Below are 286,293 nucleotides of genomic sequence, written 5' to 3'. Positions count from 1 at the left end.
CCATTAGTGCTGGCTCCATCTCTTGCTGAGCCTCCAATAGGAGTTCTGGCTTCAGTCCTCCTGAAATTTTCAAGGTGTATAAATGTCATTGCAAATTCCTACCAGGTTCTGGACCCTATGATAGTCTTCACATGCAAGAAAAGAGATTCAACAGTCTTCTGGCTTCATTTATTGGAAATCAGATTGATTTTCTTCTCCCTTCAAGCAACATTAGAGCACTTGTAGACTTCTGTCTCTTTGTGTAATCCTGAATCAGATGGAAGAGCTTATTGCTATTTTCTTTTGATCTTATTGGTGTTTTTTCTGAACCATCTGGTGATCCAATGCATAGAGCCCTGGTCTGGAGTGGGGAATTTCTAAGGGCAAATCTAGCCTCAGAGACTTAGTAATTCTGTGATCCTGGACAATGGATACTGCCATAGTTAATAATAGCATCTACCTTTGCAAGATTGTTGTGAAGATCAAATGAGATAAAAGTTCATAATGCAATGCCTCACATATAGCACTTGCTTAGAAAATATTGCTTGATTATTTATTCTTCTGATATCCTTTTGAATTTTGCTGGGGTAATTTTCAAATGAACTAGGATCTTTCATACCATCAACAACTGGAAGTAAGGCTATTTTTAAGGTCAGTCCTACCTCTAATCTTTTTATGTAGCCTGCCTCTATTTATTTGTCCTGTCAATACAACAAAGTGGCAGTAAATGGGTGGAAGAGCTCATAGGCCTTCCAAGAGGGGAAATCAGGTGTCCATAATGTTTCAGGGAATTTCTATACTGTATGGCAGGCAACATAGTAAATATTTAATAAATTCTTTGTTTGTGATGTACCAGCCTAAATTCTTGATATAGAAACACAAGCAAGCAAACAAGATAGTGTCTACCTTCAAAAAGCTTATTATTTAAGAGAAGATTTATAAAGGGGAAGGTAGAAGGTCCCTTACAAGGGGAGAAGAGGGGGAAGTATACTAGTAAGGAGGTAGAGAAATCTAGAGAAGTGAACATAGTTGAGGCTTCTCATAGAATGGTGGTCCTGGCTTTCAGACTCAGTCACTTTTTACCTGTGTCCAGCTCTTCATGAACCCTTTTATTCCTTTTTTTTTTTTTTGGCAAGGCAGTGGGGTTAAGTGGTTTGCCCAAGGCCACACAGTTAGGTAATTATTAAGTGTCTGAGGTCGGATTTGAACTCAGGTACTCCTGACTCCAGGGCTGGTGCTCTACTCACTGCGCCACCTAGCTGCCCCTATGACCCCTTTTCTTGGCAAAAATTCTGGAGTGGTTTGACATTTCCTTCTACAGCTCATTGTACAGATGAGGAACAGTTAGTTTGAGCTCAGAAAGATGTATCTTCCTGATTCTAAGCCCAGTGCTCTATCAACTATGGCCAACTAGGTGTCCCAGAAACTCACTAAGTAGTAGATGGTTGAATGGCAAGGTGTCTCTGGTGAAAAGACTGCTGGAGAGGAAATGGAGAGAAATCTAGAGAATGAGTTGAACTGGTAATGAAGTGCCCTGACATTCATGCCCATGATTATCCTTCCACTTTGAACTATCATGAGTAAAAATTCCTAAAAATCTCTCTGAGCCCCAAAGCAAGAGACCTATAATCTTATGTCAATGGGATCTTTAAACAAGTCTGCCATCTAGCTGTTCAATCGGTAACTGTCTTGAAAATTTTTTTCCTCAAGAGGTTTTAAGTGACTTGCTCAAGGTCACACAATAAATGTAAAGAGTCTAAGGTCCAATTTGAACTCAGGTCTTCCTGACTCCAAGGACCCTGCTCTATCTAATGCACACCTAGCTACCCCCTGAAAACATTTCTGAATGCCTTTCTTCCAAACCTTTTTAGTTTTACAATATACTGGCAAAAATCACATTTAGGAATATTGTGAGATCTCCTCTCTCATGTATATAGGCACATATACATAGACATATATTTATGTATAAATGTATTTTATATAGGGCAGCTAGGTGGATAGAGTATTTGTCCTGGAGTCAAGAAGACTTATCTTTCTGAGTTCAGATCTGTCCTCATATTACTTGTGTGACCTTGGGCAAGTCATTTAACCATTTTGCCTCAGTTTCCTTATCTATAAAATGAGCTGGAGAAGGAAATGGCAAACCACTGTAGTATCTTTGCCAAGAAAAGACCTAATAAGATTACAAAGAGTCAGACATGACTGAATAACAGCAATAAAAATAATATTTATACTTGAATAACACACACATACACACACACACACACACACACATATATATATATATATAGTATATATATAGTGCACTGGATCAAAGACCAAGAAGACATGGGATAAAAGTCTTGCCTCTGATCTATTTTTGCTATAAGATCTTAAGTGATTTTCCTTTTCAGTGCTGTAGGAAATTTACTATGTCTACAAGTGAAAAGAAGGTGACAACCTACATTGGTAGAGGGAGTTTTCTCACCAGTTTCCTAAACCAGTAAAATGAAATCATTAGGCTAATTCACACACACATACACACTATAAAATGTGTATGTGTGGTATATGTATATGGGTGTACATGTATACACACACACACACACATACACACACGCACACACCTGAATACATTCAACCTCAGAGTTTGAGCTTAAGAAAGACAAAGAGAATTCAGTTATATACATGTTTATTTATCTCAAGTTGGTGTCATACACAAGAGTTCCAGTTAGAAAACTGGACTCAAAATGGAGTTAGGAAGGGGTAAATTATAGGAATAATAAGAAGAATAGGAATAAAAATAAGATATTCCTATAAGATATAGGAATGGGGGGTGTAGAGGGACCCCAATTAGCTTTGGACATTCTTAGGTCTTGTCTCACAGTACCATAAAACTATTTTAGGATTCCTGGCATTTGTCATAGTTCCATTAGGGAAGTGCCTCTTGACTCAGGGTGTCTGTTTTATTTTCAGCCAAGTCACAGTTACATTAGGGGAGGATGAGTGCTCCTCTGACTTAGGTTATCTGTGTTTTATCAGCCATGTCACAAATCCATAAAGCACAAAAGTCTCCCTCCCCCTTCCCTAACTCAGAATGTCTGTGTAAGCTTGTGGTTGCTGACATAGAAGGGAATTTGGGATCATTCAGAGGAGAGGATTGTCTGTGAGTACATGTACATGTATATACATGTATATGTATGTATTTGTATGTGTACACACACACACATATACATGATCATACCTGAAAATCCCCCTTCAGTGAGATGTTCAAGGCTCTCCCAAACAAATTGTCCAACATATTACTGAAGAAAGAGGCTGGAATCACCAGATTGCTTAGATAAATAGTTTAATAATCAAGGTGGCATATTTACAGCAAGGCAGTCTAGGGCAATGGCCAGACATCATACTTGGTTTCCTGCAAAGACCTTCTCTGAAAACCCCCATGGTAATTTTATAAATCAGACACAAGGAGGAGGAGTTAAAAGAGTATGTTAATATGGGCTCAGGTCCCAAACACCTAAGTGCCACATCACTACTGTTTTGGTTGGAGGACTGGGCATGTGATGTCTGGTATTGGTCACTATGGTCATGATCAGTATGTTTTCTTTTTGCTTACATTAGCTTTCATATACATTATTCATAGTTTTCATTTATAGGGACTACATATTGTTTTTATTATTACTAAAGCTTTTACTGACAGAAACTTTTACTAGGAAACTCATACCATGGTTTTCACTGCTTAAGGGGTCCACACTATTATGGCTTTCACCAATAAGGATCCCTCAGTGTGTGTGTCTAGTGGGGCAGTGTCTGCTGGAAGATAGAGTGCCTCTCTGTGTGAACCCTTGGAAGCCATGAAGCTAAGACAAAAGCTAAGTCAAAAGTGAAGTCTCATCTTTCCTCCATCCTAGAGGGAGAGGTGAATGGACATCACAAAAGAAACAAGAAGGGGCAAATTTCTTTAAGAATGGTCAAGGAGGGGTGGCTAGGTAGCACAGTGGATAGAGCACTGGCCCTGGAGTCAGGAGTACCTGGGTTCAAATCTGGTCTCAGACACTTAATAATTACCTAGCTGTGTGGTCTTGGGCAAGCCACTTAACCCTATTGCCTAGCAAAAACTAAAAAAAAAAATTGGTCGAGGGCTGAGAATACAGTCAACACAAGAAGAAAAATTGTGACTTTAACAGGTGAGAGGAGGCTAGGGCATTACTGTTCCTGACTTCATTCTCATCTAGCTTTAAATATGAGACTGATCAAAGACTGAATGGTCATCATCTTCTATGTGGCAAGATAGAGAGTTGGGAGGAACTACTAGAACGGAGTGCAGCTGCCCTTGTTGTTATATCTACAAGAATTTTGGAGAGTAGCCAAGAGACCACCCAGAACAACTGCAGAAAAGACTGTGGCTAAGGTCATTTGCCAGGAAGTACAAATGGTGACATTCTTCTCTCTCTTCTCCCTTTCCCCAGCATCTCCTAGGGAAGAAGAAGATACATTTATTCCAAAATTTGTGGTTTTTTTAGTTTATGTTTTACACTGCCTTTCTCTTGGTCTTTTAAATTGGTATTGGGATATTTGTACCTTTTTGCTCAAGGGCAGTTGAGAAGAAAGTTATGGTCAACAATACCTAGAGAAAGAAACTCCAAATTCTTTAGGATTTTCTTATCTGAGGGCTCTAAAAATGAGCCAAAGAGATTTTATAGGTAAAGATTGCAATCCCCTAAAAATCAAAGTAGTCTGAGTCATTCTCACAATACCAAGGGCTGTACTTCCCCTCAGGGTTCCAAGTTATCCCAGGCAGTATTTTTCTCTCTCACAAAAACTCAAGACCTCATTGACTTAAGCCTGGAGTCAGGAAGATCAGAATTCAAATTTGACCTCAGACACTAGATTTGGGACCCTGGGCAAGTTACTTAATTTCTATTTGCTTCCATTTCCTAAACTGTAAAATGGAGATAATAACAATAGCTCCCTCCCAGAGTTGTGAGAATTATTCATTCAATAAATGCTTATTAAACACCTACTTTGTGTCAAGCACAGGATATAAAAAGAGGCAAAAGATAGACTTGCCACCAGTGAGAGAATATTTGTAATGTTCTTAGCATTACATGAACCAGACTCTCATTATTCAAAGAAAAGATTGATCCACATGAATCTAAACAATGCTGAACCCAAATGAGTCAACAATGTTCATGGGAAAGAGTTTGAGTAAGAACAAATTAGTGTCTCCCAAAGCTCTTCAGAGGCAATGACCTCAAACAATTTTCCCTTGCTGTTGTTGCATTTGGCTAGCAAGCAAGCCAGTTCAAGTAAACTTTCCCCCCCAGGGGGTGGAGCAGAGACAGAGAGAAATAAAAGAGAGAAACAGACAGAGACAGAGAGACAGAGACAGAGAAACAGAGAGCAAAGTTTAATAAGTCTAAATATTTCTGATAAAGAGGAAAAAACACATTTTTCAGCTTCTAATTAAGATTTATTAATCTAAATGCTTTCTCTATGTGTAAAAAATGTCAATCTGCCTTGTCAAAGCCTGTGCTTCTCCATTTCAATATTGAGTTGACCTGTGTCAGTACTACCTGGTCAGCTTTGTAATAGCATCAATAAATTCCTTTACCTGGGTCAACAAATCACAAGATAAGAGTCATCTTGGATGGGAAGAGAGAAATTCTTTGTTTGTAAACATTCAGTTCCCAGCCTAAGTGGGACTCTTATCAATAGGAATTTGAAACAAATATTATAACCTATGAGAGGATCACAATGTAGAACTATGACATCTCTATGAAATCTCATTGTTTTGCCTAACTCAGTTTTATGACTCTTTTTCCTTTATGCATAAATATGCCCCCCAAAACAATAAAACAGGGTTGATAGCTTTAATGATTTTTAGGTAAGACATAATGTTTTAAAGCTCAATTTATCTGAAAGCAAACTTTTTCTTTCCATTTTTCTCATACTCAGGGTTTCTAAGTCAGATTCTAGAGAATAAAACTTCACAGATAAGCTAACTTTGATATTTCATTTTCGGTCTAAAAAATATGAATAATATAGTTAACAATAATGGTGCCATGGACTTGGATTGACTGACATTCAAAGAGGGACAGACTCTTCCCTTTATGGGAAGGAAGGAAGGAAGGAAGGAAGGAAGGAAGGAAGGAAGGAAGGAAGGAAGGAAGGAAGGAAGGAAGGAAGGAAGGAAGTTTGTAATTTTTTTAACTCCCTATTCCATTTTGAACCAAACTTGTTTCCTAGTTCACTTAGGATGGACAGATGACTTGCAAAGGTGCAGATTCCTTTCTATCAATGCCACAGAAAGGACCCAGAGGTAGGACAGATTTTGAGCCTGGAAAATTTAATTGGACTTGGAAGGGGTGAGTCTGCCACTTTTCAACTCAGTTCTCTAGTTTTGAATCTTGGTTTTGTTTGATTGAAATACTCTCTAACCTGTGTGATGCAGGGGAAAGATAAAGAGAATTGTGAAAGTGGAGATGTTTTGGGGTTGGTGCTGAGGAAGAAGAAGAGAATTTGATAGTAACAGAAAGAATTTGGGTGGAGATGTAAATTGACCCTTGAGATGTATATTGACTTGAAGTAGAGAATTATGATTGTAACAGAAATAATTGTAATCTTGGGTGGAACCCTTCCCATTCTTAAAGTATCATTGTTTAATGTAAAATTTGTATCCTGATCTCCTTGGGCTTTAACCTCTATAGGGGAAGGGAGTTCACCTTTTGTCCTTGGGATGAGAAGCAAGACATAAAAACATGAGCTGGACTCCAGTTCCCAGTGGGCAGTCTTCTCTGACAATGGCCCAGCCAAGACTGCTTGGCTGTTCTTTTATCTCTCTCTCTTCTGCTTTCTCTCTAGCCCTTCCTATGTCTTGTAACTTTTTCAATAATTTTTTGTTTTATTTCCACCCATGCTCTCCCAATCTGAATAATGATTCCTCATAGGCAGAACCAAATCCAAGTAGCCAGAGGCAACATTTGGTTACTGAATTTTTGCCTTTGATAAAAATTTCCTATGGTTTTTAAGGCTCTGGTTACCCTCTCTGGTTTTCTGGCACCCCTTTGAGTTGGTTTTAGTGTGCCCTAGTGGTAATTGTTTATGAATTGTGTTGTTAAATTGTTTGGTTAGTTGTGTCTTGGGATCTTCTAGTGTGAGAGCAAAGTGGATCTCCCTCAGTGTTTTTGTCCGTGTCTTTTGTCTAATTTTTACAAACTTAATAATGGGAAAATCACAATCTAAGATTAAAGATCCAGCAAGCAGAATAGCAGTTTTTTACCTATTCCTAGTGACCTCATGGTTCCTTTTCAAACCCTCTCATCCCTCCTTCCTTGGCATAGTCTCACAACCTTCATCCTCTATCACAGAATCCTATAATGTTACAAGGAGAATACCAAGCTGAGGTTTCTCAGCCCCAGCAGTTTCTCCCTTTTATGAAGTAGACTTTCCCCCAAAAACTATCTCCTTTACTCTCCCAACACTGAACCACTGCTACAGCTGCTGATGCAGCTTCTCTGTCTACTCTTTCTTCTAGCCTTGGAGATGGCTGTAGTCACACACCCTCAGAAAGAGATCTGCCTCACTATCTGGAGAGTGGGATTTTTTTCCCTGGCGTTTGCTTTTTCTTGCCCTTTGTAATTCTTCTTTCCCTCTTCACTTTTGCTGTCTTTTCTCTTGACCCAGATTGACTCCTAGTTATTTGTCTTCTGGGATCTTTTTCGAAACTAGATAATGGAATCAGATTATTCTTTTCAAAAATTTATGACTTAATATTAGCACACCAGGGCTTTTCTGGAAGTCAGTTTTTGTTACTCTTATTCCTAATGTTTTAAACTCTGCTCTAGCAGTCCTGCTTAGACAGTGCAGGGAAATTTCCATCTTCCCTTCTTTCTCAGTCTCAGTGTTTCAATTGGCTGTTTCCAGGTGCCTTTTATATTTTTCTGTGTCCCAATTTGTCCATTTAGCTTCTTGGTTTCTCCTGCCCAACATGCACTTCTCAGGCTGGGACTGTGTGTATGAGCATGAGAAAAATGGAAAGAAAAAGTTTGTTTTCAGATAAATTAAGTTTAAACATAATGTTTGAATTGAAATAAAAGGTATGCTGTGGAAATTTGCTATTAATTATGTTTCCTATTTCTGAATTTTAAATTTTGGAAAATGATAAAGTAATTTGAAAACGTTTTGTTAGTAGTTATTTGTAAATAATTTGAAGGGTTAAACATATTTAAGAGAATTTGCTTTGTGTTTTTATCTTTTAAGGGGTATCTAAGTTGTAACAAAGAAAAAATTTTTTTCTAGTGTGGTAGGCAAGTTTTAAAATTTAATTACTGTTTGACTGTAAGAATAAGATCTGATAAAAATCATATTGCTAAAAATATAAAAAGGAATCTTTATTAGAAGGAATAAATAGTCTGAAATATGGTTAAGCCATACATTAAAAATAATAAAAAAGGAAATTTGTAAAATGGGTTTTGAAAGACTTGGGAAGAGAATAGAAAGGAATAAAAAGAAAAATGGAAGGTTAAAATGTTTTGGTTTTTCTAAACCCTTAAAGAGGCATTTTTAACATAAAAGATGACTTAAGTATATTAATGAAAATATGAACAAGTTAATAAAATTTTATATGAGAACTGTAAATCAGTTCTTCAGGAATTATGGTATCCAGATTTGAACTGGATTAAATTGTGCCCAGATGTGAGGTAAAATTAAAATCCTAACAGTTGACTGCTACTTATGCAAACTCTCCAGCAGTGAATTGCCTGGGAAATAATGAATCACAGCAATACTGAATGCTTGGGAAAAGTGTAACTCAGGATGCTAAAACTGAGGGAGCTGTATGTAAATCCAGGTGCAATTTTAATTTATCCTGGTCTTAATCTAACTAAAACAACTGATATAAAATGGGAAATCCTCAATTTATTCTTTCGGACTTTTAAAAGTCTAATGTGGAATTGATAGTTTAACTTCTCAAGATTTCAGGACCTAGCCCCATACTAGAGCATAAAAGAATATGGTGGTATAATTTCAGCGGGAAATTCATAAAGAAAAAGTTTTTGTTTTTAGAGGTCAGTCTGTGATCAATTGAAAATACATACATACATATATATATACCTAAAATCAAAGTTTACAAATGCATGAGTAACCAGGAATGATTTTTCAAACTGTTCTTGTAAAGAAGAGAGGAATATATGTACATATATATCAGGAGTTAATTCAAAATTTAGACCTGAAGAGAAATAAATAGGGCTACCTGATATTTGGTATTAAGAAATTTATAAACTATACAATATTTTTTTTTTTAGGTTTTTGTAAGGCAAATGGGGTTAAGTGGCTTGCCCAAGGCCACACAGCTAGGTAATTATTAAGTGTCTGAGACTGGATTTGAACCCAGGTACTCCTGACTCCAGGGCCGGTGCTTTATCCACTATGCCACCTAGCTGCCCCTAAAATATACAATATTAAAAAAAAAAGTTCTCTCTACTTTAGATAATTATTTTATAAGGAGAAATCAAAGTCATATGACTATGAGATATTTGGCATGAAGCAACTACTATGTAATGCTAGCTTCTTTATTATGTTCATTAGATAACTCTAAATGGGCTGATCTGTATAAGGCAGTCTGAAAATACAACTTAAGGAGTTTTCAGGTTTATAGAATACATAATTTTGATTATGAAATTTCTAAATAGAACATTAGATTCTTAAATGTTCTAATATTAAGAAATATTGGCCTATAATTATAAAGTAAGCATTTGGGGTTTTAAAATTGCTTTGTTAATAACAGAGTGAATGAATGAAGAAAATGTAAGTAAACTAAATCTCTTATGTATTATTATTGCTTATTGTAGCTAAAGCTTTTTGGCTATGACTCATGAACTTCATAAGATTGTTAAGTGAAGTACAATGAGAAATCTTGCAATCATAAAAAGGAATTTTTTTTTTTAGGTTTTTGCAAGGCAAATGGGGTTAAGTGGCTTTCCCAAGGCCACACAGCTAGGTAATTATTAAGTGTCTGAGACCAGATTTGAACCCAGGTACTCCTGACTCCAGGGCTGGTGCTCTATCCACTGTGCCACCTAGCCACCCCCAACAAAAAGGAATTTTTAAAACTATCTTATTATAAATCTTCATCAAGAATTTTCTCTGAGTAAAGGAAAAATCTTTACATGAGAACTTTATCTAGGGATATATTTCATATATATATGTTAATTTGAAGATTTGTTGTGAGATTATTTCTAGTGTTAAAAGTAAAAACAGAGAAAAATTGTTATGGTATTTGATGAACTTTTGGGATTTATTTATCATACTTAAAGATAAATTTCATACCATTTTACATTTGATAAATTCCAATTTTATTCTTTTTAATTTTAGAAAGGTTTTATTTATTTTGAGTTTTACAATTTTTCCTCCAATCTCGCTTCCCTCCCCCCACCCCCCCACAGAAGGCAGTTTGCTAGTCTTTACATCATTCCCATACTATGAATTGATCTAAATTGAATGTGATGAGAGAGAAATCATATCCTTAAGGAAGAAACATAAAGTGTGAGATACAGCAGAATTACATAAGACAACATTTTTTAAAAAATTAAAGGTAATAGTCCTTGGTCTTTGTTCAAACTCCACAATTCTTTCTCAGGTTACAGATGGCTTTCTCTGTCACAGACACCCCAAAATTGAGCTTGCTTGCTGCCCTGTTGGTATGAGCAACATTAAGGTAGATCATCACTCCCACGTTCCTGTTAGGGTGTATAATGTTCTTCTGGTTCTGCTCATCTCACTCAGCATCAGTTCATGCAAATCTTTCCAGGCTTCCCTGAATTCCCATCCCTCCTGGTTTCTAATAGAACAATAATGTTGCATTAAATTCCAATTTTAAAGATTAATTTTTGCTTTAATATTAAATAAGAAAAAATATCTATCACTTTACAAAGTACACAACTAATATATTTTATGAAGGTTTTGTGATTGTCCTTTTTGCATCAGTAATAGTTATTGCTATTTGAAAGAAAAACATTCAGGAAAAAAATGTTCTCCAAAAGTTTTTTTATGTGATTTGTATAAGGTCTACTAAATTTTCAAATCTATAGGCTAATTAATTCATTGCAATAATGTGATGGTATTCCCTTATAACTCTCATAGCAAATTTTCTAGTCTTAGAAAATCAGAAGTTTCCCCTTATAATACTAAATCAATTAGGTAATGATTAATATTAAAAGCATTTAAAATTCTGTTATAATTGCAAATTGAAAGGATCTTGCTGTTTTGATCTAAAGTTTTGACATTCCATGACATAAGTAAGAGTTACATTAATGTTTTAAAATTATCTGAAGAATTTCATTTTCTTTTTTGAGAATGATAGGAGTATATTTGGGGAAAAAGTGAACAAACTTATGAAAAAAATATAAAATTCATTAAGTTATAAAGGTAACCATAATCTTAGTTAAGAAACTTCTTTGTTGTATTGTTGTGTTCTAAGAAATACAATTTCAGCATGGAAACATTATGTTTAGTGATAATAATTCACATGTCTTCTTACTTGGAAACAAATGTATTTTATGCTGTTTGTTACATCTGGAACTTAGAACGCCTGTAGAACTATACGCAAATCATTTAAATAGGATCTAAAGATATTCTAGTTGTTTTGAAAGAATTCTGGAAGAAGTTGCTTCGGCTGAGCTGCCCCTCAAGGGCGGCGGGCGGCGGGCGGGAGCCGAGCCTCGGACCCGGAGCACGCTAGTGGGGTGCATGGTGGTCAAGCTCCCGCAGATCTTCGTCCTGCTCTCCGCTAAGAGCTCGCAGGGGCTCAGCCTGAAAAGTTTGCTCCTGGAGCTGGCTGGATTCCTTTTATTTTTACGATACCAGAGTTATTACAGTTACCCTCTACTGACCTACTTGGAGTACCCAATCATCATTGCACAAGATATTGCCCTCTTGCTTTGTGTTTTTCATTATAATGGAAGCATGAAGAAAGCCATCCCATATATTGCCATATTTCTGGGGGGATGGTACCTCTTGACTCTTCAAAAGTGGATTATAGACTTGGCAATGAATTTATGTACTTTTATTAGTGCTGCTAGCAAGTTTGCCCAGCTCCAGTACCTGTGGGAGGCAAAGGATTCTGGTGCAGTGAGTGCCCTGACTTGGAGCATGTCTGCATATACATGTGCAACAAGAGTAATAACAACTTTAATGACCACACAGGATCTTATGGTTCTTATCCGTTTCCTGATCATGCTGGCTCTAAACATATGGGTAACAGCTACAATACTTCGCTATAGGAAAACAATTACAAAGAATGAATAATAGAGCCTCCCCAAAAGGAAACTGGAGTAAAAGAGAATTAACTTATTTTTCTACTGCATAACAAAATAATTTGGATTTTAAAATCAGTATGATAATGGAAGTATAACAACCTTATTATGCTGTTTCCATTTTCCTTGAGGAAGAGACTTGAACAGCTAGAATAGTATCACAGAGATTTCAGTTTGTTAAGAGCCAGAAGGGCTCAATAAGGAATTTTGATACCCAAGTTTGAGTAAAAGTAGACTCAGGAGGATAAACGACTGGCCCAAGGGTTAGAATCAGTATACACAATCCATACTAAATCAGTGGAGGTTCAAGAATTTAAACATATGCTTTCTACTAATATCCACTGCTATCATTTTGACATAATTTCCATATATTATACTTTTCATTCCTCTTTGACCCTATAATTAAGTAGAATAGGTGGGAACTTTTCTCACTGCTCTTAACTGCTTGGTTTGTATGCAAATTTAATAAAATAAATATTTAAACAAGAATTCTGGAAGAAATGGTGTGTTGCTTATGTTTTATCTGAAGGATAATAGCTGAGCTTATTAATAAATAAAATTGTCTTTACAGAACATGAATAAAAAAATCTGTGATAATCTTTTGCTATTTCCAATATGAACTTATAATCAGTATGTGATCCTTGTAAGCTGAACTCACCTAAAGGTCTGATTGTTGGAATTTGCTATTTAAGATCTTATGGGACTGTTTAATTAATATTATTCTGTATCTGACTCCAGATATGATCAGCAGGAGAAATGCTGTTGCACCAATGATCAATAGATGCCAGTAATTTTATGAACATTCTGCAGGTGACAGGCTTATTGGGAAAGATGGGGAAAATGTTTTTTTTAGCTAGTTCTCTGAATTTTCTTAATTTGGATTCCCAAAGATGGCATGTGGAAAATATCTCACCTGATAGATTTAAAATCTGGTTCAAGATTTGTTCTTCCACATAGCCTTACCTGGAAACTGACATTTAGTTATCCTTTTTTTTTAGTTTTTGTGAGGCAATGGGGTTAAGTGACTTGCCCAAGGCCACACAGCTAGGGCATTATTAAGTATCTGAGGTCAGATTTGAACTCAGGTACTCCTGACTCCAAGGCCAGTGCTCTATCCACTATGCCACCTAGCTGCCCCAGAAACTGACATTTAAATAAAAATAATTGAATAAAGGAATTTTCCTTTTCTTATGTCCCTGATCTTTATGGTAAACTGCTGTTATCATGTCAGGTGATATATATTAAAATCAGATAGAAATTTAAGTCATTTTGGCCTACAGTTATCTAAATCCTAGTGGTCAGTATACTTTGGTATATGTTGCAAACTACATGTTCCTTTGAAAATTAAGATCTTTAATATATTACAATGCTAAGGAGACATTTAAGCAAAATGATAAGAAGTTGTAGTGACATCAAGATATAATTCTCTTGTAACAGTGTCATTTTCTCTTTTAAGGAAAGGAATATTTATCAACTATGTAAAGCATAAGGATAACCTGTGGTCTATTTGAAAAATATTTCAAGAGAAATTCATTTTTAATTAAGGATTTCTGATTCATTTTTAAACATTAGAAAAAGGTTAAAACTGTTTTATTTGTAAATCACTTACTAGATACTCTCTTTCCTAAAATGATTATCATAAATATATGTCACATATTCAAGTTAATTTGGCAATCTTTGATGAATTCAAATTTGTAGTGGAATCTATATGGAAATTTATTTTTTTTAAGTGGAGTAGCATCCTCCAATTGGGGGAATAATGAAAAAAAATCATGCCAATTAATCACTATTTATAACTGAATTTTCTGTGTATATCAACATGGCAATTGACAAATCAAACTAAGTCATTATGATCTAAGAGATTCCAGAATTTCATTTTAAACATGTTTTGATCTGATTAAAATTTGTGATAAGAAGGTTTTTTTTACTAGAAATGAAGATCTCTACAAGTAACTTGGATTGAAAAGGACCTCTGGCACAACATCCAAAGTCACGAAGTGCATCAGATGACTCTAGAAGAAATGGACCTGAATTTTCCTTTGCTATTTTGCACTTTTTAATCTGTCTGGTCTATATAATCAAAGGAGACTGTCCCCTTTTGATCTCTATAATTTACCCTCTTTGACATTGTAATTGGAACAACCATTTTTAGGTACTGTTATAGACCTTACATTTACCTGACCATATCTCTTGTCAACCCGAGGTCTCAAAGATACTTTCGCTCCAATATGATCGTCATCTTCCTATTTTTTTTATTTGTTTGATCTACAGATGACACTAGTGTGTCTCAAAATGAGGGAAACTGTCAAATTTTATTAAGTTTCTAAAATTTTACACTTTTAACAAAAAGAAAAAACTGGTTTCTCAGTTTCTAATTAAAGTTTATAAATCTGAATGCTATCTCTGTGTTTAAAAATGTCAATCTGCCTTGTCAAGACCTGCTCTTTTCCATTTCAGTGTTGACTTGGCCTGTGTCATTGCTACTTGGCTAGCTCTATAACAGCACCAATGAATTCCTTTACTTGGATGAACAAATCACAAGATAAGAGACATCTTGGATGAGGAGAAAGAAATCCTTTGTAAGCATTCCCTCTCCAGCCTAAGTGGGATGTTTATCAATAGGAATTTGAAGCACATATTATAACTTATGAGAGGATCATAATGTAGAACTATGCCATCTATATGAAACTGCATTGGTTACCTAAATCAGTTTTATGATTCTTTGTCCTTTCTATATAAATATACCCCCAAAACATTGTATCAGGGTTGAAATCTTTAATGATGTCATCTACCCCTTGGGTTTCATTTAATATTTATTTATTCTCATTTTGTACAATTTTTTTTATACATTAATAAAATATTCTTGTTTAAGAGTAAACAAAATACCCCCTCCCCCCAAAAAATATAGACTCACTTGAGCAATAAAGTAAAGGGGAGAGAAAAAAATTAAAATTAAAATTAAAAAAATAATAGTAATAATTGTAGGTATGGTCAGGTGGCACAGTGAACGGAGCACCAGCCCTGGAGCCAGGAGCACCCAAGCCCATACCCAGCCCCATACACCCAACCATCACCCATCCGTGTGACATGCAAGCCACCCAACTCCACTGCCCTACATAAAACAAAGAAAAAAAAGACCTAAAATAAAATAAAATAGTAATAATAGTAGGGGTGGCTGGGTGGCAGACAGAGCACTGGCCCTTGAGCCAGGAGCACCCGGTCCGAATCCGGCCTCAGACACCCAACAATCGCACTGCTAGGCGGCCCTAGACAGGCCACCCAGCCCCATTTGCCCTGCACCCCCCCAAAATAATAATAATAAAAAATGTGCTTCAGTCTGTGTTCCAACACTACCAACTCTGTCGCGGGTGGATCACATTCTTTATAAGTCCATCACAAAAGTTACTTCCGTATTTTTCCACCATTGCCATTGCTGATCGCAACTCCCTCCTTTCGTATTTCTCCACTACCATGTACTATATTTTCTCTCTCCTTTCACTCTGACTCTGCTGTAGAGTAGCTGAGTGGCACAGCAGACAGATCCCTGGCCCTGAGGCGAAGAGGCCCTGAGCCCCCATACCACCCCTTAGGCCCAGCATCCACCTGGCCCTATGGACCCGGACAGGCCATCCAATCCCAGCCCCTTGCAAGAAGTAAAAAAGAAAGGAAAGTGCATTATATCTGACCACCCCCCCCCACCATGGTCCATCCTCTCCTTCATTCACACCCCCACCCCTTCCCCCTGTCCCCCCTTCTTACTCCAGATGTCTATACCAACATTGAGTATATATGCTGATTGATCCAAATAGGATGGATAAGATAGATGTGGCATCGACTTAATAGAGGGATCAGAGTTAAGTAATCTGCAGGTTAAAAGGAGATGTTGTGGACAGCCCTAAAGTTGCCACAAGACTGACATTAAAGATAGGCCATTTTAATAGTGACTTCATCGTGTACTGGGCAGAACATCTACTTTCTGCTTTGGTAAAGATATCAGTTACCAGAGCAGTGAGGAAATGACATACGGGAATTTACATGAGAAAATAGGAGATTGTTTTTTCTTCTTCCTGAGAAGACAAAAATCAGACCATGATCAAATGCTTAAGTGAAAACATGAGCCAGAGAATTCTGTAAATTATGGAGAGAGGGGGAAAAAAATCCAACAAAATATTATACACATAATTAATAAAGGGAAGAGATAACTTCTTTCTCTGCCACAAGAACACCTTAGGCTGTACCATAATTAACATTTTTCTTTCTTTTTGGGGGGGCCAAGTAGCAATGATGGGGGCTCATCTCCATAATACTTTTTTACACAGAATTTTGTTCTTCCATTTTAGGATTACATTGATCTGAGTTTGATAAAAAAGGGGTTTGATGCTCTTAGGACCTCACTTTGAAACTCATAATCTCTTCAAATCAACTACATTTGCTTTTTTCGCCTGTCAAAACCCATAGCTCTCAAGAATTTTCTCTCTATACAGTATCATAGGGAGCCTGACCAATACAGATGGGGAAAAAAGAAAAAAGATTGATGTTTTGTAAGTAATTGTATTTTTTTAAAACTCATCAAATATAAGTATTTCTAAGAATCTATATTTTTCAGAGTCATACCACATCATTTGTATTTTTTCTTCTCTTGGAGAACAGGTTGTCATGGGATATAGAATGGTCCCTCCTAGCTATTGTTTCTCCAGATTAATAAATGCAATATGGTCTTGGGGTTATGATATTAAAAATACTAATTTCCTTTAAAAAAACACAGCATTTTTTTTTCTGCCAAAGTCTTATGTAGGTTTATACTTGGCAGGGACAGGAAGGTAAAAAGTGAAAGCATCTGTTTTACAATAGGTTTTAAGTTGAAATGACTCAAATTTAAATTCATTCAGATTAAATTGGGCCTTCCTGACTCCATAAACAAAGATTTGTCATTTTTAGATTGTCTTGGGGTTGAGGCTCCTGGGGGAAAGGAATTGTCTTGGAAAGAAACACAGGTCTTGGCATCATCAGTGATGCCATAGAGTCCTAAGGAAAGTTTCCCTTCATTGGTGTTTAGTCTTATCAGTTTCTGTCTGTGTGTTGCTAATCTGTTCAGAATTATTTTGGCTTTTCTCATTTAGCTAAATAAATGCAAAGTGATTTTACCCCCCCCTCAAAAAAAAGTATATATACTGTTTCCTCTCCTAGCCACCTCTGATGAGAGCAAAGATTCCCTCATTCCCCCTTGCCTTCCCCCCTTCTATATCATTGCAATAGCTCATTGTAATAAAGAAAAATCTTATTATATGAAATATCTTGGCCTATTTCCCCTCTCCTTTCTCTTTCTCCCATTCCATTTCCCTTTTTTCTATTGACTCCATTTTTTACACCATATTTTATCTTCAAATTCAGCTTTCTCCTGTGCTTCAACTATAAAAGCTCCTTCTACCTGCTCTGTTAATTGAGAAGGTTCATATGAGTATTATGAGTGTCATTTTTTCTATACAGGAATACATGCAGTTCATCATCATTAAGTCCCTCATATTTTCCCCTTCTCCTCCAATCTCCATGCTTCACCTGAGTCCTGTATCTGAAGATCAAAACCTTCTGTTCAACTCTGGCCATTCCAACAGGAACATTTGAAATTCCCCTGGTTCATTGAAAGTCCATCTTTTTCCCTGGAAGAGGACATTCAGTTTTGCTGGGTAGTTGATTCTCGGTTGCATTCTAAGCTCTTTTGCCTTCTGGTATATTATATTCCAAGCCCTATGAGCTTTTAATGTAGTTGCTGCTAAGTCCTGTGAGATCCTGACTGCAGCTCCACGATATTTGAATTGTGTCCTTCTGGCTGCTTGTAACATTTTCTCTTTGACTTGGGAGTTCTGGAACTTGGCTATAATATTCCTGGGGGTTGTTTTTTTGGGATCTCTTTCTCAGGGGGAATCGGTGGATTCTCTCCATTTCTATTTTGCCCTCTGCTTCTAGGATATCAGGGCAATTTTCCCATAGTAATTCTTTGAAAATGATGTCAAGGCTCTTTTCTTGATCATGACTTTCAGGTATTCCAATAATTTTTAAATTATCTTTCCTAAATCTGTTTTCCATATCAGTTGTTTTTCAATGAGATGTTTCACATTTTCTTTTAATTTTTCATTCTTTTGGTTTTGAAGTATTGAGTCCTGATTTCTCATAAATTCATCAATCTCCCTGAGTTCTATTCTTTGTCTGAAGGATTTGTTTTCCTCAGAGAGCTTTCTTATCTCTTTTTCCATCTGGCCAATTCTGTTTTTAAAGCATTCTTCTCCTCAATAACTTTTTGAACTGTTTTATCCATTTGACCTAAAGCTGGTTTTTAGCATGCTGTTTTCTTCAGCATTTTTTTGGATTTCCTTGACTAAGCTGCTGACTTCATTTTCATGTTTTTCCTGCATCTCATTTCCTTTCCCAGTCTTTCTTCTAACTCCCTCAGTTTGATTTTCAAAGTCTTTTTTGAGCTCTGTCATAGCCTGAGCTCACTTTCTGTTTTTCTTGGAGTCTTTAGATGCAGGAGCTTCTGCTTCCTCATCTCTAGACTGAGTGTTTTGATCTTTCTTGTACTCACAGGCAAAATATTTCTCAATGGTGTTCCTCTTGTTTCTCTGCTTGCTCATTTTCCCAGCTTTAGCCTGTTTTGGGGGTGCTTCCTGAGCTTTTGGGACACTCCCACAAGGGTCTCAGTGTGTGAGGCTCTGTCCTCCCTCCTGGTCTGTGAATGACCATATGCGCCTCCCTCTGCCATGAGGCTGAGGTGGGGGGGCCCCTGCTGTTCAATGGGGGGGCCTAGACTGAGATCAGGATCTGAATGTGGTCAGAGCCCCAGAGTCCTGTTCCAGGAGCAGAGGACAGAGCTCAGCAGTCTCTCTCTCTCTCTTCACTCCCCTCCCTAGGTTCAATGGGCTCATGCCCTGGGGGCTCCTGTTTACCTGCTCTGCCTGCTTCTGTTCCTGGATCTGGGCTGCTGAAAGACCACGTTGTTGGCTATGTGCCCTGAGGGCTGGGCTTCACGTGCTTGCTCTGGCAGAGGGCATAGGTCAGGAGATTCCCCCCCCCCCCCCCCCCCCCCCCCCCCGCCGCTGCTGTGAGCCACAGCTTCCAGTGCCCTGGGGCCGCCTTCAAGAGGCTGAAATTCTTTCGCTCTGGTGGGCCACCCCTCCAACCCTGGGGAGCAGAGTCTTTCTGCTCTTTTCCAGGTTACCTTGAGTAGGAGAACTGCCTCCCTGGGTCCCTCTGTGGGTTCTGTCTCTCAAAAACTTAGTTAGAGTCCTTAGTTTAGAAGTTTTATGAGAGAGCGCCTAAGACACGATCTACTCTTGTCGCCTTCTTGGCTCTGCCCTCTACCCCTTGGGTCTCTAGGTAAGATTAAAACTTCATGGATAAGGGGCAGCTATGTGGTAAAGTGGATAGATCACTGGTTCTGGAGTCAGGAGGACCTGAGTTCAAATCCAGTCTCAGACACTTAATTACCTAGCTGTGTGACCTTGGGCAAGTCACTTAACCTTACTGCGTCAGATGAAAATTTCAAAAAATTTAAAAAATCTTCATGGATAAACTAACTTTTTCTTATTTTATTTTGGCTTAAGAAAATTTATGATTTACAGAGTTTAATTATAGAATCATAGAAAGTGGGAAACTATATCATAGAGAGGAGAAAGCAAGTTTTCTTCATCCAAATATCTAACCTCAATTAGAAGTGGTGTCTCATACTGCAATAATTTTTTTTTATTTTTAAACTTCATTCTCCCCACTTTGAGGTATAAATACAACTTTAATTCTTTCTTCCTGTTTTTCTTAAGCAAAATTTTAAAACATTGATGCTACAAGCATTGGAAGGATCAATATTATAACAAGTTAAATTTTTTCATACATTTTATTATTTATGTTAATTTATATTTCAGAGAATGCTTCTAACATAGAAATGAATTAAGCTCATTCATTTTGAAATTATTGGGAATTTTTACAATCTATTAATTTTATAATTTAACAGTTAAATTTTATCATTTTAAAACACAATTGTATTTCCTTTCAAGTATAGTTTTGAGAAAAAATAATAACATAATTCATGTGTAAGAAGAAAAAAGTAAAAAATTACTAAGGAAGGAAAAAAGGAGGAAGGTGGTCTAGAAGTACCAGATTTCAAACTATATTATGAAGTGGTAATCATGAAAATCTGGTATTGTCTAAAAAATCAGTACCAGACAAAGTAAAGGACCATAGTAAGTTAGTGTTAGATAAACCCTAAGATCCAAGTTTTGGGGGAAAGAACTTATTATTCTGGGAGGGGAAGGGGATTGCTGGGGAAACTGGAAAGCAGTTTGGTAGAAACCAGATATAGATCAACATCTCACACCATATATCAAGATGAGGTTAATATGAGTACTTGATTTAACCAGAAAGTGTGATTATCACAAGCAAATAGAGTGTGGAAAATTTTACATGTCAGATATATGAATAAGAAAATGAACAATAGGAACAAACAAGATATAGAAAGGATCACAGGATATATAATAGACAATTTCAAATGAAATTAAAAGATTTTTGCACAAAGTAATTCAGCCAAAATTAGAAGGAACCTAGGGAAAATTTTTATGATAAGTTTCTCTGATAAAGGACTTATTCTCAATTATACAGGGAATTGAGCTAAATTTATAAATGTAAGAACCATTTGCAATTCATAAATGACCAAAGGATATGAACAGACAGTTTTCATAAGAAGAAATCAAAGTTATCTATATTTATATTGATGAAACCTCAGGAAACAGGTCCCATTTGAGGAAGGATAGGGATGCATCCAAAATTCAGCTGAGACAGCATCCAAGGGGGTTAGCTCCCAAGTTCAGTTTAGGCCATTAGATTGAGAAATATCACTTGTAATCTGAAGGAGATGATTCTTTTGAGAAGTTTAAACAATCTGTCCAAAAATGAGCAAAAGAAGAATGATTAGAAGTGGAATCAGAATAGGGGTCGGCATGGAGAAGAGCAGGAGCCCCACCCAGAGGAGAATTTGGAGAAATGAGATCCTCATGGACCACCCACATTTATGCAGTTTTTTCCATTTGTGCTCAATTCAGAGCTCTACTTGTTGGGAGTTGCTAACATACAGGAGAGGTGTTGACAAGGGCATAAACACTGTGCTGGAAGTCAAAAGATAATCTAAGGTTGTCCTATTATCCAGGACCATATTAGCTAGAAGTCTAGGGATTCATATATGTCAGAGAGAGCATGTGCAGTTTTCTTAGCTGTCTGATTAATAGTTGCAGTAAGATTAGAAAGAAAGAATTCATATACCCATACCAAGGGAGAAGGTAGTCTGCTCCCTTCTTCAAATTCTCAAAAACCTCACTTTTATCTCCTCAAGGAGAAATCTGAGATAACATTGTAAAATAATAGTTCAGATCCAACCTCAGACATTTAATAATTACCTAGTTATGTGGCCTTGGGAAAGCCACTAAATCTCATTTCTTTGCAAAAAAAAAAATTGGAAACAAATACTGACAGTCCCAGGAGGTTTCCTAGGTCTTAGTATTTCTTTCGGTGTCTTCCTCTTCACCAGTGATAGGGAATGACATTCCACAAAGAAAAGTATAGTCACAGGGGCAAAAATGGTTCCAGAGGTCTGGTTAAGACATGAGTGGACCCTGGTTCCCCAGGGGTCAAAGAGATTTCATGACAAGCTATCTCAGTGAACAGTAAGTTATAGAAGATCAATTAGGAGGTTCTCAGAGGGTATTGCAGATGTACTGGATTGCAAGGTATCAGTATAACTTCTCAAAGAGAAGGAAATTAGATTGCAGGGAGTGAAAGAAAATCACTAGGAGAGCAAGAAAGGACACAAGGAACACATAGAGTTGTTCAACCTTTTCCTTTTAATGTGACTAAAGCTTGCTCAGATGACTTCCAAAATAACAATTTCAGTTCTCCAAGGGCTTACAAGAGTACTCTAGGGGTTCTCAAAATTGAAAGAAGAGGCTGCAGCTTTTATTCCCAGTCTGATTGGGAAGGCCTTCTAGTTTCACCACAATAGGGGTGGTCAGAATAACCTGGTAAGGTTCCTTTCAATTTATTCCCAAAGGATGAGTTCTTTGAATTTTCCAGGATTTCGAATATGCCATATGCCCTGGATTTATTGGGGAAGCATTCTTGGAGAAGTGTCTGAGAACTTAAGTATGATGGAGCTACAATTAGAATTAAACAAAATCTAGTAATGGCTGCTTTAAAAGACCATGGATCTTGGAATATTATATTACTTTCTTTTTTTTTTTTTAGGTTTTTTCAAGGCAAACGGGGTTAAGTGGCTTGCCCAAGGGCACACAGCTAGGTAATTATTAAGTGTCTGAGACCGGATTTGAACCCAGGTACCCCTGACTCCAGGGCCGGTGCTTTATGCACTACACCACCTAGCCACCCCTTTTTTTGTATAGGTTTAAAAAGTGATGGTGGGAAACAAGATGACAGAGAGAAGACAGGAATTTCCCTAAGCTTTCCTGGGCTGCCCTCAGAAAGAAAATTAATCAAGTCTATTCTGAAGCAATAGAACCCACAAAAGAACATATTGGAGAATCTGGGAAAGACTTTAGAAAAGGTTTCTCACTAGAGTGGAGGGAGAGCATGGCCTGGTGCAGGGAATAGAGTCTGCAAAGGGAGTAGAGACCAGTGTGGACAAAGAATTCTGACCAGGGTCTGTAGGTTCCAGCTCAATAGGCCAGTGGCATAGCAGACCAGCTGGGAGGGCTCCAAAACAGGTGCCCCAGATACCTGTGCAGCCAGAGATTAGATTGGATCACCCCAATCCAGCAAACAATCTGCTAGCTTTCCCAGTTCTTCTCCTCCCCTCCCCCATTCTCTCCATTTCAGTGATTCTGAAATTCTTCAGCATTCTTTAAGCTCCATTTCTCATCTCCTACTGTTTGATCCCTTGAGAATAATCTAACTCCCTCAATGTCCCACTCCCTCCATTGTGTCTCCTCTGGAATGCCTGCTCCATAGGCAACAAAAGTGTTTTCACCTTAAAACTCCTCTTAATGGCATAACTTTCCTGGCCTTCCTTTCCAGTACTGGCTACAATTTTGCTCATCCTACTCAATTCACCAATAAAGGCTCAAAAGTTGGAATATTTCTTGGTCCCCATTTCCTAGGAACAAAGTTTTTCCTTTTATCATCTTCACTCTGGAATCTTTCCTCCTCTGAAGTACACTCAATCCATATCTACTACCCAATAAAAATTCTGGTGGTGGTTGTCCACTGATATCCAGATTATTTCCTTTCTTTCTTTAATGAGTTTACTGTCTAATTCAGAGTTTTTCTCTCTTACTCAATTGCTGCTCTTCTACTAGAGAACTTCAATTTACATAATGATAAACATCCTAATCTCAAAGTTCCTCAGTTTATTCATTTCACATGACCTACTTCTCTCCATTTCAGTCACACACAAAAATTCTCATACCCTTGATTTTGCCATACTCATAAATATATCATTTCTCTATTTATGGAACATGGGGTATATTTACAAATCCTTAATTTTAAAAAGTATTTTAGAAAAATTGGAAAGTGAAATGCAAGAGAAATTCAATATCTTGCAAAAGAAAGCATAAAAATAGACTGAAGAAAACAACTCCTTAAAAATGTGATAGGGCAAATAGACAAAGAAAACACTCTTTATTTTTTTTTTTAGGTTTTTGCAAGGCAAACAGGGTTAAGTGGCTTGTCCAAGGCCACACAGCTAGGTAATTATTAAGTGTCTGAGACCAGATTTGAGCCCAGGTACTCCTGACTCCAGGTCCAGTGCTTTATCTACTATGCCACCTAGCTGCCCTGAAAACAACTCTTTAAAAATTAAAATTGGCTAAATGGAAAAGGAGATGCAAATGATTCTTGAAGAATAGAACTGATCAAATAGCAACTAATGACTATGAGACATCCAGAATAAGCAAAATTTTTTTAAAAATGGAGAAAATGTTGCATACCTTATTGGAAAAAAAAACTGACTTGGAAAATAGATCCAGAAGAGATAATTTAAGAATTATTTGACTACTTGAAAACCACAATCAAAAAAAAAAGAGCCTGGACTACATCTTTCAAGAAATCATCAAGGAAAACTATACTTATATCCTAGAATCGGAGGGTAAAATAGTCATTGAAAGAATCTACTGATCACCTCTTGAAAGGGATCCCAGAATGAAAATGTCAAGGAATATATTAGTTAAATTCCAGAATTATCAGGTCAAGGAAAAAAATCAGAAAGAAACAATTCAAATTCCAAGGAACCATAGTCAATGTGATGCAGGATTTGGCAACAGCAACATTAAAGGATGAAGGCAGACTTCCTGGGTGAAAGCAAGATGTTGACAAAAGCTAAGAAGCTCCCAAAACTTTTCCCAAAAAAACTTTTAATGAAGTCTTCAAACAGACCCTATAGCAACAGAACCCTTAAACAAACAAACAAACATTGAAAGAAGTTCTCAACTCAAGATATCATGGAGGATATGAGAAGCAGATATTCCTCTGTGCCCTGGAGGCAAAACTCAACTATCAAAATGAGCTAAAACAAACAAAAACAGCACTATCTATAGAAAGCTATTATTCTGACAGGGATGATAAAAAAAAACAACAGTACAGAGGAGGAAAGCAAAATGGCAAACCTCAAAGGAATTTATGAATTGATCTCAAATTTAAAAAGACCTCCTGGAAGAGTTCAAAAAGGATTTTAAAAACCAAAGAAGATAAAAAGAAGAAAAATAGAGAAAAGAATGAGATTCATGCAAGAGAATTATGAAAAATTGACTGAAGAAAAATATCTTTAAAAATAAAATTGACCAAACGAAAAAGGAAAACTACTCCATTAATAGTCTATATTCCCAAGGAATATAACTTATCTAAAAGTAAGAGTAGTCAAATGGAAATGGAAATGAAAAAGCTTACTGAAGAAAACAAAACCCTAAAAATTAGAATTGGGCAAATGGAAACTAATGACTTTATGAGTCAAGATTCCATCAAATAAAACCAAAAGTCTAAGAAAAAAAATCAAAGAAAATGTAAAGTACCTCTTAAGAAAAATGATCAACATGGAAAATAGATCCAGGAGAGATAATTGACAAATTATTGGGCTCCCTAATAACCATGATAAGAAAAAGAACCTGGACAATATTTTTCAGGAAATCATCATGGGAAACTGCTCTAATATCCTAGAACAAGAAGACAAAATAATCCTTGAAAGAATCCATTAATCATCCCCAGAAAAAGATCCAAGAATAAAAACTCCAATAAATATTGTAGCCAAATTTCAGAATTCTAGAGGAGAAAATAAAGCAAGTACCAAAAAGAAGCAATTTAATTATCAGGGAACATTAACATTAAAGGATTGAAAGACCTGTAAAATGATAACTCCAAGGGCAAAGGAGCTTAGATTACAATCAATAATCAATTACCCAGAAAAATCAAGCATACTCTTTCAGGAGATATTTTTTATATAATTTTTTTGTATTTTTTATTTAAGGCAATGGGGTTAATTGAATTGCCCAAGATCACACAGCCAGGCAATTATTATGTGTCTGAGGCCAGATCTGAATTCAGGTACTCCTGACTCCAGGACCGGTGCTTTATCCACTGTGCCACCTAACTGTTCCTTTTCTTCTTCTTTTTTTTTTTTTTTGCAAGGCAAATGGGGTTAAGTAGCTTGCCCAAGGCCATACAACTAGGTAATTATTAGTGTCCGAGGCCGGATTTGAACTCAGGTACTCCTGACTCCAGGGCCGGTGCTCTATCCACTGTACCACCTAGCTGCCCCAGCTGTCCCTTTTCAGGAGACATTTAATGAAATAGGTGATTTTCAAATTTTCTTGTTGAAAATACCAGAGCTGAACAGAAAATTCAATCTTTAAACAAGAGATTCAATGATACATAAAAAGGTAAATGGGGAAAGAAAAAGAATGCTATTAAATAAGCTCAAATTGATCACATCCCTACAAGGAAGGGTGATAGTTATAATTTTTGAGAGCTGAATTTCTATTAGAGGGTGTATACTTGGACAAAAGGTATGGGTATAAGTTGATTTTGATGGGATGATATTTAAAAAATTCAGACATTAAAAAAGGAATTGTACTGGGAAGGGAGGAAGGGGAAGGCAGAATGGAGTAAATTACATCACATGAAAAGTTATTACAGCAGAGGGAAAAAAGGGAGGAGGGGAGAAGTGCTCGAATCTCACTGATAAAAAGGGAATAACATTAACACTCAGTTGAGTTTAGAAATTTATCTTACCCCATAGGGAATTAGGTGAGAAAAGGGAGGAGAAGAGAAGTAGGGAATGATAGAAGGGAAGGTAAAAGTAGGAGGAGAATGGGGAAAGAAAAGAGAGAGAGAGAGAGAGACTGATAGAAGGGAAGGAAAATTGAGGAAGGTGGCAGTCAAAAGCCCAACACTGATGAGGAGAGAGAGAAGGGTTAAAGGAGAGTTAAAGTTACAAATAAAGGGAAGATATGTTCGAAGGAAATAAAGATTAATCATAACTGTGAATGTGAATGGAATGAACTCTACCATAAAACAGGAGTGAATAACAAATGGATTAAAAATCAAAATCCTACAATATGTTGCTTACAAAAACATATATGAAGTAGAGAGATACACATAGAGTAAAGGTAAAATGCTGGGACAGAATATATCATTCTTCATCTGAAGTGAAAAAATCAGGGTAGCAATTCTTATCTCAGACAAAACAAAAGCAAAAATAGATCTCATTAAAAGGGATAAAGAAGAAAATTATATCTTTCTAATGGGTGCCATAGACAATGAAGTAATATCAATACTAAATATAAATATGCACCAAGTAGTATAACATACATATCCTTAGAGGGGAAACTAAGGGAGTTACTGAAAGACATAGCCAAAAAAACTATACTAGTGAGGAACCTCAACTTCCCTATCTCAGATTTCGATAAATTTAACCAGAAAATAAACAAGAAGGAAGTTAAGGAGGTGAATTGAATTTTAGGAAAGTTAGCTACGATAGACCTCTGGAGAAAACTGAATAGGGATAGAAATGAAAATACCTTTTTCTCAGTGGTACAGGGCACCTACAGAAAAATTGGCCATGTGTTAGGATATAAAAACTTCACAATAAAATGCAAATAGGCAGAAATTTTAAATGTATCCTTTTCAGATCATAGTACAATAATATTTAGCATAATTTATCATATCAATAACAAATCTAACTAAAATTAAATGATTTTCTCAATAGATGCTGAAAAAACTTTTGACAAAATATAGCACCCATTCCTAATAAAAACACTAGAGAGTATAGGAATGAATGGGGTTTTCCTTAAAATAATAAGCAGTATCTAAAACCATCAGTAAACACTGTATGTAATGGGGATAAATTAGAAGCATACACAATAAGATTACAGATGAAACAAGGATGCCAGTTATCACCACTATTATTCAATACTGTATTAGAAATATTAGTTTTAGTAATAAGAAAAGAAAAATAAATTCAAGAAATTAGAATAGGCAATGAGAAAACAAAACTCTCATATATGATGAATATTAGAGAACCCCCCAAAAAATCAACCAAAAATCTTGAAATAATTAACAACTTTAGCAATTTGTAGGATATAAAATAAACCCAAATAATCACAAGCATTTCTGTATATTACCCTCAAAGCACAGCAGCAAGAGAGAGAAAGAGAAATTCCATTTAAAGTAACTGTCGAGGACTTCCAACCAAGATGGCAGAGAGAAGCCAGGGCCTCTGTTATGGTTTCCTGATCATCCCTCATAAAAAAAAAAAATATGAAACAAGCCTATTAATAGAAGTCCTAAGAACAAAACCCAGAAAGAGAAGCGAGAAAAGCAACACGTACCTCAAGGTCTGTCTTCAGGGATCTGGGTGTGGTGAGTGCGGGTGCTGACAGCCAGTGGGGGAGGGGGAGAGCCGGACTAATCTAAGATCAGCCCTAGGGGCTTCGCTGTGGGAACCGCTTCACTCTGAGAAACAACCAGAGAGTGGAGGAGGGGCTGTGGGACTGACAGTCTGGGACTTACAGGAAAGGCTGGAGGGCAGGTTCCATCCTCGAGCACCCCCTACTGGCCGGGAGGAGATATTACATTCAGTGAGAAAAGCCTACAGCACCTCCTACTAGGCACTCAGTGAGCAAAGCCTTCAACATCCCCTTGCTGGCCAGCTGGAGATATTACACTCAGTGAGTAAAGCCGCTAAGGATTGCAATACCGAACCTTTGTGAACCAGCCCCTCCCCCAACACAAGACCTTGGGAAAACGAAGAAAGGCCAGCAGAAAGGGTAGACCATAGAAAAATTCCTAGAAGGAAAAGACCCTTATTCACAGAGTATTAAAACCCTGAGGAGAATATGATTTCATCTCCAGCATGGAAAGATTTCCTTGAAGAAATCAAGAAGGAGTTTAAAAATCAATTGGAAAATTTTGGAAAATAAACCAAGAGAAAATTAACACATTGCAACAAGAAAACAGATCCTTGGAAAATACAACTGGACAAATGCAAAAAGAAAATAATTCTCTCAAAACCTCAAGTGGAGGTGGCTAGGTGGCACATTGGATAGAGTACTGGCCCTGGAGTCAGGAGTACCTGAATTCGAATCTGGCCTCAGACACTTAATAATTACCTAGCTGTGTGGCTTTGCGCAAGCCACTTAACCCCATTGCCTTGCGGAAAGGAAAGGAAAGGAAAGGAAAGGAAAGGAAAGGAAAGGAAAGGAAAGGAAAGGAAAGGAAAGGAAAGGAGAGGAAAGGAAAGGAAGGGAGAGGAAAGGAGAGGAAGGGAGAGGAAGGGAGAGGAAGGGAGAGGAAGGGAGAGGAAGGGAGAGGAAGGGAGAGGAAGGGAGAGGAAGGGAGAGGAAGGGAGAGGAAGGGAGAGGAAGGGAGAGGAAGGGAGAGGAAGGGAGAGGAAGGGAGAGGAAGGGAGAGGAAGGGAGAGGAAGGGAGAGGAAGGGAGAGGAAGGGAGAGGAAGGGAGAGGAAGGGAGAGGAAGGGAGAGGAAGGGAGAGGAAGGGAGAGGAAGGGAGAGGAAGGGAGAGGAGAGGAGAGGAGAGGAGAGGAGAGGAGAGGAAAGGAGAGGAAAGGAAAGGAAAGGAAAGGAAAGGAAAGGAAAGGAAAGGAAAGGAAAGGAAAGGAAAGGAAAGCCTCCACAAGTCAATTCTGAAAAAGGATGGGGTTCTCCTCATAACCCTGTGTCATCTCTATAAATTTCTCATAATTCAACTGCTCTTTAATTCCCCACCTCATATCTTCTAACAGGCAGGTTATCATATGGGTCTTCTTTGTCTTGTCCCCTTCAAGCTGATAAGTCTGAAGGGGTTCTGCTGAAGGTACAGCAATTACTCCTGAGAGGGCTATGTTCTTAACTCTTCGGTAAATTTGGGGGTATCCTCAGAGTAAAGCCGAATTTTTCTTTGTTCTGTGCAAGGTCAGATATTGAAAAAGGAATATGGACTCTCATTGTTTCCCATGAGACTCACATACTTCCCTCAAGGGGTAGATCTTAACTGGGTCAGAAGATGTCCTTACAGAAACTATAGAGTCCAGGCTCTTAGGAGCCTGGGCAAAAGTCTTGGTAGCAAGAACCTGGAGGAGGGAAGTGGAGAAAGGAAGCTAATCCTAACTCTTGTTTGAGAAGGACTAAGGTTTGTCCAGAGGGTTTGGTGGCCAGCTTCTATTTCATGGCAACAAGTTCCTATTTTACTACCATTGGGATCTCAGGAGAAAAAATTCTGGCAGAAATGATAGTGGTTTTTTGAGAAGTTTGAAAGCTTCCGGATAAGGATTGCTTGGCTCAGGAGGGGCAGAGGAGGTGGGGCTTTTGGTTCAAAGGCAGGAAGGATAGGGGAAGAAAAGGAGGGGGTGGATGTGAGGCCCAGAGGGCCCTTTGGGGATAGAGGAGAGGGTCATCGAGTCTGTCCTGCTGAGATGGTTCCCCATTCTTTTTATCATGAGTAAATTTAGTTAACCAACTTTTTAAAATTCTGCCTTGATTTCTGATTTTGAGAGAAGTAATGAAGGCCTGGGTATAGCAGATTTAAGTCCACTTGCTTTTGCAGGAACAGAAAAGGGAAAGTTATAGAATGGTGTTGCAAATTAGAGTCCTATTAATTGGCTACCTTTCCTGGCAATCTAGAGTATTCTGAGGCTAGATAGTGTTGCAAAACCTTTCAAGACTTTTCTTATTAAGTTCCTGAAGATGACTTTTTTCCATTTGCATAAGAGGTAGACCAAATGGGCCCCATGATGTTACTTATAGTCTTAGCAACTGCAAAGTCTTAGATATACTTAGAGTTACACATCAGTGATTAAGACCTCAGAGCAAGACCAGGAATCACAAATTTTACCCCCCCCCCATCATCCCAGGAGGAATTGAAGACTAGTACTTCCTTGTCCAAGCATCCTCAGGACTCAGGTAGCATCAGCCACAGTGATTTCCAAGACAGGGTCCTTGGAAGGCTGCGCAATATTTCCATGATGAAGTTTCCTGAAGGCTGGACCAGTTGCAGTGCACTCACATGATAGGGTCTCTTGGCACTGCAGCAAAACAATTCCCTTTTGACCAGAGGAAAATAACCCAAAGTAGTGCAGGGAAATAGAGAGTGCTCATGGAGAGGCTTGCAATGATTGGCTTACCTGAAAGATAGGAGAGTCAATGCCTTTCATGGTGAGGTAAGGGAATCAAATGATGAAGACCTTGGAAGTGATGGAGACCCAGGAAGGAGCGGTGCCAGGTTCTTTGGAAAGTTGGGAATGAATTCCATACATCGACTCGATTTGGAGGAAAATGTTTATTACATACTATGATGGCTATTAAAGTAACAAGTAAAGCAGTAATAAGGGCTAGATCTATTAAGGAGATCTAGAAAAACCAGGAAAAAGGAAAAAGAACAAGTATTTTGTTTATTTTGGGCAGAGTTTTGGAAAGGAGGTTGAAGTAATTCCCACCATATATCTCATTTTATGTGGGATAGGCCTAGATAAGTTTAGGAAAGAAGCCAAAGCATTTATAATTCAATAACCCTTTAGGTGAGGGGATTTGGGAAAGAAGCAAAAGCATTTTATACTCCAATAGGGAGTATAAAAATAGAATTATTTATCTAGTGTTAACCATAGTTTTTTCAGGATAAAAATGAAATAACCAAGTTAGTTTATAAATGAAGTTTTATTCTCTAGGATCTTACCAAAAACCCATGGGTAGATGCCATTCTTACAAATGCCAACCCTGATTTTGGAGGTATTTTATACAGAAAGGACAAAGAATCATAAAACTACATCAGGTAATCAATGAGATTTCACATAGATGACACAAATATACAACAGGATCCTTTCATAAATAATAATGTTTGCTTCTTAAGAATTCCACTTAGATTGGAGAAGAAATGTTTACAAATAGTCATAGAATTGCTTTCTCCTCATCCAAGATGTCTTTCATCTTGTTTGTTGATCTGGGTAAAGGAATTTATTGATGCTATCACTGAACTGACCAGGTAGTATTGACAAAGGTCAAGTCAACATTTTAGATATAGGAGGTAGGCTTTGACACACAGACTGATATTTTTACACACTAAGTGTAAGAGACTGTTGCAACATTGTATGGCAGTACTAACCTGAGAGAGTAAACACATGCTTGATTGGCTACTTAAAGAATTGGGGGGAAAACCAGGGATAAGGAGGGGGTATTTAAGCACTTGTTTTCTGTGAAATAAAGAGAGAAGTTGCCATCTTTGTCTCTCTCCGCACTTCAGTGTTCACCTGAATAAAATAATAGGCAAGGAATAAAGTACAATTTAGCCAGCAGGTACCTAACATATGGCACTCAAGCATGGGGCATGAAGGCATAAAATAAGCATGTTTGGGGCCATCTGATCACAGTCCAGGAGAAGGACCAAGCAGAATCACGCATCAAAGGACTGAGACTTTGGGCTGTCAAGGAAAAAAGCTTCAAAGGACCAAGACTTTGAACTGTCATACAAGCGAGGAAAAAGCCTAAGGTAACAACGCAGAGTTGAACACTTCAGAGAAGGTAACAAGGTAATTGTTATCATGGGGCAGATATTAACGATATTTAAAAGGGAGTGGGAGCAAGAAAGTATGGAGGAAACAGAAAGTAACGAGGAAAAAGAAATAAATAAATATTATCAAGAAAGGTCTAGGATTAGTCCTACAGCACCATCTAGTAGAGAAACTTCAGCATTACAAAAAGCCATTGAAAGGGCCAGAAATGAGGGTGACAGTTTGGGAGAATTAGGAGCTGAATTTCAGTCATATCCTGCTATTGAGGAGCAAGATCCTTTAATCCAGGAAACCTTAGGCGAAGACGTGAGCCAGTAGACATAAAGACAGTCAGAGATTTAAAGAAGGCAGTGGAGGAATACAGGGCAAGATCACCCTTTGTCCAGTTACAATTGGATACTCTTGCATACTCCTTATTAACACCTAATGATTGGAAGCAGATAGTTAGGGCATGTTTATTCCTGGGACAATTTGTCTTTTGGATGATGGTTTGCAGAACAGTATTGACAGCTGCCTTTAAGGCATGCACAAGGTCCTAATGCTGCCACATATTATGAACAATTGATTGGCATAACAATCACCCAGATGTGTGACCCTGAGAAAGCTACCCCAACCCCATTGCCCTGTAAAAACCAAAATAAAATAATAATAATAATGATAATAATAATAATAATAATAATAATAATAATAATAATAATAATAATAAGAGCAGCTAGATGGTGCAGCAGACAGAGCACCGGCCCTGGAGTCAGGAGCACCTGAACTCAAATTTGGCCTTAGACATCCAACAATCACCCAACTGTGTGGCCCTGGGCAGGCCACCCTACCCCATTTGCCCTGCACCCCCCAAAATAATAATAATAATAATAATAATAATAATAATAATAATAATAATAATATGTACTTCAGTCTATGTTCCAACACCACCAGCTCTGTCATGGGTGAATCACATTCTTTATGATAAGTCCATCACAAAAGTTACTTCCATATTTTTCCACTGTTGCCATTGCTGATCACAACTTTCTCCATTCGTACTTTTCACTACAATATACTATATTTTCTCTCTCTCCTTTCACTCTGTCCCTTTTCTTAAATGTGCTGTAGGGTAGCTGAGTGGTGCAGCAGACTGATCACCAACACTGGGGCCAAGAGGCCCCAAGCCCACATACCATCCCTAAGGCCCAGCAACCACTCAGCCCTGTGATCTTGGACAGGTCATCCAATCCCAGCCCCTTGCAAGAAGTAAAAAAGAAAATGTGTTAAATTTGACCACTCTCCCCCACAGTCCACCCTCTCCTTCATCACTCACATCCCCTCCTTCCCCCGTCCCCTTTCTCTCCTACTTACTCTAGATGTCTATACCCCATTGAGTGCTGTTTCCTCTCCTAGCCACCTCTGATGAGAGCAAAGGTTCCTTCATTCCACCCTTGCCTTGCCCCCTTCCGTATCATTACAATAGCTCATTGTAATAAAAAAAATCTTATTATATAAAATATCTTAGCCTATTCCACCTCTCCTTTCGCTTATTCCCAGTGCATTCCCCTTTCAGCCATCGACTCCACTTTTACAATATATTATATCTTCAAATTCAGCTCTCTCCTGTGCTTCATCTATGAAAGCTCCTTCTACCTGCTCTTTTAAATGAGAAGTTTCTTATGAGTATTATCAGTATCATTTTTCTATGCAGGAATACATGTAATTCATCATCATTAAGTCCCTCATATTTTACCCTTTTCCTCCACTCTTTATGCTTCACCTGAGTCCTATATTTGAAGATCAAACTTTCTGTTCAGCTCAGGCCATTTTAACAGGAACATTTGAAATTCCCCTGGTTCATTGAAAGTCCATCTTTTTCCCTGGAAGAAGACATTCAGTTTTGCTGTGTAGTTGATTCTCCGTTGCATTCCAAGCTCTTTTGCCTTCTGGAATATTATATTCCAAGCCCTATGAGCCTTTTATGTAGTTGCTGCTAAGTCCCATGTGAGCCTGACTGCACCTCCACAATATTTGAATCATGTCCTTCTGGCTGCTTGTAATATTTTCTCTTTGACTTGGGAGTTCTGGAACTTGGCTATAATATTCCTGGGGGTTGGTTTTTTTGGATCTCTTTCTGGGGGAGATCGGTGTATTCTCCAAATTTCTATTTTGCCCTCTGCTTCTAGGATATCTGGGCAATTTTTCTGTAGGAATTCTTTTAAAATGATGTCAAGGCTCTTTTCCTGATCATGACTTTCAGGTATCCCAATAATTTTTAAATTATTGAATCTGTTTTCCATATCAGTTGTTTTTTCAATGAGATATTTCTTTTTTTTTTGCAAGGCAAATGGGGTTAAGTGGCTTGCCCAAGGCCACACAGCTAGGTAATTATTAAGTGTCTGAGACTGGATTTGAACCCAGGTACTCCTGACTCCAAGGCTGGTGCTTTATCCACTATACCACCTAGCCACCCCTTCAATGAGATATTTCACATTTTCTTCTAATTTTCATTCTTTTGGTTTTGAAGTATTGTGTCTTGACTTATCATAGAGTCAGCAGCTTCCTTTAGTTCCATTCTACTAATGAAGGATTTGTTTTCCTCAGAGAGCTTTCTTATTTCTTTTTCCATCTGGCCAATTCTGCTTTTTAAAGCATTCTTCTCCTCAATAACTTTTTGAACTGTTTTATCCATTTGACCTATGCTGGTTTTTAACATATCATTTTCTTCAGCATTTTTTTTTTTTGGATCTCCTTGACTAAGCTGCTGACTTCTTTTTCATGTTCTTCCTGCATCTCTCTCATTTCTTTTCCCAATTTTTCTTCTATCTCCTTCACTTGATTTTCAAAATATTTTGTGAGCTCTGTCATAGCCTGAGCCCAATTTCTGTTTTTCTTAGTCTTTAGATGCAGGAACTTGTACTTCCTCATCTTCAGACTGAGTATTTTGATCCTTCTTGAGATCATAGATAATGTATATCTCAATGGTGTTCCTCTTTTTTCTCTGTTTACTCATTTCCCCAGCCTGTGCCTGGTCTTGGGGTGCTTCCTGAGCTTGTGAGTATTATTGGGACACCCCCCCACACACAAGGATCTCAGTGTGTGAAGCTTTGTTTTCCCTTCTGGACTGTGAATGACCACAAGCGCACCCCTCTACCACAGGGCTGAGGTGGGGGGACCCTGCTGTTCTATGGGAGCCCTAGACTGTGGTCAGGCTCTGAATGTGGTCAGAGCCCCAGAGTCCTGTTCCAGGTATGGTGGACAAATCTCGGAAGTCTCTCTCCACTCCCCTCCCTTTGGTAAGAAGAGCACTTAAGGCTCAGTTACCTGGGGGCTTCTGCTTACTAACTCCATCTACTTTTGTTTCCTGGATCTGGGCTGCCAAGGCCAAGCTGCTCACTGAGTGCCCTGAGGGCTGGATTTCATGCTCTTGCTCTGGCAGAAATCTGATACAAAAGAGTTGTGTCTGTATCTAAATTCCTGGGTGTGTGAGTGTGTGTGTGTAATTCTTCAGATCTAATGCAGTTAGCTACCTGAGTTAATATTGCCCCTTTTGGTTTGGGTTTTGAATTTAATTGTTTATAAAGGTCCAATTTCAAATTAAATAATTAATGAAATTGAGATATGAACATATCAGCTTATACCATTTGAAGGCTTATAAGTGGCAAAGTTTCAACTGTAAGCTAGGTTTTTGTTGGCCTAGTGTTAAGGGCTGTGTTCAACTGAGGTTAATTGAGACTTTAGTAAAGGTTAGTAAATATTGTATTAAATTTTGTAAATTGATTTGTTTTGATGTTAAATCGATTTTGATAACTGTCTTCTACTAGAATTTTTGTTCATTTTGTTGCAAATTACTTTTTTGGCAGTTTTGAAATGCTTTTTTCAGTCAAGATCATAAAGTATGATTCTTGTCCCTAATAGACCTATTTTTTTTCTAATTATTGGACCTTTGTTAAATAGCCTCTGTTACAATGTCTCTGGTTTTTGCTTACTCAATTTTTCCCTTGGGTTTTGCTTCTCTTTGCTGTATAGCTCCAGCTTCTACAGAATACCAACCAGATACGTCAGTCAATCATTCCCTGGACCCTGCCTCAATGATCATCTCTAAATGGACTCTGACAGGCCAGAAGAATCTGGTCATGAATAATTTCAAGGGGAAGAATTCACCTCAAAAAAATGAAAAAGGGGGATTTGTAAGAGACTGTTGCAAGATTGTATGGCAATACTAGACTGAGGGAGTGAATACCTGCTTGATTGGCTACTTAAAAGTTGGGGGGGAAAGGGACAAGAAGGGGTATTTAAGTACTTGTTTTCTGTGAAATAAAGAGAACTTGCCATCTTTGTGTCTCCGATCTTAAGTGTTCGCCTGCATAAAATAATAGGTAAGGAATAAAGTATAATTTAGACAGCAGACACCTAACATTTCCCAGTATTTTGTTTCTGAATACTGCCACCTTCAGTGTGTTTGTCCTCCTATATCAACTCCCCTCCCCTTTCTTTCTCCTTTCCCTTTTCCCCTTCTTCTTATCCTTCCTTCTATTAGTTCCTCTTCTTCTCCTCACCCCCTTTTCCCCTTTTAATACTTGAAAGGTAAGATAAATTTCTTAACTTAACAAGTGTGTGTAAATTAACTTTAAGCCAAGTCTGATAAGAGGAAGATTCAGGTGATTCTCACTTCCTTCCTTCTTCCCCCTAGGTCTTTTGTACCTCTTGATGTAAAGAGATTTACCCCCATTCAATCTTCTCCTTCCTTAGGTTTCCTTACTGTCCCCCCCTTTTAAGGAGGTATTGTTTTTAAATCATTCTATCTGAGTCACAGAAAAGTCATGAGTGATCATCACTTCCGGCTAAGTATCTTCTCTCTAATGGAGTTACAATTCTCGATAGTTATTAGAGTTTTTCTCCCAGGTAAGGATATAGCCAGTTTCATCTTATTGGATAAGTCTCATGGACAAGTCATGAGTGTCCATCTCTTCTGCTCAGTATATTCTCTCTAATAGAGTTACAATTCTCAAGGGTTATTTGAATCTTTCTCCCAGGTGGGGATATATCCAGTTTCATCTTATTGGATAGCAGTTTTTTTCTTTACCCCCCCCCCCTTTTTATAACCCTTTCATGTATCTCTTGAGCCTCCAGTTTGATGTCCAAATTTTTTATTTAGCTCTGGTCTTTTCATCAGGTAATTTTGGAAGTCTCCCATTTCATTAAATGTCCATCTTTTCCCCTGGAAGAGAAGGCTCAGCTTTGCCAGATAGTGGATTTTTGGCTGCATTCCAAGCTCCCTTGCTGTTCAGGATATCTCATTCCAGACCCTTTGATCCCTTAATGTTGATGCAGACAGGTCCTGTGTAAATCCTTACTCTGGCTCCTTGGTATCTAAATTGTTTCTTTCTGACTGCTTGTAGGATTTTATCTTTTATCTGATAGTTCCAGAATTTGGCCACAACATTCCTTGGTGTTATCATTTTAGGATCTCTTTCCAGAGGGCATCGATGTATGCTTTCAATAACTATTTTGCCTTCTGGTTCCATGATATCAGGGCAGTTTTCCATCACTAAATTCTAAATCCTGTAATATCATGTCCAGGCTTTTCTTATCTTCAATGTTTACAGGTTGTCCCTTCTTGATCTATTCTCAAGTTCCATGGTTTTGCTGATGAGGTATTTTACATTTTCTTTTCTTCTTTTTTTTTATTTTTGGTTTTCTTTAACAAACTCTTACTGTCTCATAATCATTAGTTTCCATGGGCTCTATTCTTTTTTTAAGAGAATAATTTTCTTTATTTACATTTTGCAGCTCATTTTCCAATAGGTCAATTCAATTTTTGAAAGTTTTCCATTTGACCAATTGAGGGTTTTTTTAAATTTATTTTTATTAAAGATATTATTTGAGTTTTACAATTTTCCCCCCTATCTTGCTCCCCCCCCCAACAGAAAGCACTCTTGTTTCCATGTTGTACCTTGATCCAAATTGGGTGTGATGAGAGAGAAATCATAACCTTAAAGAAGAGAAGAGAAGTCTAAGAGGTAACAAGATCAGACAATAAGATATCTGGTTTTTTCTAAATTAAAAGGAATAGTCCTTGCACTTTGTTCAAACTCCACAGCTCCTTATCTGGATACAGATATCACTCTCCTTTGCAGACAGCCCAAAATTGCTCCCAATTGTTGCACTGAATGGAATGAGCAAGTCCTTCAAGGTTGAACATCACTCCCATGTTGCTGTTAGGGTGTACAGTGTTTTTCTGGTTCTGCTCATCTCACTCATCATCAGTTCATGCAAATCCCTCCAGGCTTCCCTGAAATCCCATCCCTCCTGGTTTCTAATAGAACAATAGTGTTCCATGACATACATACATATACCACAGTTTGCTAAGCCATTCCCCAGTTGAAGGACATTTACTGGATTTCCCATTCTTTGCCACCACAAACAGGGCTGCTATAAATATTTTTTGTACAAGTAATGTTTTTACCCTTTTTCATCATCGCTTCAGGGTATAGACCCAGTAGTGGTATTGTTGGGTCAAAGGGTATGCACATTTTTTTTTGCCCTTTGGGCATAGTTCCAAATAGCTCTCCAGAAGGGTTGGATGAGTTCACAGCTCCACCAACAGTGTAATAGTGTCCCAGATTTCCCACAACCCTTCCAACAATGATCATTATCCTTTCTGGTCATATTGGCCAATCTGAGAGGTGTGAGGTGGTACCACAGAGAAGCTTTAATTTGCATTTCTCTAATAATTAATGATTTAGAGCATTTTTTCATATGGCTATGGATTACTTTGATCTCATCTGTAAATTACCTTTGCATATCCTTTGACTATTTGTCAATTGGGGAATGGCTTTTTGTTTTAAAAATATGACTCAGTGCTCTGTATATTTTAGAAATGAGTCCTTTGTCAGAAATATTAGTTGTAAAGATTGTTTCCCAATTTACTACATTTCTTTGGATCTTGGTTACATTGGTTTTATCTGTGCAAAAGCTTTTTAATTTAATGTAATTGAAATCATCTAATTGGTTTTTGGTGATGTTCTCCAACTCCTCCTTAGTCATAAACTGCTCCCCTTTCCATAGATCTGACAGGTAGACTAGTCCTTGAGCTTCTAATTTGCTTATAGTATTGTTTTTTTTATGTCTATGTACTGTAACCATCTGGATCTTATCTTGGTAAAGGGTGTGAGGTGTTGGTCTAATCTAAGTTTCTTCCATACTAGCTTCCAATTATCCCAGCAATTTTTATCAAAGAGGGAGTTTTTATCCCAATGGCCGGACTCTTTGGGTTTAATCAAACAGCAGATTACTATAATCATCTCCTGCTTTTACACTTAAGCTATTCCACTGGTCCACCACTCTATTTCTTAGCCAATACCAAACAGTTTTGATGAATGATGCTTTATAATATAATTTTAGATCAGGTAGGGCTAAGCCACCTTCTTTTGCACTTTTTTTCATTAAGCTCCTGGCAATTCTTGACTTTTTTATTTCTCCATATGAATTTACTTACAATTTTTTTACTAACTCGTTAAAGTAATTTTTTGGAATTTTGATTGGTAGGGCACTAAACAGATAGTTTAGTTTTGGTAGAATTGTCATTTTTATTATATTAGCTCTCCCTATCCATGAGCAGTTGATATTTGCCCAGTTATTTAAATCTGATTTAATTGGTGGTGAGAAGTGTTTTATAATTGTTTTCAAAAAGATTCTGAGTCTGTCTTGGCAAATAGACTCCCAAATATTTTATATTGTTTGAGGTTACTTTGAATGGGATTTCTCTTTCTAGCTCTTCCTGCTGTTTCTTGCTAGACATATTATAGAAAAGTTGAGGATTTATGAGGGTTTATTTTATAACCTGCAACTTTGCTAAAATTGCTAATTGTTTCCAGTAGTTTTTTGGATGATTTCTTGGGATTCTCTAGATAGACCATCATGTCATCTGAAAAGAGTGAGAGTTTTGTCTCTTTCTTCTCAATTCTAATTCCTTCAATTTCTTTTTCTTCTCTAATTGCTGATGCTAACATTTCTAATACAATATTGAATAGTAGTGGTGATAATGGGCACCCTTGTTTCACCCCTGCTCTTATTGGGAATGCCTCTAGCCTCTCCCCATTGAATATAATTCTTGTTGATGGTTTCAGATAGATACTGCTAATTATTTTAAGGAACAGTCCATTTATTACTACACTCTCTAGTGTTTTTAATAGGAATGGATGCTGTATTTTGTCAGAAGCTTTTTCCACATCTATTGATATGATATCATATGATTTCTGATAGGTTTGTTGTTGATATAATTGAGTATACTAACAGTGTTCCTAATACTGAACCAACCCTGCATTCCTGGAATAAATCCTACTTGATCATAATGTATAATCCTAGTGATGATTTGTTGTAATTGTTTTGCTAAGATTTTATTTAGGATTTTCACATCTATATTTATCAGGGAAATAGGTCTATAATTTTCTTTCTCTGTTTTAACTCTTCCTGGTTTAGGTAACAGCACCATATTTGTTTCATAGAAAGAGTTAGGCAGAGTTCCATCTTTCCCTATTTTTCCAAAGAGTTTACATAGGATTGGAACCAATTGTTCCTTAAATGTTTGGTAGAATTCACTTGTGAATCCATCAGGCTGTGGAGATTTTTTTTCACATCCAGACACAAAAATTATGTAGTCTGAATACAGACCAAAGCATATTGTTTTCATTTTTAAAACTTGCTTTGTGTTTTTTTCTCATTTTTTTTACTCTTTAGTTTTGATTCTTCTTTCACAACATGATTACTATATTAATCTATTAAACATGTCCATGTAAAACCTATATCAGATTACTTGTTGTCATGAGAGGAGATAAAAGAGAGGGTAGTTTAAAAATATGAAACTCCAAAGCTTATAAAAGATGAAATGCTGGAAACTATTTTTTCATGTAATTGACAAAATAAAATAAAATATCATTAAAAAAGTATTTATGTAGCACTATAATCATTCATAGAATGATAGAATTCACTTGTGAATCCATTTGTTTCTATAGTTTTTTCTCTCTCCAATTCATTTAAGGCTTTATTAATTTCTCTTTCTGATATGGGGTTATTTTAATAGACTATCCTCTAACAGAATATTTCACATTTTGTAATTATTTATCTATTTATTCTATTATTAATTTTGTTACCTTATAACTGGAAAAATGGTTTCTAATACTTTCCTTTATTTCCTATTAAATTGTGTATATTACTTTTCCTCTCTTTTAAAAATCAAGTTGGCTGATGTGGGGAGGCAGGAACTCATCTGAATCTCTCAAAATCTCCTCCAATTAATTTTAGAATAACACCTTAGATCAAAATTGTAGTATGTGATCCAACAAAAGATGAAGACAAAAATAAGTCTGCAGCTCAAAGCAACTTAGAATGTCAATAGGGAAAGTCCATAACACAATAGTGGTGAGTAGCCCTGGAGCAAAACACTCACAGAGTAATGTAGTCAGACAACTGGTTAGAAAAGATTATAGGGGACCCATTGCTGAGATTAGTGAACCTAATTAGTGAACAGAACAGGGTCCTGTTATATTGTCCATCAATAGTTCTGAGTCACAGCCAAGGGCAAAAAGAAGTATTAGTGCTTGTGTAGGAGCCACAGTTTCTGGACTAAGAAGAGTATTGTTCACATTTTTAAAAGAGAAGAAAACTATACATGTATCAAACTGGACAGTGTAGGGGCAACAGTTCTTGGAATAAGAATAGTACTTGTACCTCTTGGGCTACTGATTTTTATGGTGTGTTTTTCTTCCACAGATTTTTGTGGTTTTTCTATCATTTAATCAATTCTTTTTTGTTTGTTTGTTTGTTTGTTTGTTTGCTTTTTTAGGTTTTTTGCAAGGCAAATCAGGTTAAATGGTTTGCCGGATTTGAACTCAGGTACTCCTGACTCCAGGGCCAGTGCTCTATCCACTGCACCACCTAGCTGCCCAGACAAATTATTTTTAAAAAGGTTTTATTTTCTTAATATTTTTTGTGCCTCTTTTACCAATGCAGTAAACAGTTTGTGGTTGCTCACAAGAGAGCCAGGACCTTGGTATCAGCTCTATAGTAAAAAGGAGCACTAGTGTTTTTAACTACAGGAGAGCAGGGAACCTGGTCATAGCTCCAGGGCCATTAGGAGGAATAGCTCCTTTTATACAGGGAACAAAGTCCCTAGTAAAGACAGAGCCCATACCTCTCTTTAGATCATAACACCTTAGTAGCACCAAGAACTTCTAGATACCGAAAACTAGCTCTGAAAACAATATCATGAAAAATTTGAATCTTGGGACAATACCTCCCCACCCTCAACTGTCTACAGCCCAACTATAACATAAAGTTCAAAGACACAAAATAGACAGGAAAATGGACAAATAACTAAAAACAAAACAAAAAAATCGGCCATAAAAACTACTATGGTAGCCAGGTAAATCAAGATACACTCTCAGAAGAAGACAATAACGTCAAAACAGCTACAAGAAAAACCTCAAAGAAAATTGTGAGCTGGATACAGACCCAAGAAGAATTCCTGAAAGAGCTTACAAAAGGATTTAAAATTGAACAACACAGAAAGAGGAAACCTGCTCTACAAAAATGAGAATTGGTCCAGAGGTACAAAAATTCATTTGAAGAAAAGAATTCCTTCAAAAGTAGAATTGACCAGGGGTGGCTAGGTGGTGCAGTGGATAAAGCACTGGCCCTGGAGTTAGGAATACCTGGGTTCAAATCCAGTCTCATACACTTAATAATTACCTAGCTGTGTGGCCTTGGGCAAGCCACTTAAACCCCATCTGCCTTGCAAAAAAAAAAAAGCTTAAAAAAAAAGTAGAATTGACCAAATGGAAAAAGAGGTGTAGAAGCTTCCTGAGGACAATAAATCCTTAAAAATTAGAATCAGAGGGGCAGCTAGGTGGCACAGTGGATAGAGCATTGGCCCTGAAGTCAGGAGTACCTGAGTTCAAATCCAGCCTCAGACATTTAATAATAATTACCTAGCTGTGTGGCCTTGGGCAAGCCACTTAACCCCATTTGACTTGCAAAAAAAAAAACTAAAAAAAAATTAGAATCAGGCAAGTGGGAGCTAATGACTTCTTGAAACATCAAGAAACAATAAAACAAAGTCAAAAGAAAGAAAAAAGTAGAAAATATGAAATGTCCTTGGAAAACAACTGATTTGGAACAGACTAAGGAGAGCTAGTTTATGAATTGCTAGACTATCTAAAAGTCATAATTAAAAAAGAGATTAAACATCATATTTCAAAAAATTATCTGTCCTGATGTCTTAGAACCAGAGGATAAAATAGAAATTGAACTAATCCATCAATCACCTTAAAAGATTTCAAACTGAAAACTCCTGAGAATATTATAGCCTAATTCCAGAACCTCTGGGTCAAAGAGAAAATACTTCAAGTATCCAGATAGAAATAGTTCAAATAGGGGCAGCTAGGTGGCTCAGTGGATAGAGCACTGGCCCTGGAGTCAGGAGTACCTGAGTTCAAATCCAGCCTCAGACACTTAATAACTACCTAGCTGTGTGGCCTTGGGCAAGCCACTTAACCCCATTTGCCTTGCAAAAATCCTAAAAAAAAAATAGTTCAAATATAGTGGACCTATAGTCAGGATCTCACAGGATTTAGTGGCTTTCACATTAAAAGTTCAGAGGACTTGGAATATAATATTTCAGAAAACAAAGGACCTATAATTGCGACCAAGAGTCACCTACCCAGAAAAATTAAGTATAATCCCATAGGGGAAAACTGATATTTAATGAAATATAGGATATTTAAGCATTTCTGATGAAAAGACCAGTGCTAAATAGAAAATTGTCTTTCATATACAAGACTTAAGAGAAGCATAAAAATGTAAACATGAGAGAGAAATCATAAAGGATTCAAAAAGGCTAAATCGTACATTACCAGAGGGGAAGATAATATTTGTAAATCCCAAGAATATTATTATAAAGGTAGTTAGTAGTATATATAAACAGAAGTCAAGACTATGAGATTACTGTGATGCAGAGATTTCAAAAAAATAAAATAAAGGGGTGAGAAAGAGGGAGGAGGAGAGAGAAAGAAAGAATGGGGGAAATGATATCACATGAAGATTTCTGGAAGGAAGAGTTTTTACAGTAGACAGAATTGGCACAAAGAATTATAAGAGGGAAGTAGGAGAGAAAGGGGATAAGAAAAAAATTTTAAAAATTTAACAAAGAAAGCGCACAAGAGAAGAGGCATAGTTGGAAGAGGTGGGGAAGAGTGGATTAAGGGAAGCAGTAGATAAAAGCAGAACAAACTTTTGAGGAGGAGGGGGAGAGAGAGAGAGAGAGAGAGAGAGAGAGAGAGAGAGAGAGAGAGAGAGAGAGAGAGAGGAGGAATAAACAGGATAATAGGATGTTTAAATGTGAATGAAATAAGCTCACTCATAAAATGCAAGTGGATAGCAGAAAGGATTAGAAACTAGAATCTAACAATATATTGTTTACAAGAAACACTTTTTTTTATTTTTTATTTTTTTAGGTTTTTGCAAGGGAAATGGGGTTAAGTGGCTTGCCCAAGGCCACACAGCTAGGTAATCATTAAGTGTCTGAAGCTGGATTTGAACCCAGGTACTCCTGACTCCTTGACTGGTGCTCTATCCACTGCACCACCTAGCCACCCCAAGAAACATTTTTAAAAAGATAAACACAGAGTAAAAATAAGGGGTTGAAGTAGAATATGTTCTGAGATTCAATAAGATAAAAAAAAAACAGGGCCAGGAATTATGGTCTCCAAGTATAGTAAAATAGTAATACAAAAGGCAAAAATTATACCTAATTAAAAGAGATAAGAAGTGCAGCTACATTTTGCTAAAAGGTACCATTGACAATCTAATAATATCAATACTAAACATATATTTACCAAATGGCATCTAACTTCTTAAAGGAAAGATTAAATGAGCAATAGGAGGAGAGAGTGAAACAATACTAGTGAGGACTCTCAACTTTCTCTTCTCAGAGCTAGATAAATTTACACTTGATCTTAGCCAAAAGGCCGAGAAGCGATTGAGCTAGATAAATTTAACTGTAAAACAAAGAAGGAAAATGTATTTATTTATTTATTTTATTTGCCAATTATATGTAAAGAGAGTTTTCAACATTTATCCTTTTGCAAACTTTTGAATTCCACATTTTTCTACTACCCATTCTTCCCCCTCTTTACCCCATGGCAGTGAACAATCTGATATAGGTTGTATATGTACAATCATGTTTAACATATTTACATATTAGTCATGTTGTGAAAGAAGAATTAAAACTAAAGGAAGAAAATCCATGAGATGGAAAAAACATAAGACAAGTTTAAAAAAGTGAGCATCGTATGCTCTACTCTCTATTTAGTGAGCACAGTTTACTTTGCTCTGCATTCAGTGAGCATAGTATGCTCATCTCCAGTATGATCATCTCCAGACACTCATAATTTATTACAGGATGATAGCCATAATATTCAGATATCAAAACATGTTCAGCCATTTCCCAATTTCCAATTCTTTGCCACCTCAAATCGAGCTGGCATAAATATTTTTGTAATAATATTTTAATTTTCATTTCTCTAATCAATAATGATTTGGAACATTTTTCATATAACTATAATAGCTTTAATTTTGTCATCTGAAAACTTTCTATTCATAGTCTTTGACCATTTATCATTTGGAGAATGACTTGTATTCTTATAAATTTTACTCAGTTCTCACTCTATTTTAGAATTGAGTCCTTAGTAACACTAGCTGTGAAAATTGTTTTCCATCTTCCTGTGTTCTTTCTAATCTTGGTTGCATTGGTTGGATTTGTGTAAAACCTTTTAAATGTAATATTGTTGAAATTATCCATTTTACATGTTATAATGTTCTCTATCTCTTGTTTGGTCATAAACTCTTTCCTTCTCCATAGATATGACAGATAAACTATTCAGTAAGGAAGTTAAAGCAATGAATAGAATTTTTGAAAAGTTAGTTATGATAAACTTCTGGAGAAAAACTGAATGGGAATAGAAAGAACTATACCTTTTTTTTACTAGTACTTGACCCTAACACAAAAATTGACCATATATTATTTATAAAAACCTCACAACCAAATACAAAAAGTAGAAGTATTAAGTCCATCCTTTTCAGACTATCTTGTGACCAAAATTACATTCAATAAAGGACTGTTTAAACATAGATTAAAAATTAATTAGAAACAAAATAAAATAAGTTAATTGTTTAAAAAAAGTGACTGGATCAAAGAATATATCATTGAAACAATCAATAATTTGATTAAACATAATGGCAACAAAGAAAACATACCAAAATTTATGGGACACAGGCAAAGCAGTACTTAGAAAAAATTTATATCTCTAAATGTTTATGTCAATAAGATGAACAGAAGATCAATGAATTGAGTGCAAGTAAAAAAAAAACTAGAAAAGAAATGAATTAAAGTTTAAATTTAAATACCAAATTGGAAATCCTAAAAAAAAAATCAATGGAGAGATTAATAAAGTTAAAAGTAAGAAAACCATTTAAATAAAACTGGGAAATCAATGAAATAGTTAAAACATTGATTAATTTGATTTTTTAAAAAATTACCAGTATAAAATTTGAAGAGTGAATTTACCACCAAAGAAGAAATTAAAGCAATTATTAGGACTATTTTGCCCAATTATATGCCAATAAATTCATAAATTGGTAAAGGGATGGAGTCAATGGGTCACGGGGGAAAGTACTGGGAGGAAGGAAAAGGAGATGAAGAAGAAAAAGCTGAGAGATTTCACATAAGAGTCAAGAAAAAGCTTTTTCAATGGAGTGGAGGGGAAGAAGGCAAGGGGGAATGAGTGAGCCTTCATTCTCATTGGAAATGGCTCAGGGAGGAAATGGCATACACACTTAATAGGGTGAGGAAATCTATCTTGCCCTGGAGAAGGTTGGGAGGAAAGGGATGGGATGAAGGGGAATGGGGGGAGGTAAGAGGGAACAGGTAATAGAAGAGAGGGAAGATCGAGGGAGAGGGTACTCAGATTCAACACACTTTTGGGCAGGGCTAGGATGAAAGAGAGAGAGAATAGAATAAATGAGAGTGGGGAGAAATAGAGGGAAGGTACAGCTAGTAAAGCAATTGTGGGAAATGACAAAGTAGTAATAATCAAAAATTATATGAAATTGCCTCAGAAATAGAGTTTTAGACTATCTAGATCTATTTGGAATAGATCTATTTGGAATAGATTAGATATACAATATATAATAGTAAATGACCACAATAAAATAGTGTTTGATAAGCCCAAAGGTTCAAATTTTGGGGACTAAAACTCACTATTTGACAAAAACTTCTGGGAGACCTGGAAAGCAGTTTGGCAGAAATCAGACATGGACCAACATCATACAATGTATACCAAAAGAAGATCAAAATGGGTACATGATTTACACATAAAGAGTGATATAATAAGCAAGTAAGAGGAAATGAAATTCCCTGTTAGATCTATGGATAAGAGAAGAATATATGACCAAACAGAAGATAAAGAGCATTACAAGATTTTTAAAAATTTTTGATTATTGTAAATTAAAAAATTTTGCACAAACAAATACAATGGAGCCAAGATTAGAAGAAAAGCAGCAAACTAAGAGGAAAATTACAGGATGTTTCTTTGTTAAAAACCTCATTGCTCAAATTTATAGAGAACTGAGTCCAATCTTTAAGTATACAAATCATTCTCTAATTCTTAAGTGGTCAAAGAATATGAATTATTGGTGGTGTTGTGAACTGATCCAACTTTTATTAGTTTTTCTTTTAGCTTTACCATTTCAAATGCATTTATTTTTATCAATCTCTCAATTTTCAGACCTTTTACTTTGTTATTTGATAGGAAATTTTTTATTTTTGTTCTTGTTCCTATAAAGAAGTAAGGGGGGCAGTTACATGGTGCAGTGGATAGAACACTAACCCTGGAGTCAGAAGGACCTGAGTTCAAATTTGACCTCAACCTTAACCTCGGGCAAGTCACTTAACCCCATTGCCTAGCCAAAAAAAAAAAAGTCCAATTGATTTATCTTTTCTCTTGTTGATGAAAATGTGTGTGTGTGTGTGTGTGTGTGTGTGTGTGTGTGTGTGTGTGTGTGTGTATTTATGGACTTTTTTTTTTTTGGAAAACAGTCTCACTGCAACCCAAGACTACTTTATCTATATTCTGTCTCATTGCTGTAATTTCCCCTGATGATTGCTTCTTTAATTTGCTCTGTGATCTACCAGTTCTTTAAAATTTCTTTTCTTTTCCAATTATTTTTGTTGCTTCAAGATGTCTTTATTAAAAAGAATCCTTTCATGATGATAAATTATCAATTTAGTATTTTTCTTTTCATATTTTAGTGAGGTTCCCCCTTACTATGTAGGTATGTAATGTCCTTTATATTCCATTAAATAACTGTCAGGGATCTATTGTCTCTCATTTTTCTAAAATGCTATTCACATTCTTAACTTCTTTCTTGCTTCTCTCTCGGTTGGATTTTTTAGCTCTGAAAGAGGTGCATTAAAATGTCTCATCATTTTAGTTTTTTAAAATTTATTTCTTCTCCAATTACTTTTGCCCCTCAAGTATTTAGATGTTATGTTATTGGATGCATATATTATTACTATTATTTATTATAACAACTTTTAGAATAATTTCCTACTAATCTTTTTAATTCTTTTTATTTAGGTTTTTGCAAGGCAAATGGGGTTAAGTGGCTTGCCCAAGGCCACACAGCTAGGTAATTATTAAGTGTCTGAGACTGGATTTGAACCCAGGTACTCCTGATTCCAGGGCTGGTGCTCTATCCACTATGCCACCTAGCCGCCCCTAATCTTTTTAATTCTTACTATAATTTTATATGAAATGAATACTACCTCTGCTTTAATGAGTTTAGCTGACATCAAAATGAAGATTTTGTTCATAACTCTTATTTTAACTATGTATGAATTGTTGTGTTTCAAGTACATTCTTTGTATACACCATAAGATTTTGCTTTCTAACCCATCTTTTCCATTTTATGAATGAATTGATCTTATTTGGTTATGATTCTTATTGTAGTTTTCTTCATCATGTCTTCTTGTACTTTTTATTCTCTTTACTTCTACCTCCCTCTTTACAAAAATGTTAGTTAAATGTGCCAGACATTTGAAACAGTGAAAATGTTTTTTTCTTCTGCAGTTTGTCTTATCCCATCCTTGATCCCAAGTTTTTATTTTCTTCTTTTCCTTTTAACTCTCCTCTCTTATATGAGAGCAGTTTCTGCTTCTATTGTTTTGCTTCTATTACCTCCTGTACTCTCTGTTAGAATCTTTTTTATTCTTCCCATATTCTTAGCCTCTCCTATTTCCTTTTTGAGTTTATTTCTATAAAATTTGTCCATGTGGGTATGTCTACAATTGTATTAAATCTCCTTTTATATAATTCAGAAGAAAATGAGGTTCACAGGATATTTATTCCCCCCCACACACACTTCCATGCCTAAGTATGCTTCTTGTCATGCACTTCTATTATGCAGTAGTGATTTTTCTACCTTTTTCTTTTCTTCCCAGTCTAGCCCCATCTGTATTTTTGACTTTTCGTAAAACCATTAAAAGCCAACCATAAACTATAATTTTAATATTTTTCTACAGAGATATATCAGAGTTCTGAGATTTTTCTTATCCCCCTATTCACATGTAAACAATTCATCTCCACATAGACTCCATTGATTATACAATTATAGGTACCTTTGTATACTTCTTTTTGCTCCTGAATTTCCATTTCCAAATACCTACCTAGCTCTGGTATCTTCATCAAGAATGCTTGAAAATCTTCTATTCCATTAAAGATCCCTTTCCTCCCAAGTAGGATTATGTTTATTTAGTTGGTTTATATCTTTAGTTGTAAAACTTCTTTCTTATCTTTTAATAGCGTATGCTGGGGTGGCTAGGTGGTGCAGTGGATAGAGCACCAGCCCTGGAGTCAGGGGTACCTGAGTTCAAATCCGACCTCAGACACTTAATAATTACCTATCTGTGTGGCCTTGGGCAAGCCACTTAACCCCATTTGCCTCGAAAAAAACCTAAAAAAAAAATAGCACATGCTAAGCTCTTTTCTCCTTTACCGTACCAACTACTAAGTCTTGTAATCCTGTAGTTCTTTAGAATTTGAACTTCCCTGTATACCCTAATAGCAACATGGGGTTGATGATCAGTCTTGATGGACTTGCTCATTTCATCAGTGCAACAATCAGGGACAATTTGGGGCTATCTGTGACAGAGAATACTATCTGTATCCAAAGAGGAAATTGTGGAGTTGGAACAAAGATCAAAGACTTTAATTTTTTTTTAAGTTTTTTGCAAGGCAAATGGGGTTAAGTGGCTTGCCCAAGGCCACACAGCTAGGTAATTATTAAGTGTCTGAGACAGAATTTGAACTCAGGTACTCCTGACTCCAAGGCTGGTGCTTTATCCACTATGACACCTAGCCACCCCAAAGACTTTAATTTTTCAAAAAAAAGTATCTTATTATGTAATTTTCCTATCTCTTATATTTTATTTTTCCCTTAAGGATATGATTTCTCTCTCAACACATTCAATTCTGATCAATGTATAGCATGGAAACAATGTAAAGGTTATCAGACTGCCTTCTGTGGGGTAAGGGAAGCAAGATTGGGGGAAAATTGTAAAATTCAAAAAGCAATTAAAGAAACAAACTCAAAAATAGTAACTTTATAGCTGCTTTTTTTCCCCTTTAACTGGAAAGTATGGACTTTTGGATATGCTGTCCCTTGGAATTTTCATTTTTTTTCTTCCCTTGAAGGTAGCCAGTGAATTCTGGTCCTTAGTCCTAAGCTACTTTCATTTATAAATTCAAGATATATGGCATCTATATTTTTGTTTTTGAACATAATTTTCAAAATCTGATAATTCTTAAGATTGTCTTGATTTGTTTTACATATTACTTGTTTTTATTAATATATTTCTTTTATTTTCTTTAATTTATTGAAATGATTCTTATTATATTCCTGATTTATTGTCTTTCAGGTCATTCTAATTTTCAAGGTATCCAGTTCTTGAGTGGTTTTACATTAGCTGAAAGGGTTATAAAGTGTTAAAAGTCCTTGTCATTCTTTTCTTTCCTGGTTTTTCATTCTATGTATCATTTCATTTCCTTCAGGCACTCCTTTGAGCCCTGTAGTTAGGACATTTTTTTCTGAGATTTCATTTGAACTTGTAGTAGAGTCATTATAATTTTGGGGGTTTATTCTCTGGGCATCTCTCAGACCAAGGTATGGCCTGTGTTATTCTTTGCTTGCTCATGGTGGGTCCTATGCTTTAGTCAAATTCTACAACTGAATGATATGGGAAAAACCTGTCTGGACCAGATTAGGCTTTATTTCAAAAGACTAGTCAGGGAGTTCCCTACTGTCATGGAACAGTTACAAAACCCTCTCCCTTGATAGTGCCACCTAGAGTCTTTCTCCCATAGGCTAGGCTCAGTGGTTACTCCTTGCTAAGCTTCTCATCATAGGTTTCAGGAAAAGTCTGGGTTGGATTCTACCTAGTGCCCTTTCCTGTTCATTAACTGGGGTCCTTATCGCCCCTCTGGATTTGTATAGAATTCTTGTATCTACTCTCTCTATTTGGTCTAGGTTCAGGACCTGTTAAGATTGCACTGATCTCAACCTCTATTTCCCAGTGTTTTCCTAGAACCTGATCTTACAGTCTCCTAAGGTTGTTCAGGCAATCTGCCATGGTTTCAGGAAATCCTAGCACTTGTCCATCCCAGAACCTCTGCAGGCTGTAGGGAATCCTATCAATTCCTGCATGAGGGATTCTAAAATTGAATTTTTCTTTCTAAGGCATCCTCTGTTTTAGTATATTCCCATAATCCTCTACATAAGTACTTTTCTTCCTAGATGAATAGCTTCCCTCAAAACTATATTGCTGATGTGTAAGAAGGAGAAATCATGTAGAAACTTCACTCTATATTTGCTCTAAATTTTGACTTTTTCCTATTTTAGAACTGTGGATATTATTTGAGGATTATGTTATTTAAAACATAGAGAGGTATGGTTAATTTTTGCCCAGTCAATGGAAATGTTATCTTCTTGACTCACTCAGAAATGTCTTCATACATTATAAAGGTAGTTCTGGGTAAGGCCAAAATTTTACAATTAAACAGCTGGTAAACATCTTGTGATTATATTATGTGCTTTCTGGACAACTAGATAAAATTTTTAATGTTAGGCATAGTGATGGAGTTATAGTAATGCTTTTAAAGCCCCAAGGATCTCTGCTCAGATGGGCCCTGCAGTGATAGTAAGGAAGAGGGCCTTTTAGCACTCATCCCACCCTAGCCTCACCTTCCCTTAGAGCAGTCATCAGGCTTCCTGGATAAATTTAACACTTTTAATAACAAAAAAACAAATTTTTGAAGTGACTGGAAAAAAGACCCTCAGATATGAAGGAAATTTAAATAATTCAAGAAATCATGAGAGAGAGAATGTTTTAAGTATCTTCCAAAAATTATAGTAGTGTAAATTGCAATGCTAAATGACAGGGAATCCTATTAATTGAAAACCTGTCTAATGTAATTATATTTGAAGATTTTGTTTAGAAAGTTAATCTGGTACTATGGAAAGAGTACTGGATTTGGATTCAGAGGATCTGGGTTCAAGTCCCAGCTTTACCTTGTTTTACCTTTGTGACTTGAGGTAAATCACTTAACCATTCTGGGTTCATTATCTTCACATGGAAAAAAAAAGAGGAGGGTTGAACCTGATGACCACTAAAGAGCTTTCTAATTCAACATCAATGATCCTTTAACTCACTACTTCATGTCTTTGTCCCTTGTTGCTTCTGAGTTCTGCCTTCTACTTGACCTTAGTACTTGAAGTTATCCAGGAACTCTTGCACTGATCCAGGAATTGCTTTGGTCACAAAAAATTCTGCTGCATTCAACTTGATCCAGTTCTTCAATTTCCATGTGTTCCTGTAGGGAATTCATGGATGTAAATGTAACTCCAAGGTACCACATCTTGGTTAAAATTTAGGCAACTCTCCTTTTGCTTTGATATTCTAACTCTTTAGCCCTTGCTTTTCTGTTCAGTTGAAAAGTCAGCATTATTGTTGCAGAAATAATAACAAACACCTGAGAATAAGATAAATTTCCAACTTGCTAACAGGTTAACATTAAAAAAATTGGGGGGTTGGCTAGGTGGTGCAGTGGATAGAGCACTGACTGTGGAGTCAGGAGTACCTGAATTTAAATCTGTCCTCAGACACTTAATAATTACCCAGCTGTGTGGCCTTGAGCAAGTCACGTAATCTCATTTGCCTTGCTAAAACCTAAAAAAAAAAAAAATTTTTTTACACTTTGTTGAGGAGATATTAGGGCAGCTTCCTTATTCTTCCGAGGCTTCTTGATTAAAAACTATATTATATATAGAGCTTGGGGCAGCTAGGTGGTGCAGTAGACATAACACTGGTCCTGGAGTCAGGAGTCCCTGAGTTCAAATTCGGCCTCAGACACTTTATAATTACCTAGCTGTGTTTGCCTTGGGCAAGCCATTTAACCCCATTGTCTTAAATAAATAAAAAATTTTAAAAGCTATATAAAGATAAAAAAATAAAAATATATATAATAAAATATAAAAAAACCCAAACCACCATATAGACCACTAAAACCAGTAAACTATATAAACCCCAACAAAACCTCCATATAGACGGCGAAAACCACTAAATGACATCATTATTATCGGAAATGAATGTGATTTTCTCAGGATCCCGCGTGTGAGGCTGAATTTGAACTCAGTCTTCCTGCCTGTGCCACTAGTTGCCAGGATAAGGATCGTTTCAGAGAGTCAGCAATGGCAAAGAGCTGGCAGAGAATCCTGTCACTTGGCTCAGTCACTGCACGTGGGAGGGCACGGGGCTAATATGACGGACTGTGTGTACATCTGGATTGCTGGAGGGAATTTCTGCCCTGGGAGTGCCTCACGCCTCTAAAGTTACAGGTCCAGACTCTATTTTTTTCCCTATTTAAAAAAAAATCGCACGAAGCAGCCAGAAGCTCGGGCCGTCCCGGTCGCGCCGCACGGCCAGGCGGGCCCCGGGGGTCAGGGAGAACGACCCGTCCTCAGCGGGGTGGCGCGGCCCCGGGGCCGGGCTTCTCCGGGCCCAGTCCCCGACCTCTCCCGGGGGCGGAGGCGCGTCCCCGAGGCGGAAGGCGCGTCTCCGAGGGTGGAAGGCGCGCCCCCGAGGCCGGAAGGCGCGTCTCCGAGGGCGGAAGGCGGGCCCCCGAGGCCGGAAGGCGCGCCCCCGAGGCCGGAAGGCGCGCCCCGCCTGGGCCGCGCGCTGACGTCCCCCGGCGCCTGCGCGGCAGCCCCGCCCTCGGGGCGGGGGAGGGGAGCCGGGCCGATCCCCGCTCCGTAATAACAAGCGACGCGGCCGCGGCGCGGCTCGGGGCTCCTCCGGCGGGTGCAGGCGGCGCCCCGGCTGCGGGCCCGGCCGCCGCGGGGCCTGCCATGGCTCGGCCGGGCGGAGGCCGCGGCAGCCGGCGGGCGTAGTCGATGAGGAGCCGGGGGCGGCGGCGGGGGCGGCGGCCAGGGCCCTGCATGCGCAGGCGGCGGCGGCGGGGGGCGGCACCGGCGGTTTCTGCTCCCCGAGGAGGTAGGCGGCGGGGAGCCCCCGCACCCCCGCTTCCGGAAGGCCGGGACGCCCCCGGAGGGCCTCGGAGCGGGGCGCCGGGCGGCCCCGGGGGCGGGGAGGGACGTCCCCCGGGCCGGACTGCCCTCCCTGGGGCTCAGACACGCCCTGCCCGGGGGCGGCTTCGGGACCGGAGCGCTGCCCTCTGCGCGTGCCGCCGGGTAGGAGCGGGCCCTGCTTGGGGGAGACGGCGATGCCCCCGCCGGGCAGCCGGAGGGCACACGGCACCGCCGCCCCCAGCGCGCCGGGCGGCCCCTCGCCGCGACGTTGGGCCGACTTTGTGGCACGTCGTGGGTAACGAGGCAGCGTGGAGCTTAAAGCTGGCTTAGCACCGACGTGCCAGCCCCGAGGCAAACAGGCGGAGGGGGCGCCGGCCTCGGCGCAGCCCCGCGTCGCGCTGCGCGCAGCCCGCTCGGCAAGCTCGCTCTAATCCCCTCCCTGCGGTGGTGGCCAGTGCTCTGAAGGACACCTTGGAAAGCCTTTAACATTCAACACAGATAAAAGCCATGAGACGGACGTTATTCTCAATCTTAAAATAAATGGACGTTGGATTTTTTTAAAAAAGTTGTTGCTAAGGAATAATAGTTGGACTAAGTTTGGGTCATAGCAGGCTCTAGCCTCGCCACACCCACTTACTCTTAAGTGACTGGATGCTGTTTGGCTAATATTTAGGCTCAAATGTTGACTGACCGAAAGAAGCCTATACATTGCGGTGTTGACATTTTTTTAAATCTGAAGGTTCCAAGTGAAATGCTGTACTAAATTGTCATTCTTAGTCAAAGTCGTCTAATAGTGTGAGACCTGTTTGTTTTACTAAAACACACACACACACACACAAAAGACAAATATCTGAAGAGCACATGTTTAATTATGAATTCTAACGCTTATTTTAAGGAAGTTTTTATGATTTGTCATATACTTTAATTTTTTTTTTTGCAAGGCAGCGGGGTTAAGTGGCTTGCCCAAGGCCACACAGCTAGGTAACTAAGTGTCTGAGGCCAAATTTGAACTCAGGTATCCCTGACTCCAGGGCCGATGCTCTAAACACCACCTAGCCGCCCCTATATGCTTTAATCTTTATCCATGCAAATACATTTGGAGGCATTAAGTTGATAAATAATCCCTGGTTATTTTAACCAGATGGAAGGACCAATTTGAGTTAGTTGCCAACTAGTACCTGAGAAATCATTTTCTCTACAATATACAGACAAGTGGCTGTCTTGCATAAAGGCCTCCCAAGAAAAGGAATAAGTTACCTGCAAATGCAACCCATTCCCCTTTTGAGACACAGGTTAGGAAATTTTGCCTTTCATTGAGCCATAGTTCTGCCTTCTGTGCCCAAGCAGACTGAATATAACCCAGTTTGACAGCACTTAAAATAATTCCTCCCTATTTGTGGTATACAGCTCCACCCTATAGAGTCTCTGGTTAAATTTTTCAGTGTGAGCATTTACACCCTAGAAATGGGCAAACAATTAGATCAGGATTTGATTTTACTATTCTCTTGATTTTCTAGACTTGAGTATGATAGAGAAAATGTTAAAGATGGAGAGTAAACTTGAATTCAGAGAGCTTATTGTTTAACTCTCATTGGGAGACTACATATATCCCTAATTCTTGAAGGAACAGTCAGCCATCAACTCAAAGCCTTCCACTTTTCTGTTTCTCTTAAAGCCTTCCTTCTTCCTCTGTCTCTCTCTCTCTCTCTCTCTCTCTCTCTCTCTCTCTCTCTCTCTCTCTCTCTCTCTCTCCCTTGTTCAGTTATCAGTTTCATGTTTAGTTTTGTTTTGTTTTTTGGGCTTGGTAAATGGGACAATTCTCTTTTCTTATCTAGCCTTAATCACTGAATGACTTTTGCCTCAGACAAACAGAGACTTGAGAAAGACTTTAACTTAAAAAGGTGAAGTTCTCCCACTGCATCCAGGGCCCTCTTTAGGCATTCTTATCTTATATCTTGCCATTGGACCCAGAGAAGAGAATGAGGCTAGTGACTTTGAACACCCTGCCTGACTTGAATCAAATTCGCTTGCCAGTCATGAGAGATCATGATAGCTCCTCTTCAAGAACAAAGGACAAACAATAACAACTTCCTTCCTAAACTTTCATGCCCAGAACTAAGTAAGCATGGCATGGATAGGGAGAGCTAGCCTTAAAACCAGGAAGGACCTGGGCTCAAAATCAAACTCATATTGAATTCCTGGGGACTGTCTATTGTCTTAGAAATCACAAATTAACATTAGGTCCTAACTTTTGTTAAATATTTCAAAATTACATTTTAATCTGGTTCTTATGCACTGGAGTTGGGAAGTTTTGCCTCCCTGAGCTTGAAACCTCTGATGATACTTCAATGAAAATGGAAATAAGTTTAGTGCAACTTAGGTAGGGAATAAGAAACTGGATCTGTTGTTAGCTTATTGTTTAGAGCTCTCCCAATGAGTAACTTCTCTACAAGGCAGTTCAACACCTTTTCTTCCATGTACCAGATAAGAGAGTTACCATGAGCCCAGAAAGATTAATATTTATTTACTCAGGTTCACATAGCCATATATGTATCAGAGTGGGAACTTGAACCTAGGTCCTTCCTGGCTTTGAGTCTAGCTCTCTCCACAAGGCATATTATTAGCAGTCTCTAGTCTGGCATCACCTGTAAAAAGTTCATTTTATTGATCTGTTTGTCATGATCATTTTTATGGGGGGGGAACATCAGCTTTCCCTCTCCTTCATATTGGACCCTACCTTGCAATAGAAAATCAGTTGAGCAAAAATGTCCAATAGAGAGACTGACTATATTTGATAAAACATGCAGCATATGCTGCTTTAGTAAGTAACTACTTCTTTGTCATAACTATCCCTTCTCTGACATTCTCATTAGTTTTTCATTTTTCCTAAAATTGGACTTCCTTTTAGTAGACCTTTCATTGACATTGTTAGAGTTACTCTATAGTTTATTTCACTCAGCATTAGTTCATATAGATCTTCTAGTTTTCTTTGAATTCTTGATTTGTCATTTCTTACTGCTCGATAACATTCCGTTATTCAAGTATTATAGCTTTTTTCCAGTCATTCTCAATATATAGGCACTCACATTGGTTCATTTTTCTTGCTATCACAAAAAGTGGTGCTGTGAATATATTGGTTTCTACTAATCTTTGTTTTTTTGTCTTTCACTTCCTCAGATTATATGCTCAATAATGGGGTCACCTGTTCAAAGGGTATGGATACTTTAATATTTTTTTTTTTGCTTAATTCCAAAATGATAACCTGAAAGGTTGAACTAATACCCTGCTCTACCTGCTGTGTATTAGTGAGCCTTTTTTACCTGATAGCATGGACAATTTTTGTTGTTTATCAATGTGGCTGATTTTGCACAGCATGAAGTAAAACCTCAGAATTGTTTTAATCTGAATTTCTCTTACTATAAATGATTTGGAGCAGATTTTCAAACATTTTGAAAAAATTTTTTCCATAATCTTTGAATACTTATCTATTGAGAAATGGGAATGATTCTTAGTGTTAAATATTCCTGTCTGGAGGCCTCTGAGCTGAAATAGAAAGGCTTATAATTTTTTTTTCCAGTTTCTAGGAATTTTTTAAATTACATATAAAAATAATTTTTAATATTTGCATTTTAAAGTTTTGAGATTCTCTCCCCCTTCTCATTTTCCCTCTCTGAGATGGTAAGCAATTTGGTATAGTTTCTACATGTGTCATATTAGTCATGTTGTGAAAGAAAATGCAGATAAAATGAAGTAAAATATACTCTAATTTACATTTAGACTCAATCCGTTATTTCTTTGGTGGTATATTGCATTTTTTCATCATAAGGCCTTCCTATGGGATTATCCTGGATCTTTGTATTGCTGAGAATAACTGAGTCCTTCACAATTGATTGTTGAATAGTATATCTGTTATTTTTCCTCCTGCTTCTGCTCACTTCACTAATCATTTCTTAAAAGGACTAAACAAATATTGCTAATTATGATATAGATTTGAGAGGCAGAGAGTGAATACTCCTTATTGACCTTGATAAGTATAAGTCACCTAGGTCCTATTATATATTGTTGTTCAGTCATGTCTGACTCTTCATGACCCCATTTAGGGTTTTCTTGGCAAAGATACTGGAGTGGTATGCCATTTCTTTCTCTAGCTCATTTTTACAGATGAGAAAATTTAGGGTTCATTGATTTGCCCAGGGTCACATGCTAGTGTATCTCTGCAGATGTTAATGTTTCCATATTATTTCTTTAATCTAAGATTTTTATCAGTAGTATTTGCTGAAGGATGTGATCCAGGAAGACAGTACCTCTGGTGTAAGAGCTGCCAAGTACTTTTCAGGGCTGCTTTCTACCTTTGATGTCCACCTGAGCCACCTAACTGTTACTTGTGGCTACAAAAATCTGTAGCATGCACAGCGCCCACACCCTGGTAAACCATGTCAGCAGATGGCCTAAACCAGATCAAGGTGTCTTAAACCCATTGGTAAGTTAGAGTGTCTACCCCAAGCATGTGAAGTTTTCCCCTGGTGCAATGGGCAAATGAGAACAGTTTGTTCCAGTGGTCATGAGGGTAGCTGAAACAGGTGCTGTGGAGCACTTAGAAATTAGCTAGACGTAGAGACATAAGCTTGTCCACTGCATCTAGAACCATCACTAGTTGTCTTGAACTCTGTCTTGCCACTGGACAATTACAACTTTGGAAGAGAAAGTGAGACCGACAACTTCGTGAAACTCTACGTCACTTAAATCCGGTTTATACACAAATCAAAAGACATCATCCATACCACTTTACCATTTCTCTCTCAGAGTCCTGTGGTGACAATCAAGTGATGAAGCAGCTGATGCGAATACATTGGAAACTAGTCACAATCCTGTACAGAGGTGGCCAGGTCATAAGGTTGTTTCCTCATTGGAAGCATCAGTGGGATTTAGCAGCTCCCTGGGTATCTGAGCAGCCCTTTTTTTTTTAAGGTTTTTTCAAGGCAGTGGGGTTAAGTGGCTTGCCTAAGGTCACACAACTAAGTAATTAATAAGTGTCTGGGCCAGATTTGAATTCAGGTACTCCTGACTCCAGGGTTGGTGCTCTATCCACTGTGCCACCTAGCTGCCCCCTCTGAGCAGCCCTTTTAAGGATCACACTGATCATCTCCTGTGAGGAAGGGGTTAGAAAAGGTACCCTAAAAATTGTATCCTTATGTAACCCTAGCCTGATAACTGAGATAAGTAGGATCCCAGGATGTGGTCACAAAATATAGTAAAACTTCTTCAGGGAAGATTCTACTCATCTTCAGTGCTTGAAATGTGTGTGCACACTCATAGATTTTGTGTTGACCTGAAAAATAAACACTTCTTGTTGCAAAAGCACTCAGCAGATAACATATCTAAATAGCATCCCTGAGTGAAACAAGGCCAGCAAATGATGGCCAGCTTCCTGAAGTTGGAGTTGGATACATGGTTTTCTGGAGTGACCATGATGAAGGGGACCACCATGAAGCTGGGGTAAATTCTGCAATCAAAACTTGTCAACAAGCTTATATACCTAATACCAAAAGGAGTAAATGACAATGAGATTGCCACTTGAAGCAAAACGTTACACCACCACCATTATTAGTGCTGATGCTCCCACCATGACGAAGTCAAAGAAGAATTTTATGAAGAACCTGGAGACCCTTATTATCATTGAAACAAAAGACAATGAGTTTATAATTCTGGGGGATATTAATGCTAGAGTAGGCTCAGACTACCAGACATGTCAAGGAGTCCTTGGGACGAGTAGAGTTAGAAATAGCAACAGCAATAGTCACTTACTACTGAAGACTTGCTCATCCCATAACCTTTTCAACACAAATGGTGTCTTCCATTTACCTAAATGCAATGAAATTTCCTGGATGCACCCTCATAGCAAACATTAATATCTAATAGACTATGTGATTATAAGGAGAATAGACAAGATGTGAGAGTGATGCAGAGTGCTAGACTGATCACAAATTCATTTTTTTCCAAGTTAAATATTCACATTCAACTGAAGCGGCAGCCCCAAGGCAAAGTGACTGCAAGAGGAATTAATGTCAAAAGGTTAGTGTCCCTCCCTAAGTGGGAACAGTGGAACAGAAAAGGAGTTTGCAACTTTCAGAGATTTGTGTACAGTACTCTATTTATCTGATTCAGAATACCTGCAAAAGTCAAGACTGGTTTGATGAAAATGATGGGGAAATACAGAAACTGCTAAATGAAAAGCAAGAACTCCATAGGGTTTACCAGCAATATAGCTCATCAATTTCTTTTTTTTTCCTTAGGTTTTTTTTGCAAGGCAAATGGGGTTAAGTGGCTTGCCCAAGGCCACACAGCTAGGTAATTATTAAGTGTCTGAGACCAGATTTGAACCCAGGTACTCCTGACTCCAAGGCCGGTGCTTTATCCACTACGACAACTAGCCGCCCCAGCTCATCAGTTTCTACAAAGGCAGCATTTAATTCCATCAAAAGTAAAGTACAGGAGCAGCTAGGTAGCACAGTGAATAAAGGACCAGCCCTGGAAAATTTCACTCAATTTTTGGATAAGTAATGGACCCCTCCATCTTGAAATCTCGGCTAAAATTAGAATCAGCACTAGGTGCTTTGCCATATGAAAGGAGCCCAGTGGCATTCCTAACTTCTTCAGATGGAGCTCCAACTTCAACTTGAAGTAAACAATCAATAGCTTCTGTATTGATGGATAATGATCTGTTAAGAACACTATGGAAGTGTTCAGCCTATATCTTTAGTATCACGTCTCTAGCCCTAACCTATGTGGCTCTGTCACCACTGAGTAATGGAGGTACACCATGTCTTTGGCTCATAAATAGCTTTCAGGAGTCATAAAAGCACTCTGGATTGTTACTATCTCCCTAAAACTGAATTTCATCTGCCTTCTTACTGAGCCAAGAGTCCTGTATCTCTCTAAACTTTATTTGTATTTTAGTGCTTTAATTTTTTTTTATTTTTTTTTTGCAAAAGGATTAAGTAACTTGCCCAAGATCGCACAGCTAGGTAATTATTAAGTGTCTGAGGCCATATTTGAACTCAGGTCCTCCTGACTCCAGGGCTGGTCCCACAGAAATTCAAGGATACCTTCATCATCCATCTCTATAAAGGTGCCCTGTGACAATCACAAGTATTTCTTTTAGTCATTGCTGGTAAGATTCTTGCCAGAGTTCTTCTCAGTTAGCTGATCCTTCACTGGAAGACAGTTACCTCCCTGAGAGCCAAGTGTGGCTTCAGAGAGGGTCGAGGAACAGGCAATAAAAATGCCAGGAGGAGAACAAAGAGTCTATACAGCATTTGTGAATCTGACGAAGGCTTTTGAATCTTTGTCAGTCATGAGGACTTATGGAAAATTAAGTCAAAATTTGGTTATGGAAAGTTAAGCCAAAATTTAGTTGCCCAGAGAAATTCATCATTTTTGCACGTCAGTTTCATGAGGACATGGTTGCCCAGATTCTGGATAGTGGATGATGTTCTCATTGTTTGCCCGTCACCAGTGAATTGAAATAAGAATGTGTCCTTGCTACCATGCTTTTTTTAGCATGATGCTTTCAGCCATGTTATCAAACATCTTCACTAAGGATAAACACAGCATTAAGGTTAGCTATCTCACTGATTGTAAATTCTTCAACTTGAAAAGGCTAGAAGCCAAGACCAAAGTGGATGGAGTGTTGGTGCACGATCTTCTGTTTGCAGATGAATGTGTACTCAATGCAGCCTCTGAAGCTGAAATACAAATCTTTATTTTATTTTTTTGTTTTTGTTTTTGAGGCCTTGCTAATTTTTTATTTATTTTATTTTTTTGTGAGATGCAAATCTTATGCTAATTTTGACCTAACAATTAACAGCAAAAAAAGACAGGCACTCATCAGCCAGCACCATACCATCCATATGTCAAACCATCAGTTCAGCAAATGAGGAAGTTTTGAATATTGTGGATAAGTTTATTTACCTTGGCAGTGTACTTTCCAGAAAGGTATACATTGATAATGTTGACACACACAATAACTCCTGCTTCACAGGGTGGATGTGAAGACAAATGTGATATTTATAAAAGTGCTTTGTAAACCTTAAAGATCTGTATTAGGGCTTTAATTATTATTACCTCATTTGATTTGCTAGTATGTGTAAGTGCTTATTATCCTCACTTTACAGATGAGAAAATTGAGGCTGAAAGAGGTAGATTATCTCAGGCAGGATTCTAATTGCATTTTCCTGAATCTAATTCCATTTCTCTATCTACTATGCCAAACTGCTGCCCAATCTTATTTTAATATATAAGAGATTGATGAAAAGTTTGTAAAGGATATGCAAATCTGTTGTTCATTGTTTGCTGGTAATTAAAAATTTACCTTTTGAGATATTCTCTTTCAATGAGGTATCCTGCACACACAGTTAACAAACATTTATTAAATGCTTATTATATATGTGCCAGACACAAATGTTAAGCAATGGGGATACAGTGTTGATAAATATAGATAGTCTTTGTCCTTAAATGCTTATGTTCTAGTGGGAGAAACCAGCACATAAAAAGGGAACTGAAAAGTTAGGAGGAGACTTGGAAAAGAGGTACTTATGCAGGGCCATAGTGACTAAATCCTGAGAATTGTGGATCTGGGCTTTCCCAAAATGGAAATTCTGGGGAAAACCCCATAGGAGAAGATCCTGCTAGGAGTAAAGTTACATATTTTAAAAATTATTCGAGATATGTACCTTGAAAAGGTGTAACAACAGAAATAACTTTGAGCCTACTTATAAAATAAAAACAGGGAGATACATGCTTTTCAAAGGCATTTACAACCATCATGAAGGTGAATGGAAGGATGACATATAGTTACTCTAGCTACTCACATTTGTGGATGCTATTATATTGATTATATTAAGCCTTAGAAAGTGGTATAGACTTCTAAGTGAGAACCATAATTAATCACTCAAAAGTTAAGTGTAATTATTATCCACACGAGAAAAATTAGATAGATGAAGGTTCTCTCTGTGATGTGCAAATGAATAAGCTAGAGTGACTTCAATTTTAGATCTGTCTTGATTAGATTTTGCATGTAGGAGAAAAACCAGAAAAGCCTTTGGCAGTTTGTATAGCCCTTTGAATGATCCTAATTTCTCCCTTAAAAAAGCCTCTTTTAATTTTTAAAACATTAGCTTTTTTTTTAATTGCCTTTATTTCTGAATCTGTCTTTTACCTTTTCCTACCAAGTGGGCCATTCCTTGTAACTAAGAATAAAAAAAAAAGTACTCTGCATCAGTGATTTCTCATCCTTGTGAAAAAGGGAGATTCATTATGTCATCTCTCTTTAGGGTCAGACTCAGTCATTATATATGAAAGAGCTTTCAATTTTGTTTTGTATTCTATTTGTGTAGGCAGTATATATACTTTTTCCTGGTTCTGCTTATTTCCCTTCATATCAGTTCATGTAGTTGATCTATGGTTGTCTACACTCTTCATATTCATTATTTCTTACCTACATAATATTCTACTGCATTCGTGTGCTGCTGCAACTTGTTCAGTCATTGACAAAGTAAATTTCCTTTTAAACAACAATTTTTTCTGAAGAAATCAAGTTGATGGTCTTCCAAACGAGGTACCTAGGGGCTGTAATGCATTAGTAACAAAAAGTGCATGGTAGAAGGGCAAAAAAATGGGGCAGAGACAAAATGGTGGAGTAAAGGCAGGAATTTCCCACAAGCTCTCTCCCAGACCAATCCAAATACCTCTTTAAATAGTGACTCAAAACAAATTCTTGAGTGGCAGAACCCACAAAAAGACTGGGTGAAACAATTTTCCAGCCCAAAACAACTTGGAAGATCCACTAGGCTTTGAAAGGGTTGCAACACAGCTCTGGCCACTCTGGAACAAACTGGCTCCAATTATCCAGGAATAGCCCACAGGACCCCTGGTCTTTGGAGGCACCCGAGTCCAAGAAAGCAGTGACAGTTTCCAGACCTCTCAGGCCAGGGATTGCCAAGAACAACTTGGAAGGTCAACATGAAAACTGCTACACTAGGGTGAGAAAGGGAAGCCTAATCTAGCATAGTCCTCAGAGCAGACCTGGCCCTGGGAGCCACCTGGCAGCTGCTTCCAGAGTATTCGTCCACAGGTGGTAAGGGGGGTGAGTGAGATTGCAGAATCTCTTTGCTGTCTCTGAGGCACCCATACTCAGATCCAGGTTGCAATCTGAACCCCAGACTCAGAAAAAAGGAGCTTTACTGCCATAGCAGAGCAGGGATCCTCCTCACAGTTCCAGGGCAGAAGGAGAATGCATGTAGTCATCCACAAACCAGAGCACAGGCCAAAAAAACAGTCAGAGGCTCTCATAAGACCTTGGAGGAATTAAGGACCGTGGAAGGTATCCCTCAAAACAGCTGCAAAAACCCTCCAAAGCTTGGGACAACAGATCCTCTACCCTGGGAGCAGAACCCCATCTTTAAAAAAAAATTAAAATCAAGTCATATGGGGAAATGAGCAAATAACAAAAGAAAAAAATCCAGTCATGGACAATTACTTTAGTCCTGTGGAGGATCAAAATACATATTCAGAAGATAACAAAGTCAAAACTGTCTTCAAAGCCTACAAGAAAAATAGGAATTGGTCTCAGGCTATGGAAGTACTCAAGATTTTGAAGATCAAGTAAGGGAGATAGAGGAAAAAATGAAAAGAGAAATGAAAGCATGTGGGAAAATCATGGAAATCAATTCAGCAGCTTGGTGAAAGAATTACAATAAAATACTGAAGAAAATAACATCTTAAAAACCAATTTGGGTCAAATGGAAAAAGCAGTCCAAAATTCCAATTAGGAGAAGAATGCCTTAAAAAGCAGAATTGGCCAGATGGAAAAAAAGCTCTTTGAAAAAAATAATTCCTCCAAATGTAAAGTGGAGCTTAGGGAAGATGATGACTTTGTGAGAAATCAAGAAATAATTAAATTAAAACCCAAAGAATGAAAAACTAGAAGAAAATGTGAAATATCTCCTTGGAAAAATAACTGACCTGGAAAACAGATCCAGGAGAGATAATTTAAAAATTATTGGACTACCTGTAAAAATCAGGACCAAAAAAGATCCTAGGTATTGTTTTTTAAGAAATTCTTAAGGAAAATTGCCTTGATATTCTAGAAGCAGAAGGTAAAATGTTCTCATGTGGAGTAGCTTCCTTTTCTCCCTTCCCCTTTCAGTGTCTCATGTGTTATCTTCCCTCTTTATATTGTCAGCTCCTTGAGGGCAGGGACTGTCTTTCATATTTCCAGCATTTGGCCCAGAGTGGACAGTTAATAAACGTTTATCAACCAGCTACAAGAGAGGACATTGTTAGGTTTTTAATCTATCCATTTGTTTTGAATAAAAGTCCACCCTTTTAGAGCCTTCCCAGTCATGGTTCTGGTATCATTAAATCTCAGTGCATATAGTCAAATTTGTACCTCTGCAACTAGGGATAGGGAAACCTGAGATTCCTTGGGAGAGGGAACTTTTAGGAGAGGAAATTGTCAAATTAGATAGCATTGCCTAGAGTACTGAGAAGGTAAAGAGCTTGACCAGGGTCACCCAAACCAGCATGGGGCAGAAGAAGAGTGTGTAATCAGATCTTACTAGTTAAGTAGACAGTTCCCTGATCTACTTGTCATGCTGTCTTTATTTACATTAGGCTCTTATCTTCCTTACTAGCTATACTTAGTAAATTGGTATGTAAACTACATGGATTATTTGGTTTTATTGGTTGGTTCCTTGGTTTTTATTTCCTATAAACTGCTAGGTACCTCAATGTCATTTTCTTCCTAGATTATAACTCTAAGGACACTGGATTTTGAAACTGAGTGCTTGAATTTAAATTCTAATTCCCCAGCTGGAAGCAGATTTTGGGCAAGTCACTTAATCTCTCTGCTTGCTCATTTGTGAAATGAGAGGGTTGAACACTAGAAGACCTTTGTGGTCCTTCTGGCTTTATATCTGATGATGGCACTGAGTACATGCTTGATACAGAGCTTTCACCATCCACTTTTCAAATTTGCAAGACTCTAGGCAAATACTTTCTTATTGGTGCTTGTTAGGTATGCTTCAACTATAGCCAGGAATCTTTCATTCCTTTGTTTTAAGCTATGACTCAGAAGTCTCAATTCTTCTTAGACACCAGTCTCTTAATTAGCTGTTCACTTTATATATTCTCAAGGGGGACTCATCCAAACCAATTTTCTTTTCCCATTTCTGTTCTTTTGTCCCCCTTTTCAATGTAATTTAGAACCTTTGTTGGACATAGTATTTGTTAAAGGGCCTGTATAAATATATTTAAATTATGTTACAATCAAGGTGGCTCACTGGACCTCAGGAGGACCTGAGTTCAAATTCAGCCTCAGACTCTTAATAGTTACCTAGCTGGTGTAGCCTTGGGCAAGGCCCTTTACGCCATTGCCTTGCAAAAACCTTAAAAAAAAAAAGAATCCCGTTGTCGACATAGTGAATAAAAGAAATTAAATTAGTTTCTTAAAGAAAACTAACATTGCATACACTTCAAAAAATAAAAGAACACTTTTTGAAATAACTTTTAAATGTAAATCTGGAAAGCACAATAATGTATAGCAAAATAAAATGAGGCATCGTTATATAAAAAAAAGTTCAGTGCACTTTTAAAAACATCACCATCACTTATCAATCAATTGACTGATATTTAGAAATTAAGCACCTCCTCTTTACTCTGCTAGGTGCTAAAACCAAAAGTGAAACAGTCCCTTGAGGAACTTCCATTCTATAAGGGGGAAACGTGTGTGTTTGTGTGTGTGTGTGTGTGTGTACACATATACACACACACACATATATATGAAACCACATACAGAATAAATATGAGGTTAATTTTGATGAGAATACAGTGTCTTGGGAATTGAGGAAAGGACTCATGCAGAGGGTAGTATTTAATCTATGCCTTGAAGGAAATTAGGGATTTTAAGAGGCAGAGGTAAGAAGGGAGTACACTTTAGGAGAACAAACAGTGCAAAAGTATGGTAGTGGGAGACGAAATGTGGCATATGAGGAACAGTAAGGAGCACTGTTTTGACTGACCAAAATTGTTTGAAGGGAGATAATGATTAATGAGGTTGGTAAAATAGGTTGGACCCAGATTGTGGAGGACTAAAATTGATCGACAGAAGGCTTGTATTTGATTTGAATAGAAATGTATTGGTAAAGAAGTGATATTAGACTTGTTCTTTAGTAGAAACACTTTAGTAGTTGAAAAGAGGATGGATTGGAGAGGGGAAAGGCTTGAAGCAATGAAAGCATATAGGAAACTATTGACAGTAGCTCAAATGAGGTGTTGATGTCCTGAATAGAAGGCTAAACCAGTTGCTTCTTGCTGTCCTCCATTGCCATCATAGAACCCTCTATTGTAAAAAGAAAGTACAGTTAAGCAGTACATTAACTGTCTCAAAATATTCGCCTCATTCTACACCTCTTGTCCACCACTTCTCTACTAAAGGCTGGTAGTCACCATCAAGTACTCTTTACCATCAGCCTTCTAGAATAATGACTAGTCAGAGAATTGATCAGCCCTACAATCTTTGAATGTTTTCCTCTATATTATTGTTTCCTTGGTTATTAGGTAAAATTTTCTCCTTGTTTATTTTACAGTATATTCATATATATCACAAGTTCCTCTAAATTCTGAAAATTTTTTATTTCTTTTAATGTAATCCATTATGTTCACATATCAGTTTATTTAGTCTGTTTGTGGTTGATGCTCACTCTTCTTTCTTGTTCTTTGTGTCCTCAAAAAGTGCTTCTATGAATACTTTTATTAATATATGGAACTTTTCCTTTTGACTGAATATGGTTTTCATTTCCCATTATAAACTGAAAGGGACTACACTAATGAAGTTGGATATTGTTACGCAGAATCAGATTATCATTGGGTATGGCGTTATTGTTTTAAGGAATATGAATATGAATTCTTGAATCATCTGGAACAACCATAAATCTTCTAAATGCAAAATACTTTCCAGACCTGAATGGAAATTGTATTTGAGTTATTCAATTCTATTAATTACAATGATTGGATGATGATTGGCATATTCCTCACATTGTTTTCTAAAGTTGAATGGATGGTTTTAATCACAATAGAATACCATTATAACAAGATAGATTATTACATGTTTTTTAACAAATACAAGTGAAATATTCTTCAAAACACTGCCTGTACTATTATAGAAGGTGCTATTGTAAAAACGGATATTCATATACCAATTCCTTAAGTAAACATAACCAAACAAATTAACTAGATAAAAGCAGAAGCAAGTCATTTGACTTGCTTTGTATTTTTAAACTATAATAGATCTTTTAGTTCATTCTAAATCTAGCCAACATTTTAGACAATTTTATATTTAGAATCACAAGTTCTAAAATTCAAGTTTATTATTCTATTATAAATTTGTTTTTTAAATTTTAGGATGAAGACATTGTTTGAAGAGATCAAAGCATCAATTAAAAATAACTATAACCAAGACCGTTCATTTTGGAGGCCTGTCCTTCCTTGGGGAGGGGTTTTTACTATCAAAGCTGGCCGCAAAGCAGTGTCCTGTACACCACTCTATGTTGAAATAAACCTGAAAAATACCTGCACTATAGATGGATTCTTGATGTTACTATATGTCATTCTACATGAAAATGAAAATTTCCCCAGGGAACTCTCTCTTCACTTAGGCAGAGAGTTTGTAGACTGTTTTCTTTACTTAATGGACTCATACAGTTTTACAACTGTGAAACTACTCTGGATTTGGGACAAGATGGAAAAACAGCAATACAAATCTGAAGTTCACAAAGCTTCATTAATAATTGATTTGTTTGGAAATGAGCATGATAACTTTACAAAGAATCTGGAAAACCTCATGTCAACTATCCAAGAGAGTTATTGTTCAAACTGGAGATGTCCAACCCGAGTGCAGGAAGATCAGCAGCGAACAATTAACATAAAGTAAGTAGCTGAAAGTAATGTTAGAGGAGGTGCCAGGATTCAACTGAATATTTAGGAGAAAGGGCAAACAATAGGATAGTAACAGAAAGAGGTGGGGACAAACTATAAGAGGAAGAAGATTGTCTCTGGACTAGGAAAAGAAAATTATAGCTATAAGGAAAAGAACAAAGATACACTAAGCTGGGGTGGCTAGGTAGTGCAGTGGATAGAGCACTGGTCCTGGAGTCGGGAGGACCTGAGTTCAAATCCGGTCTCAGACACTTAATAATTACCTAGCTGTGTGGCCTTGGGCAAACCACTTAACCCCATTACCTTGTAAAAACCTAAAAAAAAAAATAAAGATACACCAAGCTATTCTATATGTGTACATCTATACCAACACTTAAATGTTTGACTGACACCAGAAAGGGAACTTGGATCTCATTCAGGAAAAACAGCAAAATATTTTCATTTGGAAAAATAAATGATATTCCATAATTTTGAAAAGTTTCCTTATAAATGTATTTGTGGGTAATTGTTTTTAAGATAGTAAATTGTTTTTTATAAACACAGCATAAATTATATTATCCCAGAAATAGTTCAATGGGAATATTCAATGGGAATAAAATATTTTTTTTATTTATCTACATTGCTTTGTTGTATATACAAAGAGGGCCAACTAATTTTATCTTTGCATAAGGCTTCTAAAAACTGAGATGACATTAAATATAATACGCTTTCTCTATTTTTCATTGAATTGTTTAAATAATTTCTTCTTTTGTAAACAAGTTCTTAATTTATTTTGCCTATTAAATTTTGTATTTTAAACAGTAATGAAATATTCATAACTGTATATCAGTGGCTACAATTATTGATAAGATATCTGACTTAGATTTGTAATAGAAAATGCCGATATTTTCAATACACATGGTGCAATTTTCAATGCACACCATTATCAGTCTCATTTTTCTGCATAACTCGTGTGTGTGTGTGTGTGTGTGTGTGTAGAAAAAGAGGGAAAAGTGCGTTTTTACAGGGAAAGAAATATTCAGGTACAGACAAGTTAAGTGACTTGCCGATAATACCATTTCCAAAGTCCTAGTCACCTGTTGTAAACATCAGATTAAACCAAATTGCTTCTTTGAAATACTTTTTTGTTTGGTAAATTATTTTCTCCCAGTTACATGCAAAAACAAGTTTCAACATTCACTTCCAAAACCTTGAGTTCCAGATTCTCTGCCTTCCTCCCAATCCATTCCCCCCATTGAGAAAGCAAGTTACTTGATATAGGTTAAAAATGTGTAATCATGAACAAACATTAACACAGTAGTCAGAGAGAAAAAAGAGAAGCCTGAAGAAAAATAAAATTTAAAAAAAGTATGCTTCAGTCTGCATTCAGATACCATCAACTCTGTCTTTATAATGTATAATATTCTTTTTCATAAGTTTTTTTTTAATTTTTTATTTTTTTGCAAGGCAATGGGGGGGGGGGTTAAAGTGGCTTGCCCAAGGCCACACAGCTAGGTAATTATTAAGTGTCTGAGGCCAGATTTGAACTCGGGTACTCCTGATTCCAAGGCCGGTGCTCTATCCACTGCTCCACCTAGCCACCCCTTTTATAAGTCTTAAAAGAGTTCTCTTGGGTCACAGCACTGCAGAGAAAAGGTAGATCATTCACAGTTGATCCTGCAATATTGCTGTTATTTTGTATACAGTATATTTCCATTAGGGTGAGAGCATCCTGTTCATCATGAAACTCTTTTAAAATTTAATTTTAAAGTTTTCCTTTAGCAACAACATTTTAGAATCAATTATACAATAATGTTTCTGGAAAAGTTAGAGAAATGTTGAAGGCATTATCCTGTTTGTATATTAAGAATATTATCTTAAATTGCAATAAGAACTGTGCTTTATACTTCTAAACATAAAATTATACATATTTCGTAATTGTTTCAGTCCTCCCCAAGAAATACCACATGGAAACTTGATTCGATTAGCAGTGGATGAATTATTTTGTTCCAAGATAGAACTGTGTGAAGAGCGAGGGTGAGTATTTTGTCAACTATTTAAAGACAATCTGTTCCTATGCTATTTATAGAAAAACATGTAAACACATGTATTTTTTTATGTTCTATTAAGTTAACATATATTTTATATATGTGTATATATGTTACAAATACTGTGTTTTAGTATTATTACATGCCAGTGTATAGTGTAATTACAGCTCATTAATATGACCGTAATACCATTTTTCTCCATTAATGAGTAGGTACCCTGGTTAAGCAAAACCCAACCAATGAGGACCCCCAATTAACTGGATGTTTTTCTGCACTCCAAATTTAGGAAAAAAGAGGTAAATTTAAAAAAAAAGAAACGAAAGAAAAAAGATTTAGTATAAAAAATAATAACTCTATCCTGGAACCAGTACACTCATTAGTCTAGACTCCTACATTTCAGAATGATAATCCTAAGAAAGTACAAATTATTTAATCACATAAGAAAGGTTAAATTGTATTTGGTACTCTGTTTTGTCAAGAAAAATTAGCTTGGGGTGTGTGTGTGTGTGTGTGTGTGTGTGTGTTGATTTTTGTAAGGTGATGGGGGTTAAGTGACCTTCCCAGAGTCACATAGCTAGTAAGTATCAAGTGTTTGAGTCTGGATTTGAACTCAGGTCATCCTGACTCCAGGGCTGGTACTCTATACACTGTGCCACCTAGCTGCCCCCTAGCTTTTATATTTAAAAAAAATATTAATAATAAGATTAGAAGCAAAAAAAATTTTCTGGTTCATTTAGTCTAATAATAAAATATTATAAGCAGTGTGTCATGTCCAAAGCATTCTAGTGACTGTATATTTTACTTTTGTGGTCAGTTTTGTAGTTTTTTAATTCATATTGAGTAAAAAATTTATAGAGCCTGCTATTGCTGAGGAAAAATAGCTTCTCACATGTCAATAGATAACAGTGTTTGTCAAATGGAGTAAATAAAAAAGAGAATTTATCCAGGCTACAAGGAATTCTTGAAAGGTCATGTTACTTACCTCTTCATATACTCATAAGAAGAAACTATTTCCAAATTCTAAAGCTTTAATAATCTTCTTGAGGGAAGAATTGTTTCATTTTTATCTTTGTATCTTAATCACAGTGCTTGGGACTTACTATATGCTTAATAAATATTCATAAATTAATGAACAACAATTATAAAATAATGGTGTTTCAGTGGTGTCATTTTTAATAAATGCCATTTTTGTGCTTTAATGTTTTACAAGCACTTTGCATATGGTATGTAATTATTTGACCTTCAAAACAGATAAATGCTACAAATGTTATCACTCTTTTACAGATGAGAAACTGAGACTCGAAAGGTTAAGTGACTTGCTCATGGTTACAGTGCTACTAAGTATAAGAGGTAGGGTTTAACCCAGGCCTTGGCTTGACAGCAAGTAGCATTCTTTCCACTCTCTCATGCTGTCTCCTTACTCTAGGAACTTCATCATTCAGCAATGAATAGAAACTGTTGGGGGGGGAAGGATATGCCAAATATGAGTAAAAAGATCTACTCCAGTACATAAAATTAAGCTTTTGGAAAATTAAAATTACAACAAAGCAATTATAGAAGTATTGAAAAGATTGTGTTCCATATGAAATAATAATTCCTGATTTTTCATTTTAGCTGTGGTGGTCTAAGAGAATTTTCCCAGCGAGTTTTCTGCCATGGAGCACCACCGTTTGTGGTCTTAAATATGCAGCACTGGAAATCTGAAGACCTGGCATATGTACCATATTACTTGGATTTATCTGATCACAAGTAGGCACTATTTTTGTTTTTTAGAGCAATTGAAAAATGGAATTTCAGTTAGTTTACCTATTTATTCACATTTTGAAAAGGCCTAAAAAGGGATTGTGTTTGTTGAAGAGTCTTTGCTGAATTCCCTTTTTATTCAGAATGAGTTTTTAGATTACTACAAGTAAATGTAGTTTTATTTTTTTTTCAGTTTAGTAATGCTAGTAAGTGCTTACTTAACAGAGGTTAATATCTATAGAATGTTATAGGACCAAACTTAAGCATATAAATGAGAGATCCTAAATCCTTTTAGTACTTTGGTTTAGAAAGTTTTATGTGATTCATTGTTATTTGTTAAAATGCTTTATTGTTGTGGTTAACCCCTCACTGTGCAAATCAAATATTATATCTCATCATTCTGTGTGATTTCTTGCTGATGTCTTTCTGCACATCTTCCTTGTAGGACATACCCAATGACCTAAATATTTTTGTTTGATTCTTGTGATATTTTAATAATATTTATAAAGTAGTCAGACTGTCAATTTCTTATTCTTGTTATCTTTGTTAACATACACTTTAGAAATTTTAAGTTTTTGGCCACATCAACACATATGCATCATAAATCAGTCAGATAACCATCTCTTTCTGAGACTCAGACAGTGAAACCATAGTTTTCTGATTGTTAGTATATGAGTTTAATCTTTCTGATTAAAAAGACAGTTAAAATCATTTTAAACCCACATACTTTATAATTTATCTTAATTTTCAGGTATTTGTTGGAAGGTGCCACATTATTTAACAAAGAGGAACATCATTATTCTGCAGCTTTCCAGATTGATGGATATTGGATGCACTATGATGGCCTCAGAAATGTGAATTTAATTTTGTTAAATAAACCACCAGAGTTTCTCCTCTTGTCATCATTGGTTTATATTCGAGCAACAGAAAAATAAATGTAGACTGATGCTAAATTAAATTGTGTTCCCTCCTGCCCCTCCCCTCCAAATTAAGGGCTCTTTTCTGTTTACTTGGTATCCAAGAAAATGTTAAACTACAGTAGTTTCAGAGTTGTATTATCCAATGCTAAGCCCCAGGTAAATGTTTTATATAGAAAAAAAACTATGCAAATGTTTGTAATTCTTTTTATATTTTCTGATTTATTTTTATACAAGCATTTTATGTTGAAATAAAAATAAATTGTAATTTTGAATTTTGTATTCATATGTACATTAGATCTGTTGAAATTAATGTACTTTTCTTTATCCAAAAAAATTGCATTTGCAATTAGATACTTTTTTTCTTAGAGATTCAAATAAAAATTCTTCAATCCTGAATCTATATTGAGAAAAGTCAGGTTAAAACTTACTCAAAGTTTAGAAGATTTTCGTATTTCTGCTTCACCTCATTTCATCACAACGCAGAGTGCATTATGGAATCAGCTATGTTTCTTTTGGATATGTAACTTGTCAGTGTCTTAACTATCTTTGTCCATTTTTTCCTAAGCTAGAAGTATCAATTTTTAAACATTTTTGTGTTCACACATAACTGTGCCCTTATGCATGGACTTTGAATAAGTTTTACAGAATAATGCTGAGGGAATTTCGAACCAGTTGCTCAAGTATTACAGCCCTTGTTAACTAATTTTAAGTATTAATTCCCAGGCAAGTGTTATTAATAATTATATAACATCCTAAAAATAACTTGTTTCTAAATTAAATAGGAATAGAAATTATATTTTACAGGAGTGACAAATGTGTTTTCTTAGATACTAAAGTAGACAATTTTTTTTCTCATGCTAGTGTGAATGGAAGCAGTATGCTTTATTTTGTTTTGATGACGAAAATAAAAACTTGTCATTAGAATTTTTGTTTTTGTCCTAAATCTGAATATTATATATCAGTGACAAAAATATCTATCCATCTGTATATCTATATATGATCTACATATAATATCTATACCTATATCTATATATATACACACACACATATGTATGTTTGTATGTGCTTATATACTTTGGCTGTTTGCTTGGTAAACTAATAGGTTAACAGTTTGGGTTTTGAATATGTCACCGCAGAAGTTTACAATTATCAGAATATTGTGCTCATTAAAGTCCCTAAGAACCTTTTTTGGCTATTATCTCTTCAGTTGAGAAGAGGAAAAAAAACAAGACTCTTGAGGAAGATAGTATCTTGGATATATACATACATACATATATATATACCTAAAAGTATTCTATACTTAAAAGTATTCTATCTTAATGAATTTATAGGAATCACAGAGGTTAAAATTGGCTTAATGTTCAGATAGGCAAAGTATTTTTGAGAATTAAATTCACCCTACATATTATATGGTTAACTTACATAGAGTAACATTTTTTATTAAATGAAATCTCAAATTGCCATTGTGGTCACATCAGTATTGCAGAATTGAATTGAGGCAATCCCAGTATGAAAATACTTAAACAGGAGATAAATCTGGTGTTGGGTAATCACTTTTACAAAAAAATATCTTTTGCTAGTGTTTTCTTATTGTATTTTACAAAGGATTTGATTTACAGTTAAACTTTTTGAACAGACCAAGATGCACTTGGTGGTACTATGGGTTAAAAAGACTAAAAGTAATAACTCACATTTATATAGGGCTGTAAAATAAGTATACTCCCTAAAATTACAAGGATACAAATAGTAAATAAATTGATCCTTTACTAAATTTACAAAAATTGTGCTTAAAGGGAAAATTTTACTCAACACTTTGCACCTTATTTAAAATAAGTACTTGATGCTAGTTGTTCCAAAATGGTGACTTACCTACCTCACAGGGTTGTTGTGAGGGTGAAGATAATGTCTGTAAAAGTCTTGACCACCCTGAAAGGTGCTAATAAAAAAAAAATGATTTTTTTCCTCTTTCATATATGGTATGTCTCCTAGTATATTTATTACTTCTTTATCATCTCTAGTATTTAAAACAATAGTTTTGTATAAAGGGCTGAATGTGATAGAATAATATAATTGAAATCAAATGTTCCCAAGTATATTACAAAGGGATAAAAATTGTGAAATGCTTAAATTGGGTATTCAACAAGCAAACAAGCATTTACTAATCAACTACTATTTGCTAGGCACACTACGGCTCCAAAATAAAAAAGTGATCCTTGACCTCCAGAACAGAAGGACATATCTGTCTGCCTCTCCCCCTCAAATTTTTAATTATATTTAATTTTTTTTCCAATTAGATGTAAAAAAAATTTTTAACTTTTTAAAAAAGTTGTGAATTAAATTCTTTTCCTCCCTTTCCCTCTTCTTGAGAAGGCAAATAATTTAATATAAACTATACATGTGTAGCTATGTAAAATTATTTGCATATTAGCCATGTTGTGAAAGAAAAGAAACCATAAAAAAAGAAAAGAGTATGCTTCAACTTTATCAATTCTTTCTTCGTTGGTAGCATTTAATCAAAATTATCCATTTTACATATTGTATCCCTTCTTTATAAATCTGACAGGTGCACAGGTGCACTATTCTATACTCTGAATTATGTCTAAATCATTTACTCCTTTTGACCTTATCTTGGTATATGTTAAGGTATTTGTCTACACCTGGTTTCTTCCAAACTACTTTCCAATTTTCCCAGAAATTTTTGTCAGTGAGTTCTTGTCCCAATACCTTAGATCTTTACATTTATTAAATACTAGATTACTATGGTCATTTTTTACTGTGCACTGGTCTTTATCTATCCTATTGGTCTACCACTGTATTTTGTTGTCCTGTACCAGATTGTTTTGATGATTGCTGCTTTGTCATACAAGCCATCATCCTCTGTATTTTTCTCCCTTAGATATGTATTTATTTCCCAATTACATGTAAAGATAATTTTGAACATTCAAATCCTTTTGCAGGTTTTTGAATTCTACTGGTTTTTTTTTTTACATTCAGCCTATTCCCCTGGCCCCAAACAATCTGATTTAGATTATGCATGTAAAATTTTGTCTCCATATTAGTCATGCTACTTCTCTTATTTTTTCATTAATTCCTTTGATATTCTTGACTTTTTGTTCTCCCCAATTAATTTTGTTATTTTTTTCTAGCTCTGTAAAATAATTTTTGGTAGTTTGGTATGACACTGAACAAATTTAGGTATAACTGTCATTTTTAGTATATTGACTCAGCCTACTCATGAGTAATTGATACTTCTCCAGTTGTTTAGATTTGACTGCATTTGTGAAAAAAGCTTTTGTAATTTTGTTCAGTTCCTGGATTTGTCTTGGTAAGTGGATTGTCAAATGTTTTATTTTTGTCTACAGTTTATTTAAATAGAATTTCTGTTTCTAGTTCTTCCTGCTAACCTCTGTTGGTAATATAGAAAAATGCTGATGACTTATGTGAGTTTATTTTATATGCTGAAACTGTTAAAATTGTCATTTTAATAGTTTAAGTTGATTCTCTAAGTATATCATATCTACAAAGAGTGATAGTTTTCTATCTTTATTGCCTGTCCTAATTCCTTTAATTTCTTTTTCTTCTTTTATTTCTATTAACTAATAAAGTATGAATAAAAGGCATCCTTGCTTCCCTATAACAGATAACAATAGTTTTAGATAGTTACTACTTGTCATTTTAAGTAAAACTCCATTTATTCCTATGCTTCTCAGTATTTTTAAGAGAAATGACTTTATTTTGTCAGAAGTTTGAATTTTTATCTCAATATGGTTATTCTGATAATTTTCTTTTATTTTTTGGTAAGGCAATGGAGTTAAGTGACTTGCCCAAGGTCGCACAGCTAGATAATCATTAAGTGTCTAAGGCTGGATTTGAACTCAAGTCCTCCTGACTCCAGGGCCAGTGCTCTATCCACTGTGCCACCTAGCCACCCCTCTGGTAGTTTTCTTAATACTAAATCATTATTCCTGGTATAAATCTCACCTGGTCATAGTGTATGATCTTTGATATACTGCTATAATCTACTTGCTAGTCTTTTATTTAAAATTTTTTATCAATATTCATTGAGGATATTGGTCTATAGTGTTCTTTCTCTGTATTTGCACTTCTTGGTTTAGGTATCAGCTCCCATATTTGTGTCATAAAAGTAATTTAGGAGGACTTCTTTGCCTTTTCCAAAATAGCTTATATGGTATTGAAATTAATGGCTCTTTAAATGTCTGGTAGATTTCACTTGTGAATTCATCTGGTCCTGGAGATTTTTTCTTGGGAATTCAGCGATGGCTTGTTAAACTAATTTTTTAACATAGTTATTTAAGTATTCTAATCAGTTTAATTGGGCAAATTGTATTTTTATAAATATCCATCCATTTCACTTTGGTTATCAGATTTATTGGCATGTAATTGGACAAAATAGGTTCCAGTGAGTGATATAATTTCCTATTCTTTGGTGGTAATTTAATACTGGCAGTTTAGTTTTGTCTTTGTTTTTAATCAAATTATTTTATTGATCATTTTTCCAGAAAATCTGTTCCTAGTTTTGTTAGTCCAGTGGTTTTCTTCCTTTCAACTTCGAACTGCTTTTCAGGATTTCCAATTTGGTGTTTAATTGGGGATTTTGTATGCCTGGTTAATCAATTTACTCTTTCTCTCTTTTATTGATGTATTTAGAGATATACATTTCCCCCTTGGTACCACGACTGCATCCTGTAAATTTTGGTACAACATCATTGCTGTCCCTATTGAAATGATTGTTTTAGGGGCGGCTAGGTGGCATAGTGGATAAAGTACCGGCCTTGGAGTCAGGAGTACCTGGGTTCAAATCCTGTCTCAGACATTTAATAATTACCTAGCTGTGTGGCCTTGGGCAAGCCACTTAACCCCATTTGCCTTGCAAAAAAAAAATGATTGTTTTTATGATTTGTTCTTTCCCTGATGCATTCTTTAGGATTAAATTAGTTTCCAATTAACTTTTAGTCTATGTTTTCACAAGCCCTTTATTGAATATAATTTTATTACATTATGATTTGAAAAAGATGCATTTAATATTTCTGAATTCGTTGTGAGGGTTTTTTATGCCATAATACATGTGTAATACATGTAATACTTATACAGGTACTAGGTTCCAGAGGATAAAGTGAGGCTGGTGACTTAGCACAAACTCCTCTCCCCAACTCAAATCCAATTCATACGCATGTCATAGCATCACCTTACTGATGTCATGTTCTTCTTCCAAAACAAAGAACAAACAACAACCAAGGTTGGAATACTACTACTTACAAAGTACACAAAATACTTACAAAATAATTTCAAAGAAGTACTATTAATACTAATTAATACTAAAGAATATATGCATTCTTTATATTTCCATTCAATATTTTACAGAAGTCTATCATATCTAACTTTTCTATAATTTTATTTCATCCCCATAACTTCTTGTCAGTTTTTTGGTAAGATTTATCTAGTTCTAAGAGTAAAGTTTGAATATTGTTTTACTATTTCCTCCTTTGATTCATTTTAAAAAAATATTTTATTTTTCAACTATATAGAATGGTAATTTTCAATAATCATTTTTATGTAAGGTATTGAGTTTTACATTTTTTTGTTTCTCATTTTCCTCCCCTCTCCCCCCAATAGAAAGCAATTCAACATGGGCTATACATGTATAATCATGCTAAACACAGCTCCATGTTATGTTGTGAGAGAACTATGATTTATTTTTCTTAAATCATTTCCTCTAGCTCATTTTTCCTTTAAGCACTTGAATGCTAAGTCATTTGTGCATATATATTTAGTATTAATAGTACTTCTTTGAAATAATTAATTTTGTAAGTATTTTGTGTGCTTTGTAAGTAGTAGTATTCCAACCTTGGTTGTTGTTTGTTCTTTGTTTTGGAAGAAGAATATGACATCAGGAAGGTGATGCTATGACATGCGTATGAATTGGATTTGAGTTGGGGGGAGGACTTTGCTAAGTCACCAGCCTCACTTTTATCCTCTGGAACCATCTGGGTTCATTGGCCAAATATGAATCAGGCCTCCTGGAAATGGCACTGGGGTCAAGCAATTTGCCCAAGATCACACAGCTACTTGTCTGAGGCTGGATTTGAATTCAGGTCCTCCTGACTTAAGGGCCAGTGCCAGATGTCTTTTGTATGCTTTAGCAAAATGAGTTTCCCTGCTTATGTCTTCTAATTAGATCTATTTTTTCCCTTTTGGATTGTTTGAGATCATAATTCCTACCCCAACTTTTTTTTTTTTTTACAACAGTTGAAGCATAATAGATTCTGCTAGGGCACCTTATATTTTACTCACATGTGGTGTGTTTCTGTTTCAAGAGTGTTTGTTTCTTGTAAACAACATAATTTTAGGATTCTGGTTTTTAATCCATTCTTCTATCTGCTCTCTCACATTCATAGTTATGATAACAAAACTGTATTTCTCTTCATACCATTTTCCCACATTTATTCTCCTCCCCATCTCTTCTCTCTCTTGTCCTTTTGCAAGACTGTTTTGCCTCCCCAAATCTATCCTTCCAAGTCTTCTTCTACCCTTCATTTAACCTTTTCCTACCTCTCTGTAGTGCAAGATTTCTATACCTGATTTCTTTATACCTGAGTATTCTTTGAACCAGTTCTAATTACTTGCCACTCTTGCCCCATTGTCCCACCCACTGTAATTTTCCTTTTTACACTTCTTTTACGTGAGATGATTTACATTATTCTGTCTTTCTCTTCTTCCAGTGCATCTCTCTTTTTCATCCCTTAGGTTTTTTTAAATCATCCCATCATAATCATCTCATACTTGTGCCCTCTATGTATACTCCTAACTGTTCTAGTAATTATAACATTCTTAGGAGTTAGAAGTATCATTTTCCCATGGAGAAATTCAAGCAGTTTAACCTTATTGACTCTTATGATTTCTTCTTTTTTATGTTTATCTTTTCATGCTTCTCAAAGCTTCTGTTAAGAAAGTCAAATTTTTATTCATTGTTAGTTTCTTTTTTCAGCAATGCTTGAAAAGTCCTCTTTTTCATTAAATATCTTTTTTCCCCTCCAAGGATTATCCCAATTATCCTGAATAGATTATTCTTAGTAGAAATTCCATCTCCTTTGCTTTCTGGAATATCATATTCCAAGCCCTCCCATCCATTAATATAGAACCTGTTTATGTTATCCTGACAGCAGCTCTCTGATAACTTAATTGTTTCTTTCTGGCTACTTGAAATATTTGGTCATTGATATGGGAGTTCTGGAATTTGACTATAATATTCCTGGGAGTTTTCAGTTTGGGATCTCTTTCAGAATGTGATTTCTGGATTCTTTCACTTTCTCTTTTATCTTTTAATTTTAAGCTGTGAAGGGTACATTTCATGAAATATGATGTCCAGGCTATTTTTTTAATATGACCTTGAAGTAGTCCAATAATTATTTTTTAATTATTTTTATTTATTATTTTTGACTTGCCCAAGGTCACACAGTTAGGTAATTATTATTATTATTATTTTTTTTTAGATTTTTCAAGGCAATGGGGTTAAGTGGCTTGCCCAAGGCCACACAGCTAGGTAATTACTAAGTGTCTGAGACCGGATTTGAATCCAGGTACTCCTGACTCCAAGGCCAGTGCTTTATCTACTACGCCACCTAGCCGCCCCCACAGCTAGGTAATTATTAAGTGTCTAAGATCTGATTTGAACTCAGGTCCTCCTGACTCTGGGGCTGGTGCCCTGCCTCCCGTAATTTTTTTTAATTATTTATATGAACTGATAAAACCATTCTGGAGAGCAATTTGGAATTGTTTGCAAAGGGCAATAAAACTGCATAACCTTTGATCCAGCATTACTACTACTAAATATATATCCCAAAGAGAATATAATAAAGGGGAAGAGACCCATTTGTACAAAAATATATCAGCTGTTTTTGTAGTGGCAAAGAATTAAAAATTGAGGGGATGCTTATCAATTGAGGAAGGGATGAAGATGATAAAAGTATTATTGTTCTGAAAGAAATTATAAGCAGCTAAACTTTAGAAAAGTCTGGGAAGACTTCCATGAGCTGATGCTGAATGAAGTGGGCAGAATCAGGAGAACAATATGTATATTAATAGTAACATTGTGAGATGATCAAATATGATGGACACAGTTTCAGCAATTCAGTGATCAAGGACAATATTGAAAGACCTGTTACAGAAAATATACCCTCATCTTGAGGGAAAAAACCTATGGAATTTGAGTGTAAAGCATACAAATTTTAATCTTTTGTTTTTTTTCTTTCATGATTTTCCCCCTTAGTTCTAATTCCACCTTTACAGCTTGACTAACATGGAAATAGGCCAAATACAATTGTATATGAATAACATATAAGATTGTTTCACTGCAATGGGGATGGGGCGGGAAGGGAGAGTGATAGAAAAATGTGGAACTCGAAAGCTTGCAAAAGGATGAATGTAGAGTAATTGCAGGTAACTGGAGAAAATAAGTTAAAAGATCTTAAAACCTTATAAATTGTAAGAATGGAGATGATCCACATTGATAGAAGGAGTTGCCTTCTCTCTAAGAGTTCCCTAAACTATAAACTAAACTAGGTCTGATGTTTAAAAAAATCAAATGCTTGAAAGTTCTCTATTTAATTGAAAATTTTTTTTTTCCTCTGAAGGATTATACTCAGTTTTGCTGAGTAGATGATACTGGTTGTAATCCTAGCTCCCTTGCTCTCTGTTCAAAGTACTCTGATCCTTTAATGAAAAACTGCTAAATCTTATATTATCATAACTCCATGAAACTAGAATTGTTTCCTTCTGGCTGCTTGCAAAATTTTCTTCCTGAGCAGGAAACTCTAGAATTTGACTTTAATATACCTGGGAGTTTTCATTTTGGGATCTCTTTTAGAAGATGGTCAGTTGATTCTTTCAATTTCTATTTAACCTTCTGATTCTAGAATATTAGGGCAATTTTCTATGATAATTTCTGGAAATTTCTGAAATCACAGCTTTCAGGTAGTCCATTAATTTTTTTTAATTTTTTTTCGTAAGGCAGATGGGGTTAAGTGACTTGCCCAAGGCCACATAGCTAAGTAATTATTAAGTATCTGAGACCGGATTTGAACCCAGGTACTTCTGGCTCCAGGGCCGGTGCTTTATCTACTACGCCACCTAGCTGCCCCCTAGTCCATTAATTTTTAAATGATCTCTCCTGAATGTTTTCCAAGTCAATTGTTTTTCCAATGAGATATTTCACATTGTCTATTTTTTTAAAAAATTATTTTGCTTTTGCTTTATTTCTTGATTTCTCATAAAGTCATTTGTTCTATTTGCTCAATTCTTGTTTTGTTTTAGTTTTTAGGGGGGTTTTTTGTTTTGTTTTGTTTTAGTTTTTGCAAGGCAATGGGGTTAAGTGGCTTGCCCAAGGCCAGGTACCAGCTAGGTAATTATGATGTGTCTGAGGCTGAATTTGAACTCAGGTACTCCTGACTCCATTGCCGGTGCTCTATCCGCTGTGCCAACTAGCCACCCCTCAATTCTTATTTTTAAAGAATTATTTTCTTCAGTGAGTTTTTATACGCCCCTTTCATTTGTTCAATTCTACTTTTTAAGGATTTTTAGTGAATTTTTGTGCCTCTTTTCCTATTTGACCAATTCTGCTTTTAATGCATTCTTCTCATTAGTTTTTTTGGGGGGACTGCTTTTGCCATTTGGCTTAGTCTTTTTTAAGGAATTTTTCTCTCCAGTGGAATTTTATTCTGTTCCACACACATCTAAAATGCTTTATTGACAGGTTTTTTTTTTTAGATTTTTCAAGGCAATGGGGTTAAGTGGCTTGCCCAAGGCCACACGGCTAGGTAATTATCCAAGTGTCTGAGGTCGGATTTGAACCCAGGTACTCCTGATTCCAAGGCTGGTGCTCTATTCACTGTGCCACCTAGCTGCCCCAACACCTTTTTTTTTTTAAACAAAGCCAACAGGGTTAAGTGACTTGCCCAAGGTCACACAGCTAAGTAATTATTAAGTGTTTGAGACTGGATTTGATTTCAGGTCTCCTGACTCCAGGGCTGGTGCTCTGTCCACTGCGCCACCCCAACATATTTTTTAAAATAATAAAATAATTTTAACAACTTTAATTCAAAATCTAAATCCTTGAATATGTGTTTGCAATGAGTCTACATACCAGATGATTTTTTTTTACTGTCAAGTCCTGGCCTTCAGTTTTGGTATTTGAAGTAGATTACCTAGAGAAATATTTTATTATGAAGTATTATTGTATTGTATTACGAAATATTATTATGTATTATTATCTAAGGAACTGCTCAGTTTGCTTTCTGCTTACCACCAATGTTTTGTCCTCTTCCCCTCCCTCCATCCCCGTGGTGAGTACTTCCTCTTCTCACTTCTTAATTCTTTGTAGTATGATTTCTGTCCCCACCATTTGACTCAAACTGTTCTCTCCAATACAACCAATCTTCTTATTCATCAACTTTTCCAAGCTTGCTGTCACCTCTGACACTGTTGACAAGCTTCTCTCTTTGAAAACTTTCTCCTCCCTGGGATTTCATGACCTTACTTTTTTCCTAATCTCTGGTCAATCCTTCTTTTCCTTTGCTTTATCAGTATTTATGCTCTGCCATTTTAATCCTAGTATCCTTGACCTGAACCCATTTTTTTTTGTTCTATATATTTTCTTGGCTCAAACGATCATCTTTATGCAAATAACTCCCAGACCCAGTCTTTTTTATATATTTAATATTTACTCTCATTTTGTACAAATAATTTTTTATACATTACTAAAATATTTTTCTTTAAGAGTAAACAAAATACCCCATCCCCACAAAATATAGACTCCCTTGCGCGATAAAGTAAAGGGGAAAGAAAAAATTAAAATTAAAAAAAATAGTAACAATTGTAGGTATGGCCAGGTGTCGCAGTGGACAGAGCACCAGCTCGGGAGCCATGAGTACCCAAGCCCACATCCAGCCTGGTACACCCAACAATCACCCAGCTGTATGACATGCAAACCACCCAAACCCCACTGCCCTGCAAAAAACCAAAAAAAGAAAAAAAAATAGACCCAAAATAAAATATTAATAATAGTAGGGGTGGCTGGGTGGCAGACAGAGCATTGGCCCTTGAGCCAGGAGCACCCAGGTCCAAATCCAGCTTCAGACACCCAACGATATGTGGCCCCAGGCAGGCCACCCAGCCCCATTTGCCCTGCACCCCCCCCAAAATAATAAAAAATGTGCTTCAGTCTTTGTTCCAACACCACCAACTCTGTCACAGGTGGATCACTTTCTTTATAAGTCCATCACAAAAGTTACTTCCATTTTTTTTCACCATTGTCATTGCTGATCGCAACTCCTTCCTTTCGTATTTCTCCACTACCATGTGCTTTATTTTTTCTCTCCTTTCACTCTGACCCTGCTGTAGGGTAGCTGAGTGGTGCAGCAGACAGATCCCTGGTCCTGGGGCCAAGAGGCCCTGAGCCCCCATACCATCCCTTAGGCCCAGCATCTACCTGGCCCTATGGTCCTGGACAGGCTATCTAATCCTAGCTCCTTGCAAGAAGAAAATGTGTTATATCTGACCACTCTCCACCACCATGGTCCATCCTCTGCTCCATCACTCGCATGCCCCCTTCCCCCTTCCCCCCCCCTTCTTACTCCAGATGTCTATACCCCATATGCTGTTTCCTCTCCTAGCCACCTCTGATGAGAGCAAAGGTTCCCTCATTCCCCCTTGCCTCTCCCCTTCCATATCACTGCAATAGCTCATTGTAATAAAGAAAAATCTTATTATATGAAATGTCTTAGCCTATTCCCCCTCTCCTTTTTCTTTCTCCTCCCTTTTTTCTATTGACTCCATTTTTACACCATATTTTATCTTTGAATTTAGCTTTCTCCTGTGCTTCAACCATAAAAGCTCCCTCTACTTGCTCTATTAACTGAGAAAGTTCATATGAGTATTATCAGTGTCATTTTTCTATGCAGGAATATATACAGTTCATCATTAAGTCCCTCATATTTTCCCCCTCTCCTCCAATCTCCATGCTTCACCTGAGTCCTGTATCTGAAGATCAAACCTTCTGTTCAGCTCTGGCCATTCCAAAAGGAACATTTGAAATTCCCCTGGTTCATTGAAAGTCCATCTTTTTCCCTGGAAGAGGACATTCAGCCTTGCTGGGTAGTTGATTCTCAGTTGCATTCTAAGCTCTTTTGCCTTCTGATATATTATATTCCAAGCCCTACAAGCTTTTAATGTAGTTGCTGCTAAGTCCTGTGTGATCCTGACTGCAGCTCCACAGTATCTGAACTATGTCCTTCTGGCTGCTTGTAATATTTTCTCTTTGTTTTGGGAATTCTGAAACTTGGCTATAATATTCCTGGGGTTGGTTTGTTTGTTTTTTGGATCTCTTTCTCAGGGAGATCAGTGGATTCTCTCCATTTCTATTTTGCCCTCTGCTTCTAGGATATCAGGGCAATTTTCCTGTAGTAATTCTCTGAAAATGATGTCAAGGCTCTTTTCCGGATCATGACTTTCAGGTATTCCAGTAATTTTTAGATTATCTTTCCTAAATCTGTTTTCCATATCAGTTGTTTTTTCAATGAGATGTTTCACATTTTCATCTAGTTTTTCATTCTTTTGAGTCCTGATTTCTCATAAATTTATCAATCTCCCTGAGTTCTATTCTTTGTCTGAAGGATTTGTTTTCCTCAGAGAGCTTTCTTGTCTCTTTTTCCATCTGGCCAATTCTGCTTTTTAAAGCATTCTTCTCGGAATTGTTTTATCCATTTGACCTAAGCTGGTTTTTAAGCATGCTATTTTCTTTAGCATTTTTTTGGATTTCCTTGACTAAGCTGCTGACTTCATTTTCATGTTTTTCCTGCATTATCTCTCATTTCTTTTCCCAGTTTTTCTTCTAACTCCCTCATTTGATTTTCAAAGCCTTTTTTGAGCTCTATCATAGCCTGAGCCCAATTTCTGTTTTTCTTGGAGTCTTTAGATGCAGGAGCTTGTGCTTCCTCATCTTCAGACTGAGTATTTTGATCCTTCTTGGGCTCATATGCAAAATATTTCTCAATGGTGTTCCTTTTATTTCTCTGCTTGCTCATTTTCCCAGCCTGGGCCTGGTTTTGGGGTGCTTCCTGAGTTTTGGGGACACTCCCACAAGGGTCTCAGTGTGTGAGGCTCTGTCCTCCCTCCTGGTCTGTGAATGACCATAAGCTCCCCACTCTGCCACAGGCCGAGGTGGGGAGGCCCTGCTGTTCTATGGGGGGGCCTAGACTGTGATCAGGATCTGAATGTGGTCAGAGCCCCAGAGTCCTATTCCAGAGGCAGAGGACAGAGCTCTGCAGTCTCTCTCTCTTCACTCCCCTCCCTAGGATCAATGGGCTCTTGCTCTGGGGGCTCCTGCTTACCAGCTCCGCCTGCTTCTGGTTTCTGGATCTGGATTGCCTTGGCCAAGCTGCTTCTCTCTGTGTGCCCTGAGGGCTGGGCTTCACGTGCTCCCTCTGGCAGAGGTCTCCTGCTGTTCCCCCAACTGGCACCCCATGCTCCCTGGGGCGTAGCTCAGGAAACTCCCCCGCTGCTGTGAGCCATGGCTCCCAGTGCCCTGGGGCTACCTCCAGGAAGCTGAAGCTCTTTCGCTCTGGCAGGCCACCCCTCCGACCCCAGGGAGCAGAGCTTTTCTGCTCTTTTCCAGGTTACCTTGAGTAGGAGAACTGCCTCACTGGGTCCCTTTTTAGGTTCTGTCTCTCTAAAATTTAGAGTCCTTAGTTTTGAAGATTTATGAGATGATCCGTTCTTGTCACCATCTTCCCATATAGTCCTTCTCCTGAGCTCTAATCACCATATCACTACTTGTTAAATATTTCTAAATACAGGCCACTTAAGCTCAACATGGAAAATATGAAACTCTCATCTTTCTCCAGAAACCCCTCCCCTCTTCATTATTTCCCTAATTTTATTGAGGGCATTAGTCATCTTCGGTTCAAGACTTTCTAGTAATTATCACCTTATCTTTCTTTCTCAGAATTCCATACTGAATCAGTTGCCAAATCTTTTACTTTATACATCCATAACATCTATTACATAAACACCTTTCTCTGCACTCTTAGGGGAACATCTTAGTATAAAGTGACCCTTATTATCTTTTATATGGTCTATTTTCCTTCTTCTAGTCTTACTTCTTCAATCCACCTTCTTGACAGTTTCCAAAGAGACTTTCTAAAGCTCAAGATGGATCAAGTTCCTATCCTGATCAAGAGTTTAGGTGGTTCCCATTTCCTCTGTCTGAAATGCATTCCCCTCTCATTTCTATCTTTCTAACTTCTAACTTTCCTTAAAGCTGGTGATGCTTGTATAAAGCCTATCCAATGTCCCCTCTCCCAGATGTGAATGGGTTTTTATGTATATTTACTCTGTATCCAAGTGGTTTCTCTTTAATAGAATATCAGTTCCTTGAGGTCAGGGATGTGTTCTTGTCTTCATAACCCCATTGCCTACCACAGTGCCTGGCAAACAAATGCTGTAACAAATATTACATGCATAGTAAATTATGAAGATGGAAAAATATAACGATTGATGTTATAAGTGACACTTTAAAACCATTTAATATTTACTAATATTAACCATACTAATACTAGTTGAATACTGATATTCAGAGATGATGAAATTCTAGTTATTACTAATAACTGCCTAAAATCACACTCCACCCCCCCACCCCCACTGCAACAGTACAACTCTACATCCTAAAAGGCAAGATTTCATCTGGTGAAGTTTTCCTAACTGCAGGATTAGATTTAAAGATATTTTTGCCATGGTTGTCCCAAGCAGAGATTTGGGGTAATAGTAACCTAGAATTTTTCTTTTAATACATTTTTTTCAATCAGCAAAAATTTGTTTTCCCTCCCTCCCATCCCAACACTTCTTCAATGGAAACAAAAGAAACACAAAACCCTGGTTACACTTACAATCAAGTAAAACAAATTTCTACCCTGGCCATGGTTTGTTTTTTTTTTTGAAGTCTCTTTATCCTGAGTCTTTTACATCTTTGTCAGGAATTGGTTTTCATGTTCATCATTAGTCCTCTGAAATTATGAGTAGCTATTAAGTAGATCAGAGTTCCTAAGTCTTTCAAAGTTGTTTTTCTTTACCATATTGGTATTGTATGAACTGTTGGTCTGTTCTGTTCACTTCAGTCTAGACCAGTTAATATGAAATAATAAGGGTTTCTCTGAAACCATTCCATTATATAATACCATAACTTTCTCAATTAATTCCCCAATTATTTGGCACCTCCTCAATATTTTCCATTTCTTTGCCACCTCAAAAAAAATTACACATTTTTGTACATCCCTAGAACTTAGTTTTGGTCAAATTCTTCACTTAATCTGTGAGCTTGCACATGTGTTTGTGTGTGTGTTTTGTGGCTGACATTTAAGCAGTGGTTGGTATAATTACTGTGTAGTAGACATCCCTATGTATACTCCTTCCTGGAGGATATCCTAATTAGGATTAGATTTTTTTCCCAGATCACCTATTTTTTGAGCATTTACTGTGACAAGGAAGGTTTTTGTGTTTAACAGCCATAAAAAATTAAAGTTAAAGATCTATACAATCAAAAATAAAGGATGCTACTATAAAAAGAAATTATGTTAATCAAAAAGGTTTTTGTCCAGTAACTCTAAAGCAAAATTAAGTTATTTGGCTGTCTTTGAAATGTAGAGAATAGTTTGTATCTTTAGTTGAATTTTGATCATTTTCTTTCCTTTAGGGAAAAGTGTCATTTCCATTTTCTTTTCCCAAACTGTTGTAAAGGATCTTCTAAAATTCATGTCAGGACATTTTGATGGCATGTGAAAATAAGTTTAAGATAAAGTTTTTAAAGAACATGTGACCAGAAATTGAGGGGAAGATGGGAATAATGTATTATTTTTATATACCACTTTTTCTTTTCAATTGGAAATTAGAGTCAGTCTTTATTTTTAGAAAAGTACATGTTGAAGTAAATATGGAAGCATACAGGATAATGATTTCTAAAAACTTCTTTAAATATTTAAAACTCCTCAAATGAAGTCACTTTCACTTGTAACAAATTTCTCCCCATCCTCCCCTTACCCCCCTTTTTTTGAGGCTGGAACAACTAAGAGAAATACTGTATTTTGAGACCTATGCATTTAGGCAGATATAGTCATGTAATCAGTTATTATTTGTATAGTTCTATACAGAACAGTGTCACTGATGATTCTGTTTGCTGCTTAAAGTCTCTTGTGAACTTAAATTGGGCAGCAATTTTTTAATACTACCAAGATTTTTTTTTGAATAGAAATAGGAATAGGATTGATGATAATGGTAAATAAACTCCCTCCACCATCGTAGATACGCACCTTCTTTGTAATTTATAATTTTGAGAATTGTCTAGAGTACTGAGAGATTAAGTAACTTGGCTAAGTCAAAAAACGAGTGTGTCAGGAGTGAGCACTCCTCAACTTTACGGTCTCCAGCTTTAAAACCTAGGCATTACCCTCATTCTCCTTTTTCACAAATTACCCCTCTTATCCACCCTTTCGCTCCTTGTGCAAAGCTACCTTACTTCAGGCCTTTATTTTTTACTTTTTTGGAAGGCAATGGGGTTAAGTGACCTGTCCAAGGTCACACAGCTAGGTAATTATTGAGTGTTCAAATTTGAACTCAGATCCTCCTGACTCCAGGGCTGGTGCTTTATCCACTGCACCACCTAGCTGCCCCTGCTCAGGCCTTTATCATTGTAGCAACCTCCTACCCATAAATCAGCAATTATTTAAATATCTTCCATATACCAAGCATTGTTCTAGGAAAACAAAGAATGAAGTCCTTGCATGCAAGTACTTATAAAATATATATTAAATATAAAGTGAATAAATAAAAAATATACATGATAATTTGAAGGTTAGAGAAATATTGAGAAGACTAGTGCCTTTGGCTTTTTGCTCTTTTCAGGGCTGCTCATCCACCTTTAGTGTTGACCTTTACCCAACTCTCACCTATGGCTCCAAGGAGCTGCAGCATGTGCAGCAGCCACACTTTGGCAAACCATCTCAACAAACCTGGATTAAACCAAGTTGAGGGCAACTGGCAGACCTCAAACTCAGGGAAGTTAGGAAGATGTACCTCAAGCATGTGATGACTTCCCCAGATATGAACAATTTATTCCAAAGGCCATGAAGACAGGGCTTAGTCATGTAGTGAAGACACCAAGATCATCCACTGCATCCCAGGCCATCACCAGTCACCTTAACTTTTGTCCTGACATTGGACTTTGATGACTCAGGAAGAGACTGAAGACTGTGCAACTCTGTCTCATTTAAATCTACTTCATACATAAGTCAAGATGTCACCTTTGATGTCACTGGCCCTCTCCAAAAATGAATGATGAACAATAGTTACAGCTTTCCTTCTAAATCTCCCTTTTCTCCTCTCCCTACTTCTCTGTTGAATTTAATGTATGTCTGTGCCCAATTCTGTCCATGTTTTTCTCCCCTGCCTTTCACCTGTTCAGATGAGAATAAGGTTCATGTGTCGGCCACTTTCCTTATCTCTTCTACTTTGCAAATATCTACTTTCACAGTCTGCTTAAAAGAAAAAAAAGGCATAAACCTTCATCTTTCCTGTCCTAGTGTATTCATCTTTCTATTTTTACACTCCCTACTCTTCTAAGTTCCCTCTATGAAACTTGATGTTGGGGTTCATCTGCCCATATCAAAATATAAGTAGCCTATTTGTTCAGTACCTTATGAGTCTTTATTCATGTTTATCTTTTTATGTTTCAAATGACTCCTTGTTTGCACTTTAAAAATTTTGATATGGCTCTAATCTTTTCATGAAGAATGCATAGAAGTCTTCTTTCTTTAAAAGGCAATTTTTCTCCCCTTGAAGCATAGTACTCAATTTTGCTGGTGAGTTTTTCTTTGTTGTGAGCTTATGTCATTTCTCTTTTGGAATATAGTATTCCTAGTTCTCTGCTCCTTTATAGGGGTGGCTAAAAAAAAAAATCACGTGTGCTATTCTATGGTTCCTTTGTACCTGAATTCTGATTCCATACACTGTACACTCCATTAGACTACAAGCTCCTTGAAAGCAGAGATTGTCTTTGGACTCTTTTTGTATTCCCAATACTTAGTACAGTACCTTGCACAAAGCAGGCATTTAATAAATTTTATCAATTATTTGCAGCATGTTTTTCCTTTGACATGGAAGCTATGAATTTTGGCTTTTGTATTCCCAAGGAGTTACTTTTAGAGGGTGACTGGTGAAGGGGGCAGCTGATAGAACACTGCCCCTGGAATCAGGACGACCTGAGTTCCAAATCTGGCTTCAGACAATCATCACCTAGCTGTGTGATCTTGACCACTTAATTCTGTTGCCTTGCAAAAACAAAACAAAAGATAAAAAGGAAGGTGACTGGTTTTTTAACCTCTATGGACAGTTTTAAGATTTCTTAAAAGATGATGTCTAAGCTCTTCATCTGGATGTGACTTTCATTTTGGATTGTTCAATGATTCTTAAAATTTTTCTCTCCTTACTTTTCTAGGTCAGTTATTGCTATTATGATACTTTATATTTTCACTGTTTTTCCTCAGTATTTCTTATCATATCATGAAAATACTTCTATTTGTTCCATTCTACTTTTCAGAGTTTGGGAAAGGTTTTGCATCTCAACACCAAGTTATTAATTCCCTTTCCTGTTCTTTTTTAATGGGTTTGGGTTTTTTGGGCAAGGCAATGGGGTTAAGTGGCTTGTGCAAGACCACACAGCTAGTAAATTATTAAGTGTCTGAGGCTGGATTTGAACTCAGGTCCTCATGACTCCAGGGCCAGTGCTCTAATCCAGTGCACGTGCTCTAATCCAGTGTGCCACCCAGCCACCCCTCCCATTCTTTTTTACATATCTCTCATTTCCTTCCCTATTTTTCATATTTCATGTATAGAAGTTTTTTATTCTTTTTAATTCTTACTTCATGTAATTCTAGTTGAATTTATGCTCAAATTGTGCTTGTCTAAGCTTTAGAGTCACTCTTTTGGGTTTGTATCTTGAGGGTCAGAATGATCTATCCCCATAAGTTTTTTTCTTCCCCCCTCTTCATTCTTCTAATCTACTCCTAACTTGGGTCTTTTTTTCAGGGCCAGGTCCTGCACACTTCTGGAAGCAATGTTTGGGCTGATAATGCTATTGATCTGAGTGTTATTCCAGGATTTCAGGGACAGCTCAGCTTGAGGACTTGGCAAGCTTTTTATTGATCTGATGCTAGGCTAAATATATGAGCTCTGCAAATTTCTGACCTACTTTGGGTCAGAGCCACAATAGAATGTTGCTGGCCTCAATCACCCCATCTGCCATCTAGGAAGTTCTGCTAGTTTAGAGACAATATTGTAGGTTCTGCTCTGGTCTGGAATTCCTTCCCTGACTATTCCTCTGTAGGGATAGGTCTACAAAAGCTATAATTGAGACACTTTCACTACTATTGTTTGCTTCTGAACTTGCTCTTTGCATGGACAACCTGAGATTGTTCCTTATTACGGAAATGCTATCCCTAAGCACAGAATGAATCTTCTCTCCACTCTTGATTCTATGAATCACAAATGGGTAGTGAATTACAGAACTATAAGCAGGTACATGTTCCTGCATTCTGTACAAGTTTAGACCCCTTCTTTATAGGATCTGAGGACTCCTTGCTTGGTGCACAGTCAATCCTGACTTGGAATGCTCTATGCACTATGCTCCTGATCAGATGAGATCCCCAGGGTCCACAGAATACTGTGCCACCATGCTACCCTGGGCTAGAAAAATGATATTTTTTTTTCTTGGACTTCCTGATCAGAATTTAGACTGATATGCTTCTGAGTTATTTGCAGGATTCTTTTTGTTTTTAATGGTGGAGAGGTGAGGGGGAAGGAGAATAAAAGCTTGGTTTTTATCTCCCCTTCACTTAGAAACTCAGCTCAATTCCCAGAAGTAATAGAATTTAATATGAGAAATAGGAAGAATGATTCACAGATATATATAATGGAGCTCAAAGGTCATCTAGTTTTAATGCCTCCACTTTACAGATGAGGAAACTGAGGGTCAGGAAAGTTAAATAACTTGCTAAAAAGTCTTACAGGTATTACCACATGGGATTTGAACCCAGGTGTAATTCTAGTGCTCTTTCCATTTTTCTTTCCATCTGGTTAGCATTTCTGGGGGCAGCTAGAGTGAAATGGGTAACTTGGTAGAGCAGGAAAGTGTTCCAAGTTTTCCAGGAATTTCCTGAATTCATAGTCCAAAAGAACTCAAGCAACCAAACTTCCATTTTTTTCTAGTGCCCATAAACTAGGTATTCTGAAAAAAGCTATTGTAGTATAACATCGATCACCCTTTACTGCCTATCCTTCATCCTCAACTGAAAACTTGCCTTGCTTGTAATGTCAAGGAAGATAAGAGGATAGGTAAGGCAGGGGATTCCAGTGGTAACAACTGGAATAAAAAATCCAGAGCAGGATTAAAAAGGAATGAGTCCAAGATCCACTGTTAATGACAAAATGACAATGCTACATATAGCAGCTTTCAACTCTACCCTGTACTCACATTTGCACTTTGTCCATTTCTTTATTTACTCTATTTATTCTAACCTGAATTCCTTTCTCCTACTTGGCTAACCTCTATCCGTTACTTAAACAATAGAAATTAAAACCAATGCATAACTTAAACCTCCTTCTTATAACTTTCCTCAATCCACCTGAGTTGGAAATGATCTCTTCTTCCCCTGAACACTTTAATATTTACTGTCTAGAATACTCATAGGGGTACTTTTCAACTCTTTTTTATAACTGGCTATAATTTAATGTGTTTTATCTTCTCTGATGGACTCTAAGTTTCTTGATGGTAGATATCATCTTTTATACTTTATAGCCCCCATACTATTAGGTAGGCTTTCAAAAATACTCCTTAATTGATTGACAGTGGCTATTAGATAATTTGAATATCTATGTATATCAGAATTAAATTTAATTTTATAGGATCATAGAGTTAGAGCAAAACGGTATTACTGAAGATATCTGGTTCAACTTCCTCATTTTATAGATAATAAAACTAAAAGAGGATAAAGTAATGCCCCCATCTAATAAGTAACATGGAGCTCAGACAACATCTGAATCCAGGTCTAGGTCCAGTGAGATTTCCAGTGGACCACAAGAGAATTTTTTTATATTCCAGTTGTCATAATTTTATAATCATCAAATGTAGATTTAAACAATGTGAATCTTAAAATTACCCACTCAATCCTTTTATTTTTATAGAAGATAAAATAAAGCCCTGGGGATAAATGGCTTACTACACCACAGCAAGTTAATGCTAGAGTTGGTATTGAAATTCAAATTTCCTGATTTTCACTCCAGAAAGCTCTACCATATCAATTTCTACTACAGCACAAAGTCCCAACATTGACTACGTATTATGCACAAATAAGCAGTATAAAAGCTGTTCATTTACCACTTACCAATCACAGATATAAACGTGCTTTTTAGATTTATTTTAAATGTTTTACATTAAGTGAAATACAACAGTAATTATTACATATTATTAAGACAACAGCACACACAAAATACTTTAAGAAAGGTGAACCAAAACCAAAAGAATGTTCAACAGTTCTTTTATAATAGAAAGTAAATTAAATGCCACTTTATTATGTAAACCAAAACAAAATAAAACCCTGTTGCTAAAAAAATACATACACAGAGGTGAAATACATAACAAATACATTAAAACAATCTGAACCACAGCCACATCAATCTCCTTATATTATAACTTAAAAGTATTAGTATTCTGTATCTACAAAGTTTCAGGATCCTGTAAAAATTAAAGTCATCTTGGGTTAAAATACAGCACAACTTGTAAGGCAAAAATATAGGCATTATCATCCAGTTCTTTAATTTAACTTCACTAGAAATTTAAGGCAAACTTGGAACTTTTTGCTTAGTATTTTAAACAATGAATGGAGCTTACAAATGTTAACCTGACAAAAGTTACAATAAATTACCTACAGTTAAATGTTACATGTAATAAAAAGACATGTTTAACATGATTTTTCTCTCTGTAGAAATGTAAACTGGATTTTAATTTGTTTCTAAAAGCAAACCAGTCAGAAAATTTGTAAACCTATTGCATCTCTCACTCATTCAAGGATAATATATCTTAATAATGAATCAATATGTTTTAAGTGAAAATTCAATGTATCTTGAGCCACAGAGTAACCATAATTATTTAAAGTGCTTTTACAAAAGGAAAAAAATGGAGTGGTTAAGAATTAGAACTGGATGTTAATTCAACATTGACATTTTATTTGAATACCTTAACTTTCAGAAAGAAGACAGGTTAATAGAAGTCACAGCAAGTTTATTGAACTTATCTAGTTTTCCTAAAAATGAGCACTTGGGTGAACTAGACAACAGCATTTCAAAAGAAAACAAAGTAAACATGACACTACAAATCTATGTAATCTCTTCTCTAACCATATAGTCAATGTTAGCCACAATCTCATATGCCATCAAAATTTTGTACTGTTTTATTCTAATTATTGTACCTTTATTTTTTCTTTTAGAATTAAATCATCCAATTCTAAGCAATTTTGTATCCTAAAACATCCATATTTTTTGTTAACTATGACTTTTTGATACTTATAACATTTAGGATGTCCATAAAGATTTGCTTATGTAGGTACTCTAATTTGGCAATTAGGCTACATAATTATTTTAAGTTGCTGAAGTAAAAGAAAGGTCCTAGAATCACACTTAACTAAACATTTTTCATATCTCACACCATTTCTAGCATTTGCTACTGTCACTTCATATTATATAACAAATTAGTTAAGTATAAAAGAAGTTTTGCTAGGTATCAATTCTCTATGATACATTGAAAATCACTTAAATTCTATCACTATATCCAAAAGACAATGAATAGTGACTTCCAGGGTCTATAAAACAAAATTTGTTTAGTATTAATGGAAACAATTTACATATCTGACTTGACTAGCTTAATATCACTAATTTCAAACTGGTTTTCAAAAATGGATAAATCCTTTCCTACTTTTTTTTTATTTAGCTCAACATTAAATTTCTGCCCAAACAATCACAAATTATCTACAAATTAAGTAAATAGGATATTCACATCTCTAACATAAGAAAAATAAGATTTGAAGGATTAAAGATATTAAACTCAGTCTTTATTAAAGAATGATATTCTAGGTATTCATTAAAACTTCATGGATAATTTAGAATTTGTGGAATGTCTGAAATATGCATAGATGCCCAGGATACATTAAAATGCTTACATACCTTTGGCAATTCAAATAGACCTTTGAAGAATTATATCTCCATTTTCTGAGTTAATGTAAAACATACATGTATCTTCAAAGGATAATCTCTAATTGTATTTCTAAAAGATGCTAACCAACAAATATGTTTCATTAGAGCTGATAAATCAGTTAATTATTTTTGGGAATTGGGGGTAGCACATAAAAAAACTATTAAATAATAAAATTGATTATAAAGATTAGTCTATATTGTATAATTTTTTTAATACCCCTGGTCTTCTAATAAAAGAAAAATGTATTAGTCATTTAATAAACAAGTTCTTTCCAACATAGCATATTTAATTTGGCTATATAAAAACAAAATAAATTGAACTTTAAATCAAAAGCAAATTAAATTGCTTTTCATTAAATAAAATTTTTGCCCATCTTAACTGGTATACTATTCTTCAATCATCAGACAATAAAATTAATAATAAAGTACTATTATTGCTATATAACATTAGTTCATTCAAATAAGCAATGCAGAAAATATCTAGCCTGCCAATTTTATTATTTGTAGCTCCTGTTGTATTCTAAATTAGCCAAGGGAAAATCACTTGCAGGATTTTATAGTTTGTGCAAATAACTGTGAAACATGATGCTATGTTTTATGATATATATTCAGATTCACATCTGGAAGTTTATGGAAGAACAAGGAAAACTGCAGATTGCCTAGTTGCAACTAGTTTCTCAAAGAACACAATGTATTATATATACATACTAAAAATTCACCTATATGAAATATAATTACAAATGGCTTAACAATTGTTTAGAACATTATGGCACTTAAGAATGTAGTATGTGATGAGTTTTTGAGGTAAAAATATACACTGGCTTCAAGAATAAAAAAAAGGAATGAGAAGATGAAGAAATTAATTTGAAAAGGGGAAAGGAGCTAGAGTGACTATAGTACCAAACTGGTAATGTAGGTACCAACATCATAATAAATGCAAGTTAAATGTGATTCCTTGCTTAAGACCAACAAACAGTTAATTAAAAAACACTATAATAAATCCAGTTGCTTATTTCAATTAAGTTTTCATCTGGCAATAGCAAACAATGCTGATTTTAGGAAGCTAAAAGCCAAAGTAAAATCAAATTTAAGTAAACATATTAGAATTCCAGTTCTTTTCAATAATGTTAAATATTCACTTTTATAGGTTATGTATGTAGTCATATAGAACTGCCTGTTGTCAAATTTTACTTGCTATAATTTATTTCCATTTTAAGGGCAAGGATTATCACAAGAAAAAAATGGTTGGACCACTATCAGAAACTATAAGAAAAAAAGAACATAAAACTAATGTTTAATTTTTTTGAAGTAACAAAATGTTGCATACATTAATATTGACATTTATCATAGGCACAAATGAGTCAAGCCAAAAAATAAAAGGAAAAGAAAAATACTATTTGAATGTCATGCGTTATACATACTGAACTATCTTAAGAACATTGGTAATAGCCATGTCATAGAATCTACAGTTAGCACCATTTTTATATCTCAACACTTTGAAAAACCAAATATACATTCTTTAAAAATAAAATTATTACAAATATATGAAAAAAAATCTACTTGGGCTGCAGTCCTTATATTTCAAATACTTACATTGAAGTGATCTGTGAAATCTGCCGAGCTGTTAAAGAAATATGAAACAAATAATGTGACTAACTCCTAATCCATGCTCCTCTTGAAGTGAAAAAAAAAAAAACCCAATAAAACCTAATTGGGTAACAAAAATTAATTCTGCATTAACCTGTCCACATAAAAATGGTGTGATAATTAATTGCTAAATTTTTAAATGGCCCCAAATTAAGTTATTTGCCTTATAAATATATAAATGAATATTTACCAATTAACCCAGCCCAACACCCAATTAGCAGGAAGAATAGCCAACCTACTGTGGCAATTGTTATTTACAAATCTTAAGTTACAGAAAAAAGGCAGCCCTTGATTTAACTTTAACAAAAAAATGAAGCACTGTTTCAATCCATTATGATGACATATTTGACAATTATCAACAAATAGTGCATTCCTACAATACTCAAGCCCTTCTATACCATTCCAGGAAACTGCATGGAAAAAGAGAGGAAAAAAAAATGAAAAATATAGGCTCTCCTCACATATATGCCTATAAACATATGGCAAGCTATCATGTACCGAGTCACTTTCAGGAAAAAGTGCTCCACTGAATTGGCAAGAGGCCTTTTTTTTTCCTTTTATTCTCTCTGTTCCTATGTAATTAAGAGTAATCAAAACTACTTATCAATTTAAAATATCCAATACAATTTATTTAAGTCTTCATGCCACTCCAAGTAAAAAAAAGGAAATGTATGCAGCTTCTGGATCTTGAAAAACTGGGCATCTTTTCATGCAGTGCAAGATTCACCATCACATTATGTCTGTGAGTTCACACTTCTCAAAGTGCAGTTAATCCAAAATTACACCGACAGTACATCATGCCAGCAGAATCCAGCCATGTGTTTTCAATAGGGTCATATTTCTGTACAGTGTTCAAATAGGATGACCCTGAGTGACCACCAACCACATAAAGATAGTTATCAATTACTGCAGCACCAACTCCTGTGAGAAGTGGGAAACAAGGGAAATAAATAAAAATAAAGTATAAAACTATAAAACAACTCTTTTTTTCAATTTAAAAAAAGATTTGATTCCTAAAATTATTTTAACACTTCAATGATTATACATTATAGGCACATGTATGTGTATTTGCAAATGATAAAAATTTTATCTTCATTTATTCTTTTAAACTGTGGCTTTCCCCAAAATTAATGCTATAAAAAACTATTTGTAATCAAGTCTCAAATAGTATATTTCCATTTAATAATTTACTATTTTTTGGTGCTAAAAATAAATTATAAGATTACCCTACGACATTGATTTTTATTTTATTTTGGGCATAGAGGCCAATTCGATTCTTCCAAAGAACTTCCAAGTTCATCCTTTTCTGGATCATAACTCTATGAGAAGCAATATTTAAAGTTTATGATTATGATTAAAATGTTCAAAAAGGTTAACTTATACAAACTACAAAATGTTGTTATAGAAGGAACCCTAAAAGATTATTAGTTCAATTACTTCATTTTCCTGAGCTTAAAAAAGGAAGATTCAAAGAGGACCCAAGGACCCAAGAATTGCCCAAGGTTATATAGTGGTTTTCTGATTTCAAGTCCAGGCTAAAAAGAAAAACCTCTATAATGATGTACATTTTATAATATATATATATATATGTATATTTATTAAAAAAAATACTGATTATTACCTGTCCTGGGTTCTTTCATTGGTCTACACAAAGTCCACTGATTTTGATGAGGGTCATATCTTTCAATACTTGATAAATGGGATACACCATTATGTCCACCCACTACAAAAAGGAAGCCTAGCATAACACCAACACCAAAGTTAATCCTTTTATCTGCCATTGATGCAACCATTTCCCAAGAGTCTTTACTTGGATCATAACGTTCCACACTGCAGACATTTACAGAAAAGAGAACATTAGTTTCCACACTCTTTATGCCATCACATCTTGCAAAAGCATATTACAGGTAAAGAATTCAAAATATAGTAAACAAGAAAAATAAAGAAATAAAATAGGTTGTACCCTGTACACATTCCAAAAATTAGGCAAAAACTTAAAACTAAAAATACACAATTAACATGCTAAACAATAAACTTTATATTTCTGCCATTAAGATAGCAAATTATCTATTCAAAAAGGCATATATTTGAGATCTAACCACAATGGAGTTCTAGCAAAGAAATGAAAAGGGGATATTATTGAACTATGTTCATGTGTTCTCAAATTCAGTAATTATAATTAGTTTACTGCCCTGTTTCTAAATTCTAATGCCAAGGATGACTTTGGAATCACCATAGGAATCTGATTTGAAGCTGAGTACACACTTGAGGCTATAGACATAAAAAGAGTCCCACTCTAGAATTAAGAAAATAGATGATCTTTAAGCATGTGAGTGTTAAATCTAGGTTGAAATTTGAACCCGTAAGTTGTTTTATATAACTGTCCAAATCAATCCAGATCTTCCTGAAATTTTCCCTAAAGAAAAACCTTTGGCATGTTCTGAATTAGAAAAGGAACAGTAATTAAAGGATTTTCTTTTGATATTTCTGATGCTAATCTATCTCTGACACAGCACAAAGAAGTAGGCAGTTTCTAAAAGTCGTCCTAAAATTCATTATTAGACTTGGTGGAAGAATATGTATACTGGATAAAAAAAATTGGTCAAAAGGCAATGGCAGGGGGGCGGCTAGGTGGCTTAGTGGATAAAGCACTGGCCTTGGAGTCAGGAGTACCTGGGTTCAAATCCAGTCTCAGACACTTAATAATTACCTAGCTGTGCGGCCTTGGGCAAGCCACTTAACCCCATTTGCCTTGCAAAAACCTAAGATAATAATAATAATAATAATAATAATAATGATAATAACAACAACAACCTGTGTGGTCTTAGGGAAGCCACTTAACATCGTTGCCTTGCAAAAACTTAAAAAAAAAAAAAAAAATGATTCCCCTATTTCATAATACACACTATGCTCACTTTGGAAAATAATTCCAGAACAACAGTTTTTCAAAATATGGTGTTTCATATTTAGGGCCTGAACAGATTGTCTTCCCTTACAATATATATTAGATAAACAAAAAAGGGTACAGGTTAAGTCTAAAAAAATGCCACTCTAGTGGGGTGTTTTTGAAAATGTTTGCACTGCAGATACTTCTTCAGATTCAGTTTCATCAAACACATCACTCTTCACCTTTTCCATGCATTTTTTTTTTAGGTTTTTGCAAGGCAAATGGGGTTAAGTGGCTTGCCCAAGGCCGCACAGCTAGGTAATTATTAAGTGTCTGAGACTGGATTTGAACCCAGGTACTCCTGACTCCAAGGCCAGTGCTTTATCCACTACGCCACCTAGCCGCCCTTACATATGCATTTTTAAAAGTAAAAACAAATACACTGCTAATAGGTAACATAAATATAATCTATAATGAACGCATTTTCATGAAATATTTAGAACTTGGGATTAATTCATTATAATGACAAACTATTCATTTCTATTTTTTATTCACTAAATGATCTCTGCTGATCAGTATACTGCTAAGTGCTTAGATACCAAGTATTGTTTTATTTTTGCCTTTGTATTCTCAACACCTAGCAAAGTGCTTGAAACATGATAGGTACTTAATAAATGTTTACTGAATGAATATTTCAGCAGATAGTGAAGTTCCATTTATTTATATTCCAATAATTTGGATGCAATAATTACAAAAGACTAAAACATAAAGCATACATAACATATTAAAATGTAAGCTTTTACTATGAATTAGTTTTTTATTACTTTATTAATTTGAAAATAAATCAAATATATATCATATAAAAGCCATAATATGAACTGAATTATGTCCATTTTTCGGGTACCTAAGTTTAAAAAGCAAATCCACAGAAAATTTATGACCACTTCTCTTCATAACTCCACTTAGCAGATATATCCTAAGAATTCGCAGGCCATGTTATTTTTCCTGTAGTTGAACCCTATTTATAGAATATATAATGTATAGTATTTACAAAACATTATTTATTAATTTTATTTTTATTATTAGTTAATAAAATATAATTGTTATAGATCATTAAATTTATTAATATTATTTCCCTTAATTCAAGCATGAACATATGGACTGACTTCTTATTTGTTTATATATCCAGTGTTTAGTATAGTGGTTGGTACATAATGATTGTTTAATAAATGCCTTTTTACTCATTCAAAAATATTATTTGGATATATAAAATAAATACCTGTTCATATGAGCAGGACCATAGCCACCAAGGGCATATATCATTCCATCCAACACAGCAGCAGCAAAACAACTTCTAGTTTTAGACATTGGTGCCACAGGTTGCCATTCTTTAACTTTGGGAATATATTTCTCTACAGACTGTAAATAAGACTGCCCATCATAACCACCTAGGGCATAAAGTTCTCCTGCTAGTACAACCACTCCAAGGGTACTGCGGCTCTCATTCATCCTCTCAAGAGATGTCCAGGTATTTGTATCAGGATCCCAGCATTCCACTGAATTTTCATGTTTTCTGAAATTGATGCCTTGCCTCATATGAGTTGCAATGCCTCCTACAACATATACTTTTTGATCTAAAACACAAATTCCAAATTCATAGCGAGGAGTATTAAGGGACGCCAAACCAATCCAGGAGTCATTCTGAGGGAAGTACATTTCAACACTGAAGAAGAAGAAAATATCAGTTACATAAACCAAGAATGTAAATGTTCAAAATTAAGTATTTCCTATACAGGTTGTTCCTTATGTTCCTCTAGAACAGGAGCGGGGAATGTCAAGTCCATGGACCATATACAGCCAATGAAATCTTTCATATGGCACTTCTATGGCAACCGTAGGCAGGACTCAAAATTCAATAAATCTTGAAGATTTTTAGGGGATGAACTGTTTGACTAAATTTAGCAGGCTAATTTTTAAACTGATAATTTTGTATGGTCCAGGAATGATGTTATAAAATGGCCCTTGGCAGAAAAAAGGTTCCCTACCCCTGCCCTAGAATGTACTGCCTTCATTTTAGTCTGTTAGGAGTCCTGAGTTTTCAACAAAACTTGGCTTAAAATATTATTTCTGCATTAAGCCTTTCCTGATTCCTCAGTTCTTATCACCCCTACAAAAAATTACTTTGTATTTATTAAGTGATAATCTTATATATAGTTTTATGGATATGTTATCTCTTCTAATAGAATGTAAGTTTCTTGAGGGCAGGAATTTTCATTTTTATTTTTCTATCTCCAGGACTGGTCTTGTACCTCAAACACAACATATCATTAATAAATCTTTTTAGGTTGATTATGTCACACAAAATTCAAAACAGAAAGATAATACATTAAAGAAAGGTAATACATTAAAAGTTGAATGCATACTCAGTAGAATTACTGCAATCAACATATGCAACATACCTGATTTGTTTAATAAAACAATTTGCCCAAGATGTCAGTTATATGCTAATATTACCTCTTAATGAAGCTGGGACAAGATGCTCAATGGTTATAGTGCAGGTTCAAGAAGACTGAACTCAATACTTACTGTGTGACCTTGGACAAAATAATTAATCTTTACTTTAATCCATGGGAGAAAGAAATTGCAAATCAATCTCATATCCTTACCAAAAAAAGTACCATGGGCAATATTGGGGTGATATGGTCTACACTGTACAGGGTCACCAAGAGTTGGACATGAATGAATGACTAAACAATAATGATGCTATGTTAAGACACTGCCTCTGAAAATGTTTTTATTTCTAGCTCACCATGTATTTTTACGTGTAATTATAAGAAAGCATTCCTAATTTTATAAACTGCATAATTTATGAGCTTTTTGTAAACTCTTGTAAAACAATTTTCAGAAATATAGAATTTGTTCAGTTTCTTTTAAAAGCAAGAGTTCAAAGAAATGAAATGCCTTTTGAATATACTATACCTGAAGAGTGCTGGGTACTACCATTTTTAAATTAGAGAAAAATGAGTGATAATCAATCAATTGATCATGCAACAAGAGTTTATTAAGTACCTAATATGTATAAGGCATTGTGATACATGTTGGAGATATCAAGCCAAAAAAAGTAAAGCAATATGCATTCTTAAGATGCCAATATTCTAATAAGGGAAATATGTATAAATATAGGTATATACAAATGTAAAGACAACTAAGAAGAAAAGTCCTCCAGGACCAGAAAAGACATCCTGAAGAATATGGTGTCTGAGCTGAGAGTTTGAAGGGATTATGAGAGGCAGAAACAAGAAGGGTCTAACAAGAGAAAGGAAACAACCAAGGCAAAGGCTTGAAGACAGTAAATGGGAGTATTATGTTTAAGGACCAGCAAATAGACTAGTATGACCCAACAAACAGGGCATGAAGTTTTGAGACTAGAGTAGGAGAAAAGAAGCAAAGTTGTAGAGCTTTGAATGTCAAAAAAAAAAAAAAAGTTCATAGTTGATCCTACCAGTAATAGGGACCTGCTGGAACTTACTGAATATAGAAGTGACCCACGTTGACCCACAAAATCTAAAAAAAGTTTTAAAAGGGTCACAGAAGGATTACCAAAAAGAAAAAAAAAGATAAGAGAATAGAATACTTGGAGACATAAACACAACAACTCAGAAACTAACATGATGAGTTTACTGTATACTTAAACAATTTGTTACTGTATAGTTAAACAATTTGTAAGTAATACAATTTCATACAGAATTTTCTCTCAAAATAAAAAATTTTAAGAAAAAAGCTTGATCATATGAAGAAAACAAGGAATTGTGAAGTGGGGAAGCATGACAAAGTATTTTGATGAAGGTTAACATGGAGAAACATAATTTCTGTCAGAATATAATGCTAATATTTTTCCTTTGTTTTTGAAGAGGAAAGATATCACAGATGACATCTTGACTTGAGTGTGAAGTGGATTAAAGTGAGGCAGAGTTGTACAAAGTTGGCAGCTTCTCTTTCTCTTCCTGAGTCATTGAAAAAATGGGGCAGGAAAAAAGTCAAGATGACTGGTGATGGCCAAGGATGCAGTGGATGACCTTGACTTTGTTGACGCCTGACCAAGTTTCACAGTAATTACAACAATTTGTTTTCACCCATTCATTCTCCCAAGGAAAGTCTTCCCATTGCTAGTGATAGACATCCCCTTAATTAACCAACATGTTTAAAGGCCTGTCAGCTACACTCAACTTGGTTTAACCATCTGCTGAGAAGGTTTGCTAAGGTGTGACAGTAGCATAAGATATAGCTTTTTTGGAACCTCAAGTGAGAGCTGGATAAATCTAGTGAACACCAGAGATGAATGAGCAGCTCTGAAAAGGACTTGGCAAACCCTCACATTAGAGGTGCTGGTCCTCCTGAACACCCCATACATTCATAAGAGTTTATCAGATCATCTAGACAGAAAGAAGAAAAAGATGAGTTTGAGAAATATCACAAATCTGGAATAGGCATAATACAGTAGTACAGTAGCAATCTACTGCTGGATAATTTCCCAAAAGCAAAACAAACAATAACTTCATCCCTAGTGAGAACTGTATTCTTTAAAAGGTACAGTAAGTCACATGAGGAAATTCTATTCTGGATCTGATTCTCAACAACAGGTCAGAAATTCTTTCTGAAGTGCAAGTGATAGGGAAACCTGGGGGAAAATGAACACTCTCTACTGCAGTTTGTGACACAAGAGAGGGAATAAGGGCAGAGTCTGACAAGACCTTAGATTTGAAGTTCAGAGAAAAGATAGGTAGAATCCTCATGTTACAGGGAAAGTCTGCCGAGAAGAGATAGATGGGAACTTAGGAATGAAATTCTATAAAAGTAAATCCTAAAGAAATAATTCTGATAAAGAGGAAAAATGGAATTTTTCTAAAGGGAATTCATCAAACTGAGATTTTAAAATAGTGTCAAAATTGCTAATGAGTTGAGATTAGGAAGGGAAGTTAAGGAATTGAAAAGTTTTGCTGAGTTTTTAAAGCTAATAATGGGAAAAAAAGGAGGTTCAAAGAAATGAGAAGACTTTTGTTTGTGATGAATGAAACAAAAAGGCAGAGTTGCTCAATTTTCATTATGCTCATGTGTTCTCTTGAAAGGAGAATAACTTTTGCAGTGGAAATGACAGAACAAAAATGGTCAACAAGGAGTTGATATTCAAGATAAATAAGGAGGGATGAAGTTATTAGTACAGTGGATAGAGCACCAGCCCTGGAGTTAGGATGATCTGAGTTCAAATTCAGACTCAGATAATTAATAATTACCTGCTATGTGACCTTGGGTAAGTCACTTAACCCCATTGCCTTGCAAAACCCAAAACCCAAAGAAACTAAATGAAACAAGATAAACAAAGAGATGGAAAAGGAGCACCTAACCATCCTTACTGCATTCACATTATCTGGTCCAGATGCGTATTTTCTGAACATCAAAACAAATGGCAGAAGCGTTTACTGGGCTATGCCAACAATACTTAACAAACTCAGAGATTACATAAGGACAAGGTAATTTATGACTCTAATGCTATGGGTCCTAATGTCCTTTTACCTTCTTATGACGTCTTCATCCTGTTCCTCTTTTACTGGACAGATAGCTCAGGTTGGCTCCAAGTTGATCAGGATTGGCTCTCTTTGAGCAATTTGGAATTATGCCCAAAGGGCAACAAAACTTATTAATAGCAGTTCTTTTCATAGTTGGCAAAAAATTAGAAACTGAGGGGATGTCTGTCTATTGAAGAACAGCTGAACAAATTGTAGTATATGAATGTGTTAGAATACTATGGTTCTATAAGAAATCATGAGCCTGTAAAGACTTGCATGAACTGATGCTGAGTAAAGTGAGCAGAATCACAAGAACATTGTACATCACTAACATTAGTGACGAACAAATATGATGGACTTGTTCATTTCAGGAATACAAAAATTAAAGACAATTCTAAAAACTTTTGATGGGAAAAAACCATCCCTATCCAGAGAAGGAATGAATTTGAATGCAGACCAAAGCATACTATCTTTAATTTTTAAGTTATCATGTACTGTTTTTCCTCATTTAAATCTGATTCTTCTTTCCCAGCATGATTAATATGGGCCTATGTTTAGCAGTTATGCATTTAAAGACTGCTTTCTATTGGGAGGCATGGGGGAGACAAGGAAGGGAGAAAAATATGAAACTCAAAATCTTGCAAAAAAAATGACTGGGGGGGGCAGCTAGGTGGCATAGTGGCTAGAGCACTGGCCCTGGAGTCAGGATGACCTGAGTTCAAATCCAGCCTCAGACACTTAATAATTACCTAGCTGTGTAACGCTGGGCAAGTCACTTAACCCCACTGCCTTGGGAAAAAACCCATTATCTTATGTAATTTTGCTATCTCTTATATTTTATTTTTTTTCTTAAGGATATGATTTCTCTCTCAACACATTCAATTTAGATCAAGGTATAGCAATGAAACAATGTAAAAACTAAAAGACTGCCTTCTGTGGGGGGAAAGTGAAATTAGGGGAAAAATTGTAAAATTCAAAAATAAATAAATTTTTAAAAATATTTAGTAGAATTTGTAATACATCCTAGGGAACTCACTGATGGCTTGCTCAACTTCTTTCTAAAACAGGATTATCCTATTTCCTCTTCTGTAATCTGGGTGATTTATATTTTTGTAAATACTAAGCCATTTCACTTAGATTAAATAATCTGTTATTTTGTACACATAAATGGAGTAAATTCCAACTTCAGTTGGATCTCATCAAATTTACTCTCTCCAAAATTATATAAATGACCTCAATTGCCAAAATCTAGCCTTTTTTACCAATCTTCTTTCTTTGTGATTTATTTGCAGCCTTTGACACTGTCGATCACCCTCTTCTCTCTAGAGTTTCATGACATTGCTCTCTTCTGGTTTTCCTTCTAAACTTCTTTGGCGGGATTTTCATTCAGATCATTCTGCTAAGTAAATAACCTCCAACACTCTGAGGTACCATATTTTCTCTTCTCCAACTATACTATCTCTCTTGTTGATGTCACTAAATTTCATATATACAATATCATTTCTATACAGTAAATTCAAATTTACTTGCTGACCTGCTAACCTCCCTCCTGTCCTTTAGGCTGAAATCTCCAGGTGCCTATTGGAAATCTCAAACTGGATTTCCCATAAACATCTTAAATTCAACATGTCCAAAACTGAACTTAATTTTTTTCCCTCTAAAACTTCCCCATTTTAGAGTGGCTAGGTAGCGCAATGAATAGGAGCACCGGCCCTGGAGTCAGGAATACCTGAGTTCAAATCCGGCCTCAGACACTTAATAATTACCTAGCTGTGTGGACCTGGGCAAGCCACTTAACCCCATTGCCTTGCAAAAATCCCCCCCCCAAAAAAAACAAAAAAAAAAGTTCCCCATTTTAACCTTACCTTTTACTATTACAGGTATTATCCTCTCAGTTATCCAGCTTCCAACCTGATATTCAACTCCTTTTTCATCTCTATATATAATTGTCAGGTATCGATTTCTACCTTTGTAACATCTTTTATATATGACCCCTCCTTTCTCTGACATTGTCACCACCCTGGTCTTAATGACCTCACGCCTGGAAGTTAGCAATAGTCTGTTGGTTGGTTTCCATGTCACAAGACTTTCTCCATTCCAATTCATCCTTTACTCAGCTATCAAACTGATCATAATAAAAAGCAAGTTTGACCATTTTAACTCCCACTGAAAATACTCATGATTCCTTTTTAACCCCAACACCAAATAAAAAAAAAACAACCCTCTTTTATTTTAAAATCCTTCACAATCTGGTACATTCTTAACCTTCCAGTCTTCCTTCACTTTACTCCTCTACAAGTACTCTGTGATTCAGGGATAATTTCTTTGCTGTTCTTCCTTCTAGGCACTCCAACTTCCTATCTTTTCAATAATTGTTTCTATGACTCTTCTTCTTCAAGTCCACCTCTTCACTTTTCTGTCTTAGCTAAAGTCTCATTTTTCTAAAGGAATATTTTACTATCCTTTTTAAAAAAAATTTAAAGCAATGGGGTTAAGTGACTTGTCCAAGGTCACACAGCTAGGCAATTATTAAGTGTCTGAGGCCAGATTTGAAGTCAAGTCCTCCTGACTCCAGGGCTGGCGCTCTTTCCACTGCACCACCTAACTGCCTGTTTTACTCTTACTTATTGTCTTATGAAGTCATTAATTTCATTTGTTTTGTTCTAATTTTCAAGGAATTCACTGCTTGGGTGTGGTTCTGTAACTTTTATGCCAAGCCTTTAATTTCCTTTCCAATTCTTTCTTCTATAGCTCTCATTTATTTTCTTTTTTCCTTCCAAGGAAGAGTTCATTTCATCATGATACATACAATTTCACCAATGAAATAAGATTTTGTTCATTATAACCTCACTTCTTTTTTAATTTTCTCTTCTATTACTCTTATTTTTATTGGGAAAAACAATTTGAACCTTCTTAAAACTCTTGCTTCATTCCTTCTAGGAATTCTAATTGAATACAGATTTACAGCTCATGCTGCGTTTTCCTTTGAGGCTTTGCTTGTAGATATTTTGGAGTAATTATCCTCTTCTGGTTTCATTTCTTGAGCATTTCTGTCACCGTAACATTTTTGTAATGTGGCATTTTTTTTGTTTGCTCATTCTTCTAGTATATTTTCTGATTTTGGACTTTGTAGTAGGATTGAATAAGTCCTATTGTTGCTTTCATGAGATATTGATTATTGTGCTATACTCCAGGATCTCAAGGACAGCTCAGCTTGAGGACTTGAAAGTTTTCAGTGCTCCCAAAGCAGACTAAGCCCAGAGCAAAGTACATTCATTCCCACCCCACCTTCTACCCCAACTGAGCTGTGCAAATTTCAGACCTCAGTTTGGGTCTGACAACAACATAGCTACTAGGTTCAATCATTATCTACCAGCAGGGAAATTCTACTCCTTAGGAATGACGTTACAAGCTGTTTTGGTCTGAGATTCTTTCACTGATTATTCCTCTGTAGGTTTCAGACTGAGCAAGAAGTTAGAAGTAAGACCCCACTCTGCTCCTAAATATGAACAATACTGCTGCTCCCCTTTCAGTATACAGCTTGGGGCAATCAACTGCTCCCTATTGAGGAAGAAGATTTCAGATACTTCCCTAGATCTAGACCTGGCTAATGGACAATACTCCATTCCTGTCATATCTATACAGATATAAAACCTCATCTTGTTCCTCTGAACTACTTCTCCTTGGGCACTGCAATGCTCCGTGGTTCAGCTCCTGATCAGACTCTATCTTGAGAATCCACAAACTTGTCTTGTCATTTATGCCAACTATGACTTTTTCTTGAATTTCTCAATATGGATTTAGGCTGGTGAATTTTAGATATGTTAGGAGTTTTGAGGTGATACGCACTGTAATGAGTAGTACTGTAGTGTTTCCTGCTATTCTACTATTCTGGCCCTAACTTCTCCCACATTCATCCCTTGTCATAACTTCTGAAAACACAGCACCAATAGTATTCCCTTCTCTAAGCTTAGAGATATCAAAAGTAACATAAATAATTTGTAAGCAGATCTCAAAAACAGTTAATTTTCAATAAAGAAGAATTTATAGTGGAATTTAAAAGGTCAACTTAAAATGTCAACTGTAGTCAAGGCCTTGGGAATATTAACATACATCTCTTAACTCAAGGCTTGTGCCTAAATTAGTACTCAATACAATCATTACAATTACTACTATTTGAGGCAGTCAGAAGTCTACCATTACAGGGAGATTGTGGTCTTAGAGAAGTTGAAGGAGTAGCTGGGGCACAGCTTGCTTCTCAGTCAAGAGGGAACTAATCTGCTACCTGAATTGCTACATAGTCTGACAATTACTATATGCTTGAATTTTCTGGGTTTCAATTTTTCTTTATTCCTGTAAGAAGCAGTGTTAAGTCAGAAAGGCAAATAAAAGAGAAAGGAGATCTTGAAAAGAGAATAGAGGAAAAATCTAAGCAAGACAAAAAGGATGAAAATGAAGATCATAAATAACAGAAATGAATAAACAAGAATTCTATATAAGAATTAAGAACTCTAGCTCCCCTCCCCCACCCCAGCATTTGTGAAAATAAGTTCCAACATAGTTTAAATATCCTGTTGGCACTTACTTTGTAATTACATAAATGAAAATGCAAATAAAAGCTTGTATTTAATATTATGTTAATCACTTATAATTGCTTTTATTTCTAGTTACCTTTCCAAACAAGCAAACAGTCCAGCTTTTCCTCCTACTGCACAAAGCACTTTTGGAGCACAGCGAGGTCTTGTCATAAGGACAGTCTGATGGGAAAGTCGATGTTCAGGCATAAAATGGTATTTTAGAGCTTCATTCAATAGATGTTTACATGTGTGGTCATCTCGAATAAGATGATTTGCTTCATATAGCCTAGTAAGAAATTTAACACTCAACAGCGGCAATCTAACACAATGAAGCAGCTGTGCTAAGTACTTCTGACGTTCTTGTACATCATACTTGATCCAAGATTCTAGTGCATAAAAAACAGTCTCTTCAGTAACAACATTAAGACAGTCATTTGATATAATTTCATCTAAATCTGCATGTGTGAGCTCAAAAAACTCTTCAGTTTGACAAACATCTTCAAAATTCTGGCAAATATACTTATTGGCTGCTAAATAAAGGTCATGACAGCCATATGTCTCTGCAAAACGAGAAATTCCAATGCAATTTCCAGGATCAAGTTGACTTTCAAGAAATGCACAACACTCTTTCAGCACAAGTTTTATTTGGAGTAGATTTGCTGCTGGCAATAATGACTCTACCGTGTCCTGAGAAATAAACACGGTCCCCGTATAGGCATATTCCACTATGGCCTGCAATGCAGCTTCATCAATGCACTGAAACTCAACTTCATTATTCTCTTTTTCAGAAAGGTTTCCAGTGAACATGGCTTTGAAATAAGGGCTGATGCTGGCAAGCACCACTTTATGAGCATGAATCTTAACATCACCAACTCGAAGAATAATGTCACAGAGCTCATGATGTTGACGAAGAAGGTTCAGACCCTGCAGAAGCTGTTCAGAATGTAAGAGGGTTAAATTAGCAAGCATGTAGGTTGGGGGCGTCTGGTCCATCTGTAAAAACAGAAAACATAGACAGTTTTATTTTCAAAAGAAATCTTACCAAATTATTCTCTAACAGTACAAAGAATATTTTCTTTTTTTTTCAAATGTAAGTCTATTGTTTCAAGTATTACCACAAAGTATTTTAGAGTTGAAGAGAATTTAAAGAACAGCTAGTCCAGTTATTATATCTTAAAGAAAATTAAAGCCCAGAGAGATTAGGTGATTTGTACAAGGTAATATGTTTATGTAGGTGAAAAGTTAAGACTTGTTCATGCTTTTTCTCTACTGCATTATGGTACCTCTTTTTACAATTTCAAATCTAACCTCTTAAACACAAGTGGACCAATGAAATTCATGTGAAAAAGACCTAATAGACTGAATCCTGAGATATGAAGTGGTAACGTCTGTTTCTACTGTGTGGTTTTATTACCAAAACTATATGGTCATATGGACTAGATTCAATTTGAAGATTTGATTTACAATCTTTATGAAGGTATATTTTGCACCTATCTAGGATTTATTTCCCCTAAGAACATCTAAATATGGTTTTTTTGTTGCTACCAAAAGTTTTTCTGAGGATTGCCAGAATCTGGCTAATGTCTAGTTCCTTCTGCTCCTAAGGAAGCATTCAGGATAATAAAATACCAAGTAGTAATCTAACAACAAAAAAAAAAAGGTTAAACCCAAGCCCATAAATAGAACAATTTTTCTTCCACCTTCCTGTTGGCTTCTTACTTGTTGAAGATACAGTATTAAAATGATCAAAGGATATGAACAGGCAATTTTCAGAAGAAATAAAAGCCATCTATAATCATAAAAATACTCTAAACACAACTGATTAGAGAAATGCAAATTAAAACAATTCAAACCTATCAGACTGACGAATATGACAGAAAGGAAAATGATAAATGTTAAAAATATTGGAGGAGTGGCTAGGTGGCGTAGTGGATAAAGCACTGGCCTTGGAGTCAGGAGTACCTGGGTTCAAATCTGGTCTCAGACACTTAATAATTACCTAGCTCTGTGGCCTTGAGCAAGACACTTAACCCCATTTGCATTGGCAAAAACCAAAAAAAAACAAAAATATATTGGAAAACTAAGAGACTAATGCACAGTTGGTAGACTTGTGGACTAATCCGATTATTATAGAGAACAACTTGGAACTTTGATCCAGTACTATCATAAGAAAACGAGTAGTCTCTCAGCTGTTCAGCGATCAAGGACAATCAAAAAGAAATGACGTAAAAGCCTTCCACATCCAAAGAAAAAAAGTATGGATTCTCAATTCAGAGCAAAGCATACCATGCTCATTTTTTTTAAAACGTCTTTTATATGAGCTTTTTTCCCACTTAGTTCTAAATCTTCTTTCACAACATGACTAATAAGGAAAAATGTTAAGTACAATTTAACATGTACAAACTTATATCCTCTCAATGCAATGGGGAGTGGGGAGGGAAGAGAGGATGGTAAAAAAATGTGGAATTCAAAAGCTTACAAAAATGTGAATGCTGGGGGGGGGGGGGCAGAGCCAAGATGATGACAAGAGAGGATCATCTCTTAGGTGCTCTCTCTTAAAAACTTTTAAATTAAGGACTCTAACTAAATTTCAGAGACAGAACCCACAGAGGGATTCAGTGAGGCAATTCTCCAACCCAAGGTAAACTGGAAAAGAATGGAAAGGCTCCACTCCATGGCGTTGGAGGGGGCAGCCCACCAGAGTGAAGGAATTTGAGCCTCCTGGAGGCAGCCCCAGGGTGCTGGGAGCAGTGGCTCACAGCAGGGAGAACAGTTTCCTGACCTAAACCCAGGGGAGCACTGGGCACAACTTGGGGGATCAGCAGGGTACCTCTGCCAGAGCTAGCAAGTGAAGCCCAGCCCTCTGGGCACACAGCTAGCAGCTTGGCTGCAGCAGCCCCCAGGGCATGAGTGCTGAGCCTAGGGAGGGGAGTGAAGAGAGACTGCCAAGCTCTGTCCTCTGCCCCTGGGGCTCTGACCACATTCAGATCCTGATTGCAGTCTAGGTCCCCCCATAGAACAGCAGCCCCACCCCACCTCAGCCCCGTGGCAGAGTGGGGTGCATATGCTCATTCACAGACCAGGAGGGAAGACAGAGCCTCACACATGGAGATCCTTTTGGTGGGTGTCCCAATAATATTCATAATCTCAGGAAGCAACCCAAAACCAGGCACAGGCTGGGGAAATCAGGAAGCAGAGAAAAAAGAGGAACACCATTGAGAAATACTTTGCCTGTGATCCCAAGAAGGATCAAAACACTCAATCTGAAGATGAGGAAGCACAAGCTCCAGCATCTAAAGACTCCAAGAAAAACAGAAATTGGGCTCAGGCTATGACAGAGCTCAAAAAAGACTTTGAAAATCAAGTGAGGGAGGTAGAAGAAAAATTGGGAAAAGAAATGAGAGAGATGCAGGAAAAACATGAAAAAGAAATCAGCAGCTTAGTTAAGGAGATCCAAAAAAATGCTGAAGAAAATAACATGTTAAAAACCAGCTTAGGTCAAATGGATAAAACAGTTCAAAAACTTATTTGGGGGGGGGGGGCAGCTAGGTGGCACAGTGGATAAAGCACTGGCCCTGGAGTCACGAGTACCTAGATTCAAATCCGGTCTCAGAGACTTAATAATTACCTAGCTGTGCCTTGGGCAAGCCACTTAACCCCATTTGCCTTGTAAAAACTTAAAAAAAAAAAGTTATTGAGGAGAAGAATGCTTTCAAAAGCAGAATTGGCCAGATGGAAAAAGAGATAAGAAAGTTCTCTAAGGAAAACAAATCCTTCAGACAAAGAATAGAACTCGGGAAGATTGATGAATTTATGAGAAATCAGGACACAGTACTTCAAAACCAAAAGAATGAAAAATTAGAAGAAAATGTGAAACATCTCATTGAAAAAAACAACTGATATGGAAAACAGATTTAGGAAAGATAATTTAAAAATTATTGGAATACCTGAAAGTCATGATCAAGAAAAGAGCCTTGACATCATTTTCAAAGAATTACTACAGGACAATTGCCCTGATATCCTAGAAGCAGAGGGCAAAATAGAAATGGAGAGAATCCACCGATCTCCCCGAGAAAGAGATCCAAAAAAAAAAAAATCAACCCCCCAGGAATATTATAACCAAGTTCCAGAACTCCCAAGTCAAAGAGAAAATATTACAAGCAGCCAGAAGGACACAGTTCAAATATCGTGGAGCTGCAGTCAGGATCACACAGGACTTAGCAGCAACTACATTAAAAGCTCTTAGGGCTTGAAATATAATATTCTGGAAGGCAAAAGAGCTTAGAATGCAACCAAGAATCAACTACCCAACAAAACTGAATGTCCTCTTCCAGGGAAAAAGATGGACTTTCGATGAACTAGGGGAATTTCAAATGTTCCTGTTAAAATGGCCTGAGCTGAACAGAAGGTTTGATCTTCACATACAGGACTCAGGTGAAGCATGAAAATATAAGGGACTTAATGATGATGAACTACATGTATTCCTGTATAGAAAAATGATACTGATAATACTCATATGAACCTTTCTAATTTAGTAGAGCAGGTAGAGGGAGCTTTTATAGATGAAGCACAGGAGAGAGCTGAATTTGAAGATATAATGTGGTGTAAAAATGGAGTCAATAGATAAAAGGAAAATATAATGGGAGAAAGAAAAAGGAGAGGGGAGAATAGGCCAAGATATTTCATATAATAAGATTTTTCCTTTATTACAATGAGCCATTGCAATGATATGGAAGGGGGGAAGACAAGGGGGAATGAGGGAAGCTTCACTCTCATCAGAGGTGGCTTAGGAGAGGAAACAGCATATATACTCAGTGGGGTACAGACATCTGGAGTAAGAAGGAGAGAAGGGGGACAGGGGGAAGGGGGGATATGAGTGATGGAGGAGAGGATGGACCATGGGGGGAAGAGTGGTCAGATATAACACATTTTCTTTTTTACTTCTTGCTAGGGGCTGGGATTGGATGGCCTGTCCAGGAACATAGGGCTGGGTGAATGCTGGGCCTAAGGAGTGGTATGGGGACTCGGGGCCTCTTGGCCCCAGGGCCAGGGATCTGTCTGCTGCACCACTCAGATACCCCACAGCAGAGACAGAGTGAAAGGAGAGAGAAAATATAGTACAGGGTAGTGGAGAAGTACAAATGGAGGGAGTTGTGATCAGCAATGGCAATGGTGGAAAAATATGGAAGTAACTTTTGTGATGGACTTATCATAAAGAATATGACCCACCCATGATAGAGCTGGTGGTGTTAGAACACAGATTGAAGCACATTTATTATTATTATTATTATGGGGGGGGGGGGGGCCTTGCAGAGCAAATGGGGCTGGGTGGCCTGCCTGGGGCCGCACAGCTGGGTGATTCTTGGGTGTCTGAGGCCGGATTTGGACTTGGGTGCTCCTGGCTCAAGGGCCAGTGCTCTGTCTGCCACCCGGCTGCCCCTACTATTATTAGTAGTATTTAATTTATTTTTTTTATTTTTTTGCAGGGCAATAGGGTTGGGGTGGCTTGGAAGGGGTCACATGCTGGTTGACCGTTGGGTGTATGGGGCTGGATTTGGGTTCAGGTGCACTTGGCTCCAGGGCGAGTGCTCTATCCACTGCGCCACCTGGACATACCTACAATTATTACTATTATTATTTACTTTAATTATTTTCTCTCTCCTTTACTTTATTGCTCATGCAGGGTCCATATTTTGGGGGTGAGTGGGTATTAGGCTTACTCTTAAACAAGAATATTTTAGTAAAAATATGAATGCTAAAGATGATCTTTGAGTGTAATTGGAAAAAAATAAAATAATGTTAAAAGGATAAGCAGGGGCGGCTAGGTGGCACAGTGGATAAGAGCACTGGCCCTGGAGTCAAGAGTTCAAATCCAGCCTCACACACTTAATAATTACCTAGCTGTGTGGCCTTGGGCAAGCCACTTAACCCCATTTGCCTTGCAAAAAAACCTGGAAAGACTTATTTGAATTGATGCAGAGTGAAGTGAGCAGAATAAAAACACTTTAACAGCAATACTGTATGAAGAACAACTGTGAACGATTTAGTTATTCTCTATAATACAATGATTCAAGACAATCCCAAAAGACTCAAGATGAAAAAAGCTAAACAACTCTGAGTACAGACTCAAACATACTATTCTTCCTCTTCCTTCCTTTCTTGGTTCAAGTTTTCTTCCACAAAATGACTAATATGAAAATACATTTTCCATGAGTGCACATGCAGATTGCCCAGGAAGGGCGAGAGAGAGAATCTGGAAATCAAAACTTTAAAAAAAATGTTAAAAATTGTATATGTAATGGGGGTAACATAAAATATTACTTCTAAAATTGTGGAGGGAAAATATTTACCAAAAAAATAAAAATAACATACAATATTAAAAAATAACCCAGAACTTGAGACATGAAGCAATGCTTTGAGTAGAATTCCACCTGTAAAGGAAAAAAGGAATCAGGATAGCTAATAAAATCAATAAAAACTCAATCTGAGTTTTTATACACATACTTATACACATACTGATTTATAGTACTGCTCTTGAAGTCTAAGCCTCTGCAAAGGGAAGGGACTTGGAACAATGTTCTCTAATGATAAGTCCTTCCTTGCCTATCTCGTCCAATTGACACAGTACCAGCAAAGAGATAGGTATGTATTGTTCCCCCATCCTCTAGGTCCCTACTCTCTTTTCAAAGAACTTCTTCAGGACCTCTGGTATTCCCTTCCTCAAAGACCCTTATCTCTGCTCCTTCTCTATCACTATCTGGCACAAAACTTTTATACATACATAAGGTTCTTGGATGCTTGCTAAGTTCCCTTTAAAGGATATATGTAGATATAGATATGTATCTCCACAAGGAATTGAATCTATTTCTGCACATAAAGCCTCTCACCTCCAACCCTATAAACTCTCTTTTGGAAAATGTCCTTTCTCATTTTAAAGGCTCATCAAGCCCATATGTATGAACACTGTTATCATGTAGCAGTTTGAAACATCACATTTTGTTAAAGGAACACAAAAGAAGATATTTCTATTAGATTATGCCTAGGCATATCTCAATAATGCAAGATTTAAAAGTACATTATATTTGGCAAATTTTTAATTTGATTAAATTTTTTTAGGTTGATATAAATTTTTTTTCAATTACATGCAAAGAATTCTCAACATTCAACTTTTTGTAACTCTGGAGTTCCACATTTTTCTTTTTTCAAAATTTTCAAATTTTCAAAAGAAGAAAGAGGTTGGAGAATGAAAGCTACAAGCAAATGAGCTTGATTTAAATTTCTGGCAAAATCCTAGAATGTATTATTAAAGGGAAGCTCAGATCAACTGTATTTTTAGATGAAATAGTCTTCCATAAAATCCTATGCTGATGACTTATTGTGGTGAGGCTTCTATATGTTATATTCCAGGCTAGGTTAAGTATAGAAAAGTTGTTCAGAGGTAGGCTGGTCACTTGGTAATGAATACTTTTAGCCAAGGTAATTCCCCAAATAAAGGAAAATACAAACTGACCTCAGTCCAGTGTGGCCCCCTTCTGGTCCCGGAATGATTCTAGCATAACATCAGAAAAGGAAGGAAAAAGTGTTAAGAATTTGAATTTTTAAATAGTCAATAAAAATTAACTTCACTGACATAATCTAAACATAAGATTCTTGATTAGTTATCAACAAGTAGACTTATTGTTGTATGAAATGAAACAAAAAATACTGACATTCTTGGTATAAATGAAACCAGAAGGCAAAAGGAAGTTGCAGCTGAATGGAAATATTACTTATAGATATTCCCTGGAGAGACAAAGAGTTGGTTTTATTGTACTTCCAAAGGTAACAACAAATACCGCTGCAAGGAATATTTGATCATCTCACACTATCATTATGAAGATAACTAGTTTATATAACAATACTTACTGAAAATCATAAGGTAGTTCAGGTGTCTTATAAAGAACTCAATAAAATTCTTCAAATTAAGGGGTGGCTAGGTGGTGCAGTGGATAGAGCACTGGCCCTGGAGTCAGGAGTACCTGAGTTCAAATCCGGCCTCAGACACTTAATTACCTAGCTGTGTGGCCTTGGGCAAGCCACTTAACCCCACTGCCTTGCAAAAACCTAAAAAAAAAAATCTTTAAATTAAATCACTACATTCTAAATATAGGGCAACTTCAATGCAAAGATGGGTATGGAGGATGGTGGAGAGAAAATATTAGAAAGGACAATTCAGGAATAAGAAATAAAGTATCTGACTTGCTGATTTTTACCTCATTCTCATGCTTGGATTACACAAACACTTTTTTAAAGTGATCAGTGTCGATTACAACCCATCCTTGATTTCTCATCCTGTGCTATACTTGTCCATGTCCTTTTGTAAATCAAAGGGTTTACCCTTCACATTAGAAATGCTAATAACCTCCACCTAAATCCTATGACATTGTTTAGGTACCACTGGAACACACAGACGCTGCATTGGTTATCCTTCTCCATGGAAGGTTCATTTTTCTGGTTATACAACTCTCATTCTGAGAATTCTCACTTATAGCTATAGCATATCTAAATTTAGGAAAGCAGTTGAAAAAAATCTCTTATTATCTTGATTAAAATATTTGTCCTTCATTCTCCAAGAAGATCACAACATCAGGGAGATGATGCCAAGACATGCATGTGAATAGGATTTGAGTTGAGAGGAGTGTTGTGATAAGTCACCAGTCTTACGTTCTACTCTAGAACCATCTCGGTCCAGAGGCCAGATATGAATCAGGATGACTGGAGATGACCCTGAATGAAAGGCAATCAGGGTTAAGTGACTTGCCCAAGGTCACACTGATAGTAAGTGGCAAGTGTCTAAGGCTGGATTCAAACTCATGACCTCCTGACTTCAGGGTCTTAGGCCACCTAACTGCCTAGATAGATAAGAACCAAGTGACAGTATAATTAGGTAGAGTCAACCAGGAAAGTAGTTTCCTGTGGTTCCCCAAAGTATATGTCATCAGTCACCTTGGGCTAACATTTTTATCAAACACTATGGCTTCATGCAAATAAAGCCTTAGAAGCCACCTTCATTACATGAGCAGGTAACAGGAAACTAATAGGGAAACCAACATAATGGCTGACAATGTCAGGATCAAAAAAGATCTCAATAACCTGGGTTAGTAAGTCAAAGAAAAGATGAAATTTAATGATATTCCAGTTAATCTAAATAAAGTTCACAGGATAGTATGTGTAAAATAGGTAGGGCCCTAATCAATCAACTAGTTTATATCACTCATTTCAAAGATATGGTATTCCTATCCAGTTCTTCTGATCCTAATCTTGAACTTCATGACTCAGTTCTATAGATGGGTTCAAAAAATTAACTTTAGGGGCAGCTAGGTGGCGTGGTGGATAGAGCACCGGCCCTGGAGTCAGGAGTACCTGAGTTCAAATCCAGCCTCAGACACTTAATAATTACCTAATTGTGTGGCCTCGGGCAAGCCACTTAACCCTACTGCCTTGCAAAAACCTTAAAAAAAAATTAACTTTACCTATACAGTTTTGGGAAGTGTGGCTATCCAATAATTTGTGTCAAGAGAATCTCACCAGGCATTAAGAGATTGCAAAGGAAAATGAAATGGTAGTCTAAAAAAACCAAAGATACAAATGAATTCACATTCAGATTGCCATGATTAAAAAACACCTAGAGTTTTCTGTTCAGTTTTGGGTGCCTCATTTTACAAACAGCACTGCCAAGTCGAGGGTACGTACATCAATGGGAAGACAACTAGGATTGTGAGGTTTGGAGATCATTCCATCATTCCAGGGATCAACTGAGAATTAAGATATTTAAACTGAAGGCCTAGTTGTGTGAACCTGAGCAAAATCATTTAAGTTCTCTAATCATCCTTCATTTCCTCATTTGTAATGTGGGAATGATAATAATGGCACTTCCCTCACAGAGTTGTTTTGATGAAATAATATATTTAAATTTCTTTTTCTTTAGGTTTTTGCAAGGCAAATGGGGTTAAGTGGCTTGTCCAAGGCCACACAGCTAGGTTAATTATTAAGTGACTGAGGCTGGATTTGAACTCAGGTATTCCTGACTCCAGGGCAGGTGCTCTATCCACCGTGCCACCTGGCCGCCCTTTAAATTGCTTTGCAAACCTTAAAGTATATATATCTGGCTATGATCTTGGTCCCTGGAATTAGAACTACAAATGGTGAATAGAAACTGCAGTTAGGTAAATTTAGGCTTGGAAAATCTTTCTAGCAATTAAAATTGTCCAAATGCGAAGCAGATTGTCTCAAGATAGAATAAATTCTCCTTGTGTCTAAAGGTTTTCAAGTATTAGGTCAATAATCATGCTAGTGATATTGCCAAAAAGATTTTTCAGTTGGATAAACTGTTCTTAGATCTTTCAACAGTGATTATGACATTAATCCATAAGATTAGTAAACTGTAATAATATGTTACTGGGATATAAAGGATTCCATTAAAGTACTATTCTAGTAGTTGTCAGTGTTGACTCTGGATTTCTTAAGACAATGTCAAAAAAGTATAAATTCAGAATATAAGCTCTTCTATCTCTACACTGTTTTCCTAGGGAGATTTCAACAGTTTTCATGGACTTAATTATCATATCATACATATGAGTCTTGTTTTTAGTTTTGTTTTTTTTTTGCAAGACAATAGGGTTAACTGACTTGCCCAAGGTCACACAGCTAGGCAATTATTAATTGACTGAGGCTGTATTTGAACTCAGGACCTCCTGACTACAGAACTGATGCTCTATTTATTGCACCACCTTGCTGCCCCTCATACATATGATTCTAATCTGTTTTTCCAGCATTAAACTTTATCCCACTTTCCAGTCTCACATTTCTAATAGACTGCTCATCTCAAACTGCTTATCTCATAGATCCCTGAAATTTAACTTTTTCCAAATGGAACTTATAATATTTCCTCTCAGCTCTAACCTCTTCCTCAAAATTATTATTATTATTATTATTATTATTATTATTATTATTATTATTATCCCTATTAATGCTGAGGGTATCACCATCCTTCCAGTCACCCAGCTTCATTAACACTGGGGTCATACTCTCACTCTCCATATCTGATTAGTTGCCAAATCCTGTCAATTCTGCCTTCATAATATTTCTTCTGTATGTTCCCTTCTTTTCTCTAACACTATCACCACCCTAATGGTGATAACCTCAAGCCTAGACATATGCAATAACCTGCTGGTTGGTATTCTTAATTCAAGTATCTTGCTATTACTACATCCTGTACTTAGCTATCAAAATGATCTACCTAAAATGTAGATCTAACTATTTCACTCCTTATTCAGTAAATTCCAGCAGCTCTTTATTACCTCTAGAATCAAATATAAGATTTTCTATCTGGCTTTTAAGTTTTTTCAGTCTTCTTACCCCCTTCCTCATTCTCCTTCCACAAGGCACTTCATTTCCCAACTATGAATGTTTTCAATCAGTCCTTCCATGCCTGGAACACACACTCTCTTCTCCTCATTTCCACCTCCTTCCTTTCCTGGCTTCTTAAGTCTCAGCTAAAATCTTACCCTCTGGTATGAACCCTTCTTTGTCTTCCTTAACCTTAGTGCCTTTTTATCTGAGGAGATATTCAAATTATCCTTTGTCTTGTTTGTACATAGTTGTTTATATGTAGCCTCAACCATGAGATTGATTTCCTAGAGATCAAGAACTAATTTTTGCTTTTCTGAATATCACCAACATTTAGCACAGTACCTGCCTGACATATAATAGGCCTTTAATAAATGGTTATCAATGATTTGATTCGACAGATCCTACAAGGATAAAATCAAAAAGAATCTAAAGAATTTGGTGTTCACAAGCTGATGAACTCTTGTGGTCATAAAAGTTCACAGACAATCTACTTATGTCCATGACATAAGTGGGAAAATGGAGGTGGAGGGAATATCTATGACAAACTTCAGATCTTTTGGATACTGAAGCATTATGCATAATGGAAGAATTTTAAAAGAATCTAACTTAACTAGTAATAAATACCTAACAAGTATTTTAATATGCATAGCTAAATTCATTCACTACACAAGCTTTTTTTTTTTTTTTTACATGGCTGGTACTATCTTTTGTGCTATGGCAGTTCAACTACCAATCATACTCATGTCTACCTAATTCATGACTACCTTCACTGATCATGCCCATCTACCACCTGATACATTTTTCATTTGGGAAAGAAGAAAAGATATAGAAGCTAGAAAAAGAATTAAAAAGAATGAAATGAGAAGAGAGACTGAGAAAGCAGCAGGATACTTCTAAAACAGTTCTATCTGTCCAGTAGACAAAAGTAGAGCCTATAACTAAAAGTCTTGCTCCACCTCACAATTCCTCTCTATTTTCCTCTCATCAAACACATAGATGGTTATCAAAGAAGAAGATGTGATTCTCTTACCCTAAAAGATATTTATAACTCAAAAAAAAATTGTAACTATATTAATCATATTACTTAACATATTAGAAGATATGGAAAACTAATGCATTTTGATTGTATTTTTTCAGTTCTCCTATTTTCTGACTACATTGTGATAGAGCCAATACTTAGATTTCACCTAACACTTCTATAACTAACACCCTAATTAAGGCTGTCATCTAATATCTATTAGATAGATACACCAAGATATCTTACAGGAAGATAGTCTCCTAGACCTCCTGTAATCTTGTAGTCTCCTAGATAAAATATGAATTCCCTAGTCAAAGAATAAAGGTCAAGCAGCCTCAGGCATAAAGCCTTTTTTCTAGCATTCACTGAAGTTCACTGATAGTTCACATATCTGAGCTATTCAGTCAGACTTGGTTTCTAAAACAAGGGTTACACAGACTCTAGGGGGTGGAGACTAAAAGTAGAAAACATATAAGGGACTACAGAAAGCTATGGTCTGGGTTCCCTGTTGAAAAGTCTAGGGTACACAATTCATGCTGGAAACCAAAAAGTCCTAGGAAAAAGGGAAAAATTGAGAGATAATAGTAGTTCCTGGAACAAACCCAACCTAGGAATAGGGGGAAGTTAGAAAGTTAAAGCAACAAGGCAAAGATCCAATAGCATAAGCTAGATTTTGTTCTTTTTTTTATACTTCAGAATGTAAGAGCTGTGTAGGTAAAAATCAATCAATGAGGCACTTAACAAGTGCTTGGTAGGGTAGACATTGCAATAGGTCTGAGGAATAAAAATTAAAAAGAACAAAACAATTCCTAGTCTTTAATGGGAGAGAGAAGTACACATATAAATACATAAAGAAAAAGTAAAGGGGGAAGCTAGGTGGCAGAGTGGATAAAGCATCAGCCCTGGAGTCAGGAGTACCTGGGTTCAAATGTGGTCTCAGACACTTAATAATTACCTAGCCATGTGGCCTTGGGCAAGCCACTTAACCCCATTGCCTTGCAAAAACCTAAAAAAAAAAAAAAGTAAAGAGAGAATATATACACCTACAATGAATTACAATGGATTGGGAGAAAGGGGTGGATGGTTGGAGAAATTAGGAATCACTTCAGGTGGAAGGTGGTTTTTAATCGATAAGGAGGGAAGGGATTTTGTGAATGGGAGATTAGAAAACATGAACTCCAGCAATGAATGGTGGAGAGTGCAAGGGCATGAACCCAGGAAATGTAGTAAAGTATATAAAGCAAGGATACTAGTTTGGAAAAAATGCATAAGGATTATAAAATACTATGGGTCAGAGGATTACAAAATACTATGGGTCAGAAAAACAGGTGAAGGACAGGTTCTAAAGAGATTTAAGAACTCTTCAAGTACAAAAAAAATAATTTATGGGTGGTTATTGTTATTTATCCTTTGTTCTCAAAGAAGACCATGTCATCAGGGTGATGAGCAAGCGAATTGGATTTAAATGAGGCAAGGCTGTGCAAAGTAATTAGCCTCATTTTCTCCTCTGGAGTCATCTGAGTCCAGTAGAAAGATACCAGGATGACTGGAGATGGCCCCAAATGCGGTGGGAGACCTTGGCCTTTTTAAACTAAGGTCTTTCCCAGGTTTCAATTTGTCTGAAGCAACACCTACTCAGTAATTAAGAGTAGGTAAGAAATGAAGAAAAGAATGTTCTCTTTTAATTTAAAAAAAAAAAATCATGGTTGCCTGTTCATCAAAGGGAATCACTGAAATTTATTAAGCAAAGAAGTGATGTAGTCAGATCTGAACTTAATGAAAATTACATTGGCAGATGAATGGAAAATGGAATGGATAGGAAGAGACTTGAGAAAAGGGAACTATTAGGAAGATTGAATATTTCAATCTTCTATGTAGAGGCAATGAGGGTCTGGCTTGAGTAGAAAGAAGGGACTTTCTTTCCTCCTCTCTCTGTCTCTCTCTCTCTCTCTCTCTCTGTCTCTCTCTCTCTCTCTCTCTCTCTCTGTCTCTGTCTCTCTCTCTCTCTCTCTCTCTCTCTCTCTCTCTCTCTCTCTCTCTCTCCTGTCTCTCTCTGTCTGTCTGTCTGTCTCTCTCTCTCTCTCTCTCTCTCTCTCTCTCTCTCTCTCCCCCTCCCTCTCCCCCCCTATCAGAAAGATTTGAGCTAGATGATAGTATAATTAGTAGATTCCAAATGAGTAGAATCACCAGATGCTAAGAATATGTGGTAATGGCAGGAGAGGGAAAAGTGAAAAAGCAGGACAACATCTGATAGAATGATAGAAAAGAGAGAAGTGAGATGGCACTCCAGATAGATGGTATTTCTTCAATCAAAGGCACAGAAGCAGAAGGGGAACAGGCAGACAAGGGATAAAGTAAATAATTCAGTTTATTTAAAGAATAAAGTATGAGGTAAGGTAAAGGAATATATTTTATTGTGTGGAAAGTCTTAGATAACAGATAAAGAAATGAAGGAAATAGCTACTGAGTCAGAAAGAATGATCAGAGTTATAAATAAGGGAGATAAAGTCTGGTAGCAGTGTGAAGGACAGTTTCAGAGAGAAAGAGAATAAGAGATAAAAGTAGGGCAGCTATAGAAATCCAGGTAAATGGTGATTAGAATTCATAGTAGGGTTTATATAATTCTCTATCTTAATTTCCCCCATTTGTCCTGCTTTCTCTCCTTTCACCTGTCCATCCTTAAGTGTTTTGTTTTATGAACTTCAATATGCCTTCCCTTCTATCAACCCCCCCCCTTTTCTTATTCCTTTCTCCTCCTAGATAGATTTCTATATCCAACTAATTTTGTATATTTTTCCTTCCTTGAGTCAATTCCAATGAGAATATAGTTCATGGGTTCCCTCCTTTGGAAAATTTCTTTCACACCTCTTTTAGATGAGATAATTCATCCCATTCTACCACTCCCATTCGCCTTCTCCCAGTGCATTCCTCTTTTTCACCTTTTTTTAAGATAATCATCTCATAACATTCAACACATATCTGTGCCTTCTATGTGTATTCCTTTAAGTTGCCTAGTAATGAGAAAGCTTTTAGAAGTTACAACCATCATTTTCCCATGTAGAAATGTAAACAGTTTAACCTTATTGAAAGCCTTATGAGTTCTCTTTCCTGTTTACCTTTTTATGCTCTTGAGTTGTGTATTTCAAAGTCAAATTTTCTATTCAGTTCTGGTATTTTCATCAGGAATACTTAAGTCTTCTATTTCATTGAATATCCATTTCTCCCCCCTGAAGGATTATACTCAGTTTTGCTGGGTAGGTGATTCTTGGTTGTAATCCTAGCTCCTTTGCCTTCAGAATATCATATTTCAAACCCTCTGCTTCTTTAATGTAGAAATTGCTATATCTTGTGTTATTTTGACTGTGGCTCCATATTTGAAATGATTCTTTCTGACTGCTTGCAATATTTTCTCAAAATCTGTAAAAACAAATGCAAAAATTTTCACTATATAATAGGGGAAGCTATCAAAAAATAAAAGTTTCTAAGAAAACTTTTGACCTTTGTATTATGACTGCAAGCTTTATTTAGCTCATTGAAGACCTCATGAAGCACTTAAGTTAATAATAATGATTTTTAGAGATGATTTTTAATTTTTTTGAGCTTAAATCTATATATAGAACAGAATTCTCTCATAACTGTAGTATATTCTATTAACTCACTCTTTCCTTTTTGACACTGGGTGGTCCAAATTCAAAATATCCAACAATTAAATCATATTTAATAGCAAATGCTTTCACTTCCTATTTCACTGAAAATGAGGCCATGAGGTTTCCTTAACTTACTTCCTTCAGCTCTCAAAATTTCTCAGCCTCACCTTTCACTCTCTCCTTTTCTTCCTGCTCAAAGGAAAAAAGTGTCTCTGGCATGATGAAAAGAATACCAGGGGCGGCTATGAGGCGCAATGGATAGAGCACCAACCCTGGAGTCAGGAGTACCTGAGTTCAAATCCAGCCTCAGACACTTAATAATTACCTAGTTGTGTGGCCTTGGGCAAGTCACTTAACCCCACTGCCTTGCAAAAAAAAAAAAAAAGAATACCAGATTTAGTCATGGCTTAGAATCCTGGCTTTACCCATCTTTGGCAAATTACAACCCTTTGGGCTTTAATTGTCTATATTTGAAAAAATTAAAGAGTTGGTCTAAATGATCTCTACTATGTCTTCTAGCCCTATATCTCCAATCCTATGAACATGTGAAATTTAGATACAGTGCTCAAGTCATTACATTAAAATACACAATCCATCACTGAAGGAAATCCTGCCCTAGAGATTTGCTATCCAGTGATAACCATACAAACAACCTTCCTTCACCCTAGACATCTTGCCAACCAACTGATATACTGAAGTCTACTGACTGTTCCCTCCTTACCCCACTTTCTATTTCTTGCTCTGAAAATTGTAACCCGATCAACTTTTTCACTATTGTTGGAAATGGTAAGTTGATCCATTGCTCTATTACTCCAGTTTGCATCCTTTTGACTTCCTATACCAAAATTCTCTTCCTTAGACACAATTAACCTAAATGTTATCTCTATCAGAAGGCATGCTCTCTGACAGCAAGTACATTTTTCCTTTTATTTTTATGTCCCTAGTCCTTAGCACAGTAGCATTTAATAAATGTGTTTTTTTTCCCCTTTCACTTATTCATTCAGAAGATCACCATGGACATGAAACCAAAGTTAAATAAAAATGTAAACACTGCACTATCAGTGAAGCAAACAAATTAAAGTCCATAAAATGAAAAAGTTCATTGTTTATCCCAATAAAATAGGAAGCAGTTCTACTTTTTTTTTTGCCATTGTATACAAATGGGGTTTGCCTATCAGTTATAAGCATGTACTATGTGTCAGACACTCTAATAGACAGTGAGGATAAAAAACCAAGAATGAAACAATTCCTAGTCTGAAAGAGTTTATATTGTAACAGGGCAAATAAGTACTTTTAGAAGTGTATATATAAAACAAAACGAATTCAATAATTCTGTGAGCATTTAAAGAACAATGAATTCCAATACCATATAAGTAGTATTTACAATAAGTAGTCTATTAGTATTTAGAGAAATAGGCAAAAGAGGAGTTCCTTTTATGACACAAATATGGTGCTTATGTTATTATTTGTCCTTTGTTCTCAAAGATGATCATGGATCAGGAAGGTGATGTCATGACTTGTAAGTGAAATGGATTTAAGTGAGGCAAAGCTGTGCAGTCACCAGCTTCACTCAACCAGAGCCATCTGGGTCCAGTGACAAGATAAAGATCAGGATGACAAGAGAAGGCCCTGGATGCAGTGAGAGACCTTTGCCTTTTTAAGCTAAGGTCTCAGTTTATCTGAGGCAACAGTCATTTATTTAGTGATTAAAGCTGGGTAAGAAATGAGACAAAGAATAGCTTCTTTTACTTAGACCAAAAAAAAAAAAAATCATGGTGCTGATATCTAAACTAGGAAGAGCAAAAACAGAAAAAACTATACACCAATTTTGATAATAAAAATTAATGCAAAAATTCAAAATAAAACACTACAAAGGATATTACAGCAATGTATTATTAAGATCATACATAAACTATGAATAGATGGGATTTATATCAGAACTGCAGGACCAGTTCAATATTAGGAAATCTTCCAGCATAACTGACCATATCAATAACAAAAACAACATCTCAAGAGATGTAGAAAAAGTTTGGGCAAAATACAACATTCCTTCCTATAAAAACACTAAAAAGCATGGAAATAAATGGGGTTTTTCTTAAAAATGATAAGTCACATCTATTTAAAACCATCAGCAAGCATTATCTGTCATAGGAATAAGATAGAAGTCTTCCCAATAAGCTCAGGAGTGAAGCAATGATGCCCAGTATTATTCAGCACTGTACTAGAAATGTTATAGCCAATAAGAGAAGAAAAAGAAGTTGAAGAAATTAGATTAGGCAATGTAGAAACAAAACTATAACTTTTGCAGATGATACGAGAATCCTGGAGAATAAAGGTACAGGATATTAAAAAAAAATCCACATAAAGCATTAGAATTTCTATATATTACAAAGTCCAACAGGAAGAAAGAGAAATTCCATGATAAGCAGTCTGATTTCAGAAAAACCTGAAAAGACTTAAATGAACTAATAATGAAGTGAGCAGAACCAGAATACTGTATCTACGAACAGCAATATTTTATGATGAATAACTGTGAATGACTTAGCTATTCTCAGCATCCGAGACAATTTTTCCAAAAGACTCATGACAGAAAATGCCATCCACATTCAGAGAAAGAACTATAGATTCTGAATGCAGATACAATAATGCTATTTGCACTTTTTAAATTGTTTTTTCTTTTTCATGAATTTCCCCTCATTTAGATTTTTCTTTTACATTATAAATAATGTAAAAATATGCTTAACATGACTGTACATACATAACTTATTATCCCTTAGGGAAGAGGGAGAGAAAAACTGAAAATTCAAAAATTCAAAACTTTTGAATGTTGAAAACTAAAACTAAAAAATTAAAAATTAAAATAAATGCTGACTACTGATAGAGTTGTGAACTTACCCAACCATTCTAAAAAACAATCTGGAAACCATGCACAAACGGCTATAAAACTGTTTATACCCTTTGATAGAGCAATGCCACTGCTAGTTTTAAATCCCAAAGACACACACTCAAAAAAAAAAAGGAAAAGGAACTATTTGAATATAAAAACATTTATAGAAACTCCTTTTGTAGTGGGAAGCATGTTATTTGCCTGCATGGAGGAAAAACTGATACTGTCTGATTACAGACTGAAGCATGCTATTTTTTCATTTTCTTCTTTCCTTTTTTTAAATTTGAGTTTTCTTTTATAAAATAACTAATAATAATATTTTTCAGGATTTTATAAGTATAACTTGTATCATATTATTTACCATCTCAGAGAGGATTTGAAATTCAAAAATAATGTTTAAAATTGTTTTAACATATAATTGGGGAAAAAAATAAAATATTAGGTTTTTTAAAAAAATACCTGGGGGCAGCTAGGTGACACAGTGGATAGAGCACAGGCCCTGGAATCAGGAGTAACTGAGTTCAAATCAGGCCTCAGACACTTAGTGATTGCCTAGCTGTGTGGCCTTGGGCAAGTCACTTAACCCCATTGCTTATTAAAAAAAAAAACCTAAAAAAAATACCCACAGACAGTATAAAATGCTTGAGAGTCTACTGTCAAGACAAACCCAGGAACCATATGAGTATCATTACAAAACACTTTTTACACAAATACAAGTCAGATCTAAACTTGAGACAGTAATATAAATGTTATGATGATCATCAACTGTGCATGACTGTGTTATTCTGATTAACAGATTCAATATGATTACAAAGGACTCAGGGTAAAAAATTTCTATCTACCTCCAGAGAGGTAGAGTACAAATCAAAAATTAATTTTCTCATTCTGTTTTTCTTCCCCTTCCTTTAAAACAATGGATAAGGGGCAATTGGGTGGCGCAGTGGATAGAGCACCGGCCCTGGAGTCAGGAGTACCTGAGTTCAAATCCGGCCTCAGACACTTAATAATCACCCAGCTGTGTGGCCTGGGTAAGTCACTTAATCCCACTGCCTTGCAAAAGCCTGAAAAGAAAAGAAACACTTGGAAAAATATTAATTATTCAAGGGGTACCTGAGTCAATATAATAAAAATGACAATTTTACCTAAATTAATTTGCTTATTCAGTGCTATAATAATCAAACTACCAAAAAATTATTCTAGAGAGCTAGAAAAAAAATAAAATTCATCTGGAAGAACAAAAGGCCAAAATTTTCAAGGGAATTAATGAAAAAAAAATGTAAAAATAAGTAGCATAGCAATCTCCACAGTAGCAATAGCAGATCTCAAACTGTATTACAAAGCAGCAATAATAAAAATAATGTGCTATGTGCTAATAGAGTGGTGATAGCTCAGTGGAATAGATTAGGTACAGAAAATTGTAGTAAATAACCATAGTAATCAAGTGTTTGAAAATCTCAAAGATCCAAGTTTTGGGGACAAGAACTCATTATCTGACAAAAACTGCCAGACAAACTAGAAAACAGTTTGGCATAATTAGAAATAGCCAATATCTCACATTTATCAAGATTAGGTCAAAATGGATACATGATTTAGTTATAGAGTTATCATAAGCAGATTAGGTGAACATGGAACAAGTTACCTGTCAGATTCATGGATAAGGGAAGAATTTATGATCAAATAATGGATAGAGAGCATTACAAGGTATAAAGGAATAATTTTAATTATATTAAATGGAAAGGTTTTTGCATAAACAAATCCAATGCAGACAAGATTAGAAGGAAAACTAGAAAATGGGAAAATAATTTTTACAAGTTTCTCTGACAAAAGCCTCATTTCTAAAATTTGAGTCAAATTTATAAAAATACAAGTCATTCTCCCATTGAAAAATGGTCAAAGGATATGAACAGGCAGTTTTTCAGCAGAAACTAAAGCTATCTTTATTTATATGAAAAAAATGGTCTGTCACTATTAGAGAAATGCAAACTATAATAACTCTGAGGTACCACCTCATACCTCTCAAACTGGCTAATATGACACGAAGGTACTATTGGTAGAGTAGCAAACTATGGAACTATTCCAAAGTATGATAAAAACTATGTATTATCTTTTGACCCTTCAGTACTACTAACTACTAGGTCTGTATCCCAAAGAGATCAAAGAAAAAGGATAAGGACACATGAATTAAAAAAAAAATTCATATCAGCTTTCTCTTGTAGTGAAAGAATAAGAAATAAGGGGATGCCCATCAATTGGGAAATGGTTAAACTATTGTAATGAAATACTTTTTGTCTGGCATATTGCCCATAGCTTTTTTGTTTGTTTGTTTGCAAGGCAGTGGGGTTAAGTGGCTTGCCCAAGGTCACACAACTAGGTGATTATTAAGTATCTGAGGCCACATTTGAACTCAAATACTCCTGACTCCAAGGCAAGTGCTCTATTCACTGCGCCACCTATTTGCCCCATATTAGTCATAGTTTAAAGAAAGGGGAGGAAAAAGAGAGTGAGAAAATTATTCTTCAATTTTCACTCTGTTTATCTGTTGGGGGAGCTAGGTGGTGCTGTGGATGGAGTATCTGCCCTGGAATCGGGAGAACCTATGTTTAAAACTGTCCTTAGAAACTTAAAAATTACTAAGCTGACCTTGAGCAAGTCACTTTAACCACATTGACTCACAATTTTTTATCCTGAGACAATTGAGCAGGATGCTTTCAGAAAAATCTGGAAAAACTTATATGAACTGATACAATGTGAAGTGAGTAGAACCAGGAGAATAGTGTACAAAGTAACAGCAATATCATACAATGATCAACTGTCAATGTCTTCATTATTTTGAACAATACAATGATCTCAAAAAATTCCAAAGGATTTGATGAAAAATTCTATCTACCTGTAGATAAAGAATTGGAATCTGAATGAAGATCAAAGCATGCTTTTTTTAAACTTTATTTTCTTGTATTTTTCAGTCTGCTTTCTTTTGCAATATATGACTAATGGGGAAATATGATTCACAAGATTTCACATATATAATCTATGGCAAATTGCAAGCCTTCTCAAGAAGGGGCAGAGGAAGGATAGAATTTGGAATTCAAAATTTTTAGAAATGAAGGTTAAAATTTTTTTACATATAATTAAGAAAAAGATAAAAATTTTAAAACTTTATACAAAATAGGGTGACTAGGTGGCGCAGTGTATACACACCTAGCTGTGTGGCCTTGGGCAAGCCACTTAGCCCTATTTGCCTTGCAAAAACCTAAAACAAAAACAAAATCTTTATACAAAATAAATATGAAGAGAATAAATACAAAGTAGTTTTGGAGAAACAGATCAGGAAAGGCTTCATCTATTGTATACAGTTAGCTGGTGAGCAGTTTGTGGGCTTTTATCCAAAGGCATTGCCCTTCATACACTGCATTCTATTAGAGTACTTCCCTGGGCTATTAGACAAGATAATCTGATAGTGGAGGTGGAAAGTATATAGCAGTTTAGAAATTCAGATATCCTTGGTAAATTCCCACATGTGCTCATCTAGCCAGCTTGCTTTACTAAGATACAAAGTTGTCCACTTTAACACTTCTTGAAACTCCTTTATTAAAAGGTTATAGGAGGGGCAGCTAGGTGGCACAGTGGATAAAGCACTGGCTTTGCAGTCAGGAGTACCTGGGTTCAATCCGGTCTCAGACACTTAGTAATTAAATTACCTAAACTGTGTGGCCTTGGGCAAGCCACTTAACCCCATTTGCCTTGCAAAAACCTAAAAACCTAACAAAAAAAAAAAAGTTATAGGAGCAGCTAGGTGGCACAGTAAATAGAGCACTGGCACTGGAGTCAAGAGAACCTGAGTTCAAATTTGGTCTCAGACACTCAAAAATTACCTAGCTGCGTGACCTTAGGCAAGTCATTTAACCCCACTGAATAATTTTTTTTAAAAAAGGTTATAGTACAAATACAGCAGCTCAGTGATACAAACTACAAAGAAATAGTTACTGAAATTAATAAAATCAGGCAGCAGTCCATCATAAATAATAATTAAAGGCACTAAAAGACTTTCACATACATTTACTTTCTCTCTCTCTCTCTCAGAATACATTATATCCTGTTTTTATGCCTTAGCACAAACTATTCCTTATATCTATAATGCATTCATTACCTACTCAGCTCTTCCCCTTAGGAACGCAAGCGTTCTCCAAGGATCTGCTCCAATCCCATCTCCTATAAGAAAATTTTCCTGATTCCCTCAGTTGCCAGTAACCACCCCTTGCCCCTTCATGCCCAATACATACATGTAAACTATTTTTACTTGCTTATCTGAGTACAAGCTGTTTCTCTCCAGGGTAATTTAAACTCTAAAACCACAGATAATGATGGTGATGGCATTTATAGAAAACTGAGGTTTGGAGAGCATTTTACATTTATCATCTCATTTGTTCAAATGCAAAAAAAAAAAAATCACTCTGTAAAGTCACATTATTTTTGTATACCAATTTTTGTATAGTAATTTACTTCCAATGGACCAATTTTCCACAAGAATCTTGCTCAAACATGGTTGGTAGCATGGACTCAGAAAAAAAAAGTTGTCCCTTCTACTTCCAAAGAGTCTTTCATAGAGCCTAAAAGGTTATCCCTATAAGGAAGAGTTCTAATTCCCTAATAGGAAGATTAAAAAATAATTTGATCATATCTGAATTCCTTTAACTAAATAGTTGGGGGAAATGCAGCAGAAATAGGATTCTTCCCTAGCACCCCCCCCAGTTAAAGTTTTAATCCAATCCAGTAATTAAAATGGTTTTTATTTTAACAAACTGAATTAGAACAAAGTAAAACAAATGTTTATATACAAAGAAATACTATATATTTCAGATATAACCCCCCCCAAATTCAAGAAACATATGGGCACAGATGACATAAAATAAATGAAATATGGAGAATGGAAAAAAGTAATTTTACATGTTTAATATTACTCCCAGGATATCTTTTACCAGGCTTCTAGGTAAGTTACTAAATTGATTGGTTCCAGTATTCATTTCTTGGTCTCCCTGTTTTTTAGGGTGATACCAGCAACATGTAGAGGTCTAAGAGGAGATCAAAAAGACTGGAAGGTAATATTACTATAATTAAAGTTAAGAATGATAGCTAATATTTACATAGTGCTTACTATGTGCCAGGCTAAGCAGACTTTGCAAGTATCTCATTTATGGGGGGAGGGTGCTACTACTGCCCCCATTTTTTACAGGTGAAGAAATTAAGGCAAACAGAGGTTAAGTGACTTGCCCAGGATCATAAAGCTAATAAATGAGTGAGGCCATATTTGTGCTCAGGTGTTTATAATTCCAGTTCCTATGCTCTATCCAATGTTCCAACTAGCTGCCCCCACTCTTAAATTGTATACAGTGCTATTAGCTTTCCCAGTAATTTTCACATCCTTGCAATCACCATGTATGATAAAATATTCATCATACCAAACCTTGATAATTTGCTGGAATTTACAACAGCATATAATATTACTTTGTAATATGATCATATTGTGTCTCTAAAAATTTTATACATGAGAAAAACTCAAACATTGGAACCAAGGGAAGTTATTCTGGATCATGTGGTTACCCTCCATTATTAAAACTTAGAAGTGGAATGAAATTGGAAAAAATAAATAAAAACAAAAGGTGGAAAGCATTGCTGAAGGCAAACACTTATTTGGAAATCAGGAGATCTGGTTTCAAATTCTAGCCTTGCCACCTATATGTGTGGTTTTAACTTAACTTCCCTGATCTGTTTCCCCATCTGTAAAATGAAAGGACTGAGTAAGATGACCTCTAAGTTTCTTTCCAACTTTAAATTTAGTATCTTGGATTTCTAGAAAGCAATCTGGTACAAACACAGCAAGAGGTAAAAACTCTTTGCCCCTGAAATTTCACTACAAGAAGCAAACCACGTGGAAGTAAGTGAAAATAACGGAAGTATATATACTATATGTTTATGGCTGCAATGGAGGAGAGGGACAAGATCAATTCCTTATCTGAGCAATAAGGAACCTTAATTAAGATAGCACTGCAAGTACATTTTCAAAAAAACCCACAAAGACACAAGGCAAATTTTTAGAATGTAAGCATAGAGGAAAAAAAGAATGTTGTAACATCCTTGAAATGTTTCCACTGTCAATGAATAAACTTTCCCTACTTAACAAAAATATACTTCCTCACATAAAAGTGGCTAGCTGCCATGTATAATAGGATCAGAGGTCAGAGCAAACTATTTCTCTGAGTTGGATTTGGTTCTGAGAACACTACCTATTGAAAACAATCTAAAAGACCAGTGATTAAGGAATGGCTAAACAAATTGTGGTAAATGTAATGAAATGCTGGATCATCGTTAAGAATTACAAATATGAAACATAATGAACTATGGGAAGATCTATATAAAGTGATGCAATTGAAGAAAGAACAAGTATACTCTCATCAGTAAATGTACAGTCATAAGATTTCAGTAAGGTAATAATAATGCTTACTTGCATAGTGCAGTATTTTTCTTTGTAAATATGTTCCCATTTTTTGTTTTTGTTTTTGCAAGGCAATGGGGTTAAGTGGCTTGCCAGAGGCCACACAGCTATGTAATTATTAAGTGTATGAAGCTGCATTTGAACTCAGGTCCTCCTGACTCCAAGGCTAGTGCTCTATCCACTGTGCCACCTAGCCATCCCCTGTTCCCATTTTTAATTGTCAATTTCAAAAGGAAATGAGTATACTCTCAAATATCCCTAATTTCTTTGAATAAATTAAATCATGAATTTATCTGAACATAATCTATTTTTTCCTCCTTGCAATATTATTGGGAATATGAAATGGATACTCACTCTTAAAGTACCATTTGTTAAATTATTACAATTTTTAAAAATACTTTTTAATTCTGGTATTTAGTTCAATGACCACCTATCAAGCATTTTCTATACCTAAGGTTCTATGCTATACACTGGAAGCTGATGAACATCCTTATCCTATCCTATCCTCCATAGTTTTGCACATTTTAATTCTGTAAGTTTTTTCTAGAGCTGAAAAAAATCTCCTTTGAAATTGGTGTTTCCAATGCTAAATTATTCTGATATATAAAACATGTCAAATTTTTTTAAAAATTATTTTTAGTTCCAAATTCTCTCCCTCACCTCCAGTACGTTCCTGGAGTCACCCACTGAGAAGGAAAGAAATGATAATCATTACATATATGAAGTCATGCAAACATGTTAATAGTTTTAAAAGTAAAAGATAAAAACATCTTCCTTCAACGATTAACCAAAATGCCATTAAGAAGGGATGCTTCCAAGGACTTGACATAGTAATTATACCGTAATATTCAATGCTGTTCTAAAAATAAGACGTTCAAAAATCAGTCTAATCCGGAAACAACACAAACCGTTTTACGGTATGTAGCCTAAATGAACAAACACCATATTCGCCGCTGACACAGCGGATAACCAAGTTATCTGAATAAAGACATTTTGAGATTTCAAACAGAAATTCAGAAATGTCATTCTCTCACACAAGATGGTCCTAAAATGGAATATGTATTGTTTCCCAAGTATATAGGTATAACGTTCCTTCGGGAACGCGTCTCCCACATTCCTGGGGATCGTACACATCAGTCTAGGACCCCCGACCCCTCTAATCGTGACCAGTCATATTTCGAAGAGAGAGAACTGCGTCCTCCCCATTCCTCAAAGGTGAGTGGACGGACGGACGGACGGACGGACAGACAGACGCTCTCCCATCCTTCCCCGTGCTCAGGCCGGTTCTCCCAGGGCCACGGGGCCCAGGAGCGCATCGGCGGTCTCGTCTCTTGGCGACCGGAGGAGGAACTATGGAGACGGCGGGGGGGGGGGGTCGCCCCCCACAGCTGGGGTGACAAAAGGGCTTTGGTCTGGGGGGGGAGATGGCAGGGGCGGGGGGTCAGGTGGGGTCGGTCTGTCTGTCTGTCTCTCCTTCTTTGTAGTAAGAACGAGCGGAGGAGAGCGCTGGGGAGGGGAGAGGTCCTTCCCCGGGCCACCAGCCCAGGGCGCGTCTCCCGGGGGCCCGGCGGCCCTGCCCGGACGCGTCCCCCCCATCCCCGTCACGGCCGCTCCCGGGCCGGCCCTTCCCGCGCGGGGCGACGGGGAGTACCTGAGTCCCGGGGATGGCGGCGGCGGCGGCGGCTGGGAGCGGGAGGAAGCGGGCACGAGAGAGCGCGGCGGGCGCCTCGCTGGCCTCCAGGCAAACCCCGACGGACACACGCGAGCAGGGCGGGGGACTTCCGCCCGCAGCCCCGCCGCCCCGAGCCCGGGCCGCATCACTTCCGCCTGTGCGCGGCCGCTCCTCCATCTCCCCTTCCCTCCCCGAGCAAGCGTTCCGAGCCGCTTCCTTCGGGCCTGGCGGGCGATTTCGGCGGGGGGGGGGGGGGGGGGGGGGGGGGGGCGGGGCGCCGAGCGCCGAGCGCCTCTCCCGGAGACTACACATCCCAGGGTTCCCCGCTCCCCCCCCCCCCCGAGGTTTCATTCCGGGTCAAGAGGGCGCGCGCCGGCCGGTCGCCATGGGAGCGGTGGGTTTGGTCACGTGGCGGCCCTGGTTACGCCCGGTGCCCGCGGCGGGGTCTGGCGCCCGCGGCGGGGGCCATTTTGCGGAGGGCGGCCTGCGGTAGCCCGGGCGGCGGGGCGGCGCTCCCCTCCGGTGCGGCCGTGGCGCCGGCGGCGGAGGGAGAGGGCCGACAAGAGGCGCGGGCCGGGAGGCGCGGGCGGAGCGCGGCGGGGGCGCCCGGAGCGGCGCAGGGAGGCCGGGGCCCCGCCGGGCCCTGGGCGGGCGGCCATGCGCCCCCGCCGCCGCCGCGGCGTCCTCGCCCCGGCTGCGCCCCGCGCCGCGGGCCCCGCGCCCGGCCACCCCGGAGACTGACGCAGAGCCGCCTCGGCGGGCCATGAGGGAGGAGAAGAGCTTGTGCTGCCGGGGAGGCGTCGGGGAGCCCGGCCTGTGCCCGGCCGCCGCCCCGGCCGTGACCGCGCTGCTCCTGCCCGCGGAGGAGGCCGTCCCCGGCGGCTGGGCCAGGCTCGGCGGCGGCGGCGCGCCCGCGGCCGGGGAGGAGGAGGACGCGCGCCTGCTGCAGCTGCTCCGCGCGGCGCCCGAGCCGTCCGAGGCCCTGCGGGCCCTGCAGGCCGCGCTGCCGCGGCGCGGCGGCCGCCCGGCCCTCCCGCGCCGCAAGGAGGCGCTGTACCGCGCGCTGGGCCGCGTGCTGCTGGAGGGCGGCCCGGAGGAGAAGCGGCTGTGCCTGCAGCTGCTGGCCGACCTGCTCCGCGCCCAGGGCGAGGCGGGCCCGCTGGAGGAGGCCTTCTGCCTGGGCCTGCTGCCGCCGCTGGTGGCGGCCCTGCGCGAGGACGCGGCCGCCCTGCGCGGCGAGGCGCTGCAGCTCCTGCGCCGCTGCCTGCGCCGCAGCCCCGCGCCCGTGCTGCAGGCGCTGGCGCAGCGCGGCCTGGGCAGCGCCGACGCCCGGCTGCGGGCCGCCACGGCGCGGCTGCTGCCCGGCCTGCTGGCCCCGCGCGACCTGCCGCCGGGCCTGGACCTCAGCGAGGTCACGCTGGCCCTGGCGCGCCGGCTGGGGGAGCGCCCGGAGGAGGACGAGGCCCGGCTGGCCTTCTGGGCGCTGCAGCAGATCGGGGAGCGCCTGGGCCCGGACCGCTTTCAGTCCTACGTCTCGCGGCTGCCCTCGGCCCTGAGGAGGCACTACAACCGGCGCCTGGAGGCCCAGCCCGGGGGCCAGGTGCCCCACTACTTGGAGCTCGTAGCCGCCGAGTTCCCCGAAGACCCCCTCCCCTGCCCGGGCTCCCCTTCCAGCGCCCACCTCAAGTTTGGGGTCGTTCCCCAGGAGCTGCATGCCAGGCTGCTGGACCAGGAGGACTACAAGAGCCGGACTCAGGCCGTGGAGGAGCTCAAGCAGGTCCTGGGAAGATTCAGCCCCGCCTCCACGCCCCACTCGAGCCTGGTGGGGTTCGTTAGCTTGCTGTATAACTTGTTAGACGATTCTAACTTCAAGGTGGTTCACGGCACGCTTCAGGTGCTGCACCTGTTGGTGACCCGCCTGGGGGAGCGGGTACAGCAGTTCTTGGGACCCGTCATTGCCGCCACGGTCAAAGTACTGGCAGACAACAAGTTGGTGATCAAGCAAGAATACATGAAGATTTTCCTTAAGCTTATGAAGGAAGTAGGACCTCAGCAGGTGCTGTGTTTATTACTGGAACATCTCAAACATAAGCATTCCCGAGTGAGAGAAGAGGTGGTAAATATAAGCATCTGCTCCTTGCTGACCTATCCAAGTGAGGATTTTGACTTGCCCAAACTGGCCTTTGGCCTTGCCCCAGCTCTGGTCGACAGTAAGCGGAGGGTGCGCCAAGCTGCCCTGGAGGCCTTTGCTGTTTTGGCATCTTCCATGGGCTCGGGTAAAACCCACGTACTTTTCAGAGCTGTCGATGCTGTTGAACTTCAAGACAATGGAGACGGAGTGATGAATGCTGTACAAGCCAGATTAGCGAGGAAAACTCTTCCAAGGCTAACGGAACAGGGATTTGTGGAATATGCGGTACTCATGCCATCTTCTGCCCAGGGCAGATCAACCCATTTGCCCCACGGAGCAGATACAGACTGGCTTCTGGCAGGTAACAGAACTCAAAGTGCACACTGTCACTGTGGTGACCATTCAAGGGATAATATGCAAATATATGGCTCTTACAGTCCATCTGCTGATCAGACTATCTGTACTCGAAGGGTGTTAAGTGCAGGAAAAGGAAAAAACAAATTACCTTGGGAACATGATCAGCCTGGAGGCGTGGGAGAAAACCGGACATCTTATTCAAAGGAATTAGAGCAGGTATGCATTTTTTTTGTGATTAGCTTTGAAGCAGTAGAAGTACCATTCTTTTCACTTTAATGAAAGATAATCTTATATATCTGTCCCTTGAAGGTGATTTATTCCAGAAAGATTTGTGCCAAGTATTCAAAAGTATCTGTTCCTGGTGAAACAAATTACGCTTATCTGTACAATGAATTCAGAGTCAAGATGATATACTAGAGGGAGCATCAAGATCTTCTGATTCTAGTCCCCCACTCTCTGTTTTCTATTAGAACTTGCTTGGGCAAGTCACTTAACCTCTCTAGGGAGGATCAAATGACATTTTGTGTATAATGACTTAGTTATTGGTGTTTGCCAATAAATGAAACTGATTTTTAAATGTAAGTAAGAACAATTTATTAATAATAATAACAAGCATTTATGTAGTTTTTTAAGATTTGCAAAGCACTTTACTCGAGTCTCATGATAACCCTGGGAGGCAGTTACTGTTAGTTTTCCCATTTTACAGACTGACAGAGATTAAATGACTTACCTCAGAACACACAAACAAGTGTCTGAGACTGGATTTGAACTGGAATCCAGGTCCAGAATTCTATTCACTGTATTACCTAGTTGTTCCATACATTAAGCTCTTACTGTGCATCAAATTACTGTGCTAAGCTTAGCTAGACAAGCAAAGACAAAAGTGAATCAATCTTTGCTCTTGCAGTGTAATGAGAGAAAAGACATGTATGTGTGAGTGACAAAGACTATAAACAGCAGAAAAAGGTAATCTTGGATGAGAAGGCTCTAGCATCCATGGGGAGTAGAAAATGCCTCCATAAAAAAGAGAGTACTTGAGCTGAGTCTTGAAGGAAAACCTGGGATTTTAATATGTAAAGCTGAGAAAGGAGTATATTCTAGGCTTGGGGCACAGATTTGGAGATAGGAGATGAAGATAGAGCATTGGATGAGGAACTGTAGGTAGGCCAGTGTGACTGTACTATAGAGTGGAAGGGAGTTAATGGTAAGAAGAATGGAGAGGTAGGAAGGGTCAGGTTGTTAAGACCTTTCTATTCCCAACACTAGATCCTAAGGATAAAATAAGAAGGATGGACTTGATAATCTCTTTCAGGGTCAAGTAGTCAAAATGTATAGGGTTGTTGATATTTGAAGCCTTAATTTTATCTGTAGCCTCAAATTGAACCTTCGGTCCTTCTGATACTAGGCAGTGAAGTACAGTTTAGAGATCACTGAGCCCAGAGTTGGAAAACCTAAACTGTTTACTGATTACGGGGTCTCAAGTGAATCACTTATCCCTTTGGAATTGTTTTCTTTTCTGTAAAATAGGGCTAATGCTATCCTCTCTACTTGGATCTAATCCAGCTTTATGCTGAATAATTTCATTCAGTTATGTCCTTCATTGTGGCATGGATATTCTTTCTATTTTTTTTTTATTCACATTGTACAACAGCTGTTTCAAAGCCAAAATATTTATTTAATGTTTTAAAGTTTGGAAAGCACTCTCATTTGAATCTCACAACCATGCTGGGAGATAGGTGCCTAGTATTACCCCTTTTTACAGAAGAGAATACTGAAGCTGACAAAGATTAAGTGACTTGTCTAGGGACACACAAGAAGTAAATATGTGTCTGAAGCTGGATTAGAAATCAGGTCTTCCAAGTTCAGGCCCAGAACACTATCCACTATGCCATCTAGCTGCTTCACCTGGGTTGCCCCATTGTATTAAATACTTATTGTGCCTTTCTCTCAAGTCTCAAACTTCCCCTTCTCTATTCTCAGCATATCTATTTCCTGAGAAGATTGAGGCCATCTCTTAGGAACTCCCAACCCTTCTCCTCTAGCTTCATCCTTTCAGTCTCTGAAGACGAGTTATACACCATTTTAGCTAAAGATAATCCCCTCTTTTCTGCTCCATGACTTTGCACATTTCTTTCACTTATACAACTTGAACTACCCTTCCACTGAGTTTTTCAGCTTAGCATAGTGAGATCTGCATTTCTCTAATCCTAGTGTCAATTCTCTCAAGCTTTTTCATACTGTTTTCCCTCTTGCTATCAAAGTGGTAGAAATAATAGTCTGTGCTTGATATTTCTTATGCCTCATCAGCCATTCATTTGCTAAACATTTTAATTGGGTTTCCATCCCTATCATTTTACTGAAACAACTTTCTTTAAATATTCTTCCATATTATTAAGCCAATCATTATTTTTTCCTGTGTAGGCTTACCCTCCTTGTCCTATCTAAGTGACATTTGAAATGGTGAACTAGTCATCCCCTCCATGATAATCTGTCTCCTATTGGGGGGGGGGTGTTGACTAGGGGAAAAGATCATTCTTTCCCTCATTTCTTACCAAACTTTAATCGTTTAATCACTTGAAATTTGGAAAGCACTCTCACATGAGTCAAAACCATGCTGGGAGGTAGATGCTAGTATTATTCCTCTGTTAAATTGAGACCTGGGAAAGACCTTAGTTTAAAAAGGCCATGTTGGGACCATCTCCAGTCATCCTGATCCATATTTTGCCATTGGACACAGATGGCCCCAGAGGAGTGAAGCTGGTGACTTTACATAGTCTTGCTTCACCTAAATCCAGTTCTTTACACATCATGGCATCACCTCCATGATTTCAGGTCCTCCTTGAGAATGAAGGGCAAAGAGCAACTTGGTTTCCATCCCACTATTATAACTTTCCTTCTACCTTTCTCATATTCCTTTTCTTGTCTTTTTGTTGTTTTTCCCTTTTGCTTCTATACCTTAAATATTAGGAAAGCACTTTCAAAGTGTACTATGTAAATGAGTTACTATTTCCTAATCATTCCTACAACTTAAAAAAATAATGATTATGAATTAATGCACGTAACTTTTTAGTTACTAGTGTCATAACTGACACATAGAACTTTTAGATTTGTAAAAGCACTTTTACAAAGATTCTCATTTGATCCTCATAACTACACCAAAAGGCAGGTACTACAATATATGGCTATCCTTTGAATTCAGTACTAAAAAATTTCCATTTTTTTTTTTCTTGATCAGATGTATTGACACTTATTTTAAGTCCAAAAATGCAATTTTTGGTTTTGTACCAAGGAAATTATAAATCCCTTCATTACCATTTCCCTAAATAAAAGTCAGTTTTAAAGTCAGATGTGTATCCGAACTTCTATATCAAGAAATTAAAAACATTTAAATAACTAAATTTCTCTCATGTTTGATGATTTTCCACAAATTGAAAAACCCAACTGCATAATATGGAACATATTAATAGGCCCTAGGTGTAGACCTTATCCTCCACTCTAGGTAAGATATGTAATAGATTATCTAATAATTTGGAAAAGAAATCTTGGGGCAGCTAGATTGCACAGTGGTTAGAGTACCAGCCCTTGGAGTCAGGAGGACCTGAACTCAAATCTGCCCTCAGACACTTACCTAGCTGTGTGACCTTGGACAAGTCACTTAACCCCCCCCCATTGCCTTGTAACCCCCCAAAAAAAAGAAAGTATCCTAAGACTTTGTCTAATGTTCTTCCCCTTCTTTCTGTACCAATGAGGTATATAATACAGATCTAAGTTAAATGATCCAAAATTAATTTTAACTTTGGTGCTAAGATAAGGCTCAAATTAAGTTATCTCCAGCTTTATCTACTGAAAAGTTACATATGCTTTCTAATGAACCTTTTTTTTAATTTTACAATCTATTTAGATATTTTTATTCATAAACGGAGATGATTCCCTGGAAAAGACTGAAATGTAACTTCAAAGATTTTGTAATTATTTTTGAATAGTTTCAAAATTATATGATCAGTTTATTTCTAATCATCCTAAAACTTAAAATACCCAAAATGTCATGGTTGTGGATTATTAGAAAATTTAAATTACTGGTATCATAGTCATCGTATGATAGATGTGTGTGTGTGTGTGCATATAAATACAGGCATCTGTGTATATATCTGTACAGATGTATGTATTATGCATATTGCTTTAAGGTAAAATCTTTACTTATTCATTATTTCACTTGATCCTTATAACAGTTGTGTGAGTTAAGTACATTATCATTATTTCTGCCAATTTTAAACATTCTTGAGGACATACAGATTTAAAAGTTTGTACCCTCTCTTGAAAAAGTGAAACATATGTAGTTTGTCTTTTTGAGCAAATTTTGGACAGTTATGGTTTTTGCATACAGAGTTTCCAGCATAAACATATTAGGGTAAGTTTTACATCCCTTTCATTAAATTATCAAGCTCACGGTATTCTAGAGGGAGTAGAGTGGGGGGGGTGTCTAAGGATTTATGAGAAGAGGACAATATAGACTTGAATTGATTCACTAAGGATTCAAGATGGGGAGAAAAGGAAAGAGTGGTTAGTGCAGTAGAGGTGGCTTAGAAGAGAATTGAAGTATCAAAGAATTGGAAGTCACAGTGTAGAGGCAGAGCAAGGGAAAGCAGAAGGAGAAATGAAGAGCCAGTAGTCTATGGTCAGCTAAGGGGATTTTAGAATTCTTGAACATGTTGGTGGTACACATATGAGTGATGGCCACATCTTCTACATACAGATAGTTGCCCCTTAAATCAGTGATATTGTGATAAACTGCTGCATCTAAGGAAGAGAAATAAGCTGTAGACCTTGAGAGTCCTTATGAGATTTATCCAGAAGCATTTTTTGTAGCCAGTAAAGTTTCTGAAAGACTTTGAATGAAGTGTCTTGAATGGGACTTCTACTAGTGATGTAAACATTGTGGGTTGTGATTTCCTATCCCAGGTGGGATACAGATTGGCTGGCACAGCCCACAAACTATCTGACTAGGCCAGAGCTTTATCAACTCTACCAACCAAGTCAATTCCCAGAGATCTCTGGAGGATTGTATCATAAAAGGGGTACCACCCAAGCTTCACTAGATCTTGGTTCTACTCCCCCCCATCCCGATAACAGCCCTCAGTTTGTGAGAGTACCAGAACCTGATACTAACTAGTGACAAGGAGTACAGGCACCCATGTTATATCTATTTGTCACTGCCCTTTAGAGATAACTTAGGTTTTCCCTTATTATACAAAAAGGCTTCATCTTTGAAACACATTAGAAATGTTTTTTCCTAGTTCCTAGGAGAAGAATTTGGTTAACTGGGAGAACCAGCATAGTATCGGAAGGCTCATCTTTACTCTTCTTAGGATGTAGAAATCTGCTTTTGGTAGGAACTAGAGGGCTACAAAAATCATTTTACAGGGGGAGCATTATCAACAGATTTGAAAAGAGAACTCTTAACCACAGTTCAGACATAATAGACAAAGTGAAATTGCAATAAATTTCATTAACAGAACATAGGCATAGTATCCCTAGGGAGTTTTCTTTTGTCTACAACTAGTTTTTTCTTTTATCAAGGGAAATAGTTTTAGGTTCACTCCTTAGAGGAAGAATAATAGAGCCTTTGCTAAAGAGTTTAGAACTGTCTGTTAATATATTTCTAGCAAAAATCATCCATTCATTAGGATAGCATTTGCCATCTTAAACGTACTAAGTAACAGACATATCCTTATATTCATTATGACTAGGAGTATAGAACTACAGAGACCAGAAATTATGGAGTGCATTGTCCTCAGTCCAAGGGGAGTAATGTATAATCAACCTTGGAAAGATAATTTGGTGGCAGATTTGGAAGATCATAAATACCAAATGAGAATTTTGTATTTGATCTTAGGGTAATTATGAGCCATGGAAGCTTCTTGAGCAGAGAAATGGCATAGGAAGTGGGAGAATAGAGGAGTATGAGGAATCAAGTTTGGGTCCTAGATTATAAATCTGTGCAACTTCTAGGTGCAGTGATCACCTCAGTAGATATAGAAAAAATCAGGAAGAGATGAGAGTTTGGAAGAATAGTCAGTAAACAACAGATAAAATAATCCCTACTTAAACTTTAAGTTTGTGCCTGAGGGTTGGGGTGGGGGACAATTTTCCACACAAGATACACAAACAAGCAAATATAAAGTAATTTCAAGAGCAGAGTTCTAATTACTGGGAACATCCTGAAAGGTCTGTGTAGCTGGTAATACCTGAGCCATTTATGGAAGCTAGGGATTTTATAAATCGGAGGTTAGGAAGGATTGCATTGTGGGTAGAGAAAGGGGGAGTCCTCTCAGTGATAGAGAGATGGTACAATATTATATTTGTCATATATGTGGGGACCAGTAAGTGGTCCAGTTTGATTGGAATGTAGTCATAGGAGTTGTGTACTGTAAGCAGAAAGCCAGATGGGAGCCAGGAAATAAGAATCTAGAATTCTGAGTTGATAAAAAGCTGCTCGAGATTTTTTAATAGGAGGGTGACATGGCTTTTTATCTGCTTTAATAATAAATTGACTTGATAGCAATATGGAAGATAAATTGGAAAAGGGACAGAATGGAAGGGAAATAGGAAGAATAATAAAATGATCCATGTGAGAGTTGTATTATTGTAGTTATATGAGTGTGAAGATAAGGATTGTGGAGATAGAATTGTCCAGAACTGATTAGATAAGATGGTTGGTTGGTAGGTTGTCCTTCATTCTTGAAGCAGACCAAAATGACCTCACTTTTTTAGAGTCAAGTTACAGTGTGTCTGACTGACTGATCATGATATAAGCTCAGAAAGCTGTACCACAGGTCAGGTACAAATAGTTCATGTGAACATTTGGGGGAGATTTTCAAAATTTGCACATCTTGCATTTCTTTTGAACTACTTCAATTCTGCCTTGCTCATTGAGCACACCTCCTTCTCATACCATGCTGGGTGTCCTGTGCCAGTGTCTCCCATATCATGCAATCGGTTCCAAAATTCTTGATGTCTTTGTATCTCTTCTTCTGACCCCCATGGGAGCACTTGCCTTGCATGAGTTTCCCATAAAATAGTCTTTTAGACAAATACAAGTTTACTTTCAAACAATACGAGTAGCCCATCAGTGTTGTGCTCTCTGCAGTAGAGTTTGAATGCTTGGGAAAGGACCTCAGTGTCAGGTACCTTATAAACCTGTGTAACTGCAAGGGGCAGGGATAGCATCAACAGATATAGAAAAGTTAGGAAGACTAGTCAGTAAACATTAAATGCTTATTTATGTACTGAGGCTATACAGAGACAGGTTCAGAATCTTCCTAACACAATTCAAATGGAAACGATTCAGTTTCCTTGGCATGGCACTGATATAATGTCCAGGTTTCATAGGCCTACAACGATGAGAACAGCACAACAGCTCTGTGGACCTTTAATTTGATAGTCTAATACCTTTTTTCCCCCCACACTTTTCTCTGGAGTCTTTCAAACTCTGAGCTAGTTCTGGCGATGCCTAAGTCAACCTTATTATAAGTGTCTATATCCCTGGAAAGTAGACTGCCAGAGTAATTGATCTAAGGGAGAGGGAAGATTAAAGGATGACTCCATGGTTGGGAACCTCTGTGACTAGTAGCATAACAAAAAATTGGAGTTTAGGGAGGAAATACAAGTCCAATTTTGACTATGTTGAGTTGAGATGGCTGTGGGATATAGAGATGATTTGTATAATATGTGGAATGTTCAAGGGAGGACTAGCACCTATGGATTTGCTAAGCCCTTTTCAGAGCTGCTTCTCTACTTTTGGTGTCTATCTGTCATCCAAAAAACATCCACACTCCAGTAAAACTGGCTTGGCAGACAGGTTAAACCAGGTTGAGGGTAACCTATAGGCTTCAGATACATTAGTGAGTTTTAGGGATTTTGTCTACCCCAAGCATGTGAAGACTTTCTCAGCAGAATGGGCAGATGAGAACTATTTATTACTATGACCATAAAGGCAACTGAAGCATTTGTAGCATTCTTAAGAGTTTGGTCTAGATTAGAGCTGAACTTGGGTGAATCTGGAAGAAAGCCAACAACATTGTGCAACTCTGCTCTCTTAAATCAAGTTCACTTGAAATTCAGGTTATCACCCCTCAAAAAAAAGAAGAACAACAATAGTAGAATATTAGAATTCAGGAGAGAAATAAGAACTGGATGTATAGATTTGGGAGTCATTTGCATAACAATCATCAAACCCTATTACCTGAATAAGAATCCTTCCAAGAAGATATCTAGCTTGTGATTATCCAGCCTTTGAAAGGCAGATTCACATTCTCCCAAGGCAGACTATTTCATTTTGGATATTTGGAAGCTGTATTCTTGACCCAGGATTTGATATCAGATCCCAGATGTAACCAATAATGCCATAAAGGCAAATATAAAAGCCAAAAATTTTATATAATAATTTGCAGTAGCAAGCCTAGATACTTATTAACTGGAAAGGGACCCCAAGAGACCAACTAACCCTACCCTCCAGAGAATAATAATAGTAATCATAAAATTGCACAATCTTAGAGTGTTTTCAGATTTATTTACTTACAAGGGCCATATGGGTATTATAGAGAGTAAGTAGCATATGAATAACTTAGAGCCTTAAGAAAAAATATGAACTGGAGGTCAAGAGTTCTGACTTCTAATTTCTAGTGGCAGCTAATTGTGTCTAATTATAAGCAACTCAATCTCTTTTTTTAGTTGTTTTTTTTTTTTTTTAGTTTTTGCAAGGCAATGGGGTTAAGTGTCTGAGGCTGGATTTGAACTCAGGGACTCCTGACTCCAGGGCTGGTGCTCTATCCACTGTGCCACCTAGCTGCCCCAACTAAATCATTTTCAATCTAGTTTTCCATTTTTATAAAATAAAATGTTAAACTAGATGAATAAATGAAAAAAGCATTTATTAATCACTGAGTAAATTTCATGTACTATGTTAGATGTTGGAAATAGAAATAAAAGGAGGAGGATAGAACTTATGGGTACTGATGGCTATGGAGTGGTGTGTTCATTTGGAAGAAGGGGAGTGTTGATTTAATTACAATTGGTGGGGAGCAGCCAGCTAGCACAGAGAATAGAGCACTGACCCTGGAGTAAGGAGGACTTGCATTCAAATCTGGATTCAGACAAGAATTACTTAACTGTGTAACCCTGGGCAAATCACTTAATCCTATTGCCTTGCAAGAGTTACTGTTGGTGGAGGAGAACAGTGGATTGGTTGAGAAAGAATGTATAAAAATTAAGGAAAATAACTGGAATGATCCCAAAGTCCCTTCCAAACCTCAGATTCTATGACTCGGTTATTATATAGAGCTCAGGCAATTAGGAATTATAGAGAAGGGGGGGAGTGAGAGGACACATCATACATATATGGTAAGCTCTTATCAATCAGCACAGAGTCCCAGAGCCAGAACTAGAATGCTAGTCAAAAGGTCAAGGATGGAAGTTGAGCAGAAAGATAAGATCATAACTGGAGCTGTTTCCAAGGTCCTTTCTGACATTCAATTTCTTGGATATTCTAATCTTCTAGAATTGGGCAATAAAGAAATGATCTGATAAAGGAAGATGGGTCTTGAAAGTTGGACCTTGAAGGAAGGACATAACTTGAAGGCAGAGGAGTGAGAAGGGCATTCCAAGGTAGAACAGCATGAAGAAAGACACAAATGTATATGACAGACTAATGTCACCTATTTTGGTTAGAGAAGAAATTAATTTGTTTAAAGGAATTAAAGGTGAGATAGTGTTGGAAAGGCTGTCACAAACAAGATTATGAACTTTCCTGAACTGTTGGGTACAGGTACTTGGATGTGATCCTGTAGGCAGTGGATAAAGGTCAAGGTGATATAAACCATTGGAATTAGCCTCCAAGACTACAGCCTCAACTTACACCCATATATTAGGATTTGGGGAGTTAGGGGTGACTACCACTGGTTCAAAGTACTCTGTGGGTATGGACTTGTAAAATTTTATCCTCAACATTCATTCCCCTAACTATTTTGCTTACTTTTATTTTTTTTTATGTTTGTTTCTTTTTTTTTTTTACAAGGCAAATGGGGTTCCCAAGGCCACACAACTAGGTAATTATTAAGTGTCTGAGACCGGATTTGAACCCAAATACTCCTGACTCCAGGGCCAGTGCTTTATCCACTGCGCCACCTAGCCGCCCCTTTGCTTACTTTTAATAAGCAGTCAGTACACACAATTAGCTCAAAGGGAAACCATTTATAGAAATGGCCTCATAACAGTATTAACAAAATGTTCCCTCACAAATCTTGGATTCGTTGTTCCACAGCTATGTCCACACTTTGCCATGGGGATATACCTCCTACTTTATAAGAATATCTTTTTCCTTCTTGTTATGACATTATTCTTTACCTCTTGGGAACAACATCTCTACTGGACAAATTTCTCAACTAGGCTACTTGGGCTTGTTCCTCTCCACACCTTAACTCCCAAGACTTCTTTTCAACTCACAGAGGTCAAATGTCTTATACCCATTTTCCACCTGATTCCTAATAATATAGTGTCTTCTACTGGGCAGCTAGTTAGACTGAAAAATGCCATTGTTGAGGGATGGGTGAAAAGAGAGAAATCCCACTAGTTTTTTCCTTCCCTTTCCCAGACAAGAAATGAGATACAATTAAGTACTGAGTTCTTCTTAGCTAGCTGTCTTCTTTAGTACTCTAATGCTCCTTAGAAGTGATTTTGATTTTTAAAGGGCCACCAGGGCTGTGGCTTCAGCAGTATGCTGTCATCCTCTCTTGAATCCTTTCCCCCTAAAAATATTGCCAGTTATACCCTTGAATTGTTCCTCACCTTCACCCCTGCACATGTGCCTCCTCCAAACCTTTTTATCCCTCTTCAAATCTCAGGTGACTCCTTCCTAATCTCTGAGCTGAGACCCTTTCTCAGATTTTACAGAAAAAACTGAGGTCATTAATTGAGCTCCCTCTTCATCTACCACTCAATACTTTCTGCCACTTTCTCTTCTTTCCCCCCGTCTTACAATGATGAAATGATTTTATTGCTTACCAAGGCTAAACCTCTACTTGTTCAAAAGAGTATGCCTTCCCATTTTCTCCAATAACATGCCCCTTTTAATTACTTATTTTCAGTCTGTCTACTGACTCATTCCCTCCTATCTACAAACAATACCATAATCTCCCCTTTTAGGGGAAAAAAAAAATCTTCCATATCCATTAGCCTCTTATACCTCTTCTGCCTTTTTCTGTAGCTAAACTCCTGGAAAAGACCATCTACGATAGGTGTCTCCACTTTCTCTCTTCTTTACTCCTTTCAATCTGACTTCTGACCTTATCATTCCCCTGAACCTGCTTTCTCCAGACTTATTAATGATCTTTTTTTTTTGTTTTTTTAGGTTTTTGCAAGGCAAACGGGGTTAAGTGGCTTGCCCAAGGCCACACAGCTAGGTAGTTATTAAGTGTCTGAGACTGGATTTGAACCCAGGTACTCCTGACTCCAGGGCCGGTGCTTTATCCACTGTGCCACCTAGCCACCCCTAATTATCTCTTACTTGCCAGATCCAATGGCCTGTTCTCTATCCTCATTTTCCTTGACCTCTCTGGAATTTGACATTGTTGGTCATTTTCTCCTGCATAGTATTCTCTTCTTTCCAAGTATTTGGGATTCAACTCTCTCCTAGTTGTTGTGCATGTTTTCTGACTTTTTTTCTGTGATCTTTACTGGATCCTCTTCTAGATCCTACCCTCCAACTTTCCTGGGTCCTCTTTTCCCTCCATACTATTTCAATTAGTGTCATTAGCTCCCATGGATTTAGTTACCATCTCAATGATGATGATTTTCAAAATCCTACCAAACTCTACTGACCTCTAACCTCCCGTCTTCAGTTGCCTTTGAGATATCTCAAATTCCATACCCAGTAGACATCTTAAATTCAGTATATCTAAAACTGAATTCATTCTCTTCAGAATCCTACTCTCCCTAAATCTCCTATTACTGTAGGGGACAACACTATCTTCCCATTCAACTCAGGTTTACAACTAAAGAATCATCTTGGACTTGTCACTATTTCACACTCCCCATATCCATTCTTTTGCCCAGGCCTATCAAATTTATCTTTTTAATAGTTCTTAAACATTCTCCTTTCTCTTCTCTTACACTCACTTCTGTGTGTGTGTGTGTGTGTGTGTGTGTGTGTGTGTGTGTGTGTAATCGCATCACCTCATGCCTGGATTGTGGCAGTGGTCTTCCTCCATTATCTCCCTGCTCTATTCTGTCTTCCATTCACCCCCTTCCCCTACTCAGTAAATTCCCATCAAATACAAAAATGCTCTATTTGGTTTTCATAAGCTATCTACCTCCTTCCTTTTTAACTTTCTTACACCTTATTTTCTAACATATACTTTTTTATTCAGTGGCACTGGCCTCCTGACTGTTGTAAAAACAAGATACTCCATGTCTCAGTTCTGGGGATTTTCTCTGACTGTTCCTTATACTTAGAGCACACTCTCCCCCTCCCCCACTTAGATCTCACTACTGACCTTTCTGTTCCCCCTTTAAATTCCTCCTAAAATTCTACCTTCTATAGGATTCCTCTTAATTTTAGGGTCTCCCCTCCGTTATTTCTTATTTATCCAGTACATAGTTTTTTTGGTTTATAATTATTTGCATGTTGTCTCCTCCTTAGATTTTAAGGTTCTTGAGGACATGTATTATCTTTTGCCTCTTTATTGTATCTCCAGCACTTGGCACAGTACCTCCAGCACATCCTGGGAGTTTTAACAGATGCATTTGATTTATTGACCTCTTCACTTGTTTGACCAATCGCTCAATTCCACCAGTTTTGATCAGATAGCTTCATACTTCATAAAGGATACCAGAGTTTAGCTTCATCTCTGAACATTTAAAATTTTATTCATCATCTTTAAAAATATGGTCCAAACATCATTTAATTGGCATTACTCATTGATGAGAATAACAAATAGAAGTTTGCTAGGCCATATTTAAGAGCTGATCGTTAAGTTTTGTGAGCATTTACATTTTAGAAATGGGCAAACAGTATAAATCAGAACTTGATTTATTGCTTTGTTGATTGTTTAGACTTAAAATGCAGATAACTATCACCCTTTTTCCCTCACATAATTAGTTGTTAATCCTTTACTAGAAAATCTCTACAAACCAGAGACTACTTTTTACTTCCCATAAAGGTTCTAATAGCAATTGAAAAAATTTTAATTAATTTTTTAACATTACTGTAATAGTCATATTATAAAAGTAAACATTAAACCAATCTCCCCCCCTCAAGAAAAATGAAATGAGGAAAAAAAAAGTATTCTTCAGTCTGTTTTCAAACACTATCAGCTCTTTCTTTGGTATAGATGGCATTCTTTTTTTTTTTTAAGGTTTTTGCAAGGCAAACAGGGTTAAGTGGCTTGCCCAAGGCCACACAGCTAGGTAATTATTAAGTGTCTGAGACCGGATTTGAACCCAGGTACTCCTGACTCCAAGGCCGGTGCTTTATCCACTACGCCACCTAGCCGCCCCTAGATGGCATTCTTTATCATAAGTCCATCAGATAAATTGCTTCAATACTTTTTCCCACAGCTGTTATTGCTAGCTGTATTTCTCTCCACCCTATTCCCCCACCCCCATTTACCCTGTCCCTCCTCAAAATGTGTTGATTTCTGACTATTCTCTCCCATGATCTTCCCTCTCTTCTTCACCCACATCCACCCCGCCCTCTTTGTCCCATCCTGTTTTTTTCTAGGGTAAGATAGATTTCTATATCCAATTGAGTGTGTTTGTTATTCCCTCTCTGAGCCACTTCCCATGAGAGAAAGGCTCACTTCTTCACCTTCCCTTCTTCCATTCCACTGCAACAGCTTTTTCTTGCCTCTTTTATGTGAAATAATCTATCCCATTCTATCTTTCCTTTCCCTTTCTCCATTGACTCCATCTATATAATACATTATACCATTATATTGAGTTCCCTTCTGTGCCTTGTCTATATATTCTCCTTCTAACTGCCCTAATAAAGGAGAAGGTTCATATGAGTTATCAGTATCATCGTTTTATTCAAGAATACAAGCAGTTCAGGGGCAGCTGGGTGGCGCAGTGGATAGAGCACTGGACCTGGAGTCAGGAGTACCTGAGTTCAAATGTGACCTCAGACACTTAATAATTACCTAGCAGTGTGGCCTTGGGCAAGCCACTTAACCCCATTGCCTTGCAAAAAAAAAAACTAAAAGAAACAAAGTGTACCTTGGTTTAAGAATATAAGCAGTTCAACATCTTTAAATCCCTCATGATTTGCCCTTCCCATCTACCTTCTCGATGCTTCACCTGAGACCTGAACTTGAAGATCAAATCAGCTCTGATTGTTTTATCAGGAAAGTTTGAAAGTTCCTATTTCATTAAATGTCCATCTTTTCTCCTGGAAGAGTATATTCAGTTTTGCTTGGTAGTTGATTCTTGGTTATATTCCAAGCTCTTTTGCCTTCCTAAATATCATATTCTAAGCTCTATGAATCCTTAGTTTAGAAAATGTTAAATCTTCTGTTAATCCTGACTAAAGCTCCATATATATGAATTATTTCTTCTGACTACTTGTAATATTTTTCTCCTTGACTTGGGAGTTCTGAAATTTGGCTATAATATCCCTGGTAGTTTTCATTTTGAAATCTCTTTCAGGAAGTGATCAATGGGTTCTTTCAATTTCTGTTTTACCCTTTGCTTCTAAACCATCAGGGCAGTTTTCCTGAATTATTTCTTTAAAAAATGATGTCTAGACCCTTTTTTTGGACATGACTTCAGGTGATCCAATAATTTAAAAAATTTTAAATAACAAAATTTTTAAATTATCTGTTTTCCTAGTCATTTTTTGTCCAATGAGATATCACATTTTTCATTTTTTTTATTTTATTATTTTCTTCAAAGAGCTTTTGTATATTCTTTTCCATCTAGCCAATTCTGCTTTTTTTTAAGGCATTATTCTCCTCATTGGCCTTTTGAAGTGCTTTTTTCCATTTGACGCAAACTGGTTTTTTAATTTTTTTTTAATTTTAATTTTTATTTATTTAAGGCAATGGGGTTAAATGACTTGCCCAAGGCCACACAGCTAGGTAATTATTAAATGTCTGAGGCTGGATTTCAACTCAGATCCTCCTGACTCCAGGGTCAGTGCTCTATCCACCGCACCACCTAGCTGCCCCCCAAACTGGTTTTTAAAATGTTAACTTTCCTTAGTATTTTTTTTTGTATCTCCTTCACCAAGCTGCAGGCTTAGTTTTCATGACTTTCCCACATTGATCTCATTTCTCTTCCCAATTTTTCTTCTACCTCCCTTATCTCATTTTCAAAATCTTTTTTGAGATCTTCCATAGCCTGAGGTCCAATTTATAGTTTTCTTGAAGGCTTTGGATTCAGAAGCTTTGACTTTGTTATGTCCTGTGTATTTTTATCCTCTTTGGGACCAAAGTAATTGTGTATGGTCAGATTTTTTTTCCTTCTGTTGTTTGCTTATTTCCCCAGCTACTACTTGATTTTAATTCTTTTTTAAGATGGGGGCTCTGCTTCCAGAGTGGAGGACCTGCTGTCCCAAGCTTGTGAGGGTTTTTGCAACTGTTTACAGGGACCTCTAAGTTCACAATTCCTCCAAGGTTTATGAGAGGTTATGACTTATTCTGCTGACCTGTGTTCTGGTCTGTGAATAACCACAAGTACTCCTTTCTACCCTGGAACCTTAAAGAGAGTCCCTGCATCTCTCCCAGCAGTGAACTCTGTTGTACTTCTGCTCCTTTTCCTGATTCTGAGGCTCCAGATTGGGAGCCAGATCTGAGCATGCGTAAAGTCACAGAGTCCTGCCTCAGGGATATCAAAGAGACCTCTGCAGTCTCCTCCAACCCCTTTGGACTGAGTACTCTGGAAGCAGCTGCTGGGTGGCTCACCAGGCCTGTTCCTAATCCCCTGTTGTCAGGTTTAAACAGAGGTCTGTACTGAGCTGGGCTCTAAGTTTCCCAGCTGACCTTCCCAATTGTACTTGGCAATCCCTGAACTGAGAGATCTGGAAACTGCCACCACTGCCACAGATCCAGGCCCAGCCCCCCCCCCCCCCCCCATCCTCCCAGTTTGGAACCAGTTTGCTCCAGCATGGCCTGAGCTGTGCTTTCAAGCCTTTTCTGATCCCAGTAACTACTCCAGATGGTGATGAAACACTGACTTTCCAAAAAGAGTCTGTACATAGTAGTTAATTGCATATACATATCTAATACATGTGTTCATTCATTCACCAGGATCTATCTTCCCATTTTAATTATTCCACTGCTACTCTAGTCATAAAGTCAACAATGGTTTTCTTCCATTCATTGATTTGACTAGTCTTGTCCTGAATCTGCTAGAGAAGAGAGGATAACTAGTAGATGAAGTGGATGTTGTGAATATGGAATAACCTAGATTTTAGCAAAGCTCTTGATAAAAATTTATCTCATACTATTTTTTCAGGGCAGATGAAGAATTATGGGGTGTGTGTGTGTGTGTGTGTACACACATACATACATACACAGTTAGATTTGGAATTGGAACAATGACTAAACTCAAAAAGTAGATGCTAGTAGTTCAGCATCATCTTGGCAAGAAGTCTTCAATGAAAAACCCTAGACATCTGTTTTTGATCCTTAATCCTCAATATCCTTATCAATGATTTGGTTAAAAACACAGATGACACTCTCATCAGAGATGCAGGGAATATCAAACTGGGAGGGAAAGCTCACATACTGGATGACAGTCAGGATTCAAAGATTTTGACAGGCTAGAGCATTGGAATGTGATAAAATTCAATCAGGATAAATGTAAAAAAAGTCTTATAGTCTCAAGTATAAGCTGATGAGAATATAGTTAGACAGCAATTATTCAGTATAGTAGAAGTTCATCAGATATAGTAGAAAGTTCATCAGACTCTAAACTCCTTAATAGCAGGATGTGTAATAGTCAACAAGAAGATATAGTCTTGGGTTCCATTAAGAGAGGCATAATTTCCAGGAACCCAGAGCTGTTAACTCCTAGTATACATTTGCCTTCATCATACCCTCACTGCAATACTCTATTCTAAGCATCACAATATAAAAAGGACATTTATAAGCCAGAAAGTCACCAATATGTTATAATGAAGATAAAAAAGTTCCATGAGTCTGCATCTTATGAGAATGTTCAAAAATCTGGAATATTTAGCCTGGAGAGAGAAGACTCAGGGGAGTCTTTGTTCCAATTTTCAAAGGACCTGGGATTAGAATTGTTCTGTTGGGCCCCATAGGACCTAAGAATGTTGAGTTGGGGTTTTTTTGTTTTTATTTCACTGTCTTCTGAGTGTGAAACCAGAACTTCTCTGTCTCCATAATATTTATCTATCCATAGGTCAGGTTCTTTCTGGTTTGCTTACTCATTGTTATTAATGTTTTGTCATCTTATTACTATCAAATTTCAGACCTGAGTTATTTTTCTAAGCCTCATATATAGGAATCTGACCTGAGCACTCCTCTCTATTTTGTGTAGGCTAAGACCCCCTATCCACTTAATTACTGCTATTGCAATGCTTTGACTCCCTTCCAGTTTCTGACTGGGAACCCCTTTGCTCTGGAACCAAAATCAAAACCAAGGATCTGTTCTCCCAAGCATGTGCCAATGGCCAACAGGGTCCTTGCCTCTCTGCTACTGGGGCTGGCCTTACTCCTCTTCTACAGCTCCAGCTTAATACCACATCTGGTCAGTGCATCTGTTCCTGATGTCCAGTGACTGCAAGAGAATTCTTCAGTCTTTCCCTGCTCAGGTGTCTGATTCTCACTTTGTTCCAGAGGTGAAAGTTTTTATGACCAAGTAGGCTCTCTTCCCCTGGCTGTGGGGTTTTTTTGTGGTGTTTTTTTAATTCAGTAAATTCTGCCTGGAGGTATTTAAGTCATTCAGACCAGGTCCCTGTAGGTTGAGATTTTCTAAAATCTTTAAAGTTCTCACCAGTTGTCTTAGGAGAACTACCCCTTTACACTGATTTTTAACCATTTCTGCTACTTAAAATTCCTTTGAGACAATATTTCTGTTATATTTGTGAGAAAATTTCAAAGAGCCTGGTGTTTCCTGTCTTACTCCACCACCACCTCAGAATCCTCTGCCCACAAAAAATCTTAAAAGATGGGGTGGCTAGGTGGTGCAGTGGATAGAGCACCAGCCCTGGAGTCAGGAGTTCCTGAGTTCAAATCCGGCCTCAGACACGTAATAATTACCTAGCTGTGTGGCCTTGGGCAAGCCACTTAACCCCATTGCCTTGCAAAATAAATAAATAAATGAGAAGAAAAATAAGAATCAATGAAATGAAAGCTAATAACTCCATGAGAAATCAAGAAATAAAGTCAACATATTGAAAAAAAATTAGAAAAAATGGGAAATATCTAATAGGGGGGAAAAAAACTATCTTGGAAAATAGATCAAGGAGAGATAATTTAAGAATCATTAGATTACCTAAAAGTTATGTACAAACAGTAGAACTTAGTCATCATATTTTAAGAAATCATAAAAGAAAACTATCCAGATATCTTAGAATCAGAGGGCAAAGAGAAAATTGGAATTATCCATCAGTAGTTAACTCCTGAAAGAAACCCAAAATGAAAATTCCCAGTAATATTATAGCTAAAATCCAGAGTTCTAAGGTCATGGCAAAAATACTTCAAGCAACCAGAAAAAGAATTCAGGTACCAAAAAAGCGACAGTCAGAATCATACGAGATTTAGCAGACATCACATTACAGAAGCAGAGAGCATGAAATGTAATATTTCTAGGCTTAGAACCAGGAATAATCTACCTACCAAAATGAATGTAATGCTACAGAGAAAAATATGGGTCTGACAAAAATAGAGAACTTTCTGGCATTTCTGATGAAAAGATCAGAAACAGTAAAAAATTTAGCATACAAAGGAGTCAAGAAAAGTGTGAAAAGGTAAATATAAATAAACAACCATAAAGGATTATGGAAGGTAGTTTTACAGTTTAGTTTACATTCATATATGAGGAGATCAAATATTACATATATAATAAAACTCTATCATCGGGGTTAACAGAGGGGGTCTTATTAGACAAAGGACCTAGGAATGACTGATGGTTTTGATCTCAAAAGAAGAATGGAAAGGTTGGAGAATAATGATACAATGGGAGGGGGGAAGGGAGAGGAAGAATGAGGGAAAATATTTCACATAAATGGGGTGTGCAAATAGAAATTTATATAAAGGGGCAGTTAGTGACACTCAAACTTCATTCCCATTCAAACTGATCAAAACAGAGACAAATACACATACACCAGTTGGGGCAAAAGAAAGTTGAGGGAAAGAGATTTAAGGGAAAAGAGAAAGAATATATTAAGAAAGAAGTAAAATAAATCCTTAAGTGGAAATGGAAAAAAAAAAAGAAAAGTGTCAGAAAAAAGGATATAGATAGCGAAATAAACAGTCAGCTGTCATAATTCTGAATATGAATGGGACAAACTCATTGGTAAAATTGAAAAGAATTGCAGAATGAAAAGATATGGTTAAAATAAGAGACCTGGAACAGAATCTATTAACACTAGCTGAAATAAAAAAGGCAAGGTTAGCAACCATGATCTCAGATATTGAAAAAGAGATAAAACTATATTTACAATATCAGAATAAGCATACACACACACACACACACACACACACACACACACACACACACACACACCCCAAGTGGCATAGCATTCAAATTCCACTAATATCCTTGAATTGTCATTAGCATAAAGACATTTTGTGGTAAATATATGAAAATCATATGGACTGTATAATTTAGATCCAGAATATTATTCTCCCTTCAAAATCATATGAGTTAACTGCCTAATTTGGAGTAAGATTCCTAATCTCCTGGCTTCATACCAAGTCTCCTTCCATTATAGAGTTTCAAAATGTTTTAATGGGCCTGAACTTAAACATTGTGTGTGTGCCCAAATGTTTTGCCTTATAAATGAAACATTTAACTATAATGAAAAGATGACTAGACTTAGACTCAGTCCTGGATCAGAATTAAGAGTCAATAAGCAAACTTCTATGTATCAACTACTAAGTGGTACAGTGGATAGAATGCTGGGCCTACAGTGCCAAAGACTTATCCTCCTTAACCTTGGGTGCCTCAGTTTCCTTATAGATGAAAATTAGCAAACCACAAATGGACTGACAAAGAATCAAAGCCTTGGTTTTGAATGAAATGACTGAACAGTTATGAACCAGGAACAAGTTAAGCCCTGAGGATACAAAGAGAGGCTTAAGACAGTCCCTGTCCTCTAGGAGATTACTATCTAAAGAAGGAATGAAGCACATAAAGGGATTGGGGAGAGGTTACTAAGCACAGGCATGATAAAATCCTTAAAAAGGGCTATGCAAGAGCTGATTTCTAGAGATCATGAAATCCAGAAGAGTAGTTAGATGGCACATGATGAGGTGAATTCTCTGGGTATTTTCTTTGAACTGAGAATCTGGGAGGAGCTCCCTGATATCTAGTCCTTATCCTCTCCAGCCAGAGAGAGAGAGAGAGAGAGAGAGACCCCAAGGGCTGCTGAAGAGATATAAATTTCAGAGTTGAAGTCCCAGTAGCCAGATGGAAAATGATGGCGTTTGAATTAAATTTTACCCTCTGTAGTTATATAACTGTGTGACCTTGACAAATGATTTCTCTAACTCCCAGGACTATTGTCAGTCTATTTGAGATAATACATTTAGTATTTATTAAACTTGACATGCTATATAAATGCTAACTATTATGTGCCATGTTATGTTTTGTTACAGTTAAGCTAAAAATATCATTGCCTAATTTATTCTTCTTTTCTTTATAGTTCTCTGCATATGATTTCATCCCAGCTCCAAAATTAAGATCCTCTCAAGGAATGCCAGTCAGTGATGATTTATGCTTTAGCAGAAAAAGAGTATCAAGGAATTTATTTCAGAATAGCTTGGATTTTAACCCAGAGTCACCTCTTCTATATGCTGGTAAGTAACAGTTGCAGATAGGGAGCATGTTTAAATAAGGAAAGACTTTTTTTGTACTCTGAAATTAATTAATCAATAAGCATGTATTTACATAATCTAAATATAAAATATATCACAAAAAAATTAGAAAAAAACATGTTACTTTCCATAACTGAGATAGAAGAAAATTAAATAGAATGAAACATCATAAAAGACAAAGTAAGTAATTTTAATTGCCAAATATGTTTTTCCTTTAGTAAAATTGGTGCAACTCAAAAAGAAATGCTATTGACTGGAGGGGGGGGGAACTCTTTATCACTTAACCAGATTTAGCAGTGCAGTAGATATTTGATAACTTAAAAATAGGGGTCAAGAAAGCATTTCAAATAGCGGGTAAGAATGGAAGCCATGTTGAATTATTTAAAGAAGTGTAGAGGAAATGAGGGAATGAGCATAGACAAATTTTTCTAGAGTTTGACTGTGGGATTGGAGAAAGATGACAGCTTGAGGGGATGGTAGGAACAAATGAAGGATTTGTCAGAGGAGATAGGAGGGAATGGAATCTAGACCATTAGTAAAGAGATGGAAGAGATAATAGGGAATGATGTCAAGGGGTTTTGAGATATAGAATTAGGGAATTGATAATTGACGGATTCTCTATTTTCCCCAAGAAATTAGAGGCATGGTCCACTTCTGAGAAAAGAGGTAGAAAAGAGAAAGTTCAAAAAACAGTTACTACCAGGCAGCTAGGTGGCACAGTGGATAAAGCACCAGCCCTGGAGTCAGGAGTACCTGAGTTCAAATCCAGCCTCAGACACTTAATAAATAATTACCTAGCAGTGTGGCCTTGGGCAAACCACTTAAACCCATTTGCAAAAAAAAAAAAAAATTTACTATGGGGAATATGATGATGATGATGATGATGATGATGATGATGATGAAGATGATGAAGAATCATTTAAGACAAAATAAAGTATTACTGTGCAGTAGAGAGGGTCTAATTGATATGGCCAGTCCCATCTGCATAGTTGTGCAGGATTGGAATTTGGCAAGTTATAAAAAATGATAGGACAAGGATCAAGAGATTACAGTATGAAGAACATAGTATAGTTGAATTATCTAAATATAAAAAGTCAGTATGTATCTTTGCTACTTAATATATGTGTGTGACTTTGGGAAAGTTAATTTAACCTCACCTGAGTTTTTTCCTATTCTTCAAATGAAGGGGTTGGCATCACATTGTCAAAAATGATTATTATCTATGGGAAAACATTACTACATTGTGGGAAGACAGACAAGCTAATGGACTGTTAAAGCTAATGGACTGTTAATAGTGAATTGATACAGCCATTTTGTAAAGCAGTTTGGAACTATAGAGCCCAAATTATCACTAAACTGTGACTTTGACCTAATGATATCACTACTAAGCCTATTCCTCTAAAAAGATTAAAGATAAAAGCAGGATCCATATATGTATACAAAAATATTTGTACTTGCTCTTTTTCTTTGAATTGGAGACTAAGAATATACCCATAAATTGGGGATGACTGTACAAATTATGACCATAATGGATTTTTGTTGCACCATATAAAATTATTAAAAATGACAATTTCAGGGAAACCTGAAAAGATTGGTGCAAACTGATGTAGAGTGAAATGAGCAAAATCCAGAAAATAATTTGTGCGATAGCAATATCATAAAGAAAAAGAAATTTGGAAAACATAAGAACTCTGATAAAATGACCCCACACATTTTCCTGGAACTTAATGTTGCAAACTACTCTTCACCTTCTAATATATAGGTGGTATACTTAAGGTGCAGAAGCAGCATACATCCATTTTCAATTATAGCCAATGTAGAAAGAATTTTGCTTTTCTCTTTGTTTTTTATTCCCATTTCTCCCACTGTTAGTGCTTTGCTTCTAGATTTATCTCTCATTTATACTGTGTATGTGTGTGTGTGTGTGTGTGTGTGTGTGTATATATATATATATATATATATATATATATATATATATATATATATATATATATATATTTTGTAGCATGCAAAATGACTATACCCCAGTAAACCATTTTGGCAGCTGAGTAAATCAATTTGAGGTAACCAAGTTGGTCTCACCCATTAGGAGATGTTTGTCCCAAGTATAGGACGACTTCTCCGGGCAGAATGGGTAGATGAAAACAGTTTGTTTTAACAGCCATGAAGAGGGCTGAAGCAGGTACTATGGAGCATTTAGAACTTGGTTAGATATTAAAGATGCAAAGATCCCCACTGCAACCTGAGTTACTACCAGTTGCCTTGCCGTTGAACTCTCTAGAAGAGAGAGAGAGGCTGATAACTTCATGTAACCATGCATCATTTTGTTTTTGCATGAATCAAAAGACATCACCCATACCATTTCACAATTTTTATCTACCTCAGAGTCCTGTGGCAACAGGCAAGTGATAAAAACTGCAGGTGCAGATACGTTGGAAACTGTAGTCACAATTCTGCACACAGGTGGTCGAGATCTAAGGTCATCTTCTCACTGGACTGAAGGAGCAGTTTGATTCAAAACTGTATGCTTCACCCAACCCTGACCTGCTTCCCACAGCAGGCAGGGATCCTACTCTGCAGTCAAAATAAGGAATGTACAGAAACTTTGGATGATTCCATTTATTATTTGTACATGTAATGTGTGCACTCTTATGGACATAAAATCCAGGAAACCTGAAAGACAAGCAGCTCTTGTGGCAAGAGAACTCAGCGGGTATTGCATCCAAAAAGCCCTGAATGAAACAAGGCTAGTAAATGAAGTCCAGTTTACTAAAGTCAGAGCCGGATACACATTTTTCTGGAATGGCCCCAATGATGGGGGGGCTTCTGTGAAGCTGGCATGGTTTCCAGTCAAAACTAATCTAGTCAGTAGCTTGTGTGCTGCCAAAAGGAGGGAATGGTAGAGTCATGACAATGTGACTGCTACTTGCAAGAAAGTAGTACATCACCACCATCAGTGTATATGCTCCCACCACGATGAACCCTGATGAGGTCAAAAAAAAAATTTAGAAAAACCTGGAGATCTTCAACATCAATGTGCTCTAAGTGACAAACTTGTAATTCCGCATCACTTTAATGCCAGAGTAAGCACAGATACGGTAGGGAGTCCTTGGGAGGAATGGAGCCAGAACCAGCAACAGCAAAAATCACTTACTTCTGAATACTTGTATATCTCATGACCTTATCACTAACCATGTCTTTTTTTTTTTTACCTTAATGCAATAAAACTTCATAGATGTACCTATGGCAAATGTTGGCATTTAATATTCTATGTCTTTATAAGGAGAAGAGATAGGATAAGAGAATGAAAAAGGCAGTGTTTGGTTCAGAGTGCTTGATTAATCATTGACTTATCCTCTCCAAGCTAAATAATGAAATTTGGTGCAGTTTGGTGATTAGTCTGTGGCACCTATAGCCTGAGTTCAAATCCAGCATCAGATACTTAGTAATTACCTAGCTGTGTGACCTTGGACAAGTCACTTAACCCCATTGCCTTGCAAAACCAAAACAAATGAATGAACAGTTGAATTCAATAAATGCAGCATTCCCAAGGCTAAGAAACTACTGGAAGACTAGTCAGATTAGAGGGCTTCATTGAGTGCACAGTTCCTTACTAACTTGGAGGGAAAGGTAAAGCAATACACAGCTCTTTACTGTTAAGTAAAACAGAAGTTAAATGGGGCAGCTTTCAGAGATTTGGTATACAGTGCCACATTAACTCATCTTGGCCAATACACTCTTAAACATAAAGATTGGCCTGAAAAATGGGGAAATTCCAGAGATGCTAAACAAAAAACAAAAAAAAAAGAAAGAGTATTCCACATGGTTTACCAGTAGGATAGTTCATCCTTCTCTAGGGAAACATGTTTAACTCCATCAAAAGTAAAGTGCAAGAAAAGCTTAGATATAAGATTCTTGGCTCAATAAGAAAGCAGATAAATTGAAGTTTATAGTGATAGTTACAATCCAAAGCACTTTTTTTGATGCTCTGAATGCTATATAGGTGCCACAGACTAATGGTGTGCCTCAGCTGCTCCATTATTGATGTAGCCACATTGAATAATGATTAAGACATGATCCTGGAGAAATAGGCCAAATGCTTCTATGGTGTTCTCAACAGACTGTCATCAATCAATGCTGACACCTCACATTGAAGTCAGTCCTATTTAACCAAACTTCCAGCTGAAATGAAGAGACTTTGTATGCCATTAGGCTCTTCTAACGGTAAAACAACTGCTTCTGCTTCTATCCCAGCTCACATTAACAAGACAGGGCTACACTTCTAGTACAAAAACTAATTAAAATTTTCCAGGTTATATGGCAAGAGGAATTCAAGGATGCCTCCATTGTATATCTCTATAAAGGTAAAGGAAATAGATTATCTTGTGACAATCACAGAGAGGTGTCTCTTTGGTTTTCATTGCTGAAAAGATTCTTGTCCAAATTCTCCTTAAAAGACTGAATTTTCACCTAAAAGATGATCATTTACCCAAGAACCACTGCAGTTTCAGATAGGAATGCTCATTATGATATTTCTGACAACTAAAGGAGAAATGCCAGAAACAGAATAGAGATCTGTATGTAATATTGACCTGACCAAATCCTTTGATAAACTGTCAGTTATGAAGGTTTGAGGATAATGAAGGCAAAATTTGGTTGCCTAAAGAACATTTTTGTATGTCAATTTCTTGACAGTATGTTTTCCTGGGCTCTGGATAATAGACAGTGCTCTTGCACTTTCCCAGTCATCACTTGGAGTGAAGGAAAGATGTATGCTTACTCCTTTTAGCATGATATTTTCAGCAATGTTGTCAGATGCCTTCAATGAGGACAGAAATGACATCAAGGTTAACTTCTGACTGCACTGATGGTAATTATTTAACTTGAAAAAGATACAAGCCAAAATTAAAGGGGAGAGAGAATTAGTACTCAACTTTATGTTTGCAGATGATTGTGTACTCAGTGAAGCCTCTAAGACTGAGATGCAACAAAGTATGGATCAGTTTTCTGGTGCTTGTGCTAATTTTGACCTAATAGGTTTTCAATCAGTCAGAAGCTTATCGTCCATCATCCACATGTGGAACCATCAGTTATAGCAAATGGAGAAATAATTAATGATATGGACAACTTCACTTAAACTTAGCTATATACTTTTCATGGATTTGCACATAGATGATGAAGTAAAGCTATTGTGCTGATTTCATTGTTATATGCCTGTGAAATCTGAAGATTTCTGAAGGAAGATTCTGAAGATGACCTGGCATGATATAAAGTACCTGACACTAAGGTCCTTTCTTGAGCTGAATTGGCAAACATCCAAACTCTTATGCAGAGAGCTCAACTCAAATGAACTGCCCATGTTGTTTGAATACCAAACATATATTTGCTTAAAAGACTTTGTTTAACAGAGAATTCACGCAAGTTAAGCGCTCACATGATGGTCAGAAGAAGCAATACAAGCACATTCTCAAGGTCTCTCTGAAGATATTTGGAATCAGTTGTGTGCCTGCATCAAAAACAAAAAATGCTGGGCTCTTTGAGCAAAGCAAATTTGCAGTAGCCCAAAAGAAATGTGATATGTACAAATTTATAAACCTCGTCACTCCAGATATTCATGTAGACTATTTGAGCTGGACCTCTGGTAGAGCCTTCTGAGTTCATATTGGTCTAATCAGACACACTGTACCTTGACCCCAAAATAGCGATGTCATTTTGGTCCTCTTCAAGAAGGAAGGTTGGCCAACCAACCAACTATAGCTTCTGTGTAGCTTTTTTGGATCCACTATACTTATCATAGTGCCTAGAATAGAAGTAGGTACTTTATAACTTTTACTTTGAAGGGGATGGGGGAGAAACAGAGATTAGGCATAAAATAGTAATACTCTCCCCTCCCAAAAAAAGAGGAGGATCTTGAAACAATTTTTCAATAGAAGAAAATTCTAAAAGAATCAGATAAGCAGGACACCTTTGAAAATTACATATTGAGCTTATATATTTTAAAAGAAAAGTAAGTAGTATTTTCATAATAGAGAGTGACATTTTATGTACAGTTAGCTTTTTCTGATGCCTCTATATTACTTTAAGTTAGAAAAGCCTAAGTTTAAATCCTTCCTCAGATACTAAAGACTGGGCAAGGCACTTAACCACTCTCAGCTCAAGTTTTCTCATCTGTAAAATGGGAGTATTAATAGTATCTACTTCACAGGGTTGTTGTAAAGATCAAATGAGATTGGGGTGGCTAGGTGGCGCAGTGGATAGAGCACCGGCCCTGGAGTCAGGAGTACCTGGGTTCAAATCCAGTCTCAGACACTTAATAATTACCTAGCTGTGTGGCCTTGGGCAAGTCACTTGACCCACTGCCTTGTAAAAAAAACCCTAAAAAAAAGATCAAATGAGATTATATATGTAAAGTGTTTGATAAACTATAATAATCAGCTATCATCATCATCATTATTATTGTTATTATTATTATTAGAAGGAAGACTTCTACCTGACTTATTCAAATAAGTTGTGAAAGCCAAGAAAACTAGAGGTGAACAAGATATATTTTGGCACAGTTGGATCATTCCCAAGCAAGTATTTCTTATGTAAAGGAAAAAAGAAGTAGCACACAAATCTAGAAATTGCCTTAGACAGCAACACTCAAGTCTCCTTGCCCAGCAGAGAAATACAGACAAGGACAGCACCACTTTAGAAACTAGAATTGTTTAAAAAAATCTTAGTAGAGGTACAGGGGGGAAAAAACTTATAGCCATCCCAAATGCTTTTATAGGTGAAACAGGAAGGACACAAATGGATGAAACAAGGAAGTTTTCACAGGTTCCCTTTTTTTTTTTTTAAGTTTTTGCTAGGCAGTGGGGTCAAGTGGCTTGCCCAAGGCCACACAGCTAGGTAATTATTAAGTGTCTGAGACTGCATTTGAACCCAGGTACTCCTGTCTCCAGGGCGGGTGCTCTATCCACTGCACCACCTAGCCGCCCCTCACAGGTTTTTTTTAATACTTTTTCTATCAGTGATAATGGAGCCAATGCATTTTTTTGGAAGCCACATGGGGAACTTAAAATGTCTGTAATAAAAATGAAAATACAGCAACAGCAGTTGGACTAGAGATGTACAGAAGAGGTCAGAATTAGAAGTGAAAAAATTGTTTATTCAGTGAGGAATCAAGTGTAAGATATCTGAATTTTATATATATTCAGAGTATCCCTGATGAAGGTATAGGAAGAAAGCAAAAAAAGGATATTGCAAATGATGCTCTTTAGCAAATCACAATGCCTGCAATGTATAAAGAATATGAAACTGTTGTAATTATTGCCTATTGGCTATTTTTAAAAAACTGTTTTTGACTGCTCTAAGGTGGTCTGACTATATTTCATGTGCTTGTGCTAAAATCATATAAGGTTTTTTGAAAGATAACTTTTCTTAGAGTCCCCTCCCCTATCATGGAAGATGTCTCTTCCACACCATGTTCTCCTACTCATGCAAATGTAACTGTTGCTTGGGGAAGTTCCTTGAAAGCAGAAGCTAGTTTTATCTTTAACTCCAACTCCTAGTACAATGTCTGATACATAGTGGGTAGGCACTTAATAGATGCCTATTGGTTGATTGATAAGTTGATGATAAGGTTCTAAAGAGTCTTCTGTTCAAGAATGACATGTTGGGGGCAGCTGGGTGATGCAGTGGATAGAGCACCGGACCTGGAGTCAGGAGTACCTGGGTTCAAATCCAGTCTCAGACACTTAATAATTACCTAGCTGTGTGGCCTTGGGCAAGCCACTGAACCCATTTGCCTTACAAAAAAACTAAAAAGAAAAAAAGAATGACATGTTGATAGCATCAATTACTGAAATATTGCAAAGTCTCCTTAGATTCATAATTTCCTAAAAGATTTTTTTTTTGAAAATAATTTCCATTTATTGAGAATCCACCAGCTCCAAGTTTGCTTGGTAACCTTAGGCAGCTTCTTCCTTTGCAACACGGTCCTTTTTGAGTGGTCCCATGAAAGCTTTCTTCTCCTCCACGGTCTGGAAGCGACCATGGCCAAATTTGGAAGTGATATCAATAAACTTCAAGTCAATCTTCTCCAGGGCACGGCGTTTGGTCTGTACCAGCAGAGACTTTCGCAGGGTGAGGACCCACTTCTTGGTCCCAGCAACACAGCCTTTCAGCATGATAAAGTCATTGGTCACTTTGCCATAGTGGACAAAGCCTCCCAGAGGATTGATGCTCTTGTCAGACAGATCGTAGTCAGTGGATGCATTGTTTTTGATCAGCTTGCCGTCCTTGATCTGATAGCCCTGGCCAATCTTGTAGATCTTCTTCTTGATCTCAGTGCGGTGGTGGTAGCCCTTCTGACCAGCCCGGGCAACAGAGAAGGCCACACGGGCAGGATGCCAGGCTCCAATACATGCCACCTTATGTAGGCCTCAGTGGGTTTTTTGGGGCAGTTTCTTCGTGTGCCAGTGGCTGGTAACACCTTTGTAACCCATGCCCTTGGTCACTCCAATGACATCAATCATCTCATCTTGCCCAAACACAGTGGACACAGGCACCTGCTGCTCCAGTTTCTCACGGGCCCAGTCCAGTTTCTCAGACACATTGCCACCATTCACCTGGATCTCCATCAGGTGAGATTTCTTCTGCTTCAGAGGGAGCAGGCACATCTGGGTGTGGGCAATGACTCGGATCACCTGGCAGTACTTCTTCATGCTGTTGAAGTCTTTCTCCAATTGCTTCTTGCCATCATCATCTTGCCACTTCTTGCAGTACTTGGTGAAGGCCTTCTTCTTGGACTTATGCCAGTTCTTGTAGAATCGCCTCTTACACTCATCACTGATGTGCTCAGCAAAGATGGTTTTTGAAACTCCGGAGGCCTCGTGGGGTCTGCACATAGCCCACGATGCCTGCAATGACCATGGGGGGCCTCTCCACGATGGTGACAGCCTCCACCACTTCCTTCTTGTTGACCTTTGAGCCAGGCCTGTCCACCTCTCGGACGATGTGGGTCATGCCCGCCTTGTAACCCAGAAAGGCGGTCAAGTGGATGGGCTTGGTGGGGTCATCCTTGGGGAAGCTCTTCACCTTGCCCCAGTGGCGGCTACTACTCTTTCGGGGCAGGAAGCCCAGAGACCCGTGCCTGGGAGCCGAGAACTTCCTGTGGGACATGGCGCCGCGGCGGGTCCGGCTGGGAGAGTTCCTAAAAGATTTTAACCTGACTGTATACACACTTAGGGCAAGCCAAGCAGATGAAAAATAACTGTTATCCAGATTGTTAGCCCCAGATTATTTTGTGGCCTGGAAATGAAAACATGAGAGTAAGGGATTACAAAATTTCAAAGATACTTGGAAAATCTTCTGTGAAGTGATATAAAATGCAATAATTTGAACCAGAAGAACAATTTATATTGGAATACCAATATAATAACAGTTTTGAAGACTTTTATAAGCTGATGGACAGTAAAACAGGAGTTCTGGTGAACAGAACCAGAAGAACAAATATACAATAACAACCCTGTATATAGTATACTGTTTATCACAACCCTGCAGAGATAACCATGTGACTTGGTAAACTGAGAACTATGATCAAAAAAATGATTCTCCATAACTACAGAGACTGAAAATGAAACATAATTTTGAAGAAATTTTAACTGCTCATTGTCATATTCTTTTGTGATAAACTTTCACTAAAGCTTAGTGGTACCTATGAAAACATTTACTTAGGTTATAATGCATACCTCATGTTAATGATTATTTATTTCATACCTTAGACCATAAGTATAATTCCTTTTCTTATTTTTAATGGTTTTCAAGTGCCTTTTATGACTCTTATGACATACCATTTGTTTTCTCCGGTATCTACTATCTGAGCCCTTTTTTTCCTTTTCATCTTTTCAGTTGGAAGATTTTTTTTAAGGTTTTTTTTTTTCCGAAGGCAATGGAGTTAAGTGGCTTGCCCAAGGCCACATAGCTGGGTAATTATTAAGTGTCTGAGGCTGGATTTGAACTCAAGTACTCTTGACTCCAGGGCCAGTGCTCTATCCACTGCACCACCTAGCCTCCCCTCAGTTGGAAAACTCTTAATGAGGTCAGTTAGGATTTGGGCAAATGCTTTGTTTCTTTTCATTGAATATAATTCTTCCCAAACCATTTTTCTTATATCTTAAACTGTCTTGTCAACAAGAAATCTAAATCTTCTCATCTTCTTTGATTTGTGAGGCACTCCCCCTTAAGAACTCCCCTATCAAATCTAGAAAATGCCACAGACCTAATCCTAACAAAAAAGAATCCTAGAAAAATTCGCACTAAGTAATTTTTCTAGCCCAGGTAAGCATAGGACACACAGAGAGTTCCTGCAGACCTTGAAAATGAGGCCTAATAAAGAGCATACCACATGAAAAATACACCAATGCTCAGGCCAAAAAAAGTACACCATACCCATACTGGGAAACCATATACCTATCCCAAGGTACCATAATGGGTCTAGGTATAAACTGGTAGTTTTGTTGCCTATTACTCAGTTAACTCAGTTCATAAATTCAGTGTGGTCTGATTAGGGGACCTGAACTCTTTTCCCATTCATCTCTTTCCCCCCAGCACAGAGAGGATTAACTTCAGAAGCAAGCAGCAGCAATATAGTTCAAACCTCAAAAACAAAAAGGGGTATTACTTCCAGCTTCCAGTACAGTATAAATGCTGCAGAGGAATATTCACAGCAGAAATCCCAGAACAAAAGAGAACCTACTATTTCAACACTTAAAGAAGCAAGTTTCCATCTGACAGTAACAGCATCTAACACTAGTCTACTGTTACACAGACCCAAACTCAGGTCAGGAGCTTGCATAGGTCAGAATGGGGCAGGAAGGGGAATTGGGAATTGGTAGTTTGTCCTGATTTAGAGTATTTTGGGAGCACTGGAGATTTTTGGGTCCCTAATCTGAATTTCCCTGAGATTCTGAAAAAACACAGTATTTAATTCTTCCAAGAAAGCATTTAACAAGACTTTCCTTCCAGAAATAAACTCTAACATCAAGTCCAAATTCAGGCAGTATTCTTGAAAAATGAGCAAAAAAAAAAATAATTATCCCAACAATAAAAAGTTATTATGGTGACAGGGATACTCAGAACACAAATCCAGAAGAAGTGAATGACTCCAAAACATCTACAGGCAAAGTCTCAAAGGAAAACAAAGCTTGGGCATAAATTCAGCTAGAATTTCTTTCAGAAATTGTTTTTAAAAATGGTTTAAAATGTTTTTACTATTGTCCTAGAGGAAAAACTGAACAAAAATAAAAACTCTAGAAGAAAAAATTGGAAAAGAAATTTTAATAGTTTGACCAAAGATAATAAAAACCCTTACTGAAGCAGTAAATTCACTAAAAATTAAGAGTAAACCAATTAGAAGCCTGTGACTTCATGAGACAAGAAGTCATAAAACAAAGTCAAAAATACTGAGGAGAAAAAACAGAAGAAAATATAGGCTATTTCATAGCAAAAACAACTGACTGAAAACATTGCAAAAAGATAATCTAAGAATAATAATAAGACAATCTAATAATAAGATAATCTAAGAATCACTAAACTATCTGAAAAACATGACCAAAAAAGAGTCTAGGCATGCCATTTCAACAAATCATAAAAGAAAAACTGTCTAGATCTCTAAGAAAAAGAAAAACTGTCTAGATCTCTAAGAACTAGAAGGCAACATTGAAATAGAAGAAATTTTCTCCTGAAAGAAGCCTCAAAATGAAAAGTTCCAAGAACATTCCGAAATTCAGAGGTTTTTTTCCCAATTCAAACAATTGTTTAACCTTCCTTATTCAACTATTTCATTCAAAGGCCCAACCTTCATTTTACAACAATGATAAAAATTTTAATTGTACTCATTGTTAGTACTTGGATCTTCAGTCTTCTTAATAATGCTTTGTAGTTTACTTCTGACAATACCATTCATTTGGATGGAGAATTACTAAAAGTGGGTAACTGCCCTCAGGTTTGTTGCAGTGTGATCTCCTACATCCTTGATTCATGTCCTAGGGAGCTAGGTGGTTATATGGTTATATCAGGTCAACAGATGAGTTAACTGGTACCCCTCAGTCAGCATCTCATTGCCATTACCTATTTTCTTCCTGGAACCAGTAGCAGATGTCTTCATTGTTGATATCTCTACCTTTCATTGTCCTTACACAAAGTTAGAGAAGTTTCTTCAGAAGACAACAATCCAGGTCCTTCCTTGAATGTACCACAGAGCTTCAACTACCCCCAAGTTCATTTTGCCCTTCTTTGTCAGTCTTCAAGCTTCTAAATACAAGATCGTGTTGATTTTATTGCTTTGTATTTCCCACTGTTTCCTTAGAATCTCTCTTTTTTTTTTTTTTAAAGTCTTAGTCCTAGCCCTGGAAGAGACCTCAGAGGTCATCTAAACCATCTCCATCATTTTGACAGATGGGAAAATGAAGACCCAGAAAGATTAGGTGATTCACCTAAAGTCCCACAGGGAATAAATAATAGAGTTAGAGATACAAATTTAGCACTCTTACTCTTATCATGCTACCTCTTATTCTTTCCATTCTGCTAGGAAACATTCATCCTCCTTACTAAGATGAAGAAATGCAAAATTACCTTCTCCTATATCAAGGGATACAAATTTGCACTTAACTGACTTATAATTATTATTTTGCCTGTGGCACAATCTCTGAAGGTCAGTGAAACCATTCCCTCAGCCTCCATAACTGAAATTGAGATTCCCCTGTTGCTGTATTTCCTGACTACTCTGCTTGCCCATACCATGCACTTTTTCCTGAATGACTCTTTTTTTAGAATACATATTTCCCTTCATTATATCACCTTGCATTCTACTAATACTTATAAGAGAAGCTAAGAAAATGCTCCAATGACCTGGGGACTTTGTGAAACCTTTATAGTAAGAAATAGAAGACAGAAGGGTAACTGTGGACTGAGAATAGTGACAATTGGTTTAATCAATTTCTGAGGATACTGCTTACTGAATCAGAATTAGGAAAACCAGAAAAAGATGCATGTACCTAGCCTATCCTTCTGTGTGTGTGTGTGTGTGTGTGTGTGTGTGTGTGTGTGTGTGTGTGTGTATGTCTGTATGTATGCATGCATGCATGTCCTTAATTTGTCTTCTGAATGGGTACTGCCTTTCATGCCTTCTCTGTCAAACTCTTTTTCAAATATCTTTTCCCTTTATCATCTGCCTTAAAGTTACTCATATCTATGCCCCACTGAATACTTGACCACATATGCTAACCATGCATTTGGGAAATGGTGTCTTCATGAAACATAACTCTTTTTATTTAAACCAGTTTTTTTCTTCTTCAAAAGGTACTGCTGGGTCTCCTCAAACAAACATTTCAGGGAAATGTGGACAACTAAACTTTTCACAAATGAGTGGAAAAAGTGGCAGTGTGGATTCTGATTTGCAGTTTTTAGGAGCAAATAATAGTCGTCAAGATAAAGGTACAAATATTCATTTGTTTTGTAGACTGTACTATTTAGAAATACATTCAAGGAATGCTTTTAATTTATATGTGATACATTGTCTCCTCAGGATCATCTTGTAAATAAGAGAAGCTTATTGCATCAACATTACTCTGAATTATTTTTAGAAATCTTTATATTCTTTCCTACTTAGAGAAATTTAATACTTATGATCCTTGATTTTAAATATGAGGTTCTATGTTATGAACAAGCTATTTTAAATACTGTTTCATCAAATAGTCATAATACTGGGCTAGAAAAGTGGTGTAGTAATCATTTTCCCAGTTAGTTAATTTTTTGGGTTGGTCAAAGCCTCCCAACCCAGAAGAAAAACCTATTCTTCACCAAGCACCCCTTTCCAGTGTTAAGTAAGGTAAAATATGAGGTATAGTGGCATATGCCTGTGATGCTAGAGACTAAAGCTGGTAGATTGTTTGAACTCTGGACTTCAGTATCTGGCTTGTAATAGGGCTAAAAGCTGGCTGCACGAGCAAGGGACCATTAGAAGGATGGATTGGACAAGGTTGTAAGTAGAGGCAGTAAAAATGTCATTATCTGTCAGCAATTGTATCAAAAAAGTATTTGAGGCTACCAAACACAATTGAGATTGTGGATTATTGCCTTTACTAGTTTTGTTCTAGTTTTACTTGCAACATCAGAATTGAATATTTTCAGAAACACTTTAATTGGTATTATATCGCAGGATTGAAATTTTATGTTTTATTAGGAATTAACATTATGGATATACTTATGAAAAACTAATGATTGCTTGAAGTAAATAAAGTAGGTCTATTTTATGTTATATTGACATTTTAGTTGTCCCTTAAAGGGACACTATAATCTCTAAATATTTTTATATGCATGAGCCAAAATGAAATAGTGAAGTTCTATTGTTTAACTGCCAAATTCCACCAAAATTGTGTTGCTGCTGCAGGACAACTGATCAGGAGGCTAGAAGAACTGTCCCTCTTACAGGTTATTTGAAGGTTAACCTAGAAGTTTATAATTGATTCTGGGGAGTTCTATGTAGTTGTCAGTTAATCCTAAACACTAATACAACTATATAAATTCACTGGGGCTTTGAAGTTGCCATGACTATTGAGGGATACTGTAGAAATCTAAAACTAGTCCAAAGCCAAAACACCCTTTCCAAAGGGGACGAGACAGATTGGAGAAATATGGGCTCACACAGTTCTAGTCTGTAGTTTCAAGACCATTCCAAAGTCTAAGAAAGGCTCTTAGGGTATGATTTTCAGATGCCTAACTAAACTTCTTTCCATTTTTCATTGGAATATTAGGAAAGTTTATGTTCTTCTTAAAAGTCATTATTTTCAGGGGCAGCTAGGTGGCGCAGTGGATAAAGCACCGGCCCTGGAGTCAGGAGTACTTGAGTTCAAATCAGGCCTCAGACACTGAATAATTACCTAGCTGCGTGGCCTTGGGCAAGCCACTTAAACCCCATTTGCAAAAAAAGTCATTATTTTGATTTAACATTACATACATACAAACTCTTATAATAAAGCTGTTTGCCATAGTCCTCCTAATCTGAGATTCTTAATCTGTAGTCTGTGAACTTGTTTTAAATATATATTACTGTTTTTCACAATAATTGGTTTCCTTTTTAATCCTTTGTATTTTTGTTTTTTTAGGTTTTTGCAAGGCAAATAGGGTTAAGTGGCTTGCCCAAGGCCACACAGCTAGGTAATTATTCAGTGTCTGAGACCGGATTTGTACCCAGGTACTCCTGACTCCAGGGCCGGTGCTTTATCCACTATGCCACCTAGCCGCCCCGATCCTTTGTATTTTATATTATACATTTAAGAACACCTGCCTTAAGTGTTTTCAAGTCCATGATAAAATATATAAATGTCATAAATATTACAAAATGGCTATTAGGAAATATATTAAGAAATCCAATTTCTGATTTTAGCACTAAGTATTTTTTGACCTTTGGTCTTTTTTTTTTTTTTTTAGGTTTTTACAAGGCATTGGGGTTAAGTGGCTTGCCCAAGGCCACGCAGCTAGGTAATTATTCAGTGTCTGAGACCGGATTTGTACCCAGGTACTCCTGACTCCAGGGCCTGTGCTTTATCCACTATGCCACCTAGCCGCCCCGATCCTTTGTATTTTATATTATACATTTAAGAACACCTGCCTTAAGTGTTTTCAAGTCCATGATAAAATATATAAATGTCATAAATATAACAAAATGGCTATTAGGAAATATATTAAGAAATCCAATTTCTGATTTTAGCACTAAGTATTTTTTGACCTTTGGTCTTTTTTTTTTTTTTTTTTTAGGTTTTTACAAGGCAATGGGGTTAAGTGGCTTGCCCAAGGCCACGCAGCTAGGTAATTATTAAGTGTCTGAGGCCGGATTTGAACTCAGGTACTCCTGACTTCAGGGCCGGTGCTCTATCCACTATGTCACCTAGCTGTCCCGCTTTGGTCAATTTCTTAAGGAATTCCTATACCTGCACAAATATTGACTGTTGCAGGACCTGCCCTCTCTAAATTAAGAATAAGTAAGGCAAAAAAATAAATGAAAAAATTTTTGCTCCCCCAGGAGAAAGCAATTATTTAAATCATGCATGTTTAAATTTTTATTATCAAAATATAGAATACTTATTTTTTTCTTGGTTGCTTAAATGTTTAAGAATCTCTGATTTCAATAGTATGGATGTTCCTCTATCAGTACAATACACAATAGAGATTGTTGCTTCCCTAGTAGATTATCTTTGAGAATTAATAGGGGTAGGGGCGGCTAGGTGGTGCAGTGGATAGAGCACTGGCCCTAGAGTCAGGAGTACCTGAGTTCAAATCCGGCCACAGACACTTAATAATTACCTAGCTGCGTGGCCTTGGGCAAGCCAGTTAACCCCATTACCTTGCAAAAACAAAAGCAAAAAAGAATTAATAGGGGTGAAAAATTCATCATCTGTGGGCAAGGTCATAATGAGCTTTTCCAAACTTAACTAAACTGGTCTTAGCTGTGATGGATGCATAGTCTGCTTCCAGGCCAGAATGTAAAGTCTATCCAGCTTGTAGAACCTTCCAAAATTTTCTCTTTACTGGTATAGTCTTCATTTCCCAAAATGCAGTGGGCTATTGGGAGAAGAGTAAAGTCATAATTGTAGGAAATTATTTTAAAATAATGAAGAAAAAGTTATATGGTGCACCGGCTACTTGAGTTCTCTGACCAGTAGAGAACTGTTTTCAGCTTGCAGTGAATGAGACAGGAGGCAGAGATGGTAAAGCACTACAAATTTTATTAGGGTCACACAGCATTTTATATCCTAGTTTACTTCCATACTAGTGGACCACTCATGCAACCACCTTAAGCACCAATCATATTAAAGATTATACATTGATTAGATCATTACCCATTAGTTAAACAGTTACATATTCTTATGCATACTTCATTGCTCTTGCTATAATGCAATTCTTGATCAATGTCAGGAGATACAAAAGGAACTGGGTTATGCTGATCTTATGGAAAATTCAAAGGGATTTGGGTCATGCTGGTCTCATGAGAAAGTGAACCAGTATGTTTGCAAAACAACAAGAGGTCAAGAGGGTCTTTAAACCATTACCTTTGTCATTTCACAACTGTGGTCCTCAAGGATCCCTAACAAAAAGTAAGTGTTTAAGTTAAATAAGAATATATAAATAATATATTTTCTTTTATTTTATACAGTGTGTGCAAGCCTAAACTTTGGCAGTAAAACTCAACAAACGTTTGGTAGTCCTGCAGAACATACTTTATCATATCCTAGTCCCAATACAAACCAAGGAGCTCTCATCCTTCCATCCTATCCACTCTCATCACCTCGAACTAGTCCAAAACACACAAGCCCTCTTAATGGATCTCCAAAGAAGTCTCAAGATAATTCTGTTAACTTCTCAAATTCCTGGCCTCTTAAGAGCTTTGAAGGGATTCCAAAGCCAAGTCCACAGAAAAAGCTCTTTGGTCAAAAATCGGTGGATGCTTCAGGTAAAAATGATGAAAAAATTAATAATCCTTGTGTTTTATTTGTCAATTTGATTTCAACTTGGAATTAGCATAAACTCCGTAAATTCAAACATTTGTCTTAGTATTCAGGGAATAAAAACTAAACATATTGGTGCTATAATGTACAAATCATTAGATTCCAACCTCAATATCAATTTTTTTCATAAAATATTTATACTAATGATATAGAGGGAACCCTTTTACTTGTTGCCCAAAATCTTATGAACAAACAATTATTTGTAGAATTTCATAATGAACAGCATGTCAGTTGGACAGCCATCATCATGAAGGGATTTCTTATGTTCAGTATCAGCTCAATTATATAGTATTTTCAGTATTCAACCCAATATCTTGAACATTTTATCAACTGACTCAAAAGTATTCCTCAAGAGAGTATTGGAGGGGCAGCTAGGTGGCGTAGTGGATAAAGCACCGGCCTTGGAGTCAGGAGTACCTGGGTTCAAATCCGGTCTCAGACACTTAATAATTACCTAGCTGTGTGGCCTTGGGCAAGCCACTTAACCCCATTTGCCTTGCAAAAAAAAAAGAGAGAGAGAGAGTATTGGATAATTTTGTTCATTTTTAAAACACTGAAATTGTTTCTTCTCATCAAATGTACCCTGATATTAAGCAATATTCATGTTTATATAAACCAACAAAAAATTACTTTTCAGTTTTAATTTTGTTAAGGAAAATCTGTCACTCACTTTGAAAAAATGTGATCTTTTTAAAAATATTATATTCCATATACATTGTTCTATGAGAAATCATGAGCAGGCAGATTTCAGAAATATCTGGAAAGACTTTTATGAACTGATACTGAGTGAAGTGAGCAGAACCAGGAAAACATTGTAGGTATTAACAGCACTATTGTATGATGATCGGGGCGGCTAGGTGGTGCAGTGAATAGAGCACTGGCCTTGGAGTCAGGAGTACCTGGGTTCAAATCCGGTCTCAGACACTTAATAATTACCTAGCTGTGTGGCCTTGGGCAAGCTACTTAACCCCATTGCCTTGAAAAATCTAAAAAAAAAAAAAACAAACATTGTATGATGATGAGCTATGATTGACTTAGCATATATAGTGATATATGCTCAGCAGTATAGTGATCAAAGGCAATTCCAAAAGATTCGTGATGGAAAATGACATCCACATCCAGAGAACTATGGAATCTGAATGCAGACCAAAGTATACTATTTTTACTCTTTAAAATTTGTTTTTTCTTTTTTCTTTGTCATGATTTTTTTCCCTTTTGTTCTGATTCTTCTTTCACAATGCAACTAATATGGAAATATATTTGACATAATTGTACATGTATAATCTATATCAGATTATTTGCTGTCACTGGGGGGAAGGGAAGGGAGAAAAATTTGGAACTCAAAATCTTACAAAAATCAATATGGAAAACTATCATTGCCTTTAATTAGAAAAAATAAAACACTATTAATAGAAAAAAACTTAAATAAAATGTAGTACCCATGAAATGGAAAAAAAAAAACTATTCCAGACTCTTATGCACTGTAATTCTCTGCGTATGTCATTCTGTAATTGATAAAACTATCTGTTTTATACAGGAGAAAATTCACAAGAAAAACCTTCTCCAATACAACTTAAACCTGCATTGGTGAGATCCCCATCTTCCCGGAGAGGCCTAAATGGAACAAAACCAGTTCCACCAATTCCACGGGGTATAAGCCTATTGCCTGATAAAGCAGATTTTATCACTGTGGAACATGAAAAAAAAGATCATATTTGGAGGAATGAAAAAGACAATCTTGCAATTGATCTTTCTGAATTAAATGTCAGAGATAAGGATTCAGATCAGGAAGAGGTTAGACCTAAATGTCACTTTAAAAATATCTATTTTTCTTGATGATTTTGCTTATTATAAATTGTTTTGGAACAATAATAACAGCACTGACATTTTTTACCATAATTGACTATATTTACATTTAATTTCTATTTCTTCAAATTACTTAGCATCAATTTTTTTACATTGATTGCCTAGCATTTTAAAATAAAAAAACTTGCCTTGAATATTCAAATGATATTAATGCTGCACTATTTTAAAAGACTTAGAGTTTAAGCAGCAATGTGCAGAACAAATTCACAAAACATTAATATATAAAAAAAAATAAAGCAATGTTGATGTTCGGGGTGGGGGGGACCCTTGTGCGTTTTTTTCCCTAATTTGGGAAGAGAAGATAATATCCATAGGCAATAGTCATAAAGATAAAGAAATTTACAATACATGATGTTTGTGTTTAGCGTTTTTGTAGATTTTATTTCATTTGGCATGAAATTTCTACCTCACAGACACCCCAAAATTTGAATAAAAGCAACAATTGAACTTTATATTTTTGAACCAATTTTCTTCGCATGTTCTGCCCTAATGTAATTGTCTTCATTCTTTGCTCTTGTCTTCACATTCTTAGTCATTAAAGATGCATTTTTTTATTTTGGTGCAAATTGAATTTAGAAAAATCTGTTTATTTTAAGACCAGGACTGTATTCAGTATCACAGAAGCAAAAACCATTTAGCAAAGTCATCAATTCAAATGGTTCTTCTGCTTATATTTCTACTCTCCAGGCAAATTGTTAGGTTTTTGTTTTGTTTTTGTTTTTAGGTTTTTGCTAGGCAGTGGGGTTAAGTGGCTTGCCCAAGTTCACACAGCTAGGTAATTATTAAGTGTTTGAGGCTGGATCTGAACTCAATCAAATACTCCTGACTCCAGGGCCGATGCTGTATCCACTGCACCACCTAGCTGCCCCCCAAATTGTTAGTTTTTAGAAGGGTTTTCTACCTTCTGGGAACTTAAGTATTTACTGAAACCTAATTTCTAGGTGTAAAATAAAGAACTTTGTGAAATTCAAACATTACAGATTAGCTCACTGAAAGATTTTTAAAATATTTTACACAAGGCACTATGCTTAGTGCTAGAGATAGAAGGTTAATAATGAAATGATTTTTTTTAAAAATTTATTTCTTGAATGAAAAATCATAATTTGTAGAAATGTTTAATTGATTAGTCTTATGAATATTTATAAAGTACCTATCACCAATTTTCTAAGCCTAATTCATTAATTTTCTTAAGACTCTGTCCTGAAATGGTAATCTACCAGCATTCTATCTTCTACCTAAATTTTTAAATGGTCATAGTTTAGGTTAGTGGTCGCTATTTCAGGCAGCACTGCATATTGGATAGGGACCTCTGACATGCTTAAGTTTTTTAACCTCTGTGTTTTAAGCTATCTGCAGAAAAGGTTATCTGAGTTGGCAGCTTCCTCACCTGGGAGTTCCCTAATCCAGGAAAATTATTCTATATATCCCCATCCCTATATTTGTGTTGTAGTGTACTACAGAGGAAGTTTTTAGTTTTCAGTGTTTCTATTAGAGCCATATTAGTAACAACCTGATGCTAACAATTATTGGCCTCCCCTTAGTTAACTGAGAAGATACAGGTTTTCCTTGACCTTCTGCATATGTTTTTGACTATAAGGGTCTCTGTAAATTACATTGTTGTTTTCATGTGTTAACTCCATCTTCCATTCTCTTCAAGCAAAATTGGTGCCATTTTGCAATATTGTTGACTGCCATGGGAAGGGAAGGGATTGTGGTATAAAAAAATGTGGAATGCATACATTTGCATATGGATGAATGTTGAAAAATTGCCATTGCATGGAATTGGAAAATAAAATAAAATTTTAATTAAAAAAAAGGAAAGGATTAGTACCTTAATAGCTTAATAGAAAGAAGCTTGACCCTAAAAATGAATTCGCTATTACTAATAATGGTGCATTTTGCAAAAGATTGCCAGTGTTTTTAGTAGCACCATTAAGCCATATTAACAAATCTCACTGTATTGTACAGCCATACAGTGTCACCATAGTGTCTCCTAGATTATTCCTCTAATAATGATAATTGTTAATAAAGAATTAACTTCTCTTCGTGCTCTTTTACCTAATGATTTCACGGAACAAATTAATGACTGCCATAAGGCTGTTAAAAAAAAGGTGAAATCAATCTATAAATTTAATTCTTTTCAACATTTTTTTAGATGCAGAGCTCGCTTAGATCTCTTCGAAATAGTGCAGCTAAGAAAAGGGCAAAGCTGAGTGGCAGTACTTCTGACCTTGAAAGCCCTGATTCTGCAATTAAACTTGACTTGAATATGGACTCCCCATCCCGATCTTCATCTCCAAACATCAGCTCATACAGTGAAAGTGGAGTTTACAGCCAAGAATCCTTGACTTCTTCTCTGTCAACAACTCCCCAGGGAAAGAGAATAATGTATGTATGTTTTGGACCTTTTAACAAGTATATGCTAATAGTCTTTGCACTGTTGATATTGTTTCAGACTGAAGTACTTTATAATATAAACTAGATTTAGAATTACTATTTGTAAGTTTCTATTTCATTTTTTGCCCTCTTAGGTTCTAACTTCCCTTTCCTGAACTATGACAGCTATTCTTAACTACAAATTAATACTAATGATCCTATTTCAACTTGTCCAGCTTCCTCCATATTTTTGGAGGCACAGTTTCATACTTAGACCACTACTGTTTAGATCTAGTCTTGCCATTGACAACTAGATTTCGCTACCACTTAGTTGGGACCTCAGTTTTCCAAATTGGATGTGAGATACAGTCCTCTGAAAAGTATCCATTAAGCAAGAATTAATTTAAAAGTCACCTGTCATCCTCATAGTCACAGATAAATTACTGTTATTCATATAATTCATTATAAACAGTCTTTTGAGCTTTTTTATATCTTTGTATTTAGTTATTAGAAGTTTATATACTTTGCTTTCCTGTTAGGTTGTATAAAAAGAGCTAAATATTTAACATGCAAAAGAATTGATTGTTGCTATTTTAAATTTGCCCTCTCTCTCTAATAAGTGAATGTCATCTATTAGGAGAAATGTACACTGAAATGAAACCCAGAATAATATACAGAAAGCTTAGGCTCTGATCCTGGCTCTGCCACTCTTTGTAACTTTGGGCAATTTACTAGACTTCTCTGGACCTTACTTTCCTCATCTGTAAAAGGAAGAAATTGGAATAGATCACAGTTTGTGATACTAACAGTTAAGTATTTTAAGTGAATTTAAAACTTTTAGTTTAAGTGAAGTAAAACTAAAGTGTGTTAGTTGCATAATCAAAAGAAAAATGGAAATCTTGTTTTAAAAATTAGTATAAAATGGTTTTGATGCTTGAATCACTAGATCTATATCTTGTTGTGAGAAGTTTGTCTCTTCAGTTGATAATTTCAATCTTTTAAAATGTTTTGTTATTGGAATTTCTTTATTCAGAATTCTTTTGTTCCAGCTCATGTGCCAAATCATAGTAATAAAAAGCAATTATATTAATGCTGAAGTCTGTATTATCACATACAGCTGAAAGAGATCTTAGAAATCTATTAATCTATTAATCAACAAACATTCATTAAATACAGTTCATTTTGGGGAGAAATTCTCATAAAAAGAAGGCAATAATCCCTATTAGAACATATGGCCCTATCCCCTCATTTTACAGAGAAGGAAACATGATCCAGAGAGAGGAACTGAATTTTCCAGGGTCAGTCATTAGGTAAATATCTGGGTCTTAAGCCAAGATCTTCTGATGCTAATTCAGCATGTTTTCTGTTCATGATGGAATATTATGCAAGCAACCTGCACAAACTACTACACAGATTTGGAATTTATCATTTTTTGTTAACAATACTAGTCTCTCAGACAATAGAGACTAATATTAGATTAGAGAAGACTTTAAATTCCTACCCTGTCAGTAAGGTCTCAAAATGCCTTTAAATTTAAGACTATGAAAAAAAAACAAATTTGACTTTTTTAATGCCTGTAGAAAATGAAAACATTATTCAGCTGATAAATGGTAAATAAGTATGAATCAGGTAGGTTTCAGAGGGAGTAATGAAAGTTATTTATTTTTAAAACATGCGCTGAAAGACTAATAATTCAGAATGCACACGGCAAACAGTTTTAAGGTACTACTTCACATTTCATCAGATTGACTAAAATGACAAAAATGAAGAATGACATACAGATAGGACTGTAGGAAAACAGAATTTTTGGTGGAGCTGTGAAATGGTCTTAACCATTTTGGAAAGCAAATTGGAACTATATCCAAAAGATTTTAAACCATACCTCCCCTTTGACCCAGACATATAATTACTAAGTCTGAGGAAGAGGACCCATACATACAAAAATTTTTGATAGCGTCTCTTTTTAGTAGTAGCAAAGAATGAAAAGACTGAGGGGGGGTGTGCCTTTAAGGGATGCCTTTGGTTAAGGAGTGACTGAACATGCTTTGGTATATGAATTGAATATCATAGAATACTATTGTGCCAAAAGAAATTATTTCTGAAATGAAAACCCTCAAGGGTAGCTAAGTGATGCAGTAGATAAGAGTATCGGCCCTGGAGTCAAGAAGACCTGAGTTCAAATATGACCTCACTTGATACCTAGCCACTTAGGCAACTTACACTTGATACTTACCAGCTAGCTGCCTTGCACGAAGGAGAAAGACCTAGAAAATTTTATGAAGTATCACATAGTGAAGTCACTCAGTAACATTAATATTGTGAACATAATCATCTTGCAAAGACTTAGTAATTCCGAGCAACACAATGACCAACCACAATTACAGAGGACTCATGATTAAACATGTTTTGTACCTCTAAATAGAGTTGATGAACTCAGAAACATTTTTTTCCTCTCTTTTTTTTTTCACATCACTAATGGGAGAATTTTCCTAGCCTATGACTTAACATAATTTGTTAGAGGGTTGTTTTTTTTTTAATTTTTTTTTTTTTGCTTTCTGGGGTGTGAAGGGAAAGAGAAGGGAAAGCATTTGAAACTGAAAATAAAATTGTATTTTAAAAAATTAAAGAGGGCAGTAGAATATAACATGTCGCCTCAAAGAAGTTTCTCCTAAAATTTTAAACAGTACTGGATGGCAGTAAACTCAATAGCCCCCCGAAAGAAAGAAAGAAAAGAAAAGAAATACCTTTCCAAAATTTTTTAAAAGAATTTTTATTAAGACAATAAATACTCCAGCTCATTGGTTTTGTAGTTTTCGGTGCCTACTAAAATCTGTTTCATATAATCAGTTGGTTCAAAGTAATTCTCTTAAGTTTCTAAGTAAATTAAATAAAATTTTTTCTTGATGAAATTAGTAGTATATGTCTTTCTGATGCCAGGAAATAAAGCTAAAAAACAATCTAAACTGATTCTGTCTAATCTTCTAAAGAAGAAAGCTATTTATAATTTTCATTGGTTGCTAATTTCTCTATAATGCAATTAATTCTTAATTATTCAAGCTAGGACAGGGACATAAATGAATATAGTGGATAACTAGTGATCATTCTCTTTTGTAATGTGTTATTTTAGATCCAATATTACTGGATCTTTCCATAACAGCTCTTCAGAAGGAATTAGAAAGTTAAAATTTATCATATACACACATACACAATTGTACATACATTCACTTTTGAATAAATTCATTTGTGAACTGACAACTTCAGATATAAAAAATTTTATATTTAATTTTTCATGTCTTTCTAAAAGTGTCATAAAGAATTGTGTGATGTGCTAAATATTTTCTATATATTTAACATTCTTAATTACTTTGTATTATTTTAGGGCAGATATCTTTCCTACATTTGGATCCAAATCTTATTCAACAAGACTCTCCTCTGCAAAAAATAAGAATTCTCACATAGTGGAACAGAACTCCAATTCAGGTATTCAGTATCTACATTATAAACAGAATGTCTAATAAAAGCAAGAAACTTCCTCAGTAGAGGAAATGGTGAAATTTTACATAGATGTTGATACGGAGTTTGTCAGAGCAGACATTCTTCTGTATAAAAGTAAACTAACAGGGCAGCTAGATGGTGCAGTGGATTGAGTACCGGCCCTGGAGTCAAGAGAACCCGAGTTCAAATCCTGCCTTAGCCACCTCTTATTTACTAACTGTAATTTTTGGGCAAGTTACTTAACCCCATTGCCTTGCAGAAACAAAAAGAAAAGTAAATACTGAAACATGGTATTCATTTCCAGACAGAGACATACTTCCTTCCTCCCTTCCCTCTTTCCTTTCTTTATATATTTGTAGTTAATCTTTATTTTTCCTTGGTGAGGGAGGGAGAAAATTTGAAACTGAAATTAAATTAAATTGAATTTTTTTAAAAGTTAACTAATAGATCTATAACTAAAATTTAATTTACAAAAAAAATAACATGGAAATTACCTTAGAAAAATGAGATAAAGGAGTATATATACTTTATACTTTCATAGTTTTCACTTTTTTCCCATAAATATTCAGCTTTCAGAAGAAGGTATTTACTCCATGATATTTTGTGAATCCTTATAGCAGCTATACCTGACCAAGCATTTTTTGTTCCCTATTGACTTCCTGATACCATGGCACTTTTTCTGTAAAAATATCTTGGTTTTGCAAGGCAGTGGGGTTAAGTGACTTGCCCAAGGTCTAGTTAAGTCATAAGTGTCTGAGGTAGGATTTGAACGCAGGGTCTCCTGCTTCCCAAAAAATAATATTTAAAAAACTGGTTAGTTTCAGCTATATTGTAAGTTAAACAGAATTGTGAAAATGGCCTAGAAACTTGATCAGATTTACTTAAGAAAAATGAATTTCAGATTCAAAATGCCCATACATTGTTGAATACTTTCTTCTGAAGTCTCCAACTTCTTTCTTCCTCTTCTGAAACCATACCTGTCTTCCCCAACCTTATCTCCCACCATCTCCTCTAGCATATTGCTCTTACAATTATCCCTACTTTCTCTTTAATCTTCAATGCCTATTTTTATTTGCCTGCAAAGGCTCTCAGCTGCCTTTTGTCCTATAAAAATCCAAATTAGAACACATCATATCCCCTTAATTAGCTTCATCCGTCTCTTGTTTTGAAACAAACTCTTTTAAAAAGTCGTCTTTAAGGGGCAGATGGGTGGTACCGTGGGTAGAGCACTGGCCCTAGAGTCAGGAGGATGTGGCTTCAAATCTGTCCTCAGACATTTAATATTACTTAGCTCTGTGACCTTGGGCAAGTCACTTAGACTCATTGCCTTGTAAGAAACAAAAAAATCAAAATCAAAAAAAGTCATCTTTAGTTAGTGCCCCAACTTTCTCTCCTCTCTCTCCTTATTCCTTAGCAATTTGTCTCATGACCTTAATGATCAGTTGAAATTGCTCTCTCCAAAGTTCCTAACAATTTCCTGACTTAAATGTCTAATGACTCTATCTCTATCCTCAGCTTCCTTTCATCCTCAGTCAGTCATTAAGCATTTTCTGAGCCAAACACTGAGAAAGCAAAAAGAAGCAAGGACCTCAAGGACCTCAAAATCTAGTGGGAGGAGACAAGCAAAAAAAAAAAAATGTACAAACAAGTTATAATAAAAGATAAATAGGCAGAGGTGGCTAGGTGGTTCAGTGGATAAAGCACCTGCCCTGGAGTCAGGAGTACCTGGGTTCAAATCTGGTCTCAGACACTTAAATAACTAGCTGTGTGGCCTTGGGCAAGCCACTTGACCCCATTTGCCTTGCAAAAACCTAAAAAAAAAAAAGATAGGAAATAATTAACTGAGTGAAGGGAGTGAAGGTATTTAAATTTAAAAAGGTGGGGAAGGCTTCCTATAGAAGAATTTTCATTGGGACTTAGAGGTTGTCTGTAGTTGCAATAGAGGAGGGAGGATTTCCTATACCCAGTCTGTGTTTTTGCAATGGCTACCCCCTCAAGCCTAGAATGCATTTCCTCTTCAACTTCAATTGAGCAGATCCCTGATTTCCTTCAAAACTCAACTGAAGCAGGACCTTCTATAAGAAACTTCTCTACCACCTCCCAAAGCTTCTTGTATTCATTTTGTATGTGTGCTGTTTGTGCTCATATGTTGTATATGTTCTTTTCCTCATTTGAATGTAAATTCTGGACTTATTTCAGTTTTATAGCTCCTATGTTTAATTTAGTATGCCTAGAACATGATGGGTTGATTGATTTTTGTAACTAGTTGCTTCCAAACAAATCTGAAATGCAATCATTTTCAGTGGGGGCTATATAATTTCTATTTGGGATTTTTTTAAACTCATTGCCTTGGGAAAAAAAGATTGTCATAATTTTGAGATCTTACTTTGTATAACTTATTAGGAATATAATTATTAAGTAAATTTTATAAATTGAAGCCAAGTAATTTGAAGACAATATGCAATGATTTTTGTTATTTATCAAAAAGTTTATATTCTAGCATATATAAGGTAGGAAAGGCAAGGAAGAAGTTTTTTACCATCTGATTTTTTTTAATTTTTTAAATTTTTTCCAACTACATAGTTTTCAGCACTCATTTTTTTGTAAGCTCTTGAGTTCTACATTTTTTTACCATTTCCCCTCCCCATAGCAGCAAGTAGTCTGATATACATTGTACAGGTACAATCCTGTTAATATATTTGCATATTAATCATGTTATAAAAGAAGAGTTTGAACTAATGGGGGAAAAAAACATAAAAATAAAAAGCTTTAACAAGTGAACATAGTATTCTTTGGTCCACATTCAGAGTCCATTGTTTTTTCTCTGGAATGTGGATGGCACTTTCCATCACAAGTCTTTTACAATTTTCCTTGGCTACTAAATGCTGATTGAAGTAGAATCCATCATAATTGATCATCTTACAGTATTGCTGGTAATGTGCTCACTTCATTCAGCATCAGTTCATACAAGTCTTTCCAGGCTTTTCTGAAGTTTGCTCACTCATTGCTTTTTTTTGTATGTTTTTTCAAGGCAATGGGGCAATGACTTGCCCAAAGTCACACAGCTAGGTAATAAGTGCTCTATCCATTGTACTACCTAGCTCTGCCCTTCATTGTTTCTTACTGAACAATTTTTTCAGCCATTCCTCAATTTCCAATTCTTTGCCACTACAAAAAGAGCTGCTAAAATTTATTTTTGTATATGTGGGTTTTTCCTTTATGATCTCTTTGGGATTTAGACAAGTAGAAGCATTGCTGAATTAAAGGGTAAGCACCATTTTTTTTTATCGCCCTCTGGGCATAGTTTCATATTGTTCTCCAGAATAGTTGGATCAGTTCACATCTTCACCAATAGTGCAAATATGTTTTAGAGGTTTTTTCATATGACTGAAAACTACCTGTTCATATCCTTTAACTACTTCTCAATTAGAAAATTGTGTTTTTATTGCCTCAGTTCTCTATTTTTTTTTTAGAAATGAGTCCTTTATCAGAAACACTAGCTGTGAAAATTATCACCCAGCTTTCTGTGTTTCTTCTTCTTCTTGGGGGGGGGGGTGCAAGGCAATGGGACAGTGACTTGCCCAGGGTCATACAGCTGGGTAATTATTAAGTGTCTAAGGTCAGAATTGAACTCAGGTCCTCCTAACTCCAAGGCCACTGCTCTGTCCACTGCGCCACCTAGCCACCCCTCTGTTTTTCTTCTAATCTTGGTCACATTGATTTTTATTTGTGCAAAAATCTTAATTTAATATGATTAAAATCATCCACTTTGCAATTTATAATGTTGTCTTATCTCATTTGGTTATAAACTTCTCTCCCCTCCATAAATCTGACAGGTAATTATGCTTCTAATTGGTTCATGGTATTACCTTTTATATCTAAATCCTGTACCCATTTTGACCTTTTCTTGGTATAGGGTATGGACAATGATCTTTTTTTTTTTTTTTAATTTTTTTTTTTATTAGCTAAAGCAATGGTGTTAAGTGACTTGGATTTGAATTCAGTCCTCCTGACTCCAGGGCTGGGGCTCTGTCCACTGCACCACCTAGCTGTCCCTGGACTATGATTCTTTTTAGATTTTTCAAGGCAATGGAGTTAAGTGGCTTGCCCAAGTCCAAATGGCTAGGTAATTATTAAGTGTCTGAGCTGGATTTGAACTCAGGTACTCCTGACTCCAAGGCCAGTGCTCTATCCACTGCGCCACCCAGCTGCCCCTGGACTATGATTCTTAAAGGGAACTGCAATAATCCAATCCAACAAACATTTATTGGCTTTCTTATTATGTGCAAGTTATTGTGGTAAGGCCTGAATATACAAAGAAATTAGAGAACAATTCCTGCTTCAAGGATTTTATGTTCTACAGGATGACAAAACATGTAAATATCCAAGTTTAACTGTTTGAGATAGCACTAAGAACATAAGCAAAGGAAGTGACAAGTGAAGTTTAGGCTTGAAGGAAACTAAGAGGAAGTTCATTTCAGTCACAGGACAGTCTAAGCAAAGGCATGGCCATAGGAATTAGAATGCTGAGCTTAGGAAACACTGATGGCCTCAGCCTTGGATCATTCCTACCACTTTCACTCCTACATGGACACGGTACTGAAAGAAGCTGGAGAAAAATCATACCATTCTGACTGCTCTACTATGGATTTATGGTCCACAATCTCAACTGTGCCCTCATAACTTTAAAGCAATTTTTGTTGGTTATTTTTCCCTTCCCTAATTAACTCACAATCCCACTCAATAGGAGCTCTTCTAAACCTTTTCTTCCTTTCTCAGCTGTCCCCTGGTTTCCTCCCCTCCAGTCCTTTTAGCTATGAGCCTTGACTCATATTTTACTGAGAAAAATTGAAACTGTTCACCAAAAACTCCCTTTTCTTACATTACCCAGATCCCCTCTGGCCCCCCATCTCATCTTTCATCCCTGTATGACCTGATGAGTTGGTCCTTCTCTTGGCAAAACAAACTCTTTTACCTGCACAAGGAATTCCATTCTATCCCATCTTCTCTTGCCCACTCTATCATCTCCGCTTTCTCACTTTTTTTAGTTTCTCCCTATTTATTGACTGCTTCTCAGATCCTTAAAAAAACCCCATCACTTGAATCATCTAAATACCCCTACTAGCTGTCATCCCATGTCTCTTTTCCCTTTTGTGCCTAAATTTGAGAGGACTGTAATGAATGTTTCCACTTCCTCTCCTCTTATTCCCTTCTCATCATTCAACTAAAACTACATGTTCCAAAGTTAGCAGTGATCTCTCTTAATTGCCAAATACAATGACCTTTTCACAATTCTCTTCTTGACTTCTCTGTAGCTTTTGATACAGTTGTCACCCTCTTCTTGATACTTCCTTTTCTCTAGGTTTTGAGATATCCCTCCCACCTGATTTTCCTCATATCTGTCTGACTGCTCCTCAGTCTTATGGATCTTTTCATCCAGGTCGTGCCTTCCAGTCATGGTTGTCCCAGAGGACTCTGTCCTGGGACTTCTCTTCTTCTCTACTATTTTACTTAAGTGATCTCATCAGTTACCATGGTTCTGATTATGATTTGCTAATGATTCTCATACTTCTTATCCCTAACCTCTCTGCGAACCTCCAGTCTGGCATCACAACTGCCTAATAGACATCTTGAATAGGATATTCTGTTGACATCTTAAACTGGATTTGTCAGAAATCAAACTCATCTTTGCTACAATAGCTCCCCTCCTCTTGTAAATTTCCCTATTATTAGTCACAGGCTCCGCTGTCCTTCCAGTCACTTACCTTTTCAGCATAAGTAAAATTCTTGACTTCTATCTCCCTCCCCACCTGCATGAAGTCTTCTCCACTCCATTTAGCTGCCAAAATATTATTAAAAATACAGATCTGACCATCCCTGTTCAGCAACCAGGATCAAGTAGGATGAAGTTTGGGAAAAGGGTATTGAGGAAAGCTGTTTGTGAGTTGATGAGACGTTAAAAGCCTGAATAAAAATTTTTGAGAAATGAATGGAAAAAGAGGGGGAGGCAGTTCAAGTATAGAGTTTTCTAAGAATTTGGCTATATAGAGAAAAGGCATACCTAGTACTTAATTCTGCATATCTTAACTCTTTAAGGGGTAGGTGGTGTTTTCAAAGAGGGCTAGCACCTCTGGTGTGAGGGAAAGCATTTTTCAGGGCCTCTTGGCTCTCTTCAGCAGCTGTCATTGGCACTCAACTTTAACCTGTAGTTTCATGAAGCTGTAGCGTGCACAAAACCTGGCTAGATTGACCGACTAAACTAGGTTGAGTGTAACTGGCAGACCTCAAATCTGACAGTGAGTTAGGAGGATGTCTACGACCCCCAAGCATGTGAAGATGTCCCCTTTTGGAATGGATATATGAGAATAGTTTATTCCAATGGTCATGAAAGTAACCAAAACCATGGAGTGCTTAAAGCTGTGTCAAACATCAAAGACTCCAAGGTCATACCTTGTATCCCCTGGCCAGCACAGTCATTGACTATTGTCTTGCCACAGGTCTTTGATGACTCCAGGAGAGAGTGAGGTTGGTAGACTACCAACATTTGCAACTCTGCCTCAATTTAACTTACTTATAAGTCAAGACAACACCCCTTAATGTCATTGATCTTCTTTGAAAAGAAAGGACAACTACAACAACAGCACCTTAAAGATAGTGACTGTTTCAGTTTTGTTTTTTTATCCCCAATCTAGTACCTGGTTCATGGTAGGTGCTTACTTTAATATATGGTTACTGCTTGAATTGATAGCTTGAATGGATAATAGGGTCAAATTAGGATAGGAAGAAGTTATAGATAAGCTTATAGAAAGCAAAGAAGGAACAGGGCATAGATTAAAGAGAATATAACTGAAGGAATAAGAAGGAATAAGCTGCCCGGGAAAGAGAATGGAATTCAAAGAATAAGTACCAAAAAAGGGTCATCTCATCAGAGACTGGACAGATGATAAAATGAGGATTTGATATGTAGAATAGATAGAAGAGGGAGCTTGCAGCAGATAACCTCTTTTCTCAAATAAGGAGTAAAGTCTCCTTAAAATTAGGGTAGAGGAGGTGTTTAGGTAACTTGAAGAAAAGCAGTTTTCAGATAGCTATTGTGAAGAGTCTCATACTTAGTTAAGGAAGAATAATATAATAATAGGAAAATAGAGAGATAAGCATTTTATATGAACAGATACACAATTGTGATCATCTGCCCCTCCAGGGGCCTAATTAAAATTCAGATTCAGGTCCAGTACTTTTTGTCTCATACCAAGGTTGCAAGGGGTGACACAGTGGAAGATTCCCTACATGTGCATTGGGCCCAGTGCTCAACAAGGCTGTGAAAGCAAAATGTCTGAGACTTTAATATACAACTGAGAATCTTGGTTTTTGAGGATCTAATCCTAGGACTGGAACAGTGTTCAGAGCTTGTGCTGTTTGCCTACACTCAGCTCCTGGTTGCAGTTTGGGCTTCCATACTAAAGATAGCAGCATCCCTCCTTATACCCCCAGGGCAGAGGGAAGTACAGGGGCCATCTACATATCAAGGGAGCATAAGACCTTGGAGGAATAAAGGTCCCAGTGGGGTGCCCCAAAAATAAAAACAACCCAAAGCCATGGAAGTGCTGTCTTGGGCTGAGGAAATGAGTAAATCACAGAAAAAGAAGAATCTGACCATAGAGAATTACTTTAGTCCCATGGACAAAAGCTAGTAATAGAATAATATTGTATCAGAGGAAAAATTTGATAGGATTCTTTCATCCCCTAGCTAACAAACACATTATATGATATTGAATTAAAATTTTTAAAACTATTTGTTCTAATCCATCTTTTTTTCTGAATTTTTTTTCTTTGAATTCATTTATGGCTTGTTCACATTCTTTTTTTTTGAGAAATGAGATATTTTAATTCTCTTTTAATCTGAATATTGTATATCTTTTAGAAATACTCATCTACTTCATTTGGCTTTTCAGTTTTATTGGCATATAATAGAGCAAGATTATTTCTTCATTAACTATTCTATTTTTATGCTGACAATTTGGTTTTTCATTTTCTTTTTTCATTTCCCTCCTCCCCCCCCAAAAAAAAAAAAAAGAATAAATCCAGCTCCTGGCATTATTTGTCAGTGTAGTGGAATTTATTGCTTTCAATTTTGTTAATCTTTTTTCACTTTCATAACTTCCATTTTGTTATTTTTTTTAAGATTTGCACTTTTGTTTTTTTAGCTTTTAAAAAAAGTTTATTTTCATGTTTGTTGATGAAATTGTTTAAAGATATAAATTCCCTCTCAGGACTGTTTTGATTGAATTGCAAACAATATAATGTCTCATAGTTATAATTTTCTTTAGTAAAAAATCTGTTGTATCTGTGATTAATCTTTACCCCACCAATTCTTTAGGATTGAATTATTTAGCCTCTTAATTTATTTTGAAATCTTTCTTCAGATGTACATTAAATATAATTGTATCGGGTTGTGCTGAACAAAGGATGTGTTTAATATTTCTACTTCTTTATTTGTTTATGGTGTTTTATGCCCTAGCAAGAAATTGCCATACACCCTTATCTATTAATAGCTAATTTTAACAAAATTCTATTCAGGTATCTAGCCTATTTCTTATTTTAAAGTTTATCTAAATTTATCTCAACTCTAAAATCCCATGGTCCTACCATTATGTATTTATTTTCCACTTCTGCCTTCCCAAATTTATCTCTTCATCTACATTGTGACCTTTAAACCCCAACTGTTAGGTTCTTTCCCAAGCTGTGACCCCCTACATTCATTACTCTCTCCTCTTTTCTCTATCTTGACATTTTGGTGAAACATTCTAGTTCTATACTGGCCTCTTCTCTCAAGTCCCTACCCTCCCTACCATAGTGGTGACTGTGTCCTGCCAAGTCTGCCAAGTTTCATCCTTGGATCACTTTGACTATCTGCTGCCTTCATGCCTACATATGTGCTACTAAATGAAGATTGGTTTCACTCCAAATTTATGTTACATTGCCTCAACTGGACCCTCATTCCTGCTCAGCAATCCTTCTTACTTTTCATCTCACTGTCTCTTCACAGTGGGTCTTCCAAACCTTTTCCTCTCTCTTCTAAACTCTCATGGCCACCCCTGAACCTCTATCAATTGATAATGTTCTCTTATATTCCCTGCCCCACCCCCAACAAAACCAACTGAGCTCACTCACTGTGAACTCTCTTCTTTCCACTTCCTCTTCTGTCACTCAGATGCTTTCTGCCATTGTTTGCACACAAAAAGTGGACTTGCTCCTTGCCAAGGCATACTCCTCTACCTGCTCAAGCAATCCTTTTCCATTTGATCTCTAACAGAATCAATCCCCTCTTATCATTCTCACTCTCACTTATCTTCACTCTCCCCTTATTAACAGACTTCTTTCCTACTTCCTACAAATATGGGCATGTCTTTATCATTTGTTTAAAAATTCCTTACTTTGGGGGTGGCTGGGACCTGAATTCAAATCCAGCCTCAGACACTTAATGATTACCTAGTTGTATGACCTTGGGCAAGCCGCTTAACCCCATTTGCCTTGCAAAAAAATCTTTTAAAAAAATTCCTTACTTAAATCTTTCCCGGCTGGCTCAGACTTCTCTGACCATGGCCCAGCCAAGGCTGCTTGGCTGTTCTTTTATCTTTCTCTCGTCCTTCCTTATGTCCTGTAACCTTTTTAATAAATTTTTGTTTTATTTCCACCTGTGCTTTCCTGAGTCTAAATAATGATTCCTCATAGGCATAACCAAACCCAAGTAGCCAGTGGCTACATTTTGGCAGCCAACGAAAGGATTCTCTCTACACAGACTGGGAAATTGGATTGAGCTCCATAGAGGAGAGGCGGGGAGAAGGGAAATCTTCCTTTTTAGAATTTCGAAACTCAAACCTAAGTCTCAGGTGGAGTGCATGCTTCACTGCAGGAAGGCCTGGAACATTCTTGGTTTTCTTTAGTGCTCAAACCACCTGATACTCTGGTTTATAGCTATATAGCTCCAAGACCAGTCTCTACAGAATGGCAACCAGCTGTGCCAGCCAATCATTTCCTGGACCCTGCCTCAATGAAGCCCTCACTGTAATACATTCATTTCCAAATGGACTCTGAAAGGTCCAGAAGACTGGTCCTAAAATGACTGAGGTGGGAATGATGCAGGGAAGGAGGAAGAGATTTGGGTGGACATGTAAATTGACTCTTGGGATGTAAATTGACTTGAAGTAGAGAATTATGATTGTAACAGAAATAATTATAATCTTGGGTGGAGACCCTCCCCATTCTTAAAGTACCATTGTTTAATGTAAAATCTTTCTCCACTACCATCCTTATATATCTTCTCTCCTTTGTGGCTAAACTTCTTGAGAACTCCATCTACAACAGATACCCCCAGGTCCTCTCCTCTCACTCTCTTCTTAACTTTTTATAGTCTGGTTTCCAGACTCATCCTTTAACTGAAACGAATCTCTCCAGAGTTACCAGTGATTTCCTAGTTGCCAAATTCTGTGACTTTCTTGCCTCTCTCATCAGCCCTTGATAATCTCCTTTTCCTAGGTTTTCATATGACTCCTCAAACTCATGCCCATTAGCCACCTGACTCTGTTTTGAGCCCTTTGCTCTTCTCCCTCTACTATTTTACTTTGTGATCTCATCATCTTTATGCTGATGACCTCCTATCCTAATCTTTCAGCTGCCTTTCAGACATCTTCAACTGAATATCAGTAAGCATATTAAACTCAACATGTCCAAAACTCAACTATCTTTCCCCATATACCCTGTCCATCCAGACTCCCAGTTACTGTCAAGGGGAATTCCACTTTCCCAGTAGTTAGGTGCCATCTTTGACTATCTTTCAATCTCCCATATCCTCCAGTTTGTTGTTAAAACCTGGTAATTTCACATTTGCAACATCTCTCCAAAAGCCCCTTTCTCTCCTAACACTGCTACCACACTTAGCACAGGCCCTCATCACCTCATGCCTGGATTATTGCAATAATGTGCCTCAAGTCTCTCCATTCTAATTCTTCTATTTAGCTACCAAGGTGATTTTTCCAAAATGAGGATCTAGCCATTTTGGGGCTGTAATCACTACCCCTGTCCCCAATAAACCCCAGTGACTTGAGCATCAAATATAAAAATCTTATATTTGGCATTCATAACCAACTTCTCCTACCTCTCCAGTCTTTTTATAGCTTACTCCTTTCCACATATTCTTCAGCTGAGTGATACTACCTTTTTTTCAGTTCTCAGCCTCTGAAATTTTCTCTGGCTTCCCCTTAGTTGAGAATTTTCTCCCGCTACCTTCTCTGGTTCCTTTTTTAAATCCAGGGGTGAACCCACATTGTGTTGATCTTGCTACAGGCTAAAGAGAGAAATGTGGCTATTCCATTCTCTGTACCACGTGAGTCCCTGCTCTGTATCTAGGGATGAAAATGTTGGTAATCTGAGGTTTGTTAGGGTTAAAGAACACTCTTTAATATTACTTTTATAAATTTACATGCTTTTAATGTCAGAAAATTCTGTTCTCCAAACTCTTCCAGTATCTCCTGTGGCATGTAGATGTAGGATTTATGAAGCTTATGCCAGTACAACAAAAGTCCTACTTGGGCCAGTCAATCACAAAAGGCTTTAGATTATGTTAGATCAGAACTACATCAGTATCTGATCATTGAACCTCTGACTTTCATTCTTGATGAATGAAAATGTTCTTGGAAAATACTTTCACTTTGGTCCAATCATAATTGATGCTGATTAGTGATCTAGTAGCATTATTCCCATGACTCACTGAACAGCTTCTGGGAAACCAAAATCTTTGGATTCTGGAGGGAATATAGTTGAATGTCTAAGAAGAAAGACTTTCCTGACAATTAGTCCATCAAGAGACAGGTTTAGATATACCATATTGTCACAGCCTGGTCGTCTTACTGAAATGTTGCGATGCCTCATTGATATTTGAGAAAAACCTGTATTGACCATTAGTCCATTGAAAGTTAGCCTTGGATATACCATGTCCCTATATTGTCCTCAGATATCACATACTGGTGCTTTGTCTGGTGTTGCTGGAGTGCTGAGGTGCCTTGCTGATATAGAAGTAGAAATCATATTCAAACCATCCAGACTATTACCAGAAGTCCTGTTTCTTATCAGATCAAGCCATGGGGTAAAATGGTTCTGGAAAAGACAAGAGAAGGATATTTTTGCACAATATATCCCTCACTCTAATAAACATATTGTGCAGGTCATGCCACCATTAACTTAACTTGGCATGGACCTCTTCAAACATGAAGGACAATTATTATTAGTATAAATCCCACTTAAAATCTCATCTTCTAGCCTTTCTTAATCTCTCAATTAACCCATTATCTTGTAAGTTCTTGAAAGACAATGTCTTTTGCCTCTTTTTGTACTCCTAGTGCTTAGCAGAATGCCTCAACATAAAAGACAATATTACCTAGCCATGTGGCCTTGGGCAAGCCACTTATAAACCCATTGCTTTGAAAAATCTTTAAAAAAAAAAAGACATTTAATGTATCCTTACCAACTACCTGACTAGTTCAGATCAGTGTGAAGTTTTTGTGATGGCTCTCCCTCCCCACTTCCAAGTTTGTCTGATTTTTTTCTCAAACTGTTTGATTTTAAAATAACTAATAATTAACTTTCTTATATTGTGTATTTCATTTTCCTCTTTTCTTTCATCTCTAAAAACCATCAAAATGGGAAAAAACACATTTCCAATCACTCTATTGAAGAAATTAGGTATCTAGAGGGGCATTTGATTCTTCTCCCTCTATTATAATAAAAAGCATTTCATTATTGTATAGTCAGTCTTAAAATATTTTTACCTCTCTAAGTTCCTATTATTTCAAAATTTCTGTTCAGCTTTTATCTTTTTACAGTCAATCCACTGTTGCATGAAGGTATTTTTTCCCCTGTAAGATTACTTTAATTTTTGCAGGTCATTTATCCTTAATGATAAACCTTATTTTGCCTTATCTTCCTCAAAATCCCTTTTTTATAATTATAGCTGCCAGGTCTTGCATAATTTCTGTTATTCCTTTGTACTTTAATTCCTGTATGCTTACAAGTATTTTGTTTTAACCTATAAGCTATTAAATTAGGCTATGATACTCCTGGGAATTTTGACTTTGGAATTTCTTTCAAGAGGACATCAACAGATTATAATTTCACTCTACCCTTTTTCTAATAAATCTGGATAGTTTTCATTTATACTTTACTGGAAAAAAAATCTATCTACATGTTTTGATTTTCTAGTTATTGTTTTCAGGGAATGCCTTAATTCTTAGATTGTCTTCATTCCCTGTTTTCTAAGTCAGTAGTTTTGGGGGAATTTTTTTAGTGGGGTTGTTTTGTTTTTCATTTCAGTATCAAAGATGGAACTTGAACCCAGATCTTCTTTTCTGCCTCAAGTAATAGCTTTGTCTCTATTAGGCAGCACTTACTGTCTCTTACTCAGTCTAGTCCTCTGAATTTCAAATCCACTGTTATTTCTGCTATATTTCTCTGCCACTGTTTTCATTCTTCTGATTCTAACTTAGAAAAACATAATTTGTTTTAAGTTGAATTCTGTTAAGGAAATTTGTTCTTCTATAACTTTTTATCTGAGGTAATAGATATAATCTTAATCCTTAATCTTTAGCCTACTACTTAATAATATTAACTATCACTTATAAAATGCTCTTAAATCTACAAATATTATCTCATTTGATTTTCACAACAACCCTGGGAGGTAAGTGCTTTTATTATCCCCATTTTACAATTGTGGAAACTGAGGCATATAAAGATTAAGTGATTTGCCCAGAGTCATATTAGTAAGTATTAGACAACAAGAAAAAAGAATGGAATTTAGAATGGAAATTTTGAATACTGTATAATATGACTGCATGGGAAAAGTCTACCTTTTAATGAATTTACTAATTTTATGCCAACATGAATTCCAGGGTTAAGGAAGAGGGGGATTTAGCATTTATTTCTGTCATAATTTTTATAAATTTTTTAAAAAGCAATATATTTTGTTTGTAAATTAAAGTCACAAATTTCTTGAAATTGTTGCCATTGTGCCATCATGTTTTCTCATATTGTTATTATTGAAATTACTGATTGATCAAAATCTTTAAAATGATTATCATGTCCTAGTTTGTAAGGAAAATTTGTTTGAAACCTTAAAATACTTTTTTATTCTTTAAATACATTTACTCTGAATTTTATTTTGCAGTAATTACATCGAATGTCAGCATAATTGGCCAACGCATGAATTATGGGTATGGTTGTGGTGATTTTGAAGATGACAAGTTGCAAGATGTTTCACTTAGTGTTTTTAAAATGCAAAATAAAGAACACCTGAAGCATTATAAACATACAAAAGGTTTGTGAACTTCCTTAGAGGTTTATGAAAGTGAATTATTAGATACCCAACTTACCCAATATGAATTCTTTTATCCATACCCCATCAAAATATAAATACTTTAAGTCATTTGACTACTGAAACTGATAAAAAGAAAAACATTAAGGAAATTTTGTGATTAAATAGTTAAAGCATAACAGCCAGTGTTTTATTCTTCCCTATCATACTTATCAAGCTTTCAGAATGATCTCTGCTGGTTTATATTTATTCCTTTGAATCTATGTTGGGGGAATAAGGAAGGAGGGCAATTATCAAGGTTTGCAAATATAAGCGGTAATGCTTATAATTTATAATTGTCTCATGTTTAGACTTATAATCTTACTATAAGGCATCAAGGAACTGTCATTTAATCATCTAATCCACCCTTTTATAAGTGGAACTCAGCAAATGTAGTGAAAATATGGAAAAATTTTGTGCTTGGAATATAAACAGATCTCCCTTTAGTTTCATCATATGCAAAATAAAATTTTGATCATAGTGAATATTTATGTGGAATAGCTCAACCCAAAGATCTAATATGTCATTTATTTCTATGATAAGTAAATTAAATAAGAAATGGGGGAAAGAATTGGAGGAAATACTTATGTTTCATAAAGAAACTCAGTCCATGGTATAATGTAGTAGTTATCCTGCTTAGCCATAAGAGCAGCCAGTCGACCTTAGCTTTTGTATAAAGTGAATTTTTTTTTACCACATTTACTCATACATTTTCTCCACTTGAGTTCTTCCCCATAATTTGAGATTGAGAAGAAATTAAAAAATCAAAAACACATTTTCTTTGTATAATCTATCTACTTAGTTTTCTTTTTTTTTATTGAAATAAAAACTGTTCTTACCAGTAAAAGAGTAACTATTAAAAATAGCTTTTTGTTTTTAATTAGAAAAAGGTTGAATTTTAAAAGCATCTTCATTGGTTGAATTCAGTTCTTAATAGCTGCCATGTGCCTTCTCTTGCTTCTTTGTTTCCTTCTTGCCTCTCCTAAGCCCAAGTTTCAGAGGCAGTTGACTTCCCTATGCATTCCTAACCATGGAAAGATGCAGAAATTTCATTTGTAGATCAAAGGCATAAAAACCTTTAAAAGGAAAGGAAATTGGGGGCGGCTAGGTGGTTTAGTGAATAAAGCACCGCCTTGGAGTCAGGAGTACCTGGGTTCAAATCCGGTCTCAGACACTTAATAATTACCTAGCTGTGTGACCTTGGGCAAGCCACTTAACCCCATTTGCCTTGCAAAAACCTAAAAAAAAAAAAACCTAAAAAAAGGAAAGGAAATTATAAATCTAAAAATCAACTTTCCATAATTTTGAAAGCATTTTCCTAGCCTACTCAGGAAGTCTTCCTTGCAACATTCTTTAGGAGTGAAGAAATATTTAAGAAAATCATTAGAGGTAGTACCCACTCTTCACTGCCTTGAATTCACATCCAGCAGTGCCTAAAAATGTATTTCGCTTTTCCCAGTGTTGATCAGTTCACTTTTAAGTGCTCATTCCCGTTTCCCACTAACCCCATAAACTCAGCATTCTATCTCAGGCAAGACCACCACCTACTGATGGACAAGGGTAGCTCCAGATTACACTGTGCATATGAAAAAATAATCCGTTTTTTGCCATTCTGCTTTCTGATGTGGTTTCCAGGAATGTATTGCAGCAAAAAAGAGGGAATTGCCCGTAGATTTACATTCCAGTTAAATTTGCTGTGTTACTCTGGGTGAGTCACTATTTTTTAGTAAGGGGGGGGAGGGTGGGCCCCAGGGCAAATTATATATTACACTATGGGCTTTATCCTTCTTTCCACTTGATTAGCCCTTTCACCCCCTCCCCATAATTTTATTTTTCATGCCAGTGAAATCAAGTTAAAATTAATATTAAAGGTAGCTTTAAAAAGAATCCAAAAGTCACAAAATAGTGATTGTAACCTGTGTGTGTATGTGAGAGATAGTGATTTGATAAGCCTAAGTATTTATGTTTTCGTAGGACTAGCAAGTCCTTTCTCCTTATCTTCCTTTGACACCTGGAAACTTTGCCCCTGTTTGCACTTCCTTTGAGATGACTGAGGGTAAGAAGTTATTAAAGGTTGCTGAAGGTAGACAGACAAGAACCCAGATATTCTTTCCCTTGAACCACATAATAGAGTGAAAATGTTAGGAGAAAGGGGAGGAAATTGTGAGTAAAAATGGCACATTTTTTTGAAATTTATTTTGGACATTTTTTCTTCATGTTTAATACTCAATAGTTCAGGTTTCTTGTGCAGTAAAGAATAAATAAATATAAAAAAGAGTACAAATACCTACTTTTAGGGAAAAAATTCTAAAAACTCAATGATTCATAACCTTGTTATGGCTGTTATTTTTTTCCTTATTGAAAGTTTCAGCTATTAATTGTAACTAACCTTTGATTATTTCTGTGTATTTTCCAAGTTTGTAAATCGGTGTTGACCTCTCTCCCATTGTGTGACTTTTGGAGCAATCTCCTTTTGCTGTTAGTTCACATGTATACTAAAAATACAAACTGTTTTGTACTTTCCAAAGCCAGAAAACAAATAGGAGAGTAAATCTAATGTGATGAATGTTCTGTTAAATTCCAAAACCAAATATAAGTAATTTTCACATTTCAGATTTCATACTAGTTCTCCCCCTTAGCACAGATAATCATTTGGAGGTAAGCCTGATAACAGCAATCAAAATTTCTTACACCCATTTCATCATGTGGAGAAAGAAATTAATCAAACTGGCTGGTTGATCAAATTGACTATGAAATTATCTATTATCTAAATTTAGCAATCATGCAGTCAAAAAATGATCAAATTGTTAGCTAGATATAATAATATTTTTTCACTTTCCATTTCTAGTCTGCTTCAAACATTTTAAAAACATAAAGCATTTTTACTGAAACGTAGATGATAATCATTATTAATAGCATAAATTTATATAGCACTTTAAAGTTAACAAAGCACTTTATATGTTATCCCTTTTATTATATTTCAATGTATAAAAAATTATATATTTTAAGGGCTGTTAATTATAAATGATTGAAGTGAAAAACAATTAGAAAAATTTTATTCTCTTTTTAAACCCATTTTTTAGGATTTACAGGGTCATCAAATTTACAGCAAATTTCCAATTTTGACTTCACTTCAACAAATGCCTTATCAGAAGATTCAGTAGTAGTTGTTGGAAAAGGTATTAAGATTTCAAAGTTATTTAGTCATTTTTACAGTCTTCACACATAGGAAAGCTTATCTGTTTGAAATAGAAAAGGAGAACTTTAGTTCTGGTTTAATTGAGTAAAGATTTTGAACAATCTTTCAAATTGAAATTAATTAGAAATGCATTTGAACTTCTTTATACTCTTAATAACTCAAAGATGAATTCACATAAAGGATTTTTTTTAAGTGATCAGATCTTGTATAAGATATGTAGTGAATAGCTTAATTATCTACAGAACTTTAAGTGCTTTGTACTATATAGTACTCTTTTTTCTTTAACAATAGGTTTTATGAAAGCTAGAATTAGGATGGCAGCTTGTTAAATTAATCAGCTTAAATTTGTATAAATGTTAGTTTCCACCTACATTTAAACAATCATTTAACTCATACTTTCATGTTAAAGGAAAAAGAAAATTTATAAAGTTATTTATAGATATTCTTTTAGTTTGCTTTTAAAGTAATAAAATATTGAAAATACAAAATTGTTACCATTTCATTCAGTGTCACTCCTCTGCTTCTTTGCACTCTCTTAGGGCCCTCTCCATTGTCTGTAGAGTAGAGTTTAGACCTATATTCAGGATCTTCATCAATTTGCCTCAGTTGAATTTTCTCATAGGAGCTCTTGTTCTTTTACATTTATCCTCTGCCTCAGTGAACTCATCTATTTACAATTTTCTATACTTAACTTCCAACATATTTTGGATTTTTTTTCTGTTTGTGTTATTGTTCCCTTGCCCCAACAGTATGTGTTTGTTTTTTTTCTCTGCTTTTCTAACTCCTACCTATCTTGAAAGATTTAACTCCTCAGGTCAATTTAGTACATAATCTCTTTCCTAAATTTGCAACACTTGTCTCTAATATTCATTTAACAATAATCCTCTATAGTCTTCTAACATCTCCTATCCTAGTGTATCATGCCATTGTTTTAGCTTTTCATATATTTATTAAACTTCCCAATTAAATCATAAACCTCTTGAAGGCAGAGACTATCTTTCTTTTTCTCACAGGGTCTTTTATACAGGCATTTAATGACAATTTCCTGATTGATTTCAGGTGTTTTTGGAATCTCAAATTCAGTTCCAGTTACAAGTAACCAATCAGTGATATCTCCTGTGGAAAATGGGGATACATTCTCTACTAAACCAAGCATTGAACCACCATCTGGGATTTATGGAAGAGCAGTACAACAAAACACTCTACCATATCTGGATATTGAGAATGAAAAAGATGTAAGGCTGTATTAGCTTTTTAAAGTCAGAATTTTGAGCATTGTTTATAGACTGTGAATATGCTTTGTTTTAAAGTAACAATCTCTTACTATATTTTTGAATTACTGAATTTGGGCTGTTTCTCTTCTCATCAAATGTCCCCTCCCCTTTTTTTATTGATACACAGTAATACTCCTCACCTACTTTTTCCAAGAATGCATTTGAATAGTATGAAACTAGTATCCTAGTAAAAACCAGTTACACAGCCCAAAAACTTAAATAATCCTAATATAATGTAAATTCCAAAAACAGTAAATTTTGCTTATTAGCACTTTCACAAGAAAATTTATTTTAACTTCTATCATAAGTAGCTAAATCTTTAAACAAAAACAAAAAACATACAAAAAAGAAAAAAAAACAGTGATTAAAAATAGTTATATATGTAACTTTAGATTTCTCTATAGGACTTGTTAAGGAACAAAAATACTAAATTTTAGCAAGGTAGTAAAAAAACTGTCTTGTGTATTTAACATGAATGTTTGTTGTTATTATTCTACTTTCTATGTATATTAATCTTTTATTTCGATTCTACATCACTTCATGTGATTTCCCATTTTTAAAAATTCCTGTCATTTTTTTTTAAGGTATGAATTATAGTCAAGTAAGATTGCATTGATTTGTCTAACCCTTCAAGCAGGCAGATTATCTCTTCTATTGATTCAGTCCTTCTTATCCTCTGAGACCTTTATCCATGACTTCAGTTCTGGTTTATGAGGGCTCTGCTCTTGATCCCTGAATATCGTGTGGATACCAGTGGAGCAAAAAGTCTGCATATTGTACATTATTCTACTCTGTGACCAACATACAACATACCTCCTTTTTCAGTCATTAAACTTTGTGATAACATTTCTTTCATGCCACTTCTTCAAGGGCAGGTTTTTGTTTGTTTGTTTTGGGGGGGTTGGTTTTTACAAGGCAGTGGGGTTAAGTGACTTGCCCAAGATCACACAGCTAGGTAATTATTAAGCATCTGAGGACTGATTTGAACTCATGTATTCCTGACTACAGGGCCAGTGCTCTATCCACTGAGCCACCTAGGTGCCCCAAGGGCAGTGTTTTGATAATGATGATATGTTGCACCTTGTATAAGCTCAGCATAACTCTTTAATTTTTTGAAATTATTATTAACTATTATTATGAAAATATTATTGATAATTATAAAGGTTTTATTTCAGAGGAAAATTTAGGGTCATTGAAAGCAATACAGAGTTTCTGAAATGCAATTAAGCTTTCTTCTCTCCACTTGTTCATTTCTGGGCTTAACTCATAGTCTATGCATAGTATTTGTCCAAGATATATGAACTATTGACTATGAGTTGACCATCTAACTACATATTATAATTTGGACAATTGGTATTTCAGAGGAAAATTTAGGGTCATTGAAAGCAATACAGAGTTTCTGAAATGCAATTAAGCTTTCTTCTCTCCACTTGTTCATTTCTGGGCTTAACTCATAGTCTATGCATAGTATTTGTCCAAGATATATGAACTATTGACTATGAGTTGACCATCTAACTACATATTATAATTTGGACAATTGGTATTCTCCTTCAACTTGGTTTTTACTGTGCTGTCAAGATTTTATAGAAGAATTTGTATGACATACTTGTGTTACATTTTGTACTTGTACTTGACTGCTAAATCTCCTGTGTGCCACAGTGACTGATTAAGTACTTGCTACTGGAGATATTTTCTAGGCTTTTGTGAGCAAACAGTTGTGGCTATTTTTTAATACTTAAATCTTCCTTAGGAGGTGCTGACACTCTTTTATCTACTTCCCAGTTTTTACATCAACAGCTGAATTTCAGTATGTCAGGGCAAACTTGTCTCAACTAACTGCTTATTCTCTACTATTTCTTTGTCTTTGATACTTGCTCATTAAAACATCTGTCTTCTCAAATCCTTAAAAACCCTCACTAGACTTGACATCCGATCCCCATTAGCTAGGATTCTATATCTCTTCCCCTTTTTCTCAGCCAAACTCCTTGAAAAGAAGTACACACTTTTTACCTGCATCAAAAACCTATTAACTATGAGTATGCCTCAAGACTCTATTCTCCTTTCTCTCTATATTCTTTCATTTTCTAATTTCATCAGTTCCGATGGGTTCAATTATCTTTTCTTTGAGGTGAATTTCCAGATATAGCTATATAACCCTAGTCCCTCCTGAATTCCAGTTCTGCATCACAAAGTGGCAATGGGATATTTCATAATGTGATGTCTCAAAGTTTTTATATATTTAGTATGTTTGGAACAAACATCCCTCTTCTAAAATCTCCCTTTTATTGTTGAGGACACCATCATTCTCAAATTCACAACCTCAGTATTAACTTTAATTCTTCAATCTTCCTCATTCAGCATATCTATGTCTGCCAAATTTATTTGCCATTTATTTATCTGTACTATACATCTTATATATATAATTATATCTCTCCCCCTATACAACCACCGTCCTTGTTCAAGTCTTAATCACCTCTTGCCTGGACTCTTGCATTAGGCCTCCTAATTGGTTGTCACTTCCCCAAATCTTTTCCCAGTCCAGTTGATCCTCCACACAATCATCAAAGTAATTTTGCTAAAGTACAGCAAGTCTAACCATATTACTCTCTACTCAGTAAACTCTAGGTAACTAAAGTCGAAAACAAATTCATCTACCATTTAAAGATTTTTCATAACCTGACACCTTCCTAACTTCTTTTCTCATATTATTTCCTACCACACACTATATGTATAGTCCAGTCATACCAGTCTGTTTGCAGTTTTAACACACAGTTGGTATATGATCTGCAATTATCTTTATGTTGGTCTTTTTAGTTAAGTGCATATCATGAGTACGGTATAACAAGCATCCTATTAAATATTGATTCTATTGCTTTTGAAAGTACAGTGAAGCTAAATTTGGTAGCTCGCTTCTGTAGTACAAACAAACTAAGTTTAATGTCCATAGATGGACCAAAAACATATTCCTTAGTACCTCAACCTCTTTTTTTTGTTGTTGTTCACCTGCTGCCATTACTCACAAAGTAAAGGAAGTCCACAAAAGCCCAAGGGCCATTTTGTATTTGTCATTATGTTGTGGGTTACTGTATTATAAAGCCAGCCTGCTGGTGATAAATCCATGTTTGGGAAAATCAATATTTTGAAAAGAATTTTAAGTCTGTGGTAGCTCTATACCCAGAGACTTTCTAGCCTTGGAGAATACCAGATTTTGCTCTCTACTTCAAGAAAGCTAGGATCTGCAAGATTATATACTAATTAGTACTATTTATAGGTACTCTGCAACCTTTCCCCCAGTTATTGGGGTACTCAAGATTGGTTTCAAATTTTTTCCCCAGTACAGTTACTATTTCTAGAAATGTTTTTGCATATAAGTTTTTTAACACTCTGTCAAACATCAATAGTGTCCTTAGCCTCTCAGTCAAGCAGGATTGCTAAATATATATGGAAAGTATATTGGGGCAGCTAGGTGGCATAGTAGATAAAGCACTGGCCCTGGAGTCAGGAGTACCTGGGTTCAAATCCTGTCTCAGACACTTAATAATTACCAGGCTGTGTGGCCTTGGGCAAGCCACTTAACTCCATTTGCCTTGAAAAAACCTAAAAAAAAAGTATAGGGGCAGCTGGCATAGAGCACCAGCCCTGGAGTTAGAAGGACCTGAGTTCAAATCCAACCTCATACACTTAATACTTAACTCTGTGACCTTGGGCAAGTCATTTAACCCCCATTGCCTTGCAAAAGCAAAAAGAAGGCATATTTATTCCCAGAGCTTGAGATAGTTCATATTTCATTGGCAATAGTGTTATTTTTTCTATGCTTAAATGCCAACATTGAACTTGAAACTGTTTTTTGTAACTATACATGGTCATTAATTGTCTCTTCTGCATAGAATGGATGGGTATGTGCAAGATGTCTAACAAAAAATTTTAGAAGTTACTTATTTTTCTTCAAATTTTTAAATTTTGATGCAGATTAAAGCTTCTATTTCAAAATCTACCTTTGACAAGATGAGACAGAAGAGAAAGGAAGAAAAAGAAATGAGTCATAAAGAAGTTTTTGAAGTCAAAGATCATGAAAAAAAGGAACATAATCCCAGAGAACGAATCAAGCATACTGACACTGAGAGATTGGCAACAGAAAGTTAGTTCAGTTAACATTTTGGATTGGGGATGGGGGGGCTACAGTTGTAGTGTGTTTAAGCTAATATATTAACTGATATAATGTGATTTCCTTTTCTTTAGTATTTGACATGATCAGGATCATAATTTTAACATCAGTCAATACCAGAAACATTTTTTTCATTTGACACAGTAGTCTCTATAGGATAAATATTGAATCTCCCTGTAGGTTGAATGTAAAGTTTTTATTAAAAGTTAATAGATGGAATTCCTACCAAGATGGCAGCAGAGAAGACAAGCACAGTGCTAATCTCCTGATCTTCCCTCATAAATAATATGAAACAAACCTCTTAACAGAAATCCAGTCCACAAAACCCAGAAAGAGAAACTAGGAAAAGAAGATCTACCTCAAGGTTTGTCCTCCTAGATTATGGATGAGCTGGGCACAGAGGGCTGACTCAGCCGGGAGCACAGGAGAGGATCAGAGGCTGAGACCCTGAAAGTGCAACCAGTCTGATGAGAGACAGGGTGGGTAAGAGTCTGAGAGCTCCACTAGCCTGATCAGCCGACTGAACTAGAGCCTGAAAGCCTAAAAGAGGGGCAAGCCTGATTGGCTGCCTAGGGAGCAGAGGCATTGGTTGTGGCACTGAAGGTCTGGAGCTTGCCCCTCAGAGCTGGAGGGAAAGTTCCAGTGCTTCATTTCAGCTGAAGATTCTTCCCAGAACAAACACAATTACAGCCCACCTCTGCCCCAGGCTTGTGAGCAGAAGACCTCCCTCAGCAATTAACTGGCCCTAGACCAAAATCCACTATTGATCAAAGCTAAAAATACTCTACAGCTTTATCTACCCACTCCAAATTAAGGGAGAGGGTGTCAAATTAAGGTTTCAGACACTCCAGAGAAAGCAACCTACACAGCCTTCTGGCCAGCAATTTAAAGTTACTAAACACAGTGAGTAAAGTCTCTAGGGATCGAAACACCAAACCTCTGTGAACCAGACCCTTGACAACGTGATGTCTTAGTAAAATGAAGAAAGGCCAGAAGAGGGGGCCATCCAGAAGGAAAAGACCCTAACTCAGAGAGACTTGGAACTCTGAGGAGAATATGATCTGGTGTGCATCACAGAAAGACTTCCTTGAAGAAATCAAGAAGGAGTTTAAAAATCAATTTGAAGATTTGGAAGAGACAATTAACACCTTGCAACAAGAAAACAAATCATTAGAAAATACAATTGGAAAAATGCAAAAAGAAAATAATTCAAAACCTCAATTGGTCAAATGGAAAACTTTTTCAAAAATAGAATTGATCAGTTGGAAAAGGAGTTGCAAAAGGTAAATGAAGGAAATTCTCTAAAAAAATGAATCTGTGGAAATTAATGACTTCATGTGATGATAGCAAGAGGCTTTTAATACCAAAAAAATAGAAGAAAATATAAAATGCCTCATCAGCAAAACCACTGACCTTGAAAACCAATGGAGAAGGGACAACCTGAGAATTATAGGTCTTCCTGAAAACATTGAAGAGGGAAAAAAAAAACCTAGACTTAATATTACACGATTTAGTGATGGAAAACTGCCCTGATATGGTACTAGAGAGCAAAATTGTTATTGAAGGAATACATTGATCTTCTCCGGAAAGAGATCCTAAAATGAAAACACCAAGGAACTTTGTGGCCAAATTCCACAACTATCAGATAAAAGAGAAAATCCTGTAAGTAGCCAGAAAGAAACAATTTAGATACCAAGGAGCCACAGTAAGGATTACACAGGACCTGGCTGCATCAACATTAAGGAATCAAAGGGCCTGGAATGAGTTATTCCAAAGAGCAAGGGAGCTTGGAATACAGCCAAGATTCCACTGCCCAGCAAAACTGAGCCTTTTCTTCAAGAGGAAAAGATGGATATTTAATGAAATGGGACACTTCAACATTTCCTGATGAAAAGACCAGAGCATAATAGAAAATTTGGACATCAAACAGGAGGCTCAAGAGACACATGAAAAGGTTAAAAAAGGTGGGGGGGTAAAGGAAAAAAAACTGCTATCCAATAAGATGATTCTGGCTATATCTCCACTTGGGAGAAAGGTTCTCATAACTCTTGAGAATTGTAACTCTATTAGAGAGAATATACTTAGTCAGAAGTGATGGACACACATGAGTTTTCTGTGACTCAGATAGAATGATTTTAAAACAACATTTCCTTAAAAAGGGGGACAGTAAGGAGTCAGGAAGAGGGAAGAGATTGAATGGGGTAAATATCATTACATTAAGAAGTACAAAAGAGCTATTGTAATAGAGGTGAGGAAGGGAGAAGCAGTGAACCACCTGCACCTTCCTCTCATCAGATTTGACAGTTAACTTAGACAAACACTCAGTTAAGAAACTTCTCTTACCTTTCAAGTACTAAAAGGGGAAAAGGGAAGGGGGAGAAAAAATGGAACGAATAGAAGGAGGGGGGGAAGAAGGGGAAAGTAAGGGGAGCGGGGTTGACATAGTAGGGCAAACACACTGAAAGTGGTGGTACCCTGAAGCAAAATACTGGGGAATATGGATAAAGGGAAAAAAGGTGAAAAATATAAACAGGGAAGATATCAAGGAGGGCAATAAAGAGTTAATAATTATAACTTTGAATGTGAATAGGATGAACACTCCCTTAAAATGTAAGTAAATAGAAGGATATGATTTCTCTCTCATCACATTCAACTTAAATCAATGTATAGCATGGAAACATTGTAAAGACTAACAGACTGCCTTCTTGGGGGGGGGGAATTGGGGGAAAATTGTAAAACTCAAATAAAATCTTAAAAAAAAAGTTAATAGATGGAGCAGTTGGCTCAGTGGATAGAACACCAACCCTGGAGTCAAGAGGAACTGAGTTAAAATTTGTGCTCAGACATCTAATAATTACCTGTGTGACCTTAGGCAAGTCACTTCGCTCCATTACCTTGCAAATACCTAAAAAAAAAAATTAAAAAAAGAATAGAAAAAGATAAAAATTAATAGATGAGGGGTAGCTAGGTGGCTCAGTGGATAGAACACCAGCCCTGAATTCAAATCCTGCCTCGGACACTTCATATTTGTAAACTGTGTGACCTTTGGGAAAGTCACTTAATCCCACTGCCTTGTAAAAAAAAGTTAATAGGTAAAATTCAAAATCTTGCAAAAACATGATTTTTGAAAACTACCATTGCATGTAGATTGGGAAAATAAATAAATATCACTAAAAATAATAAAAATTAATAGACTTTTAAAATTAAATTCCTACTTTTTATTTTTTCTTCTCTTCTAGGCTTGAGTATTTTTGGAGATGAAGTGGTAATATCAGGCTTATCTTTAGAAAATGTTACCTTCAACCCTTCCTCAAAAGGAGTGTCCTATTTAAAAAGATCACCATCTTTACTTTTTTCAGAGTCAGGTAAATAAATTGTTTGTAATTTTTTTAATGTTGAAAAGCTACACTAGAAGATCAAGGAATAGTTTACCTGTCAGATCTATGGAAAGGGAAGCAGATTATGACTAAGGAACAGATGGAGAACATCACTAAAAACAAACTAGATAATTTTGATTACATTAAATTAAAAAGCTTTTGCACAGACAAAAACACTGACCAAGATCAAAAGAATGTAGTAAACTGTGAAACAATCTTTACAATTAGTATTTCTGACAAAGGTCTCATTTCTAAAATATACAGAGAACTGAGTCAAATTTTTAAAAAAAAAAACCCATTCCCCAAATGACAAATGGTCAAAGGATATGCAAAGGCAATTTACAAATGAGATCAAAGCAATCCATAGCAATCCAAAGATTGCTCTAAATCATTACTTATTAGAGAAATGCAAATTAAAGCTTCTCTGAGGTACCTCCTCAAACCTCTCAGATTGGCCAATATGACCAGAAAGGACAATGATCATTGTTGGAAGGGTTGTGGGAAATCTGGGCCACTGATACATTGCTGGTGGAGCTGTGAACTCATCCAACCTTTCTGGAGAGAAATCTGGAACTATGCCCAAAGGGCAACAAAAATGTGCATACCCTTTGATCCAGCAATACCACTACTGGGTATATACCCTGAAGAGATGATGAAAAAGGATAAAAACATCACTTGTACAAAAATATTCATAGCAGCCCTGTTTGTGGTGGCAAAGAATTGGAAATAAAGTAAATGTCCTTCATTTGGAGAATGGCTTAGCAAAATGTGGTATATGTATGTCATGGAACACTATTGTTCTATTAGAAACCAGGAGGGACAGTAATTCAGAGAAGTCTGGAGGGATTTGCATGAACTGATGCTGAGTGAGATGAGCAGAACCAGAAAAACATTGTATACCCTAACAACAACATGGGGGTGATGATCAACCTAGTTGGACTTGCTCATTCCATCAGTGCAGCAGTCAGGGACAATTTGGGGTTGTGATGGAGAATACCATCTGTATCCAGAGAAAGATCTGTGGAGTTTGAACATTCAAAGACCAAGGACTATTACCTTTAATTTAGAAAAAAAAATTGTCTGATCTTGTTATCTCTTAATACTTTGTTTCTTCCTTAAGGATATGATTTCTCATCACATTCAATTTGGATCAATGTACACCATGGAAACAATGTAAAGACTGGCAAATTGCCTTCTGTGGGGAGTGGGGGGAGGGAAGTAAGATTAGGGGGGAAATTTTAAAACTCAAAATAAATAAAATCTTAAAAAAAGAAAAGTAAAGATACTAACTCTGTACTAATAGAACTTTTGTGCAGACTACATTGAAAGAAACACGAAAAGTCAGAAGTTTATTCTGGTCTTGATTCTGGGAAGTCTTTATTGAATGAGTCACCAAATGTAATTGGTCATAGGAGTAATAATCAAAATATTTCATTATTTCTCATTTTCAAATATACTAGATAGTACACTTTTCTATATACCAGAAAAAAATACTAGGTTTTCCCAAATTCCTTTCTGTATTCAAAATTTTACGATTTTTCTTTAAGATGCAACTAAATTCCCTTTATTATTTTCAATTTATCTCATATATTTTGTTCGTGCATAATGATTTTCATGTTGTCTCTATTAGACAGTGAACCTCTTTAGAGTAGTAACTGTCTTACTTTTCTTTATGACCCCAGGGCTTAGCACAGTGCCTAATAGGTTTTTAATTAATGTTTATTTTTTGACTAATCAGATTACTCTCATAATTTTATTCAAGGTAGGTATTGACTGGATCTCACTGCCCCATTTTATAGCTAAGGCATAAAGCGGTAAATAAATTGTAGTTATAAATAGAAGTCAGTCATTTCAAAACCAAGAGTAGAATTAGAATATAGGTTTTCAGATTACCATTACCATTTTTTTAAATGCTTTGGAAACATTTATGAAGCAATCTTAGGTGAGGAAAGCAGAATCAAAAGTATAAAGTAGGGGCGTCTAGGTGGCGCAGTGGATAAAGCACCGGCCCTTGAGTCAGAAGTACCTGGGTTCAAATCTGGTCTCAGACACTTAATAATAACCTAGCCGTGCGGCCTTGGGCAAGCCCCTTAACCCCATTTGCCTTGCAAAAACCTAAAAAAAAATAAGTATAGAGTACACAGTTATTACAACACTATAAATAAAGGTAGTATTAAACTAGCAACACAATTCAACGTAAATGCAATAGATTGTTGCTGCCAAGTTTTTTTTGTGTGTGTTGTTTTAAGTTTTTTCTTTTTTGCAAGGCAATGGGGTTAAGGGGCTTGTCCAAGGCCGCACGGCTAGGTAATTAGTAAGTGTCTGAGACCAGATTTGAACCCAGGTACTCCTGACTCCAAGGCCGGTGTTCTATCCACTGCGCCACCTAGCCGCCCCTGTTGCTGCCAAGTTTAACAAAGTTAAGTCATTCCTTTCTGTTAATTAGTAAGCTACAAAACTAAAAATTAACAAATACAATTCATAATTACACTATTAAACACTTTCTTAACTTTCTTGGAATTTTCTATGTTGAGAGGCTTATTGCCTTTGTATTGGGAAGTGTCTTGCATCAAAACATTGTGTCACTTCTTAAAAATTTAGGTGTTGGAAAGGGTTGAAATTTAGAGGTAGATAAGAATAAAAAGTGAGATATATAAAGTTAATTCTATATTAACTTTGTGTATTAGAATTAGACAAATAAGAGTCTGTGCTTTAGTCAGAAGTGCTTGCAAATGATAATGTTGACTGATCTTGACCTTAGTGTTAAAAATAAAACTTGGAAGATTAAAGCATCTTTTATGAGGTTTTCCACACATAGTATTTTTTAAATAAGTAGTCACTGCAGAATTTTTTACTCTTTTAAGTATAAATGATACTAAAATTACTGGATTAGCTTGTCAAGTGTTATTTCCCCATAGGGGAAAATAAAGGAAAAGATTTCCAGAGTTGCCTGGATTTAGTCAGTCAGAGTTAGAGTCTATATACATTTATTAAGCATCCACTATAATGGTAGGTACTATGGTAAGCATTGGGATTACTGAAAAGGGTCAAAAAACAGTTTCAGTTCTGAAAGATCTCCTAAATTGAAGTTAATGAATTTAATCAACTTTTCTTAACTAAAAAGTTATTATGTCTTTTTGTTCTTAAACCAGGATCAGTAATGACTATAGCTCTTGCTTTAGACTTTTCTTGTGAGAGTACATATGTATTTACCTAAAAGCTTTCTGAATGGTCATCTAATTCATTCAAAGATTAAATTATATTCATATTGTGTTAGGTGAAGTATATTTTATTATCCATCTTCTAAAATTCTCCTTTAGTGCAAACAGCATTGGTGGTAGGTCTAACCAAGAAGGAAAGGCTTCAGTTAGAAGCCTCATAATGGATGGTATACCTGTCCAAGATGACAACAGAGCGTTGACCACCAGGCAATACATTTTTTTGGTCACATAACCTTAAAGATTACCTGCTGAGGGATAGAGGTGTCACAGTTTGCTTCAGTGAAGGTAATAACAATAAAGCTCACAGATCCTTGAAATAACAATAAAATGTTAATCTTTTTTTGTAAAACATTAGAATTCATATATAGCAAGTCTCTAATCAAAATACTTGATTATTTCTCATTTCCAAATATGCCAGTTAATACATTTTTCTAACTCCATTAGGTTATCCTAATTTATGATTGCAATAATCAGAATAAAGATGCTTTTTTGTTGCTATTTTTATGTATATGCTCTCTTCAATTAACTAGACTACCAATTGTTCAAGTACTAGAACTTTCTTATACCTCTTTTTGTCCTCAGTACATCCTACTACACATAGGGCTTCAAGAAAATTACGTGTTCTCAATGAATGCTTGTTGATGTTGAACAATCGTGGACTTTGGATTTTTTTATAATATAAATGTATTTGTTTATTTTTTTTTTAATTTTTTTAAGGCAATGGGATTAAGTGACTTGCCCAAGGTCACACAGCTAGGTAATTATTAAGTGTCTGAGAACAAATTTGAACTCAGGTACTCCTGACTCCAAAGCTGGTGCTCTATCCACTGGGCCACCTAGCTGCCCATATTGGTTTATTTTTCAAACTACATGCAGAGATAGTTTTCAATATTCATCCTTTTTTTTTGGTAAAAAGTTTTAGTTCCACATTGTTCTTCTTCCCTCCCATTGACATCAAGTAATCTGAATATAGATTATACATGCATAACTATGTTAATCATATTTCCATATTAGTTACGTTGTAAGAGAAGAATCAGAACAAAAGGGGAAAATTGAAGCATAAAACATTTTAAAAACGGTAAATATTATGCCTTCACCTGCATTCAGATCACATAGTTCTTTCTCTGAATGTGCATGTAGTTTCCATCACATAGTATCAATTTTGATAGATCATGACGTCTGGAGACAAATAAAATATAAGTTCAATTTAATTTTATTATGTGTAGATATGTTGTCATACGTTTTTCAGGCATATACAATTCTTCATGACCTTGTGTTAGGGTATTGGAAAAGGGAGAAGAAGGGAGTATTTTGGAAAAGATAAAAGAGTAATTTGCCATTTCCTTCTCCAGCTCATTTTTCAGATCAGGAAACTAAGGCAAATAGGGGTAAGTGACTTGTCCAGGATCAAAACAGCTAGTAAGTATTTGAGGCCAGATTTGAACTCAGAAAGATGAGTCATCCTGGTTCCAAGCCCAATACTCTATCCACTGCACCACCTATCTCATATACAGATAAAGAGACTTAAGTGAGTCTGTGAATTATTAAAATGGGTTAGAAGATAAATTTGATCATCTTCAATTTTAAAAATGAAGTTATTGAATGGAGTGAAGCCAAACTTGTGTGTAACATGACAAACACCTGAAAAAATAATATAGCATCTGAAATATCAAGGGCATAAAATTTTCTCTATTTTATAAATAGTCTTAGATATAAGAAATGAAGATTCAAATTATTTTTATTCCACAGAAGTGACTCAGTGGCATAGTGGATAGAATGCCAGACTTGGATTCAGGAAGAATTTAGTTCCACCTCAGGCTTATGCTAACTTCCTGGCTCTGGGCAAGTTATTTAATATAATATGATAAAATGGGGATGATAATAATAGCACCTATCCTCCCTGGGTTATTGTAAGAATCAAATGACATATTAATTGCTAAGTGCTAGCATAGTGTCTAGCACATAGTAGGTTCTTTAAAAATGTTAGTTATCATTGTCTTAATTATTATTATTGATTTAATTGTTCAATTTTATTTAAAATTAATTTAATTAAAATTACTTTGTTACTAATGAAAATATTACCATTATTTAATATTAGATGAACTTGATATAATGGTCTATGATTATTTAAAGTGCTTTACTGTACTTTTGTAGGTGAAGTTTCTCCTGGAGCCAGACCACAGTGCAAAGAAAGAATCCCATCTGTTACACATAGTCCAGAGATAATGGATCCATCTGAACTAAGGCCTTTTTCCAAACCAGAAATAGCACTTACAGAAGCTCTAAGACTTTTAGCTGATGATGATTGGTAAGTATTTAAGAAACCAGTTTAAACTCCATTGCCTTTCAAAAATTAAATTGTCATTTTTTTTTTGTTTAGAACTTAGAACAATATTTTAAGTACCCAGGCCAACCCCGAGTCCATTCAATTTCTGATGTAGCTGAAACATAATGCAGTTAGTATAAAAATGCTAATATTATGTGTTTTGAGAGTAGTGCTCTCAGTATTATAGTTACATAGGTTTTATATATATAGATTTTTTTAGCTGATGTGGAAAAGTTACTCCTTTATAGCACTCTTTCAACAGAAAGATTTATTCTGCCCCAGCAAGTGGAAATGGTACATAGGGAAAGTACATTGTTTGCTGCTCGTAGTGGTCAAAAACCATAGGGACAAACATATACTGCCACCTAGTTGCCCACCTAGTCCATAAAAAAGCTAGTCCAGTGGATAGAGGACTGCTAGAATTTCAGTCAAGAAAACTTTATTTCATATCCAGCTTCAGATAATAACTAGATATGTGAGTGACTTAACATCTTTCTGCTGCAATTTCTTCATCTATAAAATGGGGGATAATAATAGCCCCTATCCCCCAGGACGTTCCAAGGTTCAAATGAGTTAATGTTTATAAAATGTTTTGCAAACCTTTTTTAAGTGCTACATAAAAGGCTAGCTGCTACTGCTGCTGTTGTTACTAATTATTGATTCTTGGGAGTTGGAAAGTTTTTTCCTTGTATTGGGATTGGAAAAAATGTGTGATTTAGAAAACTTCCAAAGAGGAAATACACCCTCTATCAGAGCAAATTGGGAGCAATTCTACAACTTCTAGTCTTATTATGAGTAGGAGGTCACACTTGAACCCAGGTCTTCTTGACTCTGAATCTCACTATACCATAATCCACACTACCTTTTGATATATATAGGATGTTCATAAATTAGGTGAAAGGTTCCTATTATGGAGGTTTGCCTTTTTTTTTTTTAAGTTTTTTTGCAGCGCAAATGGGGGTTAAGTGGCTTGCCCAAGGCTACATAGCTAGATAATTATTAAGTGTCTGAGGCCGGATTCGAACTCAGGGACTCCTGACTCCAGGGCCACTGCTCTATCCACTGCGCCACCTAGCCACCCAAGGTTTGACATTTTTAATAAAGCATGAGCAACAAAAAACTAATGAGGAACCTCAAAAGGATAGGAGTAAGATATATCAGTAGGGAAATTTATGTTAGGAAACCGTGTGCTGGACACATATGTGCTGGCATACTAGTTGAATCTCCTTGGCAAATGAGAGAACTTGATCAAGAACCTCACAGCATGGGCATAGGGGATGGATAGGGTTGTAACTTGAATCAAAGAGATACAGTTCCATTTATATATTTAGATATGAATTACTTTTGCTTAATTATAAAAGAACATAATTTTGGCCAAACTCTAATTTATTTAATTACTGTTATCTTCATCACTCAGCACCTTTCTTTTTGCAGAGCTTATTTCATCCTATTTATTCAGATCCTGGTTTCTGTCATGGATGAATCTCCAAGTTATTCCCCCTTTCCCAGCTCACTCCAACTTCTGCCTCCTGGCCTCCCAGTGTGCTGGTCAATGTTTTAACAACTGACTTTCCAGGGGAAAACTTTTTCCACACAATACATTTTAAAGTTTAATCTGCAGGGTTAACACTAAGTGATGAACAGTGAACAATAAATCGAACCTTGTTTTGTATTGTGTCATGGAGTTCTCTGACTCTAATACAACCTAAGCACTTATGCCTCCTCTGTCCATACAAGCACTCATATATACAAAACACCCAGAAAAACAGTGAGGTGGCACAGTGTTAGACTTGAAGACAGAAAGGCCTGAGTTCCAATCTTGTCTCATACATTAGCTCTGTGACCCCAGGAAAGTTACTTAACCTCTCCCATCCTCAATTTCCTCATCTGTAAAATGCAAATAAGAAAAGCCTCTGCCTTCTAGGATTGTTTGAGGATCAAATGAGATAACATGCAAAGTGCTTCATGAATTTTAAAGTGCTGTGTAAGTGTGAGGTGATGATGATGATAAAAACAGCTCATTTTCTTAATAAACTACTGAGGGTAAGATTTCCCCCATATTTTGCTACTTAGCATTCACTTGAAAGTAATATTTGAAATGTTTTGTTCCTCTCATAAAGTAGGGAGCATATAAAAATGAACAGTATCTTTTGGTAGAGATTTTTTTCCCTATTCTTTTCTTTTTTTTTTTTTTTTTGCAAGGCAAATGGGGTTAAGTGGCTTGCCCAAGACCACACAGCTAGGTAATTATTAAGTGTCTGAGACCAGATTTGAACCCAGGTACTCCTGACTCCAGGGCTGGTGCTTTATCCACTGCGCCACCTAGCCGCCCCTTGGTAGAGATTTTAAGCCACTGTTCTCATCAAACCTCCTATGAGGACAGCTGTCTCATCCAAGAATATCAGAAAAAGTTACACATGCGAAAAATTTTTTTAGTCAGTAGTTGTAAATAAACATTTATTAAAGCACTTTCTATGCCAGGCACTATGCTAAGCCCTGGGGGTGCAAAGAAAAAGATCTCTTAATCTTATTTCCTTTATCTCTATTATCTTTAATATATCTTTTGCTTTCCTTTAATTTTAACTACCTTTAATTTTCTTTCATTTTAATTATCTGTTTATTTTATGCTTTGACATACTAGGTTGTTATAGGAAACCAGCATAGATTACTTAAACATGTAATAGTTTACTTGTTGAAATTTTAAAATATGACTACCATGCTCCTCAGAAGGATTGTTCATACAAAATATTAAGGATAGTAACCTTACTCCTTCCATTATGCAGCAAAACTGACTTCCATTAACTTTTGTGTATCTTGTCCTTCTTGTCCTTTCTTCCTCTTTCTGTTCCCTAGTGCTCCAAAAGAAATACTTATATAAAATAGAACAAGAATATAATTTTCCACTGAAGGAAAAATAAATTCAGCTTGTTTGTCCCTGATAATTTTTTGTTCTCAGCATTCAAATTTTAAGGTCTTCTTTGATCTTAAAGGATCAAATTTTAAAAGGATTAAAAAGAATTTATCAAATTTCAGATTCCTAATCTGATATTAACCATCCTAGAAAGAGGTAATGAATTACTCTTATAAGTTTAATAAAGTATTCCTTTATTCTTTGACTGAATTTCACAGATACACCAGTCTGAGATCCAGTTGAGATTAAACATTTTTGATTAATGCTTTTGTCATTTTATTTTTCCATAGGGAAAAAAAAATTGAAGGACTGAATTTTATACGATGTTTATCTGCTTTCCATTCTGATGTCTTGACTGTAAAGTTACATGAAACAAGTTTTGCTGTTGTTCAAGAGGTAAACCTAAAACATATTTTTGAATAGAAAGAGAATTAAAATGCATATTTAACTTATCATTAATAATCAGTACCTTTTAACAAGTAGTAAGGAATGCAGCCTCTGTCTGTTAATGGTCACTTCCCATTGAATAAATAAATTTTAAAATTTGCATTTATTAAATGTTTACCATGTTCCTGGCACTCTACCAAGCTTTGGGAAACCTATACAAAGCAAAAAAGACAATCTACCTTCTGAAGAAAATTATACCCTAATATGGAAAGACAATACATTAGGGGAATGGTGGCAATGAAGGAGTGTTGTGCTAACATTGATTTAGTTACTGTTTACAAAGCCAGAGTAGGGAATGCAAGGGCAAGAATTTTATTGCATTGCATGAAAATGGTCAGATAGTAGCAGGATGGGCCTGGGTCTGAATTAGATATGACCTATGCTCTCCAATCAGAAGCCCAGGTTCACAGAGCAGGAGCTTGGAGTGTTAGATTTGATGTGGAGATGGAGGCCAGGAACATGTTAGGGTGACTCTGGGTCTACTCTGGATATGATAAATTCTCACCAGTCAGAAGCCCAGCTTCTTGGGGCAGGAAGCAGGAGTTCCTAAGCATAGACTGGAAGGTGAAACTATGTTATTAATGCATTTAGAAATATGGGAATTTAATGGTGAGAATGGTTATTATTGGTAAAATAAGATTTGTATTTTTGTTTATTTGCCTTTAAATTACCAAGAATTATTCTTATTTAAGATTTTAAAATTTTTAGGTGAAGAATCTGCGCTCTGGAGTTTCTCGTGCTGCTGTGGTCTGTTTAGGTGATCTCTTTACTCATCTGAAAAAGAATATGGATCAAGAAATAGATAACACAGTAAAAGTTCTGTTGCATAAAGCTGGTGAATCAAACACATTTATAAGAGAAGATGTAGACAAAGCATTGAAGGCTATGGTTAATAATGTAACTCCAGCACGTGCAATTAGTTCTCTAATAAATGGAGGTCAAAGGTAATACTCATAAAAAATTGAAATAAGTTTAGCTAAAATGAATTTCATACTATCCAGATTGTAGAGAAAGAAGGCAGATTTTAGTATTATTTACACAGAGGTTTAGAAGGAAACAAATGTTAGTATCAGGCATTTAATAACATTAATAAGTCCCAGATATATGCCAGACTGTTACACCAGGCACTGATTATAAATATCTTTTTTTGCTGTTAGTGCAGGGATAGGTAATTCAAAATTACCACCCTTCCTTCTTTAGCCTATAAAGATTGGGGTAGAAGGTTAAGAGCAATTTGTCCTAAGGACTCTTAACTCTGGTAAATCATTTCATCAGTTTGTTTTACTTTTATTTCCTTGCAGCCATTTACACATTGCAGTAAGAAGATGTACAGCCCAGCACTTGTCTGATGTGGTGGAGCAAATGGAACCAGAACGGATTTTGTCAGGAACAAAAGACCTAGCTGACCGGATATTACCAGCTGCTGCTAAGTTTGCGCAGGACAGTTCGCAAGAAACCAGGTGAGCTGGTGCTCATAAAATAAAATTTAAACACCTGGGATTGGGAAGATTATTTTGGAATGAATAGGAAACTAATTTAAAATTAGGACACAAAGGGTAGGGCCAAATGAGCATTTCTCTGGAACGAGAAGTGTCAACAGTGGGGTCCCTCGGGATTGGTGCTGGGACTGATCTTGTTTAACATTTTTATAAATAATCTGGAAGGAGTGCACAGTGAATTCTCCAAATTTACAGATGACACTACGCACTTCTGGGTAGTGAAATGCCAAGTCACAGGGATGAACTTCATCAAAACGACACGAGGCTGTGTGAGTGGGCAGAAAAGTGACAGATGAACTTCATTGTGGGCAAGTGTAAGGTAATGCATTTAGGGAAACATAATCCAAATTATACTTATAGAATAATGGACTCCAAGTGATCAATTACAATCCAGGAAAGGATTTAAGGTTCATTGAGCAACATCATTGGAGATGGAGGCCCAGTGTTGTTACTGCAGTGAAATGGCCATCAGAATGCTAGGTTGTCAGGCAGAAATGGGGGGAAATGTTATGTTACCAGTTTTCAGGGACATAATACATTTGGAACACTAGGCATTTTTAAAAATTCTCCTTCAAGAAAAATAAGACACATAAATAAAGGATGTCCAAAGAAGGGTATTGCAGGGATTACAGGGTTGCTATATGGAAACAGAATTTTGAATATAATTTTTTTTTAACTAGAAAGATAAAGATTGAAAAGGAAAATGTTCCAAATCTCTAAAATTGTAATAGACAAGTTGATTACACAAGACAGTCTTTAAATCATCAGAGGAGTACGCTCAATCATAGAAGTACTATTTTGTACAGCAGTGAATAAACCATTGGAACTTATTACTCCTAAAGTGGTACAGAGAGTAACATTGAAGAAGAATTTAGGTAAATTCATGAAGGATAGAAGCATGTTATATTATTATATCTTTTGGAATAGCTTTCCCATAATGCCAATCATTGGATCTTACATATTTATCTTTGCAATTTTGAAATTATCACATAGAAAATTTAAATATTTAAGATTGAATATTTTTCATTGCATATGTCCCTTGTCAATTTATTGGCCTTTCTGGACTCCATGATCTTTCTATCTTATCTCCTTAGATCTATTGTGATTCTTAGATCCCCAGGAGTGATTTAAGTAAATACCAGAGTTGTTTCCAAGAAACTTAACAACTGCTTAGTTCCAGTCATCTGGGTTGTAAGCCATATTATGGTTCTAGGGACATTGGAATCAAGGAATAATACTTATTTCCTCACATTCCCATTTTCTCAATTCCTTTTTTGGTTAGGGAAGAGCATAGAAAGGGGTTGGATTTGTTTAGACTTGAGGCTTCAATGCCTTTTTTCTTTATATCTTCCTCCAAATTATACTCCTATACCAGGAAGTGGAGACTAAAGGGGGGAGAACCCATTAGAACTCATATCAGAGCCAAACCAGTACTTGGGCAGAAAAAACAACTTTCTACTTGATAGAAGTTGCAGTTACCATTTAGGTTCAGGGCCCACTCCTCTCTCACCCCTTGCTATTGTCAGCTCATACTGGCTTAACTATGGCAATTGAAATTCACACTGTGAGAATCATTTCTTTAAAATACTATTTCTAAAAGATTGGTATCAAAATTCATGTTTTACCTGAGAAAAGAGAAGCACTTTCTTTATAAGTATTAATATAGATTTAGCTCAGTCAACCAGACAAGCAGAGAACAAGTTTCTAATAAATACAGGCAGGACAGGTAAGTTTTCAGTGGAGGTGAATTGGGAAATAAAAAAATCAATTATAGAATTGCAGTGAGGCAATCAAGTCAAATACACTGAATAGATGGTTGGCAATCAGATTGCTAAGGCATTAAAGCAAATGCCAAAGTTACACTTGTTCTGCTTCACAGCTTTGCCAAAGACTAGCCAGTGTTAGAAAGCATGATTTATTTAAGTGTTCACAAGATTGAGCAAAACAACTGGCCCTTCATCTAGAGCCAGCTGACCACAAACATTAGCATATAGTATTTTCCAATCTGTTTAAATTGATCATGGCAAATTGGTTTTTGGATTGAATTAAAAATAATTGCAGCCAATAACACAGACTCTTAATCAACTTAAATCTAAATGACAGAAATATTTTTTACATATTTGCAGGTATTATGGTCGAAAGATGCTATTCCTCATGATGTCCCATCCTAACTTTGACAAAATGCTTGAAAAATATGTCCCATGTAAAGATTTGCTTTATATTAAAGAATCTGTGAAAAACCTACGTCAAAAGGTATGTGAAAACGATTGGAATTTAATGAACAATTTAGAAATTGAGATTTTTCACCTTTGGTGATTAAGAATAGGAACAATTGTTTTCTATTTCTTCTTCCATCATGTTAACTACTAAGGGCAAATGTTTGTGCAGCAGCAGAGCACCTGGAATGCAGTTTTTCCTTGTATAATGAAACTCCTTTATTCTTATTCAGTAGAACTTTTCTAGATAATAACTAGTCTCAAAAATGGAAGAATAGTTGTATTCTGATATATTAAAAATGCATTTAATTTAGTCATAGCTTGAATTATCATCAGTGAGGTTATCTTTATTAATAATCTTAGGGGGCGGCTAGGTGGCAGAGTGGATAAAGCACCACCAGCCTTGGAGTCAGGAGTACCTGGGTTCAAATCCGGTCTCAGACACTTAATAATTACCTAGCTCTGTGGCCTTGGGCAAGCCACTTAACCCCATTTGCTTTGCACAAAACAAATAAATAATCTTAGGAAATATTCTAAAGGTAGATGGGACCAACATTAAGCAATGAAAGTTACAAAAACAAGCAAAACACATTCAGGTTTATAATAAGCAGTTGGAGCTTACCAAAGGTGAAATGGGCTATCTTGGAAAGAAAAAAGTGATTTTCCTTTCTTTGAAGATCTTAAAGCAAAAGCTGGATGGCAATTTGTAGGATAAGTTTTAGAAGGGGATCCTTATTTGGCTGAAGATTGAACTAAATGACTCATGAGATCCATTATAACTCTGAGACTGTGACGGCTAAAAATCTATGGTAACTAGAAGATAATAAAGGATATAAATTAGACCTGTGATTTCACTGAATAGAGAACTCTTAGGTGAGAAAATCCCACTTTACCAATGCAACTCTACACCTTCTCTGAAACTATATTCTCAGAGAGATGCATAGAGCACTTAGAGGCAGCATGTATTAAAGGAAGTATTTGAACCTAGGTCTTCCTGTCTCCAAGCAGCATTTCTAATCCACTATATCACACTTCACATAGAGTCATAGAATTTTAGAACTGGAACGGATTTACATGTCTTCTCCAACTCCCATCCCCATTTTTTTATTAAACTTTTTTTTTAAGTTTTTGCAAGGCAATGGAGTTAAGTGGCTTGCCCAAGGCCCCACAGCTAGGTAATTATTATGTGTTTGAGGCTGCATTTGAACTCAGGTACTCCTGACTCCAGGGCTGGTGCTCTATCCATTGTACCACCTAGCTGCCCCTAAACTTCTTTTTTGTTAAGGTTTTTGCAAGGTAATGGGGTAAGCAACTTTCCCAAGATCACATAACTAAATGATTATTAAGTGTCTGAGGCTGGTTTTCAGCTCAGGTCCTTCTAACTCCAGGGCCCTGGTGCTTTATCCACTGAGCCACCCAGCTGCTTTCTTTAATTATTAAACTTGAAGGTCCCAGTATTTAGATCGCTTCTGTAGCAAAAATCTGTTCCTTTTAATGAAGCATTTGTATTTATATATTTATTCCAAGTATCATTATCAAGAAAAACACACCATGCAAATGTGTACACATACATGTGTTTAATATTATTTATTTGTGTGACTGAGAGTCATTTAACTTTTCTATACCATTTGTAAAATGAGGAAAAGATGGACTGTATCCCTTTAAAGGCTTCTAGCTCTAAAATGATGATTTAGGATTTAATTATTAAAATAAGTTAGTAGTATAGAATTTGACTTTGAAAGCAGGTTGTAATTTATTTTCTGAAGATGCAAGGAGAAATAAATATTAAATTTAGAGATACGGTTTGTTAAAAAAACTTTTAAATAGAACATCCATCTTATCAGCTGTTACATTAGCTGTTGTAACTGTCAGGGACAAGACAACTTAGTGATGAATAATTACTGTTATTTAGAATCATAAACTGCTTATGTCACAGACTCAGCATTTTATTTCATATTAGCTTACATTGTAAAATAATAATTTGCTGTAAGTAAATACTGCAAGGATCTCCTGGTAACTACATTAAAAGTATATATGTAGCAGATTATTAGCATATTATTAAATAGCACTGATTTACTGCTATGAAAAATTTGTGTTGACTGTTTTTATTTAGTTCTTTTATTTTAATATATATTTTATTTTATTATAATATATGATAATACTTGACCTTTTTTTCACCTTCAGGGTTTAGGAGAGATACCATTAGACACTCCATCAGCCAAAGGAAGGCGCTCTCATGCTGGCAGTGTTGGAAGTACAAGGTCATCCTCTATTTCTAGAGATGTTCTCAATTCATCTGAAAGGCAGGATCATTTGATATATATCTTATAATTTGATTAATTACTCTGTGGAAATCATTCCTTTGACTTTTTTCTTGAACTGTTTTCCCCCCAGAAGAACTATGAAAATTGAATGAAATATTGAAAGTTTTAAGTACAACCCACATGAAGCAATAAGACTGTTGAATATTTAAGGCATATTGTCACTAAACAGTTAAACTCTTGATTAGGTTTTTTAAAGTGAATCTACTCTAAAACATTTTGTTGTACTATTTTTACAGAACTTGAAGCTCAATATAGTAAGTCAAAATTGGACCCCAAGGTTATTTTTTTAACTTTTGAGAAACTACAGTATTTTTTAATAACTGTAAATTATATTGTTGAACAGTAATTCCAAACCAACATGAAAAAGCAAGTTTTGTGATGTATTCCATTGTTTGCACAATAATACCGTTCTTATTGGACCACTAGGGGTCCAACTAGAGAAATTGTGTTCAAAAAAATTGTTTGTAATTCATCAAAAAATTAATAACCCAAGATACTGCAGAAAAAAAGAATAGTTTTATGAATGTACCTGTAAGTTCTACAAATAATCAATTTAGCTTAAATAAGACCAGAGGAGTGGCTAGGTGGCGTAGTGGATAAAGCACCGGCCCTGGAGTCAGGAGTACCTGGGTTCAAATCAGGTCTCAGACACTTGATAATTACCTAGCTGTGTGGCCTTGGGCAAGCCACTTAACCCCATTTGTCTTGCAAAAAAAATAATAATAGTAATAATATAAGACAGTCTTAGTTTATTGCCTTCTTGTTGTGGAGGTAATTCTGGAATCTGGATAGCTATAGAAGCAGAGTACAAGATTAAATAAATTGATTGTACTGGAAGGACTTTAAGGATTTTGGTAATTGGCTAAACCTGAACTCCAAGAACCAGCCTAATTAAACACAGGGAAATCATCACCAGCACATCACAGTCACTGGCCATTTAGTAAAGAATTCTTTGATCATCACAACTAAATAAATAGAAATACAACTCAATCTGTCTGCTTCTGCAGTGACAGTTGCAGAGTAACAGAGAATTGCATGGTTTTTAAAGTCAACCACAAATATTAACTTAGCTGTTAATATTCTAAAATGTGAGGGTCTTGTCCAGTGATCAACAGAAGATGTACTAAGACTAGAGGAACTTAATCTTATTAATCAATCAAAAGGAAACTGAGGCAATTAAAAAGATAAATTCTTAGAGAAGGGAGTTTTTGGAGTTCATTGACCAGAGGCAACGAGTAACATTTAATGGGACATTTGTTCGTCTAATATTGAAATCTTTATTATAGTATTTCCAAATAGACTATGCAAATAATTAAAGCTTCTTTTGCCAATTTCAAAGGAAGAACAAATAAAGCAATTTTTTGAAGAACTGTTTAAGAACAAATATTTATTAAACCCTATCATTTAGTTGGAAGAACTTCCATTTGAGTACTAAAGGATTAGAGGAAACACTGCATATATAAATGTTTTACACACACACAAAGTAGAAAATATACATCTTGTTTCTAACTAGAGAAGTGAAAAAGTAGATTACAGTACAGGAAGGGTGAGAGACAGTGTGGTTCCACATACCCAGGAAATGGATGGATGTAACCCACAGAAGGAAGGACTAGAAAGATCAGGAAAAGTTTACTGTAGGTTGAATTTCAACTGGAATTTGAAGGATGATAATGAGTAGAGGTGAAGAGGAATAAAAATGAGAAGAGGCATTGTATTGAATGAATTGGAAATCATTGGTACTGGCAAGAGCAGTTTCAGTGAAGTGGATAGAGCACCAGCCCTGGAGTCGGAATTGCCTGAGTACAATTCTGGCCTCAAACACTTAATAATTACCTAGCTATGTGACCTTGGACAAGCCATTTAACCCATTGCTTTGCAAAAAAAAGAGAGAGATAGGGAGTCCACAGGTGTGCAACATTGCATTGAATGTCAGATTGATTGGCTTGGAAAAAGTTTTTTCTCCTTTTTTTTCCCCCCCTTTAAAAAAGTTCTTTGCCTGTAGGATCATTTTTAGGATTGTTCTTATTTAGTCAGAGTATAGAAAAATAGTTTACTGCTAAATGACCTTGACCACAATCGTGTTTTTGAAAAGATTAGTCAAATTATTTTCCTGGCCCTTTGGGGAGAAGGGAATTCTCCTTTCCATCATTTCAAAGAATTTATAAATTCTCATGAACTAAAGAAACCATAAAAGAAATTTCTTTCCTGAGACCATGACAAGTATCAAATAGTTTTGAGAATCTTGTGATATATATATATATATGTGTGTGTGTGTGTGTGTGTGTGTATTCAAACATGTTTCTCTTCTTTCTCATTAGGGAGATTGTGGACATACGTGAAATAAGAAAAACTGTTCCCCGAAGTTCTTTAGAAAGTGCAGAATATATTAAGACTATAACAGCTTTGTTAAATGCAAAAGACTTCCGAGATCGAATTAATGGGATCAAACAACTTTTAGCAGACACTGAAAACAATCAAGAACTTATTGTTGGGAATATTGTAAAGGTAATAGTACACAAAAAGTATTTGCAGCAGATAAGCCTCACTCCTCTGTGTAGTTGAATAAATAAATTTAAAGTATATAACTCTATAATTTTATTGCATTTAATTTTCTTTTGAAACTATGAAAATTAGAGCTAATAGATGAACAAGACTTAGAAAGTAAGCCTAATTTAGGAGAGAGTATGTCTATAGACAAGAGTATGTCTTTAATGTCTATAGTAAAAAACAAAGTCATTTGTGGAGAAGTCCAGTTTGCTCAGAAAAAGAAAACTATATGTATTTTAAAATTAATTTGTAACTGGCTTTGATTTAGCTATACTTGAATTTAAAATATATGGTTATTGTGACATTGTTAGAATATTATATAGATTTGTATTTTAGAGAAAAATTTGACTCCAGAATCAAAACATCATTTGTTCTCTCATTTGAAATCAGTTTGATTTATCTTATTTTATCTTATCTATGTGTATATTCCCTTGCCTGCTAAGAATAGGTTTCTTGTCCTGTTTTATGACTAGAACTAAAATTTTAGTGGAATTATAATACTGGAATTCAGAATAACTTCTAAAACTTTTTTCTTTTGCATAAAGTGCTCAAAAAGACAGCCTTTGAATGTAGATCTTTAATTCTGTACAATTTATTAATAGTTTATTTTTTTGTATTTAATATTTATTCTCATTTTGTACAAATAATGTTTTTATACATTAATAAAATATTCTTGTTTGAGAGTAAACTAAATACCCCTCCCCCAAAAAATATAGACTCGCTTGAGCGACAAAGTAAATAGTTTATTATCTGTGTCGCAATAGATAGAACGCTAGGTCTGTAGCCTGGAAGATCTGAGCTCAAGTTCATACTTGGACACTTACTAGCTATGTGAATATGGGCAAGTCATTTTACCCCGTTTGCCTCAATTTCCTCACCTTTAAAATGACCTAGAGAAGGAAATGACAAACTACTCCTGCCTGTATCTTTGTCAAGAAATTCCCAAATGAGGTCACAAAGAGTTGAACACAACTGAAACAACTCAACCACAACAATTAAGCTTGTGAGACTCTACTGAAATGACTGAATACCACCAAATCTAGATCTAGTTTAAATTTTTTAGCATTACAGTATTTGTAATTTAAAAGAAAACTTTCCCCATCTCATCATTTAATATCATTAATTCATTTATTTTCAGATCTTTGATGCTTTTAAATCTCGGCTGCATGACTCAAATAGTAAAGTCAATCTAATAGCTCTGGAAACAATGCATAAACTGATTCCTTTGCTCAGAGATAACTTATCACCTGTAATCAACATGCTCATTCCAGCAATAGTGGATAATAATCTAAATTCTAAAAATCCAGGAATTTATGCTGCTGCCACAAATGTAATTCATGCTCTGAGTCAGCATATTGGTAAGAAATTTCACTTTAAAGATAAAAGAAAGTGTACATTTATATTTGAGAAAATGTCCTAATCTTTTATTTCTCAGTTTCTTTACCTAGTAAAGAGTTTTGTATTAACTTGATTTTATCATTGGGTAAAATTTTCAAGTATACCTGCATTCTAGAAATAAATGTTTTTCTTCCTTTTAATAAAAACTTAATATTCCACAACTATATTTATTCAATCTCTTTTTTATCCACTTTTATTTAGACAATTACCTACTTCTACAGCCTTTCTGTACAAAAGCACAATTTTTAAATGGAAAAGCAAAACAGGATATGACTGAAAAGCTTGCTGGTAAATATGTTAAATTTTCTGATGATATGAATTTTTAGCTGTGTACAAATTGGTAATTGATATTAAGAAGTCTACCTTTCAGTATCAATTTACCTTAAAGTTAAAATAAAACATACTGTGTACCCAACACGACTTTTCAGAACTTTGAAAATCCTCTTCTAATATTTTCTGTCTTCCTATTAATTACTTTTAAAAGAAATTTTAAGGCAGAGAATATGCCCTCCCAATAGTTTTCTCCTTATGGCCTATGATTTACAATATAGTTTTATTTCCTTGTAATAGAATACAATTTCCATTTGGAAAGGAGGCTCTCTGAGCGAAGTTAAGAGTTTGGTTCCCCTCAATCCTGTTCTTCTTGAAATAGTTTTTTTATGCCAAATACTGTATTATGTTTTGTTCTGATTCAGATTTTAAGTTACACTCAATATTTTATTTTCATTCTTTAATAAATTTTTATAACACTTTTCTGTGCCTGTTTTATATCAAAATTACTTGTATTTTAGATTTTTAAAGAAAATGAACTGAATGACAACAAATACTTACTCATATGTCATATTATTGCATTTCAGACCTTGTTATGGATCTCTATCAAAGGAAACCTCATGCTATAGAACAGAAGGTTTTGCCTGTCCTCTGGCACCTGTTAGGCAATATGACAAATAGTGGCTCACTACCTGGAGCTGGAGGGAATATCCGAGCAGCCACAGCTAAATTATCAAAATCACTTTTTGCGCAAATGGGTCAAAATCTTCTGAACCAGGCTATATCTCAGCCACCACAGATTAAAAAGAGTCTAGAAGAATTGCTTGAAATGACAACTTAAAATGAATTATGTATCTTTATTCCGTTAATGTGTACAACAGTAATATAGGCTAAAATTACCTGTTTACATGAAGACAGATGGAGCCTTTTTAAAGTTAAATTGTCACAGTACCTATACTTTTCATTTAGAATCTATCTAGAATGGCAGCTTTTGAAACTTATAAAGCACACCTCTGTCTCCTTCTAGCACTACCACTCATGATCAAAACCTGTAATACAGATGAAACAATCAGCATAACATTCACAATTCTATTTGAGAAAATATGGAATGAATCCATCTTTAACATTTATAAGGAAAGTTCTGCTCATTTGCACTCCTGTAGAAACTGCAGTATGTTGCCCTATATGTACAATTAGATTTGTAATTAAAAATATACTTTTTATTATGTAATCATGTTCTGATATGTCTTATTACTTAGCCTTATTTTACAAAAGTGAAAAAGAAGTCACTGAAATATATGTACCACAAAGAGGGATTTGTTTGCTACTTGTAAAAAAACATGTATTTCTTAAATCAATCCACCAATATGATTGTGCAGTATTAGCTTGCTATTGCTAATGTTGATGTAATATATTTGCTTAACTATTGGGCATTATCTATGTAATTGTAAGATTTAAATAACTTATAATAAAGCATGATGACATTTTTAGGAAACAAATTTTCAAATATTTTAAAGTACATATTTATTTAAGAAAATGTGTTGAATATAATTTCCATATCTTTGTGTGAAAACACTAAATTTTCTCTCTGTCCAAACATTTATAAAGGTATTATATTTCTGCCCAGTTGTATAATCTTCAACAATAGTGCCAGGTCTTCTATAGATTTTTCTCAAGGTTATCCAGCTACAAGTACTGTACCACATTTTAAAAAGGAAAAGGGATATTATAAAATAAAGGGATTTATTTCTGTAGATGTGTGAGGTGTTGTTTTTCCCTCCCCCCCAAAAAAATGGAAAAATAATCAAATGTTTGCCTTTAAGGTTCATTAACTCTTTTTATGATGTTGAACATTATGAGCTGTCTCACTTTCAAATCCCCAAAGCATTTGGGACAAACAAAGTATACAGATGCACTTAATTATAAAGCAAGTAAACTATTATATATTATATATATTTATAAAAATAAAACTTAATACTGTAAGAATAGGATTATAGTAAAAACTGATATACTGCCTATAGAAGAACCAGTGCCTTGGCATCTAAAATGATGGACTTTTTTCCTTGAGAGTCAATCCTCAACCAAAGAATTCTTGCTTAGGTGGCTGTCATGTTGTCAAATTTACCTGTCTCTGGAGATAACAGTATGAATTGGTTGCAATTCAAGGTTTGGAATCTCTGGCTGAGTCGACAGTTTTTATTGTTATGTGGAGACCATGGCAGCACCTGATTAAACTTTTATAGCAAAGTTATATTCGTTATTGGCACAGTTTATCCTTTGCTTTATAATAAAGCATATCTGTTAAGACAGTTCTGGCCAGGGGGGCAGCTAAGTGGCACAGTAGATAGAACAGCAGCCCTGGAGTCAGGACACTTAATAATTATCTAGCCCTGTGACCTTGGGCAAGTCACTTAACCCCATTTTCTTGCCAAAAAAAAAAAACAACACAGTTCTGGCCAATCAAGTTAGGAGTTTGGGGGAGGACAAGATGGATGCAGTTTCGTTTCACCCATTAGATTTTTAGTATTAAAAAATAATTGTTAGTGTATTTCTGCTCTAATTTTTAAAATATATGTGTGTATCTTAAGTTTATTTGTTGATGTTCTATTCCTTAAAATGCATATTCAGTTGTCTCATGTTCTAGTTTGTAGAAGAAAATTTTTCCTGTTGGATTGCTTTAGCTACATCCCATTCTGTAACCAAAATATGCTATAGAATTAGAAATAAAACTAAAAGCTGGTTCTTTGAAAAGACAAAAAATTGATAAACCTTTAGCCAATCTGAAAAGAAGGCATTAAATTAAAACAACAAAATAGCAAATGAACAAAGTGAAATTACAAAAACAAAGGTTATCAGAACCTGCTATGCATAGTTATTTGCTAACAAAAGAGTCCAAAAGAAATGAATACCTTCAAAATGAAAAACAGCTCAACTAAAAGAACTACTTGAGGTTTTGAGTAATCTATTCTCAGAATAAATGAAATAGCTGTAAGGAAACTACCTAAGATTGGGTGGGAGGGATAACTCAGTCCTGTTTATTAGAGAATCCAATCAAACTTTTAAGGAATACATTATAAAGTATTAATGCTACACAAATTATTCTCAAAAATTGACAAAGCACAAATGAATATGTACAGACCAGTATCAATAATGAATATTGATTCACAACTTAAATCCTTTCAAACAAACTGCTTTCATCTAAGAAGTCATTAAGTTGGATTTATGTCAGGGATAAAAGGATGACTTCTTTAAAATAATAAAATTCATTTTCAAAAATAAAAGATCTGGACTAATAAAATAAATAATGAAAAAGAGGTATGGGGAAAAAGGGGCTGACGCTTTCAGACCACAAGCCATATTACAAACCAGCAGTCATCAAAGTCAATTCATATTCATTAGAAAAAAGATCATCAGTGGGACACATTAGACAAGGGAGAATCAATGGAATTCAGTAAAAACTGGTAAACAACACATAAATTTCTTAGGCAAGGATTCTTGATAAAAACTGGGAACTGGGAAGCAATGGGGCAGAAATTTGGCTTTACACCATATTCCATAACATCCCAAATTTATGGTCTTAATATTAAAAGGTATATGTAATTTTAAAAAGTTACCATGGTATTACTTTTCGTAGCTAGAAGTACATTAACCATACAAATGATAGAGGCAACTACAAAAACTACAAAACTGAAAAGCTTTTATACAAAATGATATAGAATAAGAAGGGAAATGATTGCAAAAGAAAAAACTATCAATGGTTATGCAAGATTTTGTATATTATATATGACTAAAAGTCATTTGCCTGTTAAATTTTCAAAGGATCTTAGTTCTTCAAGAATTGAGAGCTATTGTCAACCATGAGAAGAATGCTCCAAATCACTAAGAGAGTGATGCTAATCAAAAGTTTTTCTGAGATTTTCCCCTCACCCTACAAATGGCAAAAATTGCAAAAGATGGCCACCTTTGGAGCAGTTGTCAGACGAAAGTTAATAAGTGCCTATTTGTCATACTGTGCTGAGCACATGCCATACAAGGATAAAAGGTAATCCCTTTGAAAGGTCTATAAGGAATACAACATGCAAACAACTATCAAAACCAAGGAACAAGATCAAAATAAATGTGATAGAATCAATAGAGGGAAGGCACTAGAATTAAGAGGTAATGTAGGAAAGGCTTCCTATAGAAGATGGAATTTTAGCTGGAATTTAAGGAAGATAGGAGACAATAGAAGGGAGCACATTCCTGCTATATGAGCTAGTCTATGAAAGCCAAGAATTGAGAGATGGAGTGTCTCCTTAGAGCAAATTTGGGGAACTTTTTTTCTGCCATATATGCCAAATATAGATATTTATAGCATCATTTGAAAACCATACAAAATTATCAACTTAAAAAGTAGCTTGTTATATTTGATCTAACAAATCACCCTTAAAAAACTCTTAGATTTATTGAATTTTAGTCCCACCTGCAACTGCCATGGCAGTTTGAGCAAGCCACTTAACCCCATTGTCTTGCAAAAAGCCTAAAAATAAAATAAATTGTCATAGCAGTGCCAGACTAAATGGTTTTGAGCAGGTTTTCTAAGTCCCACAGGCCTTAGAGTAACCCCAAGAAATCAGAACCAAATGAGCAGAGAATATGTGTGGGAGAGGGAAAGATATAAGAAAACTGGAAGGATAGGAGAGGCCCTGTTTACAAATGGTTTGGGATTTTAATCTTGATCCTGGAGGTATTAAGAGAGTCATTGGAGTTTTTTGAGGAAGTGGGGGGTATATGATATGGTTGGACTTACTTATATTTTAGGGAAATCTCCATGACAGCTGAGTGAAAGATGAATTGGAGTAGGGAAAAGGACTTTTGACAAGCACACCAACCAGCAGGCTATTACAATAATCCAGGAATTGAGGGTAGATTTTGTAGTATTTTGTAAAATAATTTCAATCATGTAAATAAAGTGAATAAAAGATTCTATCCTTTTTGATCCAAAGATTTAATTATTAGGCTTTTAACCCAAAAAGGGCATTGATAGTCCCTATAAACATCAAAACCAAAGTAGATGTTCATTAAGTGGCAAATTCCTAAATAAATTGTTACTATAAATTGAAATTACTGTGCTATTACAACAAATTAGTAAATACAGAGAAGCATGAAATGATCAACATGAAGTGATGCAGAGTGTTATAGAAAAATCAAAAAAAAAAAATTCACAATGACCACAATGCAAATTGAAGGAATACCCAAAAAAATCAAAGTTGAACATTGCAAAATTATATAGAACAAGCCTGGTTGAAAATAAGGCATAAGACTCCCAACCCCAACTTTTGTAGAGGTTTTCGTCCATAAATATTGCACATTGCATATATTCAGATTATTTCAATGTATTGATTAGTTATGTTGATTTCTCCCCCCCTTTTCATGTCTTCAAAAAAATATCTGTCATATGGGATGAGTCTAGGGGTAGAAATAATGAAGAGAATTATGGCACTGGACAAAGTGAACAGTAAACGAATATAAATAACTCAGTTTTGTTTTAACAAAAACTTCTAGGGGCGGCTAGGTGGCGCAGTGCATAGAGCACCGGCCCTGGAGTCAGTAGTAACTGAGTTCAAATCTGGCCTCAGACACTTAATAATTACCTAGCCGTGTGGCCTTGGGCAAGCCACTTAGCCCTATTGCCTTGAAAAATCTAAAAAAAAAAAAACAAAAAACCTTCTAACAGTTTAAGAGATGTACAGTCACCATCAACTTGTTGGTAAAAAGAATTTGTAAATTTCTAACATGAAAAAATAACCCCCCAAAAATACATGGAGTGAAAGTGAAATAATTGTAATTCCAATCTATAAATGAACAACTGAAGTTAAAAAATGGGAAATGGACAATAGAATTGGCATGGCTAATGATTTCATTCAGAAGTTTAACCAATATAAATTAATTGCCACAAGGAAAAGAAAAGAGCATAGAAAATGCTTTAGTCAGCAAACATCTGATTTATTTCCAGAGACAGCTAACAAAGTCAACACCCACTTAAATATATGAGGAACAATCATGAGTAATATTGTCTCATAAAGTGGAGAGAAGCAATAAATGGTAATATCTGTTTGAAAAATATATGGGAGGGTGCCTAGGTGGTGCAGTGAATACAGCACGGGCCCTGGAGTCAGGAGTGCCTGAGTTCAGATCTGAGCTCAGACACTTAATAATTACCTAGCTGTGTGGCCTTGGGCAAGCCACTTAACCCCATTTGCCTTGCAAAAACCTAAAAAAAAAATATATGAGAATAGTTATTGTAATTAAGCAAAGTCATTCCAAGGGAGTTAAAGAACAGAAATGGAAAGACTACAAACAAAAAATGAAAAGTTTAGACTCATACTCCCTACAGTGCTTAAAGGTGTTGGAAAGAAAGAACTAAAATGAGAAAAACAGCCAGATTGGACTGAATATAGAGAAGACTTGTGCAGAAAGCAATAGTGAAAGATTCAAAAGATTGATATATAAGATATCTAAAGAGAGATACAAAGGTGTGTGTGGGGGCGATATCTCTAACCCTGTTAATACTAAAAAGGAAGGAAAGAGAAGGAAAGAAAGGAGGAAAAAGAAGAACGCAAGAAAGCAAGGAAGAAGGAAAAGGAAAGAAGGGAGGAAGGAATGGAGGGAAGAAAGGATTAAAAGCAAAGAACAAAAGAAAATGAGAAAATCGATAATTGACAATTTATATGCCTACTCTTTCAGTTATATACCAAACTTTGCCTTATAATCCCATTTTTTCAATAATGGTCTTTTGGGGGGCATATTTTGCATCTTTATTCAAAATATAAAGCTTCAATCAAGGGCATATGAAGACTATGAATAAATTAAAATATATCAAATATAATATTTAATATGTATAACATATTAAATATAATAAGAGCCACAAAGGGGAATTCTAAGTGGTGCATTAAATACCAAGAGGTCCCACAGGAAATTATATGAAGAAATTAGTCTTTTTTTTTTTAAGAAAATTCATTATGATTTATTTTGTGAGGATTTTATTTTAATAAAATATTTACTTTTATATTTTAAGAATTTTTGTTTGTTTGTTTTTGTTTTTTAGGTTTTTGCAAGGCAAAGGGGTTAAGTGGCTTGGGGAAGGCCACAGCTAGGTAATTATTAAGTGTCTGAGACCAGATTTGAAACCAGGTACTCCTGACTCCAATGTCTGTGCTTTATCCACTACGCCACCTAGCCACCCCAAGAATTTTTTTAATAATCTTACTTCATTCAAATATAGGAACTTTTCATTTATCTCATGTTCCTGTACTATTCAGTGATTAAGTAGAAATACAAGTTGAGTGAGCTTCATTATTTAATGCTTATTTTATCACCTTAATGAAATATTACCCATTACTAACAAGATTTTAACTGTAATTCTAGCATGAGAACAAATCTTGATATCTAAAAGCAAAGGGGATTTATAATTATTTCTACTCTGTCAATTTCTTATTAAACTACTTGAATATTTTAAAATTAATTTTAAACAGTCTAGCAATGATAAGTGTAATGGTTACTGTTTATACTATAAAGTATTTTTCATTACAACAGACAAAACTTTCTTTTCCCGTCATTTTCAAGAACAGGGAAAAATCTTTAGGTGCAAATAGTTCACATTATATTTTACCTTATATTTGAAATTTTTAGAAAAGACTTGACCAACTTCATTTGGAAATAATCATAGCTTTGCTATTAAGCTCCTGCTTGTGGTTCTAATTTTCTATGAGTATACTAAAAGAAAAAAATTGGTCAATATATTAAAAGCACTGCAACATAATGTTCAATAAACCTAAGAACATGTTCTGGAGTAAGAACTAATTTTTTTTTTTGCTTTATTTATTTATTTATTTATTTTTATTTAAGGCAATGGGTTAAGTGACTTGCCCAAGGTCACACAGCTAGGCAATTATTATGTGTCTGAGACTAGATTTGAACTCAGGTACTCCTAAGTCCAGAGCCAGTGCTCTATCCACTGTGCTACCTAGCTGCCCTGGCAAGAACTTATTAAAAATTACTGGGATAACTGGAAGACAGGGCAGTTGAGTAGCACAGTGGATAGATAGTGGTGGACCCGGAGTCAGAAAGATCTGAATTCTAATTTTACTTCAGTTATTTACTAGTTGTGTGGCCTTCAGCAAACTACTTAACCATTTGGAAAAGGAAATGGTAAATTATTTCAGTATCTTTTCCTACAAAATATCCCCAAAAAATAGGTCATAAAAAATTGGACATGACTGAAAACGAAAGAATAACAAAAAGTGGAAAAGTCTTATAGAACTTACTTTTAGAAAACATCTCGTGCATGTGCCATACAATACATTTCAAATGAATACATAGGGGCAACTAGGTGGCGTAGTGGATAAAAGCACCTGCCTTGGAGTCAGGAGTACCTGGGTTCAAATCCGGTCTCAGACACTTAATAATTTCCTAACTGTGTGGCCTTGGGCAAACCACTTAACCCCATTTGCCTTGCAAAAACCTAAAGAAAACCAAACAAACAAACAAATGAATACATAACCTGTATATAAAAGTTTATATAAATTAGGGGAGAAAGGAGATTACTGTCATAACTAAGGAAAGGGGTTTTGTTTACTTCACTCAGCATCAGTTCATGTCAATCCCATTGACCAAATAGGAGAGAGCAAAATAACAATCTTGATTCCATAAAATTGATAAGTTTTTGTGTCCATAAAAGGGGAGTGCTGTTAGAATAAGAAAGGAAAGAGTTAACTGGAAACACATTTTTCTGATGTCATATATCCTAAATACATAGGGGAAACGATACAACTATCAATTGAGCAGCTAGGTGATTGAATGGTAGTGTTGCACTTGGAATCAAAACTATATGATTTCAAATGCTTCCTTGGAAATTTTTTTAGTTTATAAACCTAGGCACGTCACTTAACCTCAGACTCAGGTATCTAATCTGTGAAAATGTGAACAATAATGACACCTATTTCACGAGGTTGAAAGGAGCCATTCAATTAAAGGAAAATGCCAGTTTGAGAGTTCAAGAGTAAAGTGAATTTCCAGAATATAGATATTTTTTGTAGCATGGTAGAAGGGGCCTGAAGAGTCAGGAGTTCATTTTGAGAGGAAAATAGTTCTGTCCATAACTCCATGTCTCACCAAATTTTCTTTAGATTCCTGTCTTTGTATCAGCTTGTTTGGTTTCTTCATGGGTCATGAATAAGAAAGCACTCTGAAATCAGTCAAAATTGAACTTTCTTGAATTGAGCCTCTTTTTTGCAGAGGCATAGTTGCCTCAAATCTAGTAGTTGTAATGAAAATGGTTGCACCTCAAAGTATCCAAATGACAATTGTAGATCAGGACTGTATATCAAAACTTAAGGAATAGCCTCACATTTTCGGCTTTCCCAGATGTCATATCTCTTCTCTTATTTATTTTCTTGGTTATCCACTCAAAGTTTAATGTTAGAGGTTTTCTTTTTAAAACACTTTTAGGGGCAGCTAGGTAGTGTAGTGGATAAAGCACCTACCTTGGAGTCAGGAGTACCTGGGTTCAAATCCAGTCTCAGACACTTAATAATTACCTAGCTGTGTGGCCTTGGGCAAGCCATTTAACCCCATTTGCCTTGCAAAAACCTTAAATAAATAAAACACTTTTAGCTTTGAACAATAAAATAAATAAATGCAATTTAGCAGTGATTAGATTTTTAAATACCCAATGGAATGCTGAGTCTATGCCCTGGTTTATCTGCAGAAACAGCTCAGTGAAAAAGACTTTGCAATACTTTTGCAATGACTAAGCAATTCTTTTATTGACCACTGAGCAGAAGCAACCAAAGACTCGGTAGATATTTAAAAGAGAATGATTCATGCTTGGCCTCTCTCTTCCTTTATCTGCCAGATGTGTCAGCACTATTTTAACCTGACCCTAGAAGAGAGAGAAGATTGATACCTATTGCCCACACCAGAAGACATGGGGAACTGCAAGTATATAGTACTAAAACACATGTGGGCAAATCTGATTCTGGGTCTCGGACCTCTTAATCTGTTTTATTTCTTTCCTGATTATATTGAACACACAGCCTTACTGAGATAGAAATGACCAATCCTGAAGGCAGCCTTGAGTTCTTAAGGGTCTGAGTCTCTGACTTTGAGTTAGTTGAAAGCACTGGGAAATTCTGCATCAGAGACAATGACTTGTATCAGGGGCACACTCTCCCCAGAAGTATGTTAGGCACTATGGAGAAAGAATGAATAAAGCAGCTATTAAACAAAGTATGAAGTATTATGGTAAGTGGGGCTATTCAAAAAGAAAAATAAGTCCCACCTTCAAGGAGCTCACATAGGTTTCTCTTTAACATAACATTTTATTTTTCTCCCAATTACATGTAAAACATTTTTAAATATTTCTTTCAAGTTTTGAGTTTCACATTTTCTCTCTCCTCCCCACTCTTCTGAAACCCCAGTGAGAAGACAAACAATTTAAAATAGAATATATATGTATAGTCTTGCAAAATACATTTCTATATAACTCATTCTGTAAAAGAAAACACAACCTCCCCCAAAATAAAGAAAATAAAGAATAAGTATCTTCAGTTTGCATTCAGACTACACCAGTTCTTTCTCTAGACATGGACAGCATCTCTCATCATTAAGTTCTTCAGAATTGTCTTGGATCATTGCATTTCTGAGAATAGCTAAGTTATTTGCAGTAGATAATCGTATAATATTCCTGATACTGTGTTCAATGATCAAGGAGCTCTAATTCTAATGGGGGAGCTCTAATTCTAATTCTAAAACCAAACAGAATATATACAAGCCACATAGAAGATAAATAAGAAATAGTTATTAAAGGGCGAAGTAAAGATGCAGCATGGAGGCAGGAATTCCCAGAAGCTCTCTTCCAATATGCTCTAAATAGCTTAAAATTATGACTAACCTAATTCTATAGTGGTAGAACCCACTGAAAGACCTAGTAAAACAACCTTCCAGCCCAAGAAAACCAGGAAGCTCCATGGGAAGGCTCTAGTATACCCAGGTTGGAAGGAGCTGCAGCACAGCCAGGCCCACACTGTGGGAGAAGGAGCACCAGCCTTCCAGGAACAGCCCATGGGGTGCCTGGGTCCCTGGGGACACCAGGGTTCATGGCAGCAGAGCGGTTTAACACTGCCAGAGTGAGCACAGAGCCCAGTGCAGCTTAGGCCTCAGCCCAGAGCCAGCCCAGAAACAGAAGCAGGACTGTGGAGCCTCCCAGCAGAGAACCACCAAGCAGCTGCTTCCAGAATGCTCAGAACCACAGACCCAGATGGAGGAAAGTGTCAAGATCTCTATGCTTTCCCGGGAACTTTGTCCACATTCAGACTCTGGTCACAATCTGGGGCCCCCTATTTTCATAGCAGAGCAGAGCCCTGCCCCATAGCTCCAGGACAGAGGGGAGGTCATCCACTGGCCAGCGTACAGACCAAGAGAGCAGTTAGAGCTTCTCATAAGACATTGAAGTAATTGAGCTTCTTGGGGGAGTATCCCTAAAACACTCAAAAGTTTGGGAAGCATATTAAAACCAGATCATAGCTGGGGAAATGAACAAACAGAAAAAAAAAAATCTGACCATAGGTAATAACTTTGGTCCCATGGAAGATGAAATCACACACTCAGAAGATGACAAAGTCAAAGTTTCTGTATCCAAAACCTCCAAGAAAAATAAGAATTGGTCTCAGGCTATGGAAGAGCTCAAAAAAGATTTTGAAAATCAAGTAAGGGAGGGGCAGAGTCAAGATGGTGACAGGAGAGGATCTTCTCTTAGGTGCTCTCTCTCAAAACTTATAAACTAAGGACTCTAACTAAATTTTCGAGAGATAGAATCCACAGAGAGATCCAGTGAGGCAATTCTCCAACCCAAGGTAACCTGGAAAAGAGCAGAAAGGCTCTGCTTCACCGGATTGGAGGGGTAGCACACCAAAGCAAAGGAACTTCAGCTTGCCAGAGACAGCCCCAGGGTGCTGGGAGCCATGGCTCAAGGCAGTGGAGGCAGTTTTCTGACCTACACTCGGGAGCAACCACCAGGCACAACTTGGGGGATGGGGAGGAACCTCAGCCAAAGCGAGACCCAGCCCTCAGGACACTCAGACAGCTAGTGGAAGCCCAGATCCAGGAACAGGAAGCAGGAGTGGTAAGCAGGAGCCCTCAGGGTGTGAGTGCTGAGCCAAGGGAGGAGATGAAAGAGACTTCCCAGCTCTGTCCTCTGTCCCTGGAACAGGACTCTGAGGTTCTGACCACATTCAGATCCGGATCGAAGTCTAGGCCCCCCCATAGAACAGCAGGGCCCCCTCCACCTCAGCCCCACGGCAAAGGGGTGCACTTATGGTCATTCACAGATCAGGAGGGAAGACAGAGCCTCACACACAGAGATCCTTGTGTGGGGGGTCCCACTAATACTCAAAAGCTCAGGAAGCACCCCAAAACCAGGCACAGGCTTGGAGAAATGAGGAAGCAGAGGAAAAAGAGGAACACCATTGAGAAATACTTTGACTATGATTCCCAAGAAGGATCAAAACACTCAATCTGAAGATGAGGAAGTCCAAGCTCCTGCATCTAAAGACTCCAAGAAAAACAGAAATTGGGCACAGGCTATGATAGAGTTCAAAAAATACTTTGAAAATCAAGTGAGGGAGATAGAAGAAAAATTGGGAAAAGAAATGAGAGAGATGCAGGAAAAACATGAAAATGAAGTCAGCAGCTTAGTCAAGGAGATCCAAAAAAATGCTGAAGAAAATAACATGTTAAAAACCAGCTTAGGTCAAATGGATAAAACAGTTCAAAAAGTTATTGAGGAGAAGAATGCTTTAAAAAGTAGAATTGGCCAGATGGAAAAGGAGATAAGAAAGCTCTCTGAGGAAAACAAATCCTTCAGACAAAGAATAGAACTCAGGGAGATTGCTGAATTTACAGGAAATCAGGACTCAATACTTCAAAACCAAAAGAATGAAAAATTAGAAGAAAATGTGAAACATTTCATTGAAAAAACAACTGATATGGAAAACAGATTTAGGAAAGATAATTGAGAAATTATTGGAATACCTGAAAGTCATGATCAGAAAAAGAGCCTTGACATCATTTTCAAAGCATTACTACAGGAAAATTGCCCTGATACCCTAGAAGCAGAGGGCAAAATAGAAATGGAGAGAATCCACCGATCTCCCCAAGAAAGAGATCCAAAAAAACAACCTCCAGCAAGTTCCAGAACTTCCAAATCAAAGAGAAAATATTACAAGCCGCCAGAAGGACACAATTCAAATATCATGGAGCTGCAGTCAGGATCACACAGGACTTAGCAGCAACTATATTAAAAGCTCATAGTTCTTGGAATATAATGTTCTGCAAGGCAAAATAGCTTGGAATGCAACCAAGAATCAACTACCCAGGAAAACTGAATGTCCTTTTCCAGGGGAAGAAGATGGACTTTCAATGAACCAGGGGAATTTCAAATGTTCCTGTTGGAATGGCCAGAGCTGATTGGAGGAGAAGGGGAAAATATGAGGGACTTGATGATGACCTACATGTATTCCTGTATACAAAAATGATACTAATAATACTCTTATGAACCTTCTCATTTAATAGAGCAGGTAGAAGGAGCTTTTATAGATGAAGCACAGGAGAGAGATGAATTTGAAGATATAAGGTGGGGTAAAAATGGAGTCAATAGCTAAAAGGGAAATGTAATGGGAGAAAGAAAAAGGAGAGGGAGGAAGAGGCTAAGATATTTCATATAATAAGATTCTTTTATTACAATGAGCTATTGCAATGATATGGAAGAGGGAAGGCAAGGGGGAATGAGGGAATCTTTGCTCTCATCAGAGGTGTCTAGGAGAGGAAACAGCATATATACTCAATGGGTTATAGACATCTGGAGTAAGAAGAGAAGGAGGACGGGGGAAGGGGTAATGTGAGTGATTGAGGAGAGGATGGACTGTGGGGGGAAGAGTGGTCAGATATAAAACATTTTCTTTTTCACTTCTTGCAAGAGGCTGGGATTGTATGGCCTGTCCAGGAACATAGGGCCGGGTGGATACTGGGACTAATTGGGGGTATGTGGGCTTGGGGCCACTATGCCCCAGGGCCAGGGATCTGTCTGCTGTACCCCTCAGCTACCCTACAGCACAGACAGAGTGAAAGGAGAGAGAAAATATAGCATATGGTAGTGGAGAAGTATGAATGGAGGGAGTTGTGATCAGCAATGGCAATGGTGGAAAAATATGGAAGTAACTTTTGTGATGGACTTATCAGAAAGAATGTGATCCACCTGTGACAGAGATGGTGGTGTTGGAACAAAGACTGAAGCACATTTTTTATTATTATTATTTTGGTGGGGGAGGGGATTGCAGGGAAAATGGGGCTGGGTGGCTTGCCTGGAGCCACACAGCTGGGTGATTGTTGCATGTCTGAGGCTGGATTTGGACCTGGGTGTTCCTGACTCTAGGGCCAGTGCTCTGTCTGCCACCCAGCCAGCCCTATTATTATTATTATTATTATTATTATTATTATTATTATTATTACTACTACTACTATTTTATTTTGAGTCTTTTGTTTTGTTTTTTGCAGGGCAATGGGGTTGGGGTGACTTGTTCCAGGTCACACAGCTGGGTGATTGTTTGGTGTCTGGGGCCAGATTTGGGCTCGGGTGCTCCTGGCTCCAGGGCCAGTGCTCCATCCACTGTGCCACCTGACCACACCTATTATTATTTTTTTTAATTTTAATTTAATGTTTTACTCTCTCCTTTACTTTATCACTAATACAGGTCTATATTTTTGGAGGAGGGGGTATTTTGTTTACTCTTAAACAAGAATATTTTAGTAATGTATAAAAATATTATTTGTACAAAATAAAAAAAATAAATAAATAAATTTAAAAAAAGAAAGAAAATCAAGTAAGGGAAGCAATGGAAAAACTGGGAAGAGAAATGAGAACAATGTGGGAAAATTATGAAAACCAAGTCAACAGCTTGGTTGGAGGAGATACAAAAAATGCCAAGGGGAACAACATGTTAAAAAAAAAAAACCACATGAGGTCAAGTGGAAAAAGCAGTCCAAAAAAGGCAATGAGGATATGAATATTTTAAAAAGCAGAATTGGCCAGATGCAAAAGGAGATAAGAAAACTTTCTGAAGAAGACAACTCCTTCAAATGTAGAATGGAGCTAAGGGAAGGTAATGACTTTGTGAGAAATCAAGAAACAGTAAAACAAAACCAAAAGAATGAAAAACCTGAAGAAATGTGAAATATCTCATTTGAAAAACAGATCCAGAAGAGATAATTTAAAAATTATTGGGCTACCTTAATGTCATGACCAATAAAAGAGCCTTGACTTCATTTTTAAAGAATTTCTCAGGAAAATTATCCTGGTATCCTAGAAGCAGAGGGTAAAATAGAAATTGAGGGAATCCACCACTCACTTCCTGAAAGAGATAAAAAAAAATAACCAAATATATAATATATATATTATATATATAATATAATATATAATAATATATAATATAATATATAATAACCAAATAACCAAAAATAGCCAAATTCCAAAACTCCCAAGTCAAAGAGAAATTATTACAAGCAGTCAGAAAAAACAATTCAAATATTCTTGTGCTGCAGTCTGGATCACACAGGATTTAGCAGCATCTATGTTAAGGGCTCATAAGTCTTGGAAAATAATATTCCAGAACGCTAAAGAGTTTGGATTACAAATGAGAAGCAACTACCCAACAAAACTGAACAATCTATTTCAGGGAAAAAGATGGACATTCAGTGAATTTGGGGAATTTCAAATGTTCTTGCTGAAACAACTAGAACTGAACAGAAAAGTTTGATCTCCAAGTACAGGATTCAGGTGAAACATTGAGAGGTTGGACAGGAAGGGCAAATGATGAGAAATTTAATGATATTGAACTGCTCCTATTCCTGTATGGGAAGATGATACTGATAACTCATATGAACCTTCTCATTTACTAGAGCACTTAAAAGGAACATATATTTTTAAAAAGGAGCATTTATAGACAAGGTGCAGAAGAGAGCTGAATATGAAAGTATAATATAATGATGGAGTCAAAGGGTGAAAAGGAAATATACTGAGAGAAAGGGAAAGGAGAGGAAGGGAATGGGAGAATGGGGACAGGAAGAAGTGAAGGGGGAGTGTAGGTGATAGCTAGAGGGATGATCGGGGTGGGGGTAGTCAGATGGAACATCTTTTTTCTTTGATTGGTTGGCTTGTCTGGAGTCACATGGTTGGGTGATTGTTGGGTGTCTGGGGCCAGGTCTGGGCTCCAGGGCCAGTTTTCTGTCCCCTGCACCACTTGCCTCCCCCATAACACACTTTTGAGGAGGGACAAAGTGAAAGGGGAAAGAGAATAGAATAAATGGGAGTGGGGAGGAATAGAATGGAAGGTAATAAAATGGCAACTGGGGAAAAATATTGATGCAACTTCTCTAATGACTAATGATAATGAATGAGATTCATCCTAGAGAGCCAATGTCATCTGAACAATGTAGTACAATTTTTTTCCTTTATCTCTTACTTTATTTTTTGTGAGGTTTTTCTATCTTAATGGGGGGAATGGAGATTATGTTTACTTGTACAACAAGACTATTTTAGTAATGTGTACATAAATAAAGAGCTATTAAGTAATAATTTATAATAATAATAAGGAAAACATCATTAAAAGAGGAAAGACTAGAATTAAAATGGATGGGGAGAGATTTCCTCTAGAAGATGGGATTTTAGTTGAGATTTGAGGAAGACAGGGAAATTGAAGTTGAAGAGGGAGCTCATTCCAGGCATGGAACAGAAAGAGAAAATGCCTGGAACCAAAAAGACACAAGAATTAAGTCTTTATCAGTTCCACCTTTACATCAATTGTATTCATACTTTTCTCATTATAACCAAGAATCAATAATGAAAAATCACTTATTGTACCTTCCAAGGGCTAGTCATTGTGGTCAGCACTGGGGATACAAAAAGAAAAAAGATAACCCTTGCCCTTGAGAAGTTTACTGTCTAAAGGGTAAAGACTACACATTTAAAAAAGCTGAAAAGTGAATGAGGGAAGAGGAGAAAAAGTAGCCCCTGGAAGCTTGGTATAAAGAACAAAATGAAGATAACCTAAAGTAAAATGGGGAAATATCAAATATTGTCATTCAGACTTCTCTCTGATAACATTAAAATTAATTATCTGGAATTAAAAGGAAATTGTGGACAAATTAATGGAGCCATCTATAATTTAATCTGAAAGTTATTATTTGCATATTAAAGCAGGTCACCTGACTCCTGAGGTCAGAACCTAGAGTGATTAGCAGAGATGTTTTTAATAACAAAAAAAGGAAATGGAAAAATTATAGAAACTTGTTTTGAACATCAATTCAATTGGACAAGGCAAGTCACCTAACTAATTAGCTTCTCTCAGACTTTCTTAATGCTAGGCTAGGAAAGCTTACAGGGAAAGAGAAACTTGTGGTCAGTGGTTAGCATTCACCCCTCATCTTCCTTTGAATAATCCAATACTCAAGTGAAAAAAAGGTTTACCCTCTGGCTAATCTAATCTTAAAATTTAATTTTAGCCTTTTGAAAAATCATATAATCTTAAACTTATTTTATTCTTCTAAATTATCTTTTACTAAATGATAAAGTTCTCAATCTATTCACTAAATCTATATGTAATCTACACTTAAGAGACTATTATATATGCATATATATATATATATGTCTAGTTTAGCTGTTAAGGCCACCTTTTCCTCAAGATGGGAATTTAATCCTATAATGGTCTCCTAGTCTTTGTTTTGCCCTTCTTTAAGTCTATTTTTTTTTTTTTTTTTTTTTTTTTTAGATTTTTCAAGGCAAGGTGGTTAAGAGGCTTGCCCAAGGCCCCACGGCTAGGTAATTATTAAGTGTCTGAGACTGGATTTGAACCCAGGTACTCCTGACTCCAAGGCCGGTGCTCTATCCACTGTGCCACCTAGCCGCCCCCTTTAAGTCTATTCTTGAAATAGCTGCTGAATTTATATTCCTTAAACACAAATCTAGCCATGTTTTAATGCCATTAAAAAAAACCCCAAAACTTTCCTGTTGGTTCTAAGACAAAATACAAGTTTTGAATACCATGGCTAAGTTAATTTACCTTTGCAGTATACTTTCCAGGGAAGTACACATAGATAATAAGGTTGACCCATACATTGCCAAGTTCATTATTTAGGAGTCTGAAGGAAAATATAGGAGAGGGGATATTAGTCTGCCTCCCAAAAGGAAGGTCTGCAGAGCCATTGTGCTGTCCTCATTGTTGTGTACCTATTAGCAACATTTAAGAGCTTGACCTCAGTAAAGACAAAAATAATTAAGCTAACATGTGTTAGCCTCCAAAGTTTGGTCTTAAGAAAGAACAAACTGGGTTAGACTAACAAGCATTTTTAATAGTTCTTTAGGCTTGTGGTTAAGTATGCATGGGACCCAGTTAGGAAATGGACTTCAAGTGAAATTTTGGAGAAGCATTCTTATAGAATTGAAACAAAAAATAAGATAAGATCAGAAGAAATAATACCATTAAGGTAGTAGACCTCAACTCAGGATGTTGTTTTGTTCATTAGAGGTAGAGAGGCACTATCAGAAATTCCATTAGGTGAGGAGGAGTGCCTCCTCCTGATTCTGGACTTCTGTGTTTTATCAGTTGTGCTAAACATCTCCACAAAGCATGAGAATCTTCTTTCCCTTACAGGAGATCTGTGCCATGCTTTCACTATTGATGCAATGGGGAGATTTATTTTTATTACAAGCAAATAAGATTTATATTTGCTTTTAAATGGCATTGTCATTTTAAAAACCAGAGAGTTTACTGAGCACCATGCCAGGAAACTGAATCACTTCCATTTGAATTGTCTAGGAAAGATTCTGGAGGTCAGCTAGGTGGTGCAGTGGATAGACTACTGGCCCTGGAGTCAGGAGGTCCTGAGTTCAAATGTGACCTCAGACACTTAATAATTAACTAACTGTGTGACCTTGGGCAAGTCACTTAACCCTATTGCTTTGCCAAAAAAAAAAAAAGAAGAGATACAAAGACTCTCATAGTCTCTCTGAAAAATTCTGAAATAGATTATATGACATAGGAGATGCTAGGAAAGGGCTGCTCAGTATGGCATGTCCACATCAAAGAAGATTTTGTGCCCAATGAACAAAGAATTGCAGTAGCTCAAAGGAAATATGAGAAAAACAAATTTTTTAGGTATTTTTTTTTTGCAAGGGAATGGGGTTAAGTGGCTTGCCCAAGGCCGCACAGCTAGGTAATTATTTGGTGTCTGAGACCAGATTTGAACCCAGGTACTCCTGACTCCAGGGCCGGTGCTTTAACCACTGTGCCACCTAGCTGCCCTGACAAAAGCAAATTTAGAGACATCTCTATACCAGATGTTTATATGGACTGTGTTGGCTCTGTGGTAGAACGTTTCTAGCTTCTATCAGTCTGATCAATCACAGCTAGACACACTGTAACTTGACTCATCCTGTTGTCATTTTGAATCTCTTCGAGAAGGAAGAATGACAACAACCAATCAACTAGAATAAAATAAAAACTCTTTTCACAATCTAATTCCATTCAATTTTTCCAGCTGATTTTCATATTATTCCTCCCTCATGCCTACTATTTCCAGTCAAACCAAACTGGTCATTTGTAGTTTCCCATAAATACAATCCATCTTCTCTTTTTTTTGTCTTTGCACAATCTGACCACCATGTCTGGAACACTCCCCCAATTTCTCTTTAAGGGTTACCTTGAGTGTCACCCCCATAAGAATAATTCCTCATCTTTTTTTGTATATCCTGGTAGTCTAGTGAAACCTATAGACCCCTTTGCAGAATAACGTTTTTAAATGCATTAAACCAAAATTCAAAGAGTTACAAAGAAAATTATATTAAAAACAGCTATCAAAATTAAATTAAATTAATTAAAATAGAAAAAAATCGGGGCAGCTAGGTGGCACAGTGGATAAAGCACTGGTCCTGGAGTCAGGAGTACCTGGGCTCAAATCCTGTCTCAGACACCTAATAATTACCTAGCTGTGCGGCCTTGGGCAAGCCACTTAACCCCATTGCTTTGCAAAAACTTAAAAAAAAAAGTTCATTGACTCCAAGTAAAGAAACCCTGTCATATAAAAACCTTTTGGGGCTTCTCAGTTTTTAGTTTCCCAACCTTCCCTCCCACAGTTACTCTGTATTTATTTTGTAGACATTGTGACAATAATTTTGATGCCCCTCTTCAAATTAATTAGCATTTATTCAGTTGATTGTGATTTGATAGGTATCAGTGATTGCATTAATGAAATAAGTAGAATAGAATTAAGTTTGAGGAAATTGTTAATTTTTGCTTGTCATTTATGAATGATTACTTTGTATTTGTTTATATTAATTATATTTGACTTCTCAGCTAGAATCATACTAGATGATTACTGTTAGAAATGTAATCAGAGGGGTGGCTAGGTGGCACAATGGATGGAGCACTGGCCCTGAAGTCAGGAGTACCTGAGTTCAAATCCAGCCTCAGACACTTAATAATTACCTAGCTGTGTGGCTTTGAGCAAGCCACTTAACCCCATTTGCCTTGCAAAAAAAAAAACCCAAAAACCTAAAAAAAGAGAAAGATCTTAGACCCAATTAATTAGGGCCCCTTAAACTCCTGAATAAATTAATCCATCTTCCCAGTGCCTTTTGATTAGATTAATTAGCTGTAGATTAGAATGTTCAAGTCCATAAAATTTTCTATTATTTATTGGTCAGTCAACAAGCATTCATTCATGTGAGTACAGTGCTAAATGCCAGGGATACAAAGAAAGGCAAAACCCCCCAAACAACCCAAACACTATTCTTCTTCTTTTTTTTTTTTGCATGGCAAAGGGGTTAAGTGGCTTGCCCAAGGCCACACAGCTAGGTAATTATTAAGTGTCTGAGAACCCAGGTACTCCTGACTCCGATTGCTTTATCCACTTCAACACCTAGCCACCCCCCCACAGCTAGGTAATTATTAAGTGTCTGAGGCTGGATTTGAACTAAGGTACTCCTGACTCCAGGGTCAGTGTCCTATCCATTGAGCTACCTAGCCACCCCTCAATCACTATTCTTAAGGAATTCACCATCTAATGAGGGAATCAGCAAGAAAATAACTATGTACAAATATGTTGAATCCCCCAAAAAAGATTCAACCTTTAATGTCAAAGGGAAGAACCTTGATTTTGATATTAGGAAGATAGTTAAAGTGTTTTGTGAGATGGTTAATGATCAAAACCAGGAAGAAGAAAAGCATTTCTGGTTGAGCTTGTGGAAACTGCAATATTAAAATTGCAACTGTGAGTGTGAGAGGAACAAAATTACATGAATTTGGGGAAAGGAGAAAAGAGAGTAACATAACTGATTTAGTTGAAGGTGACCCCCGAGATCATTCTGATTCACATTAACCAGCAGGTTCATTAATGTAGAGAGTGGTTCAGTAGAAGAGAACACAGACCTGGTAGGATTTATATGACCTGATGAAGAATGAAACTAAAAGAATCAGAACAATTTTTAAAATGACTTTAACACTGCTGTTTTTAAAAAGCCAAATATTTCAAACTGAAATATTTAAGAATTATGATTAATGACCAGTTAATGTCTCCAGAAACCCCAAAATCATTCTTCCTTCCTTTTGGCAAAGGATCAGTTAGGGGTCATTGGGTTTGCACAGTAGAGTGAGTGCCAAATTTGGAATCAGGAAAACTTGAGTTCTTATCTGTCTTCATACTGGGTAACTCACTTCACCCTGATTTCCTCAGTTCCACAGCTGGAGAAGGAACTGGCAAATCACTTCAGTATCTTCTCCCAAGAGATCACAAAGAATAAGACCTGACTGAAAAATGGCTAAACAACAGAAAAGAATGAGTCATGCATTTTCAGAAATAATCAAAACAAGGTTGGAGTAGTACAGAGTAGTGACAGTAAAGAAGCAGAAGAAGGAGAGAAAGATCGAAGGAAGGAAGGAAAAAAGCTAATGAATCAATGAAAAAGGCAAGCTCTGAAGGGAACAAGCAGCATAGGAGAGAAACTACCATTTACAATTTGAATTATTAAAAACAAACATGTAAGAACTAGCAAGTTAGAATTGAACATACAGCAAATGATTAGTTTAAGATTGGAAAAGGAGCATGACAAGGCTATATATTGTCACTTTATTTATTTAACTTATATGCAGAGTACATCATGTCATTTGCCAGGTTGGATGAATCAAAATTCTAAATTAAGGTTGCAGTACAGATATCAATAATCTCAGATATGCAGACGATGCTACTCCAATGGAAAAAAAAATGAAGAATTAAAAACTTTCCCGATTAATGTGAATGAAGAGCATATAAAAGCTGGCTTAAAGTTTAATATAAAGAAACCTAAGATCCAAACATCTGATTCCGTCATTTCCTGGCAAACAGAGATAGGAGAAATAGAAGCAGCGTTAGATTTTATATTCTTGAGCTCAAAGAACCCAGCAAAAGGCAATCAGAATCATTAAATTAAAAGATGCTTGCTCCTTGGAAGGAAGGCTATGGCAAATCTATCCAGGATATTAAACAGTAGAGACATTAACTTGTTGACAATGTCAGCTTAGTTAAAGCTATAGTTTTTCCAGGGGTAATATATGACTATAAGAGTTAAACTTTAAGGAAAGCTGAGCAATGTATATGCTTTTCAAATTGTGGTACTGGAGAAGACTTTTGAGAATCTCTTGAACAAAGAGATCAAATCAATCAATAGTAAAAGGAATTAATTCAGGTTATTCACTGGAAGGTCAAATACTGAAACTTAAATATTTTGGCCACATAATGAGAAGATAGAGACCTTGATTTGGGGGAAAAAACTGAAGGCAAAAAGAAAAGAGGATGGCAGAGTATGAAATAGATAGGTAATGTCATGGAAATAATAAAAAGAGCTTGACAGACTTGAGGAGATAGTAGAGGAATGCAGTGTTCTATGGGGTCACAAAGAGTCAGACGGGACTGGACAACAAAAAATATGGGGAGAGGGGAAAGAAAGTTACTTAAAACAGTTCACCTTTTCATATTTTCATATACAATCATTTTAAAAGGTTTCTGTTTGTTGAAGTTCATTGAGGTTTATTGAAGTCTTTGGATTTACTATTCCATAAGAGAACTTGGATAAATTGTATTTCAAATTTTCTCTAAAATTAGGGGGTTGGATTACTTTAAATGCATTTTAAAATCCCTACCCTCTGGGCGTTTAAAATCCATTAATCTCCACCCCAAAAAGCCCAATAGAAATTCACGAGACATTTCAGTTGAGTTTCTTCTGCTTTTTGGTGGATGAATGGAGTCGGAGAAAATACTTCTGAATTTTGCTATGAAAGGATTTCTATTTCAGCCATCAAATTTATATTCCTCTGGGCAGACAACAAAGAAAAAGTTTTATCATGAAATACATTTACACAGAACAGGTAGGATGTATGTGACCTGCTGCAGAACGAAAGGGACAGAATCAGTACACTTTACAAAGTGATTTTAACATCCTTGCTTTTAAAGTCAGACGTGTTACACTGAAATCTTTAAGAATTAGGCTCAGCGCAATTACTAAGCGCGTCTCCAGAAGTCTCTACTTTTGGCCGAGCACCAGTTTAGGGGACCAGGTTAGGCCTGGAATCAGGAAGACCGGATAGATCCACTTAGGAGCCCCGAGACTCGGGGCAACTCACTTCACCACTGCTTCCTCTTAGAGCCTGAAGTCTAGGATAAAAAACAACAACAAACCCTATCTCTAACGTAGGGATTTGGGGAAAGAAAACTGTGCGGCGTGAGCTAGAGCTCGGGTTTTTGCCGCGGGCACACGTTTGCGGTTTGGCGTAGGCGGCAGATCCGGGCGCCAGCTGCCGGGCTCCTCCGCCTCCGCTCAGGTGAGGCCCGCAGGTCCGCGGGGGGCCCGGAGGCTCCGCTCAGGGGAGGAGCACAAAGCACGTGGTTTGCCGGGGCTGGGGGGAAGGGCACAACCTGGAGCCGCCGGAACGTGGGCGGAGCGCTTCGGGAGGACACGTGACCCGCCTGCCCGCGAGGAGCCGCCGGCGCATGCGCTCTGCGTTCTCTGCGCGTCGTGGGCGGGGCGCTCGGAGCCAGCGCCGCCGCGGCAGGAGCAGGAGCCGCCGTGGGCGCTGTGGACGTGGCTCTCCGGGCACGTTTTTGTGGGAGCCGGGCCCGAGTCTCTCCTTAATGGAACTGAACGGCCTCCGTGTTAGTGCGGGCCGGGCGGCGAGCTAGAGACGTGAGCAGAGAACCGGCGGCCGACTTCTCGAGGGTAAGGCCTGCCGCGGCTCGGCCCTGGGCCTAACTCCACCTCCCCACCCCCACCCCGTCGGCCCTTGCGGCCTGGCCCCGGCTTGGCGCCCGAAGCGCGCAGCCCCGCCGCCCCTCCTCATCTGCTCCCTCCCCTCCCCTCCTCTTGCAGGCGTTGCCCCCCCACCCCCGCCAGGGACAGGTTTTTCGAATTTAGGCTGGGAATTGTTTCCTTGTCGCCACGAGGTGGTCTACAGATAGCCGTGGGCCGGGGGCCAGGGCCAGGGCAGAGTTACCCTTCCAGAGTCTAGAAAATTCTACCGCGCAGTCATCCTTCAAACACAAGCGCCTACTGTCGAGCCGGGCATTGTGCTAAACCCTGGCCCCTTAGTAGGCCATGGTTTTCCAAGGCCGCTTTAAATTTCAGTTTTAGGAACAGAACTCCCCTTGGAACCCAACTTTTCCTCTTTGAGTGTTTCCAGAGCCAGCCTCAGCATTTTTCATTCTTTCTTTACAATATCAATCTGCCAGTACTTTAATGAGTGATTAATGTATGCTAGACCCTGTTGATAATAAGGACTGAAATTTCTTCCTCTAAAGGAGTTTACATTCAGTGGTGGGGAGGGGATGAAGAAGAGGAGCAACACATTTTATATACTGGAAGAAGACAGTTTTTTGAAGGGTGCATTAGCATTTGGGGTATCGAAAAAGACTTCGTATTAAAAGTGGATCTTTGAACTGTGGGCCTTTAGGGAAACTAGATGTTCTAGGAGTCAGTCACAAGTAAGGGAAGAAAGCATTCTAGGCATGGGAAACAGATGAAAGATAATGCCCTCTATAATGGTTGATAAAGAGATCTTTGAGACTGGACTTTAAAGAGTGTGAAGGTAAGGCTGGAAAGGTAGATTGGGACAGGTTTTAATTGCCATAGAAAATCACTACGGTTTGATGAGTGTGAAGTAACGTGGGTAGATCTGCACTTTAGGAAAATCATTGTCGGTGGAATGAAGAAAGGGTTGGATTGGGGTAAGGAAAGGGACTTGAGAAAGGCAAAACTCACTAGGCTTTTTAAATGATCCAGGTGAGAGGTAATGAAGGTCTGATTGCCGTGATTTTACAGAAAATTTCACATTTGGAAGGTGTTTTGGAAGGACAGAGGATAAGATTTGGGGAAGTGAGGAGTTAAGGATGACAGGACAGTTTTAAAAAGTTTGTAAAAATGATGATGACTTCACTATATCTAGTGAAGTCTGGAAGTTACGTTTCTGGGGAAAAGATCTGTTCTATTTTGAACACTGTGGATTCAAGGTATTTATGTGGAACATTCCTTTTGAAATGTCCAGTAGCTGATTTATGGGACTGGATCCCAGAAGAGAGAGACTTGGGCTGATTATAAACATCTAGAAATCAACATCTGCAGAGAAATTAAACCTATGGGAGCTGGTTGTTGAGTATAGAAGAAAAAGATAAAAGGACAGGCCTCACACACTTAGAATACAGAATGAATGATAATGTAGCAAAGGGAACTTGAATAAGGGCAGTCCTACAGGTAGATAGACATGGAAGAGTTTCCACAAAGAGATATGGTGGTCAACTGTGTCAAATGCTAATTTAAGCATAGCTGTTGTGACTGAGGATTGAGAAAAGGTTGTCAGATTTGGCAGTTGAGATTATTTAGACTTTAAATTTTAGAGAGTAGTTTTAGCTGAGTGAAAGTGAGAAGTAGTAGTAGTGAGTGTGTCCTGGAACTGGAGAAATGGAGGAGAGATAACTCAAGGAATTTAGCAAGAAGCTTTAAGTTAAAAAATAATACTGCCTTATAATCACACTAGAGGAATCAGAAAAACCTTGCTTTACACATGCCTCTTATTCATATCTATCTAACCATGGTCAAGCCACTTTCTTTTTTATGAATAGAAGCAATGAATCCTTATTTAGAAACATTGCTTGTTAAATTATAGAATTATTATTAATTGATTAAGGAAAAGGCATTAGATGCTTACTACATGTAACTTGTTAACTTTTTATATGTTTTCTAAGGTGTTAGACTTTTCCCTGTGTACCCTTGAAAACTTCCCTGTGTACTTTTTTTTTTAAGGTTTTTGCAAGGCAAATGGGGTTAAGTGGCTTGCCCAAGGCCACACAGCTAGGTAATTACTAAGTGTCTGGGACCGGATTTGAACCCAGGTACTCCTGACTCCAGGGCAGGTGCTTTATCCACTGTGCTACCTAGCCACCCCCCCTGTGTACTTCCTTAAAAAAAAGATAAAATGAAAATAAGTAGAGGTCTTATTAGGCTTTTATGAACCCAATAATCAACTCTATAATAATAGACTCTGTGGATAATAGATGAGGTGAGTGGTGGATGTCCCATAATTGAAGTGTTATAGGAAGAATCAAGTATTTTTTCCTTCTAAGATCGTTTGAGCAGCAGCATTATGTAGACTCTGATAAATAATAATTACCTAAGAGAATAAGACATAGTTCTAACTCTGAAAATGGAATTTTTCTTTTTACGAGTAGAAGCAATGATCCTTATTTAGAAATATTGCTCATTATGCAATTTTATGTTTATTTTAAATAAGGTTACTGAAGTTTAAGTTGTTGTCAAAGGGTAAGATTACTATTTCTGCCTCCTTTGAAGTAACTAGTTTCCTTTATCTTTTGGCTTTATCTTTTGTTTCATAGATTAATGTTTCTGGGCTTCTTTTTTACTAATCTAATATTATTTTCTTATAGTTTAGATTATTAAAGTTAATATATTTAAATCTGCTGAGTTAAGCAGGATAGTTTCTGCTTACCACAATTTGAGACTTCCTGTTTTGCTACATTAGTTATTTTCACTTTGGTAAAATTTAGTCATTACCAGAGGATTGTAAAGACTTTTACTTAAAGTCTTGTTAGCCTTAGCTGTATTAGTTTTAATCATTGCTTCTGGTCAGGTTATTTTATTAACAATCTGGAAGTTTAGAAGGCAAGCAGTTTCAATTTAGCTTTTTTTTTTTTTACTCTTTACCTTTACTATTTTCTAATTAATATTCCTGCTTCTCATTTCTTTCTTTCACCCGGTTTATTTCTACATTCATCTGTTCCACTCTCCCACTGGAACAGAAGTGGCTGTGAAGTTGGGTGAAAGGAAGGCAGTAGTTCTAATTAGCTAGTTTGGAGGAAAAATTTAAAGCAATAACAAAACCTCAAACCTTTGATATGTGTCTTTTTTTCTTTAAGTGTTCTTATGATAGAGATTTTGGAGTTAAATATTAAAGAAGATTTTTAGATTCAAATTGCTTTTCAAACATTTATTTAAAGACTCAAAATCATAGAAACAGACTTATAGGGGATTTTAGAGCGTATTAATTTAGCATATTTTCAATATACAGGTTGGGGGGACCTCATAAAGTTGTTATCAGCTCTGTTTCCTGACAACCAGTCCTTAATGATTTCTTCTAATGATTAAATGTTGCAAAAGCTGCTTCTGAAAATAATAATCAGTGATATAATGTGAAATATTTTGGTTAATTTCCTTCTCCCTTCCTCAGTTTTTAAAGAAATTTGGGTCATTCAGATTATCCTAAAAAGCCCATTTAAAATTCTAAATTGGTAAGCAAAATTATCGTTGAATTAATATCCAGTTTTGTCATGGTTAGCACATTTTTTGGGTAGGTCAGATTTATTATACAGTAGGCAACATTTAGTACTTATGATTGACTGACAATTTAATAATCCTTCTACTGAAGGGAGTAGCTTATATACAGATATAGAAGTAAAAAATACATACAAGTAAATTAAAAATAATTTGGGGGTGGGAAAGGAAGTAATAACTGGGGGAAATCAAGAAAAAGACTCTAAAGAGGCACTTACATTGAACTTTGAAGGAACTGGGGGTTCCAGAAGGTAGAGATGAGGAAGTAAAGTATTCTAGGCATGGCCAACTTGGGCAAAGAGAGAAGGAAAGAAAGAACAAGTAAGCCAGTTTGACTAACAGAGTCTTTGAAGAGGAATAATGTGAAATCAATCTGGAAAGACTGGTTTGAGCCAGCTCATTAAGGGCTTTAAATGATAATTAGTTAAGAGGCTGCTATGATGGTTCAAATGATAGAGGATGGGACTAGGTTGGTTGGAGTACATGGAAAGAAAGGAGTGGATGTGAGACATGTCCTAGATATAATTGACAAGACAGACTGACAATTTAACTAACTAGTTAATAGTCTCCTATGATTCCCTATGATGTGTCCATTTTTTTAGTATATTGAAGTCTCTTTTACTTAACTTTATAATCTCTGAATGGTCTTTACCTCATTCCAGCTGACCTGGGAGACTTAGCTTTAAAAGACCAAGGTCTCTCGCTGCATCCTGGGCTTTGTTCAGTCAACCTAATCCATATCTGGCCACTGGACCCAGATTGTTTCAGAGGAGAAAGGCTAGTAACTTTACACTGCACTGTGTCACTTAAATCTAATTCATTTGCATGTCATAGTATCACCTCCCTGATGTTATGGTCCTTTGAAAACAAAGAATAGGAAGTTTTCAAAGTGAATCAATAAGATCCCAAGATAATGTCTTGACTTGTTCATGAATGGTATCTATAAGACTAAACTGCACAAAGTCAACTTCACTCTCTTCTAAAGTCATCAAAATCCAGTGATAAGTCAAGATGCTTTTGATGGACTAGGATGCAGTAGATGACATTTGTGACACAGCTTGATGGTTGTTGGACCAAATGGTTCTCATCTGTCCATTCCACCAGAGAAATGCATCCTCCTAACTCACCTAAGCCTGTCGATTCTCTTCAATCTGGTCTAGCCCACTGAATGAGATGGTTTTACTGGAGTGTGGCTGCTGCCCTTCAAGTCTCAGGTGAGAGGAGAGCCAGGTAGACACTAAAGGTGGATGAGCAGTCCTGAAAAGAACTTGGCAAACCCTCACACCTGAAATTCTAATCTTCCTTGAAGACCCAGTATACTACTTTTGTATACTGTATAATTAAAATTAGAGCATCTAGATGGTGAAATAATAGGAGAATATGACTGTAAAAACTATAATAGAATTTTAACATGAAGGGGATAACCCAACAGTTGACTGAAAGTGGTGGTTATTGATTGTGATGGAATACTGCTTTGCGGTAAGAAATGACAGTGGATGGTTTCAGAAGAACTTGAACATACATGAATTGAAGTGAGCAGGATTAAACATTGTATACAGTAACAGCAATATTGTAAAAACTGAAAAGCTTAGCTATGACAATTTCAAAGGATTTATGATTAAAAATACTTTCCACCTTCAACTTTTCAGTGTGAATTTAAACATATGTTCTATCACTTATTTTTCTTGTCTTTTCTTTTACAATATGGCTAATATGGAAATGTTTTGCATGATTTTATAGGTAATTAAGAAATATTTAATTATGTTGATAGACCAATCTGGTACTTTTTCAAGATCTGTGTGAAAGTTAATCTAGATGTAAGTTTATAATAAATATAATTTTAAAAATCATTAACTTGTATGTATGAGCATAATATAATTACGCTCATATACAAATTAGTTTATTTTTTCTTTCCTTTTCATCCTTGTCATCAAGTCATATCTTTCCATGTATATTAAAAAGGATCTGCATAGAACCATCAATGATATGAGATCACTATTTGACCTTTTAAGTTTCTGAATAAGCACTTTAGCCAGCAGCAACTAGAATTAAGTTCCTACTTAATAATTTCTGTTGCATTTATCACCAGTTGGCATTTATTGATAATTGTTTGGGGTTTTTTGGTTTTACTTTTAAGTTAGAGCTGGCCCCAGTGAGTAATGCTTGATTGAAGTTCTACCTCTTACATATACTAACTTTGTGATTCTCTACAAATTCCCTAACTCTCAGTGCCCCAGGCAACTTTCAAGAATATAAACTGTGAAAGTATGACTGATCTGCTATTACAGAAGCTATCTCCTCTTGGGAGTGTCCTGTGACAATGAAATCACAGTTCTAGGGCAAAAAAAATCCGAAAAAACCTCAGACTTTTATAGTAGATAATGAACTTACTTTAAAAACTTTTAATTTAAGAAGCCATATTTAGATAATTGGTTCCAGGCTTTTTTGAAGATGTATTTGCACAAAAAGAAAAGAGAGGGATATATATCCCTTGCATTTTATTATTTAAAACTTGGTTTAAATTCAAATTGAGAATCTCTAAAGCTGAGAATATTGTAATAGAATATTGACTATACCATAAAATTGGGGATATAGGATTGAAATATTGGGTCTGTAACCTAGAAAGTGATAATCATTTGAAATACAGAAATATAATTTTGTTAAAATTGCTCATAATCAATTGAAAGTTTGAACTTAAACACCAAAAAAAGTATGCACAGCAGGACAAAAATTATATGAAACCATCAATTTATACTTCTTAGTGGAGAGGTGGATAAATACCAATGTTTCATACTAGATTCTCTGGGCACCTGGTGGGTCATTCCATTGACTAGTTAGTATTCTTAAGTCATTCAAAGTTAATTTCTCTACTTTGTTTGCTGTCTTTGTCTAAACTGTTCTGCTTCTGTTCATTTCACTCTTGGTATTTCATTTTATCCAGAATTCTCTGAAATCATGTCTTGTTATTTCTTACAGTACAGTAATATTCCATTCCATACAATTTGTTCAATCATTTCCCAATTGATAGATAGCTCACCTTAGAGTTTAGTTCAAGATCTCTCCCTTTTTTTAAAGAAAGATTTTATTTATTTTGAGTTTTACAATTTTTCCTCACTCCCCACAGAAGGCATTCTTGTTAGTGTTTACATTGGTTCCATGTCATACATTGATCTCAGTTGAATGTGATGATAGAGAAATCATGTCCTTAAGGAAGAAAAATAAAGTATGAGATAGTAAAATTACATAATAATATGCTTTTTTTTCTAATTTGACAGTAGTAGTCGTTGGTCTTTGTTCAAAGTACATAATTCTTTCTCTTGATACGGATGATATTCTCAATTGCAGATAGCTAAAAATTGTCCCTGGTTGTTGCACTGAAGGGATGAGCAAGTCCATCAGGGTTGATCATCACCTCCATGTTGCTGTTCGGGTGTACAGTGTTTTTCTAGTTCTGCTCATCTCACTCAGCATCAGTTCATGCAAACAAGATCTCTCTCCCTTCTTGAGGAGACCTCCCTCTGACTGCTTTCAGAACCAGGAAATTAATTTTCCTTGTGGTTATTTCCTCCCTCTTAACATTCCTCTCCCTTCCTGTCCCTACCTGTGTCTCTATTGAGTATGATAGAGTTCTTTACAAAACTGTTATTCATTTGTTTTAGATGGATCTTCTATTCCTTATGTGTTTTTATGCTGCTCTTCTTATATACCCCAAATATCAGAAATAACAAGTTCTACCCATCCCCCTTTCTTCTTTCTTTGTTCCCTATTCATTTAACTTCCAATTGCTCTCTAAAGTTACCAGGTTAAAATATAAAAATTCTTCTAGAATCCTTCATGACTTACCTACCTACCTATCTTTCCAGTCTACTTAAACTCTTCTGGCTAATCACTGCTTTTTTTTTAAAGAAGTTCTTTAACCATCCCATTAATGACCTAATGTTTTGCTGGAATCAAAGTTAAGTTCCCTTGTTGATTTCATCCTTCTCTTAGTTTTGAATATTAGACAATTTTATCCTTCTTCCTGTGGTACTTTCTGTCCTCTGCAATCTTTTAGAAATCACTGACAGTAGACATAATTATATACACTAATTCTTACAGTACTAGGATAGAACCTAGGATATAGTTTCCTATTGGATTAATGACTTTGACTCATCAAGGAATGCTAGGCATTAGCTTACTTCTGTTCCTCTTTATCTTGAGATTTAAATCCCTGCTAGTTTGTCTGCAGAGGAAATATAACTAAAAAAAATTGTATAGTTTTATCTTTTTTCTCTTTATCAGCCTTATCTTAGGGTTTTGATGCCTTTTCTGGTCCAACTCTTTCATAGTAGTATAGCTATCATTATATGGCTATATTGATGTATATGTATTAGTTTATGTCCTATATTGTTTATATATGTATATGTATTCTGCATATTTGTCAGTTTATGTGATATATTTCAGCTTATATATAAAGAGAAAAGATAAACTGACATGGTATAAACTGGTTACACACATAAACATATCCTGTCAACATTCTTGTAATATGCAAAGGATGTACTCTGACCAGTGACTGGGAATTCTTTGCAGTTTCTCACAGAAGAGATTCCATTTCCTGCTTCCTTACATTTTTTTCCATTGGCTGTCTTCTGTGCTTGGAATTTATTTTTTTTTTCATTTCCCCCTTGTGGTTTTCCTGACTTTTCTCAAATATGAGTTAAAAAAATCCTGTAAATAAAACTTTACTGATAATGTTAGTGCCTTCTCTGAGTTTATTCAGTTTATCACATATGTATCCATACATACAGTCACATATACATGGATTGATGGTTGTATATTTTGGACATAGTTGTTTTCATAGATTTTCCCTCCTAGATTGAGTTAGAGGGTGGGTATTTTTTGCCTTTCTTTGCGTCTATAGAGTTTAAAACAGTACTTGGCACATAATAAGCACTTAATATTTTCTGACTTGACTTGACTTTTATGCTATCCCTTCATTTTTCCTCTTAAATTCCAGAAAAGAACCAGTTCACCCACCGGACTGTTGTTTTTCATATTTAACTCCCTCAGGGAAATAACATACTATGTGTATATATAGAGCACATGAAGCAGAGTAATGTAAGTAAGCATTAAAAATTAGATTGAACTCAGCTGTGAAAGACTTTAACAAACAGGAGTTTATATTGTATCCAAACCCCTGGAATTATATTGAGTGAAGAGTAAGATTTATGCATATAGTCTCTTAAGCATAAATGATTTGCTTAAGGAAAATTATGCTGGCAGCTTTGTAAAAGATGAATTGAAGCAGTGAAGAGATGATAGTTTTGGTAAAGGGAAGTTTGCAGGATGAGTCATTTTCTCATTTGTAAAACTGAATTATTTAGTAAACCCTTAATAGCAGTACATAGAACATTTAATACCTTGTGTACATAGGTACTTAATAGATGAATGTTCATTTATCATATATGTCCTATAGATCCAAATATAAATAACTTATAAGAAAGCACTCTTAAGTATTTGTGAATATAATAAATGATGAAAAGATGTATTAGCATTGTGATTTAGAGCAGGGCTGTCCAAAATGCGGCCCACCTGTGGGTTTACTAAATGCTTTAGTAAACAAAGTCAAACCACAAAGCTCTCACTAAAATGACAAATCAAAATATATTGTCTATTGTTTCAATAAAAACTTTTAAAAGTAATGTTGGACAGCCCTAATTTAGAGGATAGTAAATTTGAGTGCTGAAGTTGTGCATTTCATTTGTATTTAAGTAGATTACTTGAAGAAGGTTGACAGCATGTCATACTATTTTATTATCTTTTAGAAGATGGTAATTTTTATTGTATGTTTTTACAGGTTATTGCTTAACAGAAAACAACATCGACAGCTTTGCAGAATTCTGCTCACATGGATGAGTACAGCAGTTCTAGCAATGGCAATGCAAGCAATGGTTCTGAGGTAGCCGTAGAACAACCTACTGATTTCAGTACTGAGATTATGAATGTAATAGAAATGGAACAATCGCCTGACGGCTCTCCCAATGTGAATGAAGAAAATACCGAGGAAAATGAGATTTCAAATGTAGAACTACCAGTGACAGACACTGAAACACAATTTCCTCCAGAATATGAAAAGTTTTGGAAAACTGTAGAAAATAATCTCCAGGATTTTACTGGCTGGGTATATTTGCTGCAGTATGTAGAACAGGAGGTTAGTAATTATTTAAATTCAGGATGAATGGGGAGGCATAAAACTTTAATTTTATCAGGCAAGTCCTTATTCTTAGAACTTTTTTGTTGCAAATTGTTTATATTGAGACTTTAAAAATTAAAGGAAATGTTATTTTTTATAGTTTTAAAGGTTCTTATCCTTATCTTTGTAGGACAAAATAGAAGCTGAATGAAATCTTTAATAATGTTGATATTAGAAAAAATGTTTATCATATTACCTCATAGCATAAATATTACCTTGTAAGCTAAAATGTGCTAATAATTAGATTTAATGGCTTCTATCTCAGTCAACAAGCATTATAGTTGCATGAGTATGGTTATCAGTATCCATTAGATTTTATCATGAGAGACAATATGGTTCAGAGGGATGAGGATTGGCATTGGAGTCAAGAAGACTTTTGAATCAGTCTTTAAATACTTATTAAGCTATAAAACCTAGGGAAGTCATTTAATCTCAGAGTCAGTTTCCTTATTTGTAAAATTGGGGATAATAGCTCCTGTTTCATAAGATCATCATGAGGTTCAAATGACTGTATGGTTCTCTGCAACCTTCAGTACAATATAAATTACTTGTTATTTTAATACATTCTTTTTTATATTAAAATATTAAGCATTTCCTAATATTTGTTTAGATAGAAATAATGTCTTTTTAAAAAATTATCATTGTGTATTTTTTTTTATCTCCATCAGAATCATTTGCTGGCTGCCAGAAAATCATTTGACAAATTTTTTACACACTACCCATATTGCTATGGCTATTGGAAAAAGTATGCAGACCTTGAAAAACGCCATGACAACATTAAACAATCGGATGAGGTGCGTAAATCATAGAATGAAGTTAAACTCTATTAGGTACTGTAAGCCAAAATAATAACAAAACTTTTTTTTTTGGCTGGCAGTATCTACCATATATTCTCAAATAGTTTAATAGGGTATTTTATTTGCATTTGTCACTCTTGTGGCATTTGTAGCTAATATTTTCTCTCTTTGTTGGCAGGTGCGTAAAACCTCAACAGTTTGTCAAGCTTTGCAGTGCAAGCCTCTGTATTACACTGCAGCTTAACAAGTAGGGCAGGGCTTTTCTCACTTACATTTATTTCTCATTTTCCAAATAATATAGTTGGTTTGCTAGTCACATTTGCTACGTCTTATTGCATTTTTGGTCAGACGCTGTCATTGATGCTCTAATGGGTCTGTGCCCTATGGTCTGTACCCCAAAGCCTGCCCACACAACCCGGTCAGAATGCAGGGACTGCTGCGCTTTGAAGATCAAGATTCTGCGCGTGGGGATCAGAACATTGCCATGTTCTATCCAACCTCCACCCAAATGGTAATGGTAGATTATTTAAACAAAATTCCAGTAATTAGTATTTCTAAGGTTCACCGGATAACACAGTGTTGCCTCTCTTGTAAGAAATAAATAAATATTTGAAGTACAGTTTGTTGTTTTCTTCTTAGGTTTATCGGCGGGGGCTTCAGGCAATACCTCTTAGTGTTGATCTTTGGATTCATTATATAAACTTCTTAAAAGAAACATTGGACCCAGATGATCCTGAGACAAATAATACAGTAAGAGGGTAGGTGAAATATAGATGCTATTTTCTTGCAGAGGTTGGTGGGTTGGATAGTACTTTTCTGCATTTAATTGAATTTTTTAATTCCCTTGTATGTGGGAATAAAATGTAGTTTTTATAAATGGGAGATGCAAAGTTGAATTCAGTTCAATTTAACTGACTTTTCTAAAATTCTGCCAAGCTCCTTCTTTTCTGTGTTTTCCCTACATCAGTTCTTTTACCCCTACTTCTTTCTTTACAATGAGAAAAAAGTGGAGGAAAAATAGTGATTACACTAATAATCTGCTTGACTATTTGCCCATTCCCAGATTATTAATTATGTTTTTTGCTCTACTTTTGACCTTTCCTTCCTCCTCCCACACCCCATTTTATAATTACCCTTATGTAGTTATTTTTCCGTTAGATTTATCTACATCTGGGGCGGCTACGTGGTGCAGTGGATAAGAGCACCGGTGCTGGAGTCAGGAGTACCTGGGTTCAAATTTGGCCTCAGACACTTAATAATTACCTAGCTGTGTGGCCTTGGGCAAGCCATTTAACCCCATTTGCCTTGCAAAAACCTAAAAAAAATTTTTTATCTATATCTAAAAGTCATATGTTAAAACTAAGACTTTTTCTTCTTCTGATTGATTAGATTTTGCTTTAAACCCACTTACATGTTCTATCATTCAGAGCCTAACCTCTTGGTGATCTAAATAACTATAGAACTAGAAGTTGAGATGCCAACCTTCATGGATAGGAATTAACCTTTTCTAGAGATTTCCTATACCAATGAAATAACAAGCCCATTCCATTATCTATATTCCTATTATCTTTGGTGCTTTTAATCATAATTTTATTCATTCTCTGTCAATTCTCTTTATAATTCTATGTGTTTTATTTTTTGTATTACAAACATTTTTCAAAGGGGTCATTGGATTCACCAAACTGTCAAAGGGGGAATCCATGACTCAAAAGGATTTAAGAACCCCTGCTTTAGACGTGAATGGTGGTATTCTTCTAGTATTGCTCAAAAATCCATTATAGAATCATAGAACATTAAACTAGAGTTGGCTTTTAAAGATCATATATTGAGCTTCCACTTAAAAAAATAAAATTATTGATCTCTTTTATTTTTATATTGCCTGTCTATGGCCATCTGTCCTTCTTAGCGTTTCTCAGAACCATTGCTTTTAAAATGAAAAAGAGGAAATTATAGCTCATCAGAACATAGCAATATTTTGAAAAAATTTACATGATATGTAATATTTCATACATAAAGACACTCACTGACATACCCCTGTACAAAGGGGAGTGAGTTTTAGAGGTTGAGCAAGGGGATTCATTATAGTTTTCTTTGAAGCCAAACTTTTTTTATAATTTAACAATAATCATCTTCAATTGTTTTTTGGGGGGGTCATTCTTTGCATCTCCATTGTTGTCATTGTACATCTTTTTTTGTCTCTTTATTTCGCATCAATTTATGTAAGTTTTCCATGCTTTTTTATATTCATCATGGTTTTTTTTTTTGCAAGGCAAATGGGGTTTAAGTGGCTTGCCCAAGGCCACACAGCTACGTAATTATTAAGTGTCTGAGACCAGATTTGAACCCAGGTACTCCTGACTTCAGGGCCGGTGCTTTATCCACTGTGCCACCAGCCGCCCCATGTATTTTCTTAAAGCACAATAATATCCATTACATTTGTAAACTACAGTTCGACCATTCCCATCAAAAGCAACTTATTTCCAGGTCTTTCCTATCACAAAAAGTGCTGTTGTAAATATTTTGGAGTAAATAGACCCTTTTTTATCAGTGACTTTTGTGGGTTATATAGGTAGTAATGGCATCTTAGGGTTATTTTGAGACTTTATTTGCATACTTCTACATTGTTTGCAACAATCGGTGAAATTATTCATATTTCCACCAACTGCATTAATATGCCTATTTTTTTCCATATTCCTCAAACCTTTTTGTTATTATTATGCTGGGTGTGCAGTTTCTACTTACCTCTTAACTATTTGTTGGCTTACGGTTGTGATTAATGTCTTTTGGATTCACTTGAAGCCTTATAAATTCTGCTCTAGCTCTTCCTCTTAATTTTGAACGAAACTTTTGTTTCATTACTTGTTAATATATTGTTGAATTATCAAATACGTTCCACCACCTTCTACCATAATGAAAATTAAATTATTTACATTCACCATTTTGATTGTTGATTGTATTTTTTCCTTCATCAGTTCTTGTTATAATTTTTTCCCCTTGTTCCCCCTCACTTTTTCAAAGGAATAAAACAAATGGAGAAGGAGTAAGAATAAAAAAGTAAATCTATCTTACTAGTTTTTTGCCCAGACCCAGTCCATAGGTTTTTTTTGTTTTTTTTGCAAGGCAGTGGGGTTAAAGTGATTTGCCCAAGGTCACACCGGTAATTAAATATCTGAAATAAAATTTGAACTCAAGTCCTCCTTGACTCCAGGGATGGTGCTCTATCTACTGTGCCATCTAGCTGCTCCCCAGTTCATGGGTTCTTACATTAATTTTACTTTTGCCCTCACCTCTTTTATATTTATCCTTATGTAGCTGATGTTTTGAGATAGCTGGATTTTTTTGTTAGCTAGAATGCCTGACCTGGAGTCAGGAAGACTCATCTTGCTGAGTTCAAATGTAGCTTCAGACACTTAATAACTTGATGTCTCTCAGCAAGTCACTGAACCCTGTTTGTCTCAGTTTCCTTAAGGAAATGGCAAATCATACTTTGTCAAGAAAACTCCAGTTGAACCGGGTTCACAACAAGTTGAACAAGACTGAAAGTGACAGAAAAGCAAAAGTTGGTGTTTGTTTTGTTTTGTTTGTCATTATTCCCTTCCTCTTAAACACATTCTTCCATTTCCCTTCCTTATCTGTATTTTCCAATTGCATTTGATTCCTACAATAAATTGTGTTGAACCTCCCCTTTGTCTTGTTTCACTAAAATAAGGTTGGTGAGGTACTTTTTATCCTGTTTTTAGTTTCCTTTTCCACAAAAATTATGAGAAGCTCCCCTCTTTTCTTCCTTAGTATATCCTTCTTTCCTACCATTTTCTTTTTTCTTTTAAAACCTTTAAAATAAAGCAGAACTGTACCCAGGCCCAATCTTAAATTTGTTTAATTTTCTCTGTGATGCTTTAGTATAGTAGAATCTGAAGAGTGAGTTATTTTTTCTCCCTCAATTGGAATTTAATAATTGGATCACCATCTAGACCAGGGGTGGGGAACCTTTTTTCTCCCGAGGACCATTTCGATATTTATGACATCATTTAAGGGCCATAGAAAATTATCAACTTAAAAATTAACCTGCTATATTTAGTCAAACATTTAATTATTTCACCCCTAAAAAACTCCTAGGGTTATTGAATTTTGAATCCACCTTTGATTGCATTGGCAGTTCCAGAGCAAATGATTATATGGGCCTTATATATAGCCTGTAGGTTGGATGTTCCCTGCCCCTGACCTTGACCTTTCCAGTTGCTTAACTGCATTTACCTTTTCTATTTGCCCTTATTAACTATGCTTGTCCTTGAAAGATTCCAACTGCCTAAGGTTTTTTCATCAGGAATGCTTGAGTTTTCTCTATGGTTTATTATCATGCCATTTCCCCCCCTTTTTTTTTTACCCCTGCAGGATTGTCCTCAGTTTTCCAAGGTAAGTTATTCTTAGTAGTTAATAGCTATACTTTTTTCTTTTACCTTTTGGTTGCTTAGTTCCTTAGTATTTTAATTTTTTTCTTTTAAATTGTTTTTGCTATATCTTTGATCTAGAAGCTCTGAATTTGGAATATAATATTTCTGGGTGTTTTTTTTCATGAGGCAACCAATCAGTGGAATATTTCTAACTTTGCCTTCTGGTAGTAATAATTGGTGAGCAGTTTCTTTATGATTTTATTGAAATATGGTACCTTAAGTTTTTTTGTTTGGTCATATTTTTCATGGAATCAGATGATTCTTCATTTTTTTTCCAATTACATGTAAAGACAATTTTTAGTGTTCATTTAAAAAAAATTCGAGTCAAATTTTCTTCCTCCTTCCCCTTCCCCCACACTAAAACAGTAATTTGATTTAGGTTGCAGGTGCAGTCATGAGAGACAATTCCATATAAATCACATTGTGAAAGAAGAAATAGATGAAAAGGAAAAAAGATATGAAAAAACAAAGTGAAACTAGTATATTTTAATCTGCATTCAGACTCCATCGTTTCCTTCTCTGAATGTAGATGACATTTTCTATTGAGTTCTTTCGAATTGTCTTGCATTATTATATTGCTGAGAAGAGCTAAGATATTCATTGTGTATCATCTTATAATATTGCTCTTACTGTGAACAGTATATTGCTGATTCTGCTCATTTTATTTTGCATAAATTTATGTAAGTCTTTACAGGTTTTTCCTGAAATCATCCTTGCTATTTATCATTTTCTAAATGTATTGTGTTCCAAATTCTTTTTTCCTTCCTCCTTTCCCTTTTCTTCCCAAAATGGCAAGCAACCCAATATAGTTTATACATATGTGATCATAGAAAACATTTCCATGTTAGTCATACCTTATACAAAGTTATTTCCATATTAGTTATTTTAGTGTACAAAAGAAAAGGAATGAAAAAATGAAAAATGGCATGCTTCGGTTTAGATTCAAACAATATTAGGGTTTTTGGTTTTTGCAAGGCAGTGGGGTTAAGTGACTTTCCTAAGGTCACCACAGCTTAGGTAGTTATTAAGCATCTGAGGTGGATTTGAACTCCTGTCTTCCTGACTCTAAGGCCAGTGCTCTATCCACTGTGCCACCTAACTGCCATCTTAGGCCATATTTCTTCAACAAATTATGAATTTTTAATTTTTTTATCCGTATCACCAGCCCCAGTTCCTATATGGGAATTTTATGTTAGGGACAAATCAGTCTTGGACAATGTGACTAGGTCCTGCCTCCCTTGCTGCCCTATTTTTTTTTTGATGAATTTAACAATAATTTAAATATAACACATACAGGACGTTTTCTATGAACCTGAACATTTAAAAAATGCATATTTATCTTGTGTGTGTATTATACAATGCTAATAAAACTGAACAAGTTGTCTTTGACCTTCTGAAATTCATTCTTCTGGCTTCTATGTATTTTTAAAATGTTTCTATGATGATTTTTTTCTTAAAAAAAATCACATCCCTATTAGTATCCATTGGGTCTTCATCCTCCTATCTTGTTCCAACCAGAAGCTCCCTTTATATTTATATAGGTATAGTTATCTCAAAAAAATTCACACTTGGTCATATTTGAAGAGGAATGTCTCATTCTCACCTCTGATTCTTGAAATCCTTTCCAAGAGAGGTGAACCGTTTTATTAGTGTTCTTCTGAAATAATCATGATAGTTGTATTGATGAAAGTTCTTATATCTTTCCATTGTTTTTATTTGTTATTGTAGCTCTATAAATCTTTTTTCTTGATGGTTCTTCATTCTGCATCATCTTTCAGATTCTTGTATTTCTCTGAATTTATTTTTAAAGGTTTCCAAATGGACAGATAAAGAATATGAGTATGTCTTTGTACAATTTAGAATTGTATATGAAACTAGAGCCCAGCTTATAGTTTAACATATAGTTTATTTTTATCAGTCAGTGAGCATTTATTAAATCTCTTATTACCGGGCTGTGGACAATCTGGTAGTACCCCACCTTTCCTGCTTTGGGTTTAAAAAAAAAAAAAAGGAACTTCAGAGGTCATCTAAGCCATTCTGTAATTTAACAGGGAAGGAGAACCTCCTTGTTCCTGAGGTAATTCATGACATTTTGGGTTAGCTCTACTTGTCAAGACGTTTTTCCTTCATTTAACCAAAAAACAGCTCTTTGTTACTTTCTACCCCACTGCTCCTTGTTCTAAGCTCTAGAGACAAGCAGAACAAATCTAATCCCTCTTATTACAATTCTGTGAATGAGGCAAATTCCTGAACAGCTCTGGATTCAGTTGTTTTCATTCACTCTAAATGCATATTATGAAGTGTGATTCAAGGGGCAGTTAGGTAGCGCAGTGGATAGAGCACTGGCCCTGTAGTCAGGAGTACCTGAGTTCAAATCTGGCCTCAGACATAAATTACCTAGCTGTGTGGCCTTGGGCAAGCCACTTAACCCCATTGCTTTGCAAAAACTAAAAAAAAAAAGAAAGAAAGAAATATTCAAAATATTAGAAGACAGTTCTCATGAATGCCTCTCTCTACCCCACCCTAGGCTCCTCCTTTACAGGTTAAATATTGCTGCCTTTTCTAAGCTCTCCTGCTTCATTCTACCCATTCTCATATATTATAATCTCAAGGCCTTTCTCAATTCTTGCTGTCCTCTGAACACTTTCCAGCATATCAGTATCCTTCCTAAAACGTTGCATCTTGAATTAAACATAATTCCAGATGAATGAACTAGATAAAGTCTGGTCTGAGCACAGCAAAGGTCAATGGGGATTCTGACATCTTGAATTTTGTGCTTTTTTTAAAATGCAGTTTCTAATCATACCAGTTTTTTAGGGTTGCAATATAACATATATAGTTTAAATGATAAAGTACATCTCTTGTCACTATTTCTGCAGTCCTTCCCCTGCCCCTCAAAAGTCTTTATTTGCAACAAGCATATATATTTAAACCAAAGTATTGTTCTCTGGTCTTTTCTGAAAATTTGTCTAATTTCTGGTAGTCCAGTCAGCACAATCTGGATTGAGTGTCAGACCTAGAGTCAGGAAGATCTGAGTTTAAATGTGGCTTCAGAAACTTACTAGATAAGAGGAGGAGACTGGCTGCTCAGGATGATTACCTGAGGTTTGGTAGCTTGAGACCAGGAGAGAAGCTAGAAGTTAAGAGCTGAAGCTAAGTAGGGAATTGTATAGGGTCAGGAAAGTGAGAGGGAGTAGATATGAAGTGTGTACAGGATCATGACCAGTGAGATTTAACTAAGGATTGACTAACCTCATATTAAAGCAAAAGATTTGAGTGAGACTTGGGAGAGTTCTGCCAGGACAGTGTTCATATCATCATTATTATTATTATTATTATTATTATGGAATGTTTGCCAGTGCCTTCCTTCTCTCTGTGGATAAAGTACTGGCCTTGGGGTCAGGAGGATGATTCCAGCCTCAGGCATTTGACACTTATTGTGTGACCCCCTTTGCAACCACTACTCCATGCCTTGCTTCCTAGCTTTCTATCTGTACAAGGTGCAAAGTCTTGTCCAACTCTTTCTTCAGGGTCCATGGGGGCAAAGATCAGACTATCCACTCTCCTGTGACTGCAACTCTGCAGGTGTCTTTTTGATTTTAGTCTACCCTCTTTACCTTTGTTTTTTTTTTTTTTAATTTTAGGTGTTTTTTTTTTTTTTGCAAGGCAGATGGGGTTAAGTGGCTTGCCCAAGGCCACGCAGCTAGGTAATTTATGTCTGAGACCGGATTTGAACCCAGGTACTCCTGACTCCAAGGCCGGTGCTTTATCCACTATACCACCTAGCCGCCCCTTTTTTTATAATTTTAGAAAGATTTTATTTATTTTGAGTTTTACAATTTTTTCCCTTAATCTTGCTTCTCTACCCTCATCCCCCACAGAAGACAATTTGCTAGTCTTTGCATCATTGCTATAGTATGCATTGATCTAATTTGAATATGATGAGAGAGAAATCATATCCTTAAGGAAGAAATATGAGATAGAGCAGAATTACATAGAAGGATAACATTTTTTTAATTAAAGATTTTATTTTTTTAATTAAAGATTTTATTTGAGTTTTACAATTTTCCCCAAATCTCACCCCCCCCCAAAGCAATTTGTCAGTCTTTACATTGGATAACATTTTTTTTTTTAATTAAAGGTAATAGTCCTTGGTCTTTGTTCAAACTCCACAATTCTTTCTCAGGATATAGATGACATTCTCTGTCACAGATAACCCAGAATTGTTCCTGATTGTTGCCCTGTAGCTATGAGCAAGTCCATTAACGTTGATCATTTCTCCCATGTTGCTGTTAGGGTGTACAATGTTCTGGTTCTGCTCATCATCAGTTCATGCAAATCCTTCCAGGCTTCCCTGAATTCCCATTCCTCCTGGGTTCTAATAAAACAATAGTGTTCCATCATGTGTGTGTGTGTGTGTGTGTATACATACATATACATATACATACATACACATACACCACAGTTTATTAAGCCATTCTCCAATTGATGGACATGCCCTCAGTTTCTGTTTCTCTACCACCACAAACAGAGCTGCTATGAACATTTTTTGTACAGGTGATGTTTTTACCCTTTTTCATCTACTCTTCAGAGTATAGATCCAGTAGTGGTATTGCTGGATCAAAGGGTGGGTGGGTGGGTGTGTGCACATTTTTGTTGCCCTTTGGGTATAATTCTAAATTGCTGTACAGAAAGGTTAGATGAGTTCACAACTCCACCAACAATGTATTAGTGTCCCAGATTTCCCACATCCCTGTCCTTTCTGGTCATATTGGCCAATTTGAGAGGTGTGAAGTGGTACCTCAGAGATGTTTTAATTTTCATTTCTCTAATAATTAGTAATTTAGAGCAATTTTTCATATGGTTAAGGGTTGCTTTGATTTCCTCATCTGTAAATTGCCCTTTGTATGTCTTTTGGCCATTTGTCTATTGGGGAATGGCTTGTCTTATTTTAAAAAAAATTTGACTTAGTTTCTCTTTATTTTAGAGATGAGTCCTTTGTCAGAAACACAAGTCATAAAAATTGTTTCCCAGTTATCTTGTTTATAATGGTTTTGTCTGTGCAAAAGCTTTTTAATTTAAAGTAATCAAAATTATCTAGTTTGCATTTAATGATGTTCTCAATCTCTTCCTTGGTCATAAACTGCTTCCCTTTCCGTAGATCTTTCCAGTGATCTTCTAGTTTGTTTATAATTTTTTTTTATGTCTAGATCCTGTATCTATTTTGATTTTATCTTGGTAATAGGGTGTGAGGTGTTGATCTAATCCAAGTTTCTTTCATACTAACTTCCAATTTTCCCAACAGTTTTTATCAAAGAGAGAGTTTTTATCCCAACAGCTGAACTTTTGGGGTTTAATCAAACAGCAGATTACTATAATTTCCTGCTGTTGCACCTAGTCTATTCCACTGATCCACCACTCTATATCTTAGTTAATACCAGACAGTTTTGATGACTGATGCTTTATAATATAATTTTAGATCTCTTAGGGCTAAGCCACCTTTTTCACTTTTTTTCATTAAATCCCTGGAGTTTCTCAACTTTTTATTTCTCCATATGAATTTACTTAGAACTTTTTCTAACTCATTAAAATAATTTTTTTGGAATTTTGATTGGTAGGACACTAAACAAGTAGTTTAATTTTAGTTTTTTTTTTTTTTTTTGCAAGCCAGATGGAGTTTAAATGACTTGCCCAAGGCCACACAGCTAGGTAATTATTAAGTGTCTGAGACCGGATTTGAACCCAGGTACTCCTGACTCCAGGGCCGGTTCTTTATCCACTACGCCACCTAGCTGCCCCAGCATCTATTGATATAATCATGATTTCTGATAGGTTTGTTATTGAATTAATTATACTGACAGTTTTCCTGATATTGAATCAACCCTGAATTCCTGGGACAAATCCTACTTGGTCATAATGTATTATCCTAGTGATAACTTGTAGTCATTTTTTGCTAAGATTTTTGCATCTGTATTCATCAAAATAATCCCGAATTGTTACTTTAAAACCAATTCTTGGTTTTATTTATTCAATAGTTTTTTTTGCTTTTGCTTTTATAAATTTCTCCTTTAATTTTTGGAATTTCAAATTTGGTATTTAACAGGGGTTTTTTTAATTTGTTCTTTCTCTAATTTTTTTAGTTGCATGTTTAATTCATTAATTTATTCTTTCTCTAATTTATTCCTATAAGCATTTAATGATATAATATATCCCCTGACAGTCACCTTCATTTCATGATCTAACATTATCTAGGATAAAATAATTAATTAGTTTTGGGTCTATATCTCCCTGGCCCAATATTACATATGATTTTTATTATGATCTGAGAAAGATGTATTCACTATTTCTGCATTTCTGCAGTTGATCATTAGGTTTTTAGTATATGGTCACTTTTTGTGTAAGGGCCATGTACTTCAGAAAAGAAAATCTATTCCTTTCTATCCCTATTCAGTTTCTTCCACAGGTCTATCATATCTAGGTTTTCTAACAATCTATTTACCTCCTTAACTTCCTTCTTGTTTACTTTATAGTTAGATTTATTTAAATCTGAGAGTGGGAGGTTGAGGTCTCCCAATAGTAGAGTTTTGCTGTCTGTCTTCCTGTAACTCCTTCAGCTTCTCTAAGAATTTGGATGCTATACCATTGCGTGCATACTTATTTAGTATTGAAATTACTTTATTGTCTATGGTACCTTTTAGGAGGACATGGTTTCCTTATCTCTTTTAAGATCTGTTTTGCAGCTGCTTTGAGGTAAAGATTGCTAGTCCTGCTTTTTTTCACTTCAGCTGAAGCAAAATATATTTTGCTCCATCCTTTTACCTTTACTGTATATGTGTCTCTCTGCTTCAGATGAATTTCTTGTAAGGAGCATATTGTAGGATTCTGGTTTTTAATCCAGTCTGCTATTCACTTACAATTTAAGGGAAAGTTCATCCCATTCACATTCAGAGTTATAATTACTAATTCTTTATTGCCCTCTATGCTATCTTTCCTGTGTTTGTAATTTTCCCCTTTTTTCCCTTTATCCATATTCCTCAGTGTTTTGTTTCTGAATATCATACCTTCACCATCACCTCCTATATCCAACCCCTTCCCCTTTTTTCCCTCTTCCTTCTCTTGATTCCCCCTTTCCTCCCCCTCCCCTTTTCCCCTTTTAACTTTGAAGGTAAGATAAGTTTCTTAACTTTGTGTGTATGTTAACTTTAAGACAATCTATCAGAGTTAAGATTCAGGTGGTTCTCATCTCCCTTCTTCCCCTGTATTGCAGTAAGTTTTTTGTACTTCTTTATGTGATGAGATCTACCCCATTCAGTCTCTTTACTGTCCTCCTTTTTTTAAGTTTTTTGCATGGCAAATGGGGTTAAGTGGCTTGCCAAAGGCCACACAGCTAGGTAATTATTAAGTGTCTGAGGCCAGATTTGAAGTTAGGTACTCCTGACTCCAGGCCCAGTGCTCTATTCACTGTGCCACCTAGCTGCCCCTACTGTCCTCCTTTTTAAGGAGGTATTGTATTTAAATCATTGTATCTGAGTCACAGAAAGGTCATGACTATCCATCACTTCTGCCTCTTATCTCTACTGGAATTACAATTATTGATAGTTATTAGAGTCTTTCTCCCAGGTAAGGACATTAACAGTTTCATCTTATTGGATTCCAATTCTTCAAATAAGCCATGCATATCCATTTCTTCTGGCTAATTAAATTCTCTCTAATGGAGTTACAGTTCTCTAGAGTTGTTAAAAGTTTTTCTTCCAAGTAGGAATACTTCCAGTTTCATCTTATTTGGTAATGCCCCCCCCCTTTAATTTACTTTTATCTTTTCATGTGCCTCTTGAGTGTCTTGTTTGAAGTCCAAATTTTCAATAAAGCTCTGGTCTTTTCATCAGTAAAAGTTGGAAGTCTCCTATTTCATTAAAGCTCCATCTTTTGCCCTGGAAGAGAAGGCTCCTGGATAGTGGATTCTCAGCTACATTCCAAGCTCCCTTGCTTTTCGGAATATTGCATTCCAAGCCCTTCTATCCCTTAATGTTGATGCTGCAAGGGCAGTTGTAATCTTTACTGTGACTCCTTTTTATTTAAATTTTTTCTTTCTGGCTGCTTGCAGGATTTTTTCTTTTATCTGATAGTTCTGGGTATTTGGCTACCAATATTCCTTTGTGTTTTCATTTTGGGATCCTTTTCCAAAGGGGATTGATGTATTTTTTCACTAACTGGTTCCATGATATCAGGGCAGTTTTCCATCATTAAATCTTTTAGTATTGAGTCCAAGTTTTTTTTCTCTTCAATGTTTTCAGGAAGACTAATAATTTTTCGGTTATCTTTCTTCGATCTATTCTCAAGGTCAGTGATTTTGATGATTAACATTTTCTTCAACTTTTCAATTTTTTGGTTTTGTTTAACAAATTCTTGTCTCATGATGTCATTGGTTTCCATAGTTTCGATTGTTTTTTTTTTCAGGGAAGAATTTTCTTCATTTAATTGTTGCAACTCCTTTTCCAATTGATGAATTCTATTTTTGTAAAAATCTTGAGGTTTTGAGATAATTATTTTCTTTTTGCATTTGTCCTATTGTGTTTTCCAAGGATTTGTTTTCTTATTGCAAGGTGTTAATTTTCTCTTGGGTTTCTTTTCCCAAATTTTCCAATTGATTTTTAAATTTTAAACCTTTCTGTGCTAGAGACCCAATCATATTTTCCTCAGGGCTTCTATGTCTCTCTGAATTAGGGTGTTTTCCTTCTAAGTATTTTTTCTATGGTCCACCCTTTTTTCCGGTCAAGATCTTGTGCTGGATGTGTGGGCTGTTTCACTTCTGTTGCCTATCTAGTTTCTCAATGGACAGCCAACCATAAGAAGTTGACTTTATCCTCTGGTAGAAGGTTGGTTTCAGGCCTTCTGAGGGTATGTGTAATTGCTAGATATTCACAGATCACTTATCATGGGTCTATAAATGAAGATTCCAAGGATCAGTGACTTTCCCAGGGTTCCACAATGGTTGAAGGAGTAATTGAGTCTGTGTTACTCTCTGCAAGTTTAATCACTGTCATATTTCTGGAGTAATGATTAAATTGTTAGCTCTGATTTGTGAGTTCTACATTTTAAAAGCATCTATAGAAATCATCAGGCACAACAAACTAGCATAATAAGAGGTCGTGTGGTGTGTGTGTGTGTGTGTGTGTTACCCTACTCCAAAGGATCTGGAATCACCTTAGAAATTTGACAGAAATGCAGATTATCGTTCGTTAATGCTGGCCTGTCATGCTGTTGTCCTGTATGTTCACCTGAAGATAATTGTGGAGTTCGGGGCGGCTACATGGTGCAGTGCATAGAGCACTGGCTCTGGAGTCAGGAGTATTTGAGTTCAAATCTGGCCTCAGACACTTAATAATTACCTAGCTATGTGGCCTTGGGCAAGCCACTTAACCCCATTGCCTTTAGGGGAAAAAAAAGATACTTGCAGAACTCTCTGTCTACTTGTAATTTCTCAACTTTACCACACAAGTCTATACATGCTTTCTAAAGTCTGACCACTCATAATTTCTTAGAGAATAATGGATAAAGCACTCTCAGAGATGGGGCGGGCGGTAGGTGTCAAAGTATTTGAAATTAGCCATAGTCAGTTGATACTTAGTACCTGTATGGTCATGGGCAAGTCCCTTAACATTGATTGCCTTGCATCTAGAGCCATCTCCAGTTATCCCAGTTCATATCTGAGTCTAGATGACTGGAGGAGAAAAAGTGAGTCTGGTGACTTGGCACAGCATCCTCTCACATCTAATTCATGTGCTTGCCATGGTATCACTTTTCCTGATGTCATGATCCTCTTTGAGAATGAAAGATGAATATTAACTATATCATTCGTGTACCATAATTTGTTCAACCTCAATTGTTGGAAATCTCAATTTCCAGTTTTTTACCACTCCAAACAGATCTATAAATAAATAGTTTTGAACATGTGAGGCCTTTTCTATTTTTTTTTATGTTTCTTGGGGATATAAACCAAGTAGTGGTATTGTTGAATCAAAGGGCATGAACAGGTGTTATTACTCTTTCTTTGGGCATAGTTCTATATTGCTCTCCGCAATGGCTGGTTCAGTTCACAACTCTACCCCAAAGTATTAATGTCCCAGTTTTCCCGCATCCTCTCCAATATTGATCATTTTCCATTTTTTGTCATCCTAACCAATCTGATAGATGTGGGGTGGTACTTCAGAGTTGTTTTAGTTTACATTTCTCTTAATGATTTGGAACATTTTTTTCTTATCAATGACTATAAATAGCTTTAATTTTTTCATCTGAAAAGTGCCTGTTCATATCTTTTGATCACTTATTAATTGGGGTATGACTTGTAGTCTTATAAATTTCATTCCATTTTCTATATATTTTACAAATATTTTACAACAGAGGAAATAAAATGCCTAAATAGTCCATTTCAGGAAAATAAATTAAAGAAATCAAGTGAATTCTGCCAAACATTTAAGGAACACTTAATTGCAGTTCTGTATTTTAATTATATTCTCCTATTTAGGAGGAAGCTTGCCAAATGCTTTTTAGGAGCAATATAGTGCTGATAAGCCAGTAAGAGCCAAACAGTCAAAAATTTTGAATAAAATTTTAGCAAAGATATAGCAAGTTATTATTAGGATAATATACACCTTAATCAGGTGACATTTATACTACTGAGGCAGGTGTGGTTCGATATTGGGAAACTATCAACATAATTGACCTTATAACAAAACTGAAAGAAATCTGATTATTTTAACAGATGGTGCTAAAGCCTTTGACAAAATACAATACCCATTCCTATTAAAAACACTAGAGCATATAGGAATTACTAGAGTTTTCTTTAAAGTAATAAGCAGTATGTATTTAAAACCATCAAAAAGTATTATATGTAATAGAGATAAACCAGGAAAATTTCCAGTGACATCAGGGATGATACAAGAATGCTCATTATCAGCACTATTCTATATTATATATTAGAAATACTAGCATTAGCGATAAAAAAGAAAAAGAAATTGAAGGAATTAGAAATGTCAATTAGTAAGCAAAACTTTTTTTGCAGATGACATAATAGTTGATTTTACCACTTTGGCAAAGTAGCAGGTATAAATAAAACCATATAAATTATAAGCATTTCTTTTTACGAACAATAAAGCCCAAGAGCAAGAGATAGATAAATTTCATTTAAAGTAACTAGACAAATTAAAATACTTGGGAAATACTCAGAAACTATATGAATTCAATTACAAAATTTTCGTGCAAATAGATTTAAACAACAGTATATGTTGTGCTCCTGTTCTTCAAAATTCCTCACTATGTTTGTTGCTGCTTATTCACACTTCTTTGATTAATATTCCTTTTTTTATATATTTCTTCTTTTGGGGACAAAATTCATTCTTTTTTTAAAAATTAATTTTTATTGTTTTTTGAATTTTAAGATTTTTCCCCAATCTTGCTTTCCTCTCCCTATACCCCACAGAAGGCAGTCTGAGAATATTAAATTGTTTCCATGCTATACATTTATCAAAATTGAGTGTATTGAGAGAGAAATCATATCCTTAAGGAAAAAATAAAATAAGAGATGGCACAATTACATTATAGATAACTTTCTTTTTTTAAAATTAAAAGTAATAATTTCTGGTCTTTTTTTAAACTCCACAGTTCTTTATTTGGATGGAGATGTATCCTCCATCGCATATGCTCAAAAATTGTCTGTGATTATTGCACTGAGGAAATGAGCAAGTTCATTAAGACTGATCATCAGCCCCATGTTGCTGTTATGGTGTACAGTGTTCTTCTGGTTCTGCTCATCTCACTTAGCATCAGTTCTTGCAAATCTCTCCAGGCTTTTCTGAAATCACATTCCTCCTGGTTTCTAATAGAATAATAATGTTCCATAATGTACCTATACCACCATTTGTTTAGTCTTTCCTCAGTTGATGGGCATTCACTCAATTTCCCATTCTTTGCTACCACAAACAGAGGTGTTATGAATATTTTTGTACAAGTGATGTTTTTACCCTTTTTCATGATCTCTTCAGACCCAGGAGTGGTATTGCTGGATCAAAGGGTATACACGTTTTTTTGCCCTTTAGCTATAATTCCTCATTGCTCTCCAGAAAGGTTGGATGAGTTTACAGCTCCACCAACAATGTATTAGTGTCCCAGATTTCCCCTTCCAACTCTGATCATCGTCCTTTCTGGTTATACTGTGAGTACCTCAGAGATGCTTTAATTTGCATTTCTCTAATCAGTAATGATTTAGAGTAATTTTTCATATGACTATGGATAGCTTTGCTTTCTTCATCTGTAAATTGACTCTGCATTGATATTCATTTTAATTCTTTGGTGAATGTTGTTGTATTTCATGACTTGTTACATAGCAACACTGATAGATTAAAAAGAAGGCTCTTTAGCTTTCAGGAGAGGCTTAGTTTTATGAAAAGATCTTTGTGAATTCTCAAAGGCAATGAAGCTATCCAGTAGCCTGCCCTTCTTCTCACATTCAATTCTGTGCTTCTGAAATCTGTACCAGATATATAGTGGTGGGGGACTTCTATAGTTTGTGTAAACAAATGCTTTTTGGAATCTGGGCTACAGAAGTTCTTCCTTCACTTAGTCTATGCTGTGTGTATG

General features: G+C 36.4%; 5 protein-coding genes and 1 pseudogene across 18 annotated transcripts in view; 4 read left to right on the top strand and 2 right to left on the bottom strand.

The window, feature by feature from the left end:
* The first annotated feature begins 11,671 nt into the window (after window positions 1-11,671).
* On the top strand, window positions 11,672-12,761 carry LOC141520384 (solute carrier family 66 member 3-like). The gene has a single exon (XM_074232073.1). The coding sequence runs from the start codon at window positions 11,707-11,709 to the stop codon at window positions 12,262-12,264; it is 558 nt and encodes a 185-aa protein (XP_074088174.1). The 5' UTR covers window positions 11,672-11,706; the 3' UTR covers window positions 12,265-12,761.
* A 42,107-nt stretch (window positions 12,762-54,868) lies between these two features.
* On the top strand, window positions 54,869-77,966 carry DORIP1 (dopamine receptor interacting protein 1). Of its 3 annotated transcripts, none has more exons than XM_074235867.1 (5): window positions 54,869-54,951; window positions 69,447-69,971; window positions 71,907-71,996; window positions 73,622-73,756; window positions 74,502-77,966. In XM_074235867.1, the coding sequence occupies exons 2-5, from the start codon at window positions 69,448-69,450 to the stop codon at window positions 74,683-74,685; spliced, it is 933 nt and encodes a 310-aa protein (XP_074091968.1). In that variant the 5' UTR covers window positions 54,869-54,951; window position 69,447; the 3' UTR covers window positions 74,686-77,966. The 3 variants fall into 3 exon arrangements, with proteins under 3 accessions (XP_074091968.1, XP_074091969.1, XP_074091970.1); XM_074235868.1 differs by lacking the exon at window positions 54,869-54,951 and adding an exon at window positions 55,606-58,199; XM_074235869.1 differs by lacking the exon at window positions 54,869-54,951 and adding an exon at window positions 58,225-59,466.
* A 19,421-nt stretch (window positions 77,967-97,387) lies between these two features.
* KLHL28 (kelch like family member 28) lies at window positions 97,388-139,915 on the bottom strand. 7 transcript variants are annotated; one of them, XM_074235861.1, is made up of 8 exons: window positions 139,794-139,915; window positions 128,235-128,535; window positions 120,220-120,258; window positions 119,082-119,140; window positions 112,804-113,702; window positions 103,848-104,291; window positions 101,303-101,511; window positions 97,388-100,602 (listed from the first exon to the last, which is right to left on the bottom strand). In XM_074235861.1, the coding sequence occupies exons 5-8, from the start codon at window positions 113,700-113,702 to the stop codon at window positions 100,439-100,441; spliced, it is 1,716 nt and encodes a 571-aa protein (XP_074091962.1). In that variant the 5' UTR covers window positions 119,082-119,140; window positions 120,220-120,258; window positions 128,235-128,535; window positions 139,794-139,915; the 3' UTR covers window positions 97,388-100,438. The 7 variants fall into 7 exon arrangements, with proteins under 7 accessions (XP_074091962.1, XP_074091965.1, XP_074091964.1 ...); XM_074235864.1 differs by having other exon boundaries at window positions 112,804-113,642; window positions 139,794-139,914; XM_074235863.1 differs by lacking the exon at window positions 128,235-128,535.
* Window positions 139,916-140,519: 604 nt separating this feature from the next.
* TOGARAM1 (TOG array regulator of axonemal microtubules 1) lies at window positions 140,520-235,973 on the top strand. 3 transcript variants are annotated; one of them, XM_074235858.1, is made up of 23 exons: window positions 140,520-142,518; window positions 163,187-163,340; window positions 176,703-176,837; window positions 180,556-180,852; window positions 182,445-182,701; window positions 184,929-185,161; window positions 188,529-188,629; window positions 202,860-203,009; window positions 206,129-206,224; window positions 207,304-207,479; window positions 211,488-211,656; window positions 214,923-215,048; window positions 219,634-219,669; window positions 220,436-220,589; window positions 223,809-223,914; window positions 224,674-224,909; window positions 225,267-225,425; window positions 227,591-227,717; window positions 229,865-229,941; window positions 232,323-232,509; window positions 233,690-233,909; window positions 234,151-234,237; window positions 234,807-235,973. In XM_074235858.1, exons 1-23 carry the CDS (start codon window positions 140,578-140,580, stop codon window positions 235,058-235,060), a joined length of 5,478 nt encoding a protein of 1,825 aa, XP_074091959.1. In that variant the 5' UTR covers window positions 140,520-140,577; the 3' UTR covers window positions 235,061-235,973. The 3 variants fall into 3 exon arrangements, 2 of the variants coding, with proteins under 2 accessions (XP_074091959.1, XP_074091958.1); XM_074235857.1 differs by having other exon boundaries at window positions 229,865-229,983; XR_012478211.1 differs by lacking the exons at window positions 229,865-229,941; window positions 232,323-232,509; window positions 233,690-233,909; window positions 234,151-234,237; window positions 234,807-235,973 and adding an exon at window positions 225,660-225,783 and having other exon boundaries at window positions 227,591-227,668.
* LOC141522420 (large ribosomal subunit protein uL3 pseudogene) lies at window positions 171,253-172,568 on the bottom strand (annotated as a pseudogene).
* A 22,394-nt stretch (window positions 235,974-258,367) lies between the features above and the next one.
* The window catches only part of PRPF39 (pre-mRNA processing factor 39), a 63,289-nt gene continuing 35,363 nt past the window's right edge, over window positions 258,368-286,293 (top strand). Inside the window, exons 1-4 of one of the 4 annotated variants that reach the window (XM_074235851.1) lie at window positions 258,368-258,556; window positions 268,014-268,367; window positions 269,078-269,203; window positions 269,846-269,964. In XM_074235851.1, coding sequence (XP_074091952.1) covers window positions 268,065-268,367; window positions 269,078-269,203; window positions 269,846-269,964 — 548 coding nt within the window. In that variant the 5' untranslated portion in view covers window positions 258,368-258,556; window positions 268,014-268,064. Of the gene's footprint in view, window positions 258,557-268,013; window positions 268,368-269,077; window positions 269,204-269,384; window positions 269,718-269,845; window positions 269,965-286,293 lie in introns of those variants that run through there. The other 3 variants (XM_074235853.1, XM_074235855.1, XM_074235852.1) reach the window with 3 other exon arrangements.

The sequence above is a fragment of the Macrotis lagotis genome, chromosome 4 (genome assembly GCF_037893015.1).
Source record: "Macrotis lagotis isolate mMagLag1 chromosome 4, bilby.v1.9.chrom.fasta, whole genome shotgun sequence".
NCBI classification, from domain to species: domain Eukaryota; kingdom Metazoa; phylum Chordata; class Mammalia; order Peramelemorphia; family Peramelidae; genus Macrotis; species Macrotis lagotis.
Note: the sequence above shows the minus strand (reverse complement) of the source record. Positions and strands in the feature narration are given on the sequence as shown.

Coding starts and splice junctions, on each gene's coding strand:
- TOGARAM1 (XM_074235857.1), top strand. CDS start 140,578: ATGAGGGAGGAGAAGAGCTTGTGCTGCCGGGGAGGCGTCGGGGAGCCC. Junction 220,590..223,808: donor CTTTTAGCTGATGATGATTG/GTAAGTATTTAA, acceptor ATTTTTCCATAG/GGAAAAAAAAATTGAAGGAC. Junction 227,718..229,864: donor TGAAAAACCTACGTCAAAAG/GTATGTGAAAAC, acceptor TTTCACCTTCAG/GGTTTAGGAGAGATACCATT.
- LOC141520384 (XM_074232073.1), top strand. CDS start 11,707: ATGGTGGTCAAGCTCCCGCAGATCTTCGTCCTGCTCTCCGCTAAGAGC.
- DORIP1 (XM_074235867.1), top strand. CDS start 69,448: ATGAAGACATTGTTTGAAGAGATCAAAGCATCAATTAAAAATAACTAT. Junction 69,972..71,906: donor CAGCGAACAATTAACATAAA/GTAAGTAGCTGA, acceptor TAATTGTTTCAG/TCCTCCCCAAGAAATACCAC. Junction 73,757..74,501: donor TTGGATTTATCTGATCACAA/GTAGGCACTATT, acceptor CTTAATTTTCAG/GTATTTGTTGGAAGGTGCCA.
- KLHL28 (XM_074235861.1), bottom strand. CDS start 113,702: ATGGACCAGACGCCCCCAACCTACATGCTTGCTAATTTAACCCTCTTA. Junction 101,512..103,847: donor GGTCCTGCTCATATGAACAG/GTATTTATTTTA, acceptor AAATGTCTGCAG/TGTGGAACGTTATGATCCAA. Junction 100,603..101,302: donor AATGAAAGAACCCAGGACAG/GTAATAATCAGT, acceptor CACTTCTCACAG/GAGTTGGTGCTGCAGTAATT.